The sequence below is a fragment of the Impatiens glandulifera genome, chromosome 5 (assembly GCF_907164915.1).
Source record: "Impatiens glandulifera chromosome 5, dImpGla2.1, whole genome shotgun sequence".
Lineage (NCBI taxonomy): Eukaryota > Viridiplantae > Streptophyta > Magnoliopsida > Ericales > Balsaminaceae > Impatiens > Impatiens glandulifera.
Genome location: NC_061866.1, coordinates 51,746,363 through 52,020,068, shown reverse-complemented (window position 1 = coordinate 52,020,068; position 273,706 = coordinate 51,746,363). Strand labels below are relative to the sequence as shown.

At 30.2% G+C, this 273,706-nt stretch overlaps 41 protein-coding genes, 2 long non-coding RNA genes, 1 other non-coding gene and 3 pseudogenes across 52 annotated transcripts; 23 read left to right on the top strand and 24 right to left on the bottom strand.

Annotated features, from left to right (window-relative positions):
* Positions 1-5,978: 5,978 nt before the first annotated feature.
* Positions 5,979-6,515, top strand: LOC124939663 (BON1-associated protein 2-like). Its single transcript, XM_047480117.1, has one exon. The coding sequence runs from the start codon at positions 5,979-5,981 to the stop codon at positions 6,513-6,515; it is 537 nt and encodes a 178-aa protein (XP_047336073.1).
* Positions 6,516-16,652: 10,137 nt separating this feature from the next.
* On the top strand, positions 16,653-17,176 carry LOC124939662 (coumaroyl-CoA:anthocyanidin 3-O-glucoside-6''-O-coumaroyltransferase 1-like; the record flags this gene model as incomplete). Its single annotated transcript, XM_047480116.1, has 1 exon — positions 16,653-17,176. A coding segment is annotated over exon 1 (462 nt), but the record flags the coding sequence as incomplete, so codon positions are not given.
* A 23-nt stretch (positions 17,177-17,199) lies between these two features.
* LOC124940418 (malonyl-coenzyme:anthocyanin 5-O-glucoside-6'''-O-malonyltransferase-like) lies at positions 17,200-18,218 on the top strand. Its single transcript, XM_047480935.1, has one exon. It carries the CDS (start codon positions 17,261-17,263, stop codon positions 18,113-18,115), a length of 855 nt encoding a protein of 284 aa, XP_047336891.1. The 5' UTR covers positions 17,200-17,260; the 3' UTR covers positions 18,116-18,218.
* Positions 18,219-27,559: 9,341 nt separating this feature from the next.
* Positions 27,560-29,230, top strand: LOC124940150 (annotated as a pseudogene).
* Positions 29,231-33,817: 4,587 nt separating this feature from the next.
* Positions 33,818-37,873, bottom strand: LOC124939948 (homeobox-leucine zipper protein ANTHOCYANINLESS 2-like). Of its 2 annotated transcripts, none has more exons than XM_047480412.1 (9): positions 37,284-37,873; positions 36,971-37,200; positions 36,770-36,887; positions 36,060-36,692; positions 35,890-35,991; positions 35,588-35,812; positions 35,076-35,250; positions 34,619-35,001; positions 33,818-34,387 (listed from the first exon to the last, which is right to left on the bottom strand). In XM_047480412.1, the coding sequence occupies exons 1-9, from the start codon at positions 37,419-37,421 to the stop codon at positions 34,016-34,018; spliced, it is 2,376 nt and encodes a 791-aa protein (XP_047336368.1). In that variant the 5' UTR covers positions 37,422-37,873; the 3' UTR covers positions 33,818-34,015. The 2 variants fall into 2 exon arrangements, with proteins under 2 accessions (XP_047336368.1, XP_047336369.1); XM_047480413.1 differs by having other exon boundaries at positions 34,619-34,998; positions 37,284-37,871.
* Positions 37,874-41,017: 3,144 nt separating this feature from the next.
* Positions 41,018-45,478, bottom strand: LOC124939858 (probable arabinosyltransferase ARAD1). 4 transcript variants are annotated; one of them, XM_047480311.1, is made up of 5 exons: positions 45,313-45,478; positions 44,596-44,644; positions 43,498-44,497; positions 42,803-43,168; positions 41,018-41,694 (listed from the first exon to the last, which is right to left on the bottom strand). In XM_047480311.1, the coding sequence occupies exons 3-5, from the start codon at positions 44,449-44,451 to the stop codon at positions 41,476-41,478; spliced, it is 1,539 nt and encodes a 512-aa protein (XP_047336267.1). In that variant the 5' UTR covers positions 44,452-44,497; positions 44,596-44,644; positions 45,313-45,478; the 3' UTR covers positions 41,018-41,475. The 4 variants fall into 4 exon arrangements, with proteins under 4 accessions (XP_047336267.1, XP_047336268.1, XP_047336269.1 ...); XM_047480312.1 differs by having other exon boundaries at positions 45,317-45,478; XM_047480313.1 differs by lacking the exon at positions 45,313-45,478 and adding an exon at positions 45,214-45,270.
* A 1,834-nt stretch (positions 45,479-47,312) lies between these two features.
* Positions 47,313-48,659, bottom strand: LOC124939968 (glycine cleavage system H protein 2, mitochondrial). Its single transcript, XM_047480436.1, has 3 exons — positions 48,456-48,659; positions 47,721-47,980; positions 47,313-47,625 (listed from the first exon to the last, which is right to left on the bottom strand). Exons 1-3 carry the CDS (start codon positions 48,529-48,531, stop codon positions 47,494-47,496), a joined length of 468 nt encoding a protein of 155 aa, XP_047336392.1. The 5' UTR covers positions 48,532-48,659; the 3' UTR covers positions 47,313-47,493.
* A 1,123-nt stretch (positions 48,660-49,782) lies between these two features.
* LOC124937892 (chaperonin 60 subunit alpha 2, chloroplastic-like) lies at positions 49,783-53,872 on the bottom strand. Its single transcript, XM_047478223.1, has 9 exons — positions 53,716-53,872; positions 53,452-53,629; positions 53,224-53,345; positions 52,943-53,150; positions 52,722-52,867; positions 52,282-52,588; positions 51,900-52,150; positions 51,276-51,476; positions 49,783-50,364 (listed from the first exon to the last, which is right to left on the bottom strand). The coding sequence occupies exons 1-9, from the start codon at positions 53,773-53,775 to the stop codon at positions 50,077-50,079; spliced, it is 1,761 nt and encodes a 586-aa protein (XP_047334179.1). The 5' UTR covers positions 53,776-53,872; the 3' UTR covers positions 49,783-50,076.
* A 6,917-nt stretch (positions 53,873-60,789) lies between these two features.
* LOC124937856 (F-box protein PP2-A13-like) lies at positions 60,790-61,879 on the top strand. The gene is made up of 2 exons (XM_047478184.1): positions 60,790-61,206; positions 61,280-61,879. Exons 1-2 carry the CDS (start codon positions 60,886-60,888, stop codon positions 61,814-61,816), a joined length of 858 nt encoding a protein of 285 aa, XP_047334140.1. The 5' UTR covers positions 60,790-60,885; the 3' UTR covers positions 61,817-61,879.
* Positions 61,880-62,124: 245 nt separating this feature from the next.
* On the bottom strand, positions 62,125-66,039 carry LOC124937857 (serine/arginine-rich splicing factor RS40-like). 2 transcript variants are annotated; one of them, XM_047478186.1, is made up of 5 exons: positions 65,116-65,256; positions 63,526-63,813; positions 63,162-63,274; positions 62,696-62,931; positions 62,125-62,608 (listed from the first exon to the last, which is right to left on the bottom strand). In XM_047478186.1, the coding sequence occupies exons 2-5, from the start codon at positions 63,548-63,550 to the stop codon at positions 62,314-62,316; spliced, it is 669 nt and encodes a 222-aa protein (XP_047334142.1). In that variant the 5' UTR covers positions 63,551-63,813; positions 65,116-65,256; the 3' UTR covers positions 62,125-62,313. The 2 variants fall into 2 exon arrangements, with proteins under 2 accessions (XP_047334142.1, XP_047334141.1); XM_047478185.1 differs by lacking the exon at positions 63,526-63,813 and adding an exon at positions 65,908-66,039 and having other exon boundaries at positions 62,129-62,608; positions 65,116-65,254.
* Positions 66,040-67,262: 1,223 nt separating this feature from the next.
* Positions 67,263-72,155, top strand: LOC124940004 (ATPase GET3A-like). The gene is made up of 8 exons (XM_047480481.1): positions 67,263-67,325; positions 67,438-67,740; positions 68,125-68,249; positions 69,692-69,842; positions 70,253-70,363; positions 71,019-71,157; positions 71,274-71,389; positions 71,706-72,155. Exons 2-8 carry the CDS (start codon positions 67,480-67,482, stop codon positions 71,874-71,876), a joined length of 1,074 nt encoding a protein of 357 aa, XP_047336437.1. The 5' UTR covers positions 67,263-67,325; positions 67,438-67,479; the 3' UTR covers positions 71,877-72,155.
* A 706-nt stretch (positions 72,156-72,861) lies between these two features.
* LOC124937800 (lysophospholipid acyltransferase LPEAT2-like) lies at positions 72,862-79,743 on the top strand. The gene is made up of 14 exons (XM_047478128.1): positions 72,862-73,471; positions 73,777-73,957; positions 74,194-74,253; positions 74,480-74,643; positions 74,735-74,798; positions 75,288-75,356; positions 76,542-76,637; positions 77,709-77,753; positions 78,230-78,300; positions 78,498-78,564; positions 78,698-78,748; positions 79,099-79,203; positions 79,289-79,336; positions 79,405-79,743. The coding sequence occupies exons 1-14, from the start codon at positions 72,990-72,992 to the stop codon at positions 79,534-79,536; spliced, it is 1,635 nt and encodes a 544-aa protein (XP_047334084.1). The 5' UTR covers positions 72,862-72,989; the 3' UTR covers positions 79,537-79,743.
* A 1,358-nt stretch (positions 79,744-81,101) lies between these two features.
* On the bottom strand, positions 81,102-82,519 carry LOC124937801 (UDP-glucuronate 4-epimerase 3-like). Its single transcript, XM_047478129.1, has one exon. The coding sequence runs from the start codon at positions 82,469-82,471 to the stop codon at positions 81,155-81,157; it is 1,317 nt and encodes a 438-aa protein (XP_047334085.1). The 5' UTR covers positions 82,472-82,519; the 3' UTR covers positions 81,102-81,154.
* Positions 82,520-107,321: 24,802 nt separating this feature from the next.
* Positions 107,322-110,262, top strand: LOC124938682 (MADS-box protein SOC1-like). Its single transcript, XM_047479167.1, has 8 exons — positions 107,322-107,593; positions 108,945-109,026; positions 109,100-109,161; positions 109,263-109,362; positions 109,481-109,522; positions 109,687-109,728; positions 109,818-110,078; positions 110,154-110,262. Exons 1-7 carry the CDS (start codon positions 107,412-107,414, stop codon positions 109,971-109,973), a joined length of 666 nt encoding a protein of 221 aa, XP_047335123.1. The 5' UTR covers positions 107,322-107,411; the 3' UTR covers positions 109,974-110,078; positions 110,154-110,262.
* Positions 110,263-115,552: 5,290 nt separating this feature from the next.
* On the top strand, positions 115,553-116,961 carry LOC124939661 (gibberellin 20 oxidase 1-D-like). Its single transcript, XM_047480115.1, has 4 exons — positions 115,553-115,609; positions 115,691-116,211; positions 116,298-116,619; positions 116,695-116,961. The coding sequence occupies exons 1-4, from the start codon at positions 115,553-115,555 to the stop codon at positions 116,959-116,961; spliced, it is 1,167 nt and encodes a 388-aa protein (XP_047336071.1).
* A 3,640-nt stretch (positions 116,962-120,601) lies between these two features.
* LOC124939660 lies at positions 120,602-121,993 on the top strand (annotated as a pseudogene).
* A 2,067-nt stretch (positions 121,994-124,060) lies between these two features.
* LOC124939659 lies at positions 124,061-125,230 on the top strand (annotated as a pseudogene).
* A 2,649-nt stretch (positions 125,231-127,879) lies between these two features.
* On the top strand, positions 127,880-129,821 carry LOC124939658 (gibberellin 20 oxidase 1-D-like). Its single transcript, XM_047480113.1, has 4 exons — positions 127,880-128,469; positions 128,550-128,785; positions 129,069-129,154; positions 129,537-129,821. The coding sequence occupies exons 1-4, from the start codon at positions 127,880-127,882 to the stop codon at positions 129,819-129,821; spliced, it is 1,197 nt and encodes a 398-aa protein (XP_047336069.1).
* Positions 129,822-134,484: 4,663 nt separating this feature from the next.
* On the bottom strand, positions 134,485-135,463 carry LOC124938801 (cucumber peeling cupredoxin-like). The gene is made up of 2 exons (XM_047479315.1): positions 135,277-135,463; positions 134,485-135,135 (listed from the first exon to the last, which is right to left on the bottom strand). The coding sequence occupies exons 1-2, from the start codon at positions 135,461-135,463 to the stop codon at positions 134,693-134,695; spliced, it is 630 nt and encodes a 209-aa protein (XP_047335271.1). The 3' UTR covers positions 134,485-134,692.
* LOC124938802 lies at positions 134,952-135,664 on the top strand. Its single transcript, XR_007099411.1, has 2 exons — positions 134,952-135,094; positions 135,192-135,664. It is a non-coding gene; the product is annotated as an uncharacterized LOC124938802 (long non-coding RNA).
* An 8,189-nt stretch (positions 135,665-143,853) lies between these two features.
* LOC124937570 (BTB/POZ domain-containing protein POB1-like) lies at positions 143,854-150,604 on the top strand. Its single transcript, XM_047477855.1, has 6 exons — positions 143,854-144,208; positions 145,000-145,125; positions 145,265-145,386; positions 145,476-145,539; positions 146,291-146,570; positions 149,509-150,604. The coding sequence occupies exons 1-6, from the start codon at positions 143,968-143,970 to the stop codon at positions 150,314-150,316; spliced, it is 1,641 nt and encodes a 546-aa protein (XP_047333811.1). The 5' UTR covers positions 143,854-143,967; the 3' UTR covers positions 150,317-150,604.
* Positions 150,605-150,727: 123 nt separating this feature from the next.
* On the bottom strand, positions 150,728-152,296 carry LOC124937571 (GDSL esterase/lipase At4g01130). The gene is made up of 5 exons (XM_047477856.1): positions 151,980-152,296; positions 151,706-151,915; positions 151,478-151,635; positions 151,131-151,401; positions 150,728-151,048 (listed from the first exon to the last, which is right to left on the bottom strand). Exons 1-5 carry the CDS (start codon positions 152,215-152,217, stop codon positions 150,780-150,782), a joined length of 1,146 nt encoding a protein of 381 aa, XP_047333812.1. The 5' UTR covers positions 152,218-152,296; the 3' UTR covers positions 150,728-150,779.
* A 3,867-nt stretch (positions 152,297-156,163) lies between these two features.
* On the top strand, positions 156,164-157,888 carry LOC124937822 (putative glucose-6-phosphate 1-epimerase). Its single transcript, XM_047478151.1, has 8 exons — positions 156,164-156,330; positions 156,407-156,481; positions 156,553-156,609; positions 156,692-156,864; positions 156,946-157,080; positions 157,143-157,245; positions 157,333-157,432; positions 157,508-157,888. The coding sequence occupies exons 1-8, from the start codon at positions 156,235-156,237 to the stop codon at positions 157,714-157,716; spliced, it is 948 nt and encodes a 315-aa protein (XP_047334107.1). The 5' UTR covers positions 156,164-156,234; the 3' UTR covers positions 157,717-157,888.
* Positions 157,802-161,523, bottom strand: LOC124937821 (mitochondrial adenine nucleotide transporter ADNT1). Its single transcript, XM_047478150.1, has 8 exons — positions 161,175-161,523; positions 160,640-160,688; positions 160,133-160,296; positions 159,838-159,875; positions 159,245-159,357; positions 159,051-159,164; positions 158,631-158,975; positions 157,802-158,301 (listed from the first exon to the last, which is right to left on the bottom strand). The coding sequence occupies exons 1-8, from the start codon at positions 161,330-161,332 to the stop codon at positions 158,218-158,220; spliced, it is 1,065 nt and encodes a 354-aa protein (XP_047334106.1). The 5' UTR covers positions 161,333-161,523; the 3' UTR covers positions 157,802-158,217.
* A 4,692-nt stretch (positions 161,524-166,215) lies between these two features.
* LOC124937535 (hydroquinone glucosyltransferase-like) lies at positions 166,216-167,806 on the top strand. The gene has a single exon (XM_047477810.1). The coding sequence runs from the start codon at positions 166,260-166,262 to the stop codon at positions 167,688-167,690; it is 1,431 nt and encodes a 476-aa protein (XP_047333766.1). The 5' UTR covers positions 166,216-166,259; the 3' UTR covers positions 167,691-167,806.
* A 4,047-nt stretch (positions 167,807-171,853) lies between these two features.
* Positions 171,854-174,659, top strand: LOC124937536 (pentatricopeptide repeat-containing protein At1g07740, mitochondrial-like). 2 transcript variants are annotated; one of them, XM_047477812.1, is made up of 2 exons: positions 171,854-173,275; positions 174,449-174,659. In XM_047477812.1, exons 1-2 carry the CDS (start codon positions 171,907-171,909, stop codon positions 174,466-174,468), a joined length of 1,389 nt encoding a protein of 462 aa, XP_047333768.1. In that variant the 5' UTR covers positions 171,854-171,906; the 3' UTR covers positions 174,469-174,659. The 2 variants fall into 2 exon arrangements, with proteins under 2 accessions (XP_047333768.1, XP_047333769.1); XM_047477813.1 differs by having other exon boundaries at positions 174,372-174,659.
* Positions 174,262-175,668, bottom strand: LOC124937537 (plasmodesmata-located protein 8-like). 2 transcript variants are annotated; one of them, XM_047477814.1, is made up of 3 exons: positions 175,021-175,666; positions 174,653-174,945; positions 174,262-174,569 (listed from the first exon to the last, which is right to left on the bottom strand). In XM_047477814.1, exons 1-3 carry the CDS (start codon positions 175,548-175,550, stop codon positions 174,451-174,453), a joined length of 942 nt encoding a protein of 313 aa, XP_047333770.1. In that variant the 5' UTR covers positions 175,551-175,666; the 3' UTR covers positions 174,262-174,450. The 2 variants fall into 2 exon arrangements, with proteins under 2 accessions (XP_047333770.1, XP_047333771.1); XM_047477815.1 differs by having other exon boundaries at positions 174,461-174,588; positions 175,021-175,668.
* A 1,181-nt stretch (positions 175,669-176,849) lies between these two features.
* LOC124939657 (auxin-responsive protein SAUR36-like) lies at positions 176,850-177,396 on the bottom strand. The gene has a single exon (XM_047480112.1). The coding sequence runs from the start codon at positions 177,315-177,317 to the stop codon at positions 176,850-176,852; it is 468 nt and encodes a 155-aa protein (XP_047336068.1). The 5' UTR covers positions 177,318-177,396.
* Positions 177,397-178,396: 1,000 nt separating this feature from the next.
* LOC124939789 (protein KRTCAP2 homolog) lies at positions 178,397-181,100 on the top strand. The gene is made up of 5 exons (XM_047480234.1): positions 178,397-178,553; positions 178,964-179,132; positions 179,702-179,753; positions 180,543-180,609; positions 180,749-181,100. The coding sequence occupies exons 2-5, from the start codon at positions 178,974-178,976 to the stop codon at positions 180,837-180,839; spliced, it is 369 nt and encodes a 122-aa protein (XP_047336190.1). The 5' UTR covers positions 178,397-178,553; positions 178,964-178,973; the 3' UTR covers positions 180,840-181,100.
* Positions 181,101-182,922: 1,822 nt separating this feature from the next.
* On the bottom strand, positions 182,923-185,004 carry LOC124938506 (probable phytol kinase 1, chloroplastic). The gene is made up of 6 exons (XM_047478950.1): positions 184,603-185,004; positions 184,033-184,100; positions 183,815-183,946; positions 183,603-183,718; positions 183,414-183,528; positions 182,923-183,303 (listed from the first exon to the last, which is right to left on the bottom strand). The coding sequence occupies exons 1-6, from the start codon at positions 184,954-184,956 to the stop codon at positions 183,111-183,113; spliced, it is 978 nt and encodes a 325-aa protein (XP_047334906.1). The 5' UTR covers positions 184,957-185,004; the 3' UTR covers positions 182,923-183,110.
* A 5,589-nt stretch (positions 185,005-190,593) lies between these two features.
* On the top strand, positions 190,594-200,400 carry LOC124939859 (protein GLUTELIN PRECURSOR ACCUMULATION 3). The gene is made up of 16 exons (XM_047480315.1): positions 190,594-190,785; positions 190,857-190,954; positions 191,940-192,078; positions 192,157-192,185; positions 192,323-192,419; positions 192,506-192,561; positions 192,668-192,775; positions 193,739-193,795; positions 195,147-195,238; positions 195,863-195,947; positions 196,232-196,384; positions 197,087-197,163; positions 198,062-198,241; positions 198,389-198,501; positions 199,187-199,277; positions 200,133-200,400. Exons 1-16 carry the CDS (start codon positions 190,724-190,726, stop codon positions 200,190-200,192), a joined length of 1,497 nt encoding a protein of 498 aa, XP_047336271.1. The 5' UTR covers positions 190,594-190,723; the 3' UTR covers positions 200,193-200,400.
* Positions 200,401-202,586: 2,186 nt separating this feature from the next.
* Positions 202,587-204,104, top strand: LOC124938184 (protein GRAVITROPIC IN THE LIGHT 1-like). Its single transcript, XM_047478576.1, has one exon. The coding sequence runs from the start codon at positions 202,684-202,686 to the stop codon at positions 203,929-203,931; it is 1,248 nt and encodes a 415-aa protein (XP_047334532.1). The 5' UTR covers positions 202,587-202,683; the 3' UTR covers positions 203,932-204,104.
* Positions 204,105-205,729: 1,625 nt separating this feature from the next.
* LOC124939655 (anamorsin homolog) lies at positions 205,730-208,173 on the bottom strand (the record flags this gene model as incomplete). Its single annotated transcript, XM_047480111.1, has 7 exons — positions 205,730-205,915; positions 206,002-206,076; positions 206,157-206,293; positions 206,379-206,544; positions 206,741-206,821; positions 206,899-207,056; positions 208,002-208,173. Coding segments are annotated over 7 exons (828 nt in total), but the record flags the coding sequence as incomplete, so codon positions are not given.
* A 2,276-nt stretch (positions 208,174-210,449) lies between these two features.
* On the top strand, positions 210,450-210,941 carry LOC124940613. Its single transcript, XR_007099492.1, has 2 exons — positions 210,450-210,601; positions 210,694-210,941. It is a non-coding gene; the product is annotated as an uncharacterized LOC124940613 (long non-coding RNA).
* A 1,989-nt stretch (positions 210,942-212,930) lies between these two features.
* LOC124937507 (eIF5-mimic protein 1) lies at positions 212,931-217,534 on the bottom strand. The gene is made up of 8 exons (XM_047477772.1): positions 217,442-217,534; positions 217,169-217,192; positions 216,446-216,551; positions 216,296-216,364; positions 214,354-214,847; positions 213,817-214,078; positions 213,504-213,712; positions 212,931-213,202 (listed from the first exon to the last, which is right to left on the bottom strand). The coding sequence occupies exons 1-8, from the start codon at positions 217,444-217,446 to the stop codon at positions 213,133-213,135; spliced, it is 1,239 nt and encodes a 412-aa protein (XP_047333728.1). The 5' UTR covers positions 217,447-217,534; the 3' UTR covers positions 212,931-213,132.
* Positions 217,535-217,711: 177 nt separating this feature from the next.
* TRNAH-GUG lies at positions 217,712-217,783 on the bottom strand. The gene has a single exon. It is a non-coding gene; the product is annotated as a tRNA-His (tRNA).
* An 885-nt stretch (positions 217,784-218,668) lies between these two features.
* Positions 218,669-221,176, bottom strand: LOC124937611 (enolase-phosphatase E1-like). The gene is made up of 3 exons (XM_047477904.1): positions 220,288-221,176; positions 220,091-220,212; positions 218,669-219,104 (listed from the first exon to the last, which is right to left on the bottom strand). The coding sequence occupies exons 1-3, from the start codon at positions 221,174-221,176 to the stop codon at positions 218,859-218,861; spliced, it is 1,257 nt and encodes a 418-aa protein (XP_047333860.1). The 3' UTR covers positions 218,669-218,858.
* A 2,493-nt stretch (positions 221,177-223,669) lies between these two features.
* LOC124939654 (transcription factor WER-like) lies at positions 223,670-225,252 on the bottom strand. Its single transcript, XM_047480110.1, has 3 exons — positions 225,098-225,252; positions 224,273-224,402; positions 223,670-224,159 (listed from the first exon to the last, which is right to left on the bottom strand). Exons 1-3 carry the CDS (start codon positions 225,195-225,197, stop codon positions 223,670-223,672), a joined length of 720 nt encoding a protein of 239 aa, XP_047336066.1. The 5' UTR covers positions 225,198-225,252.
* A 433-nt stretch (positions 225,253-225,685) lies between these two features.
* On the bottom strand, positions 225,686-229,942 carry LOC124937610 (probable protein phosphatase 2C 33). Its single transcript, XM_047477903.1, has 5 exons — positions 229,198-229,942; positions 228,471-228,863; positions 228,254-228,371; positions 227,181-227,404; positions 225,686-226,244 (listed from the first exon to the last, which is right to left on the bottom strand). Exons 1-5 carry the CDS (start codon positions 229,438-229,440, stop codon positions 225,960-225,962), a joined length of 1,263 nt encoding a protein of 420 aa, XP_047333859.1. The 5' UTR covers positions 229,441-229,942; the 3' UTR covers positions 225,686-225,959.
* Positions 229,943-232,295: 2,353 nt separating this feature from the next.
* LOC124939880 (jasmonate-induced oxygenase 4) lies at positions 232,296-235,300 on the top strand. Of its 2 annotated transcripts, none has more exons than XM_047480337.1 (5): positions 232,296-232,319; positions 233,227-233,723; positions 234,235-234,556; positions 234,630-234,884; positions 235,008-235,300. In XM_047480337.1, exons 2-4 carry the CDS (start codon positions 233,245-233,247, stop codon positions 234,870-234,872), a joined length of 1,044 nt encoding a protein of 347 aa, XP_047336293.1. In that variant the 5' UTR covers positions 232,296-232,319; positions 233,227-233,244; the 3' UTR covers positions 234,873-234,884; positions 235,008-235,300. The 2 variants fall into 2 exon arrangements, with proteins under 2 accessions (XP_047336293.1, XP_047336292.1); XM_047480336.1 differs by having other exon boundaries at positions 234,975-235,300.
* Positions 235,301-236,451: 1,151 nt separating this feature from the next.
* LOC124938185 (protein TIC 20-II, chloroplastic) lies at positions 236,452-237,301 on the bottom strand. The gene has a single exon (XM_047478577.1). It carries the CDS (start codon positions 237,240-237,242, stop codon positions 236,562-236,564), a length of 681 nt encoding a protein of 226 aa, XP_047334533.1. The 5' UTR covers positions 237,243-237,301; the 3' UTR covers positions 236,452-236,561.
* Positions 237,302-238,290: 989 nt separating this feature from the next.
* Positions 238,291-243,192, bottom strand: LOC124940172 (membrane-associated 30 kDa protein, chloroplastic). The gene is made up of 11 exons (XM_047480657.1): positions 242,917-243,192; positions 241,771-241,895; positions 241,473-241,583; positions 241,245-241,309; positions 241,088-241,169; positions 240,443-240,517; positions 239,847-239,917; positions 239,656-239,738; positions 238,951-239,015; positions 238,777-238,851; positions 238,291-238,695 (listed from the first exon to the last, which is right to left on the bottom strand). Exons 1-11 carry the CDS (start codon positions 243,050-243,052, stop codon positions 238,576-238,578), a joined length of 1,008 nt encoding a protein of 335 aa, XP_047336613.1. The 5' UTR covers positions 243,053-243,192; the 3' UTR covers positions 238,291-238,575.
* A 930-nt stretch (positions 243,193-244,122) lies between these two features.
* LOC124938099 (U1 snRNP-associated protein usp106-like) lies at positions 244,123-251,552 on the bottom strand. Its single transcript, XM_047478472.1, has 13 exons — positions 251,334-251,552; positions 251,061-251,113; positions 250,035-250,203; positions 249,856-249,919; positions 248,714-248,793; positions 248,457-248,598; positions 247,531-247,592; positions 246,882-246,944; positions 246,413-246,471; positions 246,024-246,105; positions 244,893-244,936; positions 244,563-244,793; positions 244,123-244,475 (listed from the first exon to the last, which is right to left on the bottom strand). Exons 1-13 carry the CDS (start codon positions 251,478-251,480, stop codon positions 244,457-244,459), a joined length of 1,215 nt encoding a protein of 404 aa, XP_047334428.1. The 5' UTR covers positions 251,481-251,552; the 3' UTR covers positions 244,123-244,456.
* Positions 251,553-253,452: 1,900 nt separating this feature from the next.
* On the top strand, positions 253,453-259,516 carry LOC124940098 (ER membrane protein complex subunit 10). The gene is made up of 8 exons (XM_047480579.1): positions 253,453-253,889; positions 254,971-255,033; positions 255,260-255,355; positions 256,559-256,606; positions 257,169-257,240; positions 257,948-258,006; positions 258,825-258,918; positions 259,023-259,516. Exons 1-8 carry the CDS (start codon positions 253,545-253,547, stop codon positions 259,188-259,190), a joined length of 945 nt encoding a protein of 314 aa, XP_047336535.1. The 5' UTR covers positions 253,453-253,544; the 3' UTR covers positions 259,191-259,516.
* Positions 259,517-260,210: 694 nt separating this feature from the next.
* On the bottom strand, positions 260,211-266,394 carry LOC124939945 (COP9 signalosome complex subunit 2). The gene is made up of 12 exons (XM_047480409.1): positions 266,206-266,394; positions 265,813-265,905; positions 264,980-265,058; positions 264,369-264,609; positions 264,215-264,289; positions 263,998-264,132; positions 262,974-263,161; positions 261,787-261,855; positions 261,616-261,706; positions 261,364-261,498; positions 260,764-260,876; positions 260,211-260,664 (listed from the first exon to the last, which is right to left on the bottom strand). The coding sequence occupies exons 1-12, from the start codon at positions 266,213-266,215 to the stop codon at positions 260,574-260,576; spliced, it is 1,320 nt and encodes a 439-aa protein (XP_047336365.1). The 5' UTR covers positions 266,216-266,394; the 3' UTR covers positions 260,211-260,573.
* A 656-nt stretch (positions 266,395-267,050) lies between these two features.
* On the bottom strand, positions 267,051-269,173 carry LOC124938330 (acyl carrier protein 2, mitochondrial). The gene is made up of 2 exons (XM_047478751.1): positions 268,887-269,173; positions 267,051-267,497 (listed from the first exon to the last, which is right to left on the bottom strand). Exons 1-2 carry the CDS (start codon positions 269,088-269,090, stop codon positions 267,321-267,323), a joined length of 381 nt encoding a protein of 126 aa, XP_047334707.1. The 5' UTR covers positions 269,091-269,173; the 3' UTR covers positions 267,051-267,320.
* A 795-nt stretch (positions 269,174-269,968) lies between these two features.
* LOC124939578 (DNA-binding protein HEXBP-like) lies at positions 269,969-272,482 on the bottom strand. The gene is made up of 6 exons (XM_047480039.1): positions 272,460-272,482; positions 272,120-272,429; positions 271,809-271,950; positions 271,090-271,181; positions 270,849-270,945; positions 269,969-270,314 (listed from the first exon to the last, which is right to left on the bottom strand). The coding sequence occupies exons 2-6, from the start codon at positions 272,417-272,419 to the stop codon at positions 270,136-270,138; spliced, it is 810 nt and encodes a 269-aa protein (XP_047335995.1). The 5' UTR covers positions 272,420-272,429; positions 272,460-272,482; the 3' UTR covers positions 269,969-270,135.
* Between the last annotated feature and the right edge of the window lie 1,224 nt (positions 272,483-273,706).

Here is a 273,706-nt window from a genome sequence, read left to right as displayed (position 1 = left end):
CAGATTTACAAGGATAAAATAACCCCAAAGAAGTTGTGCCTTTCAGATATCTAACGATCTGTAAAGCTGCTTCCCAATGATCATTTAGGGGGTTATGCATAAACTGACTTAATTGTTGTACACTAAAGCTAATATCAGGTCGAGAAAAATTCAAATATAATAATCTGCCTATTAACCTTCTGAATTTTTCAGGATCTGTAAAAGCAGGGCTATTGGAATTATTTAGCTTTGTTCCTTTAGTCATAGGAACTTGAGCTGGTTTACAGCCGGATAAACCTGTGTCATTTAAAATATCTAACACATATTTTCGTTGATTCATATATATGCCTTCACAGTTTCGATACACTTCTAATCCTAGAAAGTATCTAGCTTTTCCTAAATCTTTGATGGAAAAACAATTATGTAAATAATCCTTAATGGATTTAATCATATCCATATCATTACCACTTATTAGTATGTCGTCCACATACACTAATAAAGCAGTAAAAGAATCATCTTTTTTTAAAATAAAAAGGCAATTGTCATTTACAGATTGCAAAAAACCAAATTCAACCATTTTTTTTGAAAATTCTTTGTTCCACTGCCGAGAAGATTGTTTTAAACCATACAATGTTTTATTTAAACGACATACCTTGTTATCAGCTTTTTCATTATACCCCTCAGGTACTTTCATATAAACATCTTCCTCCAATTCACCATGAAGGAAGGCATTGTTTATATCAACCTGCTCTAAAAACCAATTATTAGCAGCAGTCAATGCAATTAAAACTCTTACCGTTACAGTTTTAGCGACCGGCGAGAAACTGTCGTGGAAGTCGATACCATCTTTTTGATTGTACCCTTTAGCTACCAGTCTCGCCTTATACTTTGCTATTGAACCGTTTGGGTTAAGTTTGGTCTTGTAGATCCACCTGCAACCGATTGGTTTCTTCCCATTTGGGAGTGCAACTAAATCCCAAGTATTATTAGTTTTAAGAGCTGTTAACTCTTCATTCATAGCCTTCTTCCAGTGTTCAATCTGTGAGGCTTCAAAAAAACTTTTTGGTTCTTTAATTGTAGAGATGTTCCCCAAAAATTCTAAGTGTTTAACATCTCTACATTTTGTAACATAAGGAAAAGTGTTGGGCGTATAAGAGTTTTTATTTTTTAAAATAGTGCTTGTGTTGACAATGTAATTGTCATGCCAAGCAGGTGTCTTTCTTTCCCTTACACTTTTTCTTTGTCCTGTTTCTGGAACATTTTGATGTTGAGTTTCTGAAAAATCTGGCTGTGATGAAAAATTTTGTTCAACATTTTGATTTAACTGATCATCAGAAGTATTAGTATCATTTATGTCAAAAGAAGATGAATCATCATCAGAATCTGAAAATAAGTAATCTGTATCTACAGAAATATTTTGTTTGTTTATTTGGTCATGCTCCTTTTGATATGGAAACTTATTTTCATAAAAAATTAGATCTCTAGAGACAAAAATGGTTTCATTTAAAATGTCAAATACTCTAAAACCTTTTTGTCCTATAGAGTATCCAATAAAAATGCATTTTTTACCTCGAGGTTCGAATTTTGTTTTATGAGGTGCATTGTTTTTGGCATAACATAAACATCCAAAAACTTTAAGATTATCCAAATCAGGTTTTGTTTTATACAATTTGTAAAATGGACTATCCCAGTTTAAAACTTTTGAAGGAGTTCTATTTATAACATGAGTTGCCATAAGAATTGAAAATGACCAAAAAGTTAAAGGAATTTTTGATTGATTCATTAAAGATCGTGCCACTTGAAGTAAATGTTGATGTTTGCGTTCTACTACTCCATTTTGTTGTGGGGTGTAGGAACAAGATTTTTGATGAAGAATACCATTTTGTTTAAAAAAGTTTTGCAATTCATGATTTAAAAATTCACTACCATTATCAGACCTGATAATTTTGATTGAAGTTTCAAATTGTGTCTTAATCATAGCATGAAAATTAATTAAAACATGTTTTGCTGTATCTTTAGTTTTGATCATATAAGTCCATGTAAATCTACTAAAATCGTCGACTATTGTAAGCATATATGAGCAATCAATAAGAGATATTTCTTTGTAAGGACCCCAAATATCTATGTGTATCATTTCAAAACATTTAGCAGTTTTAGAAATGCTAGAATTAAAAGGTAATCTTTTCATCTTTGAAATTGGACAAATATCACAATGAAATGTATCATCTTTATTCAAATCAAATGCATGCTGTAATACTGTTTCAGAAGGATGTCCTAATCTTCTATGTAACAACATGTAATCAGTACATGAATTAAAAGTCATATTCACTGAATCTGTATCAAGTAAGTATAGGTTTTGACTAAAATCTCCTTTCCCTATGATAGAGTTGTCCCTAGCATCCTGCAATAAACAACCCGAAGAAGAGAATTGACAACTAACTTTGTTTCTTTTTGCAAGTTTAGACACTGAAATTAGATTATATGTAAAGTCTTTAATGAGCATTACATCATACAATTTTAATTTTTCAGAAAGCCTAACATTTCCCATTAGCTTAACATGTTTAACTGTGCCATCGGGTAAAAACAAAGGTATGTTGTCAATTTTCTTAATTTCAGTCATAATATTTGGGTTTGAACAAATATGACAGCTAGCACCACTATCTAATATCCATAAAGGTTTATTCTTATAACTACTATGCACATTAAAACTACATGCATTAGTAATGTTATCTGAAAAGTGATACATACCTTCATAATATTTCTCTTTGCCCTTTCCTTCTTTGAGTAATCCTTTCATTACTTCTTTGACAACAGCTGCAATTTCTGAGCTATTGAACTTTTTGGAGGAGGATGAATCTTCTGATTGTTCTTCAAAGTAGGCAAATGGTGTGTTTGCAGCATTCACAGTATTGGTTGAGGTATTAGAATTTTTCACTTTTAGATCACGGTTACCTTTCCACCATTCAGGATAACCTATGATTTTAAAGCAACCCTCTTGTACATGACCTTCTGTTCTGCAATGTTTGCAATATAAAGAAGAACCTCCTTTTGGAGCTTTGTATGTCTTGTTATTACCTCCTCTACTTCTTGTGTTTCTTGCTACATTTTCCCATTTCTGCTGTTCAGAGTTATCTTTCATTGTCATAGCAAAATTTTCACTATGATCATTGATCAAAGATTGGACTTCTCTCTGTCTTTCTATACTCTGCAGCATCGCATATGCCCTATTTATGCTAGGTTTAGGATCCATTAGCAATATCTGTTGTCTAGCATTATCGTAATACTCATTTAATCCCATTAAAAACTGAGTAAGTTTATTGGCAGTATCAAGTTGAATTACTAATTTGGTCATTCTACAACAGCAATTTGTTCTTGGATCACAGTCACAAGAAGGCAATGGTTCTAGTACTAACAACTCATCCCATAACTTTTTCAGTTTAGAAAAATATTTTTCAAGACTAAGTGTACCTTGTCTGAGGTTGCTTATAGCCCTTTGAATCTGAAATGATTGTGGTCCATTGCTCTCTTGGTATCTTTCTTTGATGTCTATCCATAGATCTTTTGCTGTTGTGGTTGAAGAGTAATTTGCCTTGATTTCGTCTGATATTGTATTTAAAATCCAAGATCTTACCAAGCAGTCCATCTTTCTCCATCTATCAAAATCTTCAGCATCTTTTGGAACAACCAGTGTACCATCAATAAATCCTAGTTTTGATTTTGCTTCAAGAGCTAACCTAATACCGCTGCTCCATCCAATGTAATTTGTACCATTGAATATTGTGGTACAGATTATAGCCCCTGTGCTGTCCGAGTTCCGAATCGTCAATGGATCATTATCATATCGCTTCTTTCCAGCCATTTGATCGGTTAGCGAATAATCAGTCGACGATGAAGAACTATCGTTAGCCGTTTCTTCTATATCTCCAGTTTGTGAATAATCGGTTGACGACGAAGAACTATTGTTGAACGCTTCTTCTTTATCTTCAACTTCTTGATCTTCAAGGTTTTCCTGCTCTGATACCATGAAATCTTTTGTTTCTTTGAGTTAGGGTTAGGACCCAAGATAATGAAAAAAAGATCTTGAAGATTGAGAGTAAAAAATCACCGACTCTTTCATTAGAAAACTTCCCATTTATAAATGGGATAAAGTTACAATAGCCCTTGAACTTTTATTAATACATAAACAAAACCAAAGATGCATGCTTTTGCATCCATCTTTGCCCAAGGACTTGAACAACTTGGTAATTAATAACAATTTAAAGTTATTTCTCTTTATCTATTGTCTTATTTTTAAATTAAGTGAAACATAGAATTGTGTGTTCTCATGAGGAGGGAAGAATATCGATTTTATCAATACACTATAACATAATATTCGTGTATATCACTAACTAATCCGTTAAGTCTTCCGTTAAATAATGACACGTGTTCCGTTAAATAATGACACGTGTCATTTGACATGTCATTTTTTTTAAATTAATATATATTATATATTTATTTTCTCACTATTTCTAAATAATAAAACTTAATTTAGATTTTCAAAGGCATTAATCAAAAAAATTATACATTTTGAAAAGCATTAACAATAATTCACCTTTTTTAATTAATATATTTTTAACATTTATTTTTATTAACATTTTTAAATAATAAAATCAGTTAATAAAAATAAATTAAAAAAAGTAAATTAGTATTAGTGTCTCTCAAAATGTCTAAATTGTTTGTTTAATGTCTCTGAAAATATAAAAAAATTATTATTTAAAAATTATAAATAAATATAAAAATATAATATATATTAATTTAAAAAAAAAAATAACATGTCAATCACACATGTCATTATTTAACAAAAAAAAACTTAATGGGCTTGGATGTACTTGTTAACCAGTAATATAGATGAACATTAAGTTTAACTACAATGATAAGAACAAAAATTAGTTTAATGATATGCGTGAATATTCCGTTATAATACAATGATAAAATTGATATTTTTTCATCATCATTGTAGGTTAATAAATGAAATCATAATCATTTTAATATTTTAATAACAAATATTAATGTTGTGTGTACTAAAAATATGTTAATAATTGTGTTATATATATTTCTAGTATAATATATTAATTGTTTTTGTTTTTGTTTTCACCGTGTACATTATTATGAAAAGAATAATGTTATAACAGGGTCTAAGATAAAAATGTGAAATTACTTCTCTAATTTTTTAATATTTTCAATTTAATTAAATATTTAATTATTTAATTATTAAAAAAATTACAAAACTTATTTTTATATATTAGGTTTATCCAAAAATTTCTTGTTATTTTTATATCAACCATAAAATTTCTCAGTCAACCCGATCTTAAATTTCTAAATTTGTCTTTCATTGTCAAATCTGTACCTTATTTAGGATGAATAAACATCTCACATGGTTGATTGTTGGTGTGGGGTGACAGCATTTGAAGTATTTTTTGGAGCAAGATTGAAATTTTAATTTATATTATTTTATTTTTAATATATTATTAAAATATATAATAATAATTTTTAATATAATAAACTAATTCTAATTAAAAAAAGAATTATATATATTAAATAACAATGTATAATAAACAAAATTAGTAATCTCATTATTAAATATATTATAACGAGAATTATGTAAATTAGATTTTTTTTAATCCTACTAAAAAAATTATTGTTTTAAAATTATAAATAAATTAAATATATATAATTAAAATGATTAATTTTATTAAAAAAAATCTTAATTTAAAATAATTTATTATAAATAAAAATATAAAATATATATTATATATCTTCTTGGAAGAAGAAGCGAGAGTAAGAGGAAAATGAGGATTATTATTCGGTCAAAGTCTTCAATTTAGAGAACCTAAGTGGCACCTTCTCTCTTCTTTCTCTCCCCTTTCTCTCTCTTTACCACACGTCATCTTTTCTATAAAATCATACATTCATTTGAACTCTTTCATTATAAATCTCCAATTTCCAATTTATAATCAGATATGGGTTCACGGGCATTGGAAATTACAATAATATCGGGGGAAGGGCTACGGCTTAGTCGAAGCAAGAGGGTAGAAAAGAATGCATTTGTAACCGTCAGCGCAGACCAAACACAAATTTTGGCATCGACTAGAATGGACGTTGATGGCGGTAGTTATCCAACATGGAACGATAAAATATTTGTGGACATCCCAATTCAATCGAGGTTCCTGATAGTTGAGGTTCAATGTAAGAGTAAATACAACGGAGACCGTGTTGTGGGAGGAGTTAGGATTCCTGTTAAGGATTTTGTCGGAGGATTCACGCCGACAAATTATTTGAATTTTTTGAGTTATAGACTTAGAGATCGGAAAGGAGAGAAAAATGGAATCATTAATATTTCAATTAAGGTTAACTCGACTAAGGGTGATCATGTCGACGGATTTAATTACTCGCAACCGTGGTTAACAGCTTCTTATAACAACCAAATTGCGGCTACAACAATAGTGGGAAATAAGGATTCCAATAATGGAATTGTCACGGGCTTTCCTGTTTGGTGAAAACATTAATTTTAATTTATATATTGAGACTATATATGATGAATGGTATGAAATTGTATTATATATATAAACATTGAGTATTATTTCACGTTTCTAATGAAAATTACAATGGACTTTGTAATCAATAAAAACTATTTTGCATAATATATTGCAATGTCTTATCAATCTTAAACTTTTATATATATTTTATATATATGGCATTATTCGGTTGAGATTATTTAAATAATCCAACCCACTCAAACAAATTTTCACTCCCCTTCTCATCAATTACATCATTCAATTTATTACCAAAAATACTAAAATACCTTTTATTTTAAATTACTATTCATTATTTTATTATTATATATCATTACATTTTAAGTAATTTTACCAAAAATATTCTCATTTTTTCAAAATTATCACCAATCATTACTTATTTCCTCTTTTAGGTTATTACAATAACCCCACTATACAATAACCCCAAAATATATATATATATATATATATATATATATATATATATATATATATATATATGGTCTGGCCGGATAAGCAAAATTAGGAGCTATGTTTTGTTTTTAATGTTAAACAAAGTTCCAATTCATTATTATTCTATTATTCCAATTTTTAAAATCAAATCAATGCTAAAAGTAGGTCAAACGCAGGTGGATAATTATTAACCACCGGTGGATATATACATGATTGGCAGACCGACCATTAAGGTGGCCTAGATGGCCACAGCCCGGACCAAAAATTAAGAAGACCTAAAAATCTTTTTATGCAGTATTGTAAAAAAATAAATTAGGTTTTATGTTTTTTTATTCGGTTCTTTCTCTCAAAAAAGTTTATGCAGTACTATAAAAAATAAATAAATTAGGTTTTATGTTTTTTTCTACTCGACTCTCTTTCTCAAATTTAGGCCCCAAATCTTAGATCGTCTAGGGCCCAAAAATAAACCAGGTTCTCTTGTCCAAAATAATTCCTGGCTAGTTGTTCTTGATTCAAATTCAGATTTTTTGGCTCCCCACAATATCCATGACAACTATTTTATTTTCTCTTAAAGATTGTAGAGACAACAATGGTGTGATTATCTTGAGCAAGATATAATTAAACTTCTCCTTTATTTGTAATCATATTAGTTAAATGTGTCAAACTTATACTTTTATATATATGGCCTTGTTCGGTTGGGGTTATTTAAATAATCCAACTCATTCAAACATCTTTTCACTTCCATTCTCATCAATCACATCATTTAATTCATTACCAAAAATACTAAAATACCCTTTATTTTAAATTATCATTTATTATTTTATTATTATATATCATTATCTTTAAGTAATTTTACCAAAAATATTCTTATCTCATCAAAATCATCACCCATCATTACTTATTTTTCCCTTAGGTTATTACAATAACCCAATCCAAAATGGCACATATAGTCCGGCCGGATAAGCAAAATTAGGAGCTATGTTTTGTTTTAAATGTTAAAAAAGTTCCAATTCATTATTATTCTATTATTCCAATTTTTTAAATCAAATCAATGCTAAGAAAAGTAGGTCAAACGGCACGTGGATAATTATTAACCACAGGTGGCCACCGTCCGAACAGAACTAAAAAATTAAGAAGACCCAATTTTTTTTTATGCCTAAAAAAATAAATTAGGTTTTATGTTTTTTTACTCGGTTCTCCCTCTCAAATAAGTTTATGCAGTACTATAAAAATAAATAAATTAGGTTTTATATTTCTTTCTACTCGGCTCTCTCTCAAATTTAGACCCCAAATCTTAGATCGTCTAGGGCCCCAAAAATGAACCAGACAGCCTTGTCCAAAATAATTCCTGGCTAGTTGTTCTTAATTCAAATTCAGATTTTTTGGCTCCCCAAAATATCCATGACAACTATTTTATTTTCTCTTAAAGATTGTAGACAACAATGGTGTGATTATCTTGAGCAAGATATAATTAAACTTCTCCTTTATTTGTAATCATATTAGTTAAATGTGTTTGAGTTCTTTAAAAATAATTAAGAAAATTTAAAATAATAACAAAAACTAAAAGGATAAAATAGATTGTGTTAAATATATGAATTAGTTTAAAATGAAATTATATATAAATTACTAGTAATTATTATATTTTATGAATTAAATTTTATATATTTATATGAATAAATAATATTGTTTAATTATTAATATAAAATGGATAGTGGATAAATAACATTTTAATATGCTTTAAATAATTCATACATAATTTTTTATTTTAATAACTAATACTATTATTTTTATAAATCCGCATTGTGACAGTCATTAACTCCAAATGATGGTAAAAAATGACTTAATAAAAATAATTAAAAAATAAAATAATAACAGATATTTAAATTAACTAACTTGTTTTTTTTAATTAATATTTCATATTAATTTCAAAGAGTAATATAATTATTTGTTTAAAGAGTAATACACTAATTGTTTGTTTGGGTGCATTTGATAAACGTATAATTGAAATTGAGAGTATAATTTCAAAATTTAGGTTTATTAGAATTTTTAAAATTAAAATTTGAATTAGAATTTGAATGATTCAAAAGAATGTGAATGACAAAAGAATTTGCTTTTATAATTCTTAATTCACTTATTTTAATTAGGAATTATAATTTTACTATTTTTTTAAAACAAAATATTTTTAAAATCAAATTTATGCAATATAATATAAATTATAATTGTTTAAAAATAATATAAAAATATGAGTGTTCATATTATCATTAGACACACCTGAAATACAACGAAAGTAACCATTTGAGAGTATCAATGAAAGATAAAGTAAAAATACTCATCAACGAATATCATAAAATTTAGAGTTAACGAGCTCGTAGATCATTAAAAAAATCAATGACTTCACCGACCACCTTCATCAGTTTTCTAAAAGTGATATCATATATCGTAATAATACAACGTTGTGGAGTAAACACATTTGTCGAATATGATCATTGAAAATCCTACTGTAATTTCGAGTCAAATAGTTTTTCAGAAAATAATCGGGACCCAACGACTCAATTCAACCGACAAAATGTCTATAATGTTCCAAAATGTAGTGACTCATTTACAATGCAAAAACAAGTGAAATGTCGTTTTAACTCTTTGCAATTAATCTATCATTTGTCAAGATTCCTCCATAAAAGACACTCTGTCTAAAAAGAACTTTAAAAAAAAATTATAATCTCACAATTTTTCCCGTAGAAACTCATATGGAGAATCTTTATAATTAAATAATGTGTAACAATGATCAACCTTAAAAATTCAATATTTTGTCAACGTAATATATCACACGTAAAAGAAATCAACACCTCACGCCCCACTAAAAGAGTTATATTTTAATGTAAGGTTATCTATATCTTCTCCTACATCTCATTTTACTCACGAAACTATTTAAACGTTCATAGAAAATGTCCTTAACCAAAACAAAATTTTTGATATTGCACTAAATATCGTCCTAAATGTTGATCGATAAGTAGTCTCATAAAATCATATAAACATTTTATTTTTCATACTTCAAATATAATTTGATTGAAGTCCTTGTTTCTTTGCGTTTTTTTTCCTAATTTAAAGTAAGTATCGTTTAAATGGTTGATTTATTTATTATTAATTTAAAACCAAATTATTAGATCAAGGAGGGCATTCTAATTGAGAAAAGTATTTTATATATAATGTTTTAATTTTAAATAATTTATAATTTAAATAATTAATTATATTATATTATATTATTTAATTAATTAAAATATTTTTTATTTTTTATGTTTATTATATATTTATACATATCAATATAGTGTTGGGATGATTTAGTATAATGAGTTTCAAGGTTGATGTAACAAATATTTGACAACTGCGCGCTGGGTTGAGAGGGAAATGAATTGGAAGTGATGATTTTTGCATAAGATTTACTTTGTGGTTGATTGTCTTTCTAGGATGGAAACATAGTTAATAAATGATTTTGCATTTTTGGTAAGTAGATGGGAATATTTCAGTTTGATTGCTGATTATTGGTTTGTGGTTGATTTCAGTTTATTTGACAGGCTGACATTTTAACTCAAAATTTATCTGTATCAAACGCAGAAACAACTTGTGACGAAGTTCATACAAAAAGTTCAACCCATCCTTTTCCCCAAATTAAATTTCTCAATCAATTTCTTCAAGTTTCTTTCGTATTCTTCATATGTCAATGAATTGTACACAACATTGACATAACATAAGCGATGATCAGAGTCTGAAAATACCTCAAGAATTGCAATTTTTATGACTATGCATTGATAGATAATAATACACTATGGAGCTCGCTCTCCAATGCATGTCAACCATTATTTAAATAACCAAATAAAAGTTGAAGAATCTTCTTTTGATATAAAAAACAACCAAACAACACATATTCATCCGGACAACTCAAAAAAAAAAAGGAGCAAATGGCATATGTAACATTATCATAAAAGTGCTCATATGCGCTCCTATGTCATCAACTCAAAATATATTTTGATATTACTCTTGTTTTCCATGACAATTATATAAAAGAAAATTGAGTTTCTACTTTGTATTCGACAAAAGTAATTATTCAAGGTTTCTGCATCACCATTCCCAAGAGTTAGTCACCGAGCCTAAACATGTTATAAAAAAATATGTTAAAATAAGATGACGAACGTTTTGTCTATCTAGGAAACCTCAAATTATTAAAATTTTAATAATTCAAACATTATACAATATAATTCAAATTTCAAACCACATCTAATAAAACTTTCCAACTAATTAGAATATCAGCTAATAATTAATTCTCTTAAAAATTAATTTGAAAGTTGAGATCTAAAAACATTTAGAGCTATTTTGATCCTGGTTTTCATTTTTTATTAAAAAAAATCAATCACCATATTATATTTTTCAACTATTTCAATCACTTAGTATTATATTTTTCAACCATTCAATCACTTAGTTGATAGACTAAACGGTTGAATTTGAAGAGACCCAACTTTACTGTAAGCATTATTTAGACTCATATAATATAATATGAAGTGAAATTATATTTATCATCTAGGTTTTTTCTAGGTTTGATAAAATAGAACAAGAGAGAAAGGGAAAGAAAAATAGATTCAGGGGTATGTGGTAGCAGCTGAAGAAGATTTATGTTTGTCGAAGTTTACACTGATCGACTTCAAACTTTGACAGCATATTGGTTATTTCTAGGGTTACATTCTTAAAGGTGAAGATCTATTTTTTTAAACTTCTAAGTTAGTTCGACGAACTAGGGGTAAGCATAATTTGGGTTTACCCAAACCCAAAATATTAATTCGGGTTGGTTAATTTGGGTTGGGTTAAGTATGAGTTGGATTTAATTTGGGTTGGGTTAGGGTTACCCAAATTACCCAAATAATATAAATTTAATTTAATTCTCTATTATTAATCCAATATAAACTAATCATCTTCCAACTTTAAGTCGAACACGTATTTCACACGTTTAACACGGTTTTCACACGTTTTTAATATTTTTAACACATTTTCACACTCATAACACGTTTTTACTTGTTTAACACGTTTCACGTTTTTAGCACGTTTAACACGTTTTTGGCACGTTTAACACGTTTTTGGCACGTTTTCACGTTTTCACGTTTTTGGCACGTTTTCACGTTATTGACACGTTTAACACGTTTTTGACATGTTTAACACGTTTTCACACTAATAACACATTTTTCACGTTTTTGTCATGTTTAACATATTTTTGACATGTTTAATACGTTCAACACGTTTTTGACAAGTTTAACACGTTTTTCACGTTTTGGCACATTTAATACGTTTTTGACATATTTAAAACGTTAACATGTTTTTGATAAGTTTAACATGGTTTTCACGTTTTTGGCACGTTAACACAGTTTTCACGTTTTTGGCACGTTTAACACGTTTTTGACATTTTAATACGTTTAACACGTTTTTAATATGTTTAACACGTTTTTCACACATCTAACACGTTTTTCACATGTTTAACATATTTTTTACGTTTTTGGCATTATTAACACGTTTTTGACATATTTGATACGTTTTCATGTGTTAATATGTTTTTTCCATTTTTGGCACATTTAACACGTTTTTGACATGTTGAACACGTTTAACACGTTTTTGGCTCATTTAACATATTTTTATCACATTTAACATGTTTTGGTACGTTTAACACGTTTTTCACGTTTTTACACGTTTTTCACATTTTTGGCACGTTCAATACGTTTTTGGCACGTTTAACACGTTTTTGACATTTTAACACGTTTAACACGTGTTTGCACATTAAACATATTTTTGACATGTTTAACATAGTTTTTGCACGTTAACACGTTTTGACAAATTTTAACACGTTTTTGACACGTTTAACACGTGTTTGCACATTAAAAATATTTTTGACATGTTCAACATGGTTTTTGCATGTGAACACGTTTTGACAAGTTTTAACACGTTTTTGGCACGTTTAACACGTTTTTGACATGTTTAACATGTTTTTGGCATGTTTAACACGTTTTTGACATTTTAACATGTTTAACACGTATTTTCACATTAAAAATATTTTTGACATGTTTAACATGGTTTTTGTACGTTAACATGTTTTGACAAGTTTTAACACGTTTTTGGCACGTTTAACACGTTTTGACATGTTTAACACATTTTCACATTTTGGGCACATTTAACATTTTTCACGTTTTTGGCACGTTTAACACGTTTTTCACGTTTGGCACATTAGATGTGTAAAAAATATATTAAACGTGTCAAAAACGTGGAAAATGTGTCAAAACGTGTTAAACGTGTCAACATGTGCGAAAAACGTGGAAAACATGTTAAACGTGTCAAAACGTGTTAAACGTGCTAAAAACGTGAAAAACATGTCAAAATGTGTTAAACGTGCCAACAATGGGAAAACGTGTGAATATGTGTTAAAAATTTAAAAACGTGTTAGACGTGTCAAGAATGTGAAAAACATGTTAAACGTGTTAAAACATGTTAAACGTGCTAAAAACGTGAAAAATATGTCAAAATATATTAAATGTGTCGTCATCGTGAAAAATGTGTCAAAACATGTTAATCGTGTTAAACATACCAAAATATGAAAATGTGTTAAACGTGCCAAAAACGTGTTAAACGTGCCAAAAACGTGTTAAACATATCAAAAATGTGTTAAACGTGTTAAACCTGTCAAAAACGTGTTAAACGTGTGAAAAATGTATTAAATGTGTCAAACGTGCCAAAAACGTGAAAAATGTGGAAAACGTGTTAAAATGTCAAAACGTGTTAAATGGATTAAAATGTGTTAAATTAGTCAAATACATGTTAAATGAAAAATAAAAATAAAATAATTTGGGTTACCCAACCCATATTAGTAAATAATATGGGTTGGGTTATGGGTTGGGTAAATTTAATTTAGGTTGAATATGAGTTGGGTAATACAGGTTGGGTTCGGTCCCGTGTTTTTTTACTCTCGATTTGAAGATAAATTTTCACGCTAAAATTTGTCTTGCATTGTCGCTTTGATTTCATATTGTTTTGTTTTGCTAATTTCTTATACTCAATTTATTGGAAAAGTGTTCTTTTTTATAAATACATTTATCATCAAAGTGATAACAAATCTTGATTTTATTTGAGTATAAGGATGGAGACTAACATATTCAGAATTGCGAGCTTGAATGACTAATTATAATATTTGAAAGACTAAAATGGAAGATTTGTTTTATGTGAAAAGTTTTCACTTGCTAGTGTTCTCTTCCGCCAAGTGTGCAGAAAAGAGTGGATGATCATAAATTTGTGCATAGATACGTATGTAGTTATATTCGTCAATGGATTGATGACAATAATTTAAACCATATGATCTCTATTATTGATGCTCATACTCTTTGGACTAAACTTGAAGAATTGTATGAAAGAAATACTAGTAATAATAAGTTATTTTTTATAAAACAATTGATGTCCTTAAGGTATCAAGTTAGTTCTTCAATGAATGACCACTTGAATACTTTTGTGGGAATTATTAATGAATTGGAGGCGATGAAACTCAGTTTTGATGACGATGTACAAGGTTTATGTCTACTTAGTACTCTACGTAACTCGTGTGAGACTTTAATAACTTTTTCAAATTCTACTCTGGATGATGTTCTCTCAATTGATTTAGTAAATAACAGTATGTTGAATGAAGTGATAAGATGAAAGACACAAGACTATTCTTTACAATCCGAGATCTTGGTTAAATAATCTAAAAGGAGAAATAAATGTCAAGATATAAGTAATTATAACAAATCTTGTGGGGCTTCTAATAAGTGGGCAAATGTTAAGTATTATTATTAAGTCCTGAAGATCCATATCAAGAAAAGTTATTTTAAATTGAAGAAAGAGAATAATAAGAAAAAACAGAACACATCCAATACTTCCAACCACAAAGAAGGTAAAACGAGTGTCATTTATATCATCTAGATCGAAAAGAAAATCAGAATTACTTGATGCATTTTAATGTATGTTGGCCAATGAAGTGAAGATCACTTGATGATGCGTACTACTTTATAACCTTAATTGATGACTATTCTCGAAAAGTTTAGACATATACATTAAAGACGAAAGATCAAGTGCTAGACATATTCAAAGTGTTTCAAACCTTAGTTTAAAGAAAAAAACTGGAAAAAATGTGAAGTGTAATCGAACAGATTACGGGGGAGAATACATTAGGCCTTTTGATGAGTATTGTCGACAGTAGTATATTCGTCACCAAAAATTGCCTTTGAAAATACCATAGTTAAATGAGTTGGCTGAAAAATTAAATATGACACTAGTAGAAATGGTGAGATGTGTGCTTTCACCAGCAAAGTTGTCAAAATACTTTTGGGGTGAAGCATTGTGTATAGTGGTACATGTGTTAAATCTCACACCATATTTTCCTTTGAACTTTGATGTGATAAACCATGTTTGGAGTAGTAAAAATGTCTCTTATGACCATCTTCAAGTATTTGAGTGGATGGCTTACATGCATGTTCTCAAAGATGAAAGGTCAAAGTTGGAAGATAAGACTAAGAAGTGTGTGTTTGTCAGTTATGGACTGAATGAGTTTGGATATCTATTCTTTTTTTTCTGATTAATAAGAAGTTTATTCGTATTCGTGATGTTGTATTTATGGAGGATTATACCATTGAGGATATCAACAAGATGGACGAGGTTGTTCCCACTCAAGTAAATGAGAAAATAGTTGAAATGAAATCAATTTTAGATGCTCCTAACTCAATAAGCACCAATAACGATCAAACTGAAAATCATGATTTGAATTTACATGTTAGTAATCTTTTAAATACTAATGATTTTGTTGATGTTGGTTCTAGTAGTGAAGCTAATGTTGGAAATGAAAATGTTGAGGAGTCAATATCTTCTAATGAACTAAGACGGTCAACTCGATAGAGACGTCATTCAATTAGATACCCAGTAAATGATATGCTGATTGTTGAAAAAAATATTTCTAAAATCAGTGAGTTAAAAGAAATTTTGAGTTAGTCGTTTGTCATGAAAGATTTAAGACCAACACATCAAATTCTTAGGATTCGAATTATCCGTGATCGATATAATATAAAATTGCATTTGTCAAAATAGATTTACATTGAGAAAGTTCTTCGAAGCACTATAGTGGTGAGTATTCATTTAGCTTCTCACTTTAAGCTATTGATAGTTTTGAGGAATTGGATAGGAGAATGTTTTATTTTATTTTATTTTTTGATATATATAAATAAAATAAAAAATAATAATTTAAAATATATGATATTTTAGTTAATAAATGATTTAATTTAATTTAATTTAATTTAATGTATGAGAAGTGGTGCGAAATGATTTTATTTTTTGTGTTATTTGAATAACCCAAAACCAAACAAAACCTAAGAGTGTTTTCAAGGTTTAAGTTTAATTATTATTACTTTATTTAGGAAAAGGTTTGTGGCCCTGTCTGGATATATATTACTATATTTAGGGCAAGGTTTGTGGTTCTGTCTGTGCTACGTTAGTTATGAATTTTGGTTATCGTGGATTGTTTTATGTCTGTAATAATATAATAATATTATATGATTAGGGTTTAACAATTACATTACAAATAGTCGGCATTTTTCTTCTTCCCAAATAAAATTCGAACCAAACTTTTCTAAGCTTTTCCATTAAAGTCTGCTTCTTCTTCAATCAAATCCGAATTTCACTCCTCCATGGCCATGGCGGCTTCCAACCACGTGAAAGTTACAGAGGTATGCAGAGTCAAACCTGCACCAAATCCGTCGGAGAAGAAGACGATCTCCTCCTCCTCCTCCGAAACTAACAATTACTTTCCTCTCACTTTTTTTGACACAATTTGGCTCCGATTCCCCCCCACGCAGCGAATCTTCTTCTACGAAATCAACCATTTATCATCTGATCTTTTCTACACCACCATTCTCCCTAACCTCAAGCATTCACTCTCTCTCACCCTTCAACACTATCCCTCCCTCGCCGGAAATCTCACGTGGCATCCCGAAACCGCCAACCCAGTTATCCGTTACTCTGTTGACGACAAGGACGACGACGGCGACGGCGTCCCATTCTCAGTAGCCGAGTCCTGCACCCTCGACTTTGATTCACTCTCCACCGACGATGTTAAAGAAGCCAAACACTTGCATCATCTTTTGCCCGATTTTCATTTTTCCGAATCTTCTCTTCAACTTACTCTGTTTCCTAGTCATGGATTCTCAATCGGGTTTTGCGTCCATCACGCCTCCATGGACGGGAAGAGCACAGCCATGTTTATAAAATCATGGGCCACTATTTGCAGACTCGGATTCCTTACTCCAGAACTAATGCCGAATCACGAAACTAGATCAATTTTAATGGATGACCCGTTAAAGCTCAGCCCGATTTTCATTGATCATTGGATGAAATTGAAATTGAAAACGATTGATGGAAACGATACCACCCAGGTAAGAAGTCTCCTTCCAATGGACAAGAAACCGGCGCCGGGTTTATTTAAAAGAACGTTCCGGTTAACTCCAGAGCAAGTACGACAAATAAAGGGGAAACTAATAAAGAGCCCTGTTTCTAGTTTCACTGCGGTTTGTTCATATATTTGGACATGTTTGGTGAAAGCAGAGAAAGGGGATATAACAAAGGAGAATGTTTATCTGAATATTAACGTGGATTGTCGAGGACGATGGGAACCTCCGGTGCCGGAAAATTACTTTGGTAACTGCGTTACGTATCGGTTTGCGAAGGCAAAGGTTGAATCTTTGGAAGCTGGTGATGGAGTGGCGGTGGCGGCGGCGGCGATTAGTGAGGCGATTGGAAGTTTGGGCAATGGAGGGGTTATGAAAGGGGCGGAGAAATGGCTTTCGGAAGTGAGTTGGACTTTTAGGAATGAGAAGGTGTATGGTATTGGTGGGTCGACATGGTTTGATCTTTATGGTGCTGATTTTGGATGGGGTCGGCCGAGGAAGGTGGAGATGGTGTCCATTGATCGGAATTCTTCTCTTTCTCTCTGTGATGCTAGAGATGGCGACGGCGTTATTGAGATTGGAATAGTGTTGACCAAGGTCAAAATGGAAGCTTTTGCATCCATCTTTGCTCAACTTTCTAATTAATCATTTCAAAAAAGAATTTGCCTTTTTTTTTTCTTTGTTTGAGTTTTCTTCTTTATTGTTTGATTGCGTGATGTTTGAATAAATTTATGAGATTTTGGTTCAAGTTGGTGATGTGTGTTTCTTTCTCGTCTCCAATAGGGTTTGAATACAAATGAAAATCCTTAGTTTTTCTTCATTTAAAGTATTTTATGGGTTATGGCAAGTTGAATTATACGGACTTTGGGTTTTTTCCTCCTAGTTGGAGAGACCCATAATATAATAATATAGTTGGAGAGACCTATAATATAATAATATAGTTGGAGAGACCCAACTATTAATTTTAATTTAATTTTAATGTCACATTATATTATTATATGAGTTAAAAAAAAAAAAAAACAGAAATAAGAGAGGGCATAGAAAAACAGATTCATGTATTCAAGGTATAACCACTAGGGAAGATTTATGGTTGTTGTACCGTTCGATCGACTTTAAATTTTGACAGTTTGTTGGTTATTTATGAATTATATGTTCTAAACATTGAAGTTATATATTATGAGGTTTCTAAGTCAGTCAAACAGAAAACCAGAATTGTATATTGTTGATGATAATGAATTGTTAAGTGCCATATATAGGTCCCGTGATTTTTATTCTCAATTTGTAAAAGTTTTTCACTCTAAAACTTAAACTTGTGTTGCATTATTCTTTTAATTTTTTTTTTATTTTTCTTATCTCTTATACTTAATTAATTAAGAAATTATTTTGTTTTAAAAAATACATTTTCTCATGAAAGACTTAGTGGTGGGTCGACGATGTTTGATTTCGTATGGGAAAGTCAAAGTTCGAGGAATTAAAGTGGAGATGGTGTCAATTTACGGGAATTGATCATTTTACTCTCAACAATGGTAGAGAGCATGCCTCAACAAAAGGTGAGGCAACCTATAAAGGTCTTAACCCTTAATGCCCAATTTTAATTATTAATCTAGTGATGTTACGATGGGTTGACATGTAGAATATTTTCTCTCTTATTATTAATTATTTTTTCTCTCCTATTATTAATTATTTTCTCTTTCTTCTTATTAAATAATTTTTATCCTATAAAATAATAAAAAAAAAGAGAGGCCATAAAAAATAAATAAATAATATTTGATAAATAAATAAATTGATATTAATTAGGGTTTAGGGTTTAGAATTTAGTATTTAGGATTTAGAGTTTATGATTTAGAATTTAGGGTTTAGAATTTGGGGTTTAGAGTTTAGGATTTAGGGTTTAGAATTTATTTAAACATATTATTAAAATATTTAATGTGTGGGTTTGTTGTAAATTATTGAGTTATTTTAATAGAGATAATAAATATCAAATAAATGAATATGGATAAATGAGATAAATTAATTTGTAGGGATAGAGAGATAAATTATTTAATAAGAGGAAAGAGAAGTGTTTTAATTATTATTATATTTTTATTTATTTATTAATTTCACCTTTCGGCCACCATCGTTCTCCCAGTCGTTGTCTCCCAGTCGCGCTCGTTTGTAGAATATTCTCTCTCCTCTTATTAATTAATTTTTCGTTCCTCTTATTAAATAATTTCTCTCTCTATCTCTACAAATTAATTTATCTCATTTATTCATATTCTCACGATTATTATTTTACTAATAAATATAATATTTATTATCTCTCATTTAACGAGGTTAAAATAACTCAATAATTTACAACACACTCTCACATTAAATATTTTAATAATATGTTTAAATAAATTCTATCTCACATAGGCATGGCTAGATCATTCGCTATCTCAAGCCGCGCTCTCTATCATTTTTCTTATTTATTTATTTAAAATTCTAAATAATAAAACATTTACAAAGTCATTAATAATTTCTTTCTCCTGCCCTAATTAACTAAACCCATCATTCTTCTTGTCTGATTCACCTAATCAATCAGATAGATTTACCTTTTTAAAACAGAACAATAATCCAGAAATATAGGAAGAGAAAGGAGAACAAACTCTAAAGAGATAAGAAAGCATATAAGAAGAGAACAAGAACAATAATCCAGAAATAAGCCTTCAACAGAAAGAAGAAGATTTGTAAACTTCATTACCTGTCATCATTGTTCATTGTGAACTTTGTTTGAGACTGGTCGAAGTAAGAAGAAAAAGTTGAGGTCTAAGACAGCTAAATGTCAAAGTTCGTCAGGTTCTGAAATCAAAATCTCATCTCACATTGCCCTCAATTCTTTCGCTAACTCGTCAGTCTCCCTTCGTTCTTTTATTTGAGAAATCGAATCTTTTGAAGAACAAGAATCGGAGAAGAAGAATGGTAAGTTTAGTTAATTAAAGTAGGAGAAGGAAATTATTAATAACTTTATAAATATTTTATTATTTAGAATTTTAAATAAATAAAAATATATATAATATATATTAATTAAAAAATATGACATGTCAATATATTAATTAAAAAAGATGATAGGTTAATTACACATGTCGTATAATCGAATAAAAATTAATTCAGTGATATACGTGAATATTTCAGTATAGTTCTTTCCTAAAAAAAAATTAAAGTAACGCTCTCTCTATCTCTTACCACAACTCATATGTGCTTAAATTATGATATAAGTGTTTCTCTTTTCTATCATAATTGAAGAATTATTAATTTATCTCTTTTACCATAATTATTAATTTATCTTTTCTAATGAATTTTTATTTTATTTATTTCTTATATAAATATTTTTTTGTTCATTAATTTTATATAAATAAATATTATTTCATATAAATTATATAAAATAAATATTATCTTATTAATAATTTTATATTTATATATTTAATATTAAATATTTATTTATTTTTATGTATAAATATTTTTAATATACACAATAATAATTCTCAAATTCTATCATAAAATAATTACTAATTATATTTTCTTTCATAATTATTAATTTCTCTTTCTTAATTATTATTTTATCTCTCATAAATATATATATATATATATATATTAATTTTATATAAACTTATATTTAATATTACATCTTTATTTATTTTTTTATATAAATATTTATAATATACATTATAATACCATATAATATATATAATAACAGTTTAATATTATATTAAACTTATAATAAAATTACAAATTTCTCTTTCTTATATATATTTCTCTCTCATCTTTATAATATATATTTTAAAATTTTGTAACTCTAATAATTAATTTATTTTTTATTTTCTCTTTCCTCATTTATTTATTTATTTATTTATATATTTATTTTTTATATTGTCCTACAAATAATTTTTATATTTTTTAATAAAGTAAAAAATTAGACATATTTTAATTTATTTAAAAATAAATATTAAACGTTTATTTCTCCTAAAATATATATATATATATATATATTATTTTATTATTAATTTTATATAAATACCATTTTTTTCGTAATGTATCACCTAAAAAATGTATATATTTTTTTAATAAATTATTTTTTATATTTTTTAATTTATTTAAAAAATAACATTTCTCTCACCTAATATATATATATATATATTAATTTACCTTTGTTTTTATTATTTTCTCATTCATCTTATATATCTTTTATATATATATATATACTCACAAAAAAAATTATAATTTTTTTAATAAAATAAAAAATTATATATTCTCACAAATAACATTTCTCTCAACTATAATATAATATAATATAATATATATATATATATATATATTAATTTATCTTCTCAATTATTTTTTTATTATTTTCTCTCACTTAATATATATAAATTTTGCATTTATAATAATTAAATAACATGCAAATCATATAGTTACAAAATAATTTGAAAGGTCACCGCGCCGACTCTAGTATACACAATTTTAAAATAATTTTATAATTTTGATTAAAAAATATATTTTTTATTTTTTTTCCATATTTATTATATGGACCATTATTTTAACTCTTTTTTAATTTAATATAATTATATTTTATATTTTAAAAATATTTTTATCTTAATATTTAATTAAAATATTTAATTCATTTATTAAAGTAATTTTATATCATATATATAATTAATTAATTTTCTTGTATTCACTTCTATCTATTATTTCATTATTTTAATTTTTTATTAATTTAATATAATTATATATTAAATTTTAAAATTATTGTAAATTTAATTTTTAATTCAAATTCCCAAATTATTTATTAAAATATTATTTATATACCTTCTATTAAATTTTTTTTATACATTCTCTAAATATTTATTATTTATATAATTAATTTTCTTTTATTTATTACATCTTTTATATATTATTCCATTATCTTAACTTTTTTATTCATGTAATATAATTATATATTAAATTTTAAAAATATTTTTACTTTAGCATTTAATTCTAAATTTCAAATAATTTATTAAAAAATTATTTTTATATCTTTTATACATATTTATTATTTATATAATTAATTAATTAATTTTTTTATTCATTATATATTTTATCTACTATTAATTAATAATTATTAAATATTTATACATAAATAAAATTTTAAATTAAATTCAAAAATCACAAGTGGTCTGATGGTTAAAATGTTCTAATCTCATATTAGATACCAGAGTTTGAGTCTTAATTAATTGATGCGATATGATTTAAATGCGTGTGTGAAGTTGTGATTGATAACTAAATATTTATACATAAATAAAATTTTAAATTAAATTCAAAAATCACAAGTGGTCTGATGGTTAAAATGTTCACATCTCATATTAGATACCAGAGTTTGAGTCTCAATTGATGCGATATGATTTAAATGCGTGTGTGAATTTGTGATTGATGAGGAAATGTCAAAAGTAAGGGTATGATGATATATGTGAGTCCTTATAAAAATGAGTATGTGAATTTGTGATTGATGAGTGAAGGCCAAAAGTGGAAATGCCAAAAGTAAGGGTATGATGATATATGTGAGTCCTTATAAAAATGAGTATGTGAATTTGTGATTGATGAGGGAAGGCTAAAAGTAAGGGTAAGAGTCCCTACGTAAATGTATATGTGAATTTGTGATTGATGGGGAATGTCAAAAGTAAGGGTAATATATGTACACAGGGAGATAATATATATAATGATGCTTCAAATTAAAAATCTAGGATGACATTTACCAAAATTTTATATGAATTATCATCAAAATCTTACTGTGATCGCGGTACAATCGACTCTCTTTTCTCCTTAAGTATAGGTAGCATGAAAAGAGGAGGAGGGCGACGACGACACAAGAGAGACCCAGGAGGAAAATATTTGATCTTGATTTAAAAAAAAAATTGAAGCGAAAGAAGACGAGGATTTAAAATCAAGAGGAAGTCAAGGATTCTCTGCCTATGTGGATTTAGAAAAGTTTTTTTTAATTAAAAATTAATTGATTTTTTATTTTTACACATTTTATATGAATTTCTCATCAAATTCTAAAGGTATTTATAATTGTCTCTCATTTCTCTTTAGGTCTATGTCTTTCTTAAATCGACTCTCATTTCTCTTTAGGTATATGTAGAACGAGAATAGGAGGAGGGCGATTTAGACACAATGGGGCGACGACGACACAATAAAGACCCAGAAGAAAAGATTCAATCTTAATTTGAAGAAAAATGGGAAGCGAAGGAAGATGAGGATTCGAAATCAAGAGGAAGAGGAAGCCGGGTATTCTCTGTCTCTATGGATTTAGAAAAAAAAAAATATTTTTACACATTTTATATGAATTTCTCATCAATTTCTTTTATAATAGTTTGTCATTTCTCTTTAGATATAGGTCTTTCTTAAATCGACTCTCTTTTTTCCTTAGGTATAGGTAGCACGAGAAGAGGAGGAGGGCCACAACGACGTGATGGAGGATGGCGACGACGACGCGATGTAGGAAGGCGACGACGGCGCCAGAGAGACCTAGAGGAAAAGATTAAATCTTTTTTTTGGGAAAAAGGAAAAGATTAGATCTTGATTTGAAGAAAAATGAGAATCGAAGAAAGACTAGGATTTTGAAGAAAATTGAGAAGCTAACTAAGAACAGGATTCGAAATCAAGATAAAGCCGAGAATTCTTTTTTTTATTTAAAATTAATTTTTTTTATTTTTTCATAATAAAAATTAATAAAATATTTTATAATAAAATTATAAGTAAAATTGTATTTTAATGAATAATATTAATATTTTAATTATATATATATACATAATTAATAAAAAAATATATTTAATTCTATATTTTGACATATTTTAAATAATTGATAAATATTTATTAATTTAATTTATAATATTATTATAAATTTATATTTTTACACAAAATATTATAAAATTGAATTATTATTATTTTTAATAAAAATAATAATTAATGTTATTGTTTAACTATAAAACAAAAATTTTATAGTGTTGACATAAAAAAGATGGTTTATTCACATATATTTTAATTAATATTTTGACTTTTGTTGTATAATAAATTGTTTTCGAAATTTTTTGAGTATAGAGTAGAAGCTAAAATAATTATGTACAAAAGAGAAAAAACACAAACATATATATTGCTCAAATATTATTTTTGTCAATTTAAGATAATGTGATAATTCACATTATAAAAAATGAGAAAATTAAATTAATTTAATAGAACGAAAAAACTAAAATTTTGAATAAAAATGATCATATTTGTAATATTTTATTTCAGTTGTATCTAAAAAAAAGTTTCTATAAAAAATAGTTATAATAAATATGAGATTAGATAATTTAACAAAATATTTTAAAAAAAAAATGGAACAAGTGAAAAAATGTATATAATATTAAAATTTCTCAAATTTATATATTTTATATTGATAGTGTTTAACAATTATGAAATTAATGCCAAATAGTAAATTTATGTAATAAAATTCAAATAATTATTAATTTTTTATAATTCAAGTGTAAAGATGTAAATAAAAAAATGGAACTTAAATGTGTCAAATTTTTATATAACAAAATTTAATTACGGTAAAAATTTATGTTTATTATATTTGAACTACTTAATATAGCAACCAATAATATATTATATATTTTGATTCTTTTTTTAAATTTTACGTCTAAATTATTTCGTTTATATATATATTTGTCACTAAATTATTTCGTTTATATATATATTTGTCACTAAATTATTTCGTTTATATATATTTACCTCTCACGAAAATCCTACTATATTATTAATTAATTAAATATTTCAAGGGAATGTGAGATAGGGATAGTCTTGAGCAAGATCAAGATTCAAACTTGATCATGGTAGTCTTCGTAGGTTAAATTTATATTGAAGAAGTCAATATAATTAAAACGCTAACAATATAATTATTACATTCTCGTAGGTTTAGTTGTAGTTACATTTCCCAGATTTTATATGGACTTTATATATATTATTTGATGATATGTTTTGCACACATTACATGGTTTGGTACAAATTCAAAACACTAACAAATGACACTTAAAAATTGAGTTGGAATTATGTTTAGGGTCATGGCAATTAGGGTATAACAATAAAAATTATAGATAATTACTATTTTTTTTGGCTTGGTTAGAATTCTTAATTTTCTGCAATAAGGTAAATCCAATAATAAGAATGGCACATATATATATAAGACATCAAAGGTTACATATTCACAATTAAATAATGTATTTAGGATGATTTAACGATACCTTCTTACTTAAAAAAAAAATATTTTTAAATTTCTATTTAAAATATATAATGTATTATTTAATTTTTTAAAATAAATATGAAATAAAATTATTCAAAAAAATTATATATAAAAGTATAATTACCCCCACCAAGATAGTCTAGTATTTTTATTTTATAATGTAATAAATTAACATTTCGATGAAATATTTTTTTATTTAAAATGTTAATATTTAAACTGATATTTTGATTTTTGAATTTAAAAAGTTAACATTAATAATTAATAATATTTTTTTAGTGGAGTAAGTTAATATTTTTATTTAATGACCATAAATAAAAAAAAAAAAACTTTTAAAACTTGAAACTATTCTAATAAATTTTATCAAACTAATATCTCATTAATATAGATAATATATATTTAAATTATTTTTATTACATATTACTTTTTAAATAAAAAATTTATATATTAAAATTGAATTGTAATTAATATCAATTCTAGTATAATTGGAATAAGAAAATGAATTTATTGATTCTCTTCTGATTAGATAGTAGATGCAATGATTTACTTCAAGTGATTACTTCAAGTGATTCAAGTTTAGGATGACCAAACTATAATAGGAAAAAGAATTGAAGAAACATATACCTTCTTCAATGCTTATTTGGCTCGGGATATAACTTAGTTTGTAGAACTGCAATTGTGTGGTTGAGATGTAATTGTGTCGTTGCGAATATGAGTTGGATGTTTAAACATTAATTAATGATAATATCTAGATAAATATGGATTGATGTAAAGATAAGATGGACAGTTGGTTAGATTAGTAATGAACATTTATTCAAACATACTATTATACTTGCTTATTTAGGGGTCACAAATAATAAAGAGGAAGGAAATAGAATAGGTGGTACCAAACTAATATTTTATTAATATAAATAATATATTCAAATTATTTTAATTATATATTGTATTTCAAACATAAAAATTAGAATTTAATTAATTATTTTTAAATTTTTAAAAATTAATTAAATTATAATTTAATATCAATTATATTATAATTGAAATTAAGAAGAAAAAAAATATTGATTCTCTTTCAATTGGATGTGCGATAATTTACCTTACGGGCAATGTATTTGGTTCAAGTTTAAGATTATCCAGTTACACGAGGGAAAAAATTGAATAAACATAAGACTATCATGCTCACTCACTTGACTAGGGAGATATAGAAAGCTGGTACTCTTCCGCTCTTACAATTGGGTAGTAGTATCTAGATAAACGAAGGGAGGATGAACAATTGGTTGGATCTAATTAATATATATATTTAACTAACTAGTTTGTTGAGCTGATAATATTACATTTTTTATTTAGAAAATGAATCTATTGATTCTCTTCCAACTGGTTGGATAGTAGATGCGTGATTCAAGTTTATGATGGAAAAGATTTGAATAAACATATAACTCCGTCCATGCTTACTTGGCTCGAGGATATAACTTAGTTTGTAAAGATGCAATTGTGTGGTTGCGATGCAACTGTATCGTTACGATAACATGCAACTGTATCGTTACGATAACGAGTTGGATGTCTATCAGATAGTCAATGATATTTAGGTAAAAGAAATGAAGGGATGATGGACTTGGATCTAGTATGGGCAATAATTCGAAGAAACAACTCTATCCACTTATCAAATAATAGAGTAAAAGGAAATATGGCCTTGTCGGTTGATTGTCGTGGATTGTTTTGTGTGTTTATTTTTCAAATAATATTATATGTTCAGGACTTAACTATTACATTACATTATAAATAGTCAGCATTTCTCTTCTTCCCAAATAAAATTGGAACCAAACTTTTCTAACTTTCCATTAAAGTCTGCTTCTTCTTCAATCAAATCAGAAAATTACTCTCCATGGCCCTGGTGAAAGTTACAGAGGTATGCAGAATCAAACCGGCACCAAATCCGTCCACGACGGAGAAGACGAAGACGATGATCTCCTCCTCCTCCGACGACGAAACTAATAATTACTTTCCTCTCACATTTTTTGACATATTTTGGCTCCGATTCCCCCCCCACGCAGAGAATATTCTTCTACGAAATCAGCCATTTATCATCTGAACTTTTCTACAACACCATTCTCCCTAACCTCAAGCATTCACTCTCTCTCACCCTTCAACACTATCCCTCCCTCGCCGGAAAGCTCACCTGGCATCCCGAAACCGCCAACCCAGTTATCCGTTACTCTGTTGACGACAACGACGACGACAACGGCGTCCCATTCTCTGTAGCCGAGTCCTGCACCCTCGACTTTGATTCACTCTCCACCGACGATGTTAAGGAAGCCAAACACTTGCATCATCTCTTGCCCGATTTTCATTTTTCCGAATCCAAGGCTAATGTCCTTTCTCTTCAACTAACTCTGTTTCCTAGTAACGGATTCTCAATCGGGTTTTGCGCCCATCACGCCTCCATGGACGGGAAGAGCACTGCCATGTTTATAAAATCATGGGCCACGATTTGCAGACTCGGAGGAGGAGCCCTGACTCCAGAACTAATGCCGAATCACGAAACTAGATCAATCTTGATGGATGACCCGTTAAAACTCAGCCCGATTTTCATTGATCATTGGATGAAATTGAAATTGAAAATGATTGATGGAAACGATACCACCCAGGTAAGAAGTCTCCTTCCAATGGACAACAAACCGGCGCCGGGTTTATTGAAAAGAACGTTCCGGTTAACTCCAGAGCAAGTAGGAGAAATAAAGAGGAAATTAATAAAGATTAGCCCTGTTTCTAGTTTCACGGCGGTTTGTTCATATATTTGGACATGTCTGGTGAAAGCAGAGAAAGGGGATATAACAAAGGAGAATGTTTATCTGAATATCAACGTGGATTGTCGAGGAGGCCGTTGGGATCCTCCGGTGCCGGAAAATTACTTTGGTGACTGCGTTACGTATCGGTTTGCGAAGGCAAAGGTTGAATCTTTGGAAGCTGGTGATGGAGTGGCGGTGGCGGCGGCGGCGATTAATGAGGCGATTGGAAGCTTGGGCAATGGAGGGGTTTTGAAAGGGGCGGAGAAATGGCTTTCGGAAGTGAGTTGGACGTATATGAATGAGAAGGTGTATGGTATTGGTGGGTCGACATGGTTTGATCTTTATGGTGCTGATTTTGGATGGGGTCGGCCGAGGAAGGTGGAGATGGTGTCCATTGATCGGAATTCTGCTCTGTCTCTCTGTGATGGTAGAGATGGCGATGGCGTTATTGAGATTGGAATAGCTTTGAACAAGGTCAAAATGGAAGCTTTTGCATCTATCTTTGCTCAACAACTTTCTAATTAATAATCATTTTAAAACAAAGTTTCTTCTTTGGGTTTTTCTTGTTTGACGTTTCATGTTTCATGTTTGGGTTGTGATGTTTGATGTTTCAGTTTGGTGTGTGATGTTTCATGATTGGGTTTTGATGTTTGTTGTTTCATGAGTTTGATGTGTGATGTTTGAATAAAAAGTGAGATTTTGGTTGAAGTTGGTATGGGTGTGTTTTTCATATTGAAAAAAATGATTAGGGAGGTAAAAGGAAATTTGATGAAATAATGCTCTAACATAATTATTTCCAAAATAATATAAGGGAAGTAATTTTTACAAAAGTAATTTTTTATCCCAGCAAAAGATAGTTATATATACTCTAAAAATATGATATTATTTCTTTTTTCCCTCCCTCTTCTCATTTCATTCATTTCTTTTTTTATCCTTTTCCCTTTCTCTTTTCTTCCCTACAACCAAGCGAATTAACGAAACGAAACGCGAATTCGATCGATCAACTCCCCAAGGCAACGCTGGAACGCCTTCATCATTTCAAGTATGTTTTTCCCATTTTTTCGTCGTTTTCCTCTTGCATTTATTATAGTGTTTAAGTTTAGGTTTAGGGATTTAGGGTGACTGAAAGAGTTTTACGGTGGATGATGCATTTTTGCCTGCGAAAATGCAATTGTCGTCTGCGATGATGCATTTTTCGCAGGCGCAAATGCATTTTTCGTCTGCGGAAAAAAAAAATTGTTTTTTGTTCGCCTGCGAAAAATGCAATTTAAAGTTTTGAATTGGGATGTAATTGTTGTTTTAGATTTCTGAGAGAGATAGAGAAAATTTTGTTGCAAGCTCTACAACTTGAGAAGATTGAATCATTCCGTGCCTATTGTCATTTTTAAGAAGATTTTGATGCAAGCTCCACAACTAGTTGACCTAGGACTGATACCCCTAATTTTGTTTGGACGGTTCCGATTGATAAAGGCGTTTCAACCTGCTTAGCTCACAATAACTAATGTTTTTTTATTGTTTAAGTTTGTGGTTATTTAATGCTTTTAGGATAAAAATTGTACCTTTGTATGTGAAATATGAATAAATTTAGTTTGGAAACAGAGATAGTCTCATGATTCCATTTAATTATAATCTTTGTTTAAAAAAATAAGATTGTTAATTTGATTAAGTTATTTATGCATTAAGTTTCTTCTTTGGGTTTTTCTTGTTTGATGTTTCAGTTTGACGTGTGATTTTTGAATAAAAAGTGAGATTTTGGTTCAAGAAGCCTGGTTTGGTTGAATTATTAAAAAAAATTTAATAAATTAAATATTATTTTACTCTATTCTGGATAATCAAATTATTTAATTCATAAATCAGAATATTAAAATAATTTTTATTTTAAATTATTTATTTATATATAATTTTTTTTAATTATTACTTTCTCAAAATTATCCTTTATTATTATATTTTTCTCTCTTAATTTTTTAAATAACTCACTCCAACACCAGCCTTTGAGGAACTTGGTTGAGAAAGTAGTTTTTTTGGTTTTGTTTGAGTTTTTTTTTTTAAATAACCTTATTTGATTAAAAGTAAGAAAAAAATGGATTTTATTTATTTTGATTAAATTACTTTTATCTCTAGATTTTTATTTAATAATTAATTTATATTAAAAGAAATAAGCAATAATTTTAATATTTTAAAAGATAAATTAATTGATTAGATTTATGATATAATAGTTAGGTTTTAGAATAAAAAATTGGTTTTATCCCAGTAACTCATCATCAAACAAACTCTTGGTGTCGGTTTGTTTTTCATATTAATAAAATTGTAATGAAATAAGAATCTTTCAATGTACAAATATATTATTTTATCCTCTGATTTAGACTAGCGTTAACAGTGTGTTTGAGCCTATCATGTGACAAGTGAAACATCTGTTATCTCATTTTTTATATTATTTTTAAATTTTATTAAAATTCAATTTAAATTTTAAATAAATCAAGACAAAATTTAAATAAATTATTACTGATATTTTATATAATAAATAATAATTTAAATATAAAATAAATTTAAAAAAATAGTGAAACCAATAAATGTTTATTTTGGGTTGGATCATTATATTCCACTATAATATTATATTTTAGTTTAATTGAAAAGAAAATATATACTCAATTTGTTCAAATAGGACATAATTAATATTATAATCTTGTCTCCAATAGGGTTTGAAACCAAATGAAAATCCTAAGTTTTTTTCATTTAAAGTATTTTATGGGTTATGGTAAACATGTGAGTGAGTCAAGTTAATTTAATTTTCAAAGTCTTGCTTCAGCCATTAATTGAATCATCCAATTCATCTCTATAATTGTTTTTTCATGATTACCAACCAATCACAATTCGTGATTTTTCAAATAAAATAATTATAACATAAGGCTTTTATATACCATGGAGGCATGGATCATACTTAATATTTCATCATATTTGATAACTACATAGCTTGTTGGGATCTTGTATAAATGTGATCCACATTCCACACTTCATTTCCAACAAGGCCCATATCCCATGTCTATTTTCTTTTACCATGTAAATAAATGTCTAATAAGAAGTAAAAAATAATACCATGATTAATAATAACTAGTTACCCCTTACCAAAAAAACAATCAATATGATGACCATATATAATATCATTGTTAATGTGGGTCCTTTCATTGGATTTTTTTTCTTCCTAAAGTTGGACTATAGTACCTATTAAATATTCATGGTCAAAGTCACTTCTGAATGCAGTGTGAAAGATCACTTCAATAAATAGCTCAAACATAATTACCAATAGAATAGTTTAACTGATCAGAGGGTGATTATTAAAAATTTACATAATCTTACTTAAAATTCATTAAATAAATGTATAGATGGTAAATATTAGATAATAATCTAACATTTTCTACCTTCACCCAACAAAAATAATAATAATAATAATAATAATAATAATAGCTCAAAATGCATAAATTCCTTTGGCAAGATTTAAAAAAAAAATTGTCCTCCTATTTGTTTCCAGAAGACTTTCTTTACCAATTTTCAGTGGATTCACATAATTTTCTATTATAATTCAACATAAGACTTTCTTTGCAATTTGTCATAAATTTTATCAAATTATTTCAATTTTTCAATAGTTGGTTTGTATATTCTTCCATCTTTAAAGTTTGAACCAATAAAAGCTATACATCTCTTAAAAATTCAAAATTTTATTACTAATTAATATTTTTTAATTATAAAAAACTATATATTTTTATTATTTTAATTGATAATGAAATATTTGATTAAAGGAATGTTAACTATGTAATTTATTAAGGTGTCAATAATATCTACACACTAAGAACACCTAATAAATTAACATAGGTTGTTTTATTTCTTTAAAATAGAAATGATGTGGTTTGAGATATTTAAATAACATAATTTAATTAAATATTATTTTATTTCTTATTTTCTTTTATTAAATTACTCAAATTATTAATTAAAATATTAAAATATTCATTATTTTAATTTTTAATTTTATCCTTATATATTAATTTTTTAAATTTTCTTTATTAAAAATAAAAATAAAAATCTATCCCTCCTTGTAATTAATATTCAATCATTACTGTATATATAAATAACTCAATTTATTTGAATTCAAACAAATGTTTTGATCTGGTGAGTGTAGTTAGAGTTTGTCTTTGTTGGGTTATTGGAATAACATATATTTTTAAGCCTTGGGTTATTAAATAAATTTTTGTTATGAATTAATATTATATTCTTTATATTTAATTTTATAAAAGTAAAATAAAAATATTTAATTAATAAAATAAAAAGAATAAAAAGTGATAGTCATATTTATATAAAAAATAAATAAAAAAAATCACCTTCAAATTCCATATCATTATAATTTGTGACATCTCATTTCAATGCTTAAATTTTAAACCTAAAAAACTCATCATAATATTGAGAGATAGAGATTAGATAGTGAGTATTTTTTAAAACATTTTATTAATCTTTTTAATTGTAAAGATTGTAATGAAATGATAAAAACTAATTAACCAAATTAATTGCGATGATTATTTTTTCTACCACTCATTTGTTCCTGCAATGAACTGTTATTTTTTAATTTGCTTTATTGTTTATTGTTAGATGATGTATATATAACAAAAATAAAATAAAAAATAAGAGCGTTATATAATCTATAGGATATGATTGTATTTGTATAGATTGAACTATAAATTGTGTAGAAGATTTGTGGTGCAATGGACCTAACCCTTCTCTCATCTAGAGAGAGAGAGAGAAAAGATGGGTAGGAATCATTAAATTTTTGGATTCCAAAATAAAGAACAAAAGTTTACAGATGACATTTAATGCAAATCTGGAACACTCTGCAACTCTCTCCCTCTCCCCCCTTCCTCGAACCACAAATCTATCATCTATATACTACTTCATGCCTATTTTTATATTTTTTCAAATAATTTGATTTGTTTGAATTCAGATTATTTAAATAATTTGAAGGAAGAGAAAAATAATGATATAAAAAAAAAAAAATAATGTTTAGTAAAAAATTTAAAATATATTAATATATATATAAATAAAATAAAAAATAATAATTTAATAGATAAAATTAATTATTCTTTTTATTATTCAATTTATTAATCAAAATTATTAATAAAAATATGTTAAATTTGAATTCGATCAATAAAAAAAATATTTTAAAACTTTGTTTCTAATTTTTTATTCAAACCTAAAAAAAATAATATAACAGTAACTAACCTTTTTATGCCTTGAAAATTAAATACATACCAGAAGAAAAGAGTAATATTATTAAATACAAAAAAGCAACAAACCCCATCAGCTGACTCGGGAGAATCCAGCTGAGTCAATGCCCGAACCGCATAAAAATACTGACTTAACTCGGTTCGTTCTTGACTCACTTTAAATTAAGATATTATGCATGCATGCATGCATGTATATATAGTATAATATCACGTGACAAATCAGTGATCAAAGAGAAAGAGCAGATTTGATCCTATCAACGGTGCACGATATAAGATGATTGACGGTCTCCACAGATTCTACCGTGAGCTTGGCCGTAGGCAAACTATTCACCAATATCTGAAACGCAACCGTCAGAAGGGACCCACCACCACTCCCTTTCTCATTATTACGACCCCCATAATGGGTCCCACCCCCATCCGGCATTATACCAAATCCCGACGGAAGTAATGCCACGTAAGCCGAATCACCGCCGTTCATCACCGCGTGCATCGCCGGAACATCCACCGGCGCGTACACTACAAGCGACCCCGCCGCGTCTGTACACGTCTCTTGTAATATCAGCATACTGTTACTACTGCTTTGGTTTTCGTTCACCGCCTGAAACAAATTCAATTATAAAAACCCTTTATAAAGAAATAAATTACGACCAGTGCCATTTCCTGATTTTTAAAATTGGTCAACTGACAAATAATAAATTTTGATGACGTAACGAATCTATGACTTTTTACAAAAAGTTATATGAACCTTCCTTTTTTGTTTTTCCGTCTTTTCACTATCATCATCATAAATTCATAATAAAAAATCTAGGGTTAGGGTTTCTTTTCTTACATTGGCACGCAGAAGAGAGACACAATTTCCATGATCTTGAGCTTTACAAATATTAGCTATCTCTTCCATTGGTCCTCCATTAGAGAGAATATCCCATTCACTTCTAAACCTAGCTTCACGTAGAAAATCAAAAAGTCTTTGAGTTGAAATAGGAAGCCAAACCGAGGTGGCGGCGCTTAACACAACTCCCGGCGGTTCGCCGGGATCGTCGACACTTTTCCTAGTCATGACCCGAACATCTTCACCCACATTGGTTGCAGATAGCTTGTTCCATTTATACGAGGTCGCCGACTCACAGACGGCGGCGCAGAAACTGTGGGTCATTCTTTGGGCTAGCTTTAACATACTCCTCTTTCCAACCGGATTAATTATAGCACCATCTACTTCATTCATTGATTCATTCAATAATGAAAATATTAAAAAAAAATAAAAAAAATAATGGGTTTTTAGTTTTTACCAGTTTGATCAATGTTGGATAGTGTTGAAGAAATGAGAATAGCAAGACATTGACACTGTCGTCGGAGAGTGGCTAACCATGGCCGAGCTCCGAAACCCATGCCGGATCTGATCAATGGTTTATAGAGTCTGTGAATGTTACTTTCATCATAGTCTGCATGTTCTATCCATGTAACCTGAATAATAATAATAATAAATTTCAAAAACTTATATAGAAACCTAGAAATAAGTTCAATAATAAGTTAAAAACTTATAAAAAGATAAACATGAAAGATTGGAATAGAAACATCATATGAATTGTTTTATTCAACCAATGTTTACAGCTTATATTAAAATAATAATTGTGTGTGCAGAAATTGTTCCTTGAAGATTGAAAACTATACATTATTTTTTTATTATTATTTCATTTTTACCTACAAAACCCTAACATATTCAAATAAAACAAATCCCAGTTGTCTGACAGTGAAGAAGAAGAAGAAGTATCTAGAATTATAATAATAATAATAAAATTACCTTAGAATAACCATTAGGCATATCTTGCACAATGCAGCCAGATGGAAGCCTTCTGCAACTAAAAGGTGAAGCAGAAGCTTCTCCAATGGCGGCGCCGGCGCCGGAAGTTTGAACGGAGACATCAACCACCGCCCAAACACCCTCTGAATGTTGTTTACAGAAACGGAGGAAATTCACTTCCCTAACTCCGACCAATGGTGACACAACTTGAATCTCTGCTTGAATCTGTGTTTGTTTATCATGATTCATCATTAAACAAATTATTTGTTTTTGTTATTGGGAAATGCAAAAAATGATCATACCAATACAATTGCACCATTTCTTGTTCCACACATTCCACTTGAAATTATGTCTCTTGTATTTGCTTTAGCTATCATACATGGAAACATCTCTGCCCATCGATTCTATTCATAAGAAAGAAACATTAGGTTTATAAATAAGGAAGAATAATATAAATCTAGGGTTTAATTACCGAATCCATTAATATCTCGACAAGAGCCAAGCTATTGATCATAACCAAATCATTTTCTCTTGAAGCTTCGGTAACAAATCCATTTGGTTTCAATCCATGAATGCATGGAGTAAACATCCTTAAATATTCAGCATGATTCAACACATCACGGCCGCTTTCCATATCCATAACCCAAAGGGGTTCATCTGTTCTAGCCATCTTCACAAGTTCATCCATGGCAGCCAAAGCAATCTCCAAGTACATTGTTCTTTCAATATTCCCACTACTAGACAAAGTTGAGAATGAATTAGACACCCCAATCCCAAACTCAGATCCAACTACAGGCCCTAAATGTAATGGAATTTGGGACGAGCCCATGGGTGGTACAACGACATCGTTGAAGGATGAATTAACTAGATCGGGACGTCTAAGGAACTTTCCGGCCAAACCACAAACGCGATCGAATTCCTCCTTAAGACGAGCGTTTTCTATTCGAAGGTGTTGTTCTTCGAATGATAAATCACCCATCATAGCTGGACCGCCACAGTTTTCGCAGATTGGGTTTCTCATTGCCTCACGAATGCTCATGTTTTCTGCTTGAAGCCTGTCGTTATCTTGCCGGAGAAGCGAGTTCTGATGTCTCTCGATTTGAGTCTAGCACAATAAAACAATTTCAGGATAAAGAACTAGCTAGGATAATAATATAGAAAAAACATAAAAACAACACACACCTTCATTTGAGTTCGACGATTCTGAAACCAAAACTTAACCTGTCTGGTTTCTAGGTTAAGTCTTCTACTGAGTTCCAATCTCTGTTTCTCATCAGGATGAGGGCATTCCTTGAATAGACTAGAAAAAAACAACAACAATTTATCTGGTTTTTTTTTTCCTTGTTTAGTGTAATGATTGAATAAAGAGATATAATTACGTACCCTTCAAGTTCTTGGATTTGCTGAGGAGTGTGTCGGTGGTATCTCTTCTTCTTCTTTTTCTTTCTCGAGGTTTTGTTGTCGGAACCATCATGATCGTCGCCGGAGACGCCATCTTCGAGGTTATCACTAACAGATCTACTATCATTATCTTCTTCCCTGCTTCTTCTTTTAGTTCCACAAACGTTGTTAGACTCAAATGTGTCGGCAATTTGACCCTCCATGTTCGTTTGCTACATTAACACGATGATTAAGCATTAAGATCTTAGAGATAGATATAGAGAGAGAGAGAGAGAGTTAGAGAGAGAGTGCTCACAAGGGCTAGAGAGAGACGCGGCTGAGAGACAGCTGCACCACTGGTCATATCGTTGCTAAATCCTGATATATCAGTAAATCTAGCATCGCCGTCGTCATCGCCGCCGCCGATAATATCGAGAAATCCCCCAAAATTCATGAAGTAAAGTAATATGTTTGATTTTGTGAAGGTTTTGGATAATAAAAATAAAGATTTGATTGGAGAAAAGAAGAAAAGGAGGAAGAAGAAGAGAAGAGGTAGTGGAGACACGAGGACAAAACCAAATGTCTCAAATTCCTCTCCCAGAAAAAGAATTAATTAAAAAAAATAAAAAATAAAAATAGGTTCTTGTTCTTCTTCTTCGATTGCTGATTCCCAATAATAGTTTCTCTGTTTGGACTTGCACCACCACCTCTTTTAAAGGAAGACTTTTGCCTTCCTTCCCAAATACCCATATGTCAAAACCCTAATAATAATAATAATAATAATAATAATTCTCCTGTTCATATTGAGACCCAAAGTATTATATTTTTCTCCAAGAAGAAGTAGAAGAAGAAGAAAACAGTAAAAATGGAGTCTGAATGAGGAGGAGGAGATAATGAATGGGGGCATGCAATTATGTGGAGTATTGGAAGCCTTACATACGAATACAACCAAATTGGCACATTAAAAAGGTCAAGTAAGGTTGACCTCTCTCTCTCTCTTTCTAAATATTTACACACAGACAACAGACAGACATGTTCTATCTATCCAAGTGTGGGCCTCTCCATTTTTTTTTTATATTTCTGCAAAACATATCCATCTGTATAACTTACCCTTCTTCTTCTTGTTCGTTTGATCTTTCAAATCGAAATCTCACCGACCGGCCGGCCGGTGAAGTAATATCGTCGTCGTCGTCCGGGGGAAGGCAGCTAGTAGAGATAAAAAGGATTAGGGTAAGAAGAATTTGATAACGTAATTTCATTTCTTTTTACTAAAATGATATATTCAACCCAGATTCAGAAAGAAGAAAGAGAGTGTGTGTGTGTGTGTTAAAACTTAAAAGACCATTATGTCCTTATCCTTGTAAGAGAAGTACTTGGGTAATTTCCATCACTTTCCAACTAGAAAACGGACATTCAAACGTGTCCTGAAAAGTCTTCTTTTCATTCAATCTAGCTTGTCTTGGATTTCTTTTTTGTCAGGTAATTTTTTTTACTGCAATATTAGTCAATGTTACCGTGACAAAAAAACAAAATAAATATTAAAATCAATGTTAGGGTTATTTGAAAAACATACAGGAAGAAAAAAATAATAATAAATTATTTTTTTATTAAAAAAAATTAAAAGATAAAATATAAAATAATAATTTAAAATAAAAAATATTTTAATATTTTAATTAATGATTTTAAGTGATGTAATAAAAAAAACAAATAATGTTTTAATTTTATTTGGACTTAACAAATCCTACAAATAATTACATTGTATATATGTTAATGTCTGGTTTGGTTCAATTGGTTTGGATATTCCAAACAAATTAGTAAATATTATTTTATATTTTTGTGGTATTTTTTCTCACTTAATTTATTAATTAAAATTATTATATTTTATTTTTCCTAGCTAAATAACCAGTGTTTACACAATCATACCTTATTCAAGCTTATACGATGGATTAAATTACCTATAGTTTATTAAAGATTCTAGGATGGAGTATGTTCAATTGTACTAAAAATAATATAGAAAATGAAAAAAAAATTATGGTTAAAATATTATAATATTTTTAATTTATTCTCACATATAAATCTAAATTAACCATATCTCTCGACTCGACAATTTGAACACTTTGAAAATTAAACATTTATATATATTTTTGGTCGAATTTTCGTTGGCTATGGTGGACTCAAACTCACCCGAAAGAAAAAAGAAAATATATAATTTTCTACGGTAAAAAATTTACATGATTTCTTAATTTTTTATTTTTTATTTTAATTTAATTCAATATTTATTTTCTAGTTAATTTCACTTTATCTCATGTTTTGATCAATATTTGTTTTTTTCTTCAAATTCATAGTAAATATTTTCAAAGTCCACTCCAAATTTTAATTCTAAAATTCGCCCAGATCAATATACCATTAATTTAATTTAAAATGTGATTCACTAACTAAACTAAGCAAATAAACAAATGAAATTAATAATTAGAATAGTGTGTAAATTAATATGGTTATGCCTTGTTCGTATTTGAGTTTTCAAAATAACCCAACCAAATCAATTGTCACTTCATTCCCCCTCTTATCCTTCAAATCAATCAAGTCATTAACCAAAATACTAAAATATCCTCTATTTTAAATTATAATTATTTATTTTATTTATATATATAAATACTCTTTAAGTCTTTTTACCAAAAAAAACATCATTATTTTCTCAAAATTATCAGCAATCATTATCAATAATCATTTTTTTCTCTTTCCAAATTATTTAAATAACCTGAACCGAACAAGCCCTTAGATGTCCGAATTATTTGTTGAAAGGTAATTAAGTGCAAATATGGAAATATTAATTATATGAGAAGTTATATTGAGTGAGACAAAAGATGTAAATTGGTAAGAAAGACTGTTAAGTTAATTAATTAATTAATTAGATTAATATATCCAGCCATTACAACTAATTTTTAATTCAAACCTCATCCCATTAATAGCATCCTTGTCTCCAACGCTTATGAATTAAATTGTTTTGTAAAACTAATCATACTTTCTATAAATAGAAAGTCATTAAAGCCTATACTTATGTTTGATGTTCATTTAATTCTTTCACAACTTCTATTTATATATTATTATTTTTTTCTACTTTAAAAATATTTTGATGTGGACATATATGTGTCCTCATTTTTTCAAAACTTCTTTTAGTATTTAACGGTGGTTTTCCGTATCTGTTAGGGTTTTGAACTTCTAATCAAAATATCTTCAATAGGCTATCTAGAAATTCCAAAAACTAATTCGTCTTAAAAAAAATTATATGGTTAGAAACTTATACAATTTTTATTTTTTTATTATTTTAAACACTTTTAAAATTTATATATTGATATATAAAAGTTTAATGTTAAAATTAAAAAATTAACTTCATTTATTAATTATATTTTTATAAATTTAAGGGATAAACTTAATATATATATATATATAGTTTTATTTTTTTTAACCAGGTTAAGAATTTACATAAGAAAAACTAACTCTATAATTTATTTACCATTTCAATTTTTTTTTTAAACATTTTCAATGAATCAAATTTTATTTGTTTTACCATTGTTGTCCAGATTTTTATTACAATTTTAGCTTATTCGCATACAGATAAGATTCAACTTACACTCAACTTATTCGTAAAAATAGAGAAACAGATAAGATTTTTTTTTGTGTTTAAATGCAAAATGTATTTGATTATAATTGTTTGCATTAACTTATTACACATACAAACATTAAACGCTGAATCAAACACGCCGTTGATATGACATCTAACTTTGTGGATTGGTTCAGAAAAAGGGCGAATATAAAATGATTTAGCAAAATAAATGAACCAGCCTCCTTATCATCAGAATCACATTAACATAAAATTGCAAAACAAATATTGAAAATTAAAAATATAATTTAGATGAACTTTACAAGGTATAAAACCTTATTCTACTTTCTTTTCTTTCTTTTGCCATTTTATCTTATACAACTGAAACAGGCCAATCAATATAACATGCCGGTTTTCAATATATCCTGTTTCTGAATCTGGATCACACGGAGAAACCAACAAAATATCTTTTGAATCTATGTGTCTGAGTAACATCAAATGTTTCCAAGTGAACAAAAACACTCATCTTTTAAGAGAAAAAAAAAAGAAAGAAAGAAAGATGTAATGGTGTTGTTTAGGGTTTATATGAGTAATTGTTCTCTGTTCCTTCACACTAATAAACAAGAGAAAATAAGCTATATGAACACTCAAGCTAAAATGCCTGCAGACAAGCTTATTTCACCAGAAAAGCATTATCTGAAATAATATGCATCTAATATTCAAGTATTGGAAGAACGCCTTATTAAACCATAAAAAAGGAGAGACGTTACCTACTTGATTAACTTTTCGAGAGCAGTGCTGGTTGTGTCGTTTCAGAAGCCGGTTCAGGCAATGAATTCGGGAGGGGTAGGATGATTGTAATAAATCTCCACCTCTCTTCTTCTCATAATATATATATATATATATTTTAATTCATGATCTTACCCCCTCCTGGTAATGGTATAGTCTCCAATCTTGTTGTCCGGTTAGAACAAAGACAAGCGCAATCAAGTCCAGGCAATTCCCTCTCCACTTTGCGTTTATCACGATTTATCATTAGTTTGATTAGAGGGAGCTTTTGAGAAACCTGTCGCCATATCTCCTTTACTGCTCCGTTTGGATCCTCATATTCAAAGTAGTGTTTCACCTAATTCACAAAATATTAGAACCAGATCATATCTTCTTAACCACAACAACAACAAAAACCTAGAGCTTCACCATTCTGAATATGAATGTCCCCCCTATTCTAGACCAATTTTACAGTAAATAAGAATACCCTTCTATTAACTAAGTGCTACAGTTTCATGGGAATTGAATGCAAAAATTAGTAGTAGAATAGAATGATCAGACTATAAAGCTAATGCAATGATAAAACAGCTTGCACTAAATTATTCTTAAGGAAGCTTACTGAGAACAGATTGAACATCATCATATAGTATTAAAGATATTAAATAATATCCAAGTCATTAATTAGAACAAATAAGATATAGTTATTATATTCCTGGTAATTGGGATTAAGTTATCATTTTCCTTTTCGTAATATTGATTATATATATATATATAATCTAACCTATACAAGAGATTCCTGACATACTGTACTTAATTCATATTCTTCTTGTTCTTGAATATCTTCTCACTCCTTCATTAATTCTCTTACATAGTGACATCTGTAATTGAAGGAAATCATCCATAGTCCTCAAAATGAATAAATGCTAAAACATAAAGAATCAGATCATCATATGTCTTAGGTTATTAGGTGTAATCGTTATTTCCCATTAGGGTTTATGTAAATACAAGTTACATCTCTGGAAGAGAATCAAATCCTTGTAAACTAAGATTTTTAGTTGAGAGAATCAGGATAAATATTTAATCTAATGTTAATAGCTTGAACTATAACTAACTACTAAAAAGAATAATAAGAGATTATCTACAATTATAAAGAATAAAGTAAGTGTATTTTTAGTTGATGATTTTAAATGATAGAATAAGTGATTTGATGATGGGATGTTAATCTATTTGGATTTAATCCACATCTCAAAACAAGGCCAAAGCCTGGTCAATAGGAATCAGTTAGTGGTTCTATAAGAAGTGAATTATCAAATCACCATAAAAAGTGCAGAAAATTAGATGCATTGGAACAAACAATTCAATAAGAAGACATGTCCAAGCATTTAAAACCTTAATGTGGGTATCTGAAAGAGTTAACAAAAGATGCCTTTGTAGAGAAGTAACATGAATGTGAAAACGTCAAATACCTTTTTGATCTCCTGTTGATACTCCAATATTCTTTCTATGCTCACTTCTCTAAGCAACTTAACCAAGTAACGTGGCTTCACAGCTGTATTTGAATCCACAAATATAGCAATTTTCCAGTAATCTATGACATCTTCGAAGGGTAACTCGATGTAGTCACTAACAATAACTGGAATACACAAACTCACAATTGCATCAAAAAGTCGACAGGCTGATGGAGTATCTCCAGCTGGATGTAAACAAAACTTAGATGTATGCATCCCCTGTGAAGCCATGCGTCGACTTTCCCTCGATTGTGTACCATGCTTTATTATCACATCTTCTTCTTTCTGAAGAACTTGAAAAAGCAAATCACGGACTATCCCACCCTATCATCCATTACATTGTCAGATAAGATTAATCAGTAGGCAGGTGCGAGAAAGATAGCAAAAGAAGAAAGCAAATTGAACATTAATATTGGATAAATGCTTTTAAGAGATCCCACTAAACAATGTGTGTGTGTGATCCTTATGATAGACATCGCAACCTGAATACATACAAGTAGTATGTTCAATGAATGGATTTTCAAGTTGTACTGTTACTGTAATAGATTAACAACCACAAAACAAATTATGTACCCACCTGAAACTTCAATAGCAAATGCATAGCAGAAAAAAAAACACATTGATAGCTCTAAGGAAGAGGAGTAGAACTTTACCTCCTTCCGATAGCGATTCCCCATAAAGAAGAGTAGAGACTTCCTAGACTCAACACCGACATCTCCATTAAAGGTTCTGATACGATGGGAGTAAGGCAATATTACATCTTTCACTAACGAAGCCTGATGATTGGCCAATCTCCCGAAATCTGAAACAAGAAGCAATCCGTTTTTCACTCTGTCCACAACCTTATACAAGGCATTAGGGTCCTGGCATATAAATATATGGTCCCATCCATTATTCCTCTTCCAGTAGAACTGCTCTTCCAACCACTTGATAAGCCCCTCTTGTGCCTCCTCATCACTGTACATTGTGGTCCCTGATGCAGAGCCCCCAGGCAGAAGAGGGTTCACCCCAGGCCGAAGAGGGTTCACAACCAAGCTTAATGATGAGAAGAATGGAACATAAAATAAATCAGCCTTATCTGGATCAAAGACCCTCTCTATCAGAGAAGCAGAACGGTCTGTTCGGTTCAAATCTGCAAAAAGGTACCACTCTGCTGGGTGTTGATTTCCTGGATACTTGTTTAATGACACATTGCGAACGGATGCGTAGCTTTCAATGACCCCATATGTGAACTGTCTTGGTAGATTGTACATATAGACTTTGACTGGGGGTGACTGAATATCATGTAAGCCAGGAATCTTATTTTTAGTGTACAACGAAAAGTTGGAGTTCACATTTATAAGATTTGGATAGAAGAATGCATTAAATGAGGCGTAACAAGCAAGGAAAAGAAGGATTGCAGCCACTGCAGGTTTGAGAATGGTTTTACGGCCAATTTTGGAAGACATTATTAAAGACTTGACATTGGAAGATAAGGAGGGAGAAGGAGGAGAAGAAGAAGCAGAAGCAGAAGAAGCAGAAACAGATACAGCAGAAGCAGCAGAAGCAGATGCTAAATAATGTTGAAAGTTTGGTGTTGATCTGCTCTGGGGTTGTCGCTTGTTCATTTGCTTTCTCCTCAGAGGTGATAATGACGGCGTTGGTGGTGCAAAGCTGTTAAAGCACCATCATCAAGGTTAGAGGTGAGTAATGTTTGGCCCATAAGCGTCGGGTTCTTTTGTAATGAGAGAGCTCAGTTTAAGATGTAAAACCTTCACATGGAGTAAGCTCAGCAGATGTAGATTGAAATGGAAGACAGATCTTGAAAAGAAATGAAAAATTATATTAAGTTAGACAGCTAAATCACCTAAAATATCCAGAAAATGGAAAAGAACTGTCAGACATATAGCTAATATAATGCCATGAAGAAACCAGCAAGTGAAAAGACTGAAATGCATAAATCTCACTAGCAAGATTGAAGTGATTCAACCAGAAACAGTAAAACATGCTTCAATGTTAAATGTATGAGTTTCTTCTGTCTGGTTAGTTCTTAGATCTTGAGACAGAGAAACAATAATGAGATCTATGAATAAGGAATAAACTAAACAGAAGCCACACATTCCATAACTAATTCTTTATGTACATAATCGAGAGAAATCGATTACAGTGACAATAATGGTGAACATCAAATAAAAGCAGGAAAATCAGGATTAAGCAACTTTAGAGCATAAATAAAGGTGAATTAAGATAAATCAACAAGATAGAACACCTAATTGGCTAAATAATAATAATAATAATAATAATAATAATAATATAAACGTATAAATCTGAACAAGTCTAAAAACAGTGATCTATCTGATTTCACTAAGCAATCTAGAACAATTACGTACATTCGGAATTGCGTATAGAGAACGATGTTCTCCGTTGATAAGCATATCCTAAGGAAATGAAGGAATACAGTTATCTTTTCATATATATATATAATATACCTACAATCAGGAGATCCTCAGGAATGGTTTGCCGTTCGAAATCAGGAGGATTTGGCTCTCTACTTTCGCAATAGAAGATAAAACAACTGGTCTGAAAATGGCCGCTGGCGCCCTCTTGCCAGAGTAAGGGAGTTGTTCCGCCAGAGAAGAGAGAGAGAGAGAGAGACAAACTTTAATATTATTATTATTATTTTTGTATTGTATTAATTATTTTCAGCCCAAAATTTTAAATATATAATACCTTAATAATAAATAATAATTAAATTGAAAATATATTATTAAATTAATTGAAGTGTCCCTATATTATATGTGTTTTTTTATCCTTCTAATAAAGTATATTATACTAGTGACTAATTGATCATAGTAATATATATAAGCAATTCTCTTTAAATTTGTTTTTTTTATTTCTAATATTATTCTTGTTAAATATATTATTTTAATAACTCCTTACATATTTTCATTTAAAAAAATTAATATAACTAAGAGTGTGTTTTGTTTTATGAAGATGAATTAGAATTGATATTGGAATTGAGATTGAAATTTTAATTCCAATTCCATTTCCATGAGAATTGGAATTGAATTAATTCATATGTTTGGAAAAATGATAGAATTGTAATTTAATTTCAATTATTTTGTTTGAAAAAAAAAAAATATTTTATGAATATAATTTTGATAAATAATTAAAAGTAACTTTATATCAATAATTTTAAACAAAAATTCTAACAATAAAATATAAATTTTCAGCAAGACAATTTTTTACTAAAAAAATAGCATAACATCAAACAAGTTATAATAATATTTTGATAAAAGATCAAAGTAACATAGAAAAGTTTATAATTTTGTATTCAATAAGTTTCAAATATCTCCTTACCCATATATGAGATAACCATATATGAGATAAAAACAGTCTTAATAACAAAAGAAACACAAAATAAGAAATTGGAAATCTCATAATTTGATGATCACTTCTTTATTTGTAACAAAATCAATGCGAGCCTCATACGCTCAAGGATTGTTAGAAACACTTCGTACTTTTTCTCGTTTGTTGTGAGTACATCAATAGCTTGTAGAAATTGTGTCTCCTCTAAGTCTGAAATTTTTGATAGTTCATAAAAAACTTTTGAGCACTTGTCTTGTCAACATTGTATGCCTTACCAACCACATCAGTCATCTTGGATATTGTAGTGGCCATATCATTATGACGAGTTCTTTTAGAAGGTCGTTCTACACTAGTTGACTCTTTATTTAATTTTGAACAACTCTATACATTTTCAAACATAACTCTTGCGCCTTTATCGGCCGTTTCAGACTTTCAGCTCCACCTCCATTAGCTTTATCTTGTCCACAAACAAATAATATATATTATATAAGTTTTGTATATTTATAAATTATAATAATAATAAAAAGAAGACAATATAATTATTTCATTATTAATCATATTAATTAAAATCTAATTATTTATTTTAATTTTAATAATTAAAATATTAAATAATGATAATAAAATAACATATATTAACAAATAAATTTTATAATAATAAGTAAAACAGTCTTTTTCTCATACTTCTTACCAAACATATTTTTTTTATAAACATAAAATTATAAAAAAAAATACAATTTATAATTCTCAACCAAACACTGTCTATCCTTGTTTTTTAGCCGAAATAATTACTTAATTTTAATTTAGAGCATAATAACAAAATTTGATTAAAGTATTTAATTTAGGAAGTATGAACAATAATGTTCACACAAGTGATGTTACTCAAATGTTAATATTTAATTTAAATATAATTCTAATAACATATACAAAACAAATAATTTAAATTTACTGTTTGAATCTTGACTTGCTTATAAAAAAACATCAAAATTTTCAAACTTAAGGAAAAACTTTGAGATTAAAGAGAGTATAAGTATAGTATTAAATATAATTTAAAGCATAAAATGAATAGAAGAAATTTAAAAATCAAAATAACATAAATTGACAAAACTAATTAAAAAAATAAAATAGAGAAAGCATCCATTTGGATCTTTTAACCCCAAATGGTTTTCATAGAATGATAAACAATAAAACTTGTTTTAAAACAAATTTGTCACAAATTTATCAAACAAACAGTTAACATTGAAGAAGAAGTAGATAAAATGTCCATTTTATTCTCCTTGACAATGGAGATTGCCCAACCACTATCAATGTTTAGCATCTTCTTCTTCACAAAATTTGGAGTATTTGTCTGCATCCATCAAGGATTTCAGTTCCTCCCCATTGTTATCAATCTCCAACTTCATTATCCATCCGTTTTCGTATGGGCTTCCGTTTACCTATAACAAAACATTCGTTAAAACCTAACCTCACAATTACAATCTACTAGTGTAGCTCAAATGAAAAAAGTCTAGTATCGAAGATTTGTACTGACCAAACCGGGGGAGTTGTTAAGTTCTGTGTTAACTTCAATAACTTTTCCCGAAATGGGAGAGTAGATATCGCTTGTAGCCTTAACACTTTCCACAGCACCAAAACTACCGCCTTGAGATAAAGAAACACCAATTTCTGGTAACTCAACATAAACAACATCGCCCAAATGATCCTGAGCATGATCTGTTATTCCTATTACTGCTGTGTTACCATCAACTTTAACCCACTCATGAGAATCAGCATACTTCAAATCCTTCACAACTACAAGTAACAACAAATTAAACCTAATTAGGATTATGAACCTGTGTATCAAAGGGAACAACTTTATCTCATTCTGATTGAAACCCTAATCTCTAATTCTCTATTGATTTCCATATGATAGAGTTAGTTACAGTTTTACAATACAGACAATAACATGAAGAGATCTATCCAATTGAGAATGTTATTCATATATGAGGTACACATTTAAACAACTATCACGATCTTAAATGATCTACATTTCACAGAGATTAGATTAGATCACGAAGGGGTTCTACAATAGATCTTGTGAGAACTGATGATAACAAATGATATAGCTCTCTATCTGTTTCGCCGATCAGAACAGTGAAATAAGAAACAAAAAGATCATAGATTTGAAGATCGCATGATTAGGTGAGGAAACAAAACAGGAAGAGAGAAATAGATCAATGAGAGAAAACAATGAAGGTGGCAGAGAAAGTGAAGATGGATTAATTACCTGTCGCAAAGCCTCTGGGGAAAACTGAGATCTTGAGGTAAGAAGCAGCCCTTGAAGACAATAACCTTAGAGCCATTGATCTCTTTCTTTCTTTCTCTCTCTCGATCTCTCTCTCTTTCGATCGATCGATCTTGATATTAGGTTCTTATGATGAGGAACTGATGAGACCTTCGGTAGGTGGCGGCCCTGCTTTTTGTTTTTGGTGCACGTTAGATTCGGTTTATTTTATAAAACAAAACTCATAATATTAGTCCTTAAACTTTCATATATATATATCCTCAATTTGTTTTTTTCTCATTTACTCCCATTAAGTTTCAAAAACTATTAAATTAATAAATTTTATATTTTGTTGGGTTGAATTATTAAATTAGGTTCCTTATTATTGGGTCAATTGGGATTTCAAACTTCTTTTTTTTTTATCTATACTTGAGACTTCTTATCGTTAAAATTATACAAAACGATATTTTGTAACGGTTTCAAAGTTAATTTATTATCTATATGGCGTTTATAAATAAATAATTTATGACATTAATTTAATTACGGAATGGAATGGAGTTTTGACTACAGATTCTTTAAAATTTGATAATCAAAACCCTCAATTCATTAAAATTTGGTAGTTAAATTAGTGATATTAATATTTCATTTATTTATAAATGTCGTATAAATAATAAGTTAACAGCGTTTAAAACTGATAAAATAAAACTTCTTAAGTGGTATAACTTTAGTAATAATAAGCCCCAATCGATGAGATTTGAAAAAAATAATCTAAAATTTGAATTGTCCCACAGAGAGCAATAATTTGACAATTCGATCATATATGTCCTACCAAAATAAAAGATTTTATTTGATAACAGCTTAAATTTGAATTTAATATATATATATAAATATAAATATAAATATAAATATAAATTTATTTGAAAATAATAATAAATATATGGTTCAAATATAAGAAACACAGTCATGGTCCATGCTCATAATGGAAATCTATCTGAACCTTTTGGTCTCTTATACACAATTTTATCATTTATGGCTTATATCATAAATATAAATATAAATATAAATGCTATTTAGCTATAAAAATTAAATTTGAACCTTGTAATTCTATAAATAAATGAAAATTGTCTACCAGATTACTTTAATTCAAAGTAGTCTGGCAAACAAACATGGCTTAAGCAATCAATTCTCATTAAGAATCAAATTATTCATATTATCACACAGTTACTTTATTTTTTTATAAAATTTAAATATAATATTTTTTTTCCAATTATTTAATCAAAATAATTAAATCTTCAAATGGGACAAGATTTTCTCCCCAAAACTAAATTATTTAAAAACAAAAAACCTACAACAGGACCTCTAACTGTAGTGAATAACATTACAACAAATTGGCTACAAAATGGTAAAGATTTCATCCAATGTAAAAAAAAATAGACATCCCAAAACAGATAATCCCACCTGTTACAACAATTTCATGCCTCGAGCCTTTACACGAATAGGCCATTCATCAATTTCCTTGGGGACCTAGTTGGCATTTGTTCTTACTTGTCATGTTCCCCCATCTTCTCATCATAAGCACAAGAAAGACAATTATGTTTTTACCTGGTTGGGCATTTTCCTTAATCTATGGACCTATTCCAGGAAGAAGAGGAAGTTGATTCTTAGGCTGTTTTCTTTTATCCACTAATATAGCCTGAGTTGTTAAGAGTGCACCAGCTATAGAAACAGCATTTTGAAGGGCACATCTACAAACTCTACAAGGATCGATCACACCTGCAACTATAAGGTTTTCGTATGTGTTTGTCATTGCATTATACCCACTTTCCCACTCACAAGCACGGATTTTCTCAACAACTACGTCTCCATCAACTCCAGCATTGGCCGCAATCAACCTGGCAGGTGCAACAAGTGCCTGAAATTACAACAATTCAGTTAAATGCCAAATCTATACCCGTTGCTGACAATATGAGTTTAAGTTCAGATATATAGAAGCATTGTGACTTGTTACAACACTGAGCACAAAGAAACTGACAAGGAAGTCTGCAAAAAGTAAACCAACGCCAATTTCATCTCATTTTTACAGCTTTAGACTTCATTGTATATTTTAAAGTTCAGGAGTTATTCGATCCCTGAATGCATGTTTGAGGGGAGGAACTAACAAGAACCTAACTGATTCTCAAGTGGCAATGAACAATTGGAAGAGCTTGATCTCTTTGAGGGTTTGCACAAGTGAATCTAAGGATGAGTTTGATAAAACATAAAATGAAGTGTCTCAAAAGTAAATGTTAGAAAAAGCCAAATAAAAATATCTAAACTCTTGATTTGATTTGATAAAGTGTGGAGCTACAGTTATGAAAGTACTTAAAAGACTATTTTACCCTTCAAAATTTGATTAGTTTTCAGAGGTTATATTGTCTTTTGGACATTCTTACTTGATTACCTAAGTTAAGTTATTCACAACTTACCATGTTTCAGCTTAATTTGAATCTAATTTAAATAATAATTAAATGATAAAGTGTGTTATCAAACACCGCCTAAGATTATTCATCATGGCCTTCATGGCACTGAATACCCAGTGATTATTTCCAGGAAACGAAAAGGAACATCGATGCTAAGAATGGCATCCATATTCCTCCCAAATTTATGTAGCTTGTAATCTTTAGCATTTTTGTAAATCACACTAGTTGAGGATAATAGCATTAATAGATATTTTGGAACAGAGAATAAAAGTGTTTAAAAAAATAGCACCAGTTTGAAAGTTGGTGAACGATTTCCCTGGCCTGGAACAACGTAATTACAAAGATAAGTAGAATGACAACATACCATCCTAACAACATCAGCACCAATCAACTCATCTGGATCTTCTATAAATTTCTTTATGTTTGAAATTTCCTCAGAAAGATGCACATATGTAGCTCCACCACCGGGTACTATACCTTCATGCATGGCGGCAAATGTGGCATTTTTTGCATCCTCAATTCTTAGCTTTCTATCTTCAAGTTCCACCTCCGTGTGAGCACCTACCTAATTCAGACATAATAAAAAAAATAAACCATGCCTTCAGTGACCACGAATGGTACCATTGATCTCAATGATGACTAATGATACAGAAACTGTTAAAGTTATAGTGACCCGAATGAGTTTTGGTCAGGGCCCGGGCTAGCAATGCTACAAAAGAAAACCTGAATTTTTCAGGACTATGGACCTTTATAAATATATGGTCTTGGATAGGGTTTCTTTAAAATTACTTCTCTAATCTCTATTATAACCTACTTTTGGACATATAGTGAAAGTTTTTTTCCTATGCCCGTGGTTTTTTCTGTCTTGTATTTCTAAGTAAATTTATGTTTTTTACATGTTTTCTTTATTTTACTTGTCATCAATTTATAACATGAATAAAAACATTAAGTGTTTCCAAATTGATGGTTTTATTCAGGGATTGCGCACCTTAATCACAGCAACGCCGCCACAAAGTTTGGCAATCCTTTCAGAGAGCTTTGCAGACAGAGTTTTATTCTCCGTTTCAGCTAGATCCTTCTTTATCTGCATAATTCTTGCCTGAATTTCAGCTTTTGTGGACGGGTCAGACACAATAACGGTGGAATCACTTGTTACAGTTACTCTTTGTGCAATACCAAGCTGATCAGATGTTGCACCTTCAAGCATAAAGCCCAAGTCCCCAGACAAAAAATCAGCACCTGAAGTGGTAATAAGAGTATCAACACGACAAACAAAATTCTTTTTTTGTAAAAGAAGAATAAAAATCGAATAATCTGCCATTTGTAACTTCTGCTGTAGAAAGTTTGATATCCTCTTATAATTTTTTTACCTGTCATCAGGGCAATGTCTTGTAACAAAGCTTTCTTTCTTTCTCCAACCCCGGGACACTTTACAACAGCAACTTTAACTACACCTTGTGTTTTGTTCATAACTAGGGTTTCTAGCACTTGCCTTGATATATCCTCAGCAATTATTAACAGCGGAACATTCAGCTGGATAACTTTCTCTAATAAAGGAACAATCTCTTGGATGTGCGATATTTTTTGATCAGTGACAAGGATTTTGGCATTTTCAAACTCCACAGTGGATTTGTTATCATTTGTAACAAAGTGTGGAGACATATATCCCTTATCAATCTGTAAAAAGCGATTGCCTGGATAACAATTAAAATTTTGAAAAAATATAAAACATCCACTTTTCAGAGTCCTATAATGCATTGAGCCCTAAATGGATGCTATCAAGGTGATTGAAAAACAATATATATTGTACCTTCATTCCTTCTTCAACAATCACAATGGTTTCTGAAGTTGACGAAGTTTCAAGTAAAATGATCCCATCCAAACCAATCTTATCGATTGCTTCAGTAATAATGTTACCCACAAATTCATCATTTCCAGCCGAAATGGTTGCTATAGCTGTAAAGGTTGAACAAAAAGTCAGTTTTATGAATCCAGTTGAAATACAAGGGTAGAGAAATTAAATAAACTAACCTTTTAGATCTTCCCTTCTTTTCAATGGACTAGCTTTCTCGTTTAAAATTTTGACCAGTTCTTTAACAGTCGTATCCATTCCTTTCCTTAACGAGATTGGATTGGCTCCACGAGAAATAGCCAGCAAACCAGATTTGATCAGTTCACGAGCCAAAACAACTGCAGTGGTTGTTCCGTCTCCAGCTGAATTGTTGGTCTTGGTGGCTACCTGTCAAAGGACTCATTTAATCCTACAGCAATAGATGGTTAAACATAAGTAAATTTTGAGTAGATTAGATTACCTCTTGGATCAGCATTACTCCTGCATTTTCAATGGCATCCAAAAGATCTATAGATTGAGCTATTGTAACACCATCATTTATCACTTTAATATTCCCCTTATCTGACAGGACAACATTGCGTCCTACAAGATATTTCTAGTCCATAAATATTGAATCAATCCAAACAAGTGACTATAACTAACTAGCAATTCCAGAAAACCAAGGAGAGAAATGGGTTTTAAAATGAACCTCTGGGGCCTATGGTGATAGAAACAGCATCAGCAAGCTTGTTGATACCGGCTAATAGACCCTCCCTGCATTCTGTGCCGAAAGATATCCTTTTTGAAGCTGATGTAACCACGAAATTCTTCTTCGTAATCTTTGCGTATCTCCATAAAGCGCAAGTCCCTTGATTTCTATATGATCTCTGAAACAAAAGACGGGAGAAAGATTTAAAAGAGGTTCAAGAGATAGAAACGGAAACGGAGAGAGATAACAGTAATGATAACTTACGAAGGAGATAGAATCTGTCCGAGGGAAGAAGAGTAGAGATGAAGAAAGGGAGAGAGACATGAATTGAAAAGGGTTATCACTTGGCTGAAGAAGAAGAGATTGAACATTACAAATGGAGAATCGCGGCAGACATTGAAGACAAGGGTTTTAGCCAAAACCCTTCATAAACAGATAAATATTTCAATTAAACCGGATTAAAATTATATTTTGTTTACATTTTATATATATATATATATATATTTTATTTTGCAACAACAATAATAAAATAAAAACCCACCAAAATTATCCAAATTTTTTTTATATCAATCTAACTGTAATTTTTGTTTTCTTATATAGACTATTTCTACTTGACATCGGCTTACTAAATTTTAAACCGTCGGTTTAATTGGTGGGTTGATAAATTTGTTAAAATATATTATATATATATATAACCAATACCTATTTATATGTATGTTAACCAATACAAATATTATGAATGAGATTCGATACATAATTAATGAATCACTAGCATAATTTTCAAAATACAAATACATCTTATTAAGATCTTTTTACTAAACATTACACTAAAAATGAGTAATAACTTTGAAAATAAAATTTTGATAGTCTATTATTTAAGTTCATGATATTCTATCATTATTATTAATTTAAATGTTTCTTATTTAATAGTTATAATACATTATTCATCATTTTTAGTTTTAAATTCGGTTTTTTATCTAGTCTTATTTTAATATTATTTTTTAAATATTTGGTCATTTTGAACCGTTTCAGTGACGTTGAACCGATAAACCAAACCGTTGTGATCGATTTGGTAAAAAGGAAGCCGTAATAAATTCAATTTTGAGATTCAGTTTGGATCGAACGATTTTGGTTCGATTTGAATGGTTTGGTTCGTTTATACCCTTCCTCTCCACTAGATATTGTATGCTTCTTTTATAATTTATAAGTAAAATATAAATAAATATTTTTGTAAGGTAATTTGTGAAATTATTGATTGTATGACTTTCTAAATGTTTTTATCTTAGGATGTGTCAATGTCTATGGATGAGAATTTATTGGATTAAGAAGATTTTTTTAAAAGGCTGAAATAATAAATTGGGGTTTTTATTATGAACAATTGCAATTTGAGACATCTTTTAAACTTTACAATTTAGGACTTTTTATTGGAAACTAATTGTAATTTGGGGCCTCTTCTTTTGAATTTCAAAATTTGAGACTCAATTTCGATTTGAGATATTTTCTCTTGAACCTCATAATTTGGGGCTTCGTATGGTCAATTTTGTACAAAATAAGGTTTTGTCCTCACGGATATTGACATTCGTAAAAAATATATATATATAGTGTATTCTAAATACCCTAAGCCTGACTCAATTTCATTTCATCGCGAGGTGAAGAGGAGGGAAGTTGGGCTAAGGTGAAAGGGATGGAGTCGGGATGAAGTTTAATTTGGGTTGGGATTGATGAATATTTTCTTTTTCATTTTTTTGTTTTTAATGAACTGATATTTATTAAAAAAAAAAGGTAGCATTTAGAAGTACATGTCATTATTAATTTTTTAATTATAAATATTACGTAATATATTTTTTTAAGGGACATTCATGTCCGTTAGGGTAAAACTCCATTTCCTACTTGAAAATGTGAAGCCTCAAATTGTGAGATTCGAAATAAGAGGTCCCTAATTGTAACTGGCCATAAGAGAGTCTAAAATTGTGAAGTTCAAAAGAAAATAAGAAATTCTAAATTACAATTCACCCAAATAAGAAGACTTGATTTGTTATTTTTTACTTTTCTTTTCTTTTAAAAATAAGTTTTGTCATTAGATATTGATCATGAGGTTTATTAATTTTATTGGATTCATTTAGTATTTCTTCTAGAACTAGTTCTAGGACTTATCTCATTTTGGTGTTGATTATGATATTTGATTTGTGTTAGATTATTTTTTAAATATTCTATTAAGGTGGTTAAGTGAAAATAGTCGACTTAAGAGATCAAAATATTACGAGTTTGATTCTCACTATAAACGATTCGAATAGGAGCGGAAGATCATGAATAAGGGTATCATTTTAGTTATTCTTAGTTAAAAAATAATAATTAAAACTAATGATATTTTAATGCAAATTCAAAAGTCAATGGATGAACTCTTTCTAATTTGATTGTTACTACTAATCTATATATATATATAATGATGCTTAATTTTTAAAGTGTCCGGATTGCCGGGTCGAGAGCTGTGGTTAATTTGGATACTTGGGTCGGATTGTGGGTTGACCCGTTTTTAAATTTAAAACGGTTAAAAATAAAATTAAAAATGCTAGAGGTATGTTTCGAACTTGCAACCTAACAAAACAAATATAACTCTTTAACCAACTAGGCTACAAAGACTTTATATTTTAAATTCAACACCAAATTTGATAAACGCGGGACGTTTTAATATTAATATAAGATCAACTTTTTAACTAACTAATCTATATATATATAATGATGCTTAATTTTTAAAGTGTCCGGATTGCCGGGTCGAGAGCTGTGGTTAATTTGGATACTTGGGTCGGATTGTAGGTTGACCTGTTTTTAAATTTAAAACGGTTAAAAATAAAATAAAAAATGCTAGAGGTATGTTTCGAACTTGCAACTTAACGAAACAAGTACAACTCTTTAACCAACTAGGCTACAAAGACTTTATATTTTAAATTCAACACCAAATTTGATAAACGCGGGACGTTTTAATATTAATATAAGTTCAACTTTTTAACTAACTAATCTATATATATATAATGATGCTTAAATTTTAAAGTGTCCGGATTGCCGGGTCGAGAGTTGTGGTTAATTTGGATACTTGGGTCGGATTGTGGGTTGACCCGTTTTTAAATTTAAAACGGTTAAAAATAAAATTAAAAATGCTAGAGGTATGTTTCGAACTTGCAACCTAACAAAATAAGTACAACTCTTTAACCAACTAAGCTACAAAGACTTTATATTTTAAATTCAATACCAAATTTGATAAACGCGGGACGTTTTAATATTAATATAAGTTCAACTTTTTAACTAACTAATCTATATATATATAATGATGCTTAATTTTTAAAGTGTCCGGATTGCCGGGTCGAGAGCTATGCTTAATTTGGATACTTGGGTCGGATTGTGGGTTGACCCGTTTTTAAATTTAAAACGGTTAAAAATAAAATTAAAAATGCTAGAGGTATGTTTCGAACTTGCAACCTAACAAAATAAATACAACTTTTTAACCAACTAGGCTACAAAGACTTTATATTTTAAATTCAACACCAAATTTGATAAACGCGGGACGTTTTAATATTAATATAAGTTCAACTTTTTAACTAACTAATCTATATATATATATAATGATGCTTAATTTTTAAAGTGTCCGGATTGCCGGGTCGAGAGTTGTGGTTAATTTGGATACTTGGGTCGGATTGTAGGTTGACCCGTTTTTAAATTTAAAACGGTTAAAAATAAAATTAAAAATGCTAGAGGTATGTTTCGAACTTGCAACCTAACAAAATAAGTACAACTCTTTAATCAACTAGGCTACAAAGACTTTATATTTTAAATTCAACACCAAATTTGATAAACGCGGGACGTTTTAATATTAATATAAGTTCAACTTTTTAACTAACTAATCTATATATATATAATGATGCTTAATTTTTAAAGTGTCCGGATTGCCGGGTCGAGAGCTGTGGTTAATTTGGATACTTGGGTCGGATTGTGGGTTGACCCGTTTTTAAATTTAAAACGGTTAAAAATAAAATTAAAAATGCTAGAGGTATGTTTCGAACTTGCAACCTAACAAAACAAGTACAACTTTTTAACCAACTAAGCTATAAAGACTTTATATTTTAAATTCAACACCAAATTTGATAAACACGGGACGTTTTAATATTAATATAAGTTCAACTTTTTTAACTAACTAATATATAATGATGTTGAGTAAATAGATAATTGGGTCGGACTGTGGGTTGACTTACCCATAAACTTAAAACGGTTAAAAATAAAATAAAAAATGTTATCCGTAATTTTTTTCACGGTTTTTATATTATTATTCGTGCAAATGCACGGGCTAAATGTTAGTTAAGATAATTATATTGTTTTGAATTTAAGTAGTCTTTATATATTACTGTTTCATGTTTCATTTGAGAAAAAGTGAAATCATAATTCACACAAACAAAACATAATTTATAAATTGAATTCTTAAATTAGGTCAATAATTGTAAGGTCATGAAATTAAGCACATCAATCATAGTAAAAAAAGTATTGTTATTGAGTTTTGTTCTGATTTGACAAACTAATCCTTATCAATACATGATACTCTTAAGTCAATAATAACGAAAGAATAAGTTAAATTATGAAATTATGACTTATTTGTTTTTTTTTAAATTAAATCGTTATCAAACATTATTTCACAAATTATCTTTCAATCGCCTTACTTAATTCATTAATAAAAATATATATAATTATATATGAATATCCTTTTAATATTTAAGAAAATTATCTTCTCAAAATCAACACTACTCAACATATTTTAAATAAATTTTAATTTATTTAAATAACCCAAAACTAAACATTTCAATCACAATAAAACAATAGAACAATAAATGTTTTTTAGTCTCATATAATGAATTATGATTTTATTAATGCATTTCATTTCTATCTTGTCATTAATATTAATGAATACATCCAACCACCATGTTTCACTCAAACTATAACATTTTTTTTTATAATATTCTCGATGAACTTTCATTTCTAAGAGGAATCTATATAATACACCACAAAATATCCCTGTAATATAAATACACCAACTAATATAAATACAAATTTTTCTTAAAAATAATAGCCTAAACAACTAATTGACTGTAATATAAAAATCATAAGTATAGAGAATTAGTTTATCTATTTTTTATTCAATTTTCTGTAATCACGCTATGTAACATAAATAGTAATATAGTCTAGTTAAGACTTGCTGTAAAATGACCAATTTTTAGAAAATAAAAACAAAACATTTGGTAGCAATAAAATTGAATATTATGTACTTAATAATCCTTTACCTAATCTGAAAAACTCATTAAAATTAAAGTACATATATAATGACACACAATGACCACACATAGAGTTCCATAACATCATGTAGTTTGTATATAGGGCACTGGGCACGTTAAGTCCATTTCTAGTACTTTTAGGTACCATTTTTCAATTCCAAAAACTATGAAATGATACTTAATAATCATTATTTTAATTCAAAATAAAACATAAAAAAAAAAATTAGAAAAAAACTGTTCAAATATAATCAAAGGGACCAAAAGAGACCAAGAAATGAGCTAAAATCTCATTGAACACTAGACAAGACCCAAAATTAAGTTGTTCAAAATTCAAGGCCAAAAGTCTAAATTAAATCTAATTAATAAATATTAATTATAGTTTTAAGTAACCCATTAAATAGTAGCTTAAGTGACAATTTATTAGAAAACGAGAGGACTATGTTAAGACTTAATTGGTTTCAACCCACCTCAAAATTTATTTTTTCATAAATTATTATTATTATTTTACGTTAAATATGTGATATTAATGTCAATTTAATTTATTATTTTGTTTATTGTAATTTTATTTATTATAATTTTATTAAAATAATAAAATTTACATTATTCACTTGTTTTTCTCCATAACTTTCTTAAGTCAAAATTAATAGTTTTATTTTAAAAATAAAAAAATATATATATTGAGGATAAAAAAATATATTTATTTAATGTTAGCATAAATTATGAATGGCTCACAATTTTCGGTTTGTGTGAATGTTATTTTCTATCATTTGACTTGTCGGCGGGCGGAGTGATGGGTGAAGAATCACATGTATTATTTGGAGTTTTGTTTAAATATTTTATATATTTTTTACTAAAAAATTATATGAAATATTTGATATAGAAATTAGTATATGAATATAATGTAATATAAAATAACATATAAATAAATGTCCTTGTTGAAACAGCTTTCAAGATAATATTATTATAAACTATTATATATACCATTATTATATATCATACTTGTCATCATGATAATCTAAATCATCTTACTATCCTATATATTAGTGTTCACCATCCAAAAATAATATGAATTTATTATGTTTATTATGCTTTAATATTTTCTGAATTATAAGATAAAAAATAGTCTTTATATTCTATGTAAATTAATATTTTATTAATTTAATTTACATTTTAAATCAAATTAAAATTTAATTTAATTTAAATAACTCCAAAACCAAACAGCTCTTAGATTTTTATTCTTATTTTTTTTGGTTTAATAAATAAAAGTAAATTGTTTGAGTTTTTTTATATTTAAAATTAATTTTTTTAAATATAGTAAAAATATGATTAATAAAAAAATTGTAGTTGGTCTGATCTTGATTTTTTTAGTTTAAGAAAAAAGTTTATTTAATAAAATAGATAGATTATTAAAAAATTAGGATTTAAGGTTTAATAGTTTTTATATTTATATTTAAAATTAAAATTTAATAAGAATAAAATAAATATTTTTTATTATTTTAGTTGAATTAAGTGTTTTCTTAAAATTATAATTATGTAATAAAAAAAATCTAAAACAAACTTTACATCAAACCTCTTATTTCATTTTCTTATTTCATTTTTTTAATGATAAAATTTAGATCATCACTTTATTCATCTAATTAAAAATTTTGACTATTAAAATACTAAAATTAACCAAAAACTATAATGTCCAGAGGGCATTTTCGTCAATAAACACTCCAAAACTTATTTTAATTTTAAATGATCAAACAGAATTAAAAAAAAAAACTAATAAAACCAAAGATCAAACAAACACTTAATTTTTCTTACAAGGTGGGTCATAAACTCAGTCAAATTTACATCAGTACCATTTTCATAAATAAAAAATCCAAATATAATTATTCTTAATCAAATTAACTTGAACCAATTTATTTTAAATTTTAAAACAAGAAGATGTTAATAAATAATGTTTTTTTTTAATATTCTAAATTAATATTTAATTCAATAAATAAATTACATATATAGTTCTCAAACTTATTAATTTTTGTACAATCTCTCTCTAACCTCTGCCACTCACTCGCCGGCGATTCGCCGCCGCCGGCATTACAATCTTCGTCTTCTTCCCCTGAAAGCTTCAACTTTAATAATGGGTTCTAATACCTCTGCGTGTCTTTCCTCTAGTTCCGATTATCCATCTTTAAACCTAAAATTGGGAGATATTCCAGAGAGCTGCATCTCTTTGATTCTTACCCACTTAGACCCGCCGGAGATCTGCCAATTCGCAAGGCTTAATTGCGCTTTCCACGGCGCCTCGTCTGCCGATTTCATCTGGGAGTTGAAGCTTCCGTCTAATTATCGATATATCATTGAGAAACTATCCGACGAAGGATTCGAACTAGACGGATTGGGGAAGAAGGAGTTGTATGGAAGACTGTGTAGGTTCAATCCCTTTGATGGCGGCACAAAGGTTTGTTTGTTTGTTTGTAAATTGTAATAATTAAGATAATCATATTATTTGATTCTTCTCTCTTTGATTGAAGGAAGTTTGGTTGGATAAGAAGACGGGTGGGGTTTGTTTGTTGATATCTTCAAAGGGTTTATCAATTACAGGAATAGATGACAGGAGGTACTGGAATTACATTGAAACCGATGAATCTAGGTTTGAGAGTGTTGCATATGTTCAACAGACATGGTGGTTTGAAGTGGCCGGAGAAATTGAGTTTAAATTTCCAAAAGGAAACTATAGTCTGTTCTTCAGGCTTCATCTAGGGAAGAAGGTGAGTAAGAAGAGGCTAGGAGGAGGAGGAAGACGTGTCTGTAACATGGAACACGTTCATGGCTGGGACATAAAGCCGGTGAAACTTGAGGTGAAAACCGGCGACGGACAAGAAACAGTTTCGATGCGTTTTTTAGATGATCCAGGAAACTGGGTTCGTTACCATGCCGGCGATTTCATAGTGGGTCGGTCTGATCAGATGACAAAGATCAAGTTTTGGTTGAGACAGATTGACTGTACTCATACTAAAGGTGGACTTTGTGTCGACTCTGTTCTCATTTGCCCCACCACCTATTATTAAAAAAAACAGATCTTTATGTAATCATAATAATTTAGTCTTCATATTCATAACCTTAAATTTCTAGATTGTTTGTTGTGATTTCAAGATATTTTGCAAGTTGAGGTTGTCAATTTAGTAGCAGTAGCAGTTGGCGGCATATAACATCTCTGTCAAATCCATTTAATATTGTTTTACGTGGTCTCATTCTCTATATAATCCACGTGCTCAAACATATTTATAACTATTAAATACAAATAATTTGGTACCTAGCTATATACTTCTCAACATGTATAATCCAAACTCATAAAATAATATGGGTTTTAAATACTTGAAAGTTGAAACAATCTTTTAAGTGTTACATATATATTTAAAACATTCACACAGAAACAAGCATTAAGTCTCTTACAACATAATTGGTGGTGGTGGTGGTGAAGAAGGCGCGAACAAAGGACCCTAAACAAAGAAACTTTTAAGCAATGACCGCAGTTTACTGACCTGGGGGGATTGGTGTACACATATCATTCTCGGGGGCTTCTTTCATAGTTTGGAGGAGTTCCTCCTTCTACTACTCTTGGATTGGATCTTGAATGTAGGTTTGAGCCTCCATGTCCATAGTCTGGGCTAGCCCTTCCTCCACCCCTTCGGGAAGATGGGCTGGGAGAACGCCTATCATAGCTTCTTCCCCTCCTTCTTGGAGAAGAACCATCATCTCCTCCTCTTCTATCTGGGTTGTTGTAACCGTCCCCCCTTCTGTTATCATCATCATCGCCGCGAACAGCATATTCGACTGTAATGACTCGATCCATGAACTTGCTGTATAAACCAGTAGTAGTCATCTTAGACCACACATTAGCAAATATATTTTAAATAGGTTTTATGTATACTGATGGAAATTAAAACCTCAAGTTTGTTGCATCTAATGCTCTGTCGGCATCTTCCTGATCTTCAAACTGGACAAACGCAAAGTTCCTTCTGACCCTCACATTCAATATTTTCCCATATGTTTCAAAGTGCCTCTCCAGATCCCTTGTTCTGGTATTTATTGGATCAAAGTTTATCACAAACAAGGTTTTTGAAGGTTTCATGTTACCCGATGACTTCCTTGAGCTTCCAGACCTTCTCGAATCACGTTCTTCCTGCAAAACAACACATTTAACAATTGTGCCAAGTCCTCCTGTCAAGCAGCAACTATTAACAAAAGTACAAGCTCATGTTTATTTATTTAAATTACTTGTTTGGATTTTCTAAAATATTGTCAATTTCGTCTGATATAAGATTCAACTAGAAACATTTTAAATAATGTAATTTTCAACAATTTTGTTAATTGATTTTTCGTTGAAATTTAAATACTACAATATTATCATACCTTAGTCCACTCAACACGAAGTGGACGGCCCTTTCTACCAAACTCAAACCTATCCAATTTCCGAATAGCATCCTCTGCATCCCGTTCGTCCTCCATATAGACAAATGCAAATCCTGTGAAAAGAACGATGGACATTGTTTAGTCGTTGCTTGAACAACTTCAACATATATGGAAGATATGCCTGAAACCTGCATTCTGTAGCTTTATTAATACAAATTATATCTTTACTGCCTTGACAAGTCAGTTCAAACTATCTATTAGGGAAGAAATTGCAACAAAAAAAAGAAGAAGAGAGAAAAAACAAAGGAAGACACGAGAGAAAAACAAAGAACAAATAAAATCTATCAAGAAGTAAACACAACACCTGCCAATGGCTCTGATATAGTCATGATTTATATGTTGAAACATGTCTGAAATTGTGAGCAAAGGTCATGGAGGAATGTTAGACATTGGTGGAGGGAGTAGAAAGATGGTTGTGCCAAGGAGTATGTGCGCTGGCAAAACATGATAACATGAACCAAGGAGTAATTGATGTCCACTGAGCAGAAATACTGAAATCAACTCTTAGTACTAGGAAGGAAAAGTAATCCCATTCTCCAATAAATGCAGATGTCTGCATCGGTTTCAACTTCTGCAAGAAACCGCTTCCTCACTGTGAAGATATAATCACTACACAGTTGAGTAAAAGGTCCAAGAGAAATAATATAAATTATAGTGGTAACTATCCTGTAATAACAGATTAGAGAGAGGATGGTACTATGGGCTATTTATATTTCCATCTGAATTAGAAAAAAAAAAGTCCACATTTGTAAAAAATGACAATGATCTATAAAATAATTTGGTTCGTGATCCAGAAAATAATGTTTCTACCAAATGAAGCCAAAACTCACATTATATTCTATATTATGATTCAAAAGATAATCTTCATAGCAAATGAAGCAAAAAGTACAACATATTATGGATCATGATTTAGAAAAAAATATCTTATAATAAAAAGAAAAAACCACTTTCAATTTTAACTTTGGCTAGTTTTCAATGGGATAACAATTGTGACAAAATTAGGCTCTATGTCATCACTTTCCAATAATAAATAGAACTTTCATCTAAAACAAATATTCTAAAGCAACATAGTTAACTCCCTGTAACAAATTGAAAGAATTTCACTGCACCGTGTATGAGCCACATGTAATCTCAATAATGAAAATCATCCACTGCAGGGAGCTTGGAAGTTAACAAAAATCAACATTCCCAAATTGTTCACGACTCTATAATAGGCTTCATCCAGTTTTATCCATGTGATGTGAGTTTTGATTGTTCATCATTTAAAAATTGCAGGACAGAGTTGAAGTCATCAATGGACATGCGCTTAGATGCTTCTTTGCAAAATTAGAACCGTGTCACTGATCAAATCATCATTTAGTTTGGCACTGATCAAATCATCATTTAGTTTGTGAGATTCAAATTGCGATGAATAGAACAAGAACAATTGTGTTACCATAACAAAGTTACTAGTTGTCTTACAATAGCCTTCATTGTATTGGCCATGATGTGTGTCATTCTTAACACCAAGATCCATGAGAGGTTTGAAGCAACTTAGATTAGACCAGGAATTTGTACTCGATTATTTGAAATTTAAAAAAGGTGCAACGAACCTGTCTAGAATCTCATAAAATGCATGAAGAACCTGTCTAGTATGAGCAGTTAGTGCTGACATTCGACAACAGAACTTCCCTAGGTTGATTGAACCATGTTACAAAAGTGGGTTTCTTATGAAGGAACAGGAAACAAAAGGGATTGAATCTCACAAGGGAATTATGACTACAGAGCACTAAAAAACCAATCATATAAGCAGTTTTGTTTTCCTTTCCCAATCATGTGAAACAATGATCTAGGGGGTCTTGCAGATGATAAGAATATTGGCGAACATAAACAAGTTAACAAACAAATTGCCTACCAGACTTCATATCCACCCTATCAGTCTTGCCATATTTTCTGAAGAGTCGTTCGACATCAGACATGCGGGCATCAAAATCCAAGTTGCCAACGAATATAGCCCTCATGATTCTCAAACTCAAAAGAAGAATTCACTTGACCTGAAGTTGTGTTACATGAGAAGAAAATATGAGACAGTAGACAGCCAAAAGCGTTTGTGAAACAATATGGAAAATTAAATGACAGAATATGTTTTATTGGTACACTTGAATCTACAATACATGCAAGCTTCATGTTTCAACTATGTAAAGGGAAAAAACAATTGTTGCACATATAACAACCCAAATTGGAAGTATAATAAAAAAAACCATGCAAATCGGCAATTTTTCTAAGGTTGAATTGTACAATTGGTCAGTCTGAGCTTCTTTTGTCTATGAATTGTTGGGTCATATAGATACACGTTTGCAATGCAAGCAATAGAGGAACCTAAGGTAATATGATGCTATTCACTTGACCGAGAATCCAAGATACATCTATGGCCGGGGCAACCCTTATTCAAGAACTATTTACTCTTTTAATGGGTGGCAAAATTGAGTCAATATACATATGAAATTCGACGATCCTCCTGTACAAGCCTCGGACGTATTGGAAGGAAATAAATATGAATAACGGAGATAGTGAAAGACATCAGATCTGATGATAAGCAGAAGCACTCAGGAAACAGAACGGTGACACATGTACGCACAAACACACATATACCGACATACATGTATGTATATATATAGAGAGATGAGATATGTAATTTAAGAAGTACCTTGGGATCTTGGGTAGGAGCGAGAGCAGCTGTCAAAAACCCTAGACGCAGATGGAAAGGAAGAAAGACACGAATCTGCTAATTAGGCTTTGAATCAGCAAATAGCTGGCGGATAAGAGCAAAACAGATATATAGGGCTCGTTTGACTCAACTTATAATTTTTGCTTTTAGTGTTTGTTGTTTGTGCGTAATTAAAACACTTTTTTTTTTTGTATTTAAACACAAATAATCATAATTGTGTCAACGTGAACAATGTGGCAACATGTCATTTATATAACTTCTCCACTATTAAATTTAACTATGGTTGACATTATTTTTTACATTATTAATGATATTAAATTTTTGTTTTCTATGATAATTTTTTTTTCACATAGGAAGAATAATATGATGTTTTTGAATTATGATTATTTAAATAATCTTTAAGTCAAATATTAAATATAATTATTATTATTTAATTCTTTGTAAAAAAATCAAATAATTATAAATGTTAAAGAGAAAAACTCAAATATCAATGTAAAAGTTTTAGCTAAAGTAATTTAAATTCAATCACAAATAATAATTTGACCTAATAAAAATAGTTGATAAATGAATAAATAAGGATAGAATTTTTGATAAAGTTATAATTTGTGATTATTTAAAAAGTTAACCGAATACAATTTTCTAATTTTTATTTAAAATAAATATTTTAAATAGAAATAGGGTCGTGAGTCATAGTTGTTAAAAAAATTATGTAATTTTTTCATAGTTTATTTTATGTTATAAATTAATATATTTTTTTATGATAAAAAGTGTTAAATAAAGATAAAACTATTAATTTATGGATAAATACTTTTAATTATTGAGCTATATTGTATTGCTTACATATTTTCATTTATTTTCTGTTTTATTTTATGGTAATTAAATTATTAAAAATAAAATTAAAATTTAATTTTTTTATATAATTTTTTAAAGATCATTGTCCAAATTATAATATATAAATTATTTTATATATCATAAACCAGATTATAGTATTTTAATTTTATATTATAATTTAAATTATTTTTATATAATATAGTTCTGACAAATATATAATAAAAAAAAGTTTGTATCAATATATCATAATTAAATTTGTTTAAAAAATTGTCAAAATTACAAAAACAAAAATAATATTCTAGATCATTTATTCACATTCTAATATTATTATTGCATCACTGAATTTTACTTAGATTAGATTAGGATTTTTGTTTTTTTTACATATTTTTGTTTTCTGAAATATGATATTATTATTTTTTTTTACAAACATTAATATATTTCCTTCTAATTTATTTAGAAAATATTTATTATTAAAGTTGAAATATTGATATTATAAAATAAAATCCAAAATTAGACAAGGTTGAGAGAGAGACTCATCGGAGAGATAACCTCCGCCGAAGACAAGAGTACGAAACCCAACCCAGTTCCTCACGAATCTTCCTCTTGTTGTTGTTCTTCAGTTGTTGTTGTTGTTGTTGTTGTTCTGATCATTCGTCGTCGATTTATTCATTCCGGCAGGGAAGTTTGGGGGCGAGACGGGGAGAGGTGGAGAGCTGGCAGATGGCTTCCAACGAGGAGATGCCAGTCGGTTCAGTGCAGAACATTTTGGATCAAAATAGTCTCAAATGGGTATTCGTCGGAGGTAAAGGTGGTGTCGGAAAAACCACTTGTAGCTCAATTCTCTCGATCCTTCTCTCTAGGGTTCGCTCATCCGTTCTCATTATCTCCACCGATCCCGCTCACAATCTAAGTGATGCTTTTCAGCAGAAGTTCACCAAAGCTCCTACTCTCGTTAATGGCTTCACCAATTTGTACGCCATGGTACGATAATCTATGCTCTTCATTTATTTAGGTCTAAAAACTTTTTCAATTACTCGGGTTGTTGATCAATTACCAATCTTTCCCTGTCTCTCTTCCACAATCATTTTACTAGTATCTATATCAGTTTCTGCAACCAGAACTGGAAATTTAAATTCATAGAAATCTGAAATATTGAGTGATTCTCTTTTTCATTTCTTTCTATACTTCATTTGCTTGTGTTTTTGATATCACTTATCATTGCTAATGCAAGCTTTAACTTCTTCTTCTTCTTAAAAAAAGAAAGAATATTTAGTGATGTTCTATTTACTTCTTATTTGGCATCAATTCAGTCTACCTCATCATTTTGTTTTCATGAGTAACTTGCATTTTCTTCTGGCTCAATAGGAGGTGGATCCGACGGTAGAGAGTGAAGAGACAAATGGTCAAGATGGAATGGATGGCTTCATATCCGATTTAGCAAATGCCATCCCTGGAATTGATGAAGCAATGAGCTTTGCAGAGATGCTCAAGTAAGCCTATTTTTCTAGATCCAAAGACTAGGAAAGGATGACTGTTGATATTTGGGGCAATGCTGTGGATTATGTTTTGCATATGTAAATACAACCTACTATTAGTTAGAGTCAGATATGTGACTGTGATCATGATCCTAAAACATTTATGAGGCTATGCCATTTTAACCCAAAAAGGGAAATTTTCTACTTTAGTCTATAACACTCCAGCTTTCCATTTTTTGGGTAAGACTAGGATGCTGACAGATTTTTTACCACTAGTATTTCACATCATATGTATATATTTTGTTTATTTTAATATATATGTATATTAATAATACTTCAATATATTAATACCCATGAATGAAAATGTGGACCATAAGGTTGTTTTTGACAATTCTAAATATATCTCTTCTATCTTGTTTCTACGGGGATCCAAAAGGTTTTTGAATAAGGTTAGACAATCCCAACTCGTATGCTGATCTAGACCTATAGTATTTTCCATTTCAACATTTACTAAAGAAGTTTGATCATCTCCTTGAAAAAAATAAACCCTTTTTTAGAAAAAAAAGAAACTTGATTCATCACATAGTGTGCTTAATCAGGAAAATAAAGGAAAATATTTGAATCTCTTTGGACCCCATTTTTAGAATAAAAAATGAGAAGAGAATTTTGGATTGACTTGGCATACAGCTTTATATTGTTGTCATTCCCTGTACATAGTCATATTATTTGAGATAAAGTACTTTGATAGGCCACTACTGGTGGTGGGTGAGGGCCACATATCAATGTTGCACTTCTGAACACCCTTTCACTTTCAGACCAAGGAAATAAATTAACAGCTTTTAGACGCTTTAACATACATGTGCAATTTTTATGTGTATAAATGTGCAGAAGTTGATGCCCGTAATAGTTAATAATAAAAGACAATTACAGGTTTAAAAGTCAAAACAGTTGTTTAGCATTTCAGAATAATATCATCAAATATGTACATTTATGTATGCTCACACAGACATACAATTGCATCTTAATCCCCTTGTCCTTATATTTTGATACAAGGGGATATGGTTTTAGAGTTAACGCCCTATGGTGTAAGTGTGCGGTTGGGAAGCCTACTGGTTTGGATAATTGGCGGAAATAAAGTGGTGGTTATTAATAGAGTAATATAAATAAAATAAAAGTTGTTATGTGTAGATATGAAATGAATTAGTCGAATACTCTTGTTATAGTTTCTCTCTCTTCCCCATTGCTATTTGTTGTACAAAGTAGTTAATTTGGTGTAGGCATAATGGTGGCTTTGTAGCTTCTATTACTCCCAGGTCATTATAGCAGTTTCATTGTATCACTTCAACAGGAGGTTAATATAGATGGATACCCTTGATATTTTTCAAGTTTGTATCTATTTTTGCCATATATATATATATATATTAAATGTTTAATTTCTCTCCTATTTCTATCTTCAGATTAGTGCAGACAATGGATTATTCTGTCATTGTATTCGATACAGCTCCTACTGGTCATACTCTGCGGTTGCTGCAATTTCCATCAACATTAGAGAAGGGGCTTGCTAAAATGATGTCACTAAAGAATAAATTTGGTGGTTTGCTAAGTCAGGTAATGAAAATTTGTGCCATGATTTGAATGGTAACAATTTCTGATATACTGAGTATTTTCAGAATATGTTTGTTTCATTTGTCCTCTCTTGAAATTGCTCCCAAACTTAAAGTTTGAAAACTTTTGTTATATATATATATCTATCTCCGTGGAGATCTTACAAAGTTTATGAAGCCACATACCATGTTGTCTTACATGGAAGATGAACTACATTCTTGATCAGACTTACCATTAATGTTGTTGATTTTGTCATGTATTATGTTGCTACTTGCTAGTTATAGGCCAATTGTGTGGGTTGCTAGTTTACGATTTCTTGAACAACACGCTGTTTCCTCAACTTATCTCTCAATTGCCTTTTCTTTTTTAGTAAGATAATTTGTCTTCTGAAATTTCATCATGTATAATGACAGATGACTCGTATGTTTGGGGTGGATGATGAATTTGGCGAGGACGCGCTCTTGGGGAGACTTGAGGGAATGAAATATATTATCGAGCAAGTCAATAAGCAGTTTAAGGATCCGGTAAGATTTTATTTTTACATACGACTTTTTTTGACAGAAAACATAATGTTATTTTTTTTACCAATTTGGTGTCAAATATTTTGAGCTGAAATGTTGGACCTGAACTCCTCGTCAAAACCACCAACGATGTGCCTGTTGTTAGACATAAATGTATTTTGTCCTTGAACTTGTTTAAACTTAAATTAAGGGCCTGACCGAACTTATTTTGAACCCTGAATTTTTGTATCAAAAGTCAAGCGCAAAGCTCTGTGTTTAATTCTGTATATTTCTATATATAAGATACGTATAACCTAATTTATATGTTATACTTTTTCTTATTCAAAAGTGTACTTATAGGTGAAAAACTGAGTATGCTACATGAAAAGAGAAACATTAGTATTACTAAATCTTAAATTGATAGTACTGATTAAGGATATTGTTAGACTAATTTGACTGCTGGTGTTTACTATGTAGAGAGCCTATTTCATAATCTCGGAATGCTTAGCTAAATAATTGAAATAACGATAAAGTAAAGGAAGAACATGGTTTTTGTAGAAGCTTGTCTGTTTATTTGATTTATTTTGAATGATTGAATGTACCTTGTAGGTTTATTATTTATAGGTTAGAGTTAAGTTAATAATTGCATTTGACCTCTCTTTTCCCTATTTTTTTGCAGGAGTTAACAACATTTGTGTGTGTATGCATTCCTGAATTTCTCTCTCTATATGAAACTGAGAGGCTTGTGCAGGAGCTGACTAAGTTCGAGATAGATACTCACAACATCATTATTAATCAAGTGCTTTATGATGAAGAAGGTGCACTTATTACCTTAATACAGTATCTCACCGATCCCTTTTTTTGTTGGGCTATCCGATTTGTGAAGGAATCAACTATTAATTGATAGCTGATACCTATAGTATTGCCATTGTAGGTACTGAATCTAGACTGCTGAAAGCTAGAATGAGGATGCAGCAAAAGTACCTTGATCAATTTTACATGTTATATGATGATTTTCATATCACTAAGCTACCATTGCTGCCGGAAGAGGTAAAAGCTCTCTGATCTCTTGTTAGCTATAACCAGTTGATTTCAATATTTTTAGTTTGCTTTGGTTTAATATTTGAATCTAGTTAGTACTTGATAAGCTGTAAACATCTTCTGGAATGCATAAAGAATGGATTAATTTGTTTGATAATTATTTCTACCCAAGGCTTGATGTTTTTAGGTGAAGCCAAATTGACAAATTTTGTCGCTTCCTAACATTACAAGGTTTTGGTTGGTTTTTTCATACAAAGGCTGCAATTTCAATCATAGTGCATACTAAGTTTTCTCAGACATGTTCATGGAGTTTTTAATTCTGCAGGTATGTGGAGTGGAAGCGCTGAAATCATTTTCTCGCTTTTTTCTGACACCATATCAACCTCCAAAGGGTACAGTTGAAGAGGTGGAGAAGAAGGTATCATTCTTAAGGGAACAGTTGAAAGATTCTGAAACAGAACTAGAAAGACTCAGAAAAGGAAAACAAAAGCTCTAAATTCAATCAAGAAGATGATACAACAAAGTTAAGCCCATTCTAGCCTTCAGTTCCTCTTCAAGATGACACAGCAAAGTTAAATCCCATTTGAGCCTTCAGTTTCTGTTTCATCTTCTTCATTTCAATTTTTGGTATAGATGGATTGTTATGTGGAGCATTTTTACAGTGTTGTTGTTTAGAGAACTTTTCTTCTTTTTTTCATTGCCACCTTTTTGTTTTATAGACTTTTTGTATTGAATTTATACATCAACTACCTAATAAAAGATGAAATTAAGCTCTATTTCTTTTGAATGTCACAATTTGTTAATCTACAACCCTTTAGTGTCAAATTTTTTTATCCAGATCTGAAATGATTTGTGGTGGTAGTCATCACAGGCCTTCGGATGCATTAATCTTCGTTTGCGCAACAAATCGAATAATCTCGAGATGTACTTTTTGAGATTTTTTTTATCCATATCTGAAATTATTTGTGGTTGTTATCAGAGGTTTTCGGATGCATTAATCTTCATTTGCGTAACAAATCAAATAGTCTCGAGTTGCACCTTTTCAGATATTTTTTTATCCAGATCTGAAATGATTTGCGGTTGTTGTCATCATCAGAGGCCTTTAATGCAACAAATCGAATAATTTCGAGACCTAATAATATTTCATCATTATAAAATTAGGTGTCTTATCTCTTCTTCTAGCTTAGCGACAATCAGATGTGGATTGTGAATATCCTCTCTCTGAGGTCTGTGTTCTGCGCCTAGTTAAATTGTTAAGTGTCTTTGCGGGTTATGTACTTAACCTGCGGAGATTAATTCGCACTCAAAGGAGAAACCGACCCACAATTAAATAAAAAAAAAAATAGGTGTCTTTCTTATTATTTAGCATATAAAAAAACAGCATTATTTGCCTAAAAGATTTAGCCGCCAAACTATATTTGGCTGTTAAATATATAGAAAAGCATACCAACGGTTGTCTCTTAGCCTTTTATTTAATCTTTCCCAAAAAGCAATAATGATTAGTCAATCCATAAGTCCAATCTGGTTCAACCTTCCGTTCTACTATTGCTAACCCAGTTCCTTTCTCTCCTCCATCTGCAAGCTTGGCCGCACGGCCTGTCTCCCAACAATGGCGGGAGACGAGTTGACGAAGCCGCTACTCACCTCCGACCCATCTCAAGTCATCATTACCGTCGGTGATGAGAAATTTTGCGATGTGGGTTCTGCTTCTGACGCTATCGCTGAATCGCCATCTTCCCAACTTCATAATCAATCCTACAATCATGTAAATGGGTCCAGGTTCCACAGTGAAAACCCCTATGAGAGTATTGGCGCTGGGGATTTTGCTTTGCCACCTACGTCTACCATTGACCCATTTCGCAATCATACGCCGAGTATTGATGGGATTTATGAGTGGTTGAAGATTATTATTATTTTGCCCTTTGTGTTGATCAGGCTTCTGCTATTTGGGTTGTGTCTACTGATTGGGTTTGCAGCAACAAAAATTGCTTTACAAGGTTGGAAGGATAAGCTGAATCCGATGCCTAAATGGAGGTGTAGGATCATGTGGGTCACCAGAATTTGCACTCGTTGCATCTTGTTCTCTTTTGGGTAAGCAAATAGATTGTTTGTTCCACTTGAAATTGACACTTAAATGCATGTATGTATAAATTCATGTTCATAATATTAGCGGGTTAAAGTGTTTTATGAGTGCTTGAAAACAGAGAGAGTTTCCTTAGCCATTTTATGTTCTCTACAATCAGGACTAGTGAGGTCGTTATTTTGTCAGTAGAATTACATTTATAGCAATTTGAGTTTCCGAAATTGAGGTGATCTGCTTAAATCTTTTAATTTGTTTGACAGCATTGGAATTTGAGTTTCTTCATATTTTTTCGTGAACAATTCTTTCATGACAGTTACCATTGGATTAGACGCAAAGGAAGACCAGCTCCGAGGGAGATTGCACCGATAGTTGTATCCAACCATATATCATATATTGAACCAATTTTCTTCTTCTATGAGTTATTCCCGACCATTGTATCATCTGATTCTCATGATTCTATCCCCGTTGTTGGAACCATTATCAGAGCAATGCAGGTAATATCCTTTGCTGGAACTATCATTCATATAATTGAAGGCGAGTTATGTTAACATTTGGGAGTTGTTAGCTAGATTTATGATAAATTGTTGTTTTATGATTATGAGAATGCCGCCTTCAGTCTTAGATGTCGTCAGTCATATGGATCCAATTCAATTTATTAATGCCTTAACATAATGATGCAGTTCAAACTTTGACCTCAAAATAATAATTTTTTTTGTTCATCTGTTTTTAGGTTATATATGTTAACAGATTCTCCCCAGCATCAAGGAAGAATGCTGTAAACGAGATAAAGGTAGTAAATGACTGAATCTTGACCAAATGTTATTTTTCTTCACGAGCTTTATGAATTTTCTATTTGTGTCATGAAAATCCTTGACATTCTTTTGTACTTTTGATGTTGGATTTACCTCTACCTATGTTAAGAAACTATTATTCATTTTTAAGTACAACAGTGTAATAAGTTTTGTCAATCTATAAGTTATTTGATACAGAATGTGCTTTCGAGGATCTGAATACAGAGAAAAGCATCTGTTAATAGATTTCCTCGTGTGCTTCTATTTCCCGAGGGAACCACGACAAATGGAAGGCTTCTGATGTCCTTTAAACTTGGTGCATTTCTTCCTGGCTATCCAGTTCAACCAGTGGTTATTCGGTATCCTCATGTGCATTTTGATCAATCCTGGTAAGTTTTTTATTGTATCAAGGTCATGCACATACTATATTTACAAATGACCTATTATGACTAATCTTTTTGTGGTCGGCATTTTGTTTAGGGGCAATATTTCTCTGGCTAAGCTAATGTTCAGAATGTTCACTCAGTTTCACAATTTTATGGAGGTAAGCTATTGGTTATCACGCGAGAGTGTTTCTCTGCGTGAGTGCAGTTGTGCACACACATTTTTGCAATTAAATATGACATCTCTTTTATATACTATTGTTTCAAGTTCATATATTTAATTTTATCTCGCCATTCACATTTGTGAGGTGGATAAGTTCAATTTACTTAGAAGAATAAGTCATCTCATAAATTTCATTGACCATCTATGCCACTTTCAAGTAGACATCTCATGTTCTATTCTCACTAAAAGTACATTGATTGACGTGGGGGTCGTGACGGTGGGATGTTGTGTGAGGCTCCTCCATGGAAAAAATACCTAGTCTAATAAAATAGAAAAAAAAAAGGATTTAAAGTCTTCATAGTATTTAATGGCCTATTTTGGAAAGGATAAAAAGTGATTAAGTCTGATCACTAGATTACTTTGCTTGATAGATTGGCTTATATTTTTCCGATTTCTTAACATAAGCATGGTTGTTGTATCTTGTCAGGTGGAGTACCTTCCAGTTATTTTTCCCCTTGAAAAAGAAAAAGAAAGTGTCACTTGCTTTGCTAATAGGGTAAGCTCATGATAATTTGACCATTTTATGTTGCTTTTGTGTGGTAATACCAGATACTACAGCATAAAAGACATGCTCATTCTCCCATTTCCCCCTTGTTGATGTGAAAGTACAAGTGTCTACTGTTCCTTGGACTGAGTTTATAATGAATTCTATTGCCTATAAAGTATTACCTAGATTGTTTAAGTATTTAATAGATTTAATAATTTAGACTGTTGAACTATTGGAATAAGTGATATTTAGTTCCTTAGGTTTCAAGTTGTACTTGTAATACCTATGGTTAATGAAAATTCACACGGGTCTATCTTCCAACATAGATTTTATCTCCTTTCATTCCCTTTTCTTTATGAGTCAGTATATGTTGCTATATTTCCAGTGGAATCCTTCACTTGTATCCAGTTAGTTCAGTTCTTGAGCAGTTTGCCTTCAGTGTTTTATTTATTGAGTCTAGTTTGTTATCCTCTTGGTTGAGTGGTTTCCCTTCTCTTAGTTGGGGTCCATAGCCAACATTTGTGGGAATGCTGGTGGTTATTTATATTGGGTTGGCTTCTTGTAGACCTTTTAACCATGTTTATGGATGCTGCTGAAGAGCTATTTGCGACTAAAAATGATATTGCAAAACCAAGTTATTAGAATATCTTTATTAGTGATTATGCAATTAGTTAAATAGATTTCAAATAGGCCACACTCTAACTAGGTAATTTTCTTCATAAACCCCTTAAGTTTGATATATTTTACTAGGATCTACTCATTAGATTTTCACCTTTATTTATTAGGAAGCCAAGCTAACTTGCTGTTTATTTTCATTAACTGTATACATATCTCTAAACTTTGATGCACTGGGCTCATTATTGTGATAATTAGAGTTTATATTAAGAAGCTTGTTTCTTTTCAAGAATAACATCCTTTATAGCTATATAGTTAGGATAAACTCCATAACAGAATGTGAGACAGTTCTCTTTCTTCAATATCCCAAATTCTAAAAACAATGTAGCCTTTTGTTTATGTTTTCCAATCAAATCAATAGTTGGTCTAATCATGTGATCTAAATAGTTGCTCAAATTCTTCGGCATCTACTTAGATTAGACTCTGCATGGAGTATGCATGCCTTAGAATGTGGGGATGAGCGGTGATTTATTTTCCTAGAATGTGAATGGTACTATTCTTGTTAACTGATGTGTGCAGACTGGCCGTGCTATTGCTTCTGCTTTAAATGTAGCACAGACAAATTATTCCTATGTGGATTTCATGCTTCTTGGTAAAGCTTCTGAGTTTAAACAGGTGCAGTTTTGTTTTTCCGAGTGTTTCTATATTTTCACGCTCTTCAACTTATCAAACATCCAAATGCTGGGGTCAGAATTATTTTTTGCCTTTACCAACATAGAAACACAATATCTAATGAACCTCAATGCTGTAATCTTTAGCCGTATCTTGAGGTCCTTCTCATGAAAATGGCTTGATGAATTGAATGTTGCGTCACTGTGTAATATCAAATGTTTTGTGTATATTAGTAAATGGACCTTGAAAAATTTGATAGTACAGAAACCGAGTTGTTGATGGAAAAATTCCTTAATGGACCAAATTACTTGATATTTGTTTGTACCTTGGCTTAAGTTGAAATTGGTATCAGAAGCAAACAATAATTCTGGTGTGAAATTCAACTATACATAAGTAGTGATATGACTTTTGAATTAGCTCATCAAAACAGAAATAATATATTCCGTAGACAAAAAATAGACTTTTTACTAATATCTAAAAGTTGAACATTTATTTTCACACGTAACTTGGGCAAAGTATAAATGCGATAATGTTTGATATACCCTTGTTTCATCAAAGGAAAAAAGAAGTCCCAGTAGACAAAATGGATATGTGAATTTCATCCTATGAGTGGGATTGTGAATAAACCAATGTACCTTAATTAATATATAAATGAAAAAAAGGCAACAAGTCCATATTTTTTTATGTGACTTACAAATCAAGTACACCTAAACAAAATGTAAATTAAGCTATAATCCTCTCTTAAACTATAACTCATAATCATCAACCCAGTACATCACGAAGTAAAGTGTTAAGTAAAGAAAATGAAGCAAGCCTACCAACTAAATCTTGGCCTTTAGTGATGGACAAGTTCAAACAACAGAGAGAGCCCACAACTATTAAGCTAGCTTAAGATTTAGAAGCAATACTTAAGATAATTAAGCTGTCTCGGAGGCAGTATGTACTTTCTTTCCCACAATAAAATTTCCTTGTATAAACAACAATTTACTGAAATTTACACTTCTTAAAATTTCCTTTAAAGTTTAAGCATTTTAAGTTTTAACAATTTGTTTTCTTCATCTTCACAACTTTCAGGAAAACCCATCACTTTATTTGATTGGAATGGAGAGGCAGGAAATAGTGAGTCTTTTTCTCCTTTTTCTTTTACTTGAAGCTGCTTCTATCAGAGCTATCTTGTATTAGTGTCTTCTTATCATCCTTTGAACTACAGTTAAATCACTCTCTCTTCATGCTTTAAATAACCATTAAACTCTTGCTTTCATTGATTCTCTAGTGGACCAATTTCTATTTAAGACACTCAATGATCTTTTTTAGCATTTTATTTTCTCTTCTACGACTTTGTGGCTCAATCTAGTTTTTAAAAGTTTTATGAAGTATTTTTATCTGATATTTCTGCTCTATTAGGATAGATATAAGAATTTTTGCGAGTTTAGAACTGTTTTTCTGTTGGGAGTCAGATCTATAAATAACTAATTCATAGTATGATTTAAGTACTTCTTGTTCAATTATTTAATGAATTTCACTTTTGTTCTTCCTTGTAGTTATGTTCTCCAATTTTCACTTGTCTTTTGTTGGATCATGTTTCCTGTTGCCAGATATCTCATATAAGCAGTGTGGAAGCTGTGGACTTTCTGGACACATTTCTTTCTATGAATCCAGATGAAAGGTATGCTGGATACTATAATAGATTGTTATTTTTTATGATTGTTAGTTTCTTCTGTGATGGTTATTCATAAGAGCTCAATTTTGGTTTAGTCTGGTTAACGCAGAACATAACATATTATTTGACACTTGCACAAGCGGTGTGGGATTGATTTTTCACTTGCACCAAAGTTGTTTATATATTTTCTTTTCCTGTCACAGTGGACTCGTTCAAATCAATAACTTCCTCAAGGCTTTCAGGTTAAGAGCATGCATGCTTTCTGAAAAGGTCTGATTTTTACATCCTTTATATTTACCTCCTTTCCTTTCCATCTATATGCAAATTTCTATTCCTGCAACCGTGTATGTAGTTCAAGTAAAGCTGTTTGATTTAATATTTTCTTTTCCTTTCATTGTTTTAGATATTTGGATTCCTCGACATGGAGAGAAGGGGAAGTATATCGTTTAAGCATGTAATCTCTTTCTTTCCTTTTCTCCTTAACTGTTCGTGTGAAAACTTATGGGTATTTATTATTCTGCAGTTTCTGTGTCCTCTGTTATTCCCCCTTAAAGTTCAAGAAATTCATCTTTATTGTGATATGGTACTTGGGGAGCTGAATATTGAGCCTATCTTTTTTTGAGTCTGAATTTTAACTTTCAGAAAATCCTATGCCAACTTTACAGTATTTTGATCTGAGTAGTTAGTGTTATAATTTACATGTTTCTTGTTTTAGTATTATTGTTTCCCATTGTTGTTAGATCACAATATTCAAAAGTCCCGTTTTTGTTCTAAGATGAAGTGTTTGCTTTCAATTTCTGGCAGTTCTTATTTGGGTCAGTTAATGTCCTAAAGCAGCCATTATTCAAAGAAGCATGTGAACTAGCATTTGCCAAGTCTGCAGGAAACCACTTCATGTCTGAACTACAAGTATGTTTAGTTTCTCAATATTTGACTCAAATTTGGATGAAATTCAAGTTGCTCATCCTGTTTGCTGATACATTTATTTAACCAGTTTGGAGAATCGATCAAGCTGGCAATTCCCGACTTAAATGTTGATGAGGTTAGTAACCAATCACAGCCCTTATTATTCCACGCCACGTCTTCTTCTAATCTATCCTTAAACCTCAGATTCATAGCCTCTTCTGTTTATTCGATACCAACAAAGAAGGCAAGATTGGAAGGGAAGAATTTATTGGATTTTTAAGAAGAAATCCACTTCTTATAGCACTTTTTGTGCCATTGCTAAAGAGGATGATTTAATAATAATAATACTTGTTGATTTTATACAACCAGTGTATTATATATATACACCTTGTATCATGTGGAAAAGTTTTAGTTATTCCAACTATTCTTATCATGTGGCATGTCTTTTAAGCATGCAAACATAGGTCAAGAGGATTTGGCTATTTTATGTATGGTTTTGTTTTTATTGTAATGATGAGATTCTCTTAACCGAGACTTTTATGATTTGGTAACATGGTGAGTTTTATTTTATGATAGAAAATATTTGATATAAAATAATTAATTATGGTCTCAAAATAAAACCCATATTTTTATATTAAATTAAAAATAAAATTAATATTTTTAAAACTAGATAAGTTTGATATAAAATTGTTGACGAGTGAAATTACATATCCAGAGCCTAAAAAAAAAATATTTGTAATTTAAGAATAGCGTGATCCTCCACGTTTATGTATTCAACTTAGGACAATTGTTTTTTTAGTAAAAATCTTGAGACATTTTTTTTCTTAAACAAATCTTATGTTAATTAAACTACCCTCATTAATTAAATTTAAATTTATGATTTGTAAATGAGTTTTTTAAATCTCACATGGACAAATCGGCTACAAATCGGACAGAAGCCTCTTAATATATACATATATATATATATTATTGACACACACACAAAATACTAGTCATTTCTAAAAATAGGAAAAACAATGTCAAATTTTATGGTATTCAATGAAGTAGCATTTTACTTAGCTTTTATACCAGGAATATTATAAAAATAATAATTAAAGAATATATATATATATATATATATGTCAATGAGTTATAAGTGAATGTTTATTTTTTTTTTATCTATTACAACCGTTTTGTACAATTTATAACATTCTATCATTATTATTTAAGGGTGAAAATTTATAACATATTTCAAAAATTCCTACTTCATTCTAATTTTGGTTAATTTCCTTGTCAACCATAAATTAAATTAAATGTGTCACCCCAAACATAGAAGCTTAGATTTTGGATTTTATTTATTTATTATTATTATTAGTTTAAAAAGATAACAAAAATATACCTATATAATCATCCTCTCAACAAATATCACCGTATCATATCATATTTTATTTTTCAATCATTTAATTTATCAATTAAAATACTATTAATTTTATCGAAATTATTATATGAATTGATACATATGATATATCAAACATGCATATTTGAGTTATCATTTCAATTATTATTTTGTTGATAAATTATTTAATTTGAGAGAAATTATCGAACTTTCAATGAAAGTAATCGTCCGATGCGTATCATTTATAATGTTATTAATATGACGTTTTCTGAAATTCGTTTCGAAAAGTCAGTAAAGTCTGTCAAAAATTAATCATTTTTTTTGAGAATTTACGAGCTCGATAACTTATTTAATAACATTTTTTATTTTTATTTTTCATGTAATGTTTGTCAATAACGTGCTTAAACGATTTTTTTTTATCATTTTTAATATAAATAAACATTTTAAAAAATAAACTAAAATTTAGTTTATTATAAAATAAGTAATTCAATAATAAAAATACTAATGAAAGTACGGGTCTGGTCGGTTCGGGTCGGGCTAATAAACAGTGATGTAAATACAAGAAAGACATATTTAGATTCATCTTTGCGAGCTCTTCTTACCATCGCCGTAGTAACTAACATACCACCGGACAAACTTTTTCAGGCCGGTCTGAAGATCAGTCGTCGGTTTATAAGCAAGCTCCGACGAAGCCAAACTTATATTAGCATGAGTAAATTGCACATCTCCATTTCTCGGCATCTTCATCAATAACCTCTTCGCCTTCACTTTCAATAGCCTCTCTAATATACTCACAAGTTCAGTCACCGGCACCGGCGAAGTATTCCCAAGATTATAAACTCTCAATTGAGCCACACCTTTCTTCTTCCCGCCGCTCCCCGTACTTTTTCCGGCAGTATCCAACGCTCCTAAACAACCCTTTACAATATCGTCTATGTAAGTGAAGTCCCGAGCAACCGTCCCGTGATTAGGTCCTTCAAAAATGGGGATAGGTTTTCCTTTCATTATGTCTCTAGTGAAGAAGAAATAAGCCATGTCGGGTCTTCCCCATGGGCCGTAAACGGTGAAGAAACGTAACCCGGTTAAGGAAAGACCGTAAATGTGATTATAAGTGTGAGCAATTTCTTCGCCGGCTTTTTTTGTAGCGGCGTATAGGCTCGCCGGTTGATCTGTTCTATCGGTTTCGGAAAAGGGTACTTGTGTGTTGAGTCCATAAACAGAGCTTGAAGATGCCCATACAATTGCGGGTTGAGGATTTGCGGATTTACAAACCTCGAGTAAACTAACAAAACCGGCGATATTGCTATGAACGTAAGAACTTGGATTTTCCATAGCATATCGAACTCCGGCTTGAGCGGCTAAATGCATAACATGTGTAAACGCAACAACTTCGAAAAGTTTCTTGAGAAGAGTTAAATCATTGATATCTCCTTCCACAACGTAAACGCCGGCGTTTTCTAATAACGCTTGACGTGCCCTTTTTAGCGTCGGATCGTAATAGTCGTTAAAGTTATCGAGTCCTAGAACGCCGTCGCCTCGGCGTTTAAGGGCGACGGAAACGTGGGTGCCGACGAAACCTGTAGCGCCGGTAACGAGTACGGAGAATCCGTTACGAGAATGGACGCGGGATGATTCTCTAACGCGTTTTTCCCATTCTGAACCACCCCAGAAGGTTGTTCGGAGAGATCGACGGGAGAGATCGGTTGAAGATGATGACGGAGATTTGTAGAGAATGAAGAAGATGAAGAAGAGAAAAAGGAAAGTCCACATTGTGAGTTTTGCGAGGGATGAATGGTGCCATCTGAGTTTGTGAAGAATGTATGGGGATTTGTCCATTTTGAATTTCCCTGGCGACGATGGGCTGTTGTCGGCATTGTGTTGCTTCATTTGTGACATAATTTTACAAAAAGATTATTTGATTTGATTCTCTCCGACCACCGACCGAGAGAGAAAGGTAAAGAATCTTGGAAGATGAAAGGGAAAAGAGAAAAGACGATCGGTTGACAAAATGTTGGTCTTTCTTGGATTTGATTTGTTCGTTAATCATTGAATATGGGATGGGTCAGCTTTCTTTTTGGGATACAGAATGTGGTGGTTGGTGCTCATTCAACCATAATTCTACTCTCTATATTATTATATCATCTAAATGTCTATATATATATAAATATTTTTTCATTAAATATTAAAACATATTAAGTATTTTTACCAATAACCCAACTTTTCACAATTATAGAAACAGAAAGCATGAAGAAGAAGATTGGAAAGATATAACTTAAATTGGTTGGAGATGATTGATGTCTATTGTACACCAAATTAACAAAATGTAAATTAAGTTATAATCCTCTCTCAAACTAGAACTCATAATCATCAACCCATTACACCACGAAGTAGAGTGTTTAAGTAAAGCAAATGAAGGAAGCCTACCAACTAAATCTTGGCCTTTAGTGATAGACAAGTTCAAACAACAAAGAGAGGCAACAATAATCAAGCTAGCTTAAGATTTAGAAGCAATAGGTTACTAATTAATTAGCATGCACGAGTAATATTAATATAAAAAATCGTGAAAATAATATTACGGTAAAAATGTTTATGGGCGGGTCAACCCACAATCCGACCCAAATATCTATTTACTCTCACATATATTTCCAAATTAACCACAACTCTCGACCCGACAATCCGGACACTTTAAAAATTAAGCATCATTATATATATATATATAGATTAGTTAGTTAAAAAGTTGAACTTATATTTTTAAAATGTCCCGTGTTCATCAAATTTGGTGTTGAATTTAAAATATAAAATGTTATTAACTTAGTTGGTTAAAGAGTTGTATTTGTTTTGCTATGTTGTAATTTCGAACCATACTTATAGTATTTTTAATTTTATTTTTAACCGTTTTAAGTTTATGAGCGGGTCAACCCACAATTCGACTGAAGTATCCATTTACTCTCACATATATATCCAAATTAACCACAGCTCTCGACCCGGTAATCCGGACACTTTAAAAATTAAACATCATTATATATATATAATCTGTGATTACGATTAAGGTTTTTGATCTCAATGGACCAAGAAAAATACTATTATTGTTTTAAGGTACAACAGTAGGGTTAAGAGAACAAGAATTCAAGGGTTCCAGAATAAGAAAAAAGAAACAGGGATGAGAAGAGTCTTAGAGTTCAAGACGAAGAAGGAAAATCAGAGAATACAGTTGAGAGGTAAGCCAAACTTTAACAAAATTATTCATATCCGTAATTGAGGATTGAGTTCAGCTTATACATACATAGAACTTACAAGTGTATTCAGTTGCAACTACTCAAAGTTAAATATTATATCAAAAATCTTGATTTTTTTAGAAGTTATCAATCAAGGAGTCTTAACATTTAACAAACTAAATAATTTCATCTCGCTAACCGATGCAACATTTGTTTAAAAAGTGAATAATTCATTGATCATATTTTTCTTTATTGTGACATTGCCAAAAATATGTGGGCTCTTCTGCAAAGCCTTATTCAATTTCAATGGGATAACTAACAAAAGTCGTCGACTTTTAGGTTAAATAGATTGAATGAAGTTCTAGCAACAAAATCGCGGACGACTGGAAACTAATTTCCATTATCATGGGGTGAACAATCTAGAATGGAAAAAATAAAAGAGTTTTTAAAGGAAAAAGTTATGGATACGAACGTCTCAAAGATTTATGTTACACGTATTCGCTTCAATCTGAAAAAAAAAGGCTTGTACGGGATGGAAAATTTTCGATCTTATTGGCATCTAAAATTCTTACATTGTTTTCTTATTTTTTATTTTTTTATTTTTTTTTAACTTTTGAAAGTATATTACGCCATTTTGATTAATAATTGACATTTTAAAAATAAAATACTACTCAAAATGAAATATTAGAGGTTTAACATAGTTCGGTTCCGTGAAAAATAGAAAAACAAAAATTCCAACAATCAGATCCAACCATAACGGTCAATTGGACGATGTTAGACATGATTCTATCCTGGGATTGTAGCATTATCTCCCCATTCAATTATTTGTCATCCTGGACGAAGAGATCTTGTCCTGGTCTATCTCCACATTGGCAGCATCTATGGGCATTTAATGCTTATCACTTCAGTATTTTCCCATGTCTGGTATTCTGTTTCTGCCCTTTCCTAGTTGATTAGCAAATGTCTTTTCATTTTCTCATGTGTCACGAAGTCAGCTCATTCACCCACAATGTTAGTTCATGCACGAAGTGAGTTCCTTTATCTTTCTATCCTACAACTACTTTATGCGGTTCTGGGCTTTTTATAAATAAACTTCAGCAGCGCAATAAGGTGTCGGGCTATCTATTAAACCGTAGTCCTTGATAAATCTTCGATAGTATCCAGTCGGTCCCAAAACTCTTTCAATTATTTTACTAATTGCAGAACCAACCATGTACTCATTAACTCCAGCTTTTCTAGGTCAGTAATCACTCCACTTTCATCCAATATATGGCTTATGTAAGAAATATGCATAGACCCAAAGCTACATTTTCCTTCATTTTCCTTTGTTGAGGAATAAGATGTGCTGTTGCAATGTTGACAGGACTTAGTGTAGGTAGAAGAGGAGCCCATTCTAGCTCGGACTGTACACTATACTGTCATTGAAGATCCAAAACAAGTCCTTCCGGACCAGCATCATAGGGGCAACAAAAGAGTTGTGTCTCCTTCTAATGACTCCCTTTTCCAGCATATCATTAACTAACTGCTCATTTTCTGTTTTTTTTGTAGGACAGGAGGTCCCAGTATAAGCGCAGACACACCGTTTTCATTTCTTCCTTCAGTGAGATTTGATGATCATATTTCCTGGCGTGGTAGGTCTTTGGATTGCTGGAATAGCGTGTTGAAATCTTTGAGCAGTCACTGGAGATCTTCAGAAACCTTTTTTTGGTGTGATTATGGTGCGTGAAAAAAAATGGCCTTCATCTCACTCTTTATTTGAACCTTTATTTGAACCATGGCATCAACATTATCTTTATTTAGTATCTTCTTCAGCTAGTTGCCTCCTATTAGGTTAATCTCTGCATGATATATATACATTGTAGAACAGTGGTTATCCTTTTTTTTCAAAAGAGAGAGTCATCTTTTCAAAATCGCAGGATAAAAGGTTTAAAATAATCAGTCACTCGATGTCCATCACAATATCGTACCCTATCATGGTAAACACTTTCATGTTTGTTCACTAACTTTTACCCTCGATTGACCATATCAGATCTTAGCAAATGCTGAAGCCGAATATGTTGGGAGTCGTTTGTCACTCATACTGACAACACCTAGGTGGGCAGAATATCCTGACTTATATTCTTTATAATCCTGTTGTTTATGAAGTTATGGGTGTTTCCTGTATCAATTAAAATCATTACCAGAAAGTTCTCGATCTGATCGAGGATCTGGAGTGTCTGAAAATTCTCAGAACTGATTATGTGGCTTGGCTTGAGTTATTTGGTCTAATTGGTGCTTGTCCAGGCCGTATTAACATTGGCTAGTTTGGGCAACAGCGGTGATTCAGCGCTATACAAGTGCATACGGCTCAACAGGGACTTGTATGTCGTCTCTTGGACCTTGGTCATCGACATAACCTCATTTAAGGACCGGAGAAACCGCGGTTTGATCACATTTGCAATTTTCTTCCTTAATCTGGACAAGTAACAGTTTATAACATATTCTCTAGGCATACTATACAGTTTATAACACACCAAGGTAGCCCAGTGGTAAAAATCGGCTTAAAAGACCAGAAGATCACATGTTCGATTTCATCTTAAAGCGTTTTGTGTTGAAGCGGAAGAGTCATGGTTGTGGCTGTCATGTTAATTCTCCCTAATTAAAAAAAAAATAACAGTTTATAACATATTTTTTAGGCATACTATACAGTTTTTGGGAAATAACATATTCTTTAGGCATACTATACAGTTTTTGGGAAATTGTCATGTATCGAAGATTGAATTATTAGACAGAACTGACATGTTTTCAAATGCATCAATTGCCTAGTGGAAGTGTCATGTATAGAAGGATCGAACTCGAATACGAGTTCTCTCTTGAACATGTCCTATATTATGTCTTCTCTTTGGTTGTGTTGCTGAAGGTATGATCCATACCACATTTTGGCATCACAAGTGGATGAGATCAATGTCAATTTAGTTGCATCAGTACATCTGTCCACTCTAAAGAAGTGTTTAACGGATATAAGTCAGCCTTCCACATCTGTTTCATTGAACCGGAGAAAATATGTGTTGATGAAGTATTTTGGGTTAAAGCATCAATTGAGGCTTTAAGGGCATCCATCTCGTCTTGCTGTCGGGTTTCTATCATTGCAGAACCTCTGACTCTAATACCAGAATATTACGAGTTAAGCCTGTAACTAAGATTAATGTTCCTGATCTCAATGGACCAAGAAGAATACTATCATTTTAGCGTACAACAGAAAAGTTAGGAGAATAAGAATTAAAGAGTTTCAGAAAAAGAGTAAAAATAATGATGAGAAGAGAATACTGTTGGTATATCTAACTGTCCGAGAGTTCAAATCGAAGAAGGAAAATCAGAGAATACAGTTGAGAGATACGTCAAACTTTCACAAAATTATTTATATCCGTAATTGGAGATTGAGTTGAGCTTATATATACACTGAAGCACAAGAGTTACAACGGCTCAAAATGGAGGATTAAGGATTTAACAAACAAACAAACAAACCGAAAAACAGAAATTCCAACAATCAGATCCAACCTTAACTGTCAATTGGACGTTGTTAGGCGCGATTCCATTATGGGATCGTAGCACAATACTTAAGATAATTAAGCTGTCTCTGAACCTATATATGTACTTTGTTTTCCCACAATAAAATTTCCTTGTATAAACAACAATTTACTGAAATTTATACTTGTTAAAAATTTTCCTTTAAGGTTTTAACAATTTGTTTTCTCCATCTTCACAAGTACTTTCAGGAAAACCCATCACTTTATTTGGTTGAAATGGAGAGGCAGGAAAGAGTGAGTCCTTTTCTCCTTTTTCTTTTACTTGAAACCCATCAAGTTTTATGAAGTATTTTTATCTGATATTTCTGCTAGCTCCATTAGGATAAATGTAAGATTTAACTACTTCTTGCTCAATTATTTAATGAATTTCACTTTTGTTCTTACTTTTAGTCATGTTCTCCAATTTTCACTTGTCTTTTGTTGGTGGACTTTCTGGACACATATTTCTTTCTATGAATCCAGATGACAGGTATGCTGGATATATACTATAATAGATTGTTATTTCTTATGGTTGTTAATTAGTTAATTCTTCTGTGATGGTTATTCATAATATAGAGCTCAATTTTGGTTTTGTCTGGTTAACGAATTAGAACATAACATATTATTTGACACTTGCACCAAAGTTGTTTATATATTTTCTTTTCCTGTCACAGTGGACTCTCGTTCAAATCAATAACTTCAACAACAAGGCTTTCAGGTTAAGAGCTTGCATGCTTTCTGTAAAGGTTTGATTTTTACATCCTTTATATTTGCCTCTTTTCCTTTCCACCTATATGCAAATTTATATTCCTGCAACCGTCGTGCAGTTCAAGTAAAGCTGTTTGATTTAATCTTTTCTTTTCCTTTCATTGTTGTAGATATTTGGATTCCTCTTTCTTTCCCTTTCTTCTTATCTGTTGTTTGTGTGGAAACTTATGGGTATTTATTGTTCTGCAATTTCTGTGTCCTCTGTTTCCCCCTCCCCCCTTAAAGTTCAAGAAATTCATCATCTTTATTGTGCATGATATGGTACATACATGGGGAGCTGAATATTGAGCCTATCTTTTGTTGAGTCTGAATTTTAACTTTACAGTACTATTTTGATATGAGTACTTTAGTGTTATAATAATTTACATGTTTCTTGTTTTAGTATTATTGTTTCCCATTGTTGTTAGATCACAATATTCAAAAGTCCCATTTTTTGTGCTAAAGATACCCTCAATTTCTGGCAGTTCTTATTTGGGTCGGTTAATGTCCTAAAGCAGCCATTATTCAAAGAAGCCTGTGAACTAGCATTTGCCAAGTCTGCAGGAAACCACTACATGTCTGAACTACAAGTATGTTTAGTTTCTCATTCTTTGGCTCAAATTTGGATGAAATTCAAGTTGCTCATACCGTTTGCTGATACATTTATTTAACCAGTTTGGAGAATCGATCAAGCTGGCAATTCCCGACTTAAATCTTGACGAGGTTAGTAACCAATCAAAGCCCTGATTATTTCACCCCAAGTGTTTTACTTTTACTGTCTTCTTCTAATCTATCCTTAAACCTCAGATTCATGCATGGTCTCTTCTGTTTATTAGATTTTTAAGAAGAAATCCACTTCTTATAGCACTTTTTGTGTCATTGCTAAAGAGGATGATTTAATAATAATATTGTTGATTTGTATCATGTGGGTAAGATTTTAGTTATTCCAAATTAGTCTGATCATAGGGCGTGTCTTTTAAGCATGCAAAGAACATAGGTCAAGAGAATTTGGCTATTTTATTTATGTATGGTGTTGAGTTTTTAAGGATTAACTTTTTCATTGTAATTACTAATGAGATCCTCTTTATTTGAACTCATGTACTGTAAATAGATTTTTATCCCTTGGTGAATTTTGTTTTATGATGAAAATATTTGACTTAAAAAAGAAAATTAAAGAATTAAAATTTATCATATGGTAAATTATAAACTTAATATTCTTAGATTAGTTTAAAATAAATGATAAATTTCATTTGAATAATAATGTCAGACAAAATACATGTTTTTTAAATATTCGTATGCTACGCTTTGTTATGGATATAGAACTATGTACCTTAATAAATTATAAGAGTGGTTTGACTAATTAAAATTTATATGAACTAGTATAATTTATACTTTTGAAAAGGGTAAAAGGGTAATAAAAACTATTACCGGGTTTGAAAAGGGAAATTTGATGAAATGGCCCCCATAACAGGGGAAATTCCAAAAAGGGCCCCCGTCCACTAAAGTTGGCAAAAAGGGCCCTTTTGCCCTGCGAAATGTCGGAAATACCCCTTCGGCGCCATTTCTTACGCTCAAAGACGCGAATTACCAATCACGCGATTCATCTAAATCGCGGTCATTAACTCACGCGATTTAGATGAATCGCGTGATAGGTAATTCGCGTTTTTAAATGTACGCGATTTACCATGCACGCGATTTAATCTAAATCGCGGTGATGAACTCACGCGATTCAGATTAAATCGCGTCCATGGTAAATCGCGTCTTTAGTCTTATATATAATTTTCACGCCCTAATTTTAAACAAAACCTCCCCGATTCTCCCTCCCACTCCGACTGCGGCCGACTTTCCATTCCCACATCCATCAAGATCATCGTTCCTCAACATCAGCGTTCCTCAACATCATTGTTCCTCAACATCATCGTTCCTCAACATCTTCGAGATCCTTCCAACATCATCGTTCTTCAACATCATCAGGTCAGTTTAGGGCTTAGGGTTTAGACTTAGGTTTTGATGTATATTTACCGTTTATATTCATGGATATGGATGTATTTAGGGTTAAAGGATTGGTTTTGATGTATATTATGCCGTTTCCTATGTATATCGAAGTATTTAGGTTTAGGGTTAGGTTTTGATGTATATTTACCGTTTATATTCATGGATATTGGTGTATTTAGAGGTAAAGGTTTGGTTTTGATGTATATTATGCCGTTTCCTATGTATATCGAAGTATTTGGGTTTAGGGTTAGGTTTTGATGTATATTTACCGTTTATATTCATGGATATTGGTGTATTTAGGGGTAAAGGTTTGGTTTTGATGTATATTATGCCGTTTCCTATGTATATCGAAGTATTTGGGTTTAGGGTTAGGTTTCGATGTATATTCTGCCATTCATATTCATGGATATTGTTGTATTTAGGGTTTAAGGTTTGGTTTTCCTATATATACTGATTGATTGTTGATTTTCAATTACATGAATATTGTATGGTTAGCTATTGATGTATATTCTGCTGTTTATAATGATGGATATTGTAGTATTTAGATCAGGAGCTGCCGTTGTGGTTTTCTCAGTTCGTTCAACAAAATGGTATGTATTAAAATGGTTGTTAATAAAATTGTTTTCTCAGTTCGTTCAACTCTTTTTTTTTATAATATGCAGGCAACAAACACTGTTATGACCTTATGTCCCAATCAATTATCACCTGAAAATAATGTATGTTCTATTCTCTCTACTATGTCCATATTAACTAGTTTTGTATGTAATAACCATTATATTATTGTTTTACACAGTTGTTGATAGTTGAATTTGCTCACACTTTTGGTGCAAGGGTGTCTCCGAAGTGGAGAGAAGATGTAACTCATGTTATTGCTTACACTGATCCCAATGGTGCATGCGGCCGAACTCAAAAAGTATTGAAGGCAATTCTGAACGGGAAATGGGTCCTTACTATTGATTGTGAGTCTCTGTTAACACGATTATTTTCATACATATGTCTGTTAAATTAGATTAAAAATTATTTTCATACACATTTGTTTAGGGATAAAATCATCATTGAAAACCGAAAACTGTGTTGATGAGGAACCTTATGAGGTTAAACAAGATAATCATGGAGCCCAAGGTGGTCCTAGAAAAGGCAGACTTCTGTTGTTGAATAATGTGAGTTTGGTATTATTCCTCCTATCTGTACTTTTAAATTTTTTTGCATGATAACTGAAATTATCTTCTTTGTTGGTTTTTCAGCGTTCGAAACTGTTCGACGGTTACATTTTTATATTTGTAGGGAATTTCAACACACTTTACAAACAGGATCTCATTGAGTTAATAGTTGCTGGAGGTGGTACTATTAAAGAATCGGATAATCCAGATTATCCATTTGCTGAGCCAAGGGATGCGAAAACTATAATAGTATACTTCGAGATAGACAGCAGGTATCGATCAATTGAAAGGGATTTTGATGTTCTCCCCGACAATTGGCTTTTTGAGACAGCGGCTGCTTTGTCAAGCATATTGGATGAACATGTTGTTCCTCATACAAAGTTGCTTCAATCTGTTGCTGCTTGTGATTTGCAGCATTTGCTTACTTAATTTGGAGTTGTTTAGACTTACTGTTCTTCTTCTATTTATGGCTTATTTATGATACTTATGATATTTATGGTTTATAACAATACTTAATTTTGATATTTATGATTTATGGTGGTTTATATTACTGAATATTCTTCTATTTATGCTTTATTACTTATGTTAACAATATCATAACTTATCCTCATAACTCACGTGTATTGGGTATAATCAAACAACAAGGAACAATGTTGTTATTCACGCATATTCGCCACATAACTCAAACAACAAGGAACAATGTTGCTATTCACGTACTTCATCTAAAACGCCTGAATAAACTCACGCGTATTATATGAAACGCGTGAATGCATTTCACATTAAAACGCGTGAGTTTATTCACGTGTTTTAGATGAAACACGTGAATGCATTTCACAATAAAACGCGTGAGTTTATTCACGTGTTTTATATGAAACACGTGAATAACAATTCACGTCTTTCATCGTATATATTATTTTTGTGCCCTAATTTATAACAAACTCACGAATCCTTAATTTCCCCTTCTCTCTTCTCTCGCTTTCGCCACTCCGACTCGACCCTCCCCTGAAGAACTCCACCACGAGCAGCAGCAGCGGACGACTACGACGACACCACGATACCCTGAAGAACTCGACCACGAGCAGCAGCAGCTTACCCACCACTCTTCGTTCTCAAAATGGGTATGTTTATTTAATATTTAAAATGCTATTCAAATAAAGTAAGGGTAATTTGTGGATGATTGAAATGATTTGCTTAAATCTGAATAACCCTTCCTCAAACGAGGCCTTGATTTGGGTATTAGCTTCGTTTTAGTGCATAGAAAGTCTTATTGAGTTATTGTCTTGGAATTTGTTTATCAGGACGTTGTTTAAGTTCCACAGTTCTTATAGTTACAAGACCTTTTTGTTTAGGTTCCACAGTTCTTGAGTTATCTTGTTATTCTAGTATTAAGGTTTAGGGTTTGCATGCTGGCATAGTGTAGCTGATTTCACTCAATACTATCTTGTTATTCTAGTATTGAGGTAGAGTTTACTGGTATGTTTCGTGGAGATACAATGTTCCAAGAATTAACCACAAGTTTGCTTCAATGGACCTATTGTATAGGGAGCTCTTATCCCATTAGATTCATTGAAGCAAACTTATGGTAAAAAGTTGCGGCATTGGATTTCCTGAAACTCTACGAGCAAACTCTCCTCGGTTATGGTAATGTTGTTGAACTGTTTTCAATTCTTGTGATGTTGTTGAACTGTTTTCAATTGCAGCTCAAGTACCTGTACTTCTTTACTTTGATGGAGAGTGGAAAACTACGGACGATCTTACTCATTTTTCTGCAAAGTCAAACAGCGGTATGATTGTTCCCCAAAATTCTACTTATGCCCAATTAGTTGATCAAATTTATTCTGCTACCGATGTTGACAAATCTAGATATGATTTATTGCTTCAAGCCAAGTATAATGCTCCTGGCATGATTGCCAAATTTTCTTATATAACTGATATAAAAAAAGATGTGGATGTGGAGTTCTTTTTACATGAAGCAGTTTCAGTCCACAACCGCACTCCATTGTGTGTATCCTTAGTAGAGAAGTCACTACCAACTCAAGAAAGTGTAGCTGTTCCAGAAATTGATGACCCCGACGTCTTCCCGATGCAGCGTGAGGTTTTCTTTGAAAATGACATTGAAGATGAACATTTGCGTCTGAATGTGGGGGATGATGCTGATGATGATTGGGTTCCTATTACCCAACCTAGTAGTTCTGATTGGGTTCCTAGTACCAATCCAAATCCAAGCGGTTCTTGGGTTCCTAGTACACAACAAAACAATGTTGTTGTTCGTACTCAACCAAGCTGCAGTGAATGGGTTGCTAGTAGCATACCAAGTAGTGAAAATCCTTTACATGAGGCAGTAAGTACCGGAATCGGATTGGAAGTCGGTTCTTTGTTTGAGAATAAAAAAGAACTTCAGCTGAGGTTATATAAATATGCCATGACTAATCATTTTGAATTCAAAGTGTTGAAGTCAAAAAAAGAACTTTGGGTTGTGAAATGTTTGGATAAGAATTGCAAGTGGAGACTGCGTGCTGTCAGAGTAAATTCCTCGGAAATGTTTGAGATTCGTAAATTCGTAAAAGATCATACCTGTTCAATTGTGACGAGGCAAGAGAATCAAAGGCCAGCACCAGCATGGGTGTTTGGGGAATGCATGAAGAGCAAGTACATGGACCATCACCATGACCACATGCCCAAGAAAATAATGGAAGACATACAGACTACTTATGGAATAAAGTTGTCTTATAATAAGGCTTGGCGGTCTAGAGAAAAGGCCCTAATGGCGGTGCGAGGAACTGTAGAAGATTCTTACGGTAAATTGCCATCATACCTGTACATGTTGGAGAAGAACAATCCGGGTACCATAACAGACATCCAGACGGATGAGCACGGTCATTTCAGGTATATGTTCATGTCCTTAGGCTGCTCAATTAGGGGTTTCAAAAACTGTTGTCGTCCAGTATTGTGCGTCGATGCCAGTTTTCTTAAGCACAAGGTTGGAGGTCAGCTATTGGTGGCGATAGCATTAGATGCGAATGAACAACTCTATCCTGTTGCATTCGGCGTTGTTGATTCTGAAAATAACAACTCCTGGACTTATTTCATGCAAAAACTTAGAGATGCAATTGGATTGGTTGATGATCTCGTGTTTGTATCTGATAGACACCCAAGCATCGCCAATGCCTTGTGTGCTGTTTTTCCAGAAGCTGACCACGGTGCGTGCACATATCATATCAAGATGAATATTATGGCCAAATTCAAAACCGATCACTGCCACGCCGAGTTTGGTTTGGCTTCTCAAGCATACACAATCTTGAAGTTTAATCAGCATTTTGACAAGATCAATGCTAAGGACCCTCGTATTGCTATGTATTTGGCAGATATTGGGTTTGAGAGATGGAGTCGTGCATTTTTTCCGGGTAAACGATACAATCAAATGACAAGTAATTACGCTGAGAGCTTCAATAGTCAAAGTAGGGAAGCTAGAAAGTATCCCATATCAATCTTAGCTGATTATTTAAGATTCACATTACAAGATTGGTTTAACAGTCGAAGAGAAAAAGCTTCCAATCACAATGAACGTTTATCTCCTACAATAAACAGAAAAGCCTTCAATTAGTCGAAATGCAAGAAATGCACCAATTATCCAAATTCAAGGAAATACAAGAAATACATACCTCAACTTCATTCTCCTCCACAAGCACAGCATTGTCTTTCTCCAAAATCACCACATCATTGTCCTCAGTGTTCACCACATCATTCTCCCCTTGCTGTAGTTGCTTTAACATCCGTTTAATGAGAATTATGTCATCTCTCATTTCGGTTTTGATGAGCCTTATTTCATTTCTCATTTCAGTTTTGAAGAGAGTCAGTTCCTTTCTCATTACAGTTTTGAATTCATTTAGCTCCTTCGAAAGTTGATCCAATCTACATCTATCGTGGGGAGTTGTTGCTGTTGGAGTTGGGGGAGAGGATTCTTCGTCTTCGTCTTCTTCTTCTTCTTCGTCTTTTCTACTCGTGGCGCTCTCGACAGAATAAGAGCTGTTGGTGCTGGTGCTGGGGGTAGGGTTGCGGGTTCTTCTTCTTGTGGAAGGTTTGGCTTTGGCTGGAGTAATTTGTCTTTTCTTCCTCATGACAGTTTTTTTATGAGGAACTCCATCGTCAATATCTCCCAATTTCCTCTTTCTGCAGTCAAGATCAAAAAAGACATCATAAACATTACCTCCCATATCTTCAAAGTCATCCCCAGCATATAAGATCTTCTCTTCTTCAGACAATTCCATTTGCTTAACAATCGTGCCTTGCAGGGCAGTTTGAAGATCAGAGGCAGTGCTCTTCCTCTTTGATTTGTACTGTATTATTCTTGGGCAGACAGGCTCTTCAGTTTGAAGGGTCGTTTTAATTGCAAGATTGGGGACAAAAGTTTGGATCACCTCATAAGTCCACACTTGTAAGGCTAGTGCGAACCCATATACGGTATAAGAAACATCGACATCTTTTTCTTTGTCTTTGTTCTTCTTCCCCGAGGCGGCATCCTTCTTCTGCAGATACAGCTGCCTGTAGCGATCAAGGTCTCTGCTCAAACCCTTCATGGTTGCTCTAAAGGCCACCTTTCCCCATGGAAAATTGAGGAAGGTGTCGATGTCATCGACCATGCTGAAGAGTTTCATATTTATTATCCTCCTCGGGTCAAGGGCAAAGAGATAATGGGAAACAAGGTATACCAGCCCCAATTTCCATGCATCTTCCCTATCAGAGCAGGACAGGAATTTTGAATGAAGGTCTCCTATTCTAATAAGTGGAATACGTTTAAAATATTTAAGAACCAGAGTTGGAGATTCTTCAACCTGGTTGAAAATTGTTTGCTCAGTAGGGAATCTCCCAAAATTGAGACCTGTAACCAATGCAAACTCCCTCATCCCGAAGCAGAGCTCTTCTCCATTCACAAGGAACTTCATCTCCATAGAATTTGAGCTGGACTTCCGGAGGAGCATGTGGTGTATAATCATTCCTGAGAAACGCAGTAACGGGTGCCCTTTGAATAAGAATCTGAATTGGGTTTCCTCTACCCTTTCAGTTAGATTCATCTTGGCAAACTTGGCAGCAATATTTCCCATATTGGTTTTCCAGGATACCCTCCCAGCAAACTCGGGTATTGTAGTGGACTCCATCTACAAAACAAGGAAGAAGATGGGAATAAGCAAATCGAATTAACCATTGAGAAATGCTTGCAAATTTCTTAATAGATTAAGGTGCAGTAAAGGTGCAGTAATACATTAAGGTGCAGTAATGGACAGTTCTAAAGACATTAAGCATATGATGTGTCATTTCTTAGATCAACAACTCATCCTGTCTCATTGGCATTCTATTAAACGTAAAGCAGTAAAGCAGAATAAGAACAGACGAAAATGAAGCAGTAAAGCAACAAAACAGATAAACCCTAACTAAGCCTACACAGTCAAAGAAAACACAGAAATACCATTTCTTCACAAGAACATAACAAACACGGAAATGTCATTTCTTAAACGAGAAATGAATGAATAAGCGTGAAATGCATGCATGCAGAATAAGAACAGTGATACAATACTCGTCATATACCCTAAAAGCATTTACACACATAAACGAAACCAGAACCAAACCCTAAACCCTAAATACATCAATATAAATCAATATAAACGGAATAATACACATCAAAACCTAACCCTAACTCTTAAGCCCTAAACTCACCGGAATATGTCAAAAAGACGGTGGAAAGACGATGATGTCGAATAGACGGTGGAAAGTCGATGACGTTGAACGAGGAACGATGTTGAGTGAAAGATGATCTTGATCGATGTTGAAGGAAGTCGGCAGTTGAGAAGACGTGGTTTTGGAAGTCGGAGTGGGAGGGAGAATCGGGGTGGTTTTGTTTTAAATTAGGGCCGAAAAATTATATATACGACTAAAGACGCGATTTACCATGGACGCGATTTAATCTGAATCGCGTGAGTTCATCACCGCGATTTAGGTTAAATCGCGTGCATGGTAAATCGCGTACATTTAAAAACGCGAATTACGAATCACGCGTTTCATCTAAATCGCGGTAATGAACTCACGCGATTTAGATGAATCGCGTGATTGGTAATTCGCGTCTTTGAGCGTAAGAAATGGCGCCGAAGGGGTATTTTCGACATTTCGCAGGGCAAAAGGGCCCTTTTTGCCAACTTTAGTAGGCGGGGGCCCTTTTTGGAATTTCCCCTGTTATGGGGGCCATTTCATCAAATTTCCCTTTGAAAAGGGTAATACATACTATTTAGTATAATTTATACTTTTGAAAAGGGTAATACATACTATTACCGGGTGCAAGAAGGTATAAAATTATATATTCGTCTTTTATCCTTTAATTTTATAATTTTATAAAATTATTTTAATTTTAATTTTTTTTATTATATTTAAAATATAATAATAAACTATAACTAAATATTAATTTATATTTAATTATATTAATTTTCTAATTTAAATAATAATATTAATAAATAAACAATTATACCATTATAATTCAATATTATTTTATAAAATTATTGTTATTGATATTTTATTTTATACAAACAATTAATATTTTTTAAATATACAAATATTTATAATAATACAAAATTTTTAAATATAATTATTATATATATGTTTTATTTATATAACTAAGTTAAATTATATATATATAATAATATAAGCAGTATAATAGTATTATTTATTTTAAAAATATATTTATATAATAATTAATTTTTTTTATTAATTTTAATATAATTAATAATTAAAATTATCTTAAAGATAAATATTAAAATAATAATTAACAATAATTTATATAAGGATAAAATAGGCTTTAAATTTCTTATTATTTTTTTATACCACCAATCAAACACAAAATAATAAAATTTATATAATTTATACATATTTTATATTATTAACCAAACATTAATAACTTATATAATTTATACATCTTAATACCTCATAATTTATACTCCTTTATAACTTATAAGTATATAACTAATTACCAAATAATACCTCGATATTGAAACAATGACATTTTCCCAACATGAATAATGTTTACAAAATGAGCTAATTTTCTATGGATATGCTTCAATGGCATAAGAATTGAGATCTATTGTTCTACAAAAATGTCAACTTTACTTAACCTATTTATAGACTATATAATTTAACTTATTAAAAAAAATTAATTTGGGTTTGAATGAGAGACATCACAAATTATTTTTTAAACTAGACATTTTATGTTGATATAAAATTGTTGACTAGGGAAATTACATATCAAAAACTAAAAAAAAAACACTAACAAGACAACAATCTTGTAACTGTGAAATTGATTGAATTTGTAAAATAAAATTAATTTAATAAATAGTATAATACTTTTTTTTTTAAATAGTCCATGCAAAATTATATAAACGGGAGTCGTTTAAGTTAAACGATAAGAAATTACAAAATTGAAAGAAAAACATTTTAAAAAGTCATAACACAAAATAATTCACTAATGATCGAACAAAAAGAACAAATTTTAATAAGTACGGAGATCTTAAAAAAGATAAATGAGTTCCCCAACTGCTTCAACTAGTTTACTCAATAAAATATTCTCGATTGTCATAATAATATAATTATGAATTAAATACATTGGTCGATAACGATCACCGAACGTTCTACGGTTTCTTTCAAGCCAAATGGTCCACTATAAGATAAGCAGAATAGCAGCCCAACGACTCAGACCAGCTGAACTCTCCGTCTCCATCAACACTTACCAACAACTAACTATGAATTTCAGCATAACTCACTGAATACCAGTCATGTTTCATAACAAATTTCAAATCGCAATCACTTCATCACAATGTACAAGTAAGTGAAGCGCCGACTCCACTCCTTTATAACACATTCTACAACTATTTGTCAAATATACCATTTTACATGCTGATCTCTCTCTTCAATTTAAGTTTATAGTAAAAAGAAAATTTGAGACATTCATCTTTTTAGACAATACTTTTGTTATTTGAGATTTGTGTAGACGAATTATCAAAATATTATTTTATATTTAATTAAAAAAAATATAGCTTGATGATTAGATGATAGAGATATAATAAAAGAAAATTTATAAAAATTATAAAATAACTTAGAAAACCTAAAATCAAATGAGTTTTTTAAAATTTTAGTTTATATTTATAAATTTATTATTTAATAATTAAATATTATAATATATATATATGTAATAAAATTTATCATTAAATTTATTTACCTACCTACAATTCAATATATATTTTTATATAGTCAAATATATCAAAAATGCATTTTAATAATTACATTCTTTATTCTTTAAATTATTAATTAAAATATAATTTATTGTTTTATTTTAAAAATTCATTATATATTTATGAACATTTTGTTAATAAAAAAATATATATCATGAACATAAAAAGAAACAATTACAATTTTATTTTCATATTACACTTAATAATTTTACATTCTTCAATCTACTTTTAAACAAATTAATTTCTCATTTCTAAGTTTAGAATAAAAAATGCAAGCATTTTTTTCTTTTAAAATTTCACAAATAAACATTTGTATAAATTTAGAAAAGAATCCTTTTGTGCTTAAAATTATCAATTCTTTTTACATTAAACCATTAATAAGAGTATCATTCTTCATTATATGTTAATTAAGCTTTGAGATAAATAACTACAATGTACAAATATTTTAAAAAATATATGATCAACCGTGTTTCTTTTACTGTCTTGACACATTGGGTAAACTAATTCTCAATTAATTTAAATTTGCTAATTTAATTTTGTGTCACAAACTTTCTAGGAAAAATAGTCAAAATACGAATTAATGTCTTTATACATTTTGTGAAAAACACACAAATTACCACAACTTAATTAGTTCACTTTTGTGTTTTTGATTAATTCTTAAGTTTTGAATGTAGAGATAATTTATCTATTTTTAAGTTCTATAAATATTTTAAGGGCCGTGATTTTAAATGCGTTAGTTTTCTAAATAAATAAAATCTTACTAAACAAATTGTTATTGAACTTTTATCATTAGGAGTCGATACAATAAATTTTGTAATTTAAAATTTAGACAAAAGAATTTAATAAAATCGTTGTTATCTCATCAATAATCTAGAAAAAATTAAGTGTTCTTAACATCTTCAAATTTGATGACCAAACTACTTGTGAAAGCATTTATGATGGAATCACCAACTTATCTATTTACGTGCATTTAAACTTTATATGTTATTAGGTTTATATTATTAATATATTTTACTTAAATAATTCAAAATAACCATACAAATAATTGAAAATTGCTTATATGACGTGATTTATTTCAATTTTTTAAATAATTAAATTATTTATTTCTATTAAATTATTAACTAAAATATTAAAATATAAAAAATTATAACTAACTTGCTAACTTTTTTTCTTCTTAAAAAGGACATCTTTCTATTACTATAAATTATTAGTTTGTTGACAAATAACCTAGGAACTTGTATGATATTAGATTTTTCTATATAAAATCGACATATCATAACTTTTTTCTTCTTCTAATTATACGATCACCTAATTTTTTTTATAATATTTAATTAAATATAATAATTCAATCAATTAAAATTCGAATTAATTTAAGTTTTTTTATAAATTTTTAAAAAATTAATTAAAATCCAAATATTAAAAATATGTGTAAAGGCCTAGTACTATTGTTTGATTGAATTTTAAAAAAAAATTAAACATGTCATTTCACTATCTTCAATCAAATCAAAAGTTTGATATTTTTATTTTTTACCTTTATTTCGTTTAATTATTTTTTCTTTTGTTATTTTTTTTAAGTGTATTCTAACTCAAATTATTAAAACTCTTATTAAATAGGTCTTTATATCACTTAATTTATTAATTAAAATATATTTATTTTAATTTTTTTATTATCATATATTAATACATGTATTATTTTAAAAATATAATCACATCTTCAAAATCATCCATATCAACATTTATTTATATAAACTTTTTCCAAACAAGTTCTTGCAAGTATAATTGGTGATATAATTAAAAAGATGAAATTGTTATTTAATAGTTAATAATATGGTTGGATGAAAGAAGGGAGTCAAAACAAACAAACAAACAAACAAGACCTTGAGGAACAAAACAGCTATGCATAACCACCACGAAGTGAAGTGGGTGGGCCCCCGGAGAGAGAAAGAGAAAGGGAAAGGTGACATAGAAAAGATTGAAGAGGGACCACTTACTTCTGTTATTATCTGCTACAGATCTATGCGTTTTCGATTTCTCATTGGTCCTCCGTACAGATGATGTTCACGTTCCATTTCTTCAAAGCTTTTGTCGGGACCTGCCTACATTTTTTATTTTATTTTTTATTTCGGGGTCCGAGGTACTTTCTTTTGTTCATCTTGGGCATCCCATATTTTACATTTTTTTATACTAGTTATTTTATAATATTTGTTAATATAAAACCAATAAATTATTCAACAAAAGTGCTAGTTTGATCTTGGGTTTTTTAGATTTTAAATTATTGTTAGATAAAAAACAAATTATTTAAAATTTTGTAAGATAAGTTACTAAATTATCACTTAACACTTCAAATATTAAATTAATAAAAGTAAAAACATTTTAGTTGATGAATTAAAGTTAAAATATTTAAATTAAGTTATTTAATTATTATAATTATAATTTTAAAAAAAAAGTTATAGTAAAAATTATGATATTAAAATGAATAATTTGTCATTGTTAAAGTTTTAATTATTTTTTCGAATTTTCATATATATACTGTGTTATTTACTTGATATAATTACTATTATTCACATCTTTAATTTATATCGGTAATATTATGACTATAATTTGTTATTTTTCTGAAAAATGTCCATGACAATTGGTTGTATATTTGATATTAATTAAAAATAATTATCCTATTGTAAAAAATGACACTGATTGTTGGAGCACTAATCTATTTTTTTTTATTTGTCAAACTTCATTCACTATTAAAAAGATTTGTGGGATCAAAATCTTGTTATGAGTGAAAGAAAATGACAATTATTTTTATTCTTTTTTCAAACATGACATTTTTTAGTAAAGGTTTTCTTATTAGGCATCATATCATATATATATCATATATATATATATATATATATATATATATATATATTAAGAAATATACAAATATATAATACAAGTCTAAATTCATGAGAGTGGCAATTTATAAATGAATGAGGCTTATATGCTCCATTTAACTTAAGATAAGATAAGATAGGTATTGTACCTTATAATTTATTATATATATATTTTTAATTAACACACCCCCCCCCCCCCCCCCCCCACCAAATACATGTACAATTATAAAGTGTATTGAGTCTTTATTATCCAAAATTTCTAAGTTAAAAAAGTCTCAAAAAATTTTAAGACATTATTTTTTTTTTTAATTAATTAAGAAGTTTATCTAATAAGAAAATTAGCTAATGAGAATATATTTCAGATAGAGAAAACATAAGCCATTGGATGGGGTTCATACAAATCCAACATCCTACGACACGTGCATAGGGTTCACTTATTGGGTCGTCCAGAACTAGAACTAGCTAGGGTTCATAGTTCATTTGTAGATTCTCTCACGGATGACGTACGAGTATTTTCAATTATTTTCAGATTTCTGTCCTCGGTTGGATGTAGATGCATATGCATATGCAGCATATCTATAGACTTATTTCGAATATAATTTTTTAAATAATTTGTGGTAAAAAAATATATATTTATATATAATAATATTTTTTTTAAATACTTTTTTAAAAATATTTTAGTTAATAAACTTATTTGAAATTATGTTTGATTAGTTAATTTTTGTAGTTGAGTTTATCTATAATCAAACATAATTTCACTCTCTCTTATTGTTCATACTATACTATACTAATGTAATTTATTAATCAAAATATTAAAATAATTTTTATTTTTATTTTTTATTATTATTATTATAAATTAAACCTTTTTAAGAGTTTGTTTAAAGGTTAATTAAATAACTTAGAAGAAAGAAAAATAATAATTGTTGATGATTTTAAGAAAGTAATAATTATTTTTGATAGAAAGACTTTTAAGTGTATTAATATATATAAATAAAATAAAAAGTAATAATTTAAAATAAATGGTATTTTAGTTAATGATTTGAGTAATTTTGAGTTATGTGGTTGATGAGAATGAGTGAAATGATATTTGATTTTATTTGGATTATTAAAATAACTCAAACCGAATAAGGCCTAATTTTTTTTTTATAAAAAAATATTATTCTCAAAATTACCACTAATCTAACATTTTTTAAATAAATTAAGATTTATTAAAATAAATCCCAACCATAACTATTAACTAGCTCTTACTTCTTGTTTTTATTTTGATTATTTATGTTTTTATTTTGTTATAATAATTTGTTATAGGATTTTAATTGAATTATGAGATAACATACTAATTCTCCTTATTTTCGAATATGCTATTGTATTTTCATTGAGTTACAACAATTTAATACCAAATATATAAAAGCTCATTAATTTTTTTTATTATGATTTGATTGTCAATAATATATATATATATATATATATATATATTTCCATAATTATTCATTAATCCCTTGTTATTCTCCATATTTTAAGGTCTTAATTGAAAGTGGTTTTATGATATATGACAAAATAAAATAGGATGGTCTCATGCATTGTAAACACTCCTAGATAAGGTGGGATCAAATCTTTATTTTATTTTATTTAAATTAGAGTTATTTTTCTTAAGTAAACTAACATAACTTTTTTATTTTAGGACAGTTTTGAAGATACACAAAAAAAAATTATCTTCTTGTGGCTATGTGTGACTCAGAATTTATCAAAAAGTGTATCTTACAAAATAAATAACTTATAGTAGTGCTTAAGTATGTAGAGTGGAGTGATTTGATTTTAGATGTTAATTTTTTTTATTTGTAAATTAATGTTCTTTCTTTCTTTATTTTTTTATCTAATTTAATGAGAATTAATTCTTTATAAAAAATAAATATATAGTGATATAATTCTAAACAAACAAGCCTTAGATAGTAAATGGTGTGACTTTAAGACTTTTTTAAAATTATATTTTAAAAGTAAAATATTTTAATTAATAATTTAAATGATAGATTTTGAGATACTATTGTCCACCGTTAATGGAGTATATTGCTAGAGCTTGTATGTCCATTGTTTAAATTATTTTAAAATAAAAATATATTTCATTATTAATTAAATATTAAATTATAGTTTATTTGGTAAAGACTTATTTAACTAATTTGAGTTTATATAAAAAATCTTGATGAACGGTAATTTTGAAAGGTTATATATATATATATATATATATATATATAAAAGAAGACTTAAATAATAATAATATATATATATTTTAAAAATATATGATATTTTAATTAATTGATCAAAAGTAAAAACCAAACTGAATAATGCTTTAGTTTATTATTATTTAAAATATTTAATTATTTTCTTTAACTAATTAAAATACTTTCAAAAAAATTTGGGTGTCAGAAACTCAGGATCCCACAACTCGCCAGGCAACTAAATGCCCCCCCCCTCCTACCTCCGTAAAATCCAGGTATTTTTTTAGGTCTTGTTTGGCAATGATTTCGAACAACAAATTTTATTTGGAAAAATAAAATATTAATATATTTTATTACATTTTTCTTTCTATTTTGTATTTTTTCATTTAATATTGGTTCCAACTTTTTTTTTTTTTTTTCTATTTTGTATTTAGAATTCATTTGATCTTCAGTTATTTTTAGATTAATTTTTTTTTTCTATATTATGAGTCACTGTCATTCTAATTAACATTTCTTAATTTATTAATAAAAAATAATTATTTAAATTAATTACTTTTATTAAATTTAAAATGTAAGTATTATTTAAATATGCATAAACACTGTAATTTTTAAAATCCTAATATTTTTCTAAGAATCTCAAAATTAAACATGCTCTTTGCTCTAAAAGAAGTTTGTTCGGATATAATTTTTTAAAATAATCCTGAAATTATATATATTTTTTATAAAAGACTTAAATGATATATGTAATAAAAATAATAATTTTAAAACAAAATAAAATGTATTTTAATACTTTAATTAACAATAAACTTAGTTTTGAATTTGATCTTGATTTTTTTTTTTTTTTTTTTTGTGTAAAAAGTCTTAACTTATCTTTTCAGTTATTATGTTAATTATTTAATTAATCCATTATTAAAAAAATTAAAATTTAAAAATATTAACTTAAATAATTCTAAAATATATATTTTTCATCAAATAAAATTTTAATTTTGTAACTTTCAAATAATTTAAATAACCCTTTATAAAAAAACAAAAATATTTAGCAAAACATAAATGAGCTAGTTTGATATATATATATATATTTTAAAATTATTTTTTATCGTATCATTACTTATTCTAATAATAAAATTACTTATTTTATCAACTAAATTATCCTTACTTTATTTTTAATAAATTAAAAAAAAAACATTTTAATAATTAAACTAATTAAAACCTTTAAAAAAACAAAACAAAAAAAAACAATATCAAACAAGCTCTAAAATGAAAGTTTTAACAAAAACAATAGACATCAAATCAAAATACCACTTATATTTGTGATGTCTATTTAAAATATACATAAGAAGCAATTTTGATTTGATGTTTGTTGGATCCAAAAAAAGGATTATTTCTTTTAAATTATCAATTATTTTTTCAAATGTGTAAAAAATAAATTAATAATTTAATTATTAAAAAATATTTTATATAAGACAAAAAATCGAGGTTGGAAGGTCCTAACATTTTTAAAAAATTAAATAAATAAACAATATGATAAAAGATTATTTATATGATACTTTTTATCGTATAAACCAAACTATAACACAACAATATTATATATGATACTTCAAATATATATATATATATATATATATATATATATATATATATATAAACTTGAAGCTAAATTTTGATATTTTATTTCTAAAAAAACACACAAAATGTAAAGTCATGTATTAATTCAGTTACAAAAACAAAAACAAAAACAAAACAACAAAATTTGTAATAATGTATTAAAGATTCGAGGAGATCCAAAAAGTCATCAATGGTCCAACATAATTAAATTTGAAAACTAATTTAATCCACATATTTATATTTATGAATTGAAATTTTATAGTGTACATGAATTTTCAAATGGGTTATTTGAAATTTTTAAATAAATTATTATTACTAGAATGGAAGAGGTAGCTAACACACAATTAATACCATATACTTCAATTTAAAAGGTATTTTAAGTTAAAATAAATATTTATTTTTTAACTCTTCTCTTTTATTATATCATTCAATTTATTAATTAAAATATTAAAATATTATATATTTTAAATTATTATTATTTTATTATTATATATTAATACCGTTTAAAATTTTTTTTTTTATCAAAAAATATCCCCACCTCCTCGAAATCACCAAAAAAAAATATTATTTTTTCAAATAACTTAGTTTTTTTCAAACAAAAACCTAATCCAAACAAAAACCTAATCCAAACAATACCTGATTTTTTTTTAAAATTAAAGGAGAACTAACATGACACTACAACTTTGATCCCCGTTTAAATTCAAAACATTTTCAGATGAAATTGAACATTGATATTTTAGTCTCTTAAACCGACTCTTAACACTGAGTTATTTTGATGGGGATACACAACCTAAATTAGATTGAGTTTATTAGTTAATTGTTTGAATATAAAAAAGAAGAGATGAATATATTAAGAAATTCCAAACAAGGCATAAATCGGTCGGTGGTCGGAGTCTCCACTTGTTGTATAGTCTCCTATGTGGTATGAAACAATTCTCTCTCTTACTTAATCATCCCCTTTTTAGCAATACAGTTTTCTTGCCTCATCAGTCACTTCCTTTTTTTCCTCTTTTGTGTGAGGGTTTTTTCTCTTCCATTCATCTCCACTATCCTCTTCGGGTAAACTTTCTGCTCCACCCTTCTACATTTGGTCGATTCTTTCTTTCATTCTTTTTCTTAATTTCACTTTATATTCCCATCCCTAAATCGATCGATCGATTTTGATTCATCAGATTCATCATCAGCAGGTAGAACAAAGAAAGAAAGAAAGATCCAATCAATCATGGTGAGAGGCAAAACCCAGTTGAGGAGGATCGAAAACGCTACCAGCCGCCAAGTTACCTTCTCCAAGAGAAGAAATGGTCTTCTCAAAAAGGCCTTTGAACTCTCTGTACTTTGCGATGCTGAAGTCGCACTCATTATCTTCTCTCCCAAAGGAAAACTAGACGAATTCTCCAGCTCCAGGTACCTATATATAATTCCATCCAATTACTTGAATGTACAGAACCTGTTTGATAAAATGCTCCCTTAATTCATTTCTTCTCCATAAATAGTACATCAGTACTAATCTTAACTGTGAATGAAATATATCAAATCAAAATTAATTACTCAGAAGAACAAATCACATAGATCTTTTGATTTTACTGATGTATACTCAATTTTACCCTTTTAAAACATTTCATTACTTATTTGAAATGTGATCTTTGTTTATATCTTGTTTTTATTTCATCTGATACATTTGTTTTAACTGAATATAAAAATATTACAAATTAATTATTTTTTTATGGAAACAGTTTCAAGTAAGCTTATTAACATTTTAAATCTAGTATAGTATAGATTGTATATTTACTGTTTAACTCTATATATAGAGTGTGGGTGTTTTGTTAGAATGTCTAAAATAACTTATTTATTGAAGTTTTTTTTGAAAGATGTTGGGTTATTTAATTAGGGTATTTCAAAATAACTTTGTTTGATGCAGGTAATTTGGCTCCAATTCCTTTGTGTCTTGTTTGTTCCTTTTATTATCTTGGAGGTTTTTCATGAAAAATATTAACTTGATTAATAAATCATTTTTTTTATATAATTTTGAAGAACCAAATAAGAATTAAATTTCCCCTATATGTCTCCTGATATTCTAACTAAGAGCTCATTAAGTTGAAGTGAAATTAAAAAAAGAAGAAGAAGAAGAAGAAAAAGAAAGAATAGTGACAAATAAAATATATTTTTTTTTTATTCAATGTTAAATAGATAGTTATACTTATGAAGTGGACTTATTGTACCTACTATTCATTTGCTAAAAAATATATGATAAGTTTTAATGTATTTTCTTATTTATTTTATTTTTAAATGTTAATGATAAATAATAAGAAAAGGATAAAAGAAAAATAAACATAATGTATTAAAATCTGTAATCTAATTTGTAAATATAATTGAATCAATGACAACATATTAAATAAAAATTAAAACTAAATAAATAGTTTAAAGTTGATTCAATTTAAGTTTTTCATTAATTTTTAATTTCAGTTTTGATATTCAATGTTTGATCCAAAATAATAATATTTCCAAGAATAGTTTGAATCCATTTAGATATAGTAATAACCACAAAATTATTTTACAAGTACAATAAATGTTTACAAATAAACCCTAACCCTATTAACACATTTCAAAGATAATGTTTTTGTTTGAGATGACTCATGTATTGGTTATTTTATGAATTCTAATTGTATATATATATATTTTAGTTGTTTATATGTTAGATACAAATTAATAGAAAAAATGTTATGAAATAGATAGTAATTCCTCATGTTCATCTCAGCATGCAGGAGACAATAGAGCGATATCGGGCGTATAAGAAAGATGTTGAAGCCGATAAATGCATAGTCGAGCAAAATCTTCAGGTTTGTATCAAAAAAATTATTTTATTTTTGCGAAGTTTCTAATTATTCTTGTGTCATGTTTATACATATGTAGCACTTGAAGAATGAAGCAGCAACTATGGCAAAGAAGATTGAGGTTCTTGAATTTTCAAAGAGGTTGATAAATGGGCATCATATTAATTTAGTCTTTCATTTATTTCTTTTCTGAGATGTTGCATTCATATTATTGTGAACAACGAAGCTGGCCTTTAAACTAGGAAATTTCTCGGAGAAAACCTCGGAACTTGTTCCATTGAAGAGCTGCAACGCCTTGAACGCCAGTTGGAGCTAAGTGTAACCGGCATTCGTGCTAAAAAGGTTCATTAATCGTATATCTTCTTTTAATGATTAATTTAATTAATTAATCTCAAAGTTGAATTGCATTTTCATTTCCATTTCCATTTCCTTATATATGTATATGTATACACTAATTCAGATGCAGGTTTTCATGGAAAGGATCGACCGGCTGAAAGAAAAGGTATATATATGATCTTTCCACAATTCCATCTTCACAAAAATGTGAAAACATACATTTTCATGTGATTGTCAACAAATGGAATATTAAAAAAAAACCTTGGTGTGATGTATTCTTCATGCATGAATATTAATTTGATAGTTTCCATACATATTTAATATTTGCAGGAACAAATACTACAAGCTGAGAATGCAACATTGCGCGACAAAGTATATTAATTAATTATATGTTGATCCCGTAATTAATTTCTTATTATTGATACAGAAAACCGACAAATCATTTATACAAAAATATTCAGTGTGGTGTAGAAAATCCGCAACAGGAATCATCGGATAAAGGCGAGGAAGGAGGGAAATACGACGAGAATGATGTTGAGACGGAGCTATTCATCGGACTTAACCGAGAGACAAGAACCAGGCGAGTCACTCACGACCTATATAATAATAATAATTAGTAATTATGAAAAGACATAAATGCCCTCCTTGTGCAAAACTGCATGCATGCTACTTAGTTCTGTTTGTTTGTATACATGCTTCTTCTATCTATCTAGCTATATATATATATATATATATATATATATATATATATATATATATATATATATATATATATATATATATATATATATATATATATATATATAATCATATATATGTCCAAGGATGAATGAATGAATTTTCTAGTTGTAATTAATTATGTGACAACGTACTTATAATGTTTTATGAACATTTCAGTTCAGTTCAGTTCAGGTGTTTTTATTTTACCATATTAAGTGATGATAAATGTAGACTTGTTCAAAAGACAGTTAAGCACTATTTTAATGTAGACATGATATCTCCATTTAGTGGGAATCAAATTCAGTATATATTTCAACTTACATTTAAAATGTCTAATTTTGAATTATGGCCTCATGGAATATTTGTCTAGTAAGTACTACTCTGAGAGTCTTATTTAATTTTTATTTATTTTTTAAAATAAATAATTATGTATTATAATAGTTAATGTTAAATTAATAAAAATGATTTAATTTATAAGTTGATAATGTTATTTGTTTATAAGTTGAGTGATTGAAATATTGAGAAAAGTATATATATTTTTGGAGTTTTGGACTAACTGTTGATATGGGTAAACTAAAATATAAAAATTTGACAACCAATATATTACAAAATTTAATATTTATTACTATATAATAAAAAATATATAACATGAGTACACTAAATCTAGCTGCATGTGAAATTGTGAACAATTTCACAAAATAATAAATAATTCTTGTTAAAGTTAAAGTCTTGTTTATTTATTTATTATAATTTTTATGATCAGTCCATGTAGTTTCTGATACATTCAAAATTTTCCTTAAGTTACAAAATTATTACATTAAAATAATTCACTATACCATATAAGAAATTGATATTGTCAAATGAGTGTCCCCAATTTCAACTTATATATAAGTTAATTCGGTCATAATAGGTGATTGAAAAACAAATAGGCCAACTGTACATGTATTTTTAATTTGACTTACATTTTGCAACTTGATTTTCATAAGTTACTTTAATTACAAAATATATAGCTAGTTTGGAGCTTTTTTTAAGTAGAAAATAAATTTTAATAAATAAATTTATTGTAAAATGATCTACGATGAAATAACAAAATTGTTACAATTATCTAACATGAGCTAGATAATGAAATATGAAAAAAAATACAACTCAAAAGAAAACAAAAATAGAATAATAAGATCCACAGTCTGATTATTTTCCTAACAGCTCAAATCAATTTTTTTTATGTATTGTATGACTGTAACACATTGTTTGCATTGGCTTCTAACTATTTTTTTTTAATGTAAAGCTTAACTGTCTAATATTTTTGTGAACGAATTAAAACTTTTTATTTCAAATAACAATTTTCTTCTTCTTATTATTATAAAATTGATATTAAAAAATAAAATAGCAATGGTTTGTAACATAAAACATGTACATGATACAAAAGATTGGATACAAAACTTTGAGTAATTTAAATATTTTGATATAATTTTCTTTTGAAAAAAATAAACGAATCATTTAACCTAAATGTTCCTATTTCAATTTAAGACATTTTATAATTTAAGACATTTTATTGTGAATTACATATGAAACAATTATTCTCTTAACCAAAACTCTGTCATATTACATTTTTTTTATTGTCGAAGTTATAATTGTGTTTATAAAATATTACTATTTTTAAATATCTACATGTTGAAAGCAATCAATGTTTCTTGGGTCTATTTGGAAACCCTATGATTGAATTTAGAATTATAATTGGAATAAAGGTTCAATTCCAATTCTTAGTTTTTTTAAATACCGTCTAAGATTAAGAATTGAAATTTGAATTTGCATGGATCGACACAAATCTGCGAAAACATGAGACCACAGGATGTCAATCTCACAACTTCGCTCAGCAGAAAAGTCTTATTTGAATTCTATTAGTAAAACGTTAGTCCAACCTATACAAGGGGCTTTGAGGGGATACAACTAAGATACTACTCACCTCCGACTAATTCCTCAAATCAAGCAGAACAGCCGAAGGGACAAGAGAGATTTAACCTTCGTACAATTAATCTATTCCCAAGCGACATTGTTTCATAACCCGAGTCATTTTTAGAAGCAGGATTTACCCTTTAGTAAATCGTGAATTTCAATATAATTTAAAACAATGTAATTTTATAATTTTCAATTCCCAGTATTTATAGTTCAGAATTATAATTTTAATATTTATTTTTGTAATATTGTTTTAAACAAAAAAATCTTATTATTTTATCATTTACAATATGATAAATCTATAATTTATTTGTTTGAATTTTGGATTTTAAAATGTCAAATTAATATATTTTTTTATTTAAATATAAAACATTTTGATAAATATATATATATATATATATATATATATAATTTAGTAAGTTAATTCGAAGCATGTTCTTCTCCAATCGAAGCATATAGATCCGTAAATGGATTTTATGTATAGCCACTTCAGTCGTACTTGTCCTTTCTCGACGATTTTTTTTTTATATAATTTAAGAAATTGAAATATCGATAAAATGTCTATTTTTTTAGTTTAGTAAGTTAATATTTTAAATCTTTATTTTTTTCTTCGATAAAATTTTTGAAGCTTATGTTATCATAATAATTTTTTTCAAATTAATATTTTAATAATATAAATAATATATATATATATATATTCTTTTTATATATTCTTTTTAAATATAAAAATTATAATTTTATAATCTTTCTAAACACTCGTACCAAAATTAAAAATTAAATGGTAATTTAATGTCAATTTGATTCCAATTCCAAAGCTAGTCATCCAAAGACTCATCTTAAATATATGATTCTCTTATTATTATGATTATTTAAAATTTTAATCAATTTATTAATTCATATTTACTAAGAATTATCATAATATATATATATATATATATATATTGAATATAGGAGAGCTAGTATGACACCTTACAGTATAACCCCACTTAAACTCAAAGCGCTTTCTGTGACATTTTGGTCTCTTAAACCGACTCTTAGCACTGAAGTACCTTAGTGGAATAAATATATATAATTTCAACTTATTTTTTAAAAATAACTTAGTTTCATTCTCTTTTATGCAAAATATTTTTATTATACATTCTAAGGGTTTTATATTTGAAAAAAAAAACCTTACTTAGTGTAAAATGTGATTTATTTTAATTAATTGAGTAAAATAATTAAAAGACTTAGGAAAAAGACATTTTAATATTACAACAATATTATAAAAGTAAAGGAAGATATATAGTACTTTTCTATATTTATGATTAAATGTCGATCTGATCTTTTAATATTATCTTAAATGTATCTAAATAACTTATTACAAGTCCTTTCATACTTTAAACTTAATTGTATTTTTTTTTTTTACCGATTTTCACCATATTATTTTGTTTTTATAATTTACATAAAATTTATGGATGAGCTAGCTATATTATATTATCATTTTAGAAAATACATTTTAATATTACAATAATATTATAAAATTAAAGGAAGATATATATTATTCTAAATTTATGATTAGATGTGTATCTAATCTTTTGATATTATCTTGACATGTATCCAAATAACTTATTATAAATCCTCTCATACTTTAAACTTAATTGTGTTCTTACAGATTTTCATCTTATTCTACTTACTCTTTTATGAAATTTATGCATACGTATACACTTAAATTTTATATTCTTAATTTAAATAAAATTTAAAATAAAATAATTTCAGAATATTTTAAAATAATAAAACAAATATAAAATTAAAAAGTAGGCCAAATATGATATATATATATCCACTAATTAAATATAAATTTATTTTATATGGAAAAGATAAATAAAAATAAAAAATAAAAAGTTAATATTATAATAACAATAATATAATAATATATAATAATAAAGAAAAAAAGAGAAAGAGAAAGAAAAAAGAATAAAAGAACTGGAGTGAAAGAAAAACAGGCCAAGAGTAAGAGAGAAACAAAGAGGGAAGAAAATAAAAAAAAAAATGTACAAATTGAAAAAAATAAAAATAAAAAAATAAATGAAGTAGAGCGTCATTCTGACATTCTGACGGTACGAAAAGTCAATTCTCAATTTATTTATAATATTTAAAATTTCTTTTAAAATAAATCCGAAAATAAAAAGACATAAATTAATTTTTTAAAATATAGAGCTGAGATTAATTGAGACGTTGGAAGATGACTTAAAATATATTATCATTTTAGGAAAGATATTTTAATATTAAAATAGTATTATAAAATTAAAGGAAGATGTATGCTAATATATATTTATGATTAGATTTTCACCATATTTGTTTATATAATTTTCATAAAATTTATATATGAATGAACTAAATTATATTTTATTTTAAGAAAGACATTTTAATATTACAATAATATTATAAAATTAAAGGAAGATATATACTATTCTAAATTTATGTGATTAGATATTATCTTGAAATGTATTTAAATAATTTATTACAAGTCCTCTCATATTTTAAACTTAATTGTGTTCTTACATATTTTCACCTAATTCTATTTTATAATTTTCATAAAAATTATGGATGAACTAAATTATACTTTATTTTAAAAAAGACATTTTAATATTACAATAATATTATAAAATTAAAGGAAGATATATACTATTCTAAATTTATGTGATTAGATATTATCTTGAAATGTATTTAAATAATTTATTACAAGTCCTCTCATATTTTAAACTTAATTGTGTTCTTACATATTTTCACCTAATTCTATTTTATAATTTTCATAAAAATTATGGATGAACTAAATTATATTAACATTTTAGGAAAGAAATTTTAATATTAGAATAATATTATAAAATTGAAGGAAGATATATGCTATTATATATTTATGATTAGATTTTCACCATATTTGTTTTTATAATTTTCATAAAATTTAATGAACTAAATTATATTATCATTTAAAAAAAAATGATTAAAGATGTACATGATAGGGTTAAACAAGACTTTACACAATTATTTGCCAAATTTTATCATCAAATTATATTTTCCTTGTAATGTTAGTTTATACATGTTAATTTATCATTTCACATAGTTATCATCACTATTTTTTATTTATAATATTATCTATATAATTTGGAAAGAAATTACTTTTTTTTACATCTTTCATAACAAATCTAAACAAAAAATTTCACTTTTATAAATTTTTAAAATCTATTGTAATATAGGGTAATCTTCAAATATCTAAAAAGTTAAATAACATTTATTAGTCTATTTAAACAAAGATCAATATATTTATTATTTTGATAATTTAAAATGGGTATATATCTAGAAATTAAAAAAGTATAATTTAAAAGAAAATTATGTAGGCCAAACCAAACTATATAATATATATAATATATATAATATATATAATATACGTGTATCACATATTCACCATCACACCCATTATTCCTCTCAAACTCGATATTCTTCGCCATCACTTCCATTATTCCTCTCAAACTCGATATCCTTTACCATGTCGTTGATCGAACTTCAAATTCCGAAGTTGGTGGAAGAACATTCTTCGAATCAGGTAGCTAATTAAGTTTAATCATTTTAATTTTTTTTTAATTATTTGATTATGATTCAAACATGCTAACTAATTCAAATTCAGCCCCCACTACCAAGTCCTAAAGCAGCCACATCTCTGATTTTCGACGCATCTATTTCTCAACATGAAAAAGTCATACCAAATGAATTCGTCTGGCCTGACAATATTGATGAGAGACCTAGCCTTGAATCGTCGCAGCTTCTACTCCTTCCGTCTGTTGACATGGGAGAATTCCTTTCCGGAGATCCAACCGCCATTTCCAATGCGACACGCCTCGTCGACGAGGCGTGTAGGAAGCACGGTTTTTTTTCTGTGGTAAACCATGGAGTCAATCTCGATCTCGTTAGGGAAATGGGGGAGGAAATCCACTTATTTTTCGGTATGTCGCTATCGGAGAAAATGAGAGCGGAGAGGAAACTCGGGGAAAGTTATGGTTATGCTAGTAGTTTTACCGATCGCTTTGCTTCCAATCTCCCATGGAAAGAAACACTTTCGTTGTCATTCTCCGCACATGACAACCAATCTTCGACAATGGTCGAGAATTTCTTCTTAAGAAAAATGGGAGAAGATCAACGACGGTTCGGGTATGTATATATGATATATCCAAATAATATTTTAATTTAATTTATCGGTTTAAGGAGATATTAATGTTGTTTCTACATATATATAGTAAAACGGCTCAGAAATACTGCGAATCGATGAATGCATTGTCTCTCGAAATCTTGGAGCTCTTGGGCATGAGCCTTGGGATCAACCGAAACCATTACAGGGAATTTTTCGAAAAGAACGATTCCTTAATGAGGATAAACTATTACCCGAAGTGTCAGACGCCTGATAAGACAATGGGCACTGGTCCACATTCCGACCCGACTTCCCTAACCATTCTCCATCAAGACGAAATTCCAGGCCTTCAAGTGTTTGTGGACGGGAAATGGTTAACCGTTCCACCAAACCCTAATGCATTTGTAATCAACATTGGCGACACTCTCTGGGTATAGTCGCTAATTTTCATTTAGCGACGGTTTTTATTTACCGTCTTTAATTATTTTATTGTCTTGTTTTTTCAGGCACTAACTAATGGGATTTACAAGAGTTGTCTTCATAGAGCAGTGGTGAACAATACAACTGTGAGGAAGTCTATAGCATTCTTCCTCAACCCCGATAAGAATAGAACCGTTATCCCACCAACTGATCTGGTGAACAAGGAGAATCCAAGGTTGTACCCGGATTTCACATGGAAGGAATTATTCAAGTTCGTCCAGACGCACTATAGGTCTGATACGAAGACCCTGGATGCCTTCGCAACATGGCTAGAAAACAATAAAGATGAGTAGTTCTTGTTTAATAAAAGATAATAAAGTCATTTCAACATTAGGATAAATAAATTTGACTCTTCTCTATAGCCCAATAAAACTCCTTGGAAGATTGGTGTTTCCTTCCTTGTTTAATCTATGTAATCATTTAATAAAACAATTTAAATTTAAGAGTATTGCAACTTTGTTTTTATAAAATAGTTATTTTGTTCAAGTAATAAAATGTTACAATATTTGTGGATCGAAGTTAAAAATCAATCTCTAATAGTTGTTAAAATTGTATTTTAAGATTTATTGTAGAACTAGAAACATTTCGATTATCTATAACACCAAAAATATTTAATTAATTAGTTTGACAATATATTTAATACACTTTCTATATACATATATACAGTATATATATTAATATATATAACTAATGTGAAAATGAGATTTTCTTAATATACAAAGAAAAATATATTAGTAAGATCATATCATAATATATAATCATAGGTTAAAAATGAATATTATAAAACTAATTACTAGATATTATGTTTTTTTATGTCATAAATAAAAAAACTCAATATTTAGAATGTATTTCGACTGAATTGTTCTCGACTTTTAAGTCTCGTTTTTTTTTTTTTGCATTGTTTAATGTAATGGTACACAAATTATATGTTACTGTATTCAATAAAATATTATCATTTTAAGAAAGACATTTTAATATTACAATAATATTAAAAAATTAAAGGAAGATATATGTTATTCTATATTTATGATTAGATGTTTATCCGATTTTTGATATTATCTTAACTAATTATTATGAGGTGGATTTACAATTTTCACAATATTTTTTTTTATAATTTTCATAAAATTGATGAATGAATAAAAAATTATTAAAGATGTACATGATATGGTCAAACAAGACTATTACACTTTCTTTTCATAAGCTTTTTTTTTATATTCAATTTTATTAAAGTGATAAAAAAAAAATTTATTTGCCAAATTTTATTTTCCTTCTAATATAATATATATATATATATATATATATATATATATATATATATATATATATATATATATATATACATATATATATTACTTTATCATTTCACATAGTTTTCATCACTATTTTAGCTTAAATATTTTTTTATAATATAATCTATATAATTAGGTAAGAAAATACTTTTTTACATTTTCATAACAAGTTAAAAAAAAAAAATCACTTTTCACTTTAATAAATTTTAAAAATCTATTTTAATTTAGGGTTATCTTATAAAATACCATTTCCAAAATCTAGTCGGAATAACACGAAACACGAATCTAAACATGAGTTAGAACGACACGAATAAACTCGTAGATACGAATAACACGACACGAAAGAGTCCGTAAATCATTATATGTTGAGTGGGTCAAGACACGATACGACACATATAAGATTGAGACACAACGCAACACAACACGATTAAGAGTGTAACACGATTATTTTTTATTTTTTATTTTAATTTATATTATTTAAATTAATATTTTGTTTTAATATTATATTATAGTATGTTTGATTTTAATTATAAATATTATATTTATGAAATTAAGTAATTTATTAATTGAATAAAAATGTATTATATCTTGTCAATCAAAGACCCGAGTGAGATAATGTCGTATCATGTCGTTCCGTACAAATATCGTGTTATATCATGTCGGTTCGTATTTATCAAACTCATTGTTCAACTCTACTCCGAGGTGGGTGGAAAATCATTCTTTGGATCAGGTAGTTTAATACTATTTAATTTTTATATATCTTTTTTATTTTCATGATAAATACATACACTGGAGTTGTCCCAAAATGATATTAGTACTTCTTAACTTAATTATTTTGCTTATAATTTATTGTTATAATTAATGTAGTTATGTAATCTCTAATTTTATTTTGTCAACTTTTGATTGACAATATTCCTTATGCCTATTTTTGTCCATGATCTAAAGAAGCAGACTAATTATTTTTCAATTTTTAAGTATTAAAGTGTATTGTGATCATATGCTTTATACAAACCCCATAGTCCATTGAAAAGACCTCTAATTTGATTTGATTAATTATAATAAGGATTTAACCACTATGAAGAACAATAATTAACAACGCCACACCTCTGATCTTCCACCATTCTTCAGCATGAAGACAAAATTCCCCATCAATTCCTTTAGTCAGATGATCAAAAGCCTAGCTCTGATCCACCACAATTCATCCTACTTCCATCAATTGACATGGAACAATTCCTCTTCGTCGATTCAACCACCATTTTCAATGTAACGCGACCATGTTGATGAGGCGTGTCGAAAACACGGATTGTTTCTGGTGGTAAACCATGGAGCTGATCCCGGTCTCATAAGGGAAGTTCACGAAAGAACCGACCCTTTCTTTAGCAGCTTTCCCCTCTCGGAGAAGCTAAAAGAAAAGAGAAAACTCGGTATCCTTTTGGTTATTCTAGTAGCTTTAAGGACCGGTTTGCCTCCAATCTCCCATGGAAAGAATTAATTTTGATTCCATTTTCTTCAAATGACGAACAATCTTCAACCATGGTCGAGAACTACTTCTTAAGAACGATGGGAGAAGATTACCAACATATAGGGTATTCAAATATTCATTAAGCCACATTTTTTTTCAAATATGAACTAGTTAACGAGATGATGTTTCTTCTTTGTTTTCTCATGTGTAAGACGGTGCAAAAATACTATGAAGCGATGTATGCACTATCTCTTAACATCATGGATGTCTTAAGCACGAGTCTTGGGATCTACCAAAAGTATTTTAGAGAATTGTTCGAAGATATATACTATTCTAAATTTATGTGATTAGATATTATCTTGAAATGTATCTAAATAATTTATTACAAGTCCTCTCATATTTTAAACTTAATTGTGTTCTTACATATTTTCACCTAATTCTATTTTATAATTTTCATAAAAATTATGGATGAACTAAATTATATTATCATTTTAGGAAAGAAATTTTAATATTAGAATAATATTATAAAATTAAAGGAAGATATATGCTATTATATATTTATGATTAGATTTTCACCATATTTGTTTTTATAATTTTCATAAAATTTAATGAACTAAATTATATTATCATTAAAAAAAATGATTAAAGATGTACAACACTTTACACTTTCTTTTCATAAGCTTTTTGATATTCAAAAAATTATTTGCCAAATTTTATCATCAAATTATATTTTCCTTGTAACGTTAGTTTATACATGTTAATTTATCATTTCACATAGTTATCATCACTATTTTTTTATTTATAATATTATCTATATAATTTGGAAAGAAATTACTTTTTTTACATCTTTCATAACAAATCTAAACAAAAAATTTCACTTTTATAAATTTTTAAAATCTATTGTAATATAGGGTAATCTTCAAATATCTAAAAAGTTAAATAACATTTATTAGTCTATTCAAACAAAGATCAATATATTTATTATTTTGATAATTTAAAATGGGTATATATCTAGAAATTAATGAAGTAGAATTCAAAAGAAAATTATGTAGGCCAAACCAAACTATATATATATATAATATACGTGTATCACATATTCACCATCACTCCCATTATTCCTCTCAAACTCGATATTCTTCGCCATCACTCCCATTATTCCTCTCAAACTCGATATACTTCACCATGTCGTTGATCGAACTTCAAATTCCGAAGTTGGTGGAAGAACATTCTTCGAATCAGGTAGCTAATTAAGTTTAATCATTTTAATTTTTTTTAATTATTTGATTATGATTCAAACATGCTAACTAATTCAAATTCAGCCCCCACTACCAAGTCCTAAAGCAGCCACATCTCTGATTTTCGACGCATCTATTTCTCAACATGAAAAAGTCATACCAAATGAATTCGTCTGGCCTGACAATATTGATGAGAGACCTAGCCTTGAATCGTCGCAGCTTCTACACCTTCCGTCTGTTGACATGGGAGAATTCCTTTCCGGAGATCCAACCGCCATTTCCAATGCGACACGCCTCGTCGACGAGGCGTGTAGGAAGCACGGTTTTTTTTTCTGTCGTAAACCATGGAGTCAATCTCGATCTCGTTAGGGAAATGGGGGAGGAAATCCACTTATTTTTCGGTATGTCGCTATCGGAGAAAATGAGAGCGGAGAGGAAACTCGGGGAAAGTTATGGTTATGCTAGTAGTTTTACCGATCGCTTTGCTTCCAATCTCCCATGGAAAGAAACACTTTCGTTGTCATTCTCCGCACATGACAACCAATCTTCGACAATGGTCGAGAATTTCTTCTTAAGAACAATGGGAGAAGATCAACGACGGTTCGGGTATGTAAATATTTTAATTTAATTTATCGGTCTAAGGAGATATTAATGTTGTTTCTATATATATATAGTAAGACGGTTCAGAAATACTGCGAATCGATGAATGCATTGTCGCTCGAAATCTTGGAACTCTTGGGCATGAGCCTCGGGATCAACCGAAACCATTACAGGGAATTTTTCGAAAAGAACGATTGCTTAATGAGGATAAACTATTACCCGAAGTGTCAGACGCCTGATCAGACAATGGGCACTGGTCCACATTGCGACCCGACTTCCCTAACCATTCTCCATCAAGACGAAATTCCAGGCCTTCAAGTGTTTGTGGACGGGAAATGGTTAACCGTTCCACCAAACCCTAATGCATTTGTAATCAACATTGGCGACACTCTCGGGGTATAGTCGCTAATTTTCATTTAGCGACGGTTTTTTATTTACCGTCTTTAATTACTTTATTGTCTTGTTTTTTCAGGCACTAACTAATGGGATTTACAAGAGTTGTCTGCATAGAGCTGTGGTGAACAATACAACTGTGAGGAAGTCTATAGCATTCTTCCTCAACCCCGATAAGAATAGAACCGTTATCCCACCAACTGATCTGGTGAACACGGAGAATCCAAGGTTGTACCCGGATTTCACATGGAGGGAATTATTCAAGTTCGTCCAGACGCACTATCGGTCTGATACGAAGACCCTGGATGCCTTCGCAACATGGCGAGAAAACAATAAAGATGAGTAGTTCTTGTTTAATAAAAGATAATCAAGTCATTTCAACATTAGGATAAATAAATTTGACTCTTCTTCTATAGCCCAATAAAACTCCTTGGAAGATTGGTGTTTCCTTCCTTGTTCAATCTATGTAATCATTTAATAAAACAATTTAAATTTAAGAGTATTGCAACTTTTTTTTTATAAAATAGTAACTTTGTTTAAGTATTAAAATGTTACAATAGTTGTGGATCGAAGTTAAAAATCAATCTCTAATAGTTAAAATTGTATTTTAAGATTTATTGTAGAACTAGAAACATTTCGATTACCTATAACACCAAAAATATTTAATTAATTAGTTTGACAATATATTTAATACACTTTCTATATATTATACTATATATATATATATACACAATATATATATTAATATATATATATAACTAATGTGAAAATGAGATTTTCTTAATGAGATTTTCTTAATATACAAAGAAAAATATATTAGTAAGATCATATCATAATATATAATCATAGGTTAAAAATGAATATTATAAAACTAATTACTAGATATTATGTTTTTTTATGTCATAAATAAAAAAAACTCAATATTTAGAATGTATTTCGACTGAATTGTTCTCGACTTTTAAGTCTCGTTTTTTTTTGCATTGTTTAATGGTACACAAATTATATGTTACCGTATTCAATAAAATATTATCATTTTAGGAAAGACATTTTAATATTACAATAATATTAAAAAATTATTATGATTAGATGTTTATCTCATCTTTTGATATTATCTTAACTAATTATTATGGGGTGATTTTATAAATTTTACAATATTTTTTTTATAATTTTCATAAAATTGATGAATGAATAAAAATTATTAAAGATGTACATGATATGGTCAAACAAGACTATTACACTTTCTTTTCATAAGCTTTTTTTTATATTCAATTTTATTAAAGTGATAAAAAAAATTATTTGCCAAATTTTATTTTCCTTCTAATATATATATATATATATATATATATATATTACTTTATCATTTCACATAGTTTTCATCACTATTTTAGCTTAAATATCTTTTTATAATATTATCTATATAATTAGGTAAGAAAATACTTTTTTACATTTTCATAACAAGTTAAAAAAAAAATCACTTTTCACTTTAATAAATTTTAAAAATCTATTTTAATTTAGGGTTATCTTATAGAATACCATTTTCCAAAATCTAGTCGGTATAACACGAAACTCGAATCTAAACATGAGTTAGAACGACACGAATAAACTCGTAGATACGAATAACACGACACGAAAGAGTCCGTAAATCATTATATGTTGAGTGGATTAAGACACACATATAAGATTGAGACACAACGCAACACAACACGATTAAGAGTCTAACACGATTATTTTTTATTTTTTTATTTTAATTTATATTATTTAAATTAATATTTTGTTTTAATATTATATTATAGTATGTTTGATTTTAATTATAAATATTATATTTATGAAATTAAGTAATTTATTAATTGAATAAACATGTATTATATCGTGTCAACCAAAGACCCGAGTGAGATAATGTCGTATCATGTCGTTCCGTACAAATATCGTGTTATATCATGTCGGTTCGTATTTATCAAACTCATTGTCCAGCTCTACTCCGAAGTGGGTGGAAAATCAATTTTGGACCAGGTAGTCTAATACTATTTAATTTTTATATATCTTTTTTATTTTCATGATAAATACATATATACACTGGAGTTGTCCCAAAATGATATTAGTACTTCTTAACATAATTATTTTGCTTATAATTTATTGTTATAATTAATGTAGTTATGTAATCTCTAATTTTATTTTGTCAACTTTTGATTGACAATATTCCTTATGCCTATTTTTGTCCATGATCTAAAGAAGCAGACTAATTATTTTTCAATTTTTAAGTATTAAAGTGTATTGTGATCATATGCTTTATACAAACCCCATAGTCCATTGAAAAGACCTCTAATTTGATTTGATTAATTATAATAAGGATTTAACCACGATGAAGAACAATAATTAACAACGCCACACATCTGATTTTCCACCATTCTTCAGCATGAAGACAACATTCCCCATCAATTCCCCATCACAATTCATCCTTCTTCCATCAATTGACATGGAACAATTCCTCTTTGGCGATACAACCACCATTTCCAATGTAACGCGACCATGTTGATGAGGCGTGTTGAAAACACGGATTGTTTCTGGTGGTAAACCATGGAGTTGATCCCGATCTCATAAAGGAAGTTCACAAAAGAACTGACCCTTTCTTTAGCTTGCTCCTCTCGGAGAAGCTAAAAGAGAAAGAGAAAACTCGGTATCCTTTTGGTTATTCTAGTAACTTTAAAAGGACCGGTTTGCCTCCAATCTCCCATGGAAAGAATCAATTTTGATTCCATTTTCTTCAAATGACGAACAATCTTCAACCATGGTCGAGAACTACTTCTTAAAAACGATGGGCGAAGATTACCAACATATAGGGTATTCAAATATTCATTAAGCCACATTTTTTTCCACATATGAACTAGTTAACGAGATGATGTTTCTTCTTTGTTTTCTCATGTGTATATGTAGTAAGACGGTGCAAAAATACTGTGAAGCAATGTATGCGCTATCTCTTAATATCATGGATGTCTTAAGCACGAGTCTTGGGATCTACCAAAAGTGTTTTAGAGAATTGTTCAAAGATAACGATTCCATAAATTAATGAGACTAAACTACTACCCACCGTGTAAGAAGCCTCATCTTACGTTGGGCATAGGAGCCCATTGCGACCCGACTTCTCTTACCATCTTCCGTGAAGATGGAGTCGCCAGTCTTCAAGTGTTTGTGGACGAAAAATGGCAAACCATTCAACCAAACGCGACGCCTTTGTCATCAACGTTGGAGACACATTAATGGTACATATATATATTTAAAAAAATTGTGTTATTATAACAAACGGGATTTACAAGAGTTGTGTGCTTAGAGAAGTTGTGAACAGTACAACTCCGAGGAAGTCTTTGGTTTTCTTCATAAACCCTACCAATGATATAGTCGTTAGCCCTCCAAATGACCTTGTGAATGTTGAGAAACCGAGGTTGTATACTGTTTTACATGGTCGCAACTTCTCGAGTTCACCCAAAAGCATTATCAGTTGGACGATAATACGTTTGAATCCTTCTTACAGTGGATTGAAGAAAATGAGGTCAAAGTCAATGATCAAGAAGAAAATCGAGGAGAGTAGTTCACCCCAAGATCGAAGACATGTTCCTTATCCCTATCGTAATTGTAGTTTTTTTTTACAAATAATATGTTTTAGAAAGATCAAATAGATTCTTCGGTTCAAGTATATAGAAGACTGGATCAATGTAATCCTTCATTAAAACATTTTAATTTAAATAAAAAAGTTTGATCATAATATTACAATTATATTGATAATTTTCCGGCGCTTACACGTGCAGGGTGTCACGGCCCACTTGTCTTCCTAACCCAAGAGGCTTAATCATTCATGAAGGCCCAACAAGGAACCTTCTAGAAGCCTTGTAAAAAGCATGTTATGCTCTACATTAATGGACCATTTAATGTAGTGGTTGGTTAGCACACAATTAATGGGGTAGTTAAGTGTTATGTAATTAATGTAGTAGTTGGGGATAGCCCTATAAATACCTTTGAGGTATTCATTTGTAAAGTACCAAGTATTCAAATGATATAATATTATTATTCTTTGTAAGAGTTTACTCTCTCTCTAGATTTCTTGTGTCAATTCCATCCATTAAACGTCGAGTGTTGCGTCGAGAAAGGCTGACTAGTTACTCGTTCTTGCGAAGATCATAACTAGTGCCGCACGGATCGTCAGTGGAAAGACTGAGCCCGTGACAAGGGGTAGGAGTTTACAGACACAAAATCAGCGCCAATAAAGGAGTATCTATAATATGAGAAATGATTAGGAGATGAAATTTGAGGGAGGGAATGATGTGGCGCAATTTGATTAGCCAAAAAAATAACAAAATTTCTCTCTCTTCTCTCTCTCATCACATTTTATCTTTTTTCCAACTAGTGATGTGACACATCATTCCCTTCCTCAAATTCCCTCCCCTATCACTCTTCATATAATATATAGATTTAATAATTAATTGAGAAAGTAGAAAAGAAAATTATTAAAAAAATATTAAACACAAAAACTAAAAATGAAATCTCTGAAAACCCGGCTTAAAAAATTAATAAAAGAAAACGTTTGGTGTCGCTAAATCTAAACCGACGCATATTTTGGCGACATATAATTAAGTGTAGGTTACTTCTTTAGCGACTCTTACGCGCCGGTAAAAGTCTTTTTATGCGTCGTTAGAAGTGTAATTTGCTGTAAAGGACTTTGGTATTTAATAAATCGACAAGCTAGAATATTTGTTAAGATTTTTGTTTTTAGAGTCTTATATTATGTATTTGTTTGTACAAATTATTTATAGTCATAGTCAATTTCACTAGAAAATGTTATAACAAATTAAATGATTTCCTTAATTAAAATATGTTCGTTAAAAAATTATGAATCAGGAATAAATATATAATTGATAAATTTGTTTTTAATGACTTTATCATAAATGATTTGGGATGATTGAAAACACAAAGATATATATTGACTTGAAAAACAAAGATGATTCAACTATTTTTATTGTTATAAACTCGATTTTGTATTTGTTTGATCAGTAATCAATAGACTATTTATGCATCGAGAGTGTCGCTTACACTGCTTGTATTGTTGTAATGAAAGAAAATGTTACAATTATTTAGTAAATTCACAAATCTCGATCTCCAACTTTGAGGTCTTTTGTGATCCGTAAGCTTCATAATTGACGGAGTTAATTTAGAACATCGATTGATCATGGTTAGACACGACAAACAAGTGGGCTCCATTTCGGACTTGAAGACCACTTTTAATTAGGAGAATTACAAGTTGACATATATAATTTCCCCTTTAAACAAAAAGGGACTGATTATGAGGAATTTGTGCAAGTTGAGTTGAATTACAAGACTCATCATAATATGCTAGTGGAAGTTTTCAAAGCTTTCTTTCATCACTTTACTTCATTTCTTCTCAAACATCTCATCATCTTTCCATTTTCGATCACTAAGCTAAACGAACAACAAAGAAATTAAAATGAGAAAGAAAGATCAATACTCTTTCGTACAATTCAATTTCACGAGATATATATATCTAGCTAGATCGGTTTAAAAATCGAAAAATTGCTTAGATGATTAGGTACATTATTCTCTATAGCTAGCTCTAGCTAAGATATTTAAGGGTTTTTTCTGATTTTTAAAATTTGGGTGCATCATGCATGGTATCTTATCCTTCCTTCCAAGTTGATGGTGGGTGAAGGAAGGAATCCAAAGTAAAGAAAACTTTTATATAACATATCTTGTCTTTAATTTAAAATTGTACCTATTTTAGTCATTTGATGAACCCGGCCCCAAGACAGAACATAAGACATTGAAAAAAAGATACCTAAACTATACAAAGAGCAGAATGACGCAACAGTGTATTTAGTATGATTCCAAGTTTTGTTTAATAAAATGTTTACCGACTTCTCCTATGATTTTCCTTTGGATTTACTCTCCCCTCTCTCTCTCTCTCCAAGTTTGTAATTTTTTATTTTGTTTTAAAGAAGATTTTTTTTCATTTATTCACAATAAGACAGCAAAAGTCACCAACGATAAGAATTGAACTTTATTTATTTAAATGAATAATTATTTGTCACATCATATAGTATTAATGTGATATCTTTTTTAGTCCTTAGTTTTTGGATGCCCTATAAAAGGGTCATCTTTGGATCACCATGCATTGTCCAGTTGAAGTTAACTAACTAAGACATAACCTTTCTTAATTAAGGATTTAAACATGCTAATTCAACCTCTTCAACTAATTATTCAGCCACCTTCTTCAATATCCTTATCAAATCCAGCCGCCGCAGCCGCCACGCCTCTTCTTTTCGACGCCTCCCTTCTTCAACATGAAGACAATATACCTATTCAATTCGTCTGGCCTGACGAATTGAAGCCTAACCCTAATCCTCAACAACAACAACAAGAAGAACAAGAACAACTACTCCTTCAATCCGTTGACATGGAAGAACTCCTCTCCCGCGATCCAACCGCCATTTCCAATATAACGAGTCTTGTTGACGAGGCCTGTCGTAAACACGGATTGTTTCAAGTGATAAACCACGGAATTGATTCAGATTTCATAAAGGAAGTCCATAAGGGAATCGACCTCTTCTTCAATATGCCCCTCTCGGAGAAGATGAAAGCCAAAAGGAAAATCGGACACCATTCCGGTTATGCTAGTAGTTTTACAGGCCGATTTGCATCCAATCTTCCATGGAAAGAAACTATGTCATTTTCATTTAATAATGACAATCACCGATCTTCTTCAAACATGGTCGAGAATTACTTCTTAACAACAATGGGAGAAGAATACAAACATTTTGGGTAATTAATTAAGAATCCAAATTATATTTTATCACATATCAACTTTTTTTGTTTTCTTATCTACATATATATATGTATAGTAAGATGATGCAGAAATACTGTGAATCCATGAATAAACTCTCTCTTGACATCATGGAGCTCTTGAGCATGAGCCTTGGGATCAACCCGAACTATTTTCGAGAATTCTTCGAAGAAAACGATTCCATAATGAGGCTCAACTATTATCCACCATGCCGGAAGCCTCATCTAACGTTGGGCACCGGTCCCCACTGCGACCCAACTTCTCTTACCATCCTCCATCAAGACAGAGTTGCAGGTTAAGCATTTACATAAGACCAATTCCTAGAGAACCATGTACAAAAAAGAAAATTTTCAAAATATTCACTTATAGTCACTAAAATTATAAAGAGGATAAGTAACGAATTAAACTACTAAGTTAATTTTTACTAATTTTGACATTAAATTATTATTCATCCCTATATTGGTGTTAAAAAGATTAAAAAAAATTGTATAGGCCCAATCGATATTCGGGACTTTACAATGGATTATGAGTATTTTAACTTAACGATTCTTTGAATTTAAATCATTTTTATTTACAGGTCTTCAAGTGTTCGTGGATGGGAAATGGCTAACGATTCAACCAAAACCAGATACATTTGTCGTCAACATTGGTGACACGTTCATGGTATATGGCTAATCATATGTGTACTTAGTTTGTGAGACTTGAACTTAATGTAAAAAAAAATCTAAAATAAACAATATAGTATGAACACAAAATATTCATTGTTTATTTTAAAACCACTAAACTACTAGTATATTATAAATTTTAAAAGATTTGAATATATAAAAATTTAGTAATTAACAAATTTATTTTGTTTGTAAACTTAAGCTCAGTATATCCCATATAGTTTTGGAGAATTGAACTTAGGACAACATATACACTATTTACCTTACAACGACTATAATACTAGTATATGTCTTAAAAGATTTGGATGGTTTCAGCCGAGTTAAGACTGTACATAGATCCGCCTCTAGATAGGATGAATAATTTTGTATGGTTTTTTCAGGCATTATCGAATGGGATTTACAAGAGTTGTCTACATAGAGCAGTGGTGAACAGTACAACTCCAAGAAAGTCACTAGCATTCTTCCTCAGCCCCGAAAAGGATAGAATAATTAGGCCACCAAATGATCTTGTGAATATGGAGAACCCTAGATTGTACCCAGATTTTACATGGCCCGATCTTCTCGAGTTCACCCAAAGCCACTATCGGGCCGACACCAAGACGCTCGATGCCTTCTCACGCTGGCTTGAAGAAAACGGGGCCTTCATCGACCATGATCGAGAATAGTTTATGTATAGTTAATTCATTTCTACATCATATAATAGGTAATTATTTAAGATAGAAAAGCCAAATTATGGACAAGTCCTGCTGCTTGATGTGAGAATCACAAAATAATTATTAATTTACATGTTTTAACTTATGACCTAATTAATTATTACTGAAAGTGACTTTCAAGCCTTACTTTAATCTCATTAACTCTTTCTTCATCTTTTCTTTTGTCATATTGTCTTGTTTTGAATATCATCTCAAACTTTATGTCTCCTTTTGATATTCCAATCAACTGCTTTTGAATATCTAGAGACTAGTCATGGCTTCATTTAGAACACTTTTTTTTTTGTTAGATTTCTCATTTCGATCTGATTGAAAAGTTTATTGGCAGTGTCTGATCATCGAGAACAATACATAATTAAGTTATTTATATCATGTCAAACGCCACAAATTAAAGCGATAGATGGTGGAATCAAACTAAGCCATACAAGTTAATTTGTTCTATATTTGTTTGTGTAGTATCTAAAAAGAGAAGCTACATGAAAACATATCTCCAGATTAGATTATAGCCCACGAACTTTTTTGGGTTCTTCTAGTGGGTGGGGACTTGTGTTGGCTTAAAAGGTCACCGGTAGGTCCGATTCAACACTAATGTTAGTATGTTACCTTCTTCTTCTTAATTTTTTTTATGTATCATTACAAATTAGAAAAGATAACAATTAGAAATGAACCTACAAGGTAGTCGAAATAAAAAAAAAAGGTTAATTAGTTATGTCTTATATATATTCGATTCAGACCAAGAACACCTCAATTTAAGTAGTAGGCCATAATCGTAAGTTGTCTTGTTAGCCTATCTCAGAAAGAAAAAATGCCAAGAACAAATAATGGGGCGGAGACCATCTATAATTGAAGAGGACTGTCGGGAGAAAAGACGTACAAATGTTTTTTGATTTGTGGACTCCAATTGAGGTTCCACTCTAAATCATCAATATGTATCCCCACTTAGGTTGGATTCCTAATATTTTGGAAGGATGTTGTAAAATAAAATAAAAATCTCCATTTATGGTGCCAAAGAGATATGGTTTCATAAAGTATATCTTGTAGTGGAAAATCGACTTCTTTTTCCATCAATGAAAATTATTAATGAAACGAATTAGAATATAGATCGAAGAGAAGGTCAACAATGGACCATGCATGGTTGCAATATTGATTAGAAATACTTCACTTACTCTTATTCAATTTTACTATTTCATTAGAGTAGTTCAAGTGACAATGTTTTATTTTATCGAGAAGAAAAAAAAATACTTGAATTAAAACTAGCTTGAGGTCGATTGAAACACTAAGAGCATAATAATATATTATAATTTTAGGATAGTGAATTCAAAATCTAGCTATGCAAAAAGGTAGGAATCTCAATATAATATTCTTATGTTCAATGAACACTTCAACAAAAACAAAATGGCTTAGTTCAAAGGATGGATGGAACAAGATATAATTAGAACAAACAAAGTATATATATCTTATCCATTTGAGCTCATCTTCAATTAAGCTTGTAGTTTGAAACTCCAATGGAGGTCTCTGGAAAGTAACAAGAGTTATATACTTATACCCACTGAATAAATAATTTAGTTAATTAATCATATCATAAGACAACAAATATATTCCTTATGCAATGTGTCATGACCCTTGATACATGGAATGGACCAATATTGGTTTACAATGGGCATTTGATCACTTTAAATCTTGATTAATTAAAGTGGGTAATTATGCTACTAACAGAATAATTAAATCAGTTTTTTTTTATATTTTCTCAGCACCATATATTCTCTTCAAAGGGAAAAAAGTTTTACCATATATTCTTCCAACTAAGAAAGGAGTAGCTAGATTATTCATGGCCATAATTTAAACTTAATCAAATTATAAAACTTGTTTTCCCTTAACTTTTAATGTTGGGTTAGAATTATAAATAGTTCTATTAGCGATTCTTTCATATATTTTCTTGGTATCAGAGTTTGTTGTCACGAAAAATAATAGTTTAATTATATATATTGACGTACTAGCTAATGCATTTTTTCTGTAAGTAATACAAATTCCATTAAAATTATTATATACAATAAGCAAAAATGAAAACATGTAACATACAAAGAATTTATCAATGGCCAACAACTATATCCTAAAAGAGAAATTTTAAGTTATAATGAAATACATTTTTTTAATGTAATATTAAATTACTGATATTTATTATTTTATCATATCAATTGTGAGTCTTGATCATTTATTTAAAAATTTTAATAATTATATTAATATTTTGAAATAAAAATTCAAAACATCGACATGGTGATATTATTTATAAAGAATCTAATTTCATTGTGGCGCAATAACCGTCGACGAAATTGTCGAAAAAGTAACTACTGGCAGAAATCCTCTTGAGAACGTTAAACTAAGCGCCGCTATAAATTAGCCGACGCAACTAAATGCCAAACGTCGCCAATATGTAATAATTTAAAAGTACTAAATCCATTGTGGCGTTCATATTCGTCGCTCATTAAGCGTCGCGTAATATTTTTGTTTGAAATGTGATTTATATGAATTCTAATTAAAATAATATTTTAAAGAGGTTTTACTTCCTTTATTTGTGATGTTAAAAATGAACCGAAAATTAACAACTAATTTATCGATTTATATATATCATTTTCTTTTGTTTTTCTAAACAAATAGTCTTTATTTCTATATTTTATATTTTAAGAAATTTATTGACATGATCTTCACTTAAAACATTTAGCAGGAATAGGAACCTTAAACATTTATTTATTTTTGCAAAATTTTTACCACTTAAATATCTAATGGGTTTTAAGTAGCTATTCTTTTATAAACAAGTCACCTAATATTATAGAATAAGAAATAAAAAAAATGTGTTTTACATGTACAATTACATTTACACAACAAATAAATAAAAATACAAAGGAATATTAGATGCCTAGCATGGTTTGGATTTATTGAAATAAACCTAATTTATTTAAAAAATACTGAGTGATTGTAATTTTGAAGAGGTTCACATTTTTTTTGTAAAAGTATTTAATGTATTTATATAAATGTTATAATATATTTTTTATTTTAAATAAAAATATTTTAAATAATAAATTAAATAATTTTAGGAACAAATGAAGGAGATAAATTAATATTTCATTTATGATTTGATTTTTTAAGAATAATATCTCAGAGTTGCTAGAGAAAATAATTGAATTATCAAATTGAGGTTCATTGTTGGAACTAATTGGGATTTTTGACCCTTTTTTTTTAAACATGTTGTCTTATCGGTTCGTTAAATTATTATATACGTTCCATTTTTAAATATAAAAAATTCATGTCACAAATTTACGTACTGAATTTCAGCGAATTGAGAATTTTGACTTTTGATTCTCTATAATTCGGTAGGTAAAACCATTAATTCATTAAATTTGATAGTCAAATTAGTAAAACCATCAATTCGTTAAATTTGATAGTCAAATTAGTGACATAAATATTTTATTTATTTATAAATGTCACATAAATAATAAATTAACGGTATTTAAAACTATTAATACAAAATTTTATTTTATAGAGTTAGTACTAATAAAGATAAAATACTGCCACGATGAAAATGCTCTCAAAGACAAATGGTTAATATAGGAAGAATTATATATTTTTTTTAAGATAGAGAATTAAAAATCAACACAAATTACAAATTTACATAAATGACATTCTCGTGACTAGCAGAAAAAAAAATCTCCTTGTCTTAGGACTTAGGAGACCCAATTATTAATAGGTTAGGCCAACTCAATTCAATGATTTATATTTTTGTTTAAACACTTTTTTTAATTTTGTTTTATTTCAAAAAATATTTAATTTTATTATGCCAAAACTGAATTTAAATCACTCAAAAACGTCTTAAATTTAAGTTGATATATGAAACCTTTTATATTTTTTTTTTCCTAACGAGATATTTATGAATGAATGAATAATATTACAATATATATTTTTTTTAAGTAAATATAATTTTGTTGATGTTAGGATCATAGTTGAAGAGTTAGGTAACAAAAAGTTAGGTAACAATAAAACTTTTATTATTATTAATTGCAAAACATAAATATTTGTAATATTTGTGATCTTCTATTTTTACTCAAATTCCTGATAACTTAGGATACTTAACTTGAATTTATTATTATTATTATTATTATTATTATTATTATTATTATTATTATTATTATTGATTTTTAGTATTATATTCCTCATTTGTAATGTAACACCACAAAAATATTCAGGTAAGAAAAAAATAATAATTATTAGTCATGAAGCTCGTAAATCTTCGATAACTATTAACTTCTTAATTAATTATACCGATTTTTAGATAAAACCTTAAAAAGTATCGTAATAATAACATTATGAATTATACGCATCGAACGACTACAATAATTAAAAGTTTGATTCTAACTAAATAGTTCACCAAAAATAGTTATGATAGTAACTCAATTATGTAAGACTATTATATCAACCGCATCAATACAAATTTCACAGCGATTGCCCAAAAATTCGAACATCACTCAATGAATTTCAATAATATTAATCACTCATCATGACACATAAGATTAACCACAGTACAATTTTTTTCATTAAAGAATATTATGAGATAATCTATAATCTAATTAGATCAAAAAATAAAATTTATTTATCCGTGATGTCAAGTCATAATAAGATATCTTGTTCCCTCCCAAGTGAATAACATTTTAACTCAATAAATAAAGTTTGAGCAATAAGAAGAAAAGAAAAATATATGAATAAATGTTTTAGAAGAGAAGGACGAGTTTGTTTTCCGAGTCATACTCACTCAGAGAATCGTGGGTTTTGGGAACCTACAATAGTAAGATCCCAAAGAACAGAAGAAGAGCATAATAATAATAAACCAGTATTTGCCGCAAATTAGAACCCTCAGATTTCTGATTCGTCGTCGCCGTCGCCGTCGTCGGCGACTGTGCGTCAGAAGGAGAAGCCGGCGGAGTGTAAGGAGGCGGCGGCGGCTGATTTAGGCTAGGTGGAAGACCAAGTCCATGTTGTACGGCAATCTCAAACGCCATACCATTCTCACATTGAACTGAATCATCTCCAGGATAAGAAAAGTAATAATTAGAACCTTCAATCGTCAAAGGTATAGCGATCGTCATCACTTCGCCGAACACATCGCTTCCGCCGTCGTATTCAAACACATCGCTATCTGATGCATCATCGTCGTTACAGTTCTTATAGATCGTTTCATTGTAAGTCTGAATCACCGTTTGATTCGAGTTTGTATTGAATACTGAAACAAACATAACACAAAGATGATGAATCACAATTTCGTTTTCAAATTCACAGATCTCGAACTGTTCAACAATCTACACAGCAGATCTGACGAAAAAAATCTCAAGAACATGAAGGAATTAAACAAGAGTTGACTTACTGAGATAATCTCCGAGATTGAAGGTCTGATTGACCGCCCAGGATTTATAGTCGGCGGAGGTTTTCTTCGTGGTAGAGTTGAATAGCCAACCGGCGTCGCCGCCAACCGTATGATTTGTGTATCCGTCGGTAACCGCCGCCGCCGTCGTCACCAGAGCAAAAATGGCGACTACAAATGCAGAAGCCATTAATGCTCAGAAAGCTTCTTGATTAGACCTTCAATGGCGGATGAGATTTTCAACGGTTTGATTTGATCTGTAATCAGATGTGAAGGGTGTGATTTGTGATTGATTATGAATGGGGTTGGGTTGATTTTGTCGGCATCCAAAAGTCGGGATCCAAACTTGAACATTTTTATTATTAAAAAATGTAATTATTATTAAGCCCTTTAAATATTTGTTAGTTTTAAAATCCACCCTTAAACTATCATACCGAACAAGGTCTTAGAGATTATATCAGAGAATTCAAGTTAAAATGACTGTATATAAACAAATAGATACTTTAAAAGAGGATCTCACAACATTAGATACTTGAAGGGCTTAATTATTAATTGGAATACTAATACTCATCTGGCCGACATCTTTTGAGTTTTTAATTTCTTAATTTTAATTTTCAAACTTTGAAAATTAGGGCACTATAATTAAAGATAATTTCAAACACAATTATCTCTTTTAACATATAAGTTAAGAAATCATAATATCCAGTGTGTTAAAAGTTTCACTGTTTCATTCTAAAAAAAATTAAGATAAAGATGAAGTGAAAGCCACCGTATAATTTCATAATATTCAAAAATAAAAATAAAAAATCATATTATTATGAGCTAACTCAGTAACATTAATAGAGATCTTCAATTATATTTAATCATTATGACTTCTCATTTATAATTCAATCAGATAATTTAAGTAGTAAATTTTGTTTTTGTCTAACAAACTAAAACGTATTAGAGTGTGATAATATGAAACTAGATATTTTTAGAAAATAAATTTAAGTTAGCGATATCGATTATAATATATAATTTTTTTCATTATATCACAATAATCTCATGAGATGCCTATTTAGAGTCAAGAGACGTCAAGCTCTAAGTAAGCTCATCAAGCTCTCGGACTAAAGTAGCCTATCTAATAAAAAAATATATATTTAAGTAAATTTATTGTATTTTTAAATATAAAATGTTGTAACTAGTGGTTCAAAATAAAAACTTATTCTTTTTATTTAGTTTATGGGTTCAAATCTCAATAAAAATAATTTTATTATTATTCTTTTAAATTACACTTAAGGCAACAAAAATATTCATTTTTTATATAGGACTGATTTTGCAACCACACAACCGTCAATTACGTAAATTTTTTACATTATATTAAAAATTTTAGTCTCAAAAATAATATATGACACAACCAAGAGTTTCACTATAGTCACTCATCGAATATGACTCTCCTCGTAACGTCATTTATTCCATAAATTTTTAAATAATATTTTTTTCAATCATTTATTAATAAACAAATATTTTATATATTTAATAAAATAATAGACATGATATAAGAAAGAAGAGGGAGGGTGAGGTTATAATATTTTATTTATAAAATAATGGATCTAAGTTAATATTTAATTATATATTAATAAATTTAATAATAATTGAAGTGTTTTCAAACATGTTCATAATAAATCTATAGAATAGAATACATAAAGGATCAATTTTAGTAAAATTTATGGAATTTTCTCTCTTTAATTTTTAAATAAATATAAAATAAAATCACACATTTATATTGCAATTCAGTTCACCAACTTAAAAAATAAATAATTTATTTTAATCCATGCATTGATTATTGTCGGTCTTAAAACACCAAAATCCGGATGTTATAAACGTCATCAAACTTATTATAGTGAGTCAAATTTTCTTGAAGTTTGCGGTATGAAATATATTTAATTAATTAAAGATACTTTATTTCGGTTAGTTTTTTTTTATTAGATTTCCTTTTTACAAATTCACTTTTATTTTATTTGAAACGGTAAAAATATTGTATATTATCATAAAGATTGAATCAATCTTGAGTGGAAGAAATCAAACTAATATATTACTTACATAATTAATCAATAAAATCAAAAGATCTCAAGAAAATAAACTTCAAATTTCTAGTGGCTTCAAAATATTTAATAATTTCAATATCAAAATATTTAAATTCAGCTATATTTTTCAAAATCCAAAAACAAGCAATTCATTGAAAGAATCAAAATCATCATCAAGAATAAAAAAAGATTTTTTTTTTTTTTTATATAAAGGGTCCATTAATGATGCTATTTAGATTAAGAAATGAAAACCCCAATTGGCCAAATAAGCATAATGTAAAGAAAGATAACAATTTGAATTGATTAAACCTATCAATCTAAAGTAACATGGGATGCACTAAACTGATTGATTGCTATAGGTTTTTGCAAGAACCAATTATGCATTAATTTAATGTTTCCAACCCAAGAAAAGAAAGCTTAATTAATCAAAATCTTTCAAATTAACTTTCCAAACAAAAAGATCCCCTTGTGATATCTCGCGTCATCTTCCCATATTTCGCGTTGAATGACCGAGATCGCACAATGGGATTCTCTTCCCACTCCCCGTTTCTATATAAATTTAGTACCGCGCTCTTCTTAATGTCATAACTTGTATTGAATTTTTCTTTCATTTACTTAATCGGGTGGTGTTGATGGTTTATAGCTAGGGGTTCTCTTTAGCTCCAAATCAGAAGGAAATGAGGGTGTCCACATCTGCTAGTTCATGGATACCTTATGACTGCGCCATTGATGAGGAATTGCAAGATCTAGGAGATGGATGGAGGGTAGCAAGCTAATTGCGCAGTCTAAGGTGGGCATGAATTAGGAGATGAGGTTACCTTAATCTTTTCTGGATTGGAGTGAAGGGAGCTCCTTGTATCCTCCATCATCACCATTCTTAATCTACTAGTTTCAAAGAAAAACTTCTTATTATTAATATTGTCGGGATTTTGATCATATATTGGACGGTTTTCTTTCAAATTAAACAAGCTAAATATACTTTTATTGTAAGAAACCATTGCATGCACTATTCTATGTTGTTGATTGTTGTTTTAGGGATTGAAGAATGAATAAGTTGTGTTTGAATATGAACTTCAGCCAGACAAAACCGGGTATGATTTCAACATATATATACAATATTAATTTATCACTTAGAAATTAATAGAACGGTTTATTGTAAATTGTCAGATCAAACATGGATACTTCAAGATATCGGCAAATAGGAAAATCATTCACATTTGAGTTTTTATTGTTTGTATAATTTAAGTTTTTCTATTTGATTTTACAATTTGTTTCATGATTTGTATTGCAATATTTTTACTAGGTAATTTTCACTGTAATCTCAATATTATTTAGTAAAATTTCGAGATAATTTTTATTATGGAAGTAATAGTATACAGTGATTTCTTATGTTTTTAATAAATAAATATTTTTATAACGTTGGATTTTCCTTCGAAAAGTGAATAATTTCTTTGGATTAAACATATAACCCGTAAATATATTCAACAAATTGGTTGGTTGATTTAGCTATATGTGTCACTTAAAAGGCTAGATCTCAACAGTGATATCCAAATTTTTTGACTGCTAAATTAAAAGAGGAATAAATATAGCATTAATGGTTGAAGCTAACTAGGTTTGAAATGAAAAGTGGTTGGGCAGATGATTAATGTATTCTTCTTAGCTTTATTAAAGTTTTCCCAAATTTTGGACTAGTATAAAATAGTCAAAGAAAAACAAGTTCTGTTAGCGTAATAACGGGCATGTTGTGAGTTTTAAATAACATGTATCATCAATGAAACTATAATACATTTTGAATTTTGTTTTCTTTGAATTTAGGAAATTATCGAATTCTTTAACTTTAATTTTTTATGCATGATTTATTCCACTTAGTTGTCTTAATTTTCTTTATCTTTAATATTTTATGCATGATTTATTCCACTTAGTTGTCTTAATTTTTGTATATGAGGATGTGCATAGTTTGACTAGTTTGACTTGGCATAAACTCCGATCCTAATCCTAATCATAACCTAAATCTAAAATATTAATTTGGGTAAGTTAATTTGAGTTGGGTTTAGTTGAATTCAGGTTTGGTTTATTTCGGATTGAATTAGAGTTACTCAAATTAAATTAATTTAATTTAATTATCTCTTATTAATCCAATATAAACTAATCATCTTCTCACTCCAATTTATTATCTTGATTTACTTGATCTTTAATACAGTCAAATGAAAAATAATTAAAAAAAATTTAAACTCATTAATAATATATTTATTAATTATAGTTTAGTCATATAATCAGAGCCAGCCTCAAAATTTGGGCTGCCCCAGTAAAAAAAAGTCAATATATTTTTTTTGAAGCTAGGTCAAGTTTAAAAAATTGATAAAAAAAATATTCTTGGTGATGTTTGAACCATAGCCATATAAAATTTAACTTTGTATGTTGAACCACTGAGCTACACAATTTTAAATTGAAAATTACAATAGATTTTAATAAATACCTTAATATTTTTAACAAGTGGGCTGCCCTGAAGAGTGGGCTACCCTAGCCCGAGGACTTGTCAGGCTTACCAGGGCCGGCCCCGTATATAATTGACATATTACAATTATTTTAAAACTTTTTAATGAATTAATCTGTTTCTAAAAATAAATAGAGTTTACCTATTCGATACTTTATTTAGTATGAATTAAATAATCCATATTAATTCATATTAATATCACATATTATTTCTTTAATTAATTTAGTAATTAAAATAATTTCAAACCAAAAAAATTATGTTAAACGAATAAAAAGGTATAATAATGTCAAAAAAATATTAGACGGAATAAAAAAAATTAAACGGACTGAAAATATTAAATGTGTCACAATTGTGTTAAACAGACCAAAACATGTTAAACATGTCAAAAACGTGTTAAACATGTCAAAACGTGATAAACGTGTCAAACACGTGTTAAAGGTGTCAAAACGTGTGAAATAGATTAAAACGAGTTATATACTTGTTAAAACTAAAAATGTATTAAACGAGTCAAAATGGGTAAACAAATCAAATCAAATATTAATTAAATGAGTTAAAAATGTGTTGAATAAGTAAAAATGTATTAAATAATATAAAAACGAATTAAATAATTGTTAAATGGATTATAATATGTTAACTGGGACAAAAACGTGTTAAATATTAAACGAGTCAAAAACGTAATAAATGTGTTATAAACTAAATTTAGTTTGAGTTACCGAACTCATATTATTCGTTAATATGAGTTGGATACTTGATTATTTAATTATTTAAGTTTGGATACTTGATTGTTTAAGTTTAATTTAGGTCCAATATGAGTTAAGGTAATATAGTTTTGGTTTAATCATTTGCGCACTCTTAGTTGGTATGTATTTTAATCTTATTAAAAGTAAAAAATTTCTTTTAGGTTGGATGGAAGTTTTGTGTATTTATCTTACGATTATAAACACTCAATATTATTAAAGATCAATACATGCATAATCTCATTTGAGTTTATTCTCCACATTGAATTGTGTTATTTTTCATAAGAACAAACATCAGCTCACTATAAATATTTGGTGATAATTTATTATTTACTAGTTTTAGACTTTTAGTAAATGGCTAATGAATCAAATGTGTTCAACAATCTCAATCAATTTTTTTATTTTGTTTAGTTTGATGCGATTGTTATTTATTTACCATTAAACTCCTTCTGACATTATTATACATACTTCTCTCTTATTTTTTTTTCTCATATGGAATATTTTAATTTACTAAATCATATTTAATTTAGTTATAATACTTACTACACTCTTTTATAGTCTTATATTCAACTTTTTTTTTGAGGAATATCTTTTGAATTATCACGACCATACATTCATTTATTTCAAAATTCTTGATTACTTTGATCAAGTGATGTAAAAAGTCTTCTATCTCAACAAACAAACAAATAAACAAAAAAAGTAGAAAAACTTTAAAAAGAAATTCTTTTACAAATGAATATGAATTATTTTCTTCCATGTTAACTATCTCAAACTCATGTTTATTATCGAAAACAACTTGTTGTATTTGTTTCGTGTTTTCTTCTTCAACTAATTTTTTAGATTATTATTTGTAAATATTTGGCGTTAACTTCAAAAAATGTATATATATATATATATATATATATATATATATATATATATATATATATTAAATGTCCATTGAAAATAGTGAGAATTTGAATAATTAAAATCACAAATAAAATGTACTTTCATTTATGTGGTTCAACTTCAAACTTTCATTTTTTTTTTTAAGTGGTTTTATTTCATTATAAATTTTGTACATTTTTAATTGATTTATAAAATGCATATTTGTAGCAAAAATAAATAAATAAACATAACAAATAATATGGAAAATAAATATAAATTAAATAACACTTAATTTTGTGTCCTAATTCTATACATTGGTTGAGAAATTCATTTGAGGGGTCCTATTTTATTCATAAAAGTCCATGTTGTCAATTGTCACACACATATTTTTTTCCGCCATTGACTTGTTGTTGAGTCTTTTTTTTCTGCTAAACTTATTGAATTAATTAGTTAGCCTGATTAGGACCAATAATTTTAGTAAAAAAATATTTATTTTAAAACATACTAAATACAAATGTTTAAATATATATAATTAATTTGAAAATGGTATGTCACGTGGGGTATATGACTATCAAAGTTTGTGACTTTTATTATAGGATAAAATTGTTAGGAAAGTATTTATTATCCAACTACTATTATTTTTCAGGTCTTTATGAGAAAATAGTATTGATAAAAAAATATATTAGTATAGCTCTAGTTACAAAAAACATTTACCTAAGAGAGATCAAAAGTCATTGTTGATGCCGATTATATTTGTTAGGATTCTTAATACCTTAAGAAAAAAAGCAAGGAAAATTATTGGTCAAAAAACATATAAGAAAAAAAAAAAACAAAGAAAATTATTGTCAAACATGCTTATTTTTTTACACTTAATTTATAATCAAAATTTTGTCCTCAAACTTAAGACTGAATACCCATAATTTAGCGCATCTTTCAAATATTATACATATTTTGTACTCACCCTCAATAAGCAGCAACATTTTATTTGATTAATGAGTATTAAGTTTTCATTTGGATTTGAAAATATAATAATAAAGAGAGGTCATAATATTGTACTCCTATGCTAGTTTTACCGAACTTTAAATAACAGTTATAAGGTATTTTCCAAGTTTATTTATAATTTTGATTAATTTATATATATATATATATATATATATATTGTTGATTTGTATTGGAATTATTAAAAAAATAATAATAATTAAACTTATAATTTGAAGATTTTACTATCAAATAATAAATATTTATTTAATTGAAAGATAAAAAATTGCATTCACTTATTTAAATCCTTTAAAATAAAAATAATAAAGATCTCTCAATGAGATAATAATGGTAAATGGTAATAGAAGAGTTAAAAGTAACTTATTATTTCCCAACTGTCTCTTTCTAATTTGGAAATTTATTTAGTTTAGAAATGTTTTTTTGAGCCAAGTTTATAATATATTCTAAAAAATTATAATAAAATGATTTTTTATATAATATATTAAATGAAATTATTATAAAAATGATATTTCAATTTTTTATAAAATAAAAAAATATATATTTATGATGTTATAAATATATTTATTTTTATTAGTATTCAAGTTAAAAATACAAATATCATATTTGTATTATTATTTTTGAGAAAAAAATGTTTATAATTATGAAAAAAAAAAAAAGTAGGGGTGACAATTTAGATCAGTTTCAGGTTGTAACTTTCGGGTTGAACGATCCTAACTTGAATTTGACATGTTTAGTAATTTGGGTCAAAATTGAACATGACTTGTATATTTGTGATTGACTCGAACCTGACTCGTTTGACCCGATTTACCTAACTCAACTCAAATCAAATTCGATTTAATTAATTCATATCTCTATTTTAATTTAAAATAACATCAACACAAAATAAAAATGAAATAAATTACAAATCCGTTTATAAATTATTTATAAAATAAAATGAGTGAGTGAGTGATAGGAAATAATAATACAAAACTCAACAAAAAAAACAAACTTATAAACGAGTAATCATTGACTAGTTCGTAAATCCGGTTAGACAAATCGACCTAATTTTGATCTGAACAAAAAAATACATAACCCTAACTTGATTTTTTTCGTGTTCGTTCTTAGTCGTGTTTTCAGTGTCGGTCCAAAATTGCATACCCTAAAATAAGAGCAAAATTCATGTTGATTAAAGTTTAAAGATAAAATTATATTAAAAAAAAGGTCAAAGGGACTATTTGATCACTTTCCATAATTTCGGTAGTCCGCCGTATTGGATAGACTCGGACGGAGTTGACAATAATCATAGCTTTTTATTTAATTTCTGATGAAATCCCAAATTAGGAAATTTCTAACCATTATATATAAAGTTTCTTTTTTCTTATTTATTTTTGTAATTTTGTAATTTTCCTCTCTCTCTCTCTCTTAATACATATTTTTATCCCCCTTTTCGAATGCTTCTTATCCAGAGGTGTTCTTCGGATAATTAGGGTTTCTACAAATTCTTTCTTTGTTCTTCTGCTAGTTTTGATCTTAGAGAGAGAGAGAGGGGGGTATGTGGGAAACGAACCTCGATTTGTTTGATCCAAGGTCATCAATGGAATCTGAATGTTCGCCAACAGGCGCTAGCGATTTTGGGTTTGCCTTTAACGACAGTAATTTTTCCGATAGGGTTCTTCGAATTGAAATCATGGTTGATCCGGCGGAGACTAGGTCTGGTGGAGAGGGTTGTCATAGCCTAGCCGATTGGGCTAGGCAACGGAAAAGGAGGAGAGAAGACTTGAAGAAAGACGTTGGTATGTGCTTTAATCCTTTTTTTTTCTTTTTCTTTCTTGTTCTGCGTATGTGGTACCTTCAAACTTATAATCACGGTCTCCTCTCCTTATGGCATCTTCTGTTTTATTTGATCCAAAGATGTTTTTTTTTGTTGTTGAAAAGATTGTGCATGGTCGTTCTTTTTCTTGTTGATGATGAATGTTTGGGTTCTAGGATTTTTTTTCTTTCTTATATTTATGTTTGTAACTAGGGTCTAGGATTTAGATGATGGGTTCCGGAAGAGACTGAAAAACCTCAAACTATTGACATATATTGGCAGTAAACTTGTTCCAAGAAGAACTCTTTCAGCAAAAGAGAATTCAATTTTTTTTACCGGGATAATTGTATGCATTTATGAGATATGGGTGTTTTTGTTGACAAATTTTCAGCTTGACATGCAAGGTCATTTTTCACCATGGATGGGGGTTGCTGTTCAAATTTTGAAACCCCCTTCATGCGAAGAATGGTAAATCGGCATGTTGGAATTTTCTTCTGTGGCCTGTACTTTCCTAGATGATAGGTTGAATATTAGGGATTCATATAGGATGTGGTCAGTCATAATTTTAATCCTAGTCGAAAAGCCTTGAATGGTTACAACATTATGTGTTAGATTAACAAACTCTAAATATAGGGTGGGTTCATACAACTGATCTGACTAATGTAAATATATTTGGATTTATTTGTTGACTAGAATTGGCTTCCTAACTTGCTGTCATGGATCATTGTTACTTTGCTGAAGTTAAATGGATTTAATTCACATGTTTGCTTGCAGATGTGGACAATGCGGAGTGTCATGTGGAGGAGATTTTGAATTCTACCCAACCTGATATTGATGAAGTGGTTAAATGTCAAAATGAGGATGATGAAGCTGCTGCAATGGTTGAAGAATCAGCTTCAGGTTCAGTGATGTCTTATATAACCTGGAATACAAACCAAATTGAAAACTTGTTGTCATTTTCACTTCAGTACAATTTTGTAACTATATGTTAAGTTTCATAAGTTGACTGAGAAATTCTCATGTGTTATTGCTTTTGCAGGAGATGAAGCTTCAAATAGTAACGATTCAAACTGGAGCATGGATTCTTCCACAGTTCTCAGAGTTCAATCCTTACACATCAGTTCTCCAATTTTGGCTGCAAAAAGTCCATTCTTTTATAAGGTGAAGATCACGAATTTAATTTGGTTTCTCCCAGATTTTCATTCTGAATATTGCGGATCTATGTCTGATTTCCTTAATTGTTTCTACAGCTCTTCTCAAATGGAATGAGAGAATCAGAACAACGATATGTAAACATTAGGATCCATGCCTCAGGTACAGTTTGAAGTCTCAAACTCGTGAAATCAATTCTATTAAACAAATCCTATTCTGAAGTATATCCTTTATTTTAGGTGACTACTCCACATGTAACATCAAATTTTTACAGTTGTCTCTCTAAGATGCATGTGTCACAAAGCATCGTATCACATGCTGTATTGCATAAGTGTAATAATGGTAGTGACATAAGAAATGAATTTGTCTGATGTTGTGTCACATGGTGATTTATGCATCTATATATTTGTTGGCCAACTGACTAATAAGGTGATCATCTATTTTAGGAGTTACATATATTTATTACCTCTGGGTCCATTTTTGAGTGAATCAAGAGAAAAGTGGAGGATTAACAATATATATTAAAATAAAGAGAACTATTATTTTGCCTGCATTTGGTTATATAAACAGCTTAACTGAAAAATTGGCGTGGGGACATGATGAAAACAACTTTTCCTGGGAAAAATTCTGTTTTTTCGGCAGGATGGCTAGATAAGACTACTAGGAATTATCATTTATAAACATCTAATATTTGAGACTGAGGTCCTTTTTTCTTGCTAACAAAATTCTAGAATGATTTAATATTCTGTACATTCTTTTCTTTATAGCATTGTCTTCCTTAGTAATGAACCATTGTATTAAGGAAGACAGTTAATGTATTGATATATAAAGAGCTAATTTGTGGCTATTCCTTGTTCCCATACAGTATGAACAAGGTCTTAAATTGACATTTCGTGATTTTTTTGTGGTGCAGAGGAAGTTGCACTTATGGATCTCCTGAATTTCATGTACAGTAATACCTTAACGACGAACACTGCTCCTGCTTTGTTGGATGTGCTGATGGCGGCAGACAAGTTTGAAGTGGCTTCTTGCATGAGGTATTGCAGCAGATTATTGCGGAATTTGCCCATGACTCCAGAATCGGCTCTCCTTTATCTCGAGCTTCCATCCAATATCCTAATGGCTGAAGCTGTTCTTCCTTTGACTGATGCAGCCAAACAGTTCCTTGCTGCTCGTTACAAGGATTTCACCAAGTAAGTAATTATATTCTGGTTTTTAAAAATATATAATTGCGTCCTCTCAAACACAAATACTTTTTTCTCCTCAAGGTTGTTTGTTTTTTGGAGTAGTGACTTTTGATTATAATCGGAAGTGTTTTTGTTATGTAAATTATTTATAAAATACTAATTAAAATTAAGAAGATAAAATATATTGATAATTAGTATTATTCAATTATTAGGTCATAATAAATTGAAATTAAGTGTCAAAATAAGACCAGTTGCAAATGTAATTTCTACAAGACCCTTTCTTCACTCCTTGGTAGGAACCCAAAGGGAAGGATGAAAAACAATTTATCTAATGAAGAAATTTTATGGAAAGAGGGATCCACCTAAGAACATGCTTCTACTTCCCTTTTTTTGGAAGAAGAGGATCCCGACAAAATCAATAAAACGGAAGAGTGATCCGGGTGAATGGAAAGGAGAAGACAAAGGATGAATTTCACTTTCAAGGGACATGCTATAAAATAGCCCAATTCATGAACCTTCTTATTTGGATAGGGATCAAGAAATTAAAAATAATTCTGGTTAGAAACCCCTTAATTAATACCCAAAAAATACACTTGAGTATAAAATCAAGTTTTGGTGTTCCCTTTTAGCATTAGCCATCTAAATTACAATTATACCTTGGTAATAGTGAATTGATATCATATAATAATTTCTATTGTAGAAATACATCCTCATATTGGCCATTATTTAGCTGTCCTTGAAACCCTAATTAATTACAAAAAAAATATTAAAGGCCAACAAATCATTCCTAATAGACTATATCTGTAAGCTCATAGTATGCCGGGAGTTTTTTAATAAGAAAAATACTCTCTAAGCCTTTCCTTCCTAAATGTTCAAAGAAGTTTTAATATTATGTTTTTGGGATCAAATCATTTATGGTACACAAAGAGATTGGAATATGACTGGTTCCACAAAAACTTTTACAAATATCAATCTGTCAATTGCATATGACAAATGATAATCAATCTGTCAATTGCATATGACAAATGATAATCAATTTGCACCTTTGGCTTTTGTTATATAGTGATAAGCAACAATGAATGACCAAAAATATTATTGCCTTGTCCTTGGATTTGTTTAACATCAATGATATGGATGATAGCTGCAGTGCAGATAGTTCAATAGAATGATAAATAAGAGATGTTTTTTCGGAGATGGGCAAATATTATTGTTTAGTATAACCTACATTGGCATTCAATCTGCTTGGGTGGGTGCTAGGTCTGGTAAATGTAATACCTACACTTGATTTTTTTATTTCAGCTTCTTGATGTGCAAATGTGAACTGACTGAGAACTATTTCCTTGTTCCGGCATTCTGACCAGTAAATCTAGTCAGTTTCTGAGAAAACTGTATACTTAGTATTATAAATGGATAAAAACAAAATGTGTCTTAATATTTAGTTTTAAATTGGGTCAAATGGCAAAATGACGGAATCTAAACTATTATATTAAATGATAAATGGCCTCAATGCCTCCCTAGAAATCCAAAACGGTACTTATAAGTTTTCAATATCTCAAAATGGACCCATCTAGTGATGGAAAATTTAACCGATAATTTTATTTTTGTTAGGTGAATATTAATTATATTTTATTTTGTGATGCCATGCCACTCTTGTAGTTTAGTTTTCTTCCTCTATCTCGCCTCCAGTATTATATTATCAAACTCTCCTCACCCACAGCTACTGCAAAGTCTAGCTAAGAACCCATATTGTTTCCCGCTTTGTCACCATCAGTTTCTTTCTCTCTTATGGTTTTTGTGGCGAACAAACCTATATTCCTTGAGGCTTGCAGGAGCTGCTGGCTGTCTTGCAGTAGTATTTATGGATTGACAGTTCACACACAAGTCAGCAATTAAGATAGCATAAAGAGTTTTTTCTTGGGTCATTTTCATTAATTTGCCAAAATCCAAGGTCTGACTGGGCTAATGATGAACAAGATACATGTAATATATTTTCTGAGTGAACCCAAAATCATGATTTTTTTTGTAAGTGTAGCTCAATGGGATGGTGAATTTGATATTCCCAAGCACAATGTTTTTCCAACCAAACTGCCGACACAATCTGAAAGTTGGAAACACCGTGATGAATTGAAGTGAAAGATCCCTCACAGTGAAGATCCAAAGTCACATCCTTGTCATTTTGTGGACAATTTGCATGACAACAGATTCATGATAAACCCTGAATACTTTTCCAGGATGGAAGGATGTTTGGTTTGCTCAAGAAGGAACTCTGCATTATGGAACTAAGCATACGTAGGAGACCACTATAGAAATGAACAATCCAACAGAAATCATGCTAATGTTGCACAAAACGCCCAGTGTTCAAATCCTCGATCACCACAAGTGATTGTCTTAATGATAAATTCCAGTGTCCTCTCTTTCTTTCTCTCTCTCTCTCTCTCCCCCTCGTAATTGTCTTTTCTGCATATACTAGAGAAAATGTTATCACAAAACTCATAAAATGAACCACTACTTTTGTCAAGGCAAATGATTCTTGAAAAGAGCCAAGTTTGATAATTCCACAACAATGACCAAAATATCCTTATTATTTAATAATTTAAAATGTTATAAAATATAAAGTAAGGTATTTCAGTTGATTATTTGTAATGAGATCTAAAATTTGATGTTTGATGGGATAGTGAATTATTTGGAAATAATCCCACATCAAACAAGTTCTAAGTCTCTTTGTTAGCATGTGAAATTGGTGCCCTTGCTTTATTATTGCATTTTCAAGTCAAATAGTTGTACACGACCATCAATTGCTATTTCTCAAGTTATTGTTTTATGAGTATATCAAGTTGTAATGTCCTGTTTACAAACAAAATGAGCCAATGCTTTACAGTTCATTTTGATACTTTAGTGGGCTTGGGTGGGTTTTGACTGTAAATGCACTCACACTCATGAGCAGGTACCAAGAAGAGGTCATGAACTTGCCTCTAGCCGGAATAGAGGCAATTCTCTCTAGCGACGATCTCCAGGTGGCATCAGAAGATGCAGTCTACGATTTTGTACTTAAATGGGCGAGATCCCAATACCCAAAACTTGAGGATCGTAGAGAAGTACTCGGATCTCCTCTAGTCCGCTGTATCCGCTTCCCTTACATGACATGCAGAAAGCTAAAGAAGGTTTTAACCTGCAACGATTTCGAACACGAGCTAGCATCAAAAGTTGTTCTAGAAGCTCTCTTTTTCAAGGCAGAAGCGCCTCATCGTCAGAGAACTCTTGCAGCTGAAGAATTGTCCAGCCGTCGATTCATCGAGCGAGCGTACAAATACAGACCTGTTAAGGTAGTGGAGTTTGAGCTTCCACATCAGCAGTGCGTTGTATACCTTGATCTGAAACGAGAGGAATGTGTAAATCTTTTTCCTTCAGGTCGTTTGTACTCGCAGGCTTTCCATCTTGGGGGACAAGGGTTCTTTCTCTCTGCTCATTGCAATATGGACCAGCAGAGCTCGTTTCATTGCTTTGGGCTTTTTCTGGGGATGCAGGAAAAAGGGATGGTTACTTTTGCGGTTGACTATGAATTTGCTGCGAGATCGAAGCCTACGGACGAGTATATGAGTAAATATAAAGGTACTTATACCTTCACGGGAGGGAAGGCGGTTGGGTATAGGAACTTGTTTGCGATGCCTTGGACTTCGTTTATAGCGGAGGATAGTCCTTACTTTATTAATGGAGTACTTCATCTTAGGGCTGAGCTCACTATAAAACAGTGAGTGGTGGATACGACATCATTAAAGGTAATGAAAAAGGGTTTTAAAAAAAACCCACCTTGTAGAAGAAAAAAGTTATTTCCACAAAATGTTGCTGCTGACAAATGATGTCTGCTTCAGTTTCAGGATTGTTATTGTTGTTGTTGCCCAGGACAGAACAGGAAATATTAAAAAAATTGTATGTAAAATTGTTGGTCTCATTCGCTTAGGGTTTCACTTGCATTTTCAATATGTTGTACAAAATGGGCCTCGTTTCAGAATTTTAATTTTGAGGTATTAATATTTGGCCATTGATTCTAATTTAAGTCTACTGAATTTAAGGGTCGGTTTATGAAATGGTTGATCGAAATATACATAATTTAGTTAAACTCGTATGAACCAACTAAACATGTGCGTTTTGATGTAAAACTGAACTGGTTTGAATTATCCAACCCATGGTGCAAATCTTCCATAATGTTTAAAATTTTTAGACAATAGGCTGGAGATCACAAAGTTTGTTCATTGCGAAAGGAGGCTCAAAGATCGAGCCGCTCAATATAGCTTGTGTCACAATCTTGTTGGTTATATCCGTCGCATGAATCCCATCAAAGCTCACATAGTTTTGCGGGTCTCCACATGCTCTGGCCGTTATAGTCCTTCCATTTATCGTCTTATGATTTCCACAATAACATTTTCCATCGAAATTCCAAATCCCACCTCCATATCCACAACACGCTTTTATCCCATGCTTCAATCCTATAACAAAACAAATATGAGAAACATTATTATCACCAATTCAAGTGAAAAAAGTCTTGATTTTTACTAAAAGCACGCTCACCATGAGAAGTAGGATGTTGAAAGAGGTCGAGAAGAACCGAGTGCACATCTACATATATAATATTAGCATCCGGGATTTGTTTTCTAGTTTCATTCAACGCCTTCTTCAACATCTCGTTATACTCTACAACTCCCTCGTTCATCGATTTCATGCAGCCGTACTCATCCACGTCAGAGTTTTCATGAGGAATCTGAGCTAGCATCGAAGGATAACATCCAACCGGTGCAAGATTAAGGATCATGAATGTTCTTCCACCCATGATATATAATTCCTAAAACAAAACACATTTCTCAAAAAAAAAAAAAAAAAAAAACACAGTAAGAAAAAGAAACAGAGAATATCACAACCTTAATAGACCAATCAATTGTGCCAATTACTTTGGGCATAACATCCTTAAGAACTCTATCAAGACCATTTCCAATATCAGATGTAAAATCATTCTGGCCTATATAAAACGTGTAAAGAGATTTCGCGAAAGTGTCGGGTGCAGGAAGTTCCTTCGATCCTGAAAAATGAAAACCAGTTCGATCTTACACATGTTTATAAGAAAACAGAGCAAAAAATGAAGTAAATACCTTTGGAGTGGAACTCAATAGCCAAAGCCTTGAACTGTTTCATTTGATTGATTTGAATGGCCAAAGAAAAAGGGCTAATTCCAGTTACAAATAAGGAAGTATTTGGAATGAGAACAGTTGATGCTAAAGTTGCAAAATTTGCTCCATTTGTAAAGTTTGAACCAATTGATTTTAAATATGGACTGATAAAAGGTAAACCAATACCCTGTGCTGTTAAAAACCAAATTTATCAAATTCACAATCAAATTTATTAATTAGTTAAATTTGATTTTACCTAAGAAATCAATGATCACCCTTCCATCGGTGGCTCTGCCAACAGGTTTGTTGAAATAGGTCATTCCAAAAGGCGAGTTTTGAGCCGGGAAGGCAGACCAAAACCCACCTGTGTCTGTATTTGAATCGCCAAAGTTATAAATAGCTTTGAATTCACATTTCGATTCAATCAGATGGCGGCCATAGACGAACAGTAACAACAACAACAACAACAAGATTTGGAGCTTCGAGACAGTCATAATCTGGAAAAGGATGAATTAGAGAAGATTGAAAAAAATATGCAGAAAATTATCTCAATTGATAATAGGATAACCTGCATAAATCTTTCAGCCGACAAGGAGATATGGTGTTGATTTGATTTGAGTAGGGATGGTAAGAAGAAGACAAATCAAATGTTACATTAAATCTATGTTATATTTGAATTAGTTATTTGGGTTTGATCGAATTAGAATTATCTAAATTATTTAAATAATAATATGTAATTTTATTATTTTAATTTTTACTAAATATTACTTGGAATGAGTGATCCATAATTTTTTTTTTCATAATAATATTTTTTAAAATTCAGTAAATTAAAGAGTTAATTAAAAATATAATTAGAGAAATGATTTTAATAAAAATAAATTAAAAAATAGACTTTTAATTATATCATCTTAAAATTGGGAAATGATAGAGAGTAGAAAAGAATTTACAAAAATATGTAGGAAAATGATGTATCATCATTTCATTTCATTGGATTGAAAATTTTAAAATTCTTTCTTATTATTACATTTTCAATCCAGTGAAGGGATGACACATCATTTCACTACATATTTCTATCAATTTCCCGCTTCTTTTTAAAATTATTATAGATACAAAATTATATTATTGAAATAAATTAGTTTAATGATGATTTTTTAATTGAATTAAGTGGTTTATGCTATACAAAGAAGAGAAAATATATATTAAATAATAATTAAAAAGAAATAAATAAAAAAATAAACATATTAATTAATTGATATAAATATATTAATAAAACCATATATAATCAGATCCAAATTCAATCTACTCACTTTAACGGTAGATGATTTGGGTTTTATTAATCCAATCAATTTAGATTTTTAATATTTTCTTTCCATCTTTCTAATTTTGAATTAAAGTTATATAAAATAAGATTTTATTTTCACTACTAATTTATTATAAATAAAACATTTATATTACTAATTGAATGACAATATCACTTTTTTTTCTTAAACTAATTATTATATATATATATATATATATTAAAAGTTAATGAATATTAAAAATGATAAATATTATTTAAACACAACGATAAAAATGACATGAAAAAAAATGTTACTCAATAAATTATCGAGCAACGAGTAGAGATTTTTGGATGAAGGAGAACACGTAGAGCGGTAGAAAGAGTGATAGGCGCTTTATTTATTATGTTTTTATATATATACGTGACTTGTCATTAAATTAGTGATATAAATATTTTTTAATAAATTAAAAAAAAGACAAAAATATTGTTTGGAATCAATATAAAGATTCAAATTTTAAGGTTTAAAAAAAGTGTTCTGAAATTTTAAGAACCACAATTTAACTATTCAGTCATTGTTTGAATTACAAATTGATTGTTTTTACCCATTTTGCTTACCCATAGTAGGCCTCATATATTCAAATAAAAATTGAACTATTTAAAAAAAATTAGTATAGATTTTGAGAATTTTTACTTTTTATAAATATACTTAAAATATATTAATATGTAATAATAAAAATAAAATAAAAATTATTTGTATTAATAAATTAAATTATTATGATGCATGAGAAGAAGTGAGTCATTTTCATGAGACTGCCAAGTGGCAAGGCTGTGCTGACGTGTCCAGCCATATCATTTTAAAGTCATCATCTTTTTGTCTCACCATGTGACCGCTTTCTTCTCCTATTTCCAAGACCTTTGTCTCCATTTACAAGTGTTCATCTTCTTCTTTTATTTCTTTTTCCTTTTTTTAATAAACTTAAATTAAATTATTACAATTTTATTCGTAAAAGACTTATATCCACTTTTAAAATACAATAGACTCAACTTTATTATAAAAATGTTATAAAAGTATTACAATAATTTTCTCACATACAACTTATAAGGAAATCATGATCTTAAAGTAAAAACTTGTTTTTCTAAAATGTCCGACTACACATTTAAATAAAGTTAAATTAGGTTAATATCTTATTCAAAACTCTCATAGAGTTTCTAAAATATTTTTACTATTTTTTTTAATTATAATTCCATAACAATTGATTTAATTTCTTTTTATGTTAAATCTTATTTACTAATATCAAGATTTTACACAAATATATATAGTTTCATTTGATTGAATATACTATTTCATTGTACATAAATATACTATAGTTGTAATATTGTAAATTCATTTTCAACCGGACATACAACGACGTCATATAAGTTGACATTAAATAAAGAGCGCTCTTTATAAGGATTAAACGACTTCCCTTAGAAATCATCTTATATTTTTAAATTAAAAGCTTCATCTCCATCTTATTCATGATGATCGGATCCCAAGAGAACTTTAGAGCTTTAGCCCCTAGAGGAAGCCCGAGATACGTAAACAGAAAAACACCAATTTTAAATCCTAAAATAATGTCAATCTAATCATTTCCTCGACAAAAATAAATTAGAGAAATAGATATCGAATTTACCTAAATTAACACGCAGTCCCGAGCACGTTCCAAATAACCAAAGAATATCACGAAGGTGTTTGACATTTTTTTAGTAACCTGAATCATGCAAATAGTGTCATTTGCAAACAATAAGTGAGACATAACTAGAGAACAGATCGTCTCGCACCGTACTCCACCCCACGAAATATACCTACATTTTCGGTAAACAATATTATTCTAAAAATTTCTTTCATAACCATAACAATAACAAATATGAAAGGGAAAAGATGTTATCTTGCCTTATACCCCTTAACTCTAGAAGAAACGTTAAGAGCTCCCATTCACCATAAATAATAGATAATTTTGTTGTCAATGTATATAAAAAAGTAACGTGTCAATCAAATCAATTAGTGACATGAATATTAAAAAATATTTGTATTAATAAATTAAGATATGGGATTAATAATTATTAATAAAAATGCATGAGAAGAAGTGAGTCATTTTCATGAGACTGCCATGTGGCAAGTATGTGCTGACGTGTCCAGCCATATCATTTTAAAGTCATCATCTCTCTTGAAATTCTGTCTCGCCATGTGACTGTTTTTTCCTCGTATTTCCCAAGACCTTTTGTCTTCATTTTTTTTTCAAATAAAACTCTATTCTTCGTGTCCACATAATAATAAAACTCCTATTTTTATTTTTTAATAATTTTCGGATTCCGTGTCCTAAATTTCAGTAAAATAATAATAATTATTATTATTATTATTAATGAAGATCATCATCATCATCCATCATTCAGTCCCCTTCACCAAATTCCTACCATGGCTTCTCTCCCTCTTCCGTACACAAAATCCTCATTTGCCATGCACAGCATTTACTTCTTCTGATCTTTAAAATCTCTCTCTTTCTCTCTCTATATCTTTCTCTCTCTATATATACATATATATAATGTATCTATCTCCCTCTCCATCAGGCCACCGCATTCTTGTAATGGGTTTGTTTCTTTATCAGATTTAAGGTCATCTTCTGAGCATGAATCTATCTATCTATCTATCTCTTGTTGTTTCAAACGTCTGTTTAATTAATTAATAAACAAGTATGCTCCTTCTTACCGTTTTCTAATTACTAATTAATGTTTGCTTTAAGGATTTCTGCTTTTAATTATATATATTTCAGATTGCAATTTGGGTTTAGGATTTAGGAATCGAAAGAGGAGGATATAATGAAAGATTTCTTTCATCTTCTTGATTCTTCTTCATCTCTGCATTATATTTGCTTTTAAGCTATTAATATCCCACCCACCTTCTGTTTGTTAAAAGGACTAAATGGGTAGTGGTTTCTAGATCTAATCAATGTTAATTTGGAAAAAGAAAATATTTTTATTGTTTTGGTAGGTTGGGTTTTGAACTAGAATCACGAGATTACAAGTATTTCACATGAAAGTTGCTTATCAATTGACACGTTATCAGATACCCATGTCTACTACTGACCTTATTTAAGAACCTTTCTTCTTCTTCCTCTTCTTGTTCCAAGATTAGATCATAAAAGAGTAGTGTTAGCAAGCAAGCAAGACAAGACAAGACAGAAAGAAAAGATTAATGGGGCAAGGTAAAGAAGGAATCGAAATTACAAAAGATTGGAATGGTATTGATCAAATCCTCATTCGTAACCCACATGGAGCTTCTTCAGTCAGAGTATATATCCCATCTTCCTCTTTTCTTTTATTTTACCTCAATTTCAGACATTATTTTTTACTTCATTTTCCTTTAGGTTTGCTTGAATGGAGGTCAAGTTACCTCATGGAGGAATGAACAAGGAGAAGAACTCCTTTTCACTAGCAGCAAGGTATGAATTATTGAATGTTTATTAAACAGTTTTTTTTTATCTTGATTCACCCTTTTCTTATACATATATAGGCCATCTTTAAGCCTCCAAAAGCGATAAGAGGAGGAATTTCGATATGTTTTCCACAGGTTTTTTTATGTTGATCATCTCATTTCGATACAATTACATAGAGCTTATTAGATGGTTTTAATAACAACAAACATGGTGCAGTTTGGAAACTGCAGTTCACTTGAGCAACATGGATTTATAAGGAACAAGGTTTGGAGCTATGAAGGAAATAATGCTCCTCCTCTTAGCTCTAATGTTTTTTCTCCACATGGAAAATCGTTTATCGATTTGATTCTGAAACCATCTGAAGAAGATCTCAAGTTCTGGCCGCATGCGTATGTATATGTTACATGATCAAATCCTAAACCAATTTAAATAAAATTTGTGACTAAATTGATGTTTTGCTGTTGGTTTAGTTTCGAGTTTCGACAAAGGGTTGCTATTGCTTTGGATGGAAAACTTACATTGATATCGCGCGTTAGAAATGTTGATCCAAAACCGTTTAGTTTCTCGTGTGCTTATCATACTTATTTGTCGGTGTCTGACATAAGGTAAGTTATTGAATAGTATAATCTTTTGTCAAATTGGTTTTATAATAAATCTGTTTTTACAGTGAAGTAAGGATAGAAGGATTGGAGACTCTCGACTACCTCGATAATCTATCACACCGAGAGCGGTTCACAGAACAAGGAGATGCAATCACTTTTGAGTCCGAGGTATTTGTTTCCTGTTTTCTTTAGTCAAAACAAAAGATTGATTAGAAAATTAACCTTGTGTTTCTTTGTTTCCTTCTTGTTTTCAAGATGGATCGAGTTTACCTCGGTTCTCCAAATGTTATAGCTGTTCTTGATCATGAAAGGAAACGAACATATGTAATAAAAAAGGAAGGACTGCCCGACATAGGTAAACATTCTACATTTCCTATATATAGACTTTAACTTTTCTTTTCACTTAATCAATCAATGAATTGCGGTATAGGGGTGTGGAATCCATGGGAGAAGAAATCGAAAGCAATGACAGACTTTGGAGATGAAGAATACAAACAAATGCTTTGTGTGGATGCTGCTGTTGTCGAGAAACCTATCACTTTGAAACCGGGGGAAGAATGGACCGGTAGGCTCGATCTAGTTGTTGTTCCGTCGAGTTTTTGCAGCGAGGCTCTGGGATCTCTCAACCGACGACTTTAGTTTAAAATGTTAAAAACTCATTAGTTATATTTACTACTAAGTAAATAAATTAGGGCTGCTAAAGATATCATCATTTAAACATTTCACATGTGGATGGAATAACAGTGCAGTCTAGAGATGCTTCTAAATATGTAATTTCTTAGTTTTCTTAAAACAACAGTAGATGAAATAACCGAAGAAGAGATAATTGAATCAAATCAAATCTTTTCTTTTATCCAAAAGAAACAAACAATCACTAGTGTGTTTAAAGAATTTGTTGCGCTTATTGGTAAGTAAAATAAAGCCTTCATATAATAAATAGCACAGAAAATGTTTTGCATTCGCCAAACCCTAAACCTAAAGCAGGAATATCCAACCGCCATCATCTCTCACCTCTGCGACTCTTCTCTTTCGAGAAGAGACGAGGATGTCAACGACCACTTTGTTTCCTTTCTATCAGGTCTGCTACCAAGGAAAAAAAACTCAAAAGACCTTCCAAAGGTTTTGAAATCTGTCGATTAATTAATCTGAGATCCTAATCTCAACTCCCAAGAGAACCTTAATTTGCTCATACGTCACAAAAGCAATCGCTATCGATGGAACTACCTGAAAAGAAAATGTAAACAATCTCATCACAATTTGGACCTTATTTGATGTAGGGTTATTTGAAAATAATATGGGTTTCTTAAAGCAGCCCTTGTTTGATAGTTTGGTATTTTGATGGATAATTTGAATAATGGAGAAATTGACATGAGATTACTAAAACAATCCGATTCCCATTATCAATTACTTCATCAAATCATAGTCTAAAATACCAAAATAACTTTAATTTTTATAATATTTTAATCATTTAACCCAAATAATCCACATTTTCATCAAACAAGCTCTTAGTTTTGTTGGCAGAGTTGCAAAATCGAAAGAAAAAAGAGACTGACCTTGACTGAATTGGGGACCAAACCCTTGTACAAGGCTCGGAAACCTTCATAACGGACAGTCTTCCTGAAAGCATCAACCATGCCGGTGTATTCAAGTGGAGCCTTGCTCCTTCCATCACCCGTAACAATAGAAGATGCATGACTCCAACCAACCATCTGCATTCTACGACGAATCACATCAAGAGGATAAGCAATTGTTTGACCTACAGTTCCTGCAGCAGCTCCACACGCAAGCCTAGTTGTTACACTCAACTCAGAGTCTTCAACAAGCCCAAACGGTTTTTTCTTTATCAACCAGTCCTTGAGAGATTCATACACAGCAAAGTTCAGCCCCACATATGGAACCTGCAAAAGATGAAGTGAAGCTTAGTTATTAAGATCAATCTGCAGGAATTCAATGAACCAAAAAATAAAACTTACAACACCAATAACTGAAGGAAGCCAGCCTTTATACAACGCCCGTGGGCCCTCCTCCCGAAGAACAGTTGACAGAGCATGGGTGATTCCTCTATACTGAAAAGGAGAGTTTTCTGTCTGCAAAGTCAAAATAAAAATTAGAAAAAACGAGGATTAATTATCAGATGGGTAACAATCCTACAAAAGATTCATATTACCTGTACTGTCAGTCTTCCACGAACCATATCCATCGGGTAGGTTGCAGACATGGCAATTATTCCAGCGCAAGCTCCAGCTCCAAGACGCAGGAGAGGAGTTAACTGAGCATCATCTGCAGAAATAAGATGACAGTTGGTTTTCAAATACATACAATGCTATTATAAAAACATTCAAAGACTAGAGCTTCTTGAGTCTGTGGAAGTTCTTTAATCTTGTTTGATGAAAAAAAAGTTATTTATTTTGGTCAAATGACAAAAATATTCTTAGTTTTATTTCATGTTTTGGGATAGATAAACCACATCCAACAAGCCATAGGTTTTTAGAATAAATATTAAATTGTATTAACTTAAAAAACAGATGAACATACATATAGCCCCAAAGAAAACCCTAGAAACTATGGTTTTCAATTACTATCATTAAGGTGTGTGGTGGTATCCATTAACTAGAGAATATACAATCAAATATCTTAATTACCACCAAATATTGTTGACTCCACCTATCTCGAAATAAAATCTTAAGGAAACAACAGCCCATCATTAAACTCAAGAAGAAGAAAATAACTGCTTAAAAGAAAAGAAACACATATACATACCATTTCCAGTTTGCCTCCTGTATAGTAATAATATACCCCTGTAACATCATAAGCTCATCATTAAACGCATGATGTGAATAGTCAGTCAGGTGAAAGAAGAAAGAGATACATTATTATATATATATAGATGCACAGGAGACGACAGGAAGATGTCAATATAAGCAAACATATGAAAAGTACAGTCATATTTTAGGACAAATCAATTATCCACTGACATTCGAAAGCCAGATTTGGATCATCTAGAAAGAAACAAATATAGATCAAGACGATGAAATTATATTAGGAGGTGTCATACTTGGAAGCTTGTTCATAGCTGAAGAACTTGACTGCTGAGTTTGGTACTATACGAGCACAATTGGTGCCATTGCCCTTGAACAATCCTCTTATACCTTCAGCTCTCCAAATGTATTTCAGGCCTTGAATTGTACCATTGTACTTGATGTTATGTGGATTTTGCACCTGCATGACATTCAGATGACTGCTTAAAGCAACAAGAGAGTCAATTAAGTCCACAATTATACAAGAAATTCAGAAAACAATTTAGATCCTCCGCATAACTGACATTTAACCCAAAAAAAATCTCCGTAAAAATGAACATAAAAAAACTAGTTACTTGAATCTTCTGTTCCTATAACCCAGTACCTAATGGCCCTTGAGATACAGTTAAACTACAACTTAATCAAACATAACAAAACAAGAATGAGAATTACAAACTTGTTGTCAACAATGGTAAAGTCATCTGGTTTCTCATGACAAACAATAAATAACTTTTTTTTTTCCTTGGCAAAGAAGGGGCGGCTACCTGTAACAATATCTTCATACGTTCTAAGGGGGCCACAGCAGTTCGTGACCTGAAAAATAAGTAAAGATGTGGGTAAGTATCACAATAAGACACACAAAAGCAAGAGTTCTTTTCTCATGCAGAAAACTACAGGTTATGAGCTAGGACCATAATGCAATGATCAATGCCCTGTTATCTTTAATAATTTAACTTAGCAAGCTGGTTAAGGCTTGCATCCCACAGTTTGGAAAAGATCAAATGTAGAAATGATACAGTCACCCAAGTTCAACTGTTATCAAATCACAAGATCAACCTATTATAAGAAACTGGAGTAAGTATTAGCAGATATATACATAGAGAATGTCAATTCATATCAAGGATTCGTCAAGTTAAATGCTTTCTCCATCTCTTACAACTTAGAACTGAGAAGGACCCTTTGACAAAAGAATACAAATTTATAAATCTGGATCATTTCTAGGGAAAATCATGCATTGATATTATGAATTTGGAGATCGAGAAAGGGGAATGAAGAAATGAAAGATGAAAGAATACATACACGCCGCCGGCAACACCTCCAGCTATGAGAGATTTGCAGATGCTAAGAACCTCATAAGAAGGGGCTTTGACTCCTTCTCTAGCAAGCTTAGCCTCTTCAGCAAGATTAACGAATTGGGATACAGCTGATTCCCCGGTCTTCACATCCTCCGATGCCATGTAAAGAAATCAAACAGAGAAAGAAGCAGGAAAAAGATCGATCCTTGAAATTAAGATCACTGAAGAGTGACTACAAACCAGCATTAACAACTCCCTTTTACGGCCGGTCGGAAGGGAGTGTTGGCGGCGGCTTTCGAAGAAGAGATGGATTGGAGAGTGCGGCACAAAGTTTCAATCTTTTTTTTTATTATTATTATAATTGACGACGGACGATGATCTGATGCTGTTAATTACAGTTCTCGCTTTACCTAACCCCCTTCACACGTAGGACCATTTTTTTATGTTTTGTTTTTTAGGGTTTTTTTTTAGACCACAAAAATTAGGTGTTTTAATTATGTGGTTTGCTTGTTTTGTTGGGTAAGATGTCCAGTTAAAAATAGACATAGAGGATGAAAAATGGAATTTTATCGTAACATATAAAAATTATAAAAAATAAGATTGAATTTACACCACCTTATATCCTGGTTAATTTATGGTTAACTTAGTATTTATGTGACATTTATAAATAAATAAATAAAATATTTATATCTTTAAATAAGCAATAAGAGGTGGATATTCACCCTAAGGTTTTGGGTTTGAGCCCGCATTAAATTCAGCAACTAATTAAAATGTTAAGTGTGTTTGCGGACTACATACTTAATTCGTTGTCTCATTTTTTATTTTATTTTTTAAAATAAAGTCTATAAAATTTGAGGTAAAAGTCAGAATTTTTAATGGTTCCTAATAAAATGTCAACAAATAATTTATTTTTTATTACTAACTCGATGTAATCTTTACTTTAATTAATATTGTTTTTAGTATAAATTTAATATGAAATGTTTTGTCTTGTAAACAAATTTATTTTTACAAATATATATATTACATTTAAATTTCAATAGCTCTCTTTTTAGTTTTCATTAATGTTTTATTAAATATATATTGATAATTTCTTTTTGTTTTGAGGAAGATTCAACTTTTGTTGGTGGGTAGAAAAAATGTTATATATTATTTTGAAATGAAATATTTCAAGTTTAATGACATTAAAATGGATTTTATATGGGCCTGTCAAATAGGCCCAAACAGTGTAAGGTGTATTGATTATTCTTGACATGGGTGGGCCTGACAAAATAAAAGTTGATTCTAATAATCGGGATCTATGGCCCAAATTCACTTCCTACAGCCTATCATTATCTTTTATAGATTACATTACAAGGAAAAAATCAAGAGGTGAAGAGTCGGGTAACCCGTGATCGTGGAATGGGTTAGGCACGTTTGGTTGCGAATTGTAGTCAACTGAAGCATTGTTAAATGATATTGACAGAAAACAGCTTACTTATTATAGTAGTATTATTTTTTAATTTAAAAAGTTATAAAAAAAAAAATTAAAGTAATGATATTCACTCTAATTTATGGCAATTTTATTATAATTGCGTTCATGGACAAATCCATAAATTAGAGTTATGGTTAATTTAATTTTTTGGTGGACTTAAAATTATAAGAGAAATTTATGGATAAAAAAGTACATATATTGTGAGTTTTTTTTAATCATATAAACAATAATAAATTAAATAAAAAAATGAAAAATTAAGAATGATGTCACATTGTTATCGTAAAAATTAAAATTGGGTTGAAAACCACCTAATACTTTTAATAGATCCTCTCCCTGGCTGTGTTTAAATTTATTTATTTAAAATTGCGAAATTGAAGGAAGAAATGGAATATGAATAACTTTTCATCAAGTAATTACTTTGAAAAAAAATGTGAGGAATTTTTTTAGTTATTCTGATGCGAGATTTCATGTATTTTTTTTTTTACATTCACTCTTAATTCCAAATTAAATAATACAAAAAAAATAAAGAATATATGATTGTAGTTTAAAATTAATATGATTTGTCTTTTATGAACAAATGCATTTAAAGATATGGATCAAGGTTGAGTGTACAAACTGGTTTTTAGCCTTTTAGAATAATTGAGAAATGTGGTCCCTAAATTTGTAAAGCACCATCTAGAGGTTGTAGCAAAATTAGTGATTGTGAAAAAGACACGTTGTTATGAATATGGTTCTATTTAACCATCTTTTTTGTGTGTTTATTTCTCGTTTTTAGAGTTTTTCAAATAAAATTAACTATTCAATGAAATTCACACTCCTCTAATACTCATTATGCGAATATAGTTCATCTTATAACTACTATCTTTAAGAAATTGTCATCACTTTGGATGTGTTTCTAATCTTTTTCAATAATAACATAGGTTCAGTATAGTCTCGTAATGTAAATATTTTCTAACTTTTTTAAAAACATGTAAATAAGAAAATAATTTATTCAAAGCTAATACTATACTATATTAATCATATAAATCAATTAATCTTATTATTAAAGTTGAAATAAGTATTATAAAATCGACCCTAAAATAAGGCAAACTAGATGATTAGTGCACCCAACCCCTTTTCGGATTTATTTTAATAAATATGTATAATTTTTTAACACTATAATATTATATATCTTATCATTTTCTTACCAAATGCAACAAATTAAAAAAATAATAATAAACTAGAGTAGTCTAGTGTTTTCCAATTGTCGGGACAAATTGCTCCCTCTTAGGATATCATATTTTTTTTAAACCTTGCAATTAGGTTATTTATTTCTTACCAATCTCATAATCTTTTATCATTTTGTTATTCTTTGTATTGTATTTGTATACTTATTGATAGATATATGTTATTTTTATAGCACAAAAAATTTCCACTTAAAAGAATATTAAAAAAAAAGGAAGCAAATTTCAACTAAAACTGTTAACTGTTGGTACAAACTAACAGTTTTAGGGAAAACTGTTAGGTGTTTACTTTTAAAATATGTCATAATATATGTATTTTGATTTAATTAGTTTACCAAGTCCCAGTTTTCATGGTTTTAGTCAGAATATAATATTTTTGAATATAGTTAACTTTTATTTGTATAAGTTAGATGTTAGCTAACCCAAAACTCCGTTTATATTTGGTGGCACTAATTATTTATCATTTAAATTATCTTAGTAGATTATATTTAGTTTATAATAAATAAATGTAAATGATTTTTTTTACTAATATACCAAATTTCTAAATATTCTAATTAAAAATGTTTAAAATAGACTTACTTCCCTAACATTTTATGAGTTAGAAGTTTTTTTTAATAATAATAATTAATGAGAAACCAACATATAATAAAATCAAGACTATAAATTAATATGGTCCATTCAATTTAACACGTGAGAATTGAACATACTCTTGTTATTACAAATATCCTAGTGGTCGGACAAAATATTTTACTAATAAAATAATATGTGATTGAAATACTTTAAAATTCTAAAATCTTTTATTTTTATTGATTTTGAGCTTATTTACAAAAAAAAAATAATAATAATAATATAATATCCAGAAACACTTTTATTTTGTTTTTAAATTTAAAAAATTAATATGATCCATACAAACAAACATAGCCCTTATTTTAGTTTACAACATTTTAAATAAGGATTAAATTTATATCATATGATCTATGAGATGATTATTTTTACTTGATTTAAATTAATAGATAATTTTGTCATGAAACACAATTATCACAATAAACCATGCTTTCAACATAGTGTAATCGATCTACACTGTTGTATTTGTTAAGTTTATTCTTGTAATTAAGTATTTTGTATACATATTTTATTTACAACTTCTTATTGTATCATAAATAAAACTATACTAATTATTATATTTATTTAAAATTATCTATTTATTTTCATATCTGATTATTTAAGTGTAAAAAGTTATTTTTGAAAATTAAGGGATATTATTCTAGCTTTCAATATTAAAAACACAAAATAATAAAATGATAAGGGAGAAACTTTAGAAAATAAATCTAAGAGATAATAACAGTCAATATATTATTGATAAAATAAAAAATAAATTACTTCCCTTATCAGTTCTCAATAAAAATGATAGAGAATTTAGAAAATAGAAGGGTAAATGAATGATATTTCCTCTCCCGTTTCGGTTAGTTTTATCATACTAGTACATAAAAAAATTAAAATAATAATTTATTTTTGTATATAAACGTCAATTTATGTGTGGGATAATGACAATAATGAGTAAAATTGAATAATCCCAAATTATATTTCCTATAATAATAATAATAATAATAATAATAATAATAATAATAATAATAATAATAATGTAAAAAGATGGATAATGATTAGAGTAGAAGGAGTGGAGGAGAGGATCCACTTTACTCTTTGGCCTCGATTTGATATTTGGTTACGAAATAAAACCCTGTTTTTATTTTAAAATCCAACAATTCTATCACAAATTTAATCAATCATCTTAATAATTAAAATATAAAATTATCTTTTATTTAAATATTTTATTTCATATTATTAAAATTAATATATCTAATATCTATTTTATTATATTATAAAATTTATTTTCATATAAACTAAATTAAGAAATTATTTCATTTAAAAAAAAATATAAAAATTATATTAAATAAAAATAATTAATTAATAAAATCGTGTTTATTATAAATTTTAATATATATATATATATAATATTTATTTTACTACATTTAAAAAATTAATTTAATATAAATACAACTATAACCTATCCTATTATCTAATACAACATTTAAATTTTAAATAATTTAAATAAATAAATAACTCTATTAAAAAAATAAAATTAAATATATTTAAATAAAAAATATTAATTAATTTATAAATATATCAAATTTAAATTTTTATTTCTATATTAATAAAAGTTAATATTAACTCATATATAGTATTTTAATATAAATTAAAATATTTCAAAAAATATTGTAGGGTTATTCCAAAAAAACCCAAACATAAATCAGTTCTATATAATCAGGTCGTAGGACCTGTAAATAATTCACCACAATCTCCATTCTTCTCTCTCAAAAACGCTGCTGCGACGACGATGGCTGCTATAACGCCCCACTTAGCTATGGCGCCTTCGGTAGGGATGGGTCATCTCATTCCCCAAGTCGAAATCGCCAAACGCCTGGTCCAGCTACACGGTTTTTCAATCACCTTCCTAGTTCCCGGCGACGGTCCTCCAACCACATCCCAGAAACTATTCCTCGATTCCCTCCCACAAAACATGGATTATATCCTTCTCCCTTCCGTCAGTTTGGCAGATCTCCCGCCCGAAACAAGAGTTGAATCTCGAATCTGTCTAATCAATTCCCGATCCATTCCCCACCTCAAACAATCTCTAATCGAACTAAAAGCCCGGAAACCCGTCGTCGCGTTTATCACAGATCTGTTCGGAACAGAGGGTTTTCATATCGCAGAAGAACTCAATCTTCCGGCTTATCTCTTTTTCCCTTCCACTGCTATGGTTCTTTCTCTCTTCCTCTATCTACCTCAGTTAGACAGTGAAGTCAGTTGCGAGTTCAGAGACATGGACGAACCTGTTCGAATTCCGGGTTGTGTACCCATCCACGGTAGCCTTCTCCTTGACCCGTTTCAAGATCGGAAGGACGATGTTTACAAGCATTTCCTCGACCAGGTGAAACGGTTCAGAATGGCAAAGGGTATTCTGGTTAACTCCTTTGATGAACTGGAATCCGGAGCTCTGAAAGCTCTCCAGGAACCTGAACCGGGTAACTATAAGCCACCCGTTTACCCTGTCGGCCCGCTGATTCAGATCGGTTCATCTGGTTCTAGTGCGGAAGAAGATAAGACAGGTTGTCTTGATTTCCTAAACGCCCAACCCGATTCTTCAGTTCTCTTCGTATCATTCGGAAGCGGCGGAACGCTGAGTTACGATCAGTTCATTGAGTTAGCGTTGGGTTTGGAACTCAGCGGACAGAGGTTCATTTGGGTTATCAGATCCCCAAGCGATACGAGTGACGCGGCGTACTTAAACGGCGGGAAAAGCGATAACCCATTAGCGTTCCTTCCAGATGGGTATTTAGATCGGGTTAAAGAACGCGGTTTTCTTGTTCCATCATGGGCTCCTCAAGCTGAGATCCTTGAACATGGGTCAACGGGTGGGTTTTTAACTCACTGCGGTTGGAATTCGATTCTTGAGAGCGTTGCGAATGGCGTTGCGTTGATCGCTTGGCCGTTGTATGCTGAACAGAAGATGAACGCGGTGACTGTGACGAATGTTTTGAAGGTGGCGTTGAGGCCGAAAGCTAATGAAGTGGGTGTGGTGGAGAAAGAAGAGATTGGTCGGGTTGTGAAAAGTTTGATTGAAGGGGAAGAAGGAAAGGAATGTCGCGATCGAATGATGGAGCTTAAGGCGGCGACTATGAAAACGCTGCGTTCTGATGGATCGTCGGCGAAAGCTCTAGATAAAGTTGCTGATGAATGGAAGAGTTTGTTTACTCAATTAAATTAGAGTTATTAAGGTTGTGTTTGATTCATTTCTTTTTGTTGTAATTCCTTGTTTCAATGTTTTAACTATTCACCTTTGCTTGCCAAACTGAATCCAAATAATTACTAGTTGAGTGTTTCTTTGTTTTGTTTTTTTAGTTTCAATCCAAATATAAACTTATTTAAGATTTATAAGATTCAATTAAAAAAAAATGATCAACGAAAAGATGAACGAAAGAAAGTCAAACGTGGTATCACATGTGAGTAGAAGATATAAATTTTTCAAAATGTTCCGAAACGCTTATTTCAGGTCTCGAAATGGCTTCATAATATTCCGAAATTAATGGTTTGGGGACTCGAAATCAGCGTTTTCGGGACGTGGGGACAACCTAACAGACCACGTCGAATTCGTGAACTTGTTTTCGTTGAATCTTTCGTTGAGTTTATCATTCCCCAAATTAAAATAAGTTATGAAATGTAAAATGTTTTTAGATTGTAAAAATTTGAGGTTAAATGATAACAAGTAAACATAACGAGAAATCCTTAAATAATGAGAAGCTGGAATTTGGTTTCATGTTTTGTCGCATATTTTTAAAAGACATCAAATTCTCCTTCTATATCTTTACTCTAATGACCCATCAAAATCAAAAGTTAGGAATATTGTTCGAAGATAAAAAAAAAAAAATTGGAAGAAAAAATTTCATCCAACTATATAAAATATATATAAAAAAAATAGTCAATCTCTAAAGTAAAAAAAGTAATCGATGGGGCAAAAACAAAATGACTTTTAACACTTTTATAGGATTCTTAAAAATAGAAACAAGAAATTAGATTTGTCAATAAAACAAAATATAAAAATAGAATTGTCATTATATAAGTGAAATAACTTATAAAATATTGTATATGATTTAATTTTATATACTAAAAAACAAGACAATATACATTTTTAATTCTAATGAATAATGATTACCCACTTTAAATCTTGACTAGTTGTTATGATTGCAATATACAATTTTTTTTACTGATCCTCATTCTATTTTAATTATTTTTTATTTAATAGACTAAATCAGATTATCAGACAGTTGTAATTTAAAAAATATTGTCATTTGTCGAAAAGAGAAAAATTAATGTAAAGATTTTTTTAATAGTAAATGGTCAACTTAGAATGTGAATATCATTAATATAAATACTAAAACATTAATGTTTGTGTAACGCTCTAGAAAATCTAATATTATTAAATAATGAAATTATAGTTAGTACGAATTTGAACTAACATTATTGTTAAGATTTACTTCATTTCAGTAATTATTAAACTATTAGATTGTGGAATGGTTGTTGGGTAATTTGATTATTAAAAAAATATGTAATTATTAAATAAGTACTATTCTTAAAATAATTTGATTTTGAGGGTAAAGGAGTATTTTCATGTCTACAGAAATCTCGCCAAAAGTATTTAAAATTATCCCACATTTTATATCTTTTTTAATTTAACCTAATGAAAATTTATATAATTCAATTACAACTTTTATATCAAATAATTTTTTATTTTTTACTTTGTCTTGTTCAAATTAAGGTCTTGTAATGATCTGAACTATCTAAATAACTCGATTATTTAAATAACTCGATTATTTAAATAATTTGGTTTGATATTAGGTTATAAAAAAATGTATTGTTTGTAAAAAAATAAAACATATTAATGTTTATAAAATTTATTTATTTAAAAAATAAATTGATTAATTTGATTGATGAAAATATTGATAAAAAATAATGAATTTTTTAAATAAGTAATGAGTTATTCAAATAACCTTATTAAAGTTGTGGAGTCTAAAATTATTTAAAATAAATTTGTTTAAAGTTGTAAAAATACTAGTTAAAATTATTTAAATAAAAAATAAAATGCATTAATATATATAATAAGATAAACAAAATATTTTAATTTATAATTTATTAATAAATTAATAAATAAGAAGATATAAATTATTTTAAGACTGTTCAAATAACTCTTATGAAACTGGCGGATCTTTCACAACTATTAATATATATAATAAGTTAAACAAAATATTTTAATTTATAATTTATTAATAAAATAATAAATAAGAAAATATAAATCATTTTAAAACTATTCAATGTAATCTTTCACAACTAACCTACCAAATAAAAATTTATTCTATTTCTCTTTTAAATAATAAAATAAGAAACATAATAATATTTAAGAAAAAAATACAAAATATCTATTTCCAACCAAAGATATGCAATGATTCACGAAATTAATGATAGAGTTCTGTTTGCTTGATGTTATTTGTTTTCAAACATTAAATTACATAAATTATCATTAAAATATTCTTACTATATTTTTATAATATTTAAATTTTAAATATAAAAAATATTACTATAATTTAACTAATTAAAACTAATATATATATATATATATTTAAAAATAACTAACAAAAATCTTAAATAATTCAACATCAAATCAAACAAGCTATTAATACTAATATATAGTTCCTATCATTTCTTTATTCCCTTCAAGCAGTCATGCATACAAAAAAAAAAAAAAAAGATAAATAAATAAAATAAATCTTACACCCATGTTGTCAAAATAAAAAACTTTGGACAGATTCAGCAAAGATCTAGATGTGAAATTTTATGAATAAATCAATAAATAAATATTATACAAATTTGTTAAAGTATATGACTTTATTAAAATATTTTAAAAAATTAAACTTTTCAATTTTATTAACCAACATCTAACAATTTTAAATGTTTAATATAATTTTTATTTATTTATTACGAGTAATTAATTTAGGTATTTATTTTAATCCAACTATAAATAAACATTATTTTTATGCGATTGCATTAATTAATTTATTAATCAAAATATTTTTTATTTTATTTTGAAATTATCATTACATATAAATACATTGTAAATCTTTTTATCACAAAAACTCACATTTTCAAAATTATCATCAATCATTTTTATTTTAAATAATTACAAATTATTATAAAAAAAACTAATTCAGATACCAATGTCTTGTTTAAAATAATCAAAAAATCAAGAACAATTTTATATAATGAAAATTAAATATGTAAATAAAGATCTTTTAGCTAGTGGGTGATCAGTGATCTTGTCTTACCTATAAGTTTATTAAAAAAATTATGCAAATATTTGTTTAGGTGATGTAGATATATTTCTTTATTCTTTTAGAGACAATAATTGTTCACATTTAATTCTACCACATATTTGTATCCATGTTGTAGAATTGATTTGTGAGATATATTTTTTATTTTTATTTTGATTGTATAGTGAGTTTGATTGATTTTCACCTATATTATAAAAATTTGATATTTTAAGCAAAATTAGGATGAAATTATAATGATCGGTGATTTAGTACAAGATTTTTGTCATAGAATCTATAATAGGGTGGGAGATCAATGTAAATTTTATCAGTTTTGAGAGGGATTGATTCTTTAAAATCTAGTTGTTTACTATCATAATTTAAAATAATAAATTAATATGATATTATTATAATTTGGACCACAATAATATTTTATTTTGTCATATAAACATTTGGTGGGGGTAGATGCAAAATTTTCTGTCATTTTTTTGGAGAGATGAGTCATCATACTAACCTAATTTGAACTAATAAATTATGATGATCACTCAGGATAATATATTTATTATATAATTTAAGATCTAATTGTTAATTATTATTTTAAAAATTTTCATATAAAATATAAACTAATATATTTATTTAAGGGACGATAATTAGGGGTACATCTAGGTAGGTAGGGATTCGAAGTCTACCTTGATTTTTTTTTTTTTACATTATTTCAATTTCTTATTTTTTTTTAAACTTAATATATTATTTATTTATCTAATTATTAAAAAATACTTTTATTTACTCGTTTTATATAAAAAAAAATTCAATATTTGTTCACACCTAAACTCAGATTTCTAATTCGTCCTTGCGGATAGTAATTAGGTCAATCCAAAAGTTAGGTGTATCTTTATTTACATTTCATAAAAATTTAAATTAATTTTATTATGAGTATTACACATGTTTATTTTTAAAATATAAATATAAATTCACTTTATTTATTTACATGGGCCTTTACTTTGAGGCCCAATCTGATTCCATTAAACTAGGGCTGACTCGACGTTTCAAAGGACCAAAACTAACAATTTCTATTACCAAAAAAACTTAAAAAAAAAACTCAAGTTTCAGGTCAGGACCGGTTGAATGACCATTTCTCAGGCAAATTCATTCAACAAGAAACTCTTCTCTGTTCCTTGTTCTTGTTTTTCTACTATTCAATTTCACACTTCTCGTTCATCTAAACCTAGCACAAGGATTCAAACCACCCCCGAACCAATCCCATTCATTACTGATGTCAAAGAAGTGGACAACCCAGATGAAGCTCTCTCCCTTTTTCATCATTACCAGCAAATGGGATTCAAACATGATTACCCATCTTGCTCTGCTCTCATTTACAAGCTTGCAAAATCCCGTTACTTCGATGAAATCAAAACCCTTCTTTCTTACATCAAAGACTACAATATTCGTTGCCAAGAAGCTATCTTCATTGCGCTTATTCGTCATTACGGCAAATCGAACCTACCCGAGCAGGCTGTTGCACTCTTTGGTGAGATGACATCGTTCAATTGTGTACGTACATTACAGTCTTTCAATACCCTACTTAATGTTCTGGTTAGTAATTGTAAATTTGAAGAGGCGAGACACATGTTCATCTCTGCTTCCGATATGGGTTTTAGACGAAATGTAGTTACTTTCAATATTATGATAAAAGGGTTTCTTGATATGGGTGAATGGGACCTAGCCCGTCAACTGTTTGATGAAATGCCTGAGAAAAGAATTCAACCAAATGTGATTACTTATAATTGTTTGATAGGGTATATGTGTAAGAAAAGTAATCTCGACGGGGCTATGTGTTTGTTTGATGAAATGTCGAAGAAAAGGAAACGCCCTGATGCTGTCACGTATGCTATATTGATGGAGGGTTTGTGCTCAATAGGGAAGTTTAATGAAGCGAAGAAGATGATGTTTGACATGGAGTATCAAGGTTGTAAGGCCTCCTTGAAAAATTATGGCGTTTTAATGAGTGATCTTGGAAGGAGGGGTATGGTTGAAGAAGCTAAAGCTATGTTTCTCGATATGAAGAGAAGACGAATTAGACCGGATGTAGTGATATACAATATATTGATAAATTATCTCTGCAAGGAAGGTAAAGCTTCTGAGGCTTACAAGCTTTTGGTGGAGATGCAAGTGAGAGGGATTGAACCGATTGCGGTTACTTATAGGACAATGGTTGATGGGTTTTGTCAACTTGGAAACTTTGAAGACGGTTTGAGGATTCTAAGCTTAATGTTGACGAACAAGCATTGCCCGCGGCTGGAAACGTTTTGCACATTGTTTGGTGGACTGGTTAGATGTGGGAAGCTAGAAGATGCTAGCTTTGTGTTAGAAGTGATGGATAAGAGGAAAATGAGATTTGATTTGGAGATTTGGAAGACAATGGTGAATGAATTTTGTGGTGGATCTGATGAAGAAGTTTCAGTTGGACTTGTGACTGAATTGATTGCTGGCTCTGGTTAGTTTTTTAACCCTTTTCATGGCTAATATTTTGTATTATATGATTCATTTCCATTATGGGGCTGCCAAATAATCTTTCTTTACAATTTATATGACATTATTTGTATTTTCATATGTAGGAATATTGTTCTAAGGAGAATAAATTATGTCCAAATATGAATATTGAAGTGTTACTAGATTCAACACTTATTTCAATATTCTTATAAGCTACTAACCCGAAAATATCCTATTTCTACTTATACATAATGACCGAATGTGGTAAATTTGGATTGAAGGCATTTCAATGTGCTATTTTTGGTATTCTTCTAGTCGGGCACAAGTTTATACCGAAGCCTTGTTGGGTATTGGGTTATTTGAACTACCCTTAAATAACTCCTTTATAAATTCTCTTCAATTTTTCTTATCAATACTTTTAAATCTTTTTACTCAAATAATTCTCATTTTCGTTAATGTGTAAACAATTCGGTTCGGTCGGTTTGTGCATGGAAATGAACAACCAAACTGTTGATTTCGGTTTCGTTTGGTCGGTTAGATGATCGGTTCTGTGTCAGTTTTGTTCTGTGAACATAACTTATTGCTAAATAATCAATGTATACCTAAAATCTACTTAAAATAACATATACACCAGTTTAGTGTGAAAGTATTTTCTTTTACTAAGAACAAAAAGACTTATACTATTATTATATATATTTTTCAACTATTAAGAGAGAATCCATACATTAACCTTTAGGCTGCAACCAAATTATACAATATTTAAAAAAATTATTCATGATGGATAGGTAGATTTAACCATCCAACCGAACTGCAATTTAGAATACCTTGAACAGTCGGTTTGGTCGAATCAGTTGGTTTTCGGTTCGGTCAGTTTCCTTAACCAGAAGGTTACGAAAAACTGGACTGTTTATTACCGATATCTTAGACCCTCCTAGATAGATACAAAACTATCAGCTATTAATTGACATTTCATTTATTTGTGTATCTAACTAGCTTTTAATAGTTGGTTAATATTTTTTTATCAAAATATTGAAGGCCACCCATAAAGAGTACAATAACCACTCACAATATTCTTGCATATTTTGTGTTGAAAAATGAAGGGAATGGAATAAAGTAGTATTGTTGATGATGCCAACAAGTTGGACATTTTCTAACCATTGGAACCTTGGTAAACCAGGCTTACTTTTTCGCCAGTGATTTCCGACAAACCGAAAGAAGAATTATGAGGACCGCTAGGCCGGCCACCACCCCAACAATTATCGCAACCGTCTTCCCAACTTGATCATCGCCCGAAGAATCTATACAAGAATTCAAAGCCTAACTTGTAAAGATTAATATACATTCTTTGTCTTCTAGAGGAACATACTTATATAAAAAATACCTGGAGAAGAGTCGTAATAACCGGAAGCCCAACACCTAGCATAGCACTGACCCAAGAAAATATCCGCAGCCTCAGCTGACCCACAAACCGTCTTGATTTTCTGAACCGCATCAGCCAGACAAACCGAACAGTCCGAGGCAGTTAAGTCCCCATTACATTGCGCGAATCCCTCCACCAGCCCCGCCTTGCTGATTCGAAACCCCGAAGAAACTGTCAAGTCCAACAAGACATCATCTCTTCTCTTGAAGAACTCCGGGTCTCCTCCGCCCACGCTTTTCCCACACTTCTTGTACCTGCAAAACAAGAATAATGAAGAATGACAAAAACCAATATTCCTTAATTTTCTAGACAAGATTTTTACGTACTACCTGAGTTCAGTGTCCAACATTCCTAGAAAGTTGGTTTTGTCGTATCTGATTAAGCATTCCTCAAACTGGAGGCTGGCACCATAAGCATTTGGACATGCCAATTGAACCTGACTGGCTACATTTTCAACACATCCCAAACATTCTCTCAGCCTAAGATCGCCTCGACATTGGTAGAGACCGTAAATGTCTGTTGAGGTTTCGTTGGCGATGGAAAAGCTTCCGTAGAGGCTTTGAGAGGAAGATGTTACGAGGGAAGTTAGCAGATTGCGCAGGTTTGATTCGTAAGGGGAGTTTGGCTCGAATTTTTCCGGTTCAGAGCTGCAGGCCGCGTAAATGTAGCGATTGTTGTTGTTACTGGCTTTGACATACTTGACATAATGATAATTGTTGTTGTTGAATATGATGGGAAGAAGAAGATAGAAGATGAAGATGAAGATGAAGAACAAAGGTTTAGGCATTGATGAATAATATATTTTCTTGTTATTGGGTGATTTCAATTTCTTATTGGTAATGCTATTAGATGCTTTCATGGTGCTAAAGTGTGAGTGAAAATGTGTCAGTGCTTGCTTTTTCTGGGGATAACTTTTATTATATTCCCCCTACCACAACTGCCGTTTGCTTTTTGTAGTCAAGTTTAAAAAATGAAAGTGAAGATTGTAAACAATTAGTCCTCAAATTTATAGTCAATGATCAATGAACCCCACGTATTCTCTTTCTTGTAGAAGATTACATAAACTCTTAACCAATTCCTTTAAACCCCCTACAATTTTGTTATTCATAGTTATAATATTTAGTAGACTTCTCTACTAACTATCTTTATTGTCTAATCGTGACAATTTTGCCCTCCTGAATCGGCGCGGCGTAAAGACATTAAATGCAATTCGTTGTTAACCATGTAGAGATTTTTGGTTTATTTGAAAGATAATCATTTGAATAGTCAAAGGGCTTATTTGTATTTTGATGCAATATTTTATTTTTCTATATAAAGCCCACACTACTTTTGGCCAGCAACATCTTAAACTGATATAGAATCAGATTTTTGTTCATATTTTTTTAGACACTTTATTGAGTCATCTGGGCATATATTACTTTTACAATAAATTGTAATAAAATTAAGTTATATTTTGCTAGCATCTTAAAAATTATTAAATTCTTAGATTTGAGTATCATACTATCTTCTAAATTAAAAAAATATATATATATTGGACTTGTTCAAAAACATTTGAAACTAGAGTGGAAATAAGTTTCAACTGACCAATATTATTAATATATATATACCATAAATAAATTCTCAATAGATATTAAAAAAAGAAGTAATAATAATTATTTTATCGTAAAAGCAGATCCGGATCTGGACTTTCCAAATTCAGACATTTATATTATTATTTTTCTGGTTAGTGCTAAACAAACAATTTGTGCGGGCGGAGAATTTATTAATATCTTCCCAACGGATTATTTAATATAATATATGTTTAAATTTTATGTTATTATAAAGAATATGAACAATAAATAAGTGATTTTATATATTTAATTGTGTTTATAGTGTTTAGAGCATAACTTATGTGAGATCGGGACGAGAACACAAATACCATTCTCATTCGGTTTTATAAAAAAAAAAAAAACGCCCAAACAGGACAATTCGGTTCGATTATCACGGGGTAATTTCAAATTATCATCATTGTATTTACGTCAAAATTGGTATGAATTAAAATTAAAATATGAAAAAATACCTAAAAATTAATAAAAATATATAAAAGTGATACAAAATTACACTACCTAACAAACTTTGCTTTCTATTTAATCTAACAACAACAACCCATTATTATTCATCACCACTTGGTTAATTTCCGGCGACCACCAGCGGCGGCGGCAATCCTGGTTTGAACATTTTCAAAATCAGACACCTTACAAGGAATAGTAATTTTGCCAGGATGATTAAACCCAAATTCATCCTGTGATTCTCTCAACAACTCTCCGAATAACGGATGATTCAAATATATAACCGGAATCGTAAACTCATGAAATCCATCGCCGCCGCCGTCTCTTTGGCCGACGTAAACAGCCATATAGCCTTTCGGCGGCACCGACAGCTTATCGTCGTCAGCGGCGTTGTTCAATGGAACATATCCCCGTCTCGAGTTACTCGGTTTGCATGAACAAAAGGACATGGCTTTTTTCTTGAGAGAGTTAAATATACGCGAGATTGAACGCGCTCTGTTCATCGGCGGCGGCCGGATGTAGCGTTTATAACCGGATCGTCGTCGGCGTTTAAGCCTGAATCCGTGAATCTTACCCATTTGTGTAAAGAAAAGAAAAGAAAAGAAAAGAAAAGAAAAGAAGTATTAGTAAATCTTCAAGGAGAAGGGTAAGGGATCAGAGATGGAGATGGAAAGGAAAAAGAAAGAGATGCAGCAGATGGGTATTTTCATGGATGTACTGCTGAAGAAGACAGATTTCTCGATTCTATTATTATGTATGATTTTTGAGAAGCAGAGAATATATGCTATGATTAGGCAAGCTTTTTATAGTTCTAAGGAAGAAGAAGAACAAGGCAAGGGACCACGTTCAAAGCAAAAAGCTGAGGTCCATGTAAATGATGGACATTTTGAATCAAAGAAATTATTAAATTAAACGAACAATTTACAAAATTCAAATTCTTAATAGAGAAATTCAACCATAATGCAATTTGTTGAGGGTTTATTCAAATAAAGAAGTTATTTAAGTTTCTAACGAGGAGGGTTAGAGAAAATTGAAAAAAGTATGATGTCGAAAAAATCTTTATCAAATATTATGAACCACATACCGTTGTAATAATCTTTAGTCGAGGGGTTTTTGATAATTAACACCCAAAAATTAATTTATATATATATATATATATATACATAATAGTATGTAAAAAAAATGAAAAACAACTTCAGATTCGATATTTCATCTCATTTATTGTTAAGAAGGAGACGGACATCATTTAGAGTATTATTCAGATTACAAGAATTTGAGATGAAAAATTTGTTCAGACACTTTCCGATTCTAAAATTCTATTTTTTTATTTTACTTTTATAGTCTTTTAAAGTGAAAAAAAAATAAAGTAATAGATTCTAAATAAATAAAATTGTGATTGAAGCAATCCTTCTTATATATATTGGAATTTGTACAAGTTTATTGAGATAAATGTGGATGATAAACTCTTATATAATGGAATTTTCTTTGCTTTCTAAAAAAAATTAGTCTCACTTGAACTATTAATGAATTATTTTATAAAAACTCTTATTTTATTTGAAATAAATAAATAATAATGGTTTATTTTTTATTTAATAAAGATTTCAGTATTATTAAAAAAAAAAAGGATAAATCTGGTTTTTGACAATCTTACCCTGGGTAGAAATAAGAAATTAACAATCGTGTCCAAGTTCCTCATTTCGTCGTCTCGCGCCCCTCTTCTTCTTCACTCATAGATCTCCGGTCAATCGCATTGTACGGAAGCGAATCAGTCGTCGCCGGAGCGGTTGATAACATTTCCGGTGGTCGTGAGCAAGGTATATGATCTATCATCTTCTTCAAACCTAGTTTACGATCATCCGCATAATTATGATTGCCAAATCCAGCTGCTATAGATCCCTGACTGAGAGAATCTCCATCCGTTTTGTTTTAAATATATTTGTGTTTCTGCTATATTCTCGCTCATTGAACGTCAATTTTGAATTGGATTGAAGCGTTATGATTTCTCAATTTCTAGATTGTCTTAGTTTCAGCTTTGAGTCACCAGACTGTGAGATTGAGATCAACATTGCCGAGATGTTTATTTTAGGTTTGATTTGATACTAATTGTGGATTTCACAAGAACATGTGATTCCCCAAATCAATTCAATCATGTTATAGAAGTATGATCTATTGTCCTGCTGCTGGTTTAAGAACTAATTTCAGTAATCTGTGTTCTTTCTTGCAGCCACGATTCAATGGCAGGGACGACAGGAAGTTCAATGTTATACTCACTTCTCCTATTCATTCTCATCCTGTCCCTTCAACAAATGTATAGAGTGAAACTAGCCTCATCTGAGGTGTTCACCATACTTGGCGGTTTTACCAGCTCTCTCTTGTTCACGGTGTTGCTAACAGTAAGTCCATTCTTATGCTAAACTAGGTTTAGTTTGACGATTTCTCTTATTCTATGGGCATGGCGTGGATTTACCCTTTCTTCTATATTGAGTCATTGACCTAACCAATTGATCAGGAATATAGTTTTGAACGGATTAAGTAATGTTAACTTAAGGGGGGATCTTCTTTGTAAGGCTTCAACATTTTTAGCTTGTGAATACTTCTTTATTGGGTTATGACTTAAGCTTGTGGATAGATGGATTACAAAGGTTGTGAGGGATAGATTCCTTAGAAACCGAAGAATTGGTCACATTGTTTTCACAGAAACTGAGTTCAACCCTGTTAACACAAAATGATGGTTAACAAAGCTATTTTAGAATTGACCAGATAGGTCCCATTTTCTTGCCAGTTCAAGTCTTTATCTAGATCTTGTTTGGTATGTTTCTTATAGTATCACATGTATATTTTTGTGCGAACTATATCATTATAGAACAATTGTGTTTGATTTTTCAGATTGATGGGAGATGGTGGTCTCACAAAATCCTTTAATTCAACCTTATAATTGATTTTTCAACTTTTTTCCTTGCAGTTCATTGGGAATTACCAAGAGACAATTGGTGCGAAGACTGGATGGGGTACAGGTGAGTCCATTTTTTCCCACAATTTCCTTTTTTTTTTAAAACACACTGTTGCAGTAAGGAAGCATGTTTGGTATTATCACCCAATACATGTCAAACATTCTTCTATTCAAAGAGTTCGGAAAAGAAATTCATGTCAGATCTGATTCTTGAACATCTAACTGGATCAAATTGCTCCACAAACTTTCTGAATTAGATTAAATCAACATTCAACGCCTTGTTTAGTTGTTATAGGTCATAGTGGGTAATGGACTTCTTGGTTATATATGTTCTATGGGCAATTGACTTTTTGTTAAATTTGAATGTTTTGGCTCTAAATCTGAACGGGAAACATATCATGATATCATTAGGTTAGATGTCAAGTCACTCAATAAACTTGTGTTTTACTTATTATTGGAATCTGAATTGAATCAGAAAGTTCTAGCAAACGGATGCTGGGGATATCCAATATTTGAAAATTGTATCTAGAATTACTGGAAATGTGGAAACTCGCAAATTGCAATATGTTCAAAAGGCACCCCACATGTAATAAGACTATTGCTCTAAATGAGAGCCCCCAAATTGCATCAACTTGAGTTTGATCTTAAAATTTACTAGATGATTTTGTCGTTTCAAACGATATTCTTTGTTTCATGATATGACATGCAGATTATGATGTTGAGTTTTCCTCATGTAGCTTAATGTCTGAAGTTTTTCTCTTTTATCCCTTTTTCTTTTCATTGTATTTTCGGATATGCTTAGATTGGTAATGTAATTAATTTCTTTGCGTTTCTATTTTATTTCTTCTTGCAGTAATCTTGGCAGAGACAGTTGCTCTTATCGCTGCAGGCACTGTTCATCGTGTCTGCGTCACAACATGGTATGGTAACCTCTTATTTTGTTCATAATAATTTCTTTTTTTTGGAAACTGTTAATGTGATATAGAAAGATACAACAAACAAAAGAAAATGGTTTCATCACAACACTTAGATTTATGTGGTTATGTTCGGATTTTGCAGCTTCTTGTTCTCAGCTGGAATTCTTTACGAGGTTAATAAGCTATCAGGAATGAAGCTTTCGAAGATTGATTCCAAGACAAAGAGGATCTGAGAAAGAAGCAACTAAAATTTCCCATTTAATCTCATGCTCTCTAGTTTTGTTTTCTTCATTTTTTAGGAAAAATTAAACTGGATTTATTTGTGATAAATTATTAGTTTGGTAGGTCTATTTGGAAGCTACATTTTTATTTACCTTGGTTTGACATTATAATATTGTCACATGACATATAGGCACTCACGAACCTCTCATTTTCCCTAATGAAAGGAAACAATGTTGGATTTTAATGAGAAAGATTCTATATATTTTGAGAAATTAGGGTAATTTATGCATTACTGGTATAAATCTGTGGTTGAGATCACAATGATTTCATTTGAAAATACATTTATTTTGTGTGTTGAATTTCTCATTCGGGGATGTATTTGAATTCAGTCTAAACCAATTTTAAAACTTAATTGAAGGTTTTATGTCTAAATCCAGTTTCTAAATACGGTCTAAATAATAATTTGATTTTTATTGTGTGGGGTATTTTTTTTATTGTGTGGGGTATTTTTTTTAGAAATGTAACTAATCTCCGCGGGTTAAGCACGTACTTCGTAAATATATGTTCAAATCCAAAACCTCGAGGAGGATAGAGATATTTACTGTTTGTTGTCACTTATTTGATTTTAAGTTATTTAAGATTTTTATTGAATTTTAGAAATTCTTATTATTTGAATTTTTAATGGTTGAATTATTATAAAAAATATTATTTAAATTTATAAAATAAAAATATTATAATATTTTGAATGATTGAATTGATTAAGAAAATGTGATACTTCTAGATTTTTTTATAAGAAAAAAACACATCAAAGGATATTATTAAATATTTTAGGCGGTGCAATTAAGAAGAAAATATATATATTGGTATATAATTAAATATGAACCGACCCGTTCTTAATTTCTTACACGCGCAAAATTAATAGCAACGGCTAGAAATGTACGTAGGCATGGTCTTGAAGTGATTTTTTTGATTTTGTCTAAGTTTTATCTAAAAAAAACTTTTTTTATAAAAAAAAATAGAAAAAAATTGGTTTTTAAAATTTAAAGACTAATTTGTCCTTTGACTTTAGAAGACATGGTGTGGTGATGGTGTAGGTGAGAGAATGATGGTTTAAAGAGAAAATAAAATTAGAGGGTAGTTTTGATATTTAAATGATAAAATTATTTGATTTGATGATTAATAAGATTTTTGATTTTGGGATAAAAATTGGGTTTTATCCCAAAAATCTCTTCATCAATCGAGGCCGTAGTTTTTTTTAAAAGATAATTTATTTTTTTCTAAAAAAAATCTTGCAACTAGGAAAATATTTATATATTTGATAATTTGAATAATAAATAATTGAAGACAATGACTCCATTTAGTCAATAAATAAATAAATTTAATGGAACCTTATCTACATCTTCAGTCTAGACTGACAATGGTCCCTAGGAACATAGCCTAGGAACATAGCCCATGTGCAATTGTTAATGGCACAGAAAAATATATAATAATAATAATAGAGTACTCATAATAATAATACTCAAATTTTGCTATTTTTAATTCTTTGAAATCAATTGGAACCCTCGGCTACCATTTATCATGTATCCTGCCCCTCTTACCGGGAAGAGAGGGGAGATGCAAATCCTTAATTTATGAAACTTTTGATCCCTTAATCAATTAATTAGATTTCTTTACTTCATTTCTTTTTTAAAATTTTACTATCTACAAACTTCAACATAAAACTATATTAATAAGAATCCAACTAATTTTTTTAAACAAGACTTTACCCTTGAGCAATCATTTCAAAATTTGAAACCATCGTTTAAAACTTTCAGTGATCCATTTTCCCCTTTCCCTTTCACTTGGAGGGCAAAACAGTAATTTCTTATTTTTATTTTTTAAAATGACTGAAAAGAATAAAGATCACCCTGTCAAGATCATATCCCATCCTTAAGGGAAAATAAAATTTGAAACTTTCATCTTTTGTTATTAAAAACACATGTATTTACAACCCATAAGAATAGTTTAAATGTCAAGAATCTTACCTAAGAAATACCCATTAAAAATCTCATTTAAAAAGGTAATTGAAAAGATACTATTATGCACTTCACCTACTATGTTTAAAACTGTGAAGGCTAATATTTATGGTGTAAGATGAGCTGCTTTTTATATAAGCTAATAAATGCTTCTTTGTGTTTCAGACTTTCAGTCATAAACCAAAGCTCAACAATAAGTATAAACAAAATGTGCATCATATATAACAACAACAACAATAAAACATTTATATGAGAGATGAGATTTAGCTAAATACCTTTAAAGCACATCATCCCTATGAGCATACTTGACAGTGGAACAGATATATTGTCATCTATTCTTCCAGCTGTTGGAAGAGATTCCACAATCGTCGCAACCAAAGAAATCAGGGCAACTTTTTCGATTGTCCCAATCCAATCCAACTCAAAGTACCCGATGATAGAAGAGAAGTAGAACAACATCCTATCATATAAAATAGTATCATACCAAGAACACGCATCATGTCAGTTTCCAAATCCAAACTTATAAAAAAAATATGAAAAGGAGAACAAGATTCAACCAACAACACTCACCCTATGGAAACTAGGAAACCGAAGACAAACATTGACATGCTCCCAGCCAAGCTCTTGTTTCTGTTATAAGGAAGCTTCAATGACCCAAATCTTCTTCCTATTATATCAGCAATGCCTGTAATTCAAAGCTGAATCAGAAAACAACTGAAGAAACTAATAATGAACGATGATTTAAGGAATGTGTGTTACCGTCACCACCACACATCATGGCTAAGGAGATCACTCCAATCGGTGAATCGCGCCAGAAGATTACACCACAAGCTATAAGTACAAGAACATAGTATAGAGGACCTCTTAGTAATTCTCTGCAGGAAAAAAATAAACAATTGATGTAGTCATTTGCATACATACAATCAACAGTAAGGAAATTCTTATTATTGTAAACAGATGAATTAACATACTCTGCTTTTCCTTCGCGAGTAACAGATTTTATCAGGCGTTCATCATTTGAAAGGGAAAGGCCATAAAAAACAAGCCTTAAGCAATTTGCAAGTGGAACTAGAGATGCGAAATATCGAGCTTCTGTTGCAGTGCTATTCTAGGATTAACATTCAACACTTTCTGTCAATTTCAGAACTAAGAATGGATCAATATCCAATATTTTGATAAGACAATGTACCTGAATATTGGCCAGGAAAACATGAAAAGCAATCCTGATAATATGTGAACCAGTTTCCTGCTCAAGTTCTGCATCATTGACGTCAAGAGCACTAAGAATAATAACAAGTTATCTGATTAAATCTCATCTAATGGCCACAAACCTAGATTAGAACTCGAAAACTGTCACAATCATCAGTCCTAAGAACTTTGATCTCCAATATCATTTGAAGTTCATCAAAATTTACTACTATCTTATAACTCATCGTAGTAACACAGATGCATATCAACAAGGAGCAGGATTACAAGATCTCTATATCTGAAAGCAGATACTCATCCGCCACGTAAAATCTTCGTTATAGTTCTAGAGTTAATTAAGATCATTAAGGCATAACTGTAGATCTACCAATTCTAGACTTCATCAACTGATGTTCCGATTAAGGAATAGAAAATAAATTGATTAAAATGTAGAAGGAACTGAAGATCTATCTAGCGATCTACAGATATAAGCAATATCCAGCAGTTTTTTGCAATGTATAATACAAACATGCATGCAAGGACAAACAAAGAAGATAGTGAAGGAAGCGGTTACTTGTTCGATGAAAGAGCGCTGAGTGAGATAATCAAAGACGAAGACCAAAGCATATGCGCCTGCCATTACCAGTGCAGTCGCGCCGACGTCGTGAAGGATATCTCCACTATTTCCAACTGCGGCGAGCACAGAAACAGAGGATGACCTTAATTTGGAATCCCTGACACGGTGCCAGTTGAGACGGTGAGGAAACTGCCGGCACAAAGCGGTTTTCAAGCTCGTTCGTTCGTGAATTGGATTGAAATCATACAGAGGTGCTATGCGATCAATTCTAGTGAGACTGGATTTGGCGGTTAAGCAAATTACGGCAACATTTCTTGACGCTACTGTAGAGAGAGTAGCTGATATCATCATTTTCTGCTCTTTCTCTCTCTAAGGCGGCTATAGATGCGTCTGCCGTTGCCGGAGGGGATTTAGTAAAATATCTATCTAAAAAAACAGTTATTATTTCATTAATAACAATTTTTACAATTTTTACAATTTTTAACTAATCATATTTACTTTCTTATTTCTTAACTTACTAATGTGATTTCAAATAAAATTTTATTATTCTTTTATAAAATACATATATATATATATATATTTATTTTTAAAATAAAAATTATCTCTCACACTTTTTTTTTCCTAGTCACGTCATTGTTCAATTTTCCTCTTCTGTCTAACCTTTTAAAATAAATACTATTATATTATAAAATTATTTAAATATTAATTTATTGAATTGACTGAAAAAAGAATGAGGTGTTCATCAACTTTTTAATATTTGAAGTAAAAAAACAACTTATACATTTCTTTTATTAATATCTTGCATTTTTATATATCTCTTACTAATGTTTTCTCATTTATACATAAATTATAAGTTTTTTAGAAAAGCCTGGTTATTAAAAAAAATATTTAAAGAGACAATATTTTGTTAATAAAAATATTTACAAAATATTAATATATAATTATAAAATAATGGGGAGTCGGGTTAGTTCGATGCTACCCATAAAGTAGTGTATTGATCCATTAAAAAAATGTCACATGTACAAAGAAAAAAAAATTAACAAAGGAGGGAAGTGATGTTTTCACTTTTGTATATATGTATCACTTTATGAGTGGAATACATATACTATCTGCTGTATGGTAACATCGAATTAATCGTGATAAGGGGAGAAAATTTGAAAGAGGGAAGAAAATGATGCATCACTATAACACGGGTTAAAAAAAATAATATTTTTTGTTTACCAAATTACAAATTGCACTGTCACGTCATTTTTTTTTTCATTCACTTTTCTAAATTCACTTTCTTTCGAAATCATTTCTCTAAAATTATAAATAATAATTTAAAATATATAATATTTTAGTGAGCAATACTATATTTTAGATAAAAATTTTATTATTTGAGTTATTATATTGTGGTGATTTAATTTAATTTCATTTATTATCTATACAATACAAGTTATTATCTATATAAAGAGTTAAGCCTGTGGTATTTTGAATACAAGTTATTATATTCTATGAAATTTCAAATAATTTATATATTTTTTAGTTACTTACTATTATCAATAATAAAATGTATTAACCTTAGATCTTGTATGATCTTTTTTTGTCTAATAATTATATAGAGTTTGTATACAAAATTTGTTTGACTTAATTTTTTTTTTAAATATTTTTTTAAAGTTTAATGATAATTTTATATTTTAAATAGATGAGATAAAAAAATTAGAGTGAAAATATTAAATAAAATATATTGTAATATTAAGATAAATTACAAGAGTAATAGGATAAATGAAGCTGAAAGTTCATAAAAATATTAAGCTATGGGTAAATTCTTAAAAATAAATTAAATTTAGTAAAATGTCAATAAATAAATTTAACAGTTTTTTTTTTTAATTTATTTATTTATAGAGACCAGACAATTAAATAGATAAATTCCGTATACCTGGTACCAATCCAGCCAAACCTTGGCCAGGCCCACTTCTGGCAATAGTACCAAAGTTGTAAAAACGTACGATTATTTATAACCTTTTAAAGTGAAATTTCTATTATTTCTTACCAATTAAATGTACTAAAAACTTGGGTCTTCTTTGGATTTGGATTATTTTTCAAATAATTCAATAAAATTAATTATCATTTCACTCATATTCTTATTTATCAAATTAATTAATTAATTAATTAAAATATTAAAATACATTCTATTTTAAATTATTATTATTTATTTTATTTATATATATCAATACTCTTTTAAATTATTTTACTAAAAAACATCATTATTTTCTCAAAATCATCACTAATAATCATTTTTTATCTCCTTATATTATTTAAATAACTGGCGAGAACAAAGTTTTTTTAATGAAATATTTAATTTCGTTCTCTTAAAAATTACTAATATAAGAAATAAAATATATTTAATTTTTGACAATAAGTGTCTTGAGAACACATCATCAATGAAAATAATACATAACTTTTATATCCAGCTTAATTTAATTGAAATTATTTAATTGTATTATTAAAAATTGGTTCTGATTGCGACAAAAACCTACCATATAAGTAATAGTTAAAGGTTGATTAGTCCAAAATTAAAAGCTTTCCGACAACAACTAAAAATGAAAAAAAAAAAAAATTGGAATGAGTTCTAGTTCTTGATATTACTTATGAAATAAAAAAATTTAATGTGAAAAGTTCATTTTTTTCTATGAATAAAGACAGAACGTGAATATTCAAAAAAGTTAAAATTTTCTTTCTGAATGAAAAAAATGAGATATTTATGTTTTTAGATATAAAGTAAAATTTAGGTTATTTTTACTTTATTCTAATTATTATACAATTTGTAACTAAAAAATAGCAAAAAATAAAGTATAATAATTGTATTAATAAAGAATATTGAGTTTTTTTATTAATAAAATATTAATGATTAAGATTTTTTTTAAAATAAAATTTTGAAAGGAAACAATCAGTGTGGGATAGAGAGAATAAAATAAAGAATAAAAACATTGTGTCTTTTTTAAGATTAAAAAAATTAAACACATTTGTAACAACATTACTAAATGAAAAAATTGTATAAGAGGGGATTAATCTCTATTTTAATTTATTTAGTAGGTAAAAGTCTTTAAAAACTTATTTGGTACATAATTTTTTCATTTTTCAAAATAAAAAATTCATATTTATCAAAAAAATAAATATGATAAACATTTAATTTCGTAACTAGATCTAAAAATGATAAAAACAACACTTTTACGTGCAATTCTTACATAAAAAAAACTAATTCAATAATAAACACTATTTTTTTTATAAAGTATTAAAAATTTTAAAAAATATTGTATACAATATTTATTAAAAAAATTAATACTATGAACCGACTAGTTGACCATTCAAACTGATCAGAAATGTACCGATCAAATTTGAATCCTAAAACAATAAAATATACTGTCAGTGGAATATAAGATTAAACATACTATACTATCAGTGGAATATAAGATTTTATACGATAAAACTAATATATATCATAGTCAATATATAATTTATTTAAATAAACTTACATTGTGAACAAATTTTATGAATATACTAAATTGATATTTTTGTCTATCTTATAAATAATGATTGGCGGTAATGGAGGATATACAAATATTTTTGGATAAAATGATTCAAAAAGTATTAATATATAATGTTAAAATAAATATTAATAATTTAAAATATAAAATATTTTAGTATTTTGATTAATAAATTAAGTGATATAATAAAAGTAAGTGGTAACGAAAATATATTTTTTTATTTGAATTATTCATATTATTAGTCCAAAATTATGCAAAATTTAACCATTATCATTGTTGAATATGATTGTGAAACTATGGATGCAATGTTTTTTAAGAAAAAAACATTGTTTGGAACAAACTTGTGTTAAAATAAATTCACTTTGAATACTCTTCTAACATGTGGTCATTTCAGCTAGCATTAGATAATTAGATAGATGATGGTGTAAAAATGTATTTTGACATGGTGATTTTCACCATGTTCTTCAAATTTTATTTTGATTTTTAAAATATTTTATAACGTCCCTTCATCATTTTTAAATAAGATTTATTGAAAAAAAAATAAATAAAGTAGAAAGCCAAATTAAAAAAATAAATTAATGCCAAAGTGACCACCAAAATATCATGTATTTGGAAGAATTGAAAATATTGACTTTTTCGTATACCAAAAATTGATAAGATATGGTATGATACTGAAATTATCAACACAATATTTTTAAAATTTTGGTATATCTATATATTGAAATAATATTTATAAATAATTAAGTTTTAATTTCTATTTTCAACAATTATATTCATAAATTCTCTATAAATTATTTAACAAATTCAAACTATTATAACAAATCATTCTATTTTAGGAATTTATTTATTTTTTGAACGGATGTAAAATTTAACTCTAAAATTATCTATAATCTTAATAAATTTATTTACTTTATTCTAAATATATTTAATGTTAATTTAATTTTTAAAAATTAAATCAAAATATAATTAAATTTTAAATTATTCCGTGTGGAGTCTATAGACGGTATAATACTCATGTCGAACCGAAATTGAAGCATATAATATTAGGTAGGATCACTACGGGGATGCTTGGTATGTAGTTTTTGTACTCAGGAATGAGAAAGGGAATAAAATGAAGTGTTTGGTTGATGAGTTTTATTCCAGAACATTGATTTGATTCCCGGATACTCAGGAATCATCCATTCCTCTATCAATTAGGAGGAATGAATCCCATTCCATTGTAATGTATTTTCTCTCCCATGATGTCCACTCTCTCACGTTCTCTCTCATAATTATAATTATAATATTATATATATATTTTTTCTTTTATAATTATATTAGAACGGTTCTTTTATAATTAAAATAATAATTTATTTATTGAAATAAATTATTTCAATTATTTAAATAATATTGAGAAATTATTTTAAATAATATAAAATTAATAAAATAAAATAAATATTTTAAAATAATTATAATAACTAATAATAATTTTTTTTATATAATTAATTTATATATTATATATTAATAATAAAATTATAATAAATTAATTAGAATATAAAAACTTAAAAATAAAATAACAATTTTATATAAAATAAATATTGAAAAAATATTAGAAAAGTTAGATATAAAATATTTTAATAAATTTTTTTATTAAAAATATTATGTAATGTTATAGTATATATTATTAAGTAAAATATTATATTTCATTTAATTAATTATTAATATATAATATTTTAAAAATTTTATAGATAATTTTTATTTATAAATAAAAAAAATTGAATTATTCAATTATTTTTTATATGTATTTAAAAAAATATATATTTATATATATAATTAATATAATAAAATATTAGATGTTTATATTTTATTAAATTAGAATACACTTCAATATTTTATATATTTTAAACCATTATAATATAAAAATAATAATATTTTGTATTTCTAATTAAATAAAATATAATAAAAATAATAAATATTAATCAAATTCAATTACAAAATAATATTAATAATTTCTCTCTAATAAATCTAAACATTATCAATGAAATAAAAATATCGAAATGGAAATATCCAAACACTGGAATAAAAATATCAGAATAAAATATTCAAACACTATCCATGGTATTGAGAATGATTAATACTCATAATCAAACACTACACTTCTATCAATCATACCTATTCCCATTCTACACATCTATCAATTCCATTCCTATTTCAATAACAACAACAGTATTTGAACCAAGCGCCCTCCTATTCCCATTCTACACATCTATCAATTCCATTCCTATTTCAATAACAACAACAGTATTTGAACCAAGCGCCTACGTTATTTGTATCATATCAAGATTTCAATATACTAAAATAAAATAAGAATACGTTGACAACAACAGTATAATTTTTCTTATACCTAATGTGAGTTACAAGAATTGTTTTGTAAGAAAAAAATTGAAAAGAAGTGTTTTACAAGCCTTGGACACTTTCCGGGTTTTGGCCAATTTCAGATCAATTAGTTTGCAGATCGTATAGGACTAGAGTCACCGGAGCAAGACCGGTTGAAGAACAATAATCATACCAGTTTGATCTCTTCAATTCAGAACTCCGATCGACAGATAATCATGTACCATTGGGTTCGAGGCGCGTCATCTGATTTCAGTGGAATTCCTCCACAACCGCGAAGGTAATTCTCTGTTGCCTATTTTGAATCGAAGTTTTGTTCCTTTCCTTGTCTGATTCAATCTCGATTTTCAGTGGCCATACTGCGGTAAATATTGGCAAGTCGAAGGTTGTCGTCTTCGGTGGTCTTCGCGATAAGACTTTTCTCAAGGACACTATAGTTTATGATATCGGTAACCTTCAAACATGATACTCCATATTCATATTCTTATTTCCTAGTTGATTTGTAGTTCATTACCTTCTTAAGGAGCTTACACTTATATATATTGAAGTTCTAGAAAACTGAGTGTATTCATCTTCTTTAGATGCATTATGATACAACATGCAAACAATAAGTTAAACCTAAACCATTGATTGGAGGTTATAGTTTTCCTTTCTCTATTTTCATCATTACTTTTATGAATAAGGTGAGCTTTTGCAGAAGGAGTGGGAATTATCTATGAGTATTCTGGAAGAGAAATGAGTGTAGCCTCATCACTCCATTGTCTATAGATTAGAGTTGACTCCTCTGATTAACATCGTTCATAACCATTTCTTGTCGTTATGATCTTAATATTGAGAAATCTACTACATATGTATCATAATCTTCAACAATACTATCTTGATAATGACACTAATTATAGCATATAGAGTTCTAGAGAGAGCTGACCAACTCTGAGTAATCAAGCCTGCTATTTTCTCAAGCCAATGCTTGGTTGAGCTTTCCCGTGTTCAAATTGGATCACAGTCCAAGAACTATCTCACATGTTTTTGTTCATTGAATTTGTGAAATAAAGTTACTGTCATATGCTATATTTATAAAAATATATTTATATTAATGCATAAGAAGAAAAGATTAGTGATACTAATTCATATTAAATGTTACATCCAATTTTTGTGTGGATATCTCATATATATATTTTTTAAAACAAGTAATATTTTAGTTTGTGTAACGAAAACAAAAGATATTTGCACCTGAAATCATGTACAAAAGTCGAATGGGACATATGAATGGATAGGAGGGAGCATTACATCTTTTGATTTAATAAAGAAGAGGTTTACAAATCTATAATAGAGCATGTTTATAATGTTTTAAAGAAGCCAGGTAGTTTTTGAAGCTTGGCTGTAGAGTTGAAATTTTGTGCACGGAATCTGAATCTTATCGTTTGGATGTTTCAGATAACAAACTGTGGTTTGAGCCAGAATGCACTGGCAATGGGTCAGATGGGGAAGTGGGTCCATGTCCTCGAGCATTTCATGTAGCTGTGGCCATTGACTGTCATATGTTTATCTTTGGAGGGCGTGCTGGTAGTAAAAGGTTTGTGGCAAAAGTATAGATACAGTTAATGACTGGCTAAATATTTGCAAGGTGCTAATCAAAGATGTGTGGTTTCAGGCTAGGTGACTTCTGGGTCCTAGATACAGGTAAGGGGGTTTTGATTGTGATTCTACAGTTTTGCATGAACACAGAGAAATATGATCCACGCTCATTGCAACTGTATGGAATATATATTGCTTACATTTTGCTGATTGGTTGACTAAAATAAGTGTTTTTTATCTAGACATATGGCAATGGTCAGAGCTTACTAGCTTTGGTGACTTACCTTCACCGCGGGATTTTGTTGCAGCCTCAGCTATAGGAAATCGAAAAATTGTGATGTGAGTTGTTATCTGTGCCATTCCACTGTCTTCTTGTTATATTTTCCATACTTAATGATCTTGGTGATTTTTTCAATATGGCGTAGGTATGGTGGTTGGGATGGTAAAAAATGGATGTCAGATGTCTACGTCTTGGATACTAGTAACTCTTCTCTTCTTTACTTATAGCTCCAATTTTCTTTCTTTTATCATTCATGGCAGTCAAAATAGTTTTGTTCTTATTATTGTGTTTGCTGTCTGCTAAACAGTATCACTTGAGTGGACAGAGTTATCAGTTTCTGGACTGTTGCCACCTCCCAGATGTGGTCATAGTGCTACAATGCTGGAGAAACGATTGCTGGTGTTTGGGGGTAGAGGTACACTAATTTATTGTACTACTGAGCTTTCATTTGATATTTTCTTTTTGCATCCATCAAGGTCAATTTATAGCTCAGTGGGATTATAAAATATATTTTTTTGAAATGGGCATGTAGTTATGCCTATATAATGTAAGTCTTCCATTTTGACATATATTAAGTGGTGTTCACTCAATCACATGGTACAAAATAAATGGATGTTAGTGACTAGTGAGGATATATCTAAATAAAATTTATTTAAAGAATCTACCTAAACTATAATGTATTTATTTATTTTTTAGTTAAAGCTTGTATGGAGTGAAAAATTGCAATGGTTGTAAATTCAAAGTTAGTAAAGAAAAAAAGCTCCGAAAGACCAAAGGCTTCCTCTGTAATAACAAAGGAACCCATTAACAAAGAATAATTACAAAAGAGGAATGAAAAACATCTTCAATCCTCCCATTGAAGAAGGACTTTAACTTTAACCATTCATTAAAGATCCTTTCATTTACTCCAACCAAAGGCATATATTTAGTAAATAAAGCTCTTCCAATTGCCTTCTCATTCATTGAGTTTCCAAGTGATATCTAATGGAGAATAATTCTTTCAAAGACATAGAAAACACCCACCAACCAATTGACTTTGAGGTTGCCATCTTCTACACTTTCAGACAATAAGGACACAACAAGCATAGGTGAATTTATTACACTAGTTACACCTACACGACAGTATGATTCCTTTCCTCTTGAGTTTTCCCTTCATATTGATGGCACATCTTGAAACACCAACCAAGCATGAGTTGAGATCTTGGTTGGAGTCGAGGAATTCCACAACATCCTCCAAGGGAAAGGCTCTGAACTTGGGACAATGTTGTGTATACGTCTCATAAAATTGCTTGATTATCAATTGACCAATTTGATTTCTCCATTGCAAAGAATCATCCTCTTTAAATTGATGAAAATGGTCTTCTAACAACTTGTGTAGGAGGTGGAGGACCTATTATGAGCGATTTGTGGGCATTGAAGGGTCTCATTGAGGAAGGTAGCATATAATCTCTGCATTTTGGCGTTATACAATATTTTTCTTTTTATATTCTAATCCTGTTATTTGCAATATAACTAAAATCTAATGCCATTACCGATTATCCTAGATACTTATGGTGTTTGTATCTCCGAAAAACATTCATTCTTGTGGTTATTTATTCTCTTCTCAGATACAATAAAAAATATATGGTAGACTTAGGATTTTGAACTCGTGAAGTCACAGTGATGAGCCTTGCAAGTACAAAACTGCTTTACTCTGTGATGATTAAATAGAGGAACTGAAGGATGACATTTGCACTGTTGATTAATTTTATATACCGATTAGGCAAAAACAAGATGTTGATTATACTAATAATATGGGTACTAAACTCTTGGCAGCTTGACATAGGTTGGAGAAGTTTTAAGTTGATTGTAGACCCTAAGTCAGATTCAAGACTTGCATACAATAACCAGGAAACGGCTGGGTCACAATGATGTTTTTCTTATATTACAATTTCAGGATGTAGTGCTAATCTGATTTAAAGGCTTGGTTACTATCAGCATGTTGCTCAAACATAGGCATAAAAGGTGTGGTGATGGCATTTTATTCTGTAGCAGAATTACTTACAATGTGTCTAGTCCTTTCATAGCACCCAGGATTATATGCTATATAATTGTAGCTTGAGTACTACAAAGCAAGACCAATTCCATTGAGAAAAACCTATTTCACACAATACTTCCTAAGCACAGGAGCAAGAACAATATTCTAAATTTTACTATTCTAAGTTCCATGTTAAATCCAAGACTTGGTTTAGTGGTCAGAAATCTAATGTCTATATGAGAGATAAAAGTGTTCAATTGTTACAAAAATACTTTAGGGGTATTTCCATGAGTAGCACCTTAGCACCTTCATCCACATCAAGAATGCCATCACACTTCAAGCATTGGTTTATAGTTTATGTATGGATGGTTTCCTTGCTTAATGTTACTTGTTTTTTCTGCTTGATATTTCTTTGTAATTGTGGATAGATTGACCTTCATATCAACTTTTCTAGTAGAAATTTAACATTTTCTTTTAAAATCCCCCTTAATTCTTTGACATTCTTGTATTTAAAACAATTCTTGTTGATTGTCTATCAATCTTTCATTTTCCCGATTCCTTATTCAGGAAGTACCTGCAAGTCTGGTTGCATAAATATCTTTATCTGCATTTTGCTACTGATTTGTTGTTCAAATTAACTCTTTATGTAGGTAGGAAATATATTTTTTCCTACAAAAGGCAGCTATACACTCTAATTAGTGTGTTCCAACTGCATATTCGCTGATTTCTTGATCTGATTAAGTATCTTACTTGGTATTTGGGAAGGAAGAAAATGAAGCACCTGGATGGACTCAATTGAAGCTCCCAGGACAATCTCCTTCACCTCGCTGCGGGCACACTGTTACTTCAGGAGGGCACAATGTAGATCTTCTTATTTCTCTATCCAACTTCTCTTCATATGTTCAAATATTTTACTCTTATCAGCTATTGCAATGTTATTAATATTTTCTTTTTGTGTGTGAATAAGTTACTTCTTCTTCTGTTGTTTTCTGAAAGTGTTGATGATAAATAGTCAGCATTGCTGATACACTTTAACCAAGATAACCGTGCAAATAAATCCATATTGATAGTTAATACATTGGATTGTCTTTAAGCTTGGGTTTTGGATAATGACATTGTCCAGACCTGATGGTGCTGATAGTAATATGTAGTGCATAACTGATATTTATCTTCTCTATACTAAACCTTATTAATTTTAAGAGAGAGCATGTTTCTTGATGTGAGATATAAATGATATTTTTCACAATATAGGTTAGTCAGTTATCTTAGCTGGAAAATTTATATGGAGATTTAAATCAATCTGCAGTCACAATACCATTGCCAGGTATAAAAAAAGAACAGTTCCTGAATCAAGAGTCTTAAAGCATGTGTTATAAAGCAATCTGCAGTTAGATTGATTTTCTATTGCTTGTGTAATTTGTATATTATTACATAATCATTCACCCACTTCTCTGACATATATTTTTCATTTACTTATGTTGGCAGCTTTTGGTTTTTGGGGGGCATGGAACAGGTGGATGGTTGAGTCGCTATGACATTTATCACAATGACTGCATTGTTTTGGACAGGGGTGAGTTATTCCTAAAATGATTCATCAATGGATATGAATTGGTTTCAACAAATGCATCAATCTATTTGCTATGCTTTAAAAACTGCATCTATCTACCTGAGTAGAAGATGTCATTATAAGTTTATTTATCAAATATCAATCTAATGATAAGATGCATTCAAGAACATTTACAATATTCATATTTATTCATTATAAGTCAGGGCAGCATTTAATATTATATTTAATTTTCAATTCTTCTAAACAGTCTAATAAAATTTCCAAAATGTTGCTTCCTTTATATACAGTATCTGTACAGTGGAAGCGCCTTAGTACCAACAATGAACCTCCTGCTGCAAGGGCATACCATACTCTAACATGTATTGGTTCTCGTTATATGTTAATTGGTGGATTCGATGGAAAAACAACATTTGATGATATCTGGTGGTTAGTTCCTGAAGGTACCTTTTCTTGTTTTGAGCCACTAACCCTCATATAAATAATTAACTTCTACCGTCAAGTTCTTGAAATTCAAGAACTTTAAAACTAAGTAATCATAATAATGATGATGGTGATAATTCAAGAACTAATTTTTTATTTTTTGAAAAAGTGACGTCTCTCTTTTCATTGATTCACGGTTGCGATTGCATTTACTGTGGGAAAATCCAAACCTTTACAAAGCAAGTTTTGTCATTGTTTGTCATGAGTTAAATCAAATACATCTTAAAATAAAACATCATAAAAAAGAACGAGTTCCAACTTAAAACTCAAAGTACCAAATCAAAGGAGCTGGGTCTACATGGATCTACTACAAGAACTCTAAAAATTGTTAAATAAAAATTAATGCATTGATTTGAATCCTAACCTGCTTTAAATTTATTTACAAATTTTAGGCCTCAATATGAATTATCTAAGAGGATGGTCACTTATAATGATAATGCCATTATTCACTTTAAAAAGAAGCAAGATTGAAATGAAGGGTTGAGCTTGAATGTCAAAGTGATGATGATATGAAAACATGGATAATGAATATCAAGATAATAGTGGATAACTATTGCACGAGGTGTGAGAATATCTTATATTAGTAGTTGGATTTATGGTGAAAATTTAGATCTTTCTACATTCTGTTATCCTGATTGATTATTGCAAATAATTGTTTTTAGATGACCCTATTGCAAGGCGGTTGACTCCAACTTCACCACAGAATACTAATGACACTATGGATGCTTTTGGTGAAAAGGTAAATGATATAAAGATTTTACTCATCAGTCATATTGATATGTTCCTCAACTACTCACGCTCACACGTACAATTTGGTAATCTCAATTTAGATAATCTAATAATTTATACGCAAAAGCCCTACTCCTAGATTACATCAAAATGTGAGGCTTTTCTTTTTAAGATTATTCAAATCAAGTATTTTTCTGACATTCTGTAGTGCAAGTATCTTATTTAGTGGGAATTACATCTAAGAGATGCAATTTCCTACCGAACTAATAGTCAAGCTCTGCTTTAGTCTAGGATCTTTCAGACAAAAGGACTTGGAGATATGTTAGCAATGTAGTGTAGCTCAGTGAAGCAACCCTTCTCCTGAAGTTACAGGGATATTTAGAAAGTTGCTGGTTCAACCTCTACTAGGCGTGTGTCAATAATTTTTTTTATAAGAATGACAAATATCAAATTTGATTAATTTATACTAAATCAATTATCTCACTTTAAAAAAAAAAACTTAGTTTCTTTAATTAAAGTTTTCATAAGAGATTTTTTTTGAGGGAACAGGGATTATTCCCTATGAGAGGCTAGCAAGGCATAATGAAAGATATTTAATGAACAGTTGAGTAATTTCGTTTTCTATCAAATATCTATGCATTCAGTTAATGTTTAACTTAATGAGCTATCTTCAAGTACAAGTCTTGTCGTTTCACTCACAAAATAAAATAAAATAAAATAACTGGGAGTATGTTTGTAACTAATTTCTATGTTAAAATAACTTGTTTTACGTCCATTAGACAGAAAACTGCATATTTATGTAGTTAATGTCTTAGCCAGAAATTCCATGATTTTCTCTTTCTCGTGATCATTCTTTATGTTACATTGTATACCATAATTTAGCCGGTTTATCTCCATATATATTGCAGGAAGTCCAATCAGAACTCTCTGCAGTTTCAGATTTGGCAAAGAAGCTGGAGATATCTATTTCCCCTTCTGGACCTAACCTTCTTATTGTAGATGAAATGGAAGATGCAGAGTTTCTTGACCTAGCGACACAGGTTATTTGTGGAAATGGTACTAATGACATGCAAATCTTGAAAGCCCAGGTAGTCTTTATAGATATTCACGTTAATCCTTTTCCCCATTTTATGCTAACAAATTGACAAGTTACACTTTCCATCTAATGTTAACATAAAGATCAAATCACTCACTTTTGACATTTGGTACTCAAGTTATACCTAATATAATTGAAGGCTGTGCAAAAACTCCGCGATCATTGGAAGAAATCATCACCAAGGTCAATAAGGCTGAAAGAGCTGGGCCCTTTGCTTCGTGATTACCAACGCTTGATTGAACGACATCATTTGTAAGTTTTTGCTTTATGTTTTTTACATTCAGATGTTTGTGCAATTCAAGGTTGCTTGTTCCTATAGGAGAAACACCTTTTTCTTAGATGAGAACAAGTATATTTGATAAGGATAGGTTTAATTTGATAAATGATGGACATAGTAACTTACAAAATAAAAGATACTCAACATTCTGTTTCACAAGAAAAATAATAAACTTAACCATTGTGACTGGAAGAAAGCCAAGGAAAGCAAAAAAAGATAAGAAATGCAACACCAAGCCATTCTGTCATTTTTTTGTTTGAAATGTAAAAACTTCTCCTATGTGACTGGACCAGTTTTTTTCCCCTAGATCATCTTTGATTTGGATATTGTCCATATAAACAGCTCTAATAAAAGGGAAAAAATGATTTAAGATTTATGCGTCTATGAGCATTTTCAATTACTTCTAGACCTATCAATTACCTCTGAATTCTAACTAAATGAATTTCCCCATATAGAAAAACTTTTTTATTTTGTTTTTGTATCTAGATCTCTGGATAAATAAACATTAGAAAACTAAATTTAGTCACAAGCTCTGGATCGTGATACACAAACATAAGTAAAAAAATGTTTCTAAATGGGGCCAACAATATCTCCCCAGTTTTATTTCCTTTGTAATTTCTTATTCACGCAATGTTGAAGAATGCAGTTTTTACTTTACAGGAAAAACGTTGGTCTTAATTTGCAACCTGTTGATTCCAAATTTCCCAGAATGGAGGTCTACCATTTCTATCATGTTAAATCAGCTGCGCAGGTATAAAATAGAGTTTTGAGGAAAGAAGAATGACGTATATTTATTTCTCTCCACCTTGCTCCATCTCTTTCTCAACACAAATGCATCCAAATCTTTGTTAAATTAGCTAGTTGAACTGTAGTTATAACTAGGGCTGAGCTGAAAAATTAAAACACCTAAATAGGGATGAGTAGATTATAACATGATAAGTGGGAATTGTCCGAGTTTGTTTGGTCATGTCGAAAGGTAACATCTAATAACTAGTTAAAAACGGCAAGATCATATTGACACTAATGTACTGAGAGTAGCTCAAATGGTAAGAGTCTCGAACTAAGAGATTGATATCTCGTATTTGATTCCCATTAAAAATACCTTAATTGATTGAAGTGGGAGGAGGAGGTCACTAAGGTGGGATGTGTGCTGGCCTTTTCTAGGGGCAGGAAAGAAACATGTCTCAAAAACGAAAAAGAAAAGTGGATTTGAATTTGCAACATTATAAATTTTTGTTATGACCAGGGTGTCTAGGACAACTTGTGTTTACTCTAGAGCTAGTTTGATGTGGGGTTGGTTATTTGAAAAAAAAAATCAAGGTTATATTTTTTGGGATTATCTGGATTAAATTACTAAAATTGTCAATTTGTATTTAAAATTTAAATTTATAAAAAGTAAAGTAACGAAATTTTAGTATTTTGACCAATAAATGAAGTAATTTTATGGTTGAAAGGATATCTTTTTATTAATGAGTAATTTGTTGTTGTCTCTATTTCTTTTCATGAGAATACTGTGAACCAAATGAATTTTTATAATGTGGACAATATTCATGCACCCGACATCAAAACAGGTGTCCATATTGATTGACATATGGTCTTGTTTCAGTTACGCATGGATGACATTCCCAAGTTGTTGGCAGAGTACAAACAACTTCCATCTTACTAAATAAAGGATCTCAATTTGCCTTTCTTGTTTATTCACTTTCATTTTTTATTTTTTTAATATGTTAAGAACAGCTTCAAAAGAATAGTGACAAACAATCAAGCATGTATGTGACTTTTGTAATGTTAATGTAATGTAATGACCCAAAGACTAGATGATTAGATTGTGGTGAATTTCTCTTAATATTTTAACCAGAAAGTTATTAAAAATTACTCATTCATTCCCTCCCTTTATTGGATTTTGTGTGAAATTTATAATATAGCAATTCCTGGAATCTTTTTATGATATTGTAACCCATAAAGTAGCTAGTTTAAGTGACATCTTAAGAGACCATATGTCAACCATTTGAGAGTTAAAGTTTAATACATATAAAGATGGTTTTTCCTAAGCAGAACAAATGATCAATAATAATATTCTAAATTCTATTTTTAATAAATTAGCATTATTACCTTACAGAAGAAATATGTCAAGAACAAGTTACATCATTATTTATGGCTTATAAACAAATACTGTATGTTATGATAAATCATAAATCAAGTCCTTGAGTAATGGCCTGCTTGCTTGTTTGGACATTAATTATACTCGCCACTAATAACAACCACCCTTGGATCACACACTTCCTCCTCCAACTCTCTCTTCATAATCATACATGTTACAATATTTATAGAATATATTTACACACTTTTTTTTAAACTAACTTTTTGACGGATTTATAAATATATATCTAATTTAAATTATATCTTTGAAACATTATCTCCAGTAAATCAACTTATTGAAAAAGAAAAAAAAAAATCTCCAATTACCCACCCAAATCCAAATCGGACTTGAAAACATTAATATATATAGATTTATGTTGTAGTTCATTATTTAACTAGCATGCTTAGATAAGTTAGATTAGATCCCTCTATCCTAAATAATATATATAGATGTAATCAAATGTGTCCTAGCTAGTCTTTTTTAATTAGGGTTAAAATTTAGAAAGATTGTAAAACATCAGGGACTATTATAAAATCTGGATCATCTATAATATTAATTAATTGTAATCTATATAATCTATCATTCACTCATCACCTATATATAGGGGGACTCTGACTGAAAAAACCCTAGGGCGTATCGAGAGAGAAAGAAAGAAAGAGACCTGGCTTTCGCAAAGCCATCATTTCCGGTGATTACCTCTTCTTCACTCGTCGGAGCTGCTGTTGCTGCAGCAAGACGATCTTCGATTTCACTCTCGAACAATCGGAAGATTCCAATTCAATATACAGCCGCTGTCTAAGGCGACCGACCGATCGATCAACCACTTGCTAGAACAACAACAATCATCTCCTCTTCACAGCTTGGTAAGTCGTCCGTCCGAGTATCCAACAAAATATTCTTAGGGATTTACTAAATCCCACATTAATGCCATGTGATGACCTAATTCACCCGTCTAATTATATCAACATTTCATGTTTTGGAATTATGTTAATAAAAGAAAATATATGGAGTAGGATCTAGTAATGAGAGATTTTATCACATCCTCCTACCCTTTTGTTTTGAGGATCATTAATCTTGAACCAATTCACTTTTTACCTTGTTCTATTCAAACAACCTAAATTTATTATAGGTGCCTAGAATTCACCCTAATTAGAGCAGCTCATATTTAGTAGTAGTTTCACACTTTTTCTGTGTTTTCATGGGTCTGGGCATCATAATATAGAACTTTAATCCTTCTATACTGTTGCTTTTGCACTTACAGGTTGAAGGGTATTATGTTCAAATTTGGTTCATGGATGTTGAACAATCCTTCTAGGTATTATTCTCCCTCACATGGATACTTTTCTTCTTAATTACTTCTATTTTTACTTTGTGATGGACATATATAGTTAGGGTTTAGTCCCTAAAATATATAAATAATTTATTCTCTATTCTGTATGATGAGAATTATATAAAGAGAATGGGTTATTTATATAGTTTGAGGATCTAACACTAATCATAGTTGTCGTTTACTAATTTGCTCATTCCAAAATAATAAATGACATGTGAATCAAATACGACAATTTTGAAAACATTGACAGTCATCGAATACGACAAAAATAACATCCTCAATGAACAAGACATTTTTCTTCCCTAAATTTGCATTAATGTATAGATTCTTCAAACCACGACTAGTAGTGACATCTGGATCTTGATCCAGAATATCGAACAAAACAGCAACCAGCTGTTCTCGAGTCTAATTCCTTATCATTTATCCTATAAAAGCCCAAGCCCTTAACTGAACAACCCCAAAATAAAAAAAGATGTTAAAAATGATATTGTTGGTCTACCCATTATGAAACGAGGCTTGTTTCATTGTCTATTTAAATTGTTTGTTTTTTCTCTACCTATGTGGAAGATGAACATATTGTTTGCATATATCTGCAACCTCTTCTTTTTTTTTTTCAGGTTATGCTGCATAGTTAAGTCGTTTGAAAGGAACCCACTGAACATTCCCTCCTCTGAAAATAGATAAGCTATGCAACCGACTGGAGATAGAGAAGCCCAGCTCCGAGAAAGTCACAGCCAGAAAGTCCACCCTCAACCAATGGAAGAGGCAAATCGGAATCCTCATCCCCAACCAGTCGAAAACCTTATATCAAATATCTTCACAAGTGTCTCCTCCTTAAAGTCTGCCTATGTCCAACTCCAAGTAGCTCATACCCCTTATGACCCTGATAAAATCCAAGCTGCTGATAAACTAGTAATTTCCGAACTCAAAAATCTCTCCGAAATGAAGCATTCCTACAGGGAGAACAATCCCAAGCCAGTTTCTGCTACTCCTCAAGATTCACGTTTAGCTTCCGAGATCCAAGAACAACAAAGCCTATTGAAAACTTACGAGGTCATGGTTAAAAAGTTCCAATCCGAGATTCAGAATAAAGATTCCGAGCTTCTTCAGCTACAGCAGCAGATTCAGGAGGGAATGCAGAGACGCGAAAGACTGGAGAAAAATCTCAAGCTCAGAGGCTTATCATCATCATCGTCATCTGTTAAAGAATCTGACAACGGGACGAATCATATCGAGTTAACTCCAGATCTGTTCATCTCAGCCGTTGACGCGGCTTCAAAAGCTATCCACGATTTCTCCAAGCCACTCATCAACATGATGAAAGTAGCCGAATGGGATCTCGATGCCGCAGCAAACTCGATCGAACCTGGCGTTGTTTACGCGAAGAGATCTCATAAGAAATATGCTTTCGAAGCACATATCTGTCAAAGAATGTTTATCGGGTTTCAGCAAGAAGAAGAAGCCACCACCACCACAAAAGAGGATTTCTTTAGGCAGTTTCTCGCCCTAAGGGAAACAGATCCTCTTGATGCTGTAGGGGTAGATCCCGACTCCAGCTTTGGAAAGTACTGCAGGGCTAAGTATCTGTTAGTCGTTCATCAGAAGATGGAGGTATCGTTTTTCGGAAATTCTGATCTGAGAAACTATATTGTGGGTGGAGGTCATCCTAGGACGCCTTTTTACTTGGCGTTTCTGAAGCTGGCTAAGGCCATATGGCTATTACAGAGGCTGAGTTATTCTTTTGAACCAACTATTAAGATCTTTCAGGTTAACAAAGGGAGTGAGTTTTCAGATGTCTATATGGACAGTGTTGTGAAAAACTTTGTTGTGGATGAAAAGCCTAAGGTCGGATTGATGGTTATGCCTGGGTTTTGGGTCGGCGGAAGCATCTTACAGAGCCGAGTATATTTGACTGGTATGAAGGTTGCAGATTGATGGATTGACTGTTCCCGTAAAAATGAGAATATGCTGCAACCAGTAGTAGTAAATGTATCTGTCTACCATGTTCAATATTGTTATATAAACTCTCTATTACTTCTGTTGTTTTTTCTTTTCAAGTAAGAATTTGTCATGGGTGTTGTTGCAATGAATCTTGCCTTTGGAGTGTTGCAAGGGTAAAGTGGTCAACTTATTATGGTGAAAGTGGTTATTGAGATTTTTTTCTACATTTCTCGACAACTTAATCTTTCCGAGATCTTTATCTGTTTTTGTTTCTTCAATTTCCATTGCTCAAGCAAAAGATGAAAAAGTTGGTTTCAAGGAATTTGGAGAAGATGATTTTTTCACTATCTAATTTCTCATGTTTATTATATGGATTTCCATCCCAAGCCCTATAAAGAATTGATTTTACTTAGTCATAAATCATAATCCCCAAAGTGAGTTCATTGTCTTACTTTGCTCCTTAAGAATAACCTCACAAATGAAACTGATCTAGTAATATGAAAAAAGTCCTACTTTTGAAATATATTAGGTCCTTTAAACTCAAGCTACACTATATATATATATATATATATATATATATATATATATTCCCCTCCTACAAATACTTTGATGTATTAACCAAGAAGTATATCCTTCAACCTTGAAAAGAACATCATGTATAATCAAACAAGTAAAATGAAAAGAACAACAATAAGAAAATAATCATTTTAAGAATTACAATTCTCAAATTGAATTGACAATTCTTCTACAATTAGAATTGAAAATCTAATTTCAATTTCACTCATCTAAACATAACCAAACCTTAGTGATTTTGAAAAACGTATTTGATCAGGCCCTAATTAAACATCATGATTCAACAACATTCAGAAAAAAAATATGACTCGATTGAACACTCCATGTATTCATTCAACCAGGCTTGCGTTAGAACAACAACTAGCTAGACAATAACCTCTCAGTCTCAGGACATGATGTGTTTGTTCTCTTAACTATGTAATAGGCCCTAAAATTAACCTGAATTGTGCCTATATACGATCAAAATATGTAATAGAACGATACGAACTCTCAATTAGCGGCAAAATCAGCTAGCTCTCATCCAAATTTCTATGAAATCAAGCAAACAGATAATTCAATACCGAAAATGAATCAAAACATACCTTAAATGAACAGCTATGTTACTGATTCTCCATCTTAAATCATGATCAGTCGCCTTCGTAAGGCGTCCAATTCTTCATCACTGGTCAAAATGAGAACGCCAGTACTCATATCAAAATATGCTGGATCCTCTACGTACGCCTCTCCGTCGGTTAACAAAGCCGATCTGAAGGCGGTATGATAAAGAAGAAGATAGAAGGAGGAGGAAAATCGAGGCGCCTAAATTGCAGTTATCCTTCTCTCTTCCATCACCGCAGTTAGTTATAACTAAACAATAGAAAACGCGCACATTCTTTTATATTTTAACTGTTCATAATAAAAAAAATATAACTATTTTTTTTAATAAAAAGGAAGTTTTATTTATTTATTTTGAACTATAATTATAGGATAAGTTTAATTCAGCTTATTCAGATAAAGGATGCAGATAAAAAATTACATTTAACGCAAAATCGCTAAACGCCAAACTTATAATCCCAATCAAACGCGCTATATAAATAAATAATTGAGTTATAAAATTCAAAAAATGGGGGCAAATTCAGTTGAAACTTTTACTTGTCTATCAATAAACCTTTATAGTTTACTTTTATGTTTGTTTGATGATATTAAGGTCAAGATTTATTTAAGTTCAGATCTACCAAACTTGAAAGTAACAATCAGTTTTCTACTACATAATATAATAGTGTGTTCTCATAATAGAAAATTTGATTCATGCTTACTTAACAATAATAATAATAATTAATGTTAAGTTCGAAATTTGAGACATAAAAGCATCTTCACTTTGGCCTATTCAAATGTCAGCTGCAAGGAAGTTTGCAGATAAACTAACCTGTGAAGAACAAACAAGAACAAGAAATATACATAAAATGAGATTTCGAGACAAATAAAATTGTATGTGTTCAACAGCTTAATTACCTTGTCACCGAGTTTGAAAGTGGGGAGGCCCTTGTATGGGCAAGTGCTGCATCGAAATGCATCACCAAGTCCGCACTGCATCAAATAAAGTTAGTTAGTAAAGAAAATTAAAGCTAGGAAAATTTAAACGAGCATTTATATATATATATACTTACACTACCACATGCAGATTGAGGATTGTTCAGCTGATCCATAGTCAATCCTAACTTGGGTAATTTCTCCTCGGCTTCAGCTCTCCCACATGTACAGTTTTTGCATGCTTTCTTCGTGCTTCCAACTTCACAATCATCAGCTACAAATGTATTCTTTTAAACATTATTATTATTATTCAAATAATGAACAAGAGCACTACGAAAGACAAATGATCATTTATGTACCAACTGGCAATTGGGGCTTCTTCAGATCATCTTCAGTCAAGAGACTGTCTTCATCAATGAGATCTATGTCATCGTTAATCTCAACTTTCGGCAAACTCTTAATGGGATTCTTCTTCTTGAGAGCAAAGGATGAACCGATTTTCCAAACAGCTTTACAGGCAGTAACCTATTATTATTGAATATATTAACATTAATAAAAAAGAACTAACTCAACTTTGACCTACATAATTAATCCCTTTCCTCTAAGAGTTCAACATTTTCTATGCTTCTTTTACAGTTTACTCATCTATTTCTCAATTTATGTGTGGAAGAAAGTAGGCCAAAATGATGCAACAGCTATTTGAAATAAGAGGCAGACTAACCACTACAGATTTATCATCCGCTTGATTAACACCAAGTTCACAAAAGCCTGTAACCATCAATAAGCGCTCCAGAGGCGATACCTGCAGGAATATTTCCATCAGTCTAACATTTAGACTTCCCACAAAAAGCAAATAAAAACCAATAAATGAAGCCCAACCTCATTAACCACAGCTGATTCAGCGCTTACTAAAAACACAACTGTTCCGCCAGGCTTCAAAACTCTTAAAATGTCGTCAATCTGCTTCTTGGTAAATTCATATGATACGTGAAGGAATAGGAGAATATCCAAAGAGGAAGTATCCAAAGGAATTCGACCTGGTTTCAGCATTATCAATAATAAGACACTGGTTGAACTTGTTTTACAGGATAACATATATTGTAATTAGTAGTAATGATTTACAACGCCCCTTTTTGAAATTTTAAAAACACTTCTCAAAAGGAGGAGTGGATGGATAATAAGATCATCCCAGTCTTACACAGCTATGTCAAATTCAAGCAGCTTAATAATAAACAAGCCCAGAATGTACTTCTTTAACCATCTATCAGATATCCAGTGCTGTATGACATAAGTGTAATAAAGAAGGGATAATAGACGACAAAGGAAATTTTCTTAACCTAAACTCCACAAAGCATTGTATTCTTAAATGTTACAACATACAACCAACCATTCTTTCAAAGATCTGCAAATGTAAATTTTGGTATAAAATCACTAAATCTACCCCCAAACAACAAGGTGTTACAAGGGGAAAGGATTAGGGCTAATGCCCCCTATGGTTTGAGTTGGGGTTAGTGGCGTTTACGAATAAAATAGTATAGATAGATTAAAAACAGTTATATTATAGTTAAGAAATGAATTAGTCGAATACTTTTGTTTTTCTATCTCTCTCTCAGCCCAATTGTATCTTCCCTAGCACCTAGGGTTCTACCTTCCCCCATTAATTCTCATCTCAAATTCTATTGTTCATCATTCAGTTCAAGATATTATTCTACAATTGAGCTGAGTTTTACTGTCAATCAAATTGCCAGTATATCATATGGATGATAAAAAAGTGAATAATCAACCTACCTTGCCTTTCTAAAGAAGAAGAATTTCATTGAACCTAAAACACTTAATCATCACATTTAAAGGAATTAAAATCACCATCCCAACAACTCATAGACAGATTATGCCGAAATCAAAATGAACTTTGAAATGAAACAGCCAAAACAAACAAGTTCTAAATTGGAAAATCTCCAAGAAGAAAAACACAAGAAACATACTTAGTGATGAAGCTTGAGTGACTACTTGAGGATCAATTGTCTTGGTATCCTTACGTGTCCACTTCAAAGCATCTAAAACTGCACTGATAGGTATAATTGTCTGATCTGTAAGTGCACATGCTGTCAAGGCTTCCTGCAAAAGGTGGTCATGAAGAAAGAACACTATAAAATTGAAAATTAATCAAATACACAAAATATTACCATGGAAAAATCAATTTCAGAAATAGTTAACAATGATTTCCCTTTAACACAAATATCCTTACATATAAAAGTCTGGTCGATTAACAATGGCTGCTTCTTTTGGCGATAATATGGCACAAACAGTACAAATAAGATAATCATGATCGGAACTGCTAAGAACTAAAGTTTTACAGAAATGCACAAGCAATACAAATAAAATAATCATGATATAACACCGCACTAAATGTTTAGACAAGAATCGAAAAGATAATGAAGAAAGAACACTATAAAAGTGAAAAATAATCAAATATAATAATGTTCTAAGCTAGAAACAGTTCAAGTATTTGAGCCTGGAAATATAAATAGCAATCCACACACCTCCACCATATATTGAACAAGGAATTAAAACACACACACAAAATATAACTATGGAAAAATCAATTTCAGAAATAGTTAACAATGATTTCCTTTTAAGACATATAAGTCTGGTCGATTAACAATGACTGCTTCTTTTGGCGATAATATACAATATATTGGCATAATCAGTACAAATAAGATAATCATGAACAGAACGGCTAATAACTAAAATCTTACAGAAATGGACAAGCAGTACAAATAAGATAATCATGATATAAAAGTTAGAACAACGCCTGTAAGATTTTCAACTTGAAAACAAAAGTGACTACTCTGATCAAGAATTTACTAGCAGATATGGTATGAGCAAGATAAACAAGTATCGATGGAGATGAAATGAACGGCGTTAATTGATCAATCAATCAATCAATCAATCGATTAAGCTAGAAAGATCTGAAAGTTACCATTGAAAAATTCAGACGGAGAGTCCACAAGATAGATTCTTCGCTTCGAGCTTTAGAACCAGATAGACGAAGTTACGCGGATTTCTCTCGAGTCGATGGAAAATGGAGATGCGTAAGAGTTACGTTGCGACGTGTTCTATTTTATATACCCTAGATTTAAATCAACCCCTGAACAACTATGATATTTTAATTTTACTCCTATACTTTTATAATCAATAATTTTATATACCGGCGGATTTTTTTTTTTATTTTTTAGTTAAAAATGTGACCTAATCATTAATTTTATAGCTTTTATTTATTTCTAGAAAATAGACAAAAGTATAGGTTAGATCAAAGTTGTCAGAGTGCGAGTTAAGTGCGAGTTAACTCATAAATTAGTTCAAGTTTGCGAGTCACGAACCAAATAAGTTCGTTTTAAAATAAAATCATAGTTAAATCTCGTTGAAATCGATAAACACGATAAAATCAGTATAATCGGACAATTTTACTTTAAAGATTTATTTCTCCCGTAGATCTACGAAGAATTAGATTATTGAGAGGAACATTTGTCATTTATGATGGAAGAAAAATGTTTTTGAATAAGACCAGATAGTTGCAGCGGTTGATGGAAGAGAATAAAGAGAGTGAAAAATACGAAGAATGAATAATTAGGGTTATTAAATTTAAATACAATATTTATTCACAATAAATAAATAATAATGTAATATATATTTATTATATTCTGATTTTTTTTTAGTTATTTATTATTTTAATATATATCTCTAAATAATAATTTTTTTAATTTAATAAATAATTTTTTATCTTTATTTTATATATATAAAAAATTTAATAATTAATATTTTTGAATAAAATTTTAATATATGATATGTTTATATTAGTAAGTTATAAGTGAAGAATTATAAATTTGTTAAATATTTGTGAGTTTATTAATTTTTGTATTTAATAAATAAAATAACTTTGAAATTACAATTTTATGTAAAATTTATATTTTACAAGTTTATATATGTAAATGTGATTTTACATATACTCTTCAATTATTGGATTCTTTGCCAATCCATCTCTAATTTTCTTTTGTATAGTTTTATATTAGTTATTTTTTATTTATTAACTTATTTTTTTTTATAAAATAATTTATTATTAATTTTTTTTTGTGTGTTGATGTCATTTTAATCTAAACGGACTAAAAACTATTTATCTATTTATTTATATTTAAATCAAGTTAATCCAATAAGTGTTTGGTATGTGTTATTTATGATCTAGAATTTTGACACAAATTATTTAAGAGGTTAGATGAAGTTAATATTGTTTAACTCAAAACTAAATATCACTCTTAATTTTTATTTGAAATAATTTAATTTTATAAATGAAATGTTTTTTTTTTATTTTAATTGAAATCTTTGTTTTTAAATATAAATAATTAGATAATATTAATGAAGTAAAAATACCGAAAACAAATGTAGGGTTTAGTGGTGGCAAGAGTAGAGAGTTTCAAGAAAAGAAGTGCAATTAATAAACCCTAAACGGAGGGAGGAGTGAAGATGTTGAGAGGCAAACCTGCCGGCGTAAAGATCCTTTGGGTTTGGGCAATTGGAACTGCTGCTGGTAATCAATCTCGTCGTTTGTTTCTCTCTTCTCTCTTTGTATTTCTTTGAATCTGTCTGTATGTCTGTCTCTAATGGCTCTTCTCTTTGTAGTTCTCGTGGCAAATGTGGCGAGAACAGGGATGAGGGACGTGCAGAAGCTGATAAAGCAAGATGAGGAACAGAGGAACAATGAAGTTGAATTTGTAATGACGGACGGATCAACTGGATATGATGAATCTGTTGTTGAAGATGAGGGGAAATTATTGTAAGCAAAATTTTCAATTTTGTTTTGAATTTCTGTCTTCTTCCTTCTTCAAATTGCAATAATAATACTAATAATGTCTTCTTATTTGATTCCATTTCTTAACTTAATAATCATAATACCCGTGGATTAATTGATAAGATGAGTTTTAGTTTTTGGATATGTTAAATAATATCAGAACCAGCGGTGCGTGTTACCTGTTTGATAAAATGCCTGAAGGGTAAGATTATGCATCTGAGCAAACCCTAAACCCAATTAATTTGGGGAAATTTGATGACCTCATAAGAGGGTTGTTTTCAAATTTAGCATATGCCAAATAATTTTTTCAAATCTAACATTTTACCTATGGAAAAGACATTTTTGTCCTCAAATAAAAAATTTCCTTATCTCCTTCAGTTTTCCATCCCTCTCCTCTTTTCATATTTCCAAACCGCCTCCCCGACGACGACCGATCCACGAAACCCCACCTCTCCCCGACGACGATCCAAGCCACGAAACTCCACCTCTCCCCGACCCCCGACGACGATCCAAGCAGAACGAATGATTATCCAAGCAGAACGAATGAATGTTGACAACGCCGCAACATTGAAGGTTTTAGTGTTTATTGTTTAGGTTTAGGTTTATGGGTTGACTGAATTATTTTGGGTTTAAAATGCATTTGTCGAAGGCTGTTGCAGGCGACTATGCATCTGTCGCAGACGAATATATATAATATTCGCCTACGACAGATGCATAGTTCGCCTGCGACAGATGCATCGTCGTCTACAACCGTTTTCGACAGCCTGCAACAACCTTCGACATATGCATTTTAAACCCAAAACGATTCAGTTAGCCCATAAACCTAAACCTAAACTAAACAACAAACACTAAAACCCTAAACCATTCTACCATTTCAGCATGCGTGAAAGGTAAACGACATAATACAGGAAAAACTCACCTTCAATGTTGCGGCGTTGTCAACCTTCGTTCGTTCTACTTGGATCGTCATCGGGGGCTCGGACAGTCGTCGGAGGTCGGTGGAGAGGTGGGGTTTCGTGGCTTGGATCGTCGTCAGGGAAAGGTGGGGTTTCGTTGATCGGTCGTCGTCGGGGAGACGATTTGGAAATATAAAATGAGTAGAGGGAGGGAAAACTGAAAGGGAAAAGGAAACTGATTTTTATTTTGATTTTTTTTAATTTGAGGGCAAAAATGTATAATTTTCCATAGGCAAAAGGTTAGATTTAAAAAAATTATTTGGCCTATGCTAAATTTGGAAATAACCATCTCGTTATTTCGTCAAATTTCCTATTAATTTGATCCACATCTTTAGCTCAATTTGGATCTTGCTATTTTCCAATTTGCTAGTTTTTTTTTTTTTGTGAAACTTAGATTATATATTTATTTGAATTATGTTTTTATCTTTTCACTGAAGATATTTTATGCTTGGATGTGTATTCAAGCTTGAATCCAAGTCGAAAAAATCTCATTAATTAAAAATATGATCTATTTTAATATAATAAAAACTGAGGTTTGTTAGTTGACCTGACTTCATCTTCTTACCACCCGGGAGTAGTTCGTAGTTCCCTAAATTGTTGTACCGTGTAATGGAGGATCAACGGAAAGATTGGCTTAATACCATTTCAATTTGAATGATTTAAACTTTGTTCCAACTTTCTTAACAGCCCTGAAACAGCAAGGGGATTCGACGTAAGGAAGTATAGAGCGGAACTCAAAACAAGAACGATGGAAAAGTGATATAGGAATCAACATAAGAAAGTATAGAGTGGAGCTCAAAACAAGAACGATGGAAAAGTGATATAAGTGATATAGGAATCAACATAAGAAAGTATAGAGTGGAGCTCAAAACAAGAACGATGGAAAAGTGATATAGGAACGAGTTCATTCTCCAGGATTGTAAAATAGAATTGAATATGATAAAAGAATGAACATGTTTAATAAAAAAAAAATATTAACTTACCAAGTTTTGCTTCAAACAAATATAGGAACTATGAGAATATTTAAATTTTAATTACACATTAAGGTGACAATTTAAAATTAGAAATTAACATACATAAATTCACTTTAACACAGGAAAAATCACAAAGAATCACAAGCAACAAACAGCATAATAGAGAAAAGATTTCACACAATAAACTATTCAAACAGAATCACAATAATCATCATTTTTAAAAGCAACATAATAAAAAAGCAATGATGTTCAAAATCAAATGCAAACAAAGATGGAAACAACTAACTTGTAGAACTAGAAACCAAAATGCATTCATTCATATTACATATTGCACAATTCTTTAATCCTCTTCCTCTTCAGCTTCCTCAAGCCATTTCACAAATGGCTCCATAGCCTTCACAAAAGTTTGCCTACATTAAAAGTTCAAACACATAAACTGTAAGAATCCACATATCGAAATACCTAAATACAAAAATTATTGATTCAGAAACATATATGTTTCAGATTATGTTTTCAAACTAAACTTGGTCAAATACAAAATGTTTTTTTTTCTTCAACCAGAGTTTATAGAACGATCCCCACAGTCATGGCTACCCTAGTGGATTAATTATTGGTTGTTTCGAACTATCATGTCTCAAAATATGGTTCAGACTTCAAACTAATTTATTTACCATTTTTTTTGTGAGCTTCAGAAGAAAAATAAAAATATACCTTCCCCTAGGGTTTGTTCCCTTGCTGAACCAATGAAGGACAGTATCTTCAGCAAGCACATCTTGGTCATAAAGAGATCTAACAATATCAGGGAAAATTTTCATAAGTTTTGCATCCTCGTAACATTGGGTCTGAACTTTGTACATCAGCTCCAACTCGAGCTTTCCACTTGTGCAGAACGCACTCAATAGTTTTGCCCATGTTTTTACCTTACAATATGATCAATAATAAACATATATGATGTAAGCTGATGAAAGAAATCTATGGAAAACTAGGTCATTAACTAATTAGAGAATAAAGCATGCATACATACCTGGCGCAGTGCTGAATTAGCATTCTGCTGTTGGTTCTTTCCAGACCATTGTACTGCATCCATTAAAATGTCCCATAAAACTCTCACAATCTCAACATCGGGCAATTTAGCATCTTTAACATGTTGCTTCACTATATCAATGACATCAGAGATCTCAGCTTCCTCTGCTATCTGACTAGTTAATGCCGCCTTCATTTCCTTTATCTTCACCTCAAACATTTTTTTCTCATTGTATTCAGCCAATGATAACAATCCTTCCTTCCTGGAAAATAAATAAAATAACAAGTGCTTAATTTGGTCAGCTAAGAATGACTTAACTCGATAATCTAGAAATAGCATCCAAAAGACAACTTTAACCCCTCTATAATCTAGAAATAGCATTCAGAGGCTTCAACACTTAATTTTCTGTTTTATCAAACGCAACCTAAGTAATGGAAGTATAGACAATCATCGTTCTCTTTCCTTATTGTAAAAAAATATATATATAGTTTCCATGAATATGAACAGAAGCCATGCCATGCCAATCAAACAACTTACTTAAAATGCTCAGTTAATGCTTCAGCAGTTCTCTTAGAAGATGGGAAAAAGTCGAGGAGATTATCCTCAATCTTCCCCCGTTTCAGAACTGAAATCAAATCATCGACACTATTATCAACGAGATACTCCCGAAAGAAGTCAGTCACAAATAAAAGCACTATCCCTTTTGCCACGAGATTATCCTTGAGAAGTGGCTGAAATACTGTCTCTGGTGGTAGACCTGACAGCTTCTGGGAGAAGGCAAGTGCTGTGAAAATTGCCATTTTCTTCGGCCCATCTTCCTCAAAAAGCTCGAGAGACTGTAGCAATCTCTGGATAACATTTTCAAGATTCTTAATGAGAAAAGGCTTTCTCCTCAGAATCTTCTGTATGTAGAGTACAGATGGTAATATGGCTTCACGTTTTGGCTCACAGTCTATAATAGAGTAAGGATGGCGCTCCCCCTCATCAGGTTTAATTGTGCCAGGTTGTGTACGTCCACCAGTGAAGATGACCTGCAACACCAATATAACAGGTAGTGATCAGGTGGCAAATATACAGTGCTGTTTTAATATCAATAAATGTAGAAAAGCTTCAAGCTTCTGTTTCTTGTTTACAAGTCTCAACAGCAAGGGATTACACAAGTGAACAGAAATATGTCCCCCAAATTGAGATTAATCTACAAAGTCAGCAGTACCACCACCAATCCAGAGGTATCAGATATTAAAAATATATTATATCAAATAAGCCTCAAATATAATAGTAATAGTATGTGGTTAGATTTGATCAGGATGTTATTACAAATACATAATCACATTTTTTTTCTGAAAAAAATAATAGATAATCTCAATTATGTAAAAAAAAAAATCTCAATAATATAGCATCTCTCTAGGCTACACAACTTCTGGGTATGACGGAGAGTTCCTTGCATTACCTCCATCAATGGTCAACACTTCGTTGGTCTAGTTTTTCATAATAATGTGTTTTGCTTGGTTTTACTCATTTCCTTAATTATTTATCTTAGACATAAATGATAGAGAATTTTTGCTCAAAATTTCATCTCCTTCTGTTGAAAAAAAGAGGCAAAACTAGTAAAGACGAATCTTCTAGAGACAGAGTGAACTAATGATAGCCCACACGATGAGTCACGCAAGAGACTAGTTCCATCAATAGATCTAAAGACATAGCCTAAGCATAACTATGCTGCAAATCCAAGTCACTCGTAAAACTTACAAACTTGGATTTGAGGGGGTGTTAGAATATTAGATATTATATATATTTGAATAATACCTGATGAATTATATCACTGAGAGACGCATGATCTTTAGTTTTATAATAAATATATCACTGAGAACTTGGATTTGAGGGTGTGTTAGGATAATAAAGTTTTTATCATTTTATATTAGAATACTATAAAACACATAATCTTTAGGGGGAAAAAAAATTTCAAAAAAAAAAATTTGGGGTAAAAAGATCATGTGTTTTATAGTATTCTAATATAAAACACATGATCTTTAGTTTATACTCGATGAGACATAGAGAAAACTAGGCAAAGACTAGGCATGTTATTTGTCAGAGTCATATATGATAAAGAAAGGGACCTGACAAATCTGGGGATTTTGATTGATAAAGAGGTTGTCAAGTCAGCATAATGTAGAAATATATTTCTAACTTGGAAAGGAAGAAGAACAGCTTATACTTGTTTGGTTCAAATTCTACTAAGAAATTGGATAGACTTCACATGTAGAGCTCTTAACTGGACCTAGTCCCCAAATTCAGGCTCTTGAGTTTTTAAGACAATTTCAACATAAAAAATATACATCCTCACTGTTGTGAACCCTAACCCTATCCATCATATTAGTGTCAATAGTGGACGTGTAAAACATGTAAACTGAGATTCTGATTAATAAAAATTAGGGAAATGGCATTAGACACAAAATACAACAGGAGGAAGTGGGCTTGCCTCAAAGAAAGTGTCGCCATATCTAGAGAAGTTAAGGTCTGCAGACTCAATGCTCTTTAAGACAAGTTCCTGGATTCAGACATTTGTATGTTCAGTACATGGAAGAATGCAAGCAGAAAACTTTCGTTACTCAGTATATATCAATCTTACCAGATCACCAGCATTATCCAGATAAACCTGGACCACTGCATCCGCAAATGCTGCAGGGTCCAGAGGAGCTGTAATATTCCGTTTGCGGGTCTTAATCCGCGTGCCACTGTTAATGAAAGAATAAAACACACGAAAATTATAGAAATCAAACAAATTAACATCAACAGTTCTAGAAAAATGATAACATTAAGCAAACACATAATCAAGGAAGACAGATTGCTAATAACATAATCAACAGTTCTATGAAAGTGATATTGTGTTCCTAACAAGCAAGCACAACAATATGAAATAATATTCTGTTTGCAATGTTATAAATTATCAGTCAGGCCAAAAACAAATGCCATAAAAAAACATCAGTGCACAATTAATCAGAATATTTGGAACTCAATTACTACTTTGACTCTTCCATATGTAAACAACATCTGCTATAAACTAATTTTCATATTCAAATTAAAGCAATCCCTTAAGTCTATATCCAAATTCAATCAACAATTACAACTACAATCATTGCTTCCAAGATAGGCTAATTATTAATATGTTGGAAATGAGACTTTGGCTCCTCCATTGAAACAAAAAAAATGCATTGTTTATCTTCTAGGCTATGACCTAAGACCCATAATTTTTTGAAAAGATAAAACTTTTCATCGATTCAAAGTCCCTTGTTTGTGAATAAACATGAAAAAATGCAGAATAATCAAAAGAGAGATCATGATGAAGACTTACCCTAGAGTGGGTTTCTCCTTCGAGCTGAAAACATGCCAAAAAGAAAACAAAATCCCATTACAATAAATCTTAGTTTCTTTCCTTATCCATAGGACAAGAAACAAAGTAAAGATAGTAGCAAGATATCTCTTTTTCCAAAGAAGTGTCTATAGGAAACCAAATCAACAAATCAAATGACATGAGCAATGAATGGTTCGATACAATGAAGTAATCAAATCATCACTAATACAAACAAATCTATAGAATTGAAGGAAGAACGGCATAATACGATACCTCATAAACCAATACAAAGGCGAGTCGGCGTTCGAGCTGCTGCGATGCAAGAGAGAGAAGAGAGAGATAGAGAGAGAGAGAGTAGAGAGAAGAAATGCTAATGAAAAATAATTTAGGAAAAATTTATACCAAAAATAAAATGAACGCCGAAAATATTATTTTATTTTCTTCCTTCAACTTTTAATTCTTGTGCTGTTTTTGCCTTTAACTTTATTTCTTTCATTTTGTATACTAAAGTTTTTTAAGGAAGAAATTATTATAAAAATAAAATGTGGCTGCTGGGATTCGAGCCCAGGTCTCTACGGCCACAACGTGGAATTCTTACCACTAAACTACAGCCACTTTTGAAAACAAATTAAATGGATTTTTATAAGTTAAAACAAAGATGAAACTATTTACTGTATATTTAATGGCATTGATCCTTGTAGTATTTTGTCTATTGAATTGTTTTAAAACTATTAACAAAATACTAATACTTTTATATTATTAGTAATATAATGTTTTACATATTAAATATTAGTCATTAACTCAAATAATTCATGTATTATATAAAAAATATTGTTTAAATACATTAAACTAAATATTTCAGTCACAAAACTAAAAATATTAAGATACACGAAAATTCTTAAAAACGTGATTAGTTCGTTAACAATGGTAAATATTTGGTCACAAACAGCGTTATAATTAAGTTTACCTGCAATATTTGTCGTTTCAATTAGGGCAACAAATGAGTCAAGTCAACTTTGAATTTGACTCGACTATTTACCTATAAGCTCGAGTGCTCGACTTGAAAAACTAGAATAAAATTAAATTATTAAATATTTGTGTAAAAAAATATTTATTTTAAATTTAAGGTTTTAATATTAAAGTAAATAAAATAAATATTATTTATTATAATTCTCGAAAAAGTTCAGTGGTCAAAAGTGGGGATGAGGTTCAGTGGTCAAGTGGGGATGAGTGGGGAATCATATTAACATGAAACAATTAAAAAAAATCAAAAATATGTCATTTTAGACCTCATCCTCCCTACCCTCTTGTAAACATTGTCAAATTTGGAAAAAAAAAATTACATAAAACATTAAATTTGTGGCAGCTTTGCCTTTCTACACTGAAAAATTATTAAATTTGAACAAAAACAATTAAAGTTGAATTGTTTTTATGATAATGTTGGCTCTTATTTGCTCCTTTGTGTTAACAAAGAACAAAATATAAAAAGCTTTATTTGAAAACACACAAACAAAGTATTATGCTGCATTTCACAAACAATAAACATTCATTCAATCTACCCAATTTGATAAGCATACATTAATCAAAAACATAGAAACAGTATCTTAAGAACATCAATACTAAAATCTTCACCCAAGTTGCAAAGTATTCCGAATTATAATAACAAAAACAACATAGCAATAACCGAGTCTTACTTTACTCCCACTACAGATTTAAGGAACTGAAGGCTATCATTGACATCAGCAAGAGCAAGGGGGGCTTGTTCATTAAAAGAAGCAGGTGGTTCCACTCCAGTTAAAACGAAAAGAGCTTTCAGTTCATCAACACAAGATCCATAAGTCTCACCGCCGCCTTTGTACCCGATAATTTCTCGCAATGCATTCATTTGCTTCCATATTTTTTCTTCTTCTTGTTGCTGTTCTTCTGTTGTTGCATCCTACATCAGAAGGATGCTAATCATTTCGTTGCCAGTTCATATTTTGATAAGAATAACATGTCCCATAATTCATAATTTTAGGAGAATGTTAAAATTGGAATTCATTTGGACTGTTTGGATCATAATAAGCCTAATGTACCATGTAGAAAATAATATGTATAACAAAGGAAGCAAAAAGAAAAACCATATTATAATGTAGATCATGATCCAAACAAATCTTTTACCTACTACATCCTAATCACTTTCAATTTTAACTCCATGATTTTCCAATGTATCATGATTGTGATAAAATATTAGTTTTCAAATAAGCTAAATAGTGAGAGCACATTACAAAAAATAAGATGGTGCCAAAAGTTTGTGAAAGAAAAATGTTGAATAAATCAAATAAACAAAAACATCTGTATTTTACTGGTTTTGAAAAGTGAACGTTTCTCATTAATCCCGGGTTTACACTTGGGGGAGAAAACCAGACCAAAAGTTATGATAGCGGTTGTCATAAGTTGCAACAAATGCATATAGACAAAGTAACATCAAGAACAGAGAAATACAACCGAAGAAGCAAAAAACAGGTATCGGGCACATTTCGCTTTGTCATTTAAGTAATTGATATCTAAGTTGACTCTTTAAAATGTGGAAATTTGTATCCATTTTACATGATATTATGATATCATGGTGATTTCTTCAGAAAAAATTGTGGAAGACCTTACTTCGACAGGGTACAAATATCTAAATTTGATATTTTTCGATACTTTTTCATTAATATAAGGAAAAGAAGACAACTCTACTCTTATTGTAACATAGCTTCATTGATTTACAAGGTTAAATTTGTCTATATTACAGAGTAATTTTATTGACTAATCAATCAAATTATAAAATGAATTGAATTCAAATAAATACTTAGTTATTCAGATTAAGTGATAAGTTATGTTATCAAACACTCCTAAATTGCTGAAAACATTTAGAGGCTAATATGGAGACCGACTAACCTTACTGGATACTTGAGTATCAATCCTATCAAGTTTAGTTTCAGGTTTCTCATCTGCCCCAGAAGTCTGCAAACCACCTGCACTAGCTTCTGGAGTGCCATTGTCGACATTCTTGACACTATCTGCAGATGTATGAGAAACAAAACAGAATTAAATGTAATAAAAGTTCCATTTTGTATACAATAAATTCTGTATACCTTTATCAGTAACATCTACAGAGCCATATCCAACTGTCTCAGGTGTATTTCCATTTGATAAATAACTAAGCTCTGCAACATTCAGTTCCTTATTACTCTCATTTTCCTTCTCATGAATCTCACCCACCCTTCTTTCAGCTCCTTTCATCTCTGTCACGGGTTTCTCAGTATTATTGTCTTCATCTCTGAATCTTTCAAGTAGGTTGGTGGTCTCTCTACTGAAATCATCTTCTTTAATATTCATATCCCCCTCCTCCTCAAGAGAAACTTGGCCACCAAATGTAGCAATTGTTTCCTCCACCACAATTACAGTAGTACCATATTTCTCATCTCTCTCAATATCAACAACAAGTTGGCATACTTGGTCAACAGGCATCTCTTCCTCTTCTGGAACTCCATCAATTGTAACCTCATCATTTACTTCCAAGTACTCACTCATATCTCCCTCTTCACTTATCCAAATATCGTCATCTATTGCAGAAGTCTCTTCTTCTTTTTCTTCTTCCTCTTCAATTTCTGCCACATGCTCTAGATCAAGCAATTGAATACTGTCCTCACACTGGTATCTTTCTTCTGCTTCGATTACGGAATCTACAGAATCAGGAAGAAGCCCAGGTACTGGAAGCAGCTTGCTCATGATCTTTTCAGTACAAGTGTAGCTTGCAAAGAGTACCCCAATGGGTACTGAGAAAGCAAAACCAAGTGCAGATACCATGAGAAGTGGAGGTAGAACTAATGGAACAGAAGAAACAAAAAGACTGGTAATCATAATATTCCTTCCCAATTGTAGACCCATATTAAATACCCTACTGGCCTTGCTCAACACGATTAATGATTCAGTGCTAAACTCCTCAATTTCCCGCTCCTTACTTGAAACTGGAACTTCCATCCTAAACACTGAAAATAATTGATCTTAATTAGGGTTCTTCTTCTTTTTTTTGCCCTGGATAACCAAATTACTGTAGATGGGGAAAATATTGATTTCAACGAGGTGGGTTATATTCCTAACTGATGTTAGAATCAATACATTATTATAATGCATCTAAATCCCAAAAAACGAAGCATGCAAAGAAAATTAACTGCAACCCAGAGCAACTTATGAAAAATGGATTAAGTAAAAGATGAGAGAAGTATGTATGTATGTATGTATGTATGTATGAGAATCGAAGTCATTTCTTACCTGGATTGAAAGGAGGGGAAACTTCAAGTAGTCTGTTGCAGTCAATTCACGAGGAGAAAGAAAGAAGGGTGAAAATACCTGGCTGGATCGAATGGCAACCTCTTCAATGGAGTTATGAAGCTTTTTCACCATAGCAGCAGAAAAAGAAGTGATGGAGACAGAAAGGACACGCGTAGGGAAGAGGGTTCAACGCCATAGACAGGTGTTCATCGTCATCTGCATGTCATCTGCATGCTCCATTTGGATATAATTTGAAATTAAACTACATTTGGCTAATTTATTATTTATTTTAAATAAAATAATATTTAGAGACACATGAAAGTATTTATTTTAAATTTGAGTAGATAATTTTTTTTTTGAAGGATTTTGATGAATGAAATAGGAAATGGAAGTGTGGTGAAACCGATATAGATCCCTACAAAATTGTGTAATTTGATGGAAAATTTAAACAGAGATAAACTTTATATTTATATTTTTTTAAAATTTTATACAAGTTGTGTATAATCTACATATTTGAATATATTTTAAATAAATTATTTTTTTTGAGATATACAACTTAAGTTAATCAATATGGTTTGAATGCCTTCAAAAATATTTAACGAGCAAAAACATTTTAAAAAAATAAAAAAATAAAAAAATTGTTATTTTATTTTTATAAATATAATAAATAATTACAAAAATGAAAATAATTATGTTAAAACAATAAAAAGAGGATGGTTTGTTTATGAAAAAATATTAAATTGTTGATAATTATAACTCATATAATAACATTCAAAGTTTGAGTTTCATTTCACCAAAACAGAAATATAATAAATAAAATAAAAAATACTCAATTTTGAGTCTCAAATATTAATTGGGTTAATTATATTTTATAAAATTAATAACATTTTAATTTTTTTATATAAATTCAATAATATTTTATTATGTAAGTGAGATTTTTTTATCATAAAAAATGTTTTTTCCAATTTATTTATTAAAGATATTTGGTAACATATAATATATTGTATTATGTTAACTAAAAATGAAACTTCATCCCATTAATTTATGGTTAAATTACCTAAAATCAAACGAGTCCTAACCTTTTGGGCCCAAAATTTAAAGTCTGCAGCCCGTCAGAAATATGAGATAAGATAAAAATAAGATTCACGCAATTCAATGCCTGGTCAGCTTTATTATTTATATTTAATTTAAATAAATTATCCTTTAATTATATTTAACCTTTTTTTATTATTATTTTCACCTCATATACATAACACGTTTAGTATTCTGGAATAATAAATTTTGTACCTCCTCTAAAAACAAATTATATTTTAAACAATAATAATTAGACTCAATATTACTGTTTAAGTGAGGAATTATTTTATGGAGTTATAAAAAAATATATAATTTTATTGAAATAATTAGGGAAAATGTATTACTCTATAAACTATTTGTATAATATAATTTAAGGAATTAAATCAATTAATTCGGTTATTCTAAACTATTGAATTCAAATTATTTTTATAAATATAGGAAAATACAATAGATTTTTTTAAAGATTATAATTATAATATGAAATTTATTTGGTCATTTATAAGAAAAGGTTATGATTAGTATGAACTCAACAAAAACTTGTTTTTATTTAATTTTTTAATATAAATATAAATTATATGTATTTTTAATTAGTTGAATTACTATAATTATATTTATTCAAATTTTGTAAGTAGATACAAAAAATATTTAATCATAAATTGAATAAAATATAAAATATGATAAATTCAATAAATCTAACTAGATTTTTTGCATTTGGTTTGTGAATGGTTAGATTCATGAGGTAAGAATTGGAAAAATAAAATCATAATGTCTCTCAATAATTTAGTCACATGAAAAAAAAAAAACTATTTTTCTTTTTGAAACATCCAAATTTGGAGTTGCATAATAATTTGGACAAAAAAAAAATGGTTTATAAATTTATATGAAAAAATATATTTTTGGGGGTCAAATATCTAGTTTAGATTCCTTAGAATATATATATTTAACAAATTTCTTTACAAATTTAAGTTTAGTGTAAGATATTTTCAAACAAAATTGTTTTCAAACGGTGAATCAAATATTCTTCAAACACTAAAATAAATAAATAGAGTTTAAGAAATTATAAAAAAATATGACATATTATCTCTTCATACCAAGAATACTACCAAATTTGAATAGATTCTAAGATCTTCAAATAGAATCTAACCAAAAGCCCAAGTCTATAGGCAATTCATCCAAGTCCCATTTTCTCAACCCGCAAAAGCTCTCATTCCTAACCGAGGTAATCGCATTACTTGTATCATTGCCAAATACTCCAAGATCATAATCCATTGCACCTAAAGTATTTGTCATATTACGATTATAGTCACTATTGATGCAAGCTTCGCGATCGTGATCTTCTCCTCTATCTTTGTAGCTTTTAATATGATATTGTTGATCAACTTCCTCATTGGATGTTTCAATAGTATTGTCGATATCGGAAGCAAAAACTTCATTAGTTTGTTTGCTTGATGACGATTCTTTGTGCACCTTTGTCAAATGTTTAGATCTAGGGTTGTTAGTGTCACATTTTTTATCACCATTGTCACATTTATTGAAAACTTTACTTAGGTGACAATGCCAATAATTCTTGACATCATTAGCAGTTCGGCCCGACAATTTACTTGCGATTAATGACCACCTGTGAATAAGATTTCAATTCAAAATATGATAATATTTCTTGGTCTAATTTGTGGTTTTTATTTTTTGTGTTAGTGATATACACAAATAGTTGTACATGGGAAATGAACATACTTGTTACCAAAGCATTGGTGGAGCTTGATGATAATATCGATTTCATCTGACATAAAGTTTCCTCTCCTTATGTTAGGTCTCAAATAATTTAACCATCTTAGTCGGCAACTTTTTCTGCACCTCTTTAATCCTTGAGAAAGAAAAAAACGAAAAAAGTGTACTTAGTGAATGAATTTATTAAAATTGATATGTTATAGACATGTTATAAACAAATACACTCTGATTTGGTGTAATGTATCTTAAATCAAAGACAAGTAATACAAATAAGTCATATTAAATCCAAAATCACACCAATAAACTTACAATTGAGAAGAAAGAAAAAATAAAAGTTTGACCATGGATCTCATAAGTGGTTTTAGCAAAGGGATATATGACTTGTATCACTTTGTGTCACAATTAGAGGACAACATAAAATTGTATTTTACACTTAAGATGAGACAAGAAGAAACACACATCTATCAAAGAAGTTGCCTCATAAATTTAAGTCTCGTAAGTTACATTCGAGCAAATTTGTGAAGAATATGAATAAGTCCATACTAAAGAAAGATCTGCACATTATATTTTTCATTAAGCAAATGATAAAGTTGTGTATACAATTTAAGAATCTTCAAGTCAAAACACGACCAAAAGTTGTGGAATCTTCGTAACTGTATAAATTATGATGATTTAATACGAGAAAATGTTTGTGAGACACCTACTAAGAATTTTGAACTGCAAAGTTTGACCTAAACACCTTTTGTAGGATCTGGATCTGAAATTTTGATGTACTTAATTATCTTTGACATTATTAAACTTCTTTTCCTTGCAAAGAATTCAAAAATTTACCAGCCAATAAAGGGACACGATGCCATTTCCCTTCTCCATACTGCTCAATACACTTCATGAGCAGCTGATCCTCTTCTTCTGTCCATGCAACTCCACCCATGGATCTCTCTGTTCTTCTTCTTCTTCTTCTTAGTCTTGTCGGTTTTATCGATAAAGTACAGTTATAGAGAGGAGGTATAACATAAAAATGGAGAAGGGACCATATATCCTTTCGAGAGAGCAGACATATATATCTTTCATGATGATGGAAAATTAACATTAATTTCATTATATGCTGCAGAAACAGTATTAGTTAATGGACTTCTGTTCCTGTCTCACACAAAAGCTATGATACATCACAATCTTACAATTCCGGGCTTTATATGCTGCCATTTTATCCCCACTCAATTCATCAATATCTTTGGTACTTGTCACCATCAACTTAAGTGTTTCTGTTCTATTCTATCACGGAATTCTATTATTTCATCTCGAAAAAAGACCAAATGTTTCATGTTCAATTTCAACTTAAAAACGCCTTAAATTGAAAGATATAAGAAAGCTTTAACTATGGTTCACAAAGGGCTTCACAAATAAACAAAATACAGACACTGGACCTTTTACAAAAACATATAAATAGAATATAGAGTTAGGTTTTACACAAGGCCATACAAATACAAGCCAAACCAGACATCAATCAATCGACGAATCTTGAGCAGACTAATAATATCAAAACATATAAAATCTCTCACAAACTTGGGTATAATAATAACAGAGAAACTTGTTTTCCCAACTAAATGTAAAAACCACAATATAAACAAGAAAAACACCTTATATTTTGGGCATTTCAGTCACCAGTTTGAACAGTTCCTGAGCGAGTAAGGTCTTAATCTTTCTCGGTAATCTCACTGTTGTTGCACTCGTTTGAAACGATGTTCTCTTTCGACATTGCAGTAGTAGAATAAGATGAAGAAGCAGACAAATTATTATTATTGTTCGAGTCTGAATCTAGGAAGAGACAAACCACAGCACAGTCGTCTACTCTTGAGGTGGGATACATAAATCTCCAAGCTCGCACTGCAGACTGGACGACAGCTCGAGCAGCAGATGATCGTGTTGGAACCGACGCTACAATGTTTACAACATCTTCATTTGAAAGCACATCCCATATCTGTGACAAGTGAATCAAGAAAGTCAAGCACTTATGGCCGTTTTGTTATCAACTTTTTTCATATTAGGGATGATCTAAAAATTTACATTTGTTATCTTTGTGAAAAATCACAACTGACTTACAACAATAATCTGAGTATGATTGTGAAAAAAAATCTCTATACTAAATGAAGCAAAAGAACTACCCTATAATATGGATCATGACTTAAAAAATAATTTGTGTACAAAATTAAGTAACAAAAATTCCATTTAATAATCACACTATAATCTGGATTATAACAAAACTAATAATTTGATCATGATTGATAAAAATCTTGTACTAGACAGAAGAAAAAAACTTCCAATTTGAGTTTGGCGATTTCCAATGGGGTTGTGATTGTGATACAAATTGTGACACAATACTAACTTCCAAACGACTCTTAAAATGAGCAAAAGCCAAAGAGAAAATGAAGAAGATGTCAAGAGATCAACTTCATTTGTTTGAGGAAGAGTTATTTATTTAATTCAAATAACCCCTTTTCTCATCAACATTAAATCAAATGACTATACTACTAAATTACCATTACTTTTTTATAACATTTTAAAATATTAAATACAAAGATATTTTAGTCAATTAACCCAAATAATCTTACTTCTTCATCGAACATGGTTTTATTCAAGTAATCCAATTTGTTTCCAAATAAACTTACATCAAATAAGCTCTTCCTTAGAAATCAAATCAAGAAGTGAGAAAATAAGGAAAAAATATATTAAAAAAAATCTTCTTTTTGGTTATGAATAGTTCAGGAATTTTTCCACAAAACAAAATAATGATAATATTATTGACCTCTTTGCAGGATTTATAAGGAACTTGTTAATATTTTTTAGGAAAATGTTTATTTTTCTTGCTAACCAAATGGAACTAAAATTAAACAATTAAAATTGTGTTTTGTCATACCCCATCTGTTGCCAAGACCACAAACTCGTCTTTGTTAGTGAGGTTTCGATATGTAATATCAGGCACAGATATGAGACCAAAATCCTTCAGGCAGAAATCTCCAAAAGCTCGGGCCATTGCAAGGCCAGGGGAGTTATTATTTGGAAGCCAAACCCGAGCAACTTCAGGCTCTTCCTGCAGAGCAAAAATACGTCCTCTACATTTCTTGATTCTCGCTGCTTCCGCTGCATATTTTAAATGAAAACATAAACAGGATTATTTATATTCCAATCCGTGGTCAAACATTCCTTAACACCGTTCTCTGCCGAAGGCTATTCCACCTTAAGAAGAGGATCGATCAGTATATAAAAATTAAGATTCCACCTCAAGAGAATTCTCAGTTTCAAGACAGCAGAAATACATAAAAAAAATTCCAAACAACAACTAATAAAAAACTGTATCACAAGTGGGGGACCATGGCCGTGGGGTATCATGCTAGTTCTCTTTTAATTCCCAAAAAAAAATTAACTGTATCACCCCAATTTTTTTTTTAATCTGTACTATTTGTATCAAAATCTGCTGGGAATAATTCACATTCAATGTTTTTTTGTATTAATATATATATATATATATATATATATATATTCAGTTAAATTTGTAGTAACTGATATACAAATTTTTTTCAGTATTGAATATGTAATTTGACACAAGTCAAAAAAATCAAGCTGATCAAAAACGAGTCAGGAACAAAAAGGCCTCTAGAAAGCCAAATCTAAGCTTGACAAAGAAAAATGGAAGATTTACAGTGGTGTCAATTGTCAACTATGAGGGAAATAGATTGGAAGGCGCTAAGTCTGACCAAATTAAAAACCTGCAGCTCCATGTTGACATGAACTAATTCATAATCTTAAAAATCTCGAATTTGAGTAGTAGAAAGATCCTCACTTTTCAAAATTTAATGAGTTCGGTTTCAGTAACTCTATCACAATCATACAACATGCATCCCTCACGAGTTGCATATAAATAGTATAATCAATCGACTAGGTGAAACAGATAATGCAAAATCCACCATATCTGTAACAAAGAAAAATTACCTGGAAGACTTGGTTTGAGATCTAATGTTAACTGGACAGCAATAAGAGAATCGTCATTATCTCTTGTACCAATTACTGCTCTGGAATCCCCAACATTACCAATCACTAGATGCTGACCCTGTATAAGAAATAGATTTGTGTTGAAACTTGAAAGAAGATAGATTATCATTAAAGAAAAAAAAATTATTTAAAGGGAAAAAAAGAAAGAAAAGAAGACCTGCTTCACTAGTGTCACTGCAGTTGTCCCACTGCAAAAGCAGTCAAAATTCGTGTGTGTTTTCAATTCCCTGTCCATAAATTTAAAGGCCTTGAGAAAGGATTCTTTGAAGGTCTTAATAATCTGTGTTTCTTTGTCTGGATCTTCAACAGCAATGGAGGAGAATATAGAGTCTTCATCGGCAGATAAAACAGAAGTAGTATCAGAGTTTATGCTACATGTTTTATTAAGGCTAATCTCTCTCAGAACTTCATCAGCCTTTGAGCAAACTTCCAAATGGGCACTCAATCTTGAGGGGAGGGAATCTCTCACTCTCTTGGCAACCATATGACCAAAGGGACCATGGCCATCAAAAACACCACAGAAAACAGTGTCCAATCTTGACCCAAAGTTCTGCAAACCAAACTCATTAGTAGTTAATTTCAAATCTATAGTCTAGAAAATAATTTTAATAATAAAAAACTATGAAGATCATTATTAAGATCATTGAACAAGAACACTTTTTTATTCTCCCAACTTAAATGAATATATAAACATGAAGAAGCAGCAAAACCATAATCTAGATGCATAAAAGATTCTTTGACTTTTAAGTAAACAATAGACACATTTAAGAAATTCTGATAACATACACAAAGTTTCATGTTTATTTTTTCTCATATTTAGGTTCATGGCAGAGACAATAAAAAAACAAGAGAAGAATATAAAAAAGGATTATTAAGTGTCTGACCTCCCAAACAACCATTGCATCTTGGTTAACACCTTTCTTCCCTTGTTGCATAAAGAGTGAAGCAATTTTACTAGATCCATTCAAGAACATCCTCTCTGGGATTCTACGCAACTGGTCATCTCTCCTGAACTCCAACGAAGAATTCCGAGAAATGGACCTCTTTTTCAAGCTCTTCTTCTTCCTCACTCCCAATGGAGATCCCGGAACTGGGCTCCTGCTTTCATTAGACAAGCAGGACCCCATTCTAAGAGCCCTGATTACATCTACTAAACACTCCAGTCCAGCAGCACAATCAAAACCACTGTTTTCCTTTAAGGACTCCGTCAGAGCAATCTAAAGAACCCTTAAAGGTTCTTAAATCTCAACACTAATAATCAAATAAACCCAAATCCAAACCCTAAAATCCGTGCAAACCCAGTAACGCAAAATGATGATTTTCAACTGATTGATAATAGTTCAATGAAAAAAAACATAAATTTACGGATAACCTATGAAAGAACAACCTATGTACTATCCAGTTAGCCTTGGATTAAACAACAACAGGAAGATCAGACGAAAAGATACGCCCAAACCACCAACAACGTAATTTCGTTCTCCTTCTTGATCCTATCAAATCAAGAAATAAAACATCAAACACGAAAAGGCGAGCAGTGATTACCAGGTCGGAGTTGGCGATTTGTCGACCACGAAACAAGTAGATCAATTGCGCATCAAAGCTTCACCCAAACTCTCTACCATGAATCAAGCCGGGTTGATGCATATATAATTGGATTTCCCTTTCAATTTGTTATTTTATTATATATAATATAAACTATGGTTGAGTTGATAAGTATGATATATATATATTGATTTTGTTACTAAATAAATTTTACATATTTGGTCAAAATTGTATGATCAAATAGAAATTTCCTACATTCATCTAAGTTTATAAAAATTATAAAAATATTTTAATTTAAAACGCAAAATATTTCAATAATATATTTATCATCTTCCATCAATTTGGTTTTGAAAAAAAAAAAAATTATTGTTGATATCATATTCTTTTAATATATATATATATATAATATTAAAAAATCATATTATTATAAATAAATAAATTTAATTTTTTATTAAATATAAAAAATAAAAAATAATTATATTTATTAGTATTTATGACGGAATTGAGATGAAATAGAAGGAGACACAAATATTATCTTGATTCATCTTGATTAATTTTCGATCAATTGAGCAAAAATCATAGTAAATAGAATCATTTGTATAGAAAATCGGGGAGGTTTATAATTGTCACGTTTAGTTTGAAATGAATCAAATGATATAAATTCATAAGAGGTTAACTAATGGGTCTCCTATTAAGTTTGGATTTTTTTTTAGTTTAGTTTGATAGAGTTTATAATCTCAAATAAATAATAATTATGTAATAAATTATTATAATAGTTTTAATAAATAAATTAAATCAAACATTTAAAATAATTAATGAATAAATTTAATAATTTTAAAAAAATGATAAAAAAAAGTTAAGTATATAAACAACTCACAAGACATATTTTAGGCGAATAAATTTATTTAGTTAAAATCTTTCTTATGTGTAAATTACTATATTTATATAAAAAAAATATATCTACACGCAATTTATAACATTTATTTATCATCACTTCACATTAATTTAATAATTTTATTGGTTGGTTCACTACATTTCAGTGACAGCTTCTTTCTTTATTTTTGGACGGGTTATTTAAATAATATTTTGGGTCGTTTAGAGACATTAAATAATGTGGGTCTTGTTCCAGCTTTTATGAACATTTATAATTATATATATATATATAGTCAAATCAAAATATTTAAGAGATAAGTTTATGAAAATAAAAAGGTGAACATTCTAAATTAATATAATTTTATTTTATTTATAATTAATTTCAAATAAGATAAATATTTATTTTTATAAAAAGACAAATTTGACATATATATATATATAATTAATTAATAAATAAATAATACAAAATCAAAATAAACTCATCCTTTATATTTTATATTCTATATTTCTCACACTTCTTAAATTGTTTTAAAATATTAAATAAATTGACTTAAAATTATTGTTTCTAATTCATTTCCACTTAAACTTTTTTTTTAAGGTCAAATTTGACTCATACTTAATTCAAAGCTAAATTGACCAAAATTAATGAATTAATTCTATAAGTTGGAAAGGGCCTTTGAATTTAATAGATTTTGAATCTCAATTTTTATTTTATTTACAAAATAACATGATATTTTTGTCCAAATCTGATAGTAACTTATTTGATTAATTTTGGTTTTAATTACCATAAGTGATATATATATATTTATATTATATTAGGTTAGAAATAGTTCAACAAATAAAACTTGGTTTGCTCCTATCAAATCAAATAAGAAAACGTCAAATTCGAAAAGTAAACATATTTAATGTGATTTATGAGATTTCCCTTTCAATTTAATATATATAAATATATATATGAACGGTTGAGTTTACGATGGGATACGTATGATTCTTAGTTTTCTATATTTAATATTATGATTTGTTTACGGGTCAAGAATTGGATATCGGGTCGGATATTGTACCCTCTTTATTTCGTCTTCTCTCTAGTCTCTGTCAACTTTAAATTATTAAATTTTAAAATAAAAATATTTACATATCATTTTCAAAACATTTCTAATCACATAAAATTATAAAATATTTTATGACTAATAATTTTTTTTTATCACATAAAATTATAAACACTGTAATAATTTAATTAGAAATAATTTTGTCTAAAACAAAATAAGTGTTATTTTTTTAAAATTAGAAAAAAAATATATAAAATAAAAAAAAGTAAGAGAAATGATGAAAAAAAGTAATAGATACTTATTTCAAAATAAATTTATAAATAACACTGGTTTGTTTGGAATTGAGATTATTTGAATAAAGGAAAGAAAAATAAAATAATGATGTTATTTTTTAAGTAAAAAGATGAACTAATGTATATATATATATAAAATAACAAATAATAATACAGACTTTAGGTCCAATTTTGAACATTTAAGCATGTTTTATTTATTTTATTTTTGTTGGCTTCCTTTTTGATCTTGGCTGGGTTTTCAGTTCAGTTCAGGTAATCTCTCTCTCTCTATCTTTTAAAGTGTAAATCTGTATTAACAAATCAATCAATCACTTCCTTAATCCCTAGTTGTTGTTGGTTGATTTCATTTTGTAGGGTTTCCAATTTTGATTAATTAAGATTTATTCTGACATTTTGAATGATTTGTTTATAAAATGTTGAAGTTCGTTTATAAGATCTGATGACTTGAAATCCAAATTGATTAGTTTATGTTCTTCTCTTTATCTAAACTCCGATTTACTATTTATTACAGAAAGTCTCTTGTTTTTATCATTTTCTGCAGCAATTAATCTCAAATTGACAGAAGTAATCCATGTAAATGTAGAGTAGATTATTTGAAAACAGTTTTGTATCTGGATCTAATGAATTTCTGGATAATCCATCTAGCTGTGATGATACATATGAAATTACAGCAGCACCTTCAAACTCACACATACCTATGATTATCTTGAAATTTGGATCCTAGCTTGTAGTTTTGATGTGGGTTCTTTGAGATTAATCATCTACTCTATTCGTTAATCACATCATTCAAATTATTTGGATAATTCAAACAAGGTTATTCGGAAAAAACCCTAGATCAAACAAGGCATACATGATGATTTCTTTTAAGCCCTTGCCCAATCCAATTGGGCACCCCCATCTTTAAGGGCTATTATATTGTCGGATACTTTTTTTTAGGTGTATCTGGATCTGGGCAATACCAAGTTTACAAATGAGATATTGAGCACAATGGGTTAACAATAAGATTGCTCAACATTTTGTCTTCTTGATATCAAATGTGCTGAAAGTAGTATGCTGTCTGTTATCACCTCTGGTCTGTTTTTGTGCTAACACTAATTTTCTCTATGCATTCAAACTAAAGATTAAATATATATGGATTTACTAAATTTTTTATTGCTAGGAATAAGTTAACATCCAAATGGAAGTTGTCGCGGAGAAGAACACCAGAGTGCAGTCACTTGCACAAGAAGATAAACCGGAAGTGCCTCGTGAGTACATACAGAAGACTGGAAACCGACCTGAGTTGCTATTGTCTAGTTCAAATGAAAACAAGTCAGTCCCGTCTGTGGATCTTTCTGGAAACAACTTCAGGGAGGAGCTGAGTCAAGCATGCAGGGAATGGGGCGTCTTTCATGTGATAAACCATGGTGTTCCTGATCTCAAATTGTTGAATGACATGAGAAGGATTGGACGTGCTTTCTTTGAAGATCTTCCAATGACAGAAAAGCTTAAATATGGTTGCAAAGCAAATGCTCCTGCTTCGGAAGGGTATGGAAGCCGAATGTTGGTTGCGTCAGATGATGCTGTATTGGACTGGAGAGACTATTTTGATCATCATACCTATCCTCTTTCACGTCGAGACCCTTCTAGATGGCCCAATATTCCCTCAAATTACAGGTACGTTTGATTTCTCTCTACCTTTAAAGAACTTATGTTTGATGGAATAGGCATGCAGAAATGGGATTTTTGAGTTGATTGGGATCTAATTATGCCTATTTGGATTCTAGCTGTCAAACTGATTTGATTTTTTTTTATCATAATCAACTTACTTTTGGATCACGAGATAATAGTGTGAACTTTGTTGTTTCATTTGTTATGCAAATAAGTTTTTAGATCACGATACAAATTATAACGTAATTTGTTTTGCTCCATTTGATATTAGAGATTTCTTGTTCTTAATCATGATTATGGACTTGTTCCAAATAGGATTTTCAAAAGAACGTGTTCCCTGTTTTTAAGGGTTATTAGATTATTTAAGGAGTTTTTTTACCAAATTACTCTTTTTTTAAATAGTATTTCAAATCATCGTTTGATAAGAAAGAAAAGTAGATTATTTCGGATCATGATTAACATTCTTTTTTACTTTCAATGCCTCCATGTTCACTCCTTTTTCACCTGTTTTCTTTAGGGAGATTGTATCTGAGTACAGTGACAATATGAAGACACTTGCTCATAGGCTCATGAGCTTAATCTCGGAGAGTCTGGGATTACAATCTTCGTGCATTGAGGAAGTTGTGGGAGAAGTGTACCAGAATATAACAATCAGTTATTACCCACGTTGTCCTCAGCCCGATCTCACCCTAGGGCTGCAAACTCACTCGGACATGGGAGTTGTGACTCTTCTTATACAAGATGATGTTGGAGGTCTCCAAGTTCTCAAGGATGGTCAATGGATAAACGTGCAAACTCTGCCCGATGCAATAGTTGTCTTACTGGGGGACCAAACCGAGGTATTCTATGGCCTGTCTTGTAAATTTGGGATGATGAATAATTCTGATTATCAATTTTCTTTTTTAATTTAAGATCATTAGTAATGGAAAATATAGAAGTGTGGAACATAGGGCTGTAACAAATAACAACAGGGCGCGACTCTCAATAGCCGCGTTTCATGACCCTGCAAAAGATGCCATCATTCGACCAGCTTGTGAATTGATTAGCGATTCTTTACCGGCAAGATATTACCAAGTTTGTTATGGTGATTATGTTGCAGCATGGTATACAAAAGGTCCTGAAGGGAAAAGGAATATTGATGCTCTTCTACTATAACAGCAAAAAGAGGTATCATCTTTAATTTGAGTTTCAATGGTTGATATCTTTTTTTGTTTTGTTTTGTGAATTCTTCCTTGTATTGGTTTTTGCCCTTGATAGCGATGTTTGATTGTTATTTTGCATCAAACTGAGATTGAGCGAAAGGAAGCTGTTGAACAACCAGTTTATGATGAATGACGAGACTGGGAAGGAAAGGAAATAAAGATTCAGCAATAATTATGATGGGTTTGGTTTGGTTGTCTGATAAATAATGTCCAATGTAAATGAGTTGTTTGTGAAGATTTTTAGTAGGTTTCTTTTACTATTTCAGTACATAAGTTTGTGTTGTGTTATGTTGATGCTGAGGCCTAAAACCAAACATGTTGTCTGTCCTCTTTGTCTGTCTGAAAAACAGTGATTATAACCTAAGTTAAACCTTTGTGTGATTCAAGAAACATATATTGGCTTCTACTTTTTCAATATTAAATAGGTCTGCCTGATTATAAAGCCTTTTTGGGAGGCAAATGTTACATATATTGTTTAAGGATATTGGTATTCAAATGAACTTTGACAAAGAAAATTAAGAAATGGGTTTTCATGAACCAAGAAATGAACTTTGTATGAAATAAATCATGAAGCTTCTATTTGTTGTTTATACGAACTCATCATGAAAATGGTGTTTTTTTTCGTTTTTAACTGATAAGACTCGTGCAACGATCCAAGTATCTATTGAGCATGTGACTGAAAATCCCTCTACATCTAGGTGGACTTGCCTATGGGGTTCAATATTCAGAGATTCTAAGTCACCTTCTTGAATGTTCTAGCCATCAAACTTTGATACATCTCAGTGTGGCATAAAATGTCTAATCTTTTGTCCTCCATCAGCGCTAATTGACTGGATCGAGACTTGCACTAACCTTCCTCCACGGGGTTGCGAGATTCTTCATTAAGACGAAGTCACCTTCTTAAATGTTCTAGCCATCAAACTTTGATACATCTCAGTATGGCATAAAGCGTCTAATCTTTTGTCCTCCATCAGCGCTAATTGACTGGATCGAGACTTGCACTAACCTTCCTCCACGGGGTTGCAAGATTCTTCATTAAGACGAAGTCACCTTCTTGAATGTGCTAGCCATCCAACTTTGATACATCTCAGTGTGTGACATAAAGCGTCTAATCTTGTCCTCCATCAGCGCTAATTGACTAGATCGAGACTTGCACTAACCTTCCTCCACGGGGTTGCCAATCAGGATTTTCTTGAAAATGTATGGTCCTTCTCACAGCGTTTGGAACTTGCCTCTAGGGTCCAATATCCAGAAATTCTTCGTTAAGACAAAGTCACCTTCTTGAATGTTCTAGCCATTCAACTTTGATACATCTGAGTGTGGCATCATAAGGCATCTAATCGCTAATTGACTGAATCAAGACTTGCACTAGTCTTCCTCCACCAGTACTCTAAGGATAGGGAACTTCGATTGGCAGTACTGTGTTATGAAGTTGAGTTTTATAACTCTCAATTGACAACAGTTTGACAAGATTTTTTTGCGAATAGATTCTCACTAAACACGCTTTAAATTGATGCTCGAAGACAAGGATATAATGGAAAAAAAAAACTCAATATATGGAGAGAGTTGCATCACATAAACAAGTAAAGTTAAAAACACTCTTCAAAACAAGAAATGCCTTTCACCATTACAGCTTTACTTACTAACCTCCCAATTGCCTACCAGCAGCATCTGCAACAAACGGCAAGTATGGTGTCCGACCAAGGATAGTACTCACCAAGCTATAAACAAAGCAGAATACAACGAAGGTAAAAAGCGCATTATGGCCCATCACCATCAGCTTAAACCCTATCCCAGATCGACCTGGAGTAAATATTCGAAGTAACAGAACTGGTATCACTAACAACACATCAAGAACAACCGCCTGCATAGCATTGAATCGAACGTATCGACTGAAACTAGGGTTTCGAACAACACCAAGATACAAGGCGAAAAATGCGACGAAACTTGCGTAAGGAACAGAACGATACAAACTGAGAAGAGGAAGAATAGGCTCGAACAGGACAGCGAATTTAGGATACTGTGCGAAGAGGTAGCGGCCGTATTGTAGGCCGTTGAAGAAGGGGAGAAAGTAGGATACGGCGGAGACGAGACGGTCGATGGCTACAGTCGGATTGTAGGACATTGATATAGGAGTGGTGCGGCGGGCTGATGGGAGTCGCAATGGTCGAATGGTGGGGAAAGCTGAGATGCTGCGTAGTGGCCGGAGGAGGAGTGGCGGCTGTAAGGCGGCGTTTGTTGTGGAGGTGAATTGTCTGGTCGCCGGAGAAGTCGCCGGCGGAGAGTGGCAAAGAGAGAAACGGAGAAGAGGAACCGACGCCATTTTGGGGATTTAGGGTTTAGGGAAGGTTGTTGAGTTTGTAGAGATTGAGATTTTAGTTCATGACACACTCTATATGACAATTGGAAATATCAATTTCTCAAACTTCGTTAATAATAAATAAATCAATAAAATTACTGAATAAATAATTAGGAAATAAGCTTCTCATTCTATTTCTTCAACTTTAGTCAAAACCTGTTTTAATTCATTAATTAAATGCTGTTTGAGATTTTATTGGATTATTATTTAAAAAGAAATTATGTTAGATAAAAAATAATAATAATTTAATTTGAATTAGTTAAATTATTATAATAAAATATTTTATTTAAAACTTTTAAAATTAAATTAATTAAAATAATAAGAATTATTTAAAAAAAAAGATCAAAACAACCCATTATGTTTTAAATTTTAAATAAAAATATTATAATAGATAAAAATTCAAATAACATTTTTTTATAAAATAATTTATTTATTAAATATTAAATCTTCAATATACCCCCAACCAAAAAAAAAATTGAAATTTTCAGAATTTGGTATACATGGTAATTGCATTTCAAAAATTAGATTTCATTATAATTTTTTCAAAAAAAATAAACCGAAAAAAAATTCTTTATTAACTCTAACTTAAATAGATTTATTTCATTATTTAAAAATATTATCAATATTCGGTATATTACTTGTATCCGACCAAATTTTCGGTATACCAAAATTACCATACGATAACCGTATAATTTTTCTTATATGGAAACTTTATAAAATATTATACCGTCCCAACTCATCCCAAATTAATAACCTACCAATTTTTATTAAATATATATTTTTAAAACTTAATAAAAATTTCAAATAACTCAACATCAAAAAACAAGTTGTTTTTCTAGTCCTTAATCAGGGCTAAAACCACAAAAATAAAAAATGTGTCAAAACATGAATAAGATTAATCTACACTTTAACTTAATTCTAAGTGATAATTGAATTCGTGATCTTTAATCTCATAGAACCGACTCTTAAAACCCTAATGAAACAATTATCATTTAAGAAAAAAGTGAAAGCATAGACAACATTATAGTTGATTACACACAAAATGTTGAAGAAGCCAATATGACATTATAATAATAGGATAGATAATAGTCACTTACAAAAATATATATAAGAAAGAAAAGATTAAAGAAGAAAGAAACAACATTTGAGTTGGGTTCCACTCTATTCATATAAAAGGCCGGCCTAGATTAGATGATGATAAATGCCATAACCACCATCACTGCTAAAGATTAATCAAAAGGACTGACTTAAATAAGGCCATACATGCTTGCTGCACCATATTATCCAAAGTAAAATCTTATAATTCCTTTGCTTTTCTCCTCAGTTCATTTAACTCCCTCTCAATCTCTGTGTCTTGAAATGGAAATCCCGAGTTAGAGCTAGCAACCGCTGTTCTTCCTGCTGGAAGCTCTCCTTTCTAGCAATGTACATGAAATCGGAAATATTTGCAGATGAAATCAGAAATAAAGCAAATTTGAGTAATGGGATTAGAAGCTACCTTTTGACTCCCAGATAGTTCCTTCTTTAAGCTTTCAAGATCATCATCCACTGAAGAACTCTCTAATAATGCAAACTGCAATGAATTTCAGAGTACATCCTTTAACTCTGTCAGAATTTTCATTCTAAAACATACAATGAAGATCCACATTACTGGTAATGGTAATTAATTTACCTTTCCAGCAAGATCATCAGTGGACAACTGGTTAAGAGCCTCTGCTTGAGATTCCATTGCCATAACTATCAAAGTTAAAAAATGAAACACATCAGAGAACAAACTCTAAATACATACTAGGCTTTGATTTATTAAATTCCAAAAGTAGAACTATGATATACGACAGACAAGGAAAAACATAAACTGTTATGTATGATAAAAATTTAAACAAGCCACAATTACTAGCAATGTAAATACATCAGCTAGAAATAAAGCGATAGTGGTTTTGTTCAATAGATTAGGAAATCGTGGACAAGACAAAAATCAAGAGTAATAGTGAACATTTTTAGTCTGTCTAAATTTCTTCACAATAACTAATATTTAGATACAAGCACCATCATATTCAATGGAGAGGTACTTAGTTTAAAGTCTGAATGCTAAAGTGTTCACTTATGTGTGTATATACATATATAATGTTTTTTTATACTCTTTTTCTTTCACGGGTTACCCAATTTGTAATATATTTAGCTTTTCAAAACTAAATTTTATTATTGTTAATTTTCTTCAAATTAATTAACCATGTGTCAAAATTGAACATCCTAAATCAGAGATGTGTTTATTATTGAAAAGCTAAATAGATTATAAAACCAGCTAAAATACAATCAAATGATACCAAGAAACATTAGTTAAATGTTAAGCATACAATCTGCTATAAGAGGAACCAACCTTTTTCTTCCATCTTCTCAAATGCAGAGAGAGCACTGCTAGTGTTGACATTTCCAAGCATTTCGCTCACTTTAGTTGCAGTTCTTCAGAGAGAAAATAAGGCATTGGGATGAGAAATTAATCAAAACATGAGAATAATTGTGTCTAATAACTTCTTAGAGAAAAATTAAATGAAAAGGGGAAGTGACAACTTGGCTGATTGAGCACGTGCTTTTAACGTATCTTTCTTTGATCTTGCCTCTTGTATCTTGCCCTCTAGAAGCTGAAAATGAAGAACATAAAAATCAACACCTTAGTTTTAGTCCTAGTAACCATTTTCAGTAGTAACGATTCAGAAAACAGAATGGCTTGTGGTGTATAAAATGCTTGTCAGATAAATCTGCTTCAGTTTCTTTAAAATGGCCCAAAAGTCCAAATCAGGGATCTAACTTATATGAAATATTCAAATGAAGGTTGGATGACGATACATACAAATAGAGGCCTGAATTTGCACGTAATTATTGAAGTAAGGACCTACTTAATGGAATAACTGAACCCCCATTAAAGTTGTGTCTTATCATTTTCCCAAATAAATGTTCCAACTCAACAAAATCTTAATGGGCATTTTGATGAAGCCATGAGTTATGAGGCTGAACCTCCATTGATGACAATGAAATATAATCCATGGATCTAAATATCTTGTAAAAGTTGGTACCCTTATCAGATATCAAACAAGAATTATTTAAACATATCTAGCAGGCCTCATCATGGGATGGTCAAGGAGTAATGAGAGGAAAGAGCAATTCACCCGTGTATTAGAGACAAGATTATCAACAATACCCTTCTGCTGATCCAGTTGAGTCTTCAAAGCATTTGCATTATCCTGAATACCACAAGTTAAACTCAAAAGAGAGGAAAATTAATTCTTACAAACATTCAAATCATTATCCCTTCTAAACATCCAAATAATGTAGTATGATTCACACAATCAAGAATATACATTTTGCAGAGGCTAATCTAACCAAGTTGAGAACTATTTTCCAGAAAAGTTTCCAAAAACCACACTCCAACTTTTGCTACTGGATAACTATCTAGAAAATGAGAAGACCTAAGAGAATATATAAATATTGTCAAGACTCAAATGTACAGTCATTTTCATAGAAATCTATGGCACATTTCATTAATAGCAATCTGAAGGATAATGCATTCCCAACTTCATCCAATATACCTTCGCAAAAATATGAACTAAAGAAATATTTTATCCTTTCAAAAAAACTTCATCCAATACATCTTTTACCAGCATTATTTCCTGAATTTTGAACTTCCGATTATGTATAATCGAAAGAACTAAAATGAGATGGTGAAGGAAGGAAAGAAAAAGGAATGTCAGCTATCCTGATTGATTAAAAAATATATTAAAGCCTGTAATGTTGAAACATTAAAGAAGACTCACAGCATACGATTTACGCCTTTTGAGGGCTTCACGAGCAAGATCTTCCTCTCCCTTACTAAGAGCAAGTTGTGCTCTTTTATACCTACAATAGTATAAATAAAATCAGATTTTTTTTATACAAGAAAAATCCTGAGCATAAGATTGCTTTTAAAATTACCAGTCTTCAGAAGCTTGCTGTGCAGCTTTGTATTTATTCTCCAACTGCTTCTGGGATGCCAAAACCTTCAGAAAAAGGGAGAAATGTGAAGTTCTATATAAAGTTGGAAGAAGTTCATTGCATCTGCAGAGGGTACAAAGAAGGGTGTGAAAGAAAGTCAAATGACAAACAATGTGAATGCAGTCAAGGATAAATAGTGAAAATAATATATGACAGCAATACGCTTACTTGTGCTGTTGCTTGGCGCATCTTTATCAAATCGTCATTCATTTCAAGCACGGTCTGTTCCAATATCTTCTCTGGGTCTTCGAAGGAGCTTACAATAGCATTTGCATAGGACTACAGTTGCAATAAAATGAGAACAAAAAACAAAAACCAAAATTAGTTGGAAGAAAATACATTTACTTCTTTTTTTTGTTGGAAGGGGGGCCTGTGAGAAGTCGTACTAGCTTCCGCTAGTAAATAAACCCTGGTTTTAAAAAAAAATGAAGAAAACAATGACAATATAAATCAAGGTTTTGGGTACCTTGACCACTCTAGCAAATCGGTCAAAAAGGTTCATTTGAGCACCAAGAGCACCCTTGCCAGCACCCTGACATCTCAATCTATCGGAACGGGGCAAGACTAATCTCGTAAATCTTGAGGCTCCAACTGCAAGAATTTATAAAATCTAAATAAAAAATCCAAAACATTATTGATTTATTTAAGCTGTTTCATGTAACATACACAATGATTATCAAGTCCCTTCAATATGGGCTTACGGACCTTATCCAATGTTATACCACCATTTTAATTGTTCAAATACAAAACAAAGTACATCATATGTGAATCATTCATCTTTCTAGTTTCTAAACAATTATCAAAGGAACTCTCCACATTTCTGTCACATTGTTTCCTTTCATGTCCATACATAACTGCTGACAAACTACCAATCAGCCTCAAATTCTCCCAGCCGAACATGAAAAGTTCACTTATAAATATTTATTAAATTAGAAACACACTTTCCTAATGTTAGGTCTTAAGTTAAGGTAAACAGTTCTAGGTTTTAAAAAAAAAAAGTATAGTAAACAATGACAATATAAAAAAATCAGCCAAAATGAAGTACTTGATCCTCTTAATATTTACTAAACATTTACTTATTGATCATAATTACCACTAATAGAACATTACTCCACTCTTCAACAATTGTTATTAACTCACTTAAAAATTTGAGATTGACAAAGGAACAATTTGAAGGGTGACCTAGAAAAAGAATGTTAGACTCTCAATCGTTAAGAGGAGCAAGGGGGTTTCTAATTTTCTATGTTTTAATGGAAGTGTGTTCGATTCAAATTGATAAGATAATACTGCACATTAATTGACAGAGAACTCAACACAGTATGAGGCTTAAAACAATCATCTCCAAATCTCAATAGTTCTTTAATTTGCCTGTAAATTACTATGCAGTTCAATATCAGCGAACAACTAGCACACCGGAGCTTTCATTGTTGCATCAGGCTATGATTACATGTAGAAAAACACCTACCTCCATTCGAATTAAGTTCCTTAGTATGACAAGCTAAGGATCAACAACTGGAAGTGTTTGTACAGTGAATGAAAAATCCAAAATAGAGAAGATAATTCTACATGTCTAATAAATAATAATAATGATAAATCAAGTCTATGTATATACCTCCATCGCCGAAGAGAGATGTACGGAGAGGCGGCATCCTGACGGTGGCTACGACCGTGTGAGATGAGGTTGCCTGAGGCAAAGAAGATGGTGTATGGACCATTTTGAATCCGGTAATCGGTGAGTTAATCGCCATTTTCCGGTCCTTGAAGAAGAAGAAAACAAAGTAGAAAGAAAGAAAGAAAGAAGGATCAACAAATTCCAAGTCTTAAAGCTCCGGCTCCTCTTCCTGTAATTTGTGGTGACTGGCGAAAGGCGATGATGATGCGAAAGAAAGAAAGAAAGAGGAAGACAAAATTGACATAAAATTAAATTAATAAAAATAAAAGAACAATTACCCTAGACTTTCTCTTAATGTGCAAATAACTTTTACAGTTTTAAATTAAACTAAATAGTCTCAATTATTTATTGTTAAATTTTACTAGGGCTCTTACATCAATTTAGGACATTTTCTTTCAAATTTTACATTGGTTTTATTACTGTTTTAAATGTTATTAATTTATTATGTATTTTATATTTATAAATAAATAAAATATCAATATCACTAATTTAACTTTTAACATTTTAAAATATATCACTAATTTAACTTTTAACATTTTAAAATATCAGTAGTTAAAATCATCAATTCGTTGAAATTCGATAATTAAATTAGTGACATAAATATTTTCTTTATTTATAAATGTATATACAAATTAATGGTGTTTTAAACCATTTTTATATAATTTTAACATTATTGTTCCTCAAATTTTAAGATTTAAAAGAATATGTATGAATCTCAATTAAACATAATAAACAACCCCTCTAATAAATAAAATTTGAAATAACACTATTTATTTTAATTTTTAAATGTAACTTTAACACTAATTATTTTAATTTTTAAATGTAACTTTTTCTATTTATTTAATACTTCATTTCAAAATAACATAGCATTCAAAATACAAAGTAATAAAAAAAAAACCTTCAAAATATAAAAACCAATTAAAGCATAATGCCTAAATTTTTTTTATAAAACACAACATCCCAAATTCTATTTTTTCTTAAATCAAAATTATTACCGACATTAATTTCATTTAACAAATCATAATCATAAGTTTCTTTTAAACTTATGTAAAAAAAATTTAACAAAAATTGAGGAAGAGACATTTACTAATATATAGTAAGTGCAACATTTGCACTTAGTATATCTATCTATCAAATCATCTCAAGGAAAGTCAATAATGTAATCAAATAAGTAATTAAGCATCATTTAGAGATAATTTGAGGCTTCTAAAATAAGTAACGAGTCAATTTTAAGGTATTTTGAAACAAGATAAAATGATGTGTACTAAAAAAAACATAACAAGAATAAATATATGATCCTCCTCCTCCTCTACCCAAAGTAAACAACATTGAGTCATGACTAAAAGTTACAACTAATCAAATCAAAGCAAAGCAAATCCCATTCGGATTGAGTTAGCAAGAATAGTCTCACCTAATTAATCGTCTCTCAAAATGAGTTTAAAACCGCTCAAAACGAAAACACAAACACATTTCCCATTCTTCAATACCGATCTTGTCGCCTGAGGGAAAATAGAAGTGAAAACATACAGTTAATTAAGTTTCTTGTTTTTTAATCTCTATATTCCATTAATGGTAAAAGAATGTACCTGTTGCGACCGTAGTCCCTTGAACGATCGTTCGACCGTGATCTGCGACGGTTACGTTGGTCATAGCTGCGAGAATTATCTCTTCCTCTCTCGCGTTCATAGTCTCTATCATAGCCTCGGTCATGATCCCTACTCCTCCGGTGGTCTTGATCCTTCACACGTTCACGACTATCTCCCCTTTCTCGCTCCCTACTAGATTCGCGAACACGTTCTCGACTTTGCTCCTTTGATCTGTGGAGATGTAAAAAGGAAACCACAATAATATATCCAAACAGAAACAAAATAACAACTCTGAGAATAATTTTGGAAATGAACGGAGATGTAGCTTACATTCTCTCCTCATCAAGTGCCTTCCTTTTCTTAGTTCTTTCATCCTGTAAAGTTGATTATGAACACAATACTACTGAGTATTGTACAAATTCAGCTAGCAATGCCAATTACCATTAGCTAACCTTGAAGTTATAGCATGCCAACCATGAAGGATATTTGCTTGAAGCTACAGGATTAGTTATAACACCTCAACAAAAGCTAAAAACTAAGTGAGGAAGAAGTACACACTTCGCTCTTTCTTAATTCCTTGCTACTGTTTTTGAGGTATTGTCGAGAAAGGTATGAAAAATCTAGGAAGGAAAAATTGAGGGCAACAAAAACATTTCGATGAAGTATGGCTTGAGGACTTGAATAATTTGTTAATGGGCTGGAATCCAGTGTGAATGAACTTCAAATAAGATGAACTTAGGAGATTTTCCCTAAAATAGAAGAAAAATCAATCCCTTAAGTAGATATCTTCCAGTCTAGGGGGAATTTCTATTTCCTACTGGTCCTCTATCATATTTCCTTTCTTTCATGGTAAGAAGCTATTAGATTAACAAATAAACTAACAGATCCACTGCTCTATTTTCAACAGAGATGCACTCATCCATGTCTCTTTTGTCTTAATGGATGTAATGAGGTTTTATATGTAGAGAATAGGATTTCAAAGTCTGGATTCAAATAAACATAATAAATTAAGATTGAGGACATCAATGAATAAAGGACCAAGCCGCATGCAAGCAAAATAATATCAGGGACAAAAGTCCAGGCTTCATTTGATATCTGCACAAACAATTGCAAAAGGCATGCATGCACACTCAAGTTAAGAAAAACTCACAGTCCCACAACAACCGAGAATCTCTACAGAAGAAAGTGAAACATTTATACCAGCACCTGATCAACATATTCAGAGTACTGAATAAGAATATACCAAGTAAAAATGAAGATGTAAAAGGAGAGATGTCTTCACCTTCAACTTTTTACGTCCAATATACAACATAAATTATCAAAGAATACCAGGTAGTGAACTACCTGGTACCAATTTACCTTGTCTACAATTTGGTAAATATTTTCTAAAACATGCCAGAATTCCATAAAAATAATGCATACATAAAGAAGTTAATTCAGCAAGATGCACAAATGGCTCACCTTAAGTTCAGCCAACTTATCACGGATTTGCATATAGCCCAAATGAAGCTTGCCTCCAAAATGATCTGCCAAGCGTCGGTCACTGCAAACAAGTAGATTCAATAAAACAAAATGAAATCCACATAATGAAGTATGAACATCAGTATGCATAACAGGAAAATATTCCATAATTGGATATCTGTTTCTAGCAAACAATAGTATGATCCGCGAGATTAAACCAGAAAATGATGCAGTGTTTAGCTGCAAAAGGTTGTCCTCACAAACAAAGCTCAAAAGACTCTCGTATGAATACAAGGTGAAATGCGAAAGTTAAAACACTAAATGTTTGTTTTTAGTCGCCTAATAAAACTACAACGATATACTTAACACTTTTTAAAATGAGAAGTTACCTATCATAAACACTCAAGAAAGCACCACAAATATCACAAACCCGTAGCTTCTGATCAGTCTGTGGAAAAAATCAAACACACATTGAGAGCTGCAGCATTAGTCACTAAACTACAGCTGAAAAAAAATACATTTTAAAAGAACCTACACCTACAAGAGAAAAGGCAACTATTATTCAAGTGGCAACATCTATGCAATTCTTAATTCATAGATAAAAGATTTTTTTGTCAAAGCTAATATTTCATTCATCACAAGGCACAAGCAACCTAAAAAGTAAATTGCCAAGCCATTAGTGCAATAAATGTTACTGTTTTGGTCAAACTAAATAATGATATATAGTATCTAACTATATAGCAAAAACAGTGACTATCTTTTTGAGAAAAAGGTCAACTTTTATAAATAAGAAAAAAGAAAGTGACCATCACAGGTTAAAAGGTAGTCAATTAATTAGAATGTGAACTTATAACTCACAATGCGAACATCAGCAGCAGTGTACTTGGTAGAGTCCCCAACTGGTTCATGTCTTGAAGCAAGCTATGAAAAAGAAATTAATGTGTAAGTTCACATGGAAGATGTCAATATTTCTACTGGTAACAAAAAATAGATAATGTGCATTACCATAAAAAAAAGGTTTTAAATTGTATATAGCAATAAAAAGAATGCAAAAGAAACAAGAATTACACAAGTAGAACATCGCAGAGACAAGAGCAGAGAATGCAACAATTAAACACCAACCTCCACAGTTCTCATCTATAAAAAAAATTACATATTTGAATGATTAAATTAAAATTTTGTCAAATTAATTGAGGGTGCTTGCAATCACATGTTCAAAGTGAACCATATCAAAGCAAATATGCAATGTCTGTCAATAAACAAATAATATAAGCAAGAAAGTTAAAATGAATTATCTTGTATACCTTCAATGGATGAGATTATAAAAAAAAAAAAAAAAACAAGTAATATACCTTGTAGGAAACCTTAATTGGTATATTACATGCACATGGTTACTTTTTTAATCTCCTAAACCAAGTGAAAAACAACATATCCATCCCCATTGATATAAAGATTACAAGCAATAGAATACAACATATATAGTTCTTGGAATATCAAGAGAAAGTACCTTTTTCAGTGCTTCAGCTTCTTCCAATGCTTTTTGGGCCTCATCAACCATTCCCTGTTCACCTGTAAAACATAAAATACTATAACAAGTCCAAAAACTAATGTACCCATATTCTCAATAGCCATAGGAAGTCAATCTATGAATACATGATAACAATAAACAAGACATAGTTAAAGGACGGTCAATTCATAAGAAGACATGATAACTAATACCTTCTGTTTTACTTTTAAATAAACAAGACATAGTTACTGTCATATTCAAACGACCTAGTACCACTAAAACCTTGTGTACCACAGTCAGCAGATTTTGCAAAGAAAACTTTTTAGCTACAATTTGTTCACCTAGGCATTGTTCGGTTAGGTATTTTAAAAAAATCCAATCATAATCAAGCATCACTTCATTCACTCTCTCATCAATTACATCACTCAATTTACTAACCAAAATACTAAAATACCCTCTAATTCTTCTTCTTTTGTAATTATTTTATCATTATATATTAAAACCTTTTTAAATATTTTTACCAAAAATATCCACCTCCTCAAAATCACCACCCATCAACATTTTTTAAATAAACCCTTACCGAACAAGCTCAATAAAGCTTCATATAACTGAAACACACTTTTCATACAAAATGCAATCAGAATAACTTTCCTTTTTACTTTGACAGTTTTCAAAAGTGATTACGATGGTGATTGTGACAAAATACCACATACAAAAAGGTCTAATTGTGATATGTAATTATTTTATGCACAAAGCCTAACTGCACATCACAAGTTTAAAAGAATAGATCAAATCAAATCTTCCTATTTTATCTACTTAATCACAAACTCAACAGTCAATTATAAACAAAACTTGCAAGCAGAACATTCATGAATGTGATACTATAAAAAGTACAAACAACCTTAAAAATACATTATTTTACGTACCAAGCTCTTCAGCCTTCTTGAGCTTTTCATTTATCACCTCTTGAGTACGAGGATCAGGTGCCACAACATGTAAAGAAACATTGGGAGGAGGTTGAGGTAAAGAAGCCCGGTCTTTGTTAAACGCATCTAAAAGAAGTACTGACTGCCACAATAAAAGGAAAGTATTATCATGTTTAGCTACTAAAACACATTATAGAAAAAAGGTATACAATTATAGCATTTCTAAGGTTCTACATCCAAAAGAGAGGATAATATACCTGTTGATCAGCTCTCTTTATTCTGAGTTCATCTACTATCTCCATAGCCCGGATTTTCATATCTGTCTTGCCTTCAAGATCTGCATTATTTCCTTACAACATCAACTGATGCAACACTTATTGAACCAATTCATCCCATTATGAGGTATGACATATTGCAACATGATGTTAAATCATAATATCTATAAACAATATATTTTCACAAGCTCCCTGTCCTTTGAAGAACCTCCACACATTATTTTTATATCACTTTTAAGACAAAAACACCAAAGTCAATTTCTTAGGAAAACCTTTAGGCCTTGTTTGAAATAAGGTTATTTGAATAACCAATAGTTATTCTCAAATAACCTTGCTCTTTTGTAGTTATGGAAAAGTGAGTTATTTGGGGTAAGAAGGCTTTAAGGGTATGAATATATAAATAAAAAGAAACAGAAGGTATTTTGATTTTGGTTGATTATTCGAATGATGTAGTTGATGAGGGGATGTAAAAATGAGATGGTGGGTTATATGAGATTATTTTCAAATAACCCAAATTGAACAAAGCCTTAGTAGAATGGAGCTTTTATACACATATATTGCAACCATATGCATTTTTATACAGAGAAAACATTTGTCATCAAAGATCTAAACCAAGGTTCACAAACAATATCTCAAGCATTTCATTTTTGCATATGAATGCAGATTCAAATTATGTCAACTACTACTGCAAAATCCTACAGCGAATTAGTTGGCCCTGAAAATTCATGTCCTAATTTTTGCTAATATGAACCATCAAAGAAATTGTCCAGAAGATTAATGTCTTGTGATAAGTTATAAGAAACTGAGATTTAGCACCTCATTGTACAATTCCAAAATAGCTTAAAGCATCTCTGAGGCAATCAACAAGAACTTAAGTCATATGATCGCTTTCACTACAGATAAATAATTAACTTTAATGAAGAAATTACCAAGATTCATGTGGCTGGGGGAAGAAGTGAACTAATCATATGTGGCAAAAGATTGAAAACGGTACCACATCAAAATTACTCCTTTTATGTTTATTAATACTACAAGATGACTAAGTTAAACATGTATTCTTTTGAAATGGTCCAGGATGTAGAGACCAATTCAATCATCTACAATTTCAAATGAAGGGTAAATACCATATTGATCAGCTTCTTTCATTCTTTCTTTGATCTCTTTGGACAACTCAAGTGAATCTGGTGTCTGCAATTTGAAACTAAGCTGTTATAGTAAAAAACTGGAACAAATATGCATTTATATATGAGAAGACAAATGATACAGAACAAAATCATGAAGATTTCAAACACTAAATTCTTACCTGTGTAACCTCTGACACAGATATGGCAATAGCAGCCTTGGCATCGTCATCTTCAAGCCGTTTAAGAGCTCTAGTAATTTTCCTCTCACATTCAATAATAAGCCTGTCAATAATATCCTCCAAGTCCCTGTCATAGCTATCCACGCCTTTTGCTTTTGCTTCTTCGTATCTAGAAAAGAGTTAAAGTGTTGTACTTCAACAGTAACTGTTAAAAAATTATAAACTCAGTTCCTATACAAGAAATTCATAGAGGCATCAGTTTCAGCGGCATAAATTTGGGTATAACAAAAAGGCAAGAGAAAAAACATGTTTGGCTGATCAAAAGAAAAACAAAGAATATATCCATCAGGGAAATCGAAATGTACATTATTAAGCTATTTTTCATTTTCTGAAGGGTTCAATGAGATTTCCATTTTCCAAAAAAAGAATTTTTTTAATACTTTTTAATTTAAGCTTTATGATAGTGATGCTAAAGAATCCTTCATATTTACAGTCTACAGATACCACTAAGAGAGCAACTCAATCAGACAAAACAAGAGATAGAAGTTCATGCAAATATTCATCTTATTTTGCTGTTAAAAAATCAGCATAGAATGTACCAAAATAACAATACAAATATTAATGAACAATAATCAGGTGTTTAATTAGGAGCAAATGCAGAAACATTGATTAACACTGCAATTAGGTATACACAAGATGAAAATAAATAGATTATAACCAATAGATTAAACAATGACATTTTCTGGAAAAACCTAAGTTCATTTAGATTTATCAATATGAAAAATAAATATCAACAATGAAGAGGGATATCAAGTATTCTCCTTAGCCACTACTTTTTTCAAAATCATAAACTCTTAGTTGTTATAGTGTATGATCATCATATATGAAAAACTCAAAAATGAAAATAGACATCACATTCTCCCTGTAAGTATTTCTTCATAGTTGAACATAACCACATTCATTAGTCAAAACAAGATTCATCCCCTTCAATAACACCAACAACATGAAAAATGAAAGAAAGGATACTCTTTCCTCAGCTGCAGTGAGTGCACCTTCGGACATGGTCCCATATCCATTTTCTGCATATAGCCATAAGCAAGAATGGGGCTAAGATTTCTATGATGCAGCGAGGACTACCAATTGACATATCATAATACAGGGTTACAAAGCCTTTTTCTTCTTGAACTGAATAAGCAAACATATAAGAATATCCCTACTATACATTCTTCAGCTTCTCTTCAGCGCTTCAGATTCTTACACATATATAAGGTTGGGAAAAGATTAGAACGGAATGCTTACAGTTAACTGGAAAAGTTCGTGAGGGCAAAGGCCGGCGAGGAAGAGACGACAGACATCACGATCATAGTACTTCCGATTGATTTCTGTCACATCTCCGTTTCGATTTGCTCCCATCAGCACGTCCAGCTGCTTCCTAATCGCATCCATCTCTTTGAAATTCTCTCTGGGCGCTTCGTATGTTCTTTGGGTTTGTGTAGGGTTTCTCGTTCATCAAAATTCGCAGATAGATAAATAAATAACCTATATATCGCGTGCGATGTACGGAGAATTTAGGTATATTACGGTGAAATTAAATTAACGAGTTGTTATATAGCAAAACAAAAGAAAATATTTATTTTCTGCAATAATATAATATAATCATAATAAAAAATAATAATAATAATAATTAATGGAGTTATCAAAAACCAAAGACTGAAAATAAATAAAAAATTTAAAAAAAAATGAAATAGAGTTAATTGAGTTACACGTCGTGTTGTTGAAATAAACATTTTAGTTTGTGTTTAAAAAATATCAAAAAATAATGTGTTTATCTCTGGTCAAATTTTCGGCAACTGATGCTAAAAATATTTTCAGATCAATCATCTCTCACCAATGACGCCGTTAATATAAGTATTGTCGCTCCGATAAAGTTATTTTTCTTTCGAGTTGGTCACGACTTCGATCTTTATATGTTGGAGCCCGGTTATCATCTCATGATCGGCAGAATCAACATTACTCACAATAAAGGTTGTGAGGCTCACTCCAATGGATGTGATAAACTATTCACTTTTTGAGTGTTTTAGGTTTTTCTATTATTAGACAAATCTTTCTTTAGAGTAAAAAAAATGTATAAGTTCTTGTAATTGATTTATTTTGAACAAACACATATAAGAGATGGGTTGATTTAGAAATATTCTCGGTGCTGGTCATTAAAAATTTGGTAACAATTAAATAGATGTATTTTTAAAGATATTTTTTAAATACAATGTTAAAAGGTTTATTTTCTAAAACACAAATATTTAAGTATTTTTTTTATCACAGACTCTTATTTTTACAGTTCATAATTTTCTATACCAATTTTCGCCAGCAGCTTGATGAGTGGTTTATATAATAAATAATCAACTATTAATAATAAATGTCTTTAGAATCTTATTGGTAACTAATGAATATGATTTTTTTTATATTTGTTAATGATTTTTGGCACAGTCATATTTACTATTTTGTATATTTGATAGTTGTTTATTCATTTTAATTTAATTAATATTTTAACATTTTTTAAGCTATATAATTTATTATAACTTTAATTTATAAAAATATTCTACATAATCAATCAAACGTTTAAATAAATAACTAGCAAGGTAATTATTTATAAAATATTATTATTTTTTAAGTAGATTTAGCATGACACTATACAATTTGTATGCTTTCATTTGAATAATTATAGTTTTTCAAGTTCTTTATTAAAAAAAAAAGTTTACAATTCAAAATTTTCTATATTCTTTATCCTTTTTATGTCATTAGTGTATTTAAATATTTATATAAATCTTATAAATTTATGATTAAATACAAAATAATTTTATAATATTATAAAAATAAATACAAGCTATATAATTTTACTAATTTGTATTTTAAATATTATTTAACTCAATATTATAAAATATTAAAAACTAAAATATATTTAAAACTGTTTGTAATATATATATATATATATATATATATATATATAATGAGTTAGCTATACAAATAAATAATTAAAAAAAATATTAAATATTTATTTACTTATCTATCTCAAATTTTATATATATGATTTTTAGGTTTTAATTAGTTAGAGTGAACTATTTTTTTTTTTTATAAAATTATATTTGAAATACAAATTGATTTAAATTTAAATAATTTTAAGTGAGACATTTTATTTGTTTTAATAATTTCCTTATAAATTTATTTTAATAAAATAAATAAATAAATAGTTGAATAGATTTATAACCTAGTATTAAAATGCGAGACAAAAAAAAAAAATTGTATTAAAGATAAAATATTATTTAGTAATTATATAGGTTAACAGAGATGTTAATATAATATTTAATCCGGTTCAGAATTTAGACTCAATTGCCAATCGCCAATCGCCATCGCTATTTTGGCTACTAGAGTATTACAACAGTAAAGACGGGAAAGGCTTCGAGTTTCCTTCATCCTTGCATATTCTCTCTCTACCGCCGTCCGTCCTCCGGTGCAATGACTCCGAGAAGTCAACCGATTTCTATGTCTATCAACCATGTGTGCTTGGTAGTTTTTATGTGTTTCTCTCTTTTGGCCTCGTCCTTCCACGCTTTTCAGTCCGACGAGCTCTTGGCCGATGACGAAGAATTTGGCCTCGTAGGAGGACAATCTACCGATGCGCATCAATCCAAATCCAATCCTTCAATCCGACAGACTTCTAGGTCTTCCGGTAAGAGATCCTCGGATCTGGATTCAGATTCCAAGGTTCAATTCCCACTCGAGCATGCCTTCGGTGATTCTGATTTCTCCTCCGCCGGTACATTCACCGCCCGCATCAAGACCTCCTCCAACGGTGGACAGGTTGTTTATCTCTCACTCTCTTCCTCGACAATTTACTTGCAGAGGAAATCAGTGATACAGTAATGGACTGGAAACTTCGTTGTCCTTTATTTTCTGTATGTTAGTGGATTTCGTGCTAATATTATTAGTGAAAGGATTATTGAGTGTAATTGTGTTTGAAATTTGGTATTGTATTTGATAAAGTAGATCATCCGATCATAAATTAGTATTAGGCGCTTCCACTGATTCATCTGAAATTCAAATAATTATATCATCATGGACTTCAGAGTCACTGGTTCAATTAGTTGCCAGTAGGTTGTTTGAAAAAGTCATATTTCAGTAACAAATTATCATACAATACGCCGAAGAAAAAGTATGATTAACTAACTTTTCCCCTTGGACCATCCATATACTTGTTTGTAATTTTGCATACTTAGAACTAGTGCTAGCTGGAAAGTAAAGCCAGATAGTAGGTGAGAAACAGGTGTGAAGAGTAGAACCACGAGAAGGTATATAAGATGAGAACTGTGTACAAGATAGACGATAAGAGTAGAACCAATGAGAGATGAGAGAGATTATCATGCAATTCGCCTAACCCTAATTTCCTAGCTGGTATATAACTGCATTTCTTCATCATCCATACAATAGCTTACAATGTCTGGAGTTATATTTATGCCAGCCTATTTAAAGTATTTCTATGAAAGTTCTTGTTTCCCAAGCAACCAATTTCTATTCTGCTTACATTGATGCCTTCCTAACATCCTCAACATAAACTTTCTTAGCAATAAGGAAATGTCTCCCTATTGTAGTTAGGTATAAGTTTGTTTTTATGTAGTTCTCTATATGTAGAATGTTTTTTCATATTATCTAATTTGGTATTTCACGCTACAATTACTAGTTTGAAGAGCTTGTTCTGGGTCCTCAAGTGGTCACATATTTTGACTGCCCAAATTCGTTATGCTGTTAAGAGTTTTTTAATTAGAGAAAAAATATTCAATAGTTGTGCAGCATACAACGTGATTATTGATAGATAAGATTTTTAATTCAATCCTATTGTCAACTTCCTTTGTTTTCTTGTTATAAGGTTTTGTTCTTGTGACAGACTCTAACCAAACTACGATTTTCAAGGGAGGACTTCACCAATGCACAGAAGGAGAAATTTAAGGTAATGTTCACCTTCTTTTCTTAAGTGGGTGTATTAGCGTTGGGGAAATTACCTAAAGTTAGTTAAAGATGGACCATGTTGGAGAATATTCTTCTGTATAATCAAAACTGTTAGTGGATTGAGGATCAAGAGCTCTCCTATCGTCCTTCTCCCATGAAGCATGATCATTGTTTTTCCATATTTTTAATATCATTATTATTTCTATGTCAACTCATTGAATTTGCAGGAGCTGTTGGAGAATGATGACTTTTATAGGATTAGAGTGCCATCCAATGTTTTAAATCAGCCTGGACGGGAATACATTTTCTCTTCCGTGAAAGCTGTAAGTAGCATTGACACTTTCTACATAAGAGGGATATATTCTTCTGTTTTTTGCATGCATGACCCTTACAAAGCAAGTTTAGTCAATGGATATTCCACCTATCAGGTGCCAGGTGATGCATTAGGTGGGAGTTTGTCGTTCTCTTTACTAGACACAAACTTGATAAACCACATTTATTATCATGTCTAAATAAAACTGTTTAGATCAAAGCCTCCCAACATTTCTTTTTTTGTTGGAGCTGGCCCCTGGGACTTTCCAAATCGAGCAATGAAGCACTTATCAACAGTAGTTCTAAAGGTTGTCATCTGTTGAAGATTGATGTTTAAATATAAAAGAGATAGATTGTGAAGTGACTTATACAGGTTGCAAGAGAAACATATAAAACTCAAATGCTCCTTAACCTGAACCTAACACAATCGCCCATAACCTTGTACAACCAACTCTTCAATAGTAGCTCCTTAAACCCAAGTTGACAAATATCCCAAACTTGAGTTTGCACTTGTATTAATGTTTTGGACTTTTGATTGACAGCTGATTTGCAAATATTGAGGACCGAAACAAAACACGATTTAACAGACTGAAGAGCATAGAACTAGACAAAAATAGGAAGAGCCAGAAGAAAAATGAGCTAATCTGGCCACAAAAGAGAATGGCTTGTTGGCAGTGTGTTGGATAGTTAGGTCGTCTTTGCTGTCCAAACAGGGCTCAAATTATGCCCAAGGGTAAATTTGCACTTAGCTAGTTGAGGTTACCAAAACCACAACAGTGTTTGAGTTGTAGATAGAAAAGAGATTATGTTAAGAACAGCTAAAGGGGAGACAAGAAACATTAACAAAAGACACAAACAGGATAATAAAAATGACAACAAAAAAAGATGATAACAAAGGGAAACCAATAGAACATAATAATAGCAACCAGCAAGGTGCACTTCCAAAAGAGGCTGAATTCTGTAAAGCGTGACTTTGTTCTCTAGAGACATTAGAAATAGGAAAAAATTTAGTTCCTTTGTGGGGTTTCCACAATGCCACTTATTGCTTACCCCGGGGCATATTATTTTGATAAAACAAAAACACATTCAGTCTATTATCCACTTATTAGATGATTCTACTGTTTAAATTTCAAGTCATAAAATAATGTCTTTGTTAATTTGTTATATAAACTGAAACTAGGAAAACTTCTAACAATGGTTTCCGTTTTGTGCAGAGGTGTCTTCCAAGGGGTAGCTTGGACGAGCATTTTGTTATTCATATGGTAATATTTGCACACTAGTCTCATTTGAATTCTGAAAAATCATTTTTGATTGTTTGCATGTTGATATTTGTAGAATGTGTCTTAAATTCGATTGCTCCTTGAAATGTTACTGTCTGGGCTCAGAAAGCAAGCCTTCTATGTTTTCAGATTTTAACAGATGGAATTGACATTTAGGCATCTGAATTAGTTTTATGATATAAAACACTCAATCACATCTAGTGAGCCACTTGGCATATTATCATTTGGTACCGACTTAGGATGCTGGAGGAAGCTATATTCAATATCAGATTTTATTTGCTGTTTAGTCTGCAGATAAAAGGTATCAGAATTTTCTCTTGACAGATAAACTTGAGTTTAGTGTTTGAAATGTTAATAAATCACGGCTACAAATTCTTGGAAATTGTCAAGGCAGATGTGCATCTACATGGATCTGCCTGGGATCACTAAATTGATCTGTTTAAAAATAATTGTGTGGTGTTTTGGTTCATGAGTTTTTTGCTGATGAATTCTTTGTGATCCTTTTGACTGATTATATGACCAACATAAATTTTTCTTGCAACAGGAAGGGATTAATATATTGGCTATCAATTATGGTTCTCCAGGGGCATGCATATATCCACGACCACTTACACTAGTAAGTGCCATCCACTATTCCCTACTCCTAGTCTAACTATAGATTTTATGCAGAATGTCATAAATCCAGATGTTACTCGTCTTTTGGATTTTCTATATCTAAATCCAAGTGAAAGAAGGTTAAACATTTTCCGTACTTTTTTGGGGGGTATCTTATATGGGTAGAATTCATGAATTCCCAAGTTAAACGTTGTAACAAAAAGGTAAAAAAATACTTCATTGTGTGAAATCATTTGTATGGAATCCTTCATAGTTCAAAGCTGTTAGTATACAAGAATTTACATATCTTTAATTTTAATGTTTTGTTTCTAGATATTTCTAGATTAAATGACAAACATCCTTGTGACTTAATCGATATCTTTTATATTCCGCACAAGATGCAATAGTCTCAACCTTCATATCCTCTATTCACAAAATCATCGAATGAGCTCATTGACCTCCATTTCCAGCAACTTGAATTTGCAGAATTCTTATTCGCGTTCATGCTTGGTGTCATCCAGGCATTAATAGTGTTGAACCAAAAAGAAACTTACACTAACTGTGTTCTCATTCAAAGGGTTTTGGTTAAAGGGACACAGTTTTCTTGATTCTTTTACATTTGTGCTGATTTCTTAAGCAGAGAGCATTCTGACGTTGGATAAAAGTATAATTATTCAATTTTTGTAATATAACCACAATGTATGATTTGTTTCCACTCATTGGTTTCAGCCTTCAAAGTGGGTCTTCAGTTCATACACAATCTTAAAGAGTAGCGAGCAGGCGCCAAGGTAAATATATCATGTGTTTTTTGAAATCTCAAGTGATTTTTGATAGCTCCAACCATGAGATCGTTTCTAACTTGTGTTGACCTTTTTAAAAACGAAAAGGCTAACGTGGTTATTTAGGGGCTTGTTTGACGTGGTTTCCAAATAAATCGCTATCTAGTCACCAATCACTTATTCAATCAAATCATCCACTAAGAATATTTTAGTCATTTTACCCAAATAAACCAGTTTTTACTTCAAACAAGATTTATTTTGGAAAATACTTGAGGCTTGTTCGGTTGGGATTTTTTAAATAATCTCAACCTAATCAGACATCATTTCACTACCCTTCTTATCAATCACGTCACTCAAATAATTAACCAAAATACTTAAATACCCTCTATTTTAAAATAAATAAATTATTTTATCATTATATATTAACACCCTTTAAGTTTTTTTACCAAAACACACTCACTCCCTCAAAATCACCACCCATCAAGATTCTTTAAATAGTCCATAGATTATTTTAAAAAAAAAACCTCTACTGAACAAGGTCCAAGATCGAACTAGCACTAGATTTTTTTTTGTGGGGGTGTGGGGGTAATTCTATTTCTTTACTCTATAATTTATTTTTTTGAGATATTCTGCCTCTCCAGTTCAGTGCTAAGTAACTAGATAGATACAAGCTAAGCATGCAATGAAAATGCATACTTGACACAATAATGGCCTTTTTGTCGGTAATGTTTATAGGTTACTTATCTTAATTTCATTGTCAAAAGAAGAATCATCTGAACTATGTTTGCATTTTTGTTTGACTGAATTTATTTTTATGTCCTGAATAGAACCCCCTCTTTCATCGAAGAGGCCCCTGGCGTAGGAGATGGAGAAGGAGGAGAAGGAGTGAAGCCAATTGAACGGTCTTTCTGGGCTAAATATGTGAGCTTATTTTTCAACTAGATTATTTCCTTCTTTTCCAAGACCCTGAAACCGATTTCTAATTGAATCATTTTCTTTGTTCCATATTGGGTTGGGTTTTTCAGTGGATGTATTTGATCCCACTTGGCCTTATAGTTATGAATGCGGTTACACAAGCTGCAAACATGCCCGAGGAACAGGCTGGTGGTCAACCGGGTTCAGCTTCTTCAGCTCAACAAGCACCCGCATCCATTCAACGTGGCCCGAGTAGTAATGCTGTCAGAAGAAGATGATTAGGTAAATTAACTTAAAATTTCACAACCTTTTGCCAAAGTGAAATTGCCGAAAAAACAATTTTACTTTTTTCAATTGTAATTGTGACAGTTAAGAGATCACTTTACCACCCCGGGTTCTTCCTTAGAGAATGCAGTTGATCCTTGTTTCATTTTTCTTATGACAGACTTTGAATTGCTTCAATGGTGGAGGTGATAATTTATCTTCTTGTAATTCATTTATGAAGTAATAATAGTAGTAGTTGTAGGGGTGATATAATTTCCACTCTTGTTTGTTTAAGATTATTTATTTATTATAAGAATGATTTTAAACTCTTATTTGAGTAAATCATGTTTTATACTATATATTTTTATGGGACAAAACTAACCTCATGTTATGCAAAAGCTCTAGAAAGTTACTTTTCCTATGTCCCAAATGAAAGTGTGTTATAATTTAAAATAACTTTTAGTAAAATATTCATTCATATATTAAGATGTAACATTTTCCCATTTTTACACAATGAAACTAATATTTGACATAATGAATATAAATTATTCATAGAATACCCAAAAAATAATCGCTTCTTTTAGCCTAGCGGGAACAAAATTTGATATTCCCAGCTTTCTTGAGGTCCTACGTTCAAGTCTAATCCGTCTGGTTAAGTGTGTTTGCGAAATGCGAAATTAAGATACAGACGTTCTAAAAAAAATTATTTTAGAGTGACATATTTTTTTACATTAGCCAATAATGGGTATCTATCAATGTTAATTTAAAATAAATAAAAATTGAAGTCATTTTCCAATAATTACCTTACATTATAGAAAATCAGTTTTACACCATTGTTATTTTTTACTAAGATTTAATCTCAATATTCTAAACTGCAAAAACTTAATAATATAATTAACTAATAAATGATGCACATACAAGTTCAGAATTTTTATGGTTAAAAAATATTTATGTAACATCATGGTAAATAAAATATTTATATATAATTAAAGAAGAATATGACATAAAATGGTAGTAAAATAAAAGGTTGAAAATGGTTCAAATCTCATATCATCTTTAAAAATTGAGTCAAATTTTCTCTATCTGATAATGATGATAGTACATAGTTGTTGTTGTTCTAAAAGGTAGGCAATAAGAAACTTGAAAACAGATTCACTTACAAAAAGAACCCTCTGGTGTAACACCTCAGAAGTAGAAGAAAAGGAATTTATAGACTCAGGGGGGCAGGGCACAATGAAATATAAAACTGAGCCCAAATTCACTACTGTTTCTTCTCAACATACAATTAGGTCTTTCTTTTTTCTCAACAAAAGTTTGTTCATATAAGGAAGGAGGAGGACAAAGACTCAGGTCGGTGCTATACCACCACCACCACCACCACCACCACCATCAGCCAACTAGCATACTCGGTTTCCTACTGTCTGGGAAAGAGACCTCAGCTGAGTGTTCCATTTGTCAATGGCAGTGTACTTCTTCATTCCTTTCGATCTATATAAGCCAACCAACAACAACAAAAATGTCATTATAGGAAATATGTTATGTATAAAGAATTAAAAATAAAAATAAAAACTGGTTAAGGAGCTCGACCTGTCACTACGTTCCAAGAGGCGGTTAACTTGGTCTATATGCCCTTGAATACGATTGTCCAATATTAGTGAAACCAGTAACTCCTCAACGTCCTTCTCCGGAACATTGAGTTCCTGCAGGTATATGCCCATTTTACAACACTTTCATGCATGATGATATTATAATAACTTGGTCCTAATAAGCTTATTTGGAATCAAATGTTTTTTTTGAGTAGAAAACTAACCTACTTACAAGAGACTAGCACAACATCTCCACTTCAATCAAATCAAGTTAATTTCAGTGGGAACCGAGCTTTGAGATCTCACCTCTCAATCAGGGCGTTCTTAGTTAATTTATATGTCGAATGTATGTAAGGTTTGCATATTACAACAAACCTACCCAGGGGGAACAAAACGCCATGCATTTCAATGGAGAAAGCAAACGGAAAGGCAATGTATTTTTATTGGACAAGTTTTACCAATGATATCTATGACATAAATAAGGATGGAAGAAGTAACCGTCAAATTGTAAGAAATTTGTTCCTAGCACACTTGTATTTATAAATACGGTTAAGATTAAACTTTCTATGTTACAGTCTGATAGCACAAAAGGAATACTTACTGCTGAAATGAATGGTATACGGATTCTTGTGTAAGGCTTGATAAGCTTAAGCAAAACTTGGGTTCTGACATTCTTCAAGAGATCCTCAATATAATTGCGAATAAAGGGGTCATCCATGATTGTCCTTCGATTTGTCTGCATAAAAGTGTCGAAGCCAAAATTGAATACTAAAAAGATGACACAAATGGCTACAAAGTAAGATATCATGAGATCACATGGAAGGAAATTAAATGATAAAAATATTAATCATACCTTCAGGATTTTCTCAAATTCCAATATCTCATTTCGTTGATATGCTGCTATCAGATTTGTCATTGCCAAAATCTCTGGATCATTTTTATAACTATAGCCAATAGTGAGAGTCAGATGAAGTTAAATGAAAGACATACATGTAATAGATTTCAAAACTGACAAATAACTCACGGTTTTGCCTCCTGGCCATCAAATGGATTAACTTGAGATTCCATCAACATGTTAGCTAGAACCAAATATCTGCATTAAAAGGGCCAAGAAAGATCAAGGTATTTTGTATTAATAAAGCTGTCCGGCAACTTCTAATAATACAAACAATGTCCCATTTTTTACAGTAGTGACTCGATTTTGTAACATTAGTGGCTTCTGTAGTGACTCCAATTTACTTTAATAGAAGAATGATTTCAAAGAATCTAACACGGCACGAGGAATGAAGCAAATGACAGTACAAAATATAGCAACTTTGACAATGCTTAGTGTGAAATTTGAGTGTTGGAAAAATGATGGGGCTTTTTATTCCTTTTATTATATCACCATTACTAATATAATTATCTTAAAAACATCATTGCATTAAACCTGTAAAAATCAATATAAAAAAGACAAATTATAGCAGATAAAAACAAGCATGACAAAAGAAACTAAGAGATAAGATGGAGTAGAGAGACTAGTAGGTTGCAGAACCCTATGTGTTTTAGCAAACAAATCTGTTCTTTTACACAAAGTCTTAAAGTTAAAAAGTAAATGTTATGATGATTACATATGAACTCCAGGATCACGACTCTAAGTTTTGTTTCCCTTACTCCTCAGTCCAAGTTTAGCAAGTTCTCTATATCACAATAGTATAAGCTAAGCACCTACCTTTATGGTTCTATATCAAAAAGTGGAAACATACTTAATTACCAGAGAGACTCAGCACCAGCAACTAGAAATTCAACTTTAGGAGATTGAAAATGGTTTCCTTATTTGTAGAAATTCTTTGATCTGGAAAAACAAATAAAACTCATACCTCTAGTAATACGAGGAAAGATGTTTATTAGGGATAGAAGCAGAATTATCTGAAGCCCTTTGAGAAGCTACTATCCACAATCTGTATTATTAATGTTTTTCATGCCATAGAGATAAGAATAGTCGAAGTACGCATCTGATGAAGTTATTGTGCTTTCCAACAACCAAATTACCTAATGTACTAAAGGACAAGGGTTGCTTAGAAAGGATAGGGTTATATAGCTGAAATTAATATACCATGCATATATATATACATAAAATTTCACAAAAATATGTACACAATCACAGCCATGCAATCCATACACTTTTTGAAAGAAAAGGGAGAGGAAGTAAGATTCACAATCTTAACTTACTTTAGGCATTGAATACGCCTCTGATTCCCAGCTTCATCATAGTTCTTGAAAGCTTCAAAGAAATCAGTTGCAGCCTCATCCCATTGCCTCTCTGCCATGTGCATTTTACCGCCACATTCGCGGATAATTCCCATAATTCGTGGATGAGGTATAGCTGACTTAATTGAAAGTGCTTTTTGATATAGTTGCTGCAACAATTAACATTATCTAATGAAGATCACAACATAGTAGAGTGAGGAAAAAATAATAATTACACTACTCCAGCAGAGCTAAACAGGACCTGCTAGTCTATGATTTTTAGTTCCATGAACAATTTTAGCTTGGGCTAGCCATGTGAAAAAGCTATAAATTTTTTGGAATTCTAAAATTTAATAGTTCCATGTGTTGAAGGTCTGTAAGTTTTTTGCCTTGTTTTTTAAAGGACATAGCAATATGATAACTTATATTTGAATGAAAAAGATAAGAAATATATTTAAAAGAAAAGAAAAAATTGAGAAATCAAGTTCATGATTTAACTTGTAATTATGAGTTCATTTTAATACTTATAACATAAGTTATAGGTGTGATAGATTGATAATAGTATATTTTATTAGGTAACATCTCTTGCAAATTATAACATAAATTATATGCAATAATATAACTAATAAACTAACAAAAGCAAAAATTATACACAAAGTAAAAAAAAAAAAGAGCTTCATATACTTTCACACAATTTCAAGGTCTACTAATATGTTTTTTTAGTTCTTGAATAGAATAGGAATTATCATTACAAAACTTGTATTTGAATTAAATTAGATTTGGAAAAGAGAAGTTCAGAATTATAATAGAAGTGACTCGATAACAAAAAAAATTAAGACAAAAGAAGCTGAACCTTTATCTTCTGACACTGAATTTCATTAAGAAATATTCAAGTTGGAAGACTTCCTTCAGAAGTACAAGGAAATAGGTCTATCGTTGTCATATAAAACATTAGTTTGTTGGTGCTATTCATGTAGTCATGACAGAAATAAGAAGAACCATGTACCTTGAGTTTTTTATTGTTCTTAGTCTCGGTATACATTTGAATCTCAATGGCATATACTTCCAACAGTTGAGTACCTTTCTTCTGATCATCTGTACCATCATCCTTTTGGCAAGATTTGTGAAGTTCCTTCAATATCTGATAGGAGAGAGACCAGTTACATATGATCATCAAGTATCAATATGTCATGTAAAAGTTGGCATCTAAAAGATATGAATACCTTAATCATTCTCCCATATTCACCCATGTCTGACCAAATCTTGCAAAGTTTTAAATTTGTCTTGAACCATAGTCTCTGCACAAAAGAGGATACTCATTTGAATTATTCCAAACAATTGATTATTTTTAAGAGTAAGAGGAGGTTATATTCTGACCTCATTCTTTGCCTCTTCCAGGGCCTTCAAGGTGGTTTGATAGAACTCTTGCAATAAAGCAAAGTTCTGACTTGCCGATCCAGAAACAAAATCCATTATATTATTAATACATTTTTCACTGTAATTTCTTGTCACTGCCGACTTGATATATGTGAGCATCTCTCTATAAGATTCCATCATTTCTTTGTACTTCCCCAACCTATAGTAGAGCTTGACAGTCTGCTTTAAAGCTTTGAACCCCCTGAAAAGAAAAATGGTTACAACACTAGCAATAGTGAAAGATAATTCTCTAGACATAAATTTAAATTGTCCTTAAGTCATTTTTTTTATAGTTAAAGTAGAAGAATATGAAACTCCAGTGCCAAAAAGCTAAACTGACAAAAGGGGACAAGTCCTGTTGCAAATAGACAGGTCTTTCAATTTAATTATCATGAGTATGCTATTGATAACAATTTCTTTGATGTGCAATCCTGCAAGAGTGGAGCATCAGGTTTTGAGAATATGTTCTGATGGCATAATGATAACCATTAATAACCTTTAGAACATATCAATAAGTAATTCATTTTCCCCTCTCTCTGTTTCATACACAAAATGTAGGTCAGCTTTCTCACCATTCAGCTTTCTCAGGTTCCATCCGCACTACTTCAGTAAACCCCGATAGAGCTCCTTGAGGGTCAGTTTCAACCATACCTTCACATTATGGAGCAAATTAATTAGCAATAAGAGAATATAGTAAAATATTGTAACTTCTAACTTTTCTAATCAATTTCACATTACTGGAAGGCGTACATAATGAATCTCATTGTATGGTCAATATTTTCCCTCGAGGAGAATAATAAATCTTCTTTTCAAAGGTGTGCAATGGATAAACCAACATAAAAAAGATCCCACTCAGAAATAACAAAGACATGTAGCAGATCTTGTTAACATTAACAATAGTGTACAGATAATAAGACCTTTAAAAAATTTGTCCTCTAATCAAAATAGGCTCTGACTGGAAAATACAAATAATTTAGTTCAGCATTGTTTTGAGGAATGTGTGGTTTGAAAATGGTTGATACAAAGATAGAAAATTATTGATGAAAGCTAAAACAGAGAGAAAACTTAAGAAGGGGGTATTCAAAACATGACAGCAAACAATGATAGAAAACTGCACATGTTATGCAGAAGTCAAGATATATTCACTTGTTACCATGAGCATATTTTTTGTGTCTTCCCCTGATTGTTAACATGAAAATCAGCTTTTATACCAAAATAAAAAAAAAAAAAAAAATTGATTCCAAATGAGTTCAGCCAACAATTTGCAAGGAACACTATTTGATCCTTCAATGAAGAGCATAACATTAGTTCATTCCAAGTGTTTACAATTCAGAAGAAAATATATGAGATTTAGGAATGCTAATTACATGAAACTATTGATTGGATCAACTACTAACTTAGTTACCTTTTGAATTGTAGTACTGATTCTCAATATCAACATCTTGTTCCTCAGGCTCCTCATCTGAGTATTCAAACCCATAATCCTCCATATCTGCATCTAAGGAAATAAAACAGAAATCAAGTTTAAAACACCATGCAAATGTAGAACAAGAACATTTAATGCTCATTTTACCCCAAGGGTTCGAAATTAGACAAAACCCAGAACAAAAAACGCCGATAAAAGAGTTCATTCATGAATACTACCGCTACATCTTGCATAAATCCATAGTCCTCTACTGGGTTCTTTAAAAAATGATTTCGAGTAGAACAAGGGATTGGAAGCATATACTAAATCTTTCGTATGAAATTTCAGTAAAGAAATGAAATTAATTAAGAGGATAAGTAAAGAAGAACTCACCAGAACCCATGTGTAGTGAACGGAGAAAAACCCAGAAACAAACGAGGAAGTGGAGATATTCTACACTTAGAGACAGAGCTGGATAGCTTTCGAATGTTTGATTAGATTTGGTTAGGGCCGAGAAGAAGAAGAAGTTCCAAGTTTGGATTTAAGGCCGTCCCTCGCAGACTGATCAATTCAGGCGTGTATACTTTCTCCAATTCCCAAATCGTAGGTTTTAACATATATATATATTAATATCAAACCGTGATTTTATTTACTTTAAATTTGTGTATTTCATTCAATATTTTTTATTTACCATAATTATTTATTAATTTTTTGGATAAAAATTAATATTACACACCCATGACCTACCATAACAAAAACATTAACTTATTTTTATTTTTTTTTTGAGAATTTAACATTTTCACCCAAATTTAATATATTAATTTAGTATATATATGAATAGGAAAATTTCACTAGATAATCCTAATAATGACTTCGGGTCTGATAAAATTTAAAAAAATAACTATTTCGGACACGAAACACTAATTGCGTGTCACGCGAAGTCATTTTTGCAAACATTATCGGACAATGCGTCACGACGCGAAAGGGTATTTTTGTCTTTAAAACTTTATCGGGCCTTGTACATTTGTCAAAAAGGGTCATTATTAGGGTCATTTTGTCAAATTTATAATTTGTTTTCAACATTTGCAAATGTGTTTCCAAGTGAGTTTATGAGTGTTTTTAGAATGACATCACAATTTGCATAATATCTTAAGAAACAAATTTTTAATCCATAGTAAATATACAATTTTATTAAAGATGCAATTATTTAAACTAATTTAAAAATCAACTGTAAAACATGTCGCACAACAAGAAGAGAGTTGCATTAAGAATAGAATTATGATATAACAAAAATCATTTGGATTATGCAATAATCTTCTACAAGTAGCAAATGCAAACTTGCCTGCCAAAATCCAGAACAGAGCAAACTAGAAAACATTTAAGAACAAAAACTTTTATTTAAACATCTCAAGCGATAAATGAGAATTTGTTTTCAGATTCAGCTGGTCGGTTTCTCATGTCAAGAGTCGAAAAACAAAGCTAATAAATAGTGGGGGTACTAGTTTTCACTATTTAGCCTGAGGATGAGATGCAATGAATTCAACAGCAAGATTGATAGAGCTGATCTTGTCTGCTTCGTTGTCGGGTATCTCGAATCCAAATTCTTCTTCAAATGCCATCACAACTTCCACTGTGTCCAAACTGTCTAACCCGAGATCGTTCTGGAAGTGGGCACTTGGAGTAACCTTCACCAAATTTATAAAAAAAAAAAAGATACAATTCATAAGTTTCATAAGATAAGAGTATCAAATCTATGTTATATTATCTCAATTGGAACTCATTACACTATTGAAACCTTGATGAAGACAATAACCACAATGTTATACAAGAAAAGCTTCGATACATTTACCAAAATCAAAAACAGAACAATGATTCAATCAAGATATATCATATAGCTGAAATTATTCTAAATGTCATTGGCAATAAGGGGATCTTGCTATGCCATTTTTTCTCCCTTTCTCAATCCTTCCTACTGGATGGTGACTCATTTGAGATTCGGTGGGTTTTTCTTCTTTTGTTTATTGGGTTTCCTATGGTAAGTCCGAAGGGATTATTATCTGTTTTTTTGCAGAAAGGGCAGGTTCAAGAACCTGATACACATCCTCATTATCAAGATTCTAGACCACTTGCGCCGTCTAGTCATGGTAAAGAGAAATCACAAAGGAGTAAATTATTATCATTTTCCCAGGCCTCACTTTTGAATAACAGACGAATATGCTTTAGGAGCTACAGATAAAATTGCCTTTATCATACAAAAAATGAGGATGGGGATAAAATGAACGAGTTGAAGTTGCTTTAGTTCTCAAACATGTCTGGATTTTGACACTAAATAGAATGGGGATGATAACATTTAAGAAACTTCAACAAACGAAATAGGGATGAAATGAAAAGAAAAACAAAATTCCTATGGCTTTAGCTTCTCCCAAGTGCATATATGAAGCACAAACAAATGACCAATTTTCACAGCATTCTACTTCTGTTCAAACACAAAGTGCAGAATACGAGGCAATAGATATCCTTTCATAAACAATCTTATTAATCTATCCATGGAATAATTAGCTTAATAACAACTAAGAACCCGATTGATCTACTATATAAGCCAACCACTATCTTTCAGTAAAGGCACTGGCTATTTTGACACTAAATAGAATGGGGATGATGGAAACAGCTGAGAAACTTCAACAAATGAAATATGAGATGAAATGAGAAGAAAAATCAAATCCTATTGTTTTAACTTCTCCCAAGTGCACATATAAAGCACAAACAAATGGCCAATTTTCACAGTATTCTAATTTTGTTCAAACATATATTGCATAATGTGAGTCAATTGATATCCTTGTATAAACAATCTTATTAATCTATAGCTTAATAACAACTAAGTACCCTATGATCTACCAACCACTATCATTCAGTAAAGGCACTGGCTATTTGGCAACCGAAGATGAGATATTTATGTAGAATCATCATAGCGAGGCAATTCCCAACTCAATCCGTAAATGCTAATCGCAACAGGCATAGCGAAACTAGATGGAATCGAAACAAATGGAAAATGGATTACGAAGTCAATGAAGTACCTTGGAAGGGTCAACTTTCTGGAAGTTCTTAACAACAGAAATGACACGATCAGTGACTTCAGATTTGTCGAGGAACGTACCCCTCGCCTCATCTGATAAATGGCGTCGTAGAAGGTTAGTGAAAGCGCCAAAGGGCCTAGTATTTTGCGGAATGGAACGAACGCTAATTCTTAGGTGGTTGAGAAGTGCTTTCCTAGCCGCCATTGTTGAAGATTTCTGCAGCGTACTGTAAACCAGTTAGGGTTTTACTTTTCTCGAGAGAGGATCGGAATAATTCGCTGTTCCGTAGGGAGAGATAAAGAAGGAAATAAAGTCGTAAAATTCCCTGAACTTATCTTAGGAGTTCAAAATTACCATTAAACTTAGGAAGGGTTCAAACACCCCTTTAACTTAGTTTCTTTTCTTATTTTGAATTTATTATTGAATTTTCTTTTTAATAAAAATATGATTAAATGATCAAAGACTCCTTATTTTAAATCTCTTTTTCATCTATTTTTAACTTTAACCATAAAGAGACATAAATTATGAAGTTTAAGAGAAGAGGTCCAAAATTTCATACCATTCCATAAAAAGAAAATTAATTAAAAGTTTTCACTAAAAACTTATATTTTACCTAAAATTTTGATTTTTTATTTTATTTTAATTATTTATTTAAATACAACAAAATCAAAAGAATTTATGCAAACTATATTGATTAAACAAATATAATCCCAAGACAAAATAAAATGACTAAGAAGATTATAATCCAAAAAAACAAAAACAATAAGATTGAAGGAACTCTCAAATGCAAACACTTCCACATTTTCTGAATTAATTAGTTGATTTGTAAACATTTTCTTTCTTTAAAAAAACTTTTGTGTTATGAATCTTAATTGTTTACTGATCTTAAATGAATATGTTTGACATAAATGTGTATACTTGAGCCTGGGATTTGAGTTATTGGAATAAATCAAGGATTTATTTAAAAAGTTTATTTATATATGATAAAAAGACTTTAAGATATATATAATGATTCTAATGATATAATTAAAAGAAATTCTATGAATATCTACCAACTGAAACAATAAAGAGGGTCGGTTCAATACACACTAGTAAAACTTCATGGTTAATTCAAAACTTTGAAATCTTAAAATTTTGTTCAAATCTCTCAAAACTGTTCATATTATAAAATAAATAATGAGTAAAGAGGGTCTACAAGACAAAAATAAAAGTTACAAAAAATGACATCTCCTAAAACAGAGTTTATTCATCAAACAAAGTTCACTATTTTGGGTCCCTTTTCCTTCTTTTCTTTAATATGGATATTGTCATCTTCTCCACCCATTGATTCGTCAACCTTTCCTTTTCCAGCAGGTGTAAAGTCGTCTTCAAGATCATCACCACTTGCAAACTTAGTAACCTTGGGCCGACGCATTTCTCCATCTGGGTCTGTAAAAGCCAGATAAAAATTAATCATTCCGTCAAGAAAAAATAAATTCATAACCAAAGAAAAAGAGGCAAATCCTCTTTAAATGATTATTTGAACAATTAGTAGTATATGTAACATGTCAGTCCAACACAAGGAGCAAAAGGATCAAGACAGACAATGGAAAGGGGTTGTGAATTTCAATCAAATCCATCCCAAATGTATTTTTCTACCCGGTATGACCTGGAGTTGATATTTACATGACCAAAAAAATACAATGGTATCATTTCAGCTGATATATAATATTATTTGTAATGTCTACAATATAAACATTCTTGTTGCAAGGATTCCCTAATCCGATGGTTGCGAGGATAGTAGAGATAAAAAAAATATAGCAGATGATTTTCTCTACAAAAATTGTTCACCAAACGAAACAGGGTGGGGCCTCAGTGCATTCTTAGGGGCAACACTTTACAGGATCACTAATACCGCCCATAAACGCTTTTATACAGTAATAAATCACAAATGAAATAGAATCTTAGTTTTAAGTTACTTACATGCTCTTCCATATCCAGCAGCCATGTTTCTAAGTCCTATATCAGGACAATCTCTGGCTAAATGTGTAACACCTCCACATATTTTACAAGAACCACCCTGTAAGGAAAACATTTCGAGAGACAGTTAGGCATAACAATTATGCTAGGGGAAAATGTGTAACATAACAATGTAAGGACGCATAATATGATGAGAAAATCGGTGTGGAAGTCCCGATATAGTTCCCTAATAATTGGTACAAACCTTGGGATAGATTCCGTGAGTATTTTTGGGGCAATCCTTACTCAAGTGTCCCTGTTCTTTACATATAAAGCAACTCGCAAATGTCACGCCACCTGAAAGAAAAGAATAAGACTATGGCTTTTTTCTTACAAAATTGAGAATTAAGTGGTAGAATGTTGAATGCTGGATTTTAAGTGACGAATTAATGAAGTTTCTAAAAGATAAAATGCTTAATAAATCAAATGAAAATATATGAAGTTCAAGTACTTGATATGTAAATGTGGAACTGATGTTGGAAGAGTACTTAAAGACTAATTTACCCTTCAAGTGAAATAATTTAATACTTCATTTAAGTGATTTGAAATTACAGTTAATTATTCAGACTAAGTGAATAGATGTGTTATCAAACAAAGTCTAATTGTATCTAGACTGTACAATGTATAAATGTATTGGCAACACAAACATGAAAATTGATGATGAATTAATGCAGTATGTTACAGGACATACTCAAAATTCTAATTGTATCGAGACTGTACAATGTATAATGAACTCAAAAGTTGTTCCCCGACATAAATCGAAGGGTCTATAGAGGGACTCTAGTTAGAGCAATGAGATGTGAAGTAACCATGTATAATCTTTTATAAGACCATAAAGTACAATATGAGGATAACCAGACCAGACAAACATCAGATATATACTAACAAGTAACAAATTAAACTCTAAAGGAATACAGAAATTACCATCTTGACGCGGCAAGGGACATATATCAAGAGAATGCCCAGTTTCTCCACAGTTATAACACAATTTCCCAACATTAGTCTCATTGGTTTTGTTGGGACAGTTTTTCAAACTGTGACCATGTCTCCGGCAAAGCAAGCAAATCTACACAAAGACAATGGCTTAATCAGTTCAAAATTACAGAAATCAGATACCACAACTTCACCATAGAAACAGTAAACATAGCTAAAAAATCCACCAAATTTTAACCATAGTTATATTGAAATCCTATCAAATTTCGTGTTTGACTACGAAATTATCTTTTTTTACATACCTTGTGCTTTTCCCATTCTTCTTTTCTAGGGCAGAGTTTGGCAATATGGTCAAAAGCTTTACAGATGAAGCAAGACTCGCCAGGTTTCATTCCAGGAACCCTGAGAACGCGTGGGCCTCTATTCGGCTTTGATTTGGCATCTAAATCGCGACGCTTGGATTTACTCTTTTCCTTGGATTTCCTCTTTTCCTTTTTAATCTGCTTCTTGGTCGGACCAACCGGCGGCTCCGGCTTTGGGAATAGTTCAGGGTGTTGTTGTTTGTAAGCTCTACGAGCTAATACCTGCCTCTTGCTCACCATCTCTCTCTCTCTCTCTCTCTCTCTCTCTCACACCAATGGTAGCAGGTTTCTTAGGTTTAGGGTTTAGTTGCAACAATAGAAAACTCTAACCCGGCGGCCGACCGAGATAACTTATATTTTTGCTTTTGGGTTTTGGAGAAAAGTTATTTTTTTAAATAACAAAATACTTGTTGTGAATTTAAATATTTACGTAATTAGTATATTGAGTTACTAAAATATATGGGTAGAACTTAAAATTATCTTTTAATAATAGGATTTATTATTTTAAAATTTTTAAACTTATAAAATAAATAATTTGAAATAAAATATTTATAATATGTTATAAAATTTTAAATAAATATATATATATTATTTTAATATTTTATATGATTCCTATGTAATAAAAATTTTAAATTTTGTTGTTATATATAATAATATAATTTTATAATCTTAATGTTTATGTCTTAATTTTAAGAAATCTATTTTATTTAAAAATAATTTTAAATAACTTTTAGGTTAACTATATATATATTTAAAATTTAAATTGTTTAGATTGTTGGACACCTTGAATCTTAACGTGAGAGTAAATGGATATGCCTTGTATGGTCGATAAGAAAACTGATAAAACTTTTTATATTTCTTCTTTCATTTATTTCTCTAACTAATAAATAAAATGTATAATTAATATTAATCATTCAATAATTTTTTAGAATAAAAAATTAATTTAATTATATTAACCTAATAAGTGTTCTTTTATAAAAAAAATAATATATATATATATCAATAATTTTATTTGTATTAATTATTTTTATATAATTATATTATATATGGACCATTTTAAAAAATTATATATATTATATATATAACAATCTATTAAAAACTTAATTTGCCAATATTTAAATAAAAATAAATTATTATTTTTAATTATTTGTCTGGTACTAATATTTTTTATATTGAAAAAAATAATAAAATAAAATTAATTTTTTATTATTATTTATCTACATTTTATATTTAACACAAAATGATAAATAATATTTTTTATATTGAAAATATAATTTTAATTTATTAATAAAAATAGTATAATGATATTTGTGAATTTCATACCAAAAAAATCAAAAACTTAAAATTCAAAATTTTATTAGTTATATATACATCAACATCCCTACACAAAATTATAAATAAAACACATCAATTATAAATAGTATGATGGTTGAAGAGATGATCAGACACACTCGAGACAAGAGTTTGAATCATTGCAAATGCAAATTTAAATAAATTATATGCATGTATAAGAGGTCGATAATAAAT

Excerpts from the sequence above, each read along its gene's own strand:
- LOC124939663 (XM_047480117.1), top strand. The coding sequence starts at position 5,979 with ATGGGTTCACGGGCATTGGAAATTACAATAATATCGGGGGAAGGGCTA.
- LOC124940418 (XM_047480935.1), top strand. The coding sequence starts at position 17,261 with ATGGACGGGAAGAGCACAGCCATGTTTATAAAATCATGGGCCACTATT.
- LOC124939948 (XM_047480412.1), bottom strand. The coding sequence starts at position 37,421 with ATGAATTTTGGGGGATTTCTCGATATTATCGGCGGCGGCGATGACGAC. Across the intron at positions 36,693-36,769 it reads ATCGTCGAACTCAAATGAAG|ACTCAAATCGAGAGACATCA; the intron begins GTGTGTGTTGTT and ends TTATTGTGCTAG. Across the intron at positions 35,002-35,075 it reads ATCCAACATTGATCAAACTG|TAGATGGTGCTATAATTAAT; the intron begins GTAAAAACTAAA and ends CAATGAATGAAG.
- LOC124939858 (XM_047480311.1), bottom strand. The coding sequence starts at position 44,451 with ATGAACAAGCGACAACCCCAGAGCAGATCAACACCAAACTTTCAACAT. Across the intron at positions 43,169-43,497 it reads GGAATCGCTATCGGAAGGAG|GGTGGGATAGTCCGTGATTT; the intron begins GTAAAGTTCTAC and ends AATGGATGATAG. Across the intron at positions 41,695-42,802 it reads ATCAACAGGAGATCAAAAAG|GTGAAACACTACTTTGAATA; the intron begins GTATTTGACGTT and ends TTTGTGAATTAG.
- LOC124939968 (XM_047480436.1), bottom strand. The coding sequence starts at position 48,531 with ATGGCTCTAAGGTTATTGTCTTCAAGGGCTGCTTCTTACCTCAAGATC. Across the intron at positions 47,981-48,455 it reads CCCCAGAGGCTTTGCGACAG|TTGTGAAGGATTTGAAGTAT; the intron begins GTAATTAATCCA and ends TGTTACTTGTAG. Across the intron at positions 47,626-47,720 it reads TTAACAACTCCCCCGGTTTG|GTAAACGGAAGCCCATACGA; the intron begins GTCAGTACAAAT and ends GTTTTGTTATAG.
- LOC124937892 (XM_047478223.1), bottom strand. The coding sequence starts at position 53,775 with ATGTCTCTCTCCCTTTCTTCATCTCTACTCTTCTTCCCTCGGACAGAT. Across the intron at positions 52,151-52,281 it reads AGACATTGCCCTGATGACAG|GTGCTGATTTTTTGTCTGGG; the intron begins GTAAAAAAATTA and ends TTACCACTTCAG. Across the intron at positions 51,477-51,899 it reads GCGGCGTTGCTGTGATTAAG|GTAGGTGCTCACACGGAGGT; the intron begins GTGCGCAATCCC and ends TGTCTGAATTAG.
- LOC124937856 (XM_047478184.1), top strand. The coding sequence starts at position 60,886 with ATGGGTTCTAATACCTCTGCGTGTCTTTCCTCTAGTTCCGATTATCCA. Across the intron at positions 61,207-61,279 it reads CCTTTGATGGCGGCACAAAG|GAAGTTTGGTTGGATAAGAA; the intron begins GTTTGTTTGTTT and ends CTTTGATTGAAG.
- LOC124937857 (XM_047478185.1), bottom strand. The coding sequence starts at position 65,221 with ATGAGGGCTATATTCGTTGGCAACTTGGATTTTGATGCCCGCATGTCT. Across the intron at positions 63,275-65,115 it reads TAGGGTGGATATGAAGTCTG|GATTTGCATTTGTCTATATG; the intron begins GTAGGCAATTTG and ends TTCTTTTCACAG. Across the intron at positions 62,609-62,695 it reads TTAGATGCAACAAACTTGAG|CAAGTTCATGGATCGAGTCA; the intron begins GTTTTAATTTCC and ends TGGTTTATACAG.
- LOC124940004 (XM_047480481.1), top strand. The coding sequence starts at position 67,480 with ATGGCTTCCAACGAGGAGATGCCAGTCGGTTCAGTGCAGAACATTTTG. Across the intron at positions 67,741-68,124 it reads TCACCAATTTGTACGCCATG|GAGGTGGATCCGACGGTAGA; the intron begins GTACGATAATCT and ends CTGGCTCAATAG. Across the intron at positions 70,364-71,018 it reads ATAAGCAGTTTAAGGATCCG|GAGTTAACAACATTTGTGTG; the intron begins GTAAGATTTTAT and ends ATTTTTTTGCAG.
- LOC124937800 (XM_047478128.1), top strand. The coding sequence starts at position 72,990 with ATGGCGGGAGACGAGTTGACGAAGCCGCTACTCACCTCCGACCCATCT. Across the intron at positions 74,254-74,479 it reads ATGCTGTAAACGAGATAAAG|AGAAAAGCATCTGTTAATAG; the intron begins GTAGTAAATGAC and ends ATCTGAATACAG. Across the intron at positions 74,799-75,287 it reads AGTTTCACAATTTTATGGAG|GTGGAGTACCTTCCAGTTAT; the intron begins GTAAGCTATTGG and ends GTATCTTGTCAG.
- LOC124937801 (XM_047478129.1), bottom strand. The coding sequence starts at position 82,471 with ATGTCACAAATGAAGCAACACAATGCCGACAACAGCCCATCGTCGCCA.
- LOC124938682 (XM_047479167.1), top strand. The coding sequence starts at position 107,412 with ATGGTGAGAGGCAAAACCCAGTTGAGGAGGATCGAAAACGCTACCAGC. Across the intron at positions 109,363-109,480 it reads CCGGCATTCGTGCTAAAAAG|ATGCAGGTTTTCATGGAAAG; the intron begins GTTCATTAATCG and ends ACACTAATTCAG. Across the intron at positions 109,729-109,817 it reads ATGCAACATTGCGCGACAAA|TGTGGTGTAGAAAATCCGCA; the intron begins GTATATTAATTA and ends AAAAATATTCAG.
- LOC124939661 (XM_047480115.1), top strand. The coding sequence starts at position 115,553 with ATGTCGTTGATCGAACTTCAAATTCCGAAGTTGGTGGAAGAACATTCT. Across the intron at positions 115,610-115,690 it reads AAGAACATTCTTCGAATCAG|CCCCCACTACCAAGTCCTAA; the intron begins GTAGCTAATTAA and ends ATTCAAATTCAG. Across the intron at positions 116,620-116,694 it reads ACATTGGCGACACTCTCTGG|GCACTAACTAATGGGATTTA; the intron begins GTATAGTCGCTA and ends TTGTTTTTTCAG.
- LOC124939658 (XM_047480113.1), top strand. The coding sequence starts at position 127,880 with ATGCTAATTCAACCTCTTCAACTAATTATTCAGCCACCTTCTTCAATA. Across the intron at positions 128,470-128,549 it reads GAAGAATACAAACATTTTGG|TAAGATGATGCAGAAATACT; the intron begins GTAATTAATTAA and ends ATATATGTATAG. Across the intron at positions 129,155-129,536 it reads ACATTGGTGACACGTTCATG|GCATTATCGAATGGGATTTA; the intron begins GTATATGGCTAA and ends TGGTTTTTTCAG.
- LOC124938801 (XM_047479315.1), bottom strand. The coding sequence starts at position 135,463 with ATGGCTTCTGCATTTGTAGTCGCCATTTTTGCTCTGGTGACGACGGCG. Across the intron at positions 135,136-135,276 it reads CAATCTCGGAGATTATCTCA|TATTCAATACAAACTCGAAT; the intron begins GTAAGTCAACTC and ends TGTTTGTTTCAG.
- LOC124937570 (XM_047477855.1), top strand. The coding sequence starts at position 143,968 with ATGTGGGAAACGAACCTCGATTTGTTTGATCCAAGGTCATCAATGGAA. Across the intron at positions 145,387-145,475 it reads AAAGTCCATTCTTTTATAAG|CTCTTCTCAAATGGAATGAG; the intron begins GTGAAGATCACG and ends TTGTTTCTACAG. Across the intron at positions 146,571-149,508 it reads CGTTACAAGGATTTCACCAA|GTACCAAGAAGAGGTCATGA; the intron begins GTAAGTAATTAT and ends ACTCATGAGCAG.
- LOC124937571 (XM_047477856.1), bottom strand. The coding sequence starts at position 152,217 with ATGACTGTCTCGAAGCTCCAAATCTTGTTGTTGTTGTTGTTGTTACTG. Across the intron at positions 151,916-151,979 it reads GGTGATCATTGATTTCTTAG|CACAGGGTATTGGTTTACCT; the intron begins GTAAAATCAAAT and ends GGTTTTTAACAG. Across the intron at positions 151,636-151,705 it reads TATTGAGTTCCACTCCAAAG|GATCGAAGGAACTTCCTGCA; the intron begins GTATTTACTTCA and ends TTCATTTTTCAG.
- LOC124937822 (XM_047478151.1), top strand. The coding sequence starts at position 156,235 with ATGGGGCAAGGTAAAGAAGGAATCGAAATTACAAAAGATTGGAATGGT. Across the intron at positions 156,865-156,945 it reads CTCAAGTTCTGGCCGCATGC|TTTCGAGTTTCGACAAAGGG; the intron begins GTATGTATATGT and ends CTGTTGGTTTAG. Across the intron at positions 157,433-157,507 it reads GGAAGGACTGCCCGACATAG|GGGTGTGGAATCCATGGGAG; the intron begins GTAAACATTCTA and ends ATTGCGGTATAG.
- LOC124937821 (XM_047478150.1), bottom strand. The coding sequence starts at position 161,332 with ATGGCATCGGAGGATGTGAAGACCGGGGAATCAGCTGTATCCCAATTC. Across the intron at positions 160,689-161,174 it reads GGAGGTGTTGCCGGCGGCGT|GTCACGAACTGCTGTGGCCC; the intron begins GTATGTATTCTT and ends CTTATTTTTCAG. Across the intron at positions 159,876-160,132 it reads AGCTATGAACAAGCTTCCAA|GGGTATATTATTACTATACA; the intron begins GTATGACACCTC and ends ATGATGTTACAG.
- LOC124937535 (XM_047477810.1), top strand. The coding sequence starts at position 166,260 with ATGGCTGCTATAACGCCCCACTTAGCTATGGCGCCTTCGGTAGGGATG.
- LOC124937536 (XM_047477812.1), top strand. The coding sequence starts at position 171,907 with ATGACCATTTCTCAGGCAAATTCATTCAACAAGAAACTCTTCTCTGTT. Across the intron at positions 173,276-174,448 it reads TGAATTGATTGCTGGCTCTG|GCTTACTTTTTCGCCAGTGA; the intron begins GTTAGTTTTTTA and ends TTGGTAAACCAG.
- LOC124937537 (XM_047477814.1), bottom strand. The coding sequence starts at position 175,550 with ATGAAAGCATCTAATAGCATTACCAATAAGAAATTGAAATCACCCAAT. Across the intron at positions 174,946-175,020 it reads ATGTTGGACACTGAACTCAG|GTACAAGAAGTGTGGGAAAA; the intron begins GTAGTACGTAAA and ends CTTGTTTTGCAG. Across the intron at positions 174,570-174,652 it reads TTATTACGACTCTTCTCCAG|ATTCTTCGGGCGATGATCAA; the intron begins GTATTTTTTATA and ends ATTCTTGTATAG.
- LOC124939657 (XM_047480112.1), bottom strand. The coding sequence starts at position 177,317 with ATGGGTAAGATTCACGGATTCAGGCTTAAACGCCGACGACGATCCGGT.
- LOC124939789 (XM_047480234.1), top strand. The coding sequence starts at position 178,974 with ATGGCAGGGACGACAGGAAGTTCAATGTTATACTCACTTCTCCTATTC. Across the intron at positions 179,133-179,701 it reads TGTTCACGGTGTTGCTAACA|TTCATTGGGAATTACCAAGA; the intron begins GTAAGTCCATTC and ends TTTTCCTTGCAG. Across the intron at positions 180,610-180,748 it reads CGTGTCTGCGTCACAACATG|CTTCTTGTTCTCAGCTGGAA; the intron begins GTATGGTAACCT and ends CGGATTTTGCAG.
- LOC124938506 (XM_047478950.1), bottom strand. The coding sequence starts at position 184,956 with ATGATGATATCAGCTACTCTCTCTACAGTAGCGTCAAGAAATGTTGCC. Across the intron at positions 183,719-183,814 it reads ACTCGCGAAGGAAAAGCAGA|AGAATTACTAAGAGGTCCTC; the intron begins GTATGTTAATTC and ends TTTTTCCTGCAG. Across the intron at positions 183,304-183,413 it reads GGTTTCCTAGTTTCCATAGG|GATGTTGTTCTACTTCTCTT; the intron begins GTGAGTGTTGTT and ends TTTATATGATAG.
- LOC124939859 (XM_047480315.1), top strand. The coding sequence starts at position 190,724 with ATGTACCATTGGGTTCGAGGCGCGTCATCTGATTTCAGTGGAATTCCT. Across the intron at positions 192,079-192,156 it reads GGGCGTGCTGGTAGTAAAAG|GCTAGGTGACTTCTGGGTCC; the intron begins GTTTGTGGCAAA and ends GTGTGGTTTCAG. Across the intron at positions 192,562-192,667 it reads TGTCTACGTCTTGGATACTA|TATCACTTGAGTGGACAGAG; the intron begins GTAACTCTTCTC and ends TCTGCTAAACAG.
- LOC124938184 (XM_047478576.1), top strand. The coding sequence starts at position 202,684 with ATGCAACCGACTGGAGATAGAGAAGCCCAGCTCCGAGAAAGTCACAGC.
- LOC124937507 (XM_047477772.1), bottom strand. Across the intron at positions 213,713-213,816 it reads CTAATTCAGCACTGCGCCAG|GTAAAAACATGGGCAAAACT; the intron begins GTATGTATGCAT and ends TCATATTGTAAG. Across the intron at positions 213,203-213,503 it reads GGAACAAACCCTAGGGGAAG|GCAAACTTTTGTGAAGGCTA; the intron begins GTATATTTTTAT and ends CTTTTAATGTAG.
- LOC124937611 (XM_047477904.1), bottom strand. The coding sequence starts at position 221,176 with ATGGAAGTTCCAGTTTCAAGTAAGGAGCGGGAAATTGAGGAGTTTAGC. Across the intron at positions 220,213-220,287 it reads TGTAGATGTTACTGATAAAG|ATAGTGTCAAGAATGTCGAC; the intron begins GTATACAGAATT and ends ATACATCTGCAG. Across the intron at positions 219,105-220,090 it reads ATACTCAAGTATCCAGTAAG|GATGCAACAACAGAAGAACA; the intron begins GTTAGTCGGTCT and ends CTTCTGATGTAG.
- LOC124939654 (XM_047480110.1), bottom strand. The coding sequence starts at position 225,197 with ATGGGTGGAGTTGCATGGACAGAAGAAGAGGATCAGCTGCTCATGAAG. Across the intron at positions 224,403-225,097 it reads TCGTGTCCCTTTATTGGCTG|GATTAAAGAGGTGCAGAAAA; the intron begins GTAAATTTTTGA and ends TTCTTTCTCAAG. Across the intron at positions 224,160-224,272 it reads CACCAATGCTTTGGTAACAA|GTGGTCATTAATCGCAAGTA; the intron begins GTATGTTCATTT and ends TCTTATTCACAG.
- LOC124937610 (XM_047477903.1), bottom strand. The coding sequence starts at position 229,440 with ATGGGGTCCTGCTTGTCTAATGAAAGCAGGAGCCCAGTTCCGGGATCT. Across the intron at positions 228,864-229,197 it reads ATGCAATGGTTGTTTGGGAG|AACTTTGGGTCAAGATTGGA; the intron begins GTCAGACACTTA and ends TTTGGTTTGCAG. Across the intron at positions 227,405-228,253 it reads TCTCAAACCAAGTCTTCCAG|CGGAAGCAGCGAGAATCAAG; the intron begins GTAATTTTTCTT and ends TAAAATATGCAG.
- LOC124939880 (XM_047480337.1), top strand. The coding sequence starts at position 233,245 with ATGGAAGTTGTCGCGGAGAAGAACACCAGAGTGCAGTCACTTGCACAA. Across the intron at positions 233,724-234,234 it reads AATATTCCCTCAAATTACAG|GGAGATTGTATCTGAGTACA; the intron begins GTACGTTTGATT and ends TGTTTTCTTTAG. Across the intron at positions 234,557-234,629 it reads TACTGGGGGACCAAACCGAG|ATCATTAGTAATGGAAAATA; the intron begins GTATTCTATGGC and ends TTTTAATTTAAG.
- LOC124938185 (XM_047478577.1), bottom strand. The coding sequence starts at position 237,242 with ATGGCGTCGGTTCCTCTTCTCCGTTTCTCTCTTTGCCACTCTCCGCCG.
- LOC124940172 (XM_047480657.1), bottom strand. The coding sequence starts at position 243,052 with ATGGCGATTAACTCACCGATTACCGGATTCAAAATGGTCCATACACCA. Across the intron at positions 241,896-242,916 it reads ATCTCTCTTCGGCGATGGAG|TTGGAGCCTCAAGATTTACG; the intron begins GTATATACATAG and ends AAATTCTTGCAG. Across the intron at positions 239,739-239,846 it reads GCACGTGCTCAATCAGCCAA|AACTGCAACTAAAGTGAGCG; the intron begins GTTGTCACTTCC and ends TTCTCTCTGAAG.
- LOC124938099 (XM_047478472.1), bottom strand. The coding sequence starts at position 251,480 with ATGGATGCGATTAGGAAGCAGCTGGACGTGCTGATGGGAGCAAATCGA. Across the intron at positions 246,106-246,412 it reads TTCTTGAGTGTTTATGATAG|TGACCGACGCTTGGCAGATC; the intron begins GTAACTTCTCAT and ends ACTTGTTTGCAG. Across the intron at positions 244,937-246,023 it reads ATAAGTTGGCTGAACTTAAG|GATGAAAGAACTAAGAAAAG; the intron begins GTGAGCCATTTG and ends TCAACTTTACAG.
- LOC124940098 (XM_047480579.1), top strand. The coding sequence starts at position 253,545 with ATGACTCCGAGAAGTCAACCGATTTCTATGTCTATCAACCATGTGTGC. Across the intron at positions 253,890-254,970 it reads CCTCCTCCAACGGTGGACAG|ACTCTAACCAAACTACGATT; the intron begins GTTGTTTATCTC and ends TTCTTGTGACAG. Across the intron at positions 255,034-255,259 it reads CACAGAAGGAGAAATTTAAG|GAGCTGTTGGAGAATGATGA; the intron begins GTAATGTTCACC and ends TTGAATTTGCAG.
- LOC124939945 (XM_047480409.1), bottom strand. Across the intron at positions 264,610-264,979 it reads GAACCTGAGAAAGCTGAATG|GGGGTTCAAAGCTTTAAAGC; the intron begins GTGAGAAAGCTG and ends TTTTCTTTTCAG. Across the intron at positions 261,707-261,786 it reads GATGGCCAGGAGGCAAAACC|TTATAAAAATGATCCAGAGA; the intron begins GTGAGTTATTTG and ends TATTGGCTATAG.
- LOC124938330 (XM_047478751.1), bottom strand. The coding sequence starts at position 269,090 with ATGGCGGCTAGGAAAGCACTTCTCAACCACCTAAGAATTAGCGTTCGT. Across the intron at positions 267,498-268,886 it reads AGAAAGTTGACCCTTCCAAG|GTTACTCCAAGTGCCCACTT; the intron begins GTACTTCATTGA and ends AATTTGGTGAAG.
- LOC124939578 (XM_047480039.1), bottom strand. The coding sequence starts at position 272,419 with ATGGTGAGCAAGAGGCAGGTATTAGCTCGTAGAGCTTACAAACAACAA. Across the intron at positions 271,182-271,808 it reads TCCCTTGCCGCGTCAAGATG|GTGGCGTGACATTTGCGAGT; the intron begins GTAATTTCTGTA and ends CTTTTCTTTCAG. Across the intron at positions 270,946-271,089 it reads CTCACGGAATCTATCCCAAG|GGTGGTTCTTGTAAAATATG; the intron begins GTTTGTACCAAT and ends TTTTCCTTACAG.